This window comes from Neovison vison, chromosome 5 (genome assembly GCF_020171115.1).
Source record: "Neovison vison isolate M4711 chromosome 5, ASM_NN_V1, whole genome shotgun sequence".
Taxonomy (NCBI): domain Eukaryota; kingdom Metazoa; phylum Chordata; class Mammalia; order Carnivora; family Mustelidae; genus Neogale; species Neogale vison.
In genome coordinates, this window is record NC_058095.1 from 70,456,268 (window position 1) to 70,690,912 (window position 234,645).

Sequence of the window (234,645 nt, forward strand, 5' to 3'; positions counted from 1 at the left end):
TCTCATTCCTTGGATTGTATAATCTCTATCAATCTATCTTCAAGTTCACTAGTTTTTTCTTCTGCTATTTCTTTCTATTTTGGGTAATCAGTAGGGAATTTTTCATCTCAGTTATTGTACTTTTCAACTCGAGAATCTCCATTTGGCTCTTTTTTAAAAAAATAACTTATATTTTTTATCAATAGCCTTTATTTAATGTTACATTGCCATTATACCATTTGCTTTTTAATTATGGTCTTCCTTAGTTCTTTAAACATATTTATAATGTCTACTTTGAAATATTAGTTAAATTTAACATCTAGTCCCTCTGAGTCAGTTTCTTTTTTTTTTTTTGACACTTGTAAAATTTAAATTCAATTAGCCAAGGTAGAGTACATAATTAGTTTTTGATATAATGTTCAATAATTCATTAGTTGAGTATATCAACCAGTGTTTATCATATCACAAGCCTCTTTAATGCCCATCACCCGGTCACACTGGTGAAATCCAAATAAAGCCTGCAGTTTAATTAATAGAAGTGTACCAATGTTAATTTCCTAGTTTTAATCATTGCATTGTGGTTATGTAAGTTGTTATCATTAGTGGAAGCTGGGAGAATGGTATATGGAAACACTATTTTTTTTTATTGTAGTGAAATATGCAGAACATAAAAGCATTGAATATTTTAACCATTTTTAAACATATAATTCAGTGGCATTTATTACATTTACTATATTATGCAATCATCACCAACTAGAGTTCCAGAACATATTTATCAACCTAAAAGAACTCTATTTTTTTAAAGATTTATTTATTTATTTATTTGAGAGAGTGAGGGGTTGCAGAGGGAGAAGAGAAGCAGTCTTTTTTTTTTTTAAGATTTTATTTATTTATTTGTTAGCGAGAGAAAGAGAGAGCACGAGCACGGGCAGACAGAGTAGCAGACAAAGGCAGAGGGAGAAGCAGGCTACCTGCTGAGCAAGGAGCCCGATGTGGGACTCGATTCCAGGATGCTGGGATCATGACCTGAGCCGAAGGCAGCCACTTAACCGACTGAACCACCCAGGCATCCTGAAGAGAAACAGTCTTAAACAGACTTCACACTGAGCACAGAGCCTGACTCCAGGCTCCGTGTCATGACCCTGAAATAATGACCTTGACATAAAGACCCTGCGATCATGACCCTGAGATTATGACCTGAGGCGAAACCAAGAGCCAGATGCACAACCAACTGTGCCATCCAGGTGCCCCAGAACTCTGTAATATTTTTACAACTGTTTGTAGTGCTAAAATTATGTCAAAATAAAATATTTTAAAATTCACCCTTTTATTAAAAAAACTTCCAGCGAACTAGAAATAAGGAAACTTTCGCAGCCTGATAAAGGGCATATATGAAAACCTATAGGTAATATAACTGTAAAACTAAATGCTTTCCCTCAAGATAGAAAGGCAGGTGTCATACTCTCATCATTTTTTAAAACTAATACCATTTAAAACAGTGTCCAATACCATGAAATACTTAGGGATAAATTTAACCAAATGTGTTTATTAAATGTACAATGAAAACCCTAAGACATTGTTGGAAAAGTAAAAAAAGACTTAAATAAATTGAGATATATACCATGCTCATGGACTGGAAGCTTCAATATTTTAAGACAGCAGTTCTCCTTAAATTGATGTGTAGATTCAATACAATCAAATAAAAACTCTAGTAGGCTTTTCTTATTTTTTGCAGAAACTACAAGCTGATTTTTAAAATTTATACAGAAATGCAAAACCTAAATCAACTTTGAAAAAATAACAAAGTTATATTACCTCATTTCAAGACTTAGAACAGAGGCACAGAAATCAAGTCAGTGTTTTATTGGGATAAGGATAGTCGTACAACTGGGAAGCAAGTCCAGAAATAGAACCACACAGATATAGTCAATTGATTTTCAATACAGGGGTCAGACAGAGTAAGCCAATGAAGAAAGGATGTTCTTTTCAAGAAATGGTGAACAACTGAATATACACATGGGCAGAAATAAGCTTTGACCCTTACCTCACACCATATAAAAACATTTACTTTAAATAGATTAGAGACCTACATGTAAAGCTAACACTGTAAGAGTATCTAGGAAAAATGCATAGGAGGAAACATGCACAGTCTGGAATGGCAAAGATGTCTTAGTATAAAAGCAGTGTGGACTACAAAAGAAAAAAGTGTAACTTGGACTTTATCAAAATTTAAAATCTGCTTTTTGAGAGATCCCTTTAAGAAAATGAAATGATGAATTTGGAATGGGAGAAAAATAAATATTTACAACACCTCTATTGTACAAAATCAAAGACTTGCATCTGGAAGATAGAAAGGTCTTCCACAAATCATCATCATCAACAACAACAAACCCAATCAGAAAATGGGCAAAAGATGTGGATAGACATTTCTCCAAAGAAGATATACCAATGGCCAATAAGCACATGAGAAGATGCTCAGCTCTGTTAGTCATTTGAGAAATGCAAAATCAAACCACAATGGGATAAGAAATTCACAAACTGGTTTCCAGTGCTCTGTATCATTTCAAATTCCCTTACATAATTTATGAGAGTTCCAATTGTTCCACATCCTCACCAACACTTGGTATGGTCACAAGGAACATTAAAAAAAACTTGGGATTTTTATAATATAGGAATGCTGGCCATTTTTGAATCTCCATCTTGTTGTTTGCTTAATGACCTCTTCAAACTTCCTAATGATTGATGTATAAAAACTCCATACTCATTCCAAAACCAGAGCATTTAGGGAGCCTGTTCCAGATTTCAGTGCGCTCATAACATGCTTCTCTCCTCCAGAGGCAAGGCACCAAGAGGCGTCAAGTCTCTTAAACATTAGTTGTCAATCATGTATATGCGAACACTCCCCTACACGTCCACCCTCCTCTAAAACCAGTAGGTTAAAAACTGGGCTTTTGCTGAGACTGGCTGCACAGCTGACTGGATAGCTGTCCCCCCAGATCCTGTCAGAAAGTTAACCAAAATAAAACTCTGTATTCTGTATGGAGTTGGGTGCTTTGCTTTTTCAATCTCGAGGTGGCTTCTCAGTTTGGGGACACTTTATATTCTTTTTTTTTTAAAAAAGATTTTATTTATTTATTTGACAGAGAGAGATCACAAGTAGGCAGAGAGGCAGGCAGAGAGAGAGAGGAGGAAGCCGGCTCCCTGCTGAGCAGAGAGCCTGATGCGGAACTCGATCCCAGGACCCTGAGATCATGACCTGAGCCGAAGGCAGCGGCTTAACCCACTGAGCCACCCAGGCGCCCGACACTTTATATTCTTCCTCCTATTGAACACATAATCAGTGAGTGGGGGAGGAGAAAGGAAGGGAAAGATGAGAAGGCTGTGTTCAGTACAAAATAGGTTAATATTTTACCCAGCAAAAAAAAAAACCAAAAACAAAACCGGAAAACAACCCTATAATCCTTGGGGCCATCTTCTACACTGGACACAAAATAAAAGCACATCTTAGTTTTGCAGAATTGTAAAAACCACTGGCTCCAATCCTTTGGCAAGTAGTGTTTCCTGTCCCCCAGAACAGTCCCCGACCCCGGTCTGTCCTCCGGCTGGTAGGATGAAACTCTGCAAGACACTGAAAGCTCACAGAGTCATTCTCCAAGTTTTGCATCATTTCTTTTAATAATAACAATCTCCTGATCGCCCTTGCTTGTCCCTCTGGCCTTTGTTCCATCTGTCCTTCGTGGCAGAGTGATTTCTTTTCAAAATGCCAAGCTGCTTAAAGCTCTGTGGTCCCCTTGCTCTGACCCGGAAGCCGGATATTCATTCCTTCCGGCCCACACCGGAAGTTGTAGCAGGAAGTTGTTTGGAGACTGACCCTGCCCCCAGCTTCCCGATGGTCCACTTACAGACAGCACGTGGGGTAAGCTGATTCAGTCAGAATGAACTCAAGAATTTTGAGAGGTTGTTGGGGCACCAGAAGTTCTCTCTCTCCCTTTTCATTATGTGGTACATGGGTGTGAGTTCTGGAACTATCAGTTGTCATTTTCTTACCAGAAAAGAACCCAGCCTGAGGATGGAGCGACCTTGGAGTGGGGTGGTATAGAGTTGAAAGAGTGGTGTCAAAATAGAGCGAAGCCCTGACCAAGCCATTCTTGATCACTGGAATTGTCCAGTTACCCGGGCCAAGAAATTCTCTTTATTATTATTTTATTGAGGATTTATTTATTTGTGAGGGAAGGGGCAGAGGGAGAGGGAGAGACAGAATCTCAAGCAGACTCCACACCAAGCATGGAGCCCCACTTGGGGCACTATCTCAGGACCCTGAGATCATAACCTAAGCAGAAACCAAGAGTGGGATGTTTAACTGACTGAGCCATCCAGGCACCCCTCTCTTGTTTAGACGTTTTTCTTTTCTTTTTTTTTTTTTTTAAAGAACACATTTATACTGCCGATTATTATCTGAAATTTTCTAAACACTATACATATATTAACTCATTTAAACTTAGAACAACCTTAGGATGTAGGCCCATTTTTTATTCACTATTTACAGATGAGGAAACTAAAATAGATCATAAGTAACTTAGCCAATGTCCATAGCTAGTAAATGTTACAGCCACGTCCTGAACCTAGTCAGTTTGGTCATGGTGTTCTTGCTCTTAACCAATACCATGATCTGAGTGTAATACTCCAGTCTCCAGAGGCAGACCCTGAATTAAGGATTTTATATGCTAGTTTATTTGGGAGATGATGTTAGGAAACATCAATAAAGGGGTTCCAGGCTGGCATAGTCAGTTAAATGTCCAACTGTTGGTTTCTGCTCAAGTCGTGATCTCAGGATAGTGAGATCCAGCCCCACACTGGGCTCCATGCTCAGCACGGAGTCTGCTTGACATTCTATCTCCCTCTCCCTCTGCTCCTCCCACTCGCATGTGCTCTCTCTCAAATAAATAAATGGATCTTAGGGAAGAATAAAAAAACATCAGTAAACAGTACAGGAGAGAAAGTAGCCAGCAAAGCCCATGGATCAAGTGAATTACTGCTGTAAGTGATTGGGTCTTAATCCGTTTGAAGAACTCTAGCATGGAACACATACGTTCTGATCACCTATTGTTGCAGAACAACCCCCCCCCAAACTTAATGCCCTAAGGCAGCAACTACAATGGATTATTTATTGTATCTCATGGTTCTGGTGGTGGTCTGGGCTCAGCTAGCAGGTTCTTGCTTGAGGTCTTTGGTGTGGTTACAGTCACAGGAGCCTGGGGCTTCTCCACTCTCCTGTCTGATGGTCCTTGCTAGCTGAGCCGGGAACTCTGTGGGGGCATTCGGGCAAAGCATGGACCCGGCTCCTGTCAGAAAATTACGTGGCCTCTGCACATGGCTGGGCCTTGCTCATAGCCTGGTGGCAGGGTTCCAAGAGTGAGCTTCCCACCCAGAAATCCAGGGACCTTTAATGACCTAGCCTCTAAATTCACACTGCATCACTTCCATTGCATTCTGTGTATTACAAGGGCATCACTAAGGTCAACCCAGACTCAAGGGTTGTGGAATCAGATTCTGCCTCTTGATAGGAGGGTGGTCAAAAGCCAGAACCTGTCCTGGAGTGCCTGTCCCTATGTGAAAGGGAAACAAACTCTTCTACGGTATGTTTTTCTCTTATGGGTGGTGGATTCCTTCCGTCTGGGGCAAGCTTCGGATCCTTCTCTTTACTCACCTGGTCGCCATCCTCACCGCCTAATGTATGTTACATTAGAATTTTTATCAATGCTGGAAGATTTTCTTTTCAAGGGCTTTCAGTCCAACAGCCCAAAACCATGAGCAGAAGAGAAAAGACTAGCTTCTTGCTTTGAGAGGCAGGGGTGGGAGAAATGTAGCAAGAGGAAAATCAAGCTAAGAGGCACATGTATGCTGTAATTCCCAAGACACTTAGATCTTTAACGTGGTGTTAACATCCACTGAGGCATGAGGCTCCACCAAGGCAGGAACTGGGACTGTTCGGTGGGACCCTTAGCACCTGACGCAGGGCCTGGCACCCTTAGTACATACTGTAGGAGGGAAGGAATGGGCGAATGCCCAAAACTACGTGTGTGTGCACAGAGAATTTTATAAATATTTTATTTGTAGGGGGTGCCTGGCTGGCTCAGTTGGTTGAGCATGTGACTTGATCTCAGGATGGTGAGTTCGAGCCCCACGTGAGGGGTAGAGTTTACTTAAAAATAAATAAATAATTAAAAATAAAAATATTTTATTTGTAAATAATTTCAAATTCACAGAGAATTTCTGAGAATCGGAATAATAGAACATTTGTGTGCCTTTTCCTTTACCCATAGGTCTCGTATTGCTAACATTTTGTCCCGTTAGTTTAATAAATAATAATATACCTATAACAAATGATATTACATATGCTAACATAATGACATATAACATATAATTATTATAAATATTATATATAATTATATATTATAGCTTTAATATATAGTAATATAACTATTATATATAATTATATATTAAAGCTATAATACATAATATAGCTATAAAATATGACACATGTACTAATATATATTCTTACATATAATCATATTATTATGTATGATTAGATAGCATTATAGTTACATATGATTTTATAATATAATCATATTAAATTATATATAATATATATTACTTATAATAGTATAATATATAGCAATAATATATGATAAATATATATATATACATATATATATATATAGTTGGCCCCTGACAATATGGGTTTGAACAGGATGGGTCCACTTACATAATTTAAAAAAATCTTTTTTAATAAATACATTACAATACTATAAATGTATTTTATCTTCCTTATGATTTTTTTAAAGATTTTATTTATTTGAGAGAGACAATTTCTCAGATTTTCTTTGTTGTCAATGACTTGGCTTAAAAAAAAGATTTATTTATTTGAGAGAGGGTGAGAACATGTGAGGGTGAGGGGAGGGGCAAAGAGCGAGGGAAGGCAGATTCCACACTGACTGTGGAACCCAACACAGGGCTCGATCTCATGACCCTGAGATCATGACCCAAGCTGAAACCAAGAGTCAGACACTTAACTGATTGAGCCACCCAGGCGCCCCAACAGTGACTTGAGTTTTGAGGAGTACTGGTCAGGTCTTTTGTAGAAACTCCCTCCACTTGGGTTTTTCTGATGTCTCATGGCAAGACCAGGTGAGACCATCTCATCATATCATACAAGGGGTCCGTAACCTCAGTATGACTTAATTGATGTTGACCTTGACTGCCTGGCTGAGGGACGTTTCTACACTGTGAAGTCACTCCCTTCTTCCCCTGACTCCCCAACTTGTCTGTCCTCCCTTCTTTCTCTTTCTAAATAGAAGGTTCCTTGTTTTGTGTTCATCTGTTCCTTCATTATTAGATTCTCTGCCAGAATGCCTGTGTAAGTGACATTGAGTCCTTCCTGGGGCATCATATCAGGAGACATACATACGATGCCTGTCTGTGTGTCCTCGGTGATGTTGATGTTGATGACTCAGTAGAGATGTTGTCTGATTGCCCCACTGAACAGCCATGCTTTTCTTTCATTTTATTCATAAGCAAATCATATTCAGATTTTCTAAACACTTCTTATGGTGAAATATACAAAACACAAAATATCCCTATTTTAACCATTCTTCAGTGTATATTCAGTGGCATTGAGAACATTCACAGTGTTGTGCAGCTATCTCCACTGTTTCCAATCTGACGCTATCTAGGGGCTCACCAAGTGTGGTTCACTGGGACAAAAGATTCTCCTCTCACCTGGAAATTCTGAGGGATTTAGGAATGCTGTGTCAGAAACTGGAGAAAAGACCAAGTATTTATTTTTATTATAAAGTTCACTCTACATTCTGCCCTCTGCCCACACTCTGGTAACCACCATTCTACTTTCTATCTCTATGAGTCTATTTCAAGTACTTTGTATACGTAGATTCAAGGAATATTTGTTCTATTGTGTCTGGCTTATTTCACTTACCATAATGTTTTCGAGGTTCATCCATGTTGTAGGCTCAAGTAGGCTCCACCCACAAAGTGGGGCTTAAACTCATGATCCTGAGATCAAGAGTCACATGCTCTACTGATTGAGCCATCCAGGTGCCCCTCAGTCCTTTTTAAGGCTGAATAATATTCTATTATTTGTAAATGCCGTATTTTCTTTATCCATTCATTTGCTGATGAACACTTTTGTTATATCTACCTTTTGGCTAGTATGAATAATGCTGCTAAGAATATTAATGTACAAATACCTCTTCAAGTCCTTGCTTTAAATTCTTTTGAATATATACCTGGAAATTGAATTAATTATTTTGGATACATGTCTAAAAGTGAAATTGCCTTATACATTGTGTGTCCAAAAATGTAAACTAATAATTTTGAAATATGCATTTGTCTCTTAATCGTGTAGAAAACAAAATGTCCTTACAGACCAAAGTTATAACAATACTAGCTTCTAGACTAATGAGTGTTTTTTAAAAATTATCAGTTTCTTAAATCATGTGGAAAATAAGAAGTGGACTTACACACATTTGTTACGATAATACTCACTTTTACAATTGTCTACATTTTTACCCTTACTGAAATTTCTGTTCCTTCATACAGTTTTGAATTGTCTAGTGTCCTTTCATTTTAACCTGAAGGAGATCCTTTAGGATATCTTGCAGGGTGGGTCTAGCAGTAACTAACTTCCTGAATATTATATATATCTGAGAATGTCTTAATTTCTCCCTCACTATTGAAGGATATTTTTGCTGGATATTAAAATCTTGCTTGATATGTTTTGTTTTGTTTTTAAAGATTTTATTTATTTATTTGAGGGGGAGAGTGAGAAAGCATGAGGGGGGAGGGGCAGAGGGAGAAGACTCCCTACTGAGCAGGAAGCCTGACAAAGGACTGGATCCTGGGACACCAGGATCATGACCTGAGCTGAAGGCAGTCACTTAACCAACAGAGCCAACCAGGTGCCTTCTCTTAACACTTTGAATACATCATCCCATTGTCTTTTGGCTTGCAAAATTTCTGATTGAATGTATTATATTATAAATAAATATGTATTATATAATACAATAGTCTTATTGAATATTTCTTGTAGATGATGATTTGGTTCTCTCTTGCTATTTTCAAAATTCTGTCTTTGTCTTTCAACAACTTGACTTTAACGTGTCTCAGTAATAGGTCTCTTTGAGCTTATCCTAGTTGGAGTTCTTTGAGATCTTTCGATGTTTGTATTGATGTTTTTCAAAGTGTGGGGATTTTCCTACCATTATTTATTCATCTATTCTCTCTGCCCCTTTATCTCCCTCTTCTTCTTGGACTCCCACAATGTGCATGATGGTCTATTTAATGATGTCCCATTGGTCTCTCAGGCTATATTCACTTTTCTTCAATCTTTTTTATTTTTGTTTCTCAAACATCATAATTTTTGTTTTCCTATCTTTGAATTTGCTGATTCTTTTTTTCTCTTTGCTTAAATCTGCTTTTGAATCTCTCTGGTGAGTTTTTCATTTTATTATATAAATTATATAAATCAGATTTTCCCCTTTCTCCAGATTTTATTGTTTTTGATTGTTGAGGGCTGGTATTATCTTTCTCTCTTGAGAGAGAGAGAAAGAGAGAGATTTTTTTTTTCAAAATATTTTACCAAAACTCTACTCCTTGTCATATGTCATCATTGAATGTGTTTTGTTGTCTTGGTAGACAGAGATTTCCAAAACTGTAACTGCCTGGAGCCAAAAAGAGGAAGAATGAAAAGCCCTTTCTCTTAGTCTTTGCAGATTGGATCTGACCTGGGGTGCTCCTACAATGAGGTGATAGGTCACCTAGAACTCTGCTTTAGCTCTCATCTCCTGCTTGTGCAGAGCCCAAGGATCAGCTAACCATGCAAGCCTAGAATCTTTTGAGATCTTTTCTATGTATGCATCTGGCCCTGGGCATTCCCTTTATAGTCCCAATAGCCTGGTATATACTACAGTCTCTCAGAACCCTTATTCCTCTAGTATCTTCTTTCCTTCCCAGCCCTTTGACTCCACCTGCTGCTGCTGTCCCTGTGCACTGTCCCTTGCCCAGATGGCTAAGGGTATTCAATGTCTTTAAATGCTTTTGAAAATCACTATCTGGGAAGCTGACTCAGCCTGAGGGGGCACCAGTACATTAGGTAACTGCCAAATTGATCAAAACATGTAAGCACAGTATTTAGAAAAAAATCCTTTGATCTAGCAAGTTATTCCAAGAATATGGATGGCCATCCCCACAGCCAGAGAAATGGGTGATGGTTGGTGGGAAGAAAAAAACCCCAAATACAATCTTTTCTTTTTTAAAAATTTTACCCATCCCCCAACCCACATTCCCTCTGGTAATCATCAGTTTTTCTCTATAGTTAAGAGTCTGTTTCTTGGTTTGTCTCTGTTTTTTTTTTCCTTTTGCTCATTTGTTTTGCTTCTTAAATTCTGCATGAGTGGGATCATATGGTATTTATCTCTGACTGACTTATTTCATATAGCATAATTCTGTCTAGTTCATCCGTGTTGCTGCAAATGGCAAGATTTCATTCTTTTTTATGGCTAGATAATATTCCATTGTGTGTGTGTATATATAATATATACACACACCACATCTTCTTTACCCATTCATCTGTTGATGGACACAATCCTTTCTTACTAAAACTTAATAATTTTTTTCCTTCATTAAACACTTTCTGGTTGCTATAAGCTCTTGATTGGATCCCAGAGCTCTAGAAAGTCAGTTTTTGCTTAATAGTTGCTTCAGTGGAGGGACTGACTGTTTGACTTGTTATACTTCCATTTCCTTTTGCTATTTTGCTCTCTTCCTCTGCTTTTTCATGATTTTCTTTTCTTTTCTTTCTTTTTTTTTTTCTTTTTTAGAGAGGGAGTGCATGAGTCTGATTGGAGGGGCAAAGGGAGAGGGAAGAGAGAGAATCTTAAGCAGGCTTCATGCTCAGTACAGAGTCCCAAATCAGGGCTCAGTCTCATGACCCTAAGATCATGTCCTGAGCGGAAATTGAGAGTGGGCACTTAACTGACTGAGCCACCCAGGTGCCCCTCAAGATTTTCACTTATTAGTCAGTTACTTCTTACCATGGATAGTGCTATTAAAACATCTGCAGCGAAATCACAGTTTTTCCCTTTGTGAGTGGATTTCCTTGGACTTTATTCCCAGATGGGGAAATTTGGGCCAAAGAAAATAACAATGGTACAGCTCTGGTTTAAATATTACCAATCACTCTAGAAAGGCTGGCTTGACTTAACCATCATACATGCACACACACACAGACCCCCTCCTCCAATCTTTGTTTTTCTCTTCAATCTGTGAGAAATTTGTGTTATTTTTATTTTTTTAAATATCTATCTTTACTGAGTATCTAATACATGCCAACTGCTTTGTCTGGTATTTTTCTTTTTTTTTTTTTTTCATTTGAGAGCGAGAACAAGCCTGAGAGGGGAGAAGGTCAGAGGGAGAAGCAGACTCCCCGTGGAACTGGGAGCCTGATGCGGAACTCGATCCCAGGACCCCAGGATCATGACCTGAGCTGAAGGCAGTGACTTAACCAACTGAACCACCCAGGCGCCCTTGTCTGGTATTTCTTAATGCATCTTCTTCCTTTTTTCTTTTTAAGATATAAGCATTTTTCTTTTTTAAGATTTTATTTATTATGGAGGGAGAGAAAGAGAGTGCAAGGGAGGGAGAGGAGCAGAGGGAGAGGGAGAGAGAATCTCAAGCAGACTCTAAGCTGAGTGCAGCCCAATGCGGGGCTCTATCCTACGACCCCGAGATCATGCCCTGGGCTGAAACCAGGAGATGGACACTTAACCAACTGGGCCACCCAGGCACCCCACTTAATGCATCTTCTCAAAGTGAGCGTTTGCATTTACTAATGAGGAAACTTGGAAAGTTCAAGTGCTTGAGGTTACACAACGAGGGCTCACTGGCCAGAACATTCCTACAGCTTCTCTGAGCCCTGTGGGTCCCACCTGAATCACATCTGGAATGAAGAAACTATACAGATCCAAATTAAAACCCAGAGGGAAGAGGCTTGGGCTATGATCGTGGTGATGGCGATGTAGTATTTCAAAATCCCCAAATTCCTACATAAAAACTGTTGAGGGGCGCCTGGGTGGCTCAGTGGGTTAAAGCCTCTGCCTTCAGTTCAGGTCATGATCCCGGGGTCCTGGGATTGAGCTCCGCATCAGGCTCTCTGCTCTGCTAGACAGGGACCCTGCTTCCCTTCCTCTCTCTCTGCCTGCTTCTCTGCCTACTTGTGATCTCTGTCTGTCAAATAAATAAAATCTTAAAAAAAAAAACAACATAGTGAGAATTTAAAACAAAAACAAAAACAAAAACAAAAAAACAGTTGAACCAGGACAGCACAGCAAAATCTCACTGACTAGATCCACAACAAAATCTGCTGACAAGGACTCACACTGTAACAGAGATGCAACCACTCAGGGCGCAGTGTGTCTAGGAGCCCCTCCTGGGGAATCTGTCAGAACCTTTTTGGAGGATTAAAAATGACCCAAAATCTTTTAAAAATCCCTTTCACTGAGGGTTATGTTATCTTCCCTTGAATTAGAGCTGGCTCTGTGGCTGGTTTGATGACTAAAATACCAAGAAACGATAATGTGCCAATTTCTGGGCTCAGGCCTTAAGAACCCTGTGCCTTCTGCTTCCTGTCCCACCCGTCCCAGGGAGAGCTAGCTGCCAGCATCAAAAATCAAACTTCTCAGGGGCACCTGGGTAGCACAGTAGTTTAAAGCCGCTGTCTTCCACTCAGGTCATGATCTCAGGGTCCCGGGATCAAACCCCACATCGGGCTTCTCCCCTCTCTCTGCCTACTTGTGATCTCTCTCTTTCTGGCACATAAATAAATCAAAATATTAAAAAAAAAGTCAGAGTTCTTGAAGGAAGCCCAAGTGAGCCACGAGGAAAGGCCACCTGGAGAGACGTCAAATCCTGAGTAGTCCCTGGCGGTTTGAGCCATCCTGGTCCAGATGCCACACAGGTGAGCCACACAGTTGCCTTTTGGAAAATTCCAGCCCCAGCCGTGAACACCCGTATGAAACTACTCTGGATGGGTTTTTTTTTGTTTGGTTGGTTGGTTGGTTTTTTGGTCACTTGGGCTCCGTATGTTCCTACTGTTACACACAGAAGAGTGTTGTTTTTTTTTTTTAACTGAGATATAGACCCACATATAATAAAGCTCACTATTTCAATGTGTACAGTTCATTGGTTTTTGGCATACTCACAAAGATGTGCCACCCTCACACCATCCAATTTCAGAATCTTTTCTTCACTCCCAAAAGGACCTGTAGTCACACCCATCTCTCTCTTCCTCATTCTCTGTCTATATCCCCTGCCTCTGGCAAACACTGATCTACTTGCTGTCTCTGGGATTCTCCTATTCTGGGTATCTCACATAAATAAAATCATAGATTATGTTGCCCTTTGCACCTGCGTTCTTTCACTTAATGTAATACTTTTCAAGGTTATTGTTCCTTTCAATACATAGTTACTGAAGCTTTGCTGCTGTAGAGCTCCACTCTTCCCCTCCATTATGCTGTGATTGTGTCAAAGTAAATAAACATTGTGTGCCCATCCACATAGATTTATAAGTCTTGCTTTATGTAGTTGTCTTTTAAGTTTATTTAGTTTATTTATCTTTTTACGAAGCTTGACACCCAATGTGGGGCTCGAACTCATGACCCTGAGATCAAGAGTCGTGGGCTCTTCCAACTGAGCCAGCTGGGTACCCCAGTGTAATTGTTATTTATTTATTTATTTTTTAAAGATTTTATTATTTATTTGACAGACAGATCACAAGTAGGAAGAGGCAGAGAGAGGGAGGAGGAAGCAGGCTTCCTGCTGAGCAGAGAGCCCGATGAGGGGCTCAATCCCAGGACCCTGGGATCATGACCCGAGCCAAAGGCAGAGGCTGTAACCCACTGAGCCAACCAGGCACCCCTGTCTTTTAAATCAGATATGAAAAGAGGAGTTATAAACCCAAACCCAAACTGTGATCTTACTGGCTTCTGTATTTACTTATGCCGTTACCAGGATTCAAAACAATGTAGAGAGAAGGGTGGAGAATGATGGGGGCGTGGTGGGGGAGGGCCATGGCAAACTGAAGAGCTACTCACAGGGATGACTTGGAAGTAGCCCACTAGATGCTAAGCTTGGAATGGTTGCCCATGGTTGCAGAAACACCTTTCCACCCTGGATTGAAAAGGAAGGTTGTTGCCCTGGCGACTGCAGGCAAGCAGGGAGAAGTCATTCCAAGGAAGAAGCTGACACACTCGAAGGCAAAGCATATAGAATAGCAGAGCCTTATCGAACCACTCCTGAAACTCATTTCACTGGAGCCCATAAGTCCCCTATCTTGCTAGGATTTCTCTTGCTTGAGCCTGACCATACCCTGCCTGCACCTTTTTCTTTCCGCTTCCTCTTCTCGTACCTCTAAGCCTTTGCATTTGGCCTCTCTCCACTTTGAATGCCCCTCCCTCATGTCCACTGGGTGCGCACGTAGTTATCCTTCAATACCCTTCTCCATGAAGCTTTCCCTGAGTTCCCACGTGGCGCTGGCTCATCCTCATCACAACCAGAGGTCCCAGAGCTGTTGTGTATACACTGGGCTGTCATGATTAATTTTCAGTCTGAATGCATCACTGGACCGAGGAGTCCTGTGTCAAAGGGCTGGGTCCAGTTTTTCTCTTGATCTTCAACCTCCAACACAGAGCTCAGTCTGTAGTCCAGCAACTGATGCGTCCATGTTGCTAAACATATCAGGAGCTCATCCACCTTCATTACCACGTAAGATCCTGTGATATCATGCCGCAATTTGTCCATTCTCCTCTATCAACTGATCATAGTCATTTCCATCTTTTTTTGCTATAACAGATGATGGTGCCCAGAACACACTTTTATGTGCCTCCTTTTCTTTTTACTACGATTTTGTCTCAGTGCTGAGTGCTAGGGATGTGAGTGATAGCAGCGTGGTAGGCTGGACAACGGCCCCTGAAGGTACCAAGTCTTAATCCCTGAAACCTGTAAATATTACCTTATTTGGAAAAAGGGTCTTCATACATGTGATGACGCTAAGGAAGTTCTTTTCTTTCGGATGTTATTTATTTATCTGAGAGAGAGCGGGAGCATGAGTGGGGGATGCATAGGAAGAGGGAGAAGCAGACTCCCCGCTGAGCATGGAGCTTGACGTGGGGCTGGATCCCACGACCCTGAGATCATGACCTGAACTAAAGGCAGACGTTTACTGACTGAGCCACCGAGGTGGCCCTGAAGCTGAGCATCTTGAGATGAGGAGCTTTTCCTGGATTATCTGGGTGAACCTTAAATGCACTTGTAAATATCCTTGCAAACAGGAAGCAGAGGGAGAGTTGATGCATACATAGGGAAGACCGGTGTAGATGGAGGCAGAGACTGGAATGATCCAGTGGCAATCTGAGGAGCGCAGGCAGCCGCTACCAGAGGCTGGAAGAGGCAAGGAGCAAACTCTCCTTTAAAGCTTGTGTTAGGAGACACCTGGGTGGCTCAGTGGGTTGAGCCTCTGCCTCTGGCTCGGGTCTTCATCTCAGGGTCCTGGGATCGAGTCCCGCATCAGGCTCTTTGCTCAGCAGCTTCCTTTCCACTCTCTCTGCCGGCTTCTCTGCCTACTTGTGATCTCTGTCAAATAAATAATAAATAAAATCTTAAAAAAAAAAAAAAAAAAAAAAGCTTGTGATGGGACTGAGGCCCTGGTGACTCCTTGATTCCAACCCAGCCATACTGGTCTCAAGCTTCCAGGCTCCAGAACTGTGAGATGATAGATGCATGTTGCTTTAAGCCACCCAGTGCGTGCAAATTTCAGCAGCCACAGGCAACAAATACAAATGGCTTGAACACAGAGAAGTTGACACCTCTGGGGTCCCTAGTGGCTCAGTCATTAAAGCATGAGATTCTTGATCTTGGGGTTGTGAGTTCAAACCTCACGTGGGGTGGAGAGATCACTTAAAAATAAAATCTTTTTTAAAAAAGGAAAGAAATTGGTATCTCTTACACTTAAAAGTCCAAGTACCAATAGCCCAGCACTGTTATGGAGTCTCCACAAGACAATGATGATTCAGGCTGATTTAGCTTTCTACTTTCCCATCCCTAGGGTATGTCCCTGTCCTCTTGCTCCAAGAAGGCATTCCCGCACACCAGCCCATTTTTAAAATAATGGGGATAAAAGAAGGATGGACGCCCTTGAGCTGTCTTTCGAGAAAACTTCCCAGAAACCATCATGGAACACTTATGTCTCATCCTACTGGCCAGAACTTAGTCACTTGGCCACCCTTGTCACAGGGAAGCCGGGAAGTGGGAAATGTAGTATCTCTTCCAGGTGACGAATTGACAAGCTGAAAATTAGGAGATTTAAGAAGGGGAAACCAGATACCGGGGTCAGCAGCTGGCTAACTCTCTGTGCTACTTCCTTGCACTTGTCTTCATTTTATAAGTTTAAAAAAAAATGTTAAAAAAACAAAAACAACCCAAACTCACTGTGCTAGGGCACCTGGGTGGCTCAGTCAACTAAGCATCTGCCTTCAGCTCAGGTCATCATCCCAGAGTCCTGGGATCACGTCCCACATCAGGATCCCCGCTAGTGGGGAGTCTGCTTCTCCCTTTGCCCCTCCCCATGCTCTTCTGCTCTCTCTGGAATAAAAAAATAAAATCTTTTAAAAATATGAAAACACACCATGCCTATATTTGTATTTTTTAAATATTTGAAATGAACAAGGAAACAAACAAACAAAAAGTTTTAAAGGTTTTAAAAATATCATCATGCATTAGTTGTTAATACATACTGAAATGATTAAATTAAAAAACAACCATTTTTTAGCATATAAAAATCACCATGCTGTATTTGTATATTTTAAAAAACGTTTAAAATAAAAAAGAGAGGGAAGCTGGGATGTAGTAACTTACTGTATCCAGGGCATGGCCCTCTGTGTGTGTGTGGGGGGGGCTGCTCTGGAAGCCTCCATGGGGGCCTGACTGTAGGAGAAGACACACTGAACAGCAGGAAGCCATTGTGAGCAGGGGCTATGGTCTAACAGACATCCTGTAACAGCCTGCTGACAACCCATGAAAGTGGCTGTCACACCAGAGCCAGCAGGAGTCTCCAGAGGACGGAAAATGGCAATCACTTTCTAGCAAGCTACTGCTGAGTGCCGTATTAGATTAAAGAACATTCCCTCCTACACACACACACGCACAAAATTCATGTCTGCCTGGAACCTCAGAATATGACCATATCTGGAAACGGTGTGTCTTGGCAGGTATTGTTAGTGAAGATTAAGTCATACTAGGGTAGTGTTAGCCCTAACACTATCCGTGTCTTAAAAGAGGAGGAGAAGAGGTACAGAGACACAAACACGAGTATGCTCCATGATGACGAGGCAGAGACGGGGGACATGTAATGCAAGCTGGGAATCAGGGTGGATTGCCAGCAATCATCAGAAGCCAGAAGAGGCAAGGGAGGATCCTGCTGTGGAGGCTTCACAGGAGGAGGGACTCAGCCCACACCTTGACCTCTGATTCTGAACTTCCAGAATCGTGGAACAATAAATTTCTGCTGCTGTAGCATTTTGTCATGGCAGCCCACAAAGCAAATACAAGCACCTACTATGTGCTAGACACTGTGTCAAGCCCTGGAGACAGAGTAAAAAGTGAGCCAAGACCCTTGTACTTAATGGCTCTCTGTCCAGTGGGGGAGGCATTCAAGTGCCGGCATCCAGAAAGTTCTGGTATAAAGGGCAGAGTATCCTCATCAGGCCCATGGTTGGAAAGTTCTCCAAGCAGAGCCTGGAAAGCTAAGCTCTTCTTTGGAAGAATATTTTTCCTCCCAGGTGGTGCCCAAGCTGATTCTCCTTCCCTTCATTCCACCCACGTACTCTTAAAGGTTTGGGAGTCTCAACCCTTTCTGAGTCACCACACATGCCATGCTGCTCTGTGCCTCCCCTGAATCACAGCAGCTGGATTCGTTTCTCTCTCTCTCTCTTGACCTCTAGGACCAGGTCTTCCCGATTTTTTAAAAAAAGATTTTTATTTATCTGAGAGAAAGACAGAGAGAGTGGGAGGTAGAGGGAGAGAATTTGAAGCAGGCTCTACACTGAGTGCAGAACCCAATGTGGGGCTTGATCTCACCAGCCTGAGATCATGACAGCCAAAACCAAGAGTCAGACGCCCAACCAACTGAGCCACCCGAGCACCCTTCCTGATTTTTAAAATCACAGGTATTGCTTAGCAAAGTGCCTGGCACCAAGGAAGTCCCTAGGCTATTGAAAACAATGAGGTTAAAACCCAAGTGAAAATGGGCATGAGAGGCATTTCCGGAGTGATGGAACTTTTCTATAATTGGTTAATAGTGGTGGTTGCACAGCTCCCTAAATTTACCAAAAATCGTTGAATTGGACACATAAAAACAGGTGTATTTTACAGTATGTAAACTATACCTAATAAAGCTGTTAAAAAAAAAAAAGCCTAGGGACGCCTGGCTGGCTCATTTGGAGGCACCTGTGGCTCTCGATCTTGGGGTTGTGAGTTTGAGCTGAAAGATCCTGGAGTCGCACCCAAGAATCAAACAGCACACCTCCACTGGATGCAAATTGCAAGAGGTTTATTGGTTACACAGGCGCCTGCGGACGCATCAGCCTTTGTGGGCTGAGCGTGCCGGGCTATGTTGGGGAGCAGATTATATAGGGCAAGGTTGGGGTGGTGGGAAGCGAGTTTACAGAAGCAGATGCTTGGTTACAGGAATCTGATTGGTTAACCTAAATCAAGCATTGTTAGGCACTGTAACGGTTTGTTCTGGCGGGAAGCAGTGGCGGGAAGCGATCCTACAGAAGCAGATATGCATGGTTACAGGAGTCTAATTGATTAATTTGATTCAGGCATGATTGGGCGTTGGGGTCAGGGCGTTCTGGCGGTTCCTTGGGACAGCACTCTGGAAAGTCCCGGTACATTTCGTTTCTCATTTGTCTCTCCTTTGACAGACCGGGTGACCACAGACAATGTGTTGCCATCAGGCTATGGGGACAATAGGTTGCTAAAACAAACCTTACCAAGGAGGAAGGGGGTCCTAGAGGAAGGGGGTCTTTCAATAGGTTGCTAAAACAAACCTTACCAAGGAGGAAGGGGGTCTTTCAGAGCCTCACCTTTGGTGCAAAGATTACTAAAATAACTAATGTAGAGATTACAAGAAAAAAAAAAAGCCTAACCTATTTGCATGGATGAAACAGAAGAGACAGAAAACACCCAGTGCGATCAGAACCCTGTTGCACCACCACCACCAGGAAGTATAAATCGGCTCAACTTCCTTGGAAGCCACTTGGCAGGAGCTGCTAGTGCTAAACAAATATTTATAAGCTACAGCCCAACAATCTCATTTGCAGGCATACACCCAACAAAAATAGAACGTCCACCAAAAGATAAGGAAAGAGTCATACAGCGCTACTCATAATGGCCGCCAACCGGAAATCACCCAAATGCCCATGCACAACAGAACTACAGAGCCATAATGAACAGTGTTCCTTCAAAAATACAACCACAGGGGCGCCCAGGGGCCTCAGTCCGTGGCTCATGCGACTCTTAATCTGGGGCTTGTGACTGCGAGCGTCAGCCTGGGGGTAATGTTTACTTAATTGAAAAAAAAAACCAAAACAAAAAAACAAACTATCCACGACCCCAATCCATGGGGTCACAAACGAATGTTTAGCGAAAAGGCCAGCCCCAAAGGAGCACATACTGTATGATCCATGAATATAAATGACAAAATCTGGGGCTCTGAATCAGGACCGTGGTGACCTTCATAGGGGGAGGGGAGAGCGCGTGGAAGGCGTTGACCGTATTTTGTCTCCTGAGACGAATTAATGTTGGTCACACAGGTTTGTTCCGTTTGTGAGAATTCATTGAACGGAACCCTTAAGATGCCCTTTTCTGTATATATTTTATACTTCACTAAAAAGTAAACACAAAAACCGGAGACTGGTTTCTCGCCTCTCTATCTCCACCTCGTGGTCACTTTGTGAATTACTACACCCGGTCCGTGCGGGCTCCTCACAGGGGCTGGGCTGAGCGGGAGGAAAGCAAGTTAATTAAGACTTCCCGGAGGGGGCGGGGAATCCAGCCACCAGAGAAGCCCTTACAGTGTCCAAAAAAAATCACTGTGGGGACCCACAGGTTGAAAAGGCACTCCGAGCCGACTAAGATCCAAACGTCCTCCAACGTAGGTTGCTACCACGTCAACGCTCAAATCACCTCACTCTCTGCTCTAGTCCTGGACGGCTTCCAGAGTTCAGTCACGCCCAGTTCCCGCCCCCTTCCTTGTCTCTCCGCCTATCGGAGACGTCATCCTTCATCCAGGTGCGGAGCATGTCTCGCAGGGTAGGCCAATCAGGGCTTATATTCCCTGGCTTAGGTGGTTGGTTCGGGGATGGGATTGTGGCTTAGCCTATCCAATCAGAGTGAGCCTTGGACTTTTTTTTTTTTTTTTTTTGGAGCCTGGGTCTCTTGCAGAGAACCGGGGGCCCAGGCTGTAGCTTGCGAAGCGGTTAACCCCCGGATAAGGACTTGTCTCCTAGAGGACGCAACACTGACGATCAAAAGCCAGTGATGGGGAGAGAGAGATGAGGACCTGACCTCATTCTTTGGACTTTGGCACAAAACTAGGCTGAAGTGACATCTAGGACTATTTGGCTACATGGGAAAGTTTTCTTTTCTTTCCTTTTTTTCTTTTTCTTTCTTTTTTCTTTTTTTTTTTCCTGGTTTAAGGCAATTTGTGTGTGTGTGTGTGTGTGTGTGTGTGTGTGTGCCCTGCAACCGAAGGCAGCCAACAGAGTCTGAAGGCATGTGCTTCCATTAGAATTAGCACTTGTAATGGAGGGAGAGAGGGATCCTCGGCTCCAATCAGCAGTCCAGGCGCTCTGGGGGGACCTGGTGAAACTGGAGACATCAGTCCTGTGACGGGAGAGCGGGAAGGTTTAAACAGGCCGAGTTGACTAGTAAACCACACAGGAAATAAAAGCAAGGGGTGAATTCCTCCGTTTTAGATGTTATTTTTACGATTTCCTATACAGAAAATGTTCAACCACAGCAGCACTGGATGAATAGTTCAGTAAACTATTCAGAATAGTTCAGTAAACTGTACTCATTTCTTAGATTCAACAGTTTTTCGCATTTGGTCCTATTTACTTCAACTTAGTTTTTTTCTTTTTTTTAAATCAAAGCACGTCAAAAGAAGTTGCAGAGTTCGTAGGGAGCGAAAGCCATCAGGGCTGAACTTGGGCTCCCTCCTCCAGCCTCAAGAATGGATTTTCAATCTGCATCTAGATGGGGGTTCCTTCGAGACCTATCCTGTGCTGTTAATCGGACCCAAGAATGCCCCTCGATTGCTGTACTTGGCTTGTAGGGTTTTTCCTGGTATAACTTATAATTTATGGACTGTGGCTTTCCTAAAGAATGGGGAGTAGCTTCTTACCTTTACAAGGCAACTCACCTAGCAGGGGACCTCAGAAGCAGTGGCTTCCCTTTGCTGCAGCTAGACCATGCCTCACATGTGGAAATTAAAGAAGAAAAGCCATGTGGGAGCTCTCTATGAGGCTGCTGCTGTGTTTCCTGCTCCATATCCTTTCTAAGAAAATGAGGTGCTGGGTGAGCCATTGTGGGTTGTGAGTTCAATTGTCAGTCCTAACCTGAGACCCACTGTGGTCTTGGGCTAACTTTTCACCTCTAAACACTTAAGTACACACCTCTTCAAAAATAAGAATATTCTACATAACCCAAGGATACTACCACGTGCAAGAAAATTTCAGTATGTGTGCTGTTGAACCAAGCACAAGAACATTTAAAATTCTCGAATACCGGGGTACCTGTGTGCCTCAGTCATTAAGTGTCTGCCTTGGGCTTAGGTCATGATCCCAGGGTCCTGCGATAAGCCCCATATCTGCTCTCTGCTCAGTGGGGAGCCTGCTTCTCCCTCTCCCTCTGCTGTTTCCCCCATTTTGGCGCTTGCTCTCTGTCAAACAAATAAATAAATAAAATCTAAAAAAAAAAATCTAGAATGCTATTTCACATCCAGTCCCTTTACAAATTTTCTCAACTGCGCACCCCCCCCCCCGCAGTATTCTTTAGAGCTGCTGTTTAGACATTATGATCCAGTGGAGGGTTGTTGGCAAAGGCTCTCTCCTTGACCGAACTTGACCAAGCTCCTCTGAGCCTAACTTGGCCCTGTCCTTGGGCACGTCCTCAAGGAGTTTTAGCAAGAATCCTGCTAAATCATTTTGGCCAGAATGTCCCACCCTGGATATCTGAAGAAATTCTTCAACCCCCGCCATCCCTCAAGTGATGTCTGATCACCCTGGCCTGCCTTTAGCAAAAATCTTATTTAGCCAAAATTCTCCCTTAGCCCTGATATTTCCTCTTTATAATTTTCCATCCATCAACCCACCCACCCTGCTCCTCGGCTTTTAATTCTGAATTTTCCCTGAGGTATTCAGAGTTGAACCCAGTCCTGTACTGAGGTCTCTTTTTCCCCTGGTTAAAAAGAAAACCACAGGGACGCCTGGGTGGCGCAGTTGGTTGGACGACTGCCTCCGGCTCAGGGCGTGATCCTGGAGTCCCGGGATCGAGTCCCACATCAGGCTCCCAGCTCCATGGGGAGTCTGCTTCGCTCTTTGACCTTCTCCTCGCTCATTCTCTCTCTCACTGTCTCTCTCTCTCAAATAAATAAAAAAAAAAAAAAGAAAACCACAGGCCCCAAATGACACCACTTGGGTCAGGTCAAGTCACCAAACTGGGGCTTATTACTCCAGAAAAGTAAGGATGTGTCTTAACTTGTGAATCAGGAATTTTCTGATAAGCCTCAGTGAATTCAGTTGTCTCATGGACTCTCTCCATCCCCCAAAGGAAGATGGGTGCAGGGGTGGGGTGGGGGTGGGTAATCCACCTAACAAGACCCCCTGACCACCCGCCACCCCATCTTGCCTGGAACAGTCTTTTCTTTTGCTAATAATTCTCTTATACTACCCTCCTTCCTATAAAAACTTTCCATTCTGTGGGAAGTCCTCCTTGGAGCTCTCCTCTCCTTGCTAGATGGGATGCTGACCCATTTATGAATCCTTCAACAAACCCAGTTAGATCTTCAAGTGTACTCCCGAATTTTATTTTCAACAACCTCTTGCAATGGTTCCTGAGTAAAACTTGTTTTTATTCTTCAACTACGGTCAGGCTCTGGTTTTCTCCGGCATTCTGAGATTGGGAGATTTTTTTTTTTAAGATTTTATTTATTTATTTGAGAGAGAGAGATCACAAGTAGGTAGAGAGAAGGGGGGAAGCAGGCTCCCCACTGAGCAGAGAGCCCGATGCGGGGGTCGATCCCAGGACCCTGAGATCATGACCTGAGCTGAAGGCAGAGGCTTAACCCACTGAGCCACCCAGGCGCCCCAAGACTGGGAGATTTTTATGGGCCAAGCCTCAAAGCAGCGTAAGTTATGTCTGCTCACGTTTCGTGTCCAGAGCACAGTTACATGTCCCCACAGCAAGAAAACTGGGAAATGTAATTTACCTGTGTGTCCACAAGGACACTTATTATGAAAAAACAGGCATTATTTTTCCTGTAGGAAGGACGTGTCACAGGGGTGAAAGTTGATGGCTATTGCTGGTCACTTCCCTGGCTACCACTCCTAATACGATCCAATTTTTATACCGACAATCTCAATTTTTATACCGCAAAGGGAAATTGATGCAGGCTTTCAGTACAGCTGGGAGAGGGGGAAGTGAATTCAGATCAGATCTCTTAGGTTGGAAGTCGGAAGCCATCAAAGGTTCCTTCACAAATAAGTGACGTGGTAAAAAATGATTTTTCTAAAAGGATCTAATCAAGATAAATCATGCATAATATGTCTTTTGAATCTGAGGCTGGGTACATTCATCTCCCACCGACAAGCTTCCCCCCACAGAGGTTTTGTGACTCCCCCAACCCCAAGCCCAGCTGAGTCAGAGTCAGGTGACCTTCTACATGGGGTTCGGGCTTCAGGAGCAGGGATGTGAATCAGAGATGAGCCCACCTGCATCTCCTCTAGGAACAAGGAGGAAGAGACTGAAGGGAGAAGGGCTTTCTGATGCTCTGTTACTGTTTGGCTCTGTGACCTCAGACAAGTGATGTTCCCTCCCTCTCTCCAGTACTTCGTTGCACAAGACCAAATGGACAAGACCACCTGCAGGTAGGGTCTGCTTTCCAGATGGTTGCCCCAGGTTTCCTTCTCAAAGAAAAGTGGTGGAGGAGGGCATTCTTCTTCTCAAACACCACACAGTGCTTGTTGGAGAACTCTCCCAGATCCGGGCACCAGGCTTGGCCCCTTGACTTCCTCTGGCCAATGGGCGTGTTAAAGAGAGAATTACTCTTTCTGACACCTGTTAAAGAATGGTAAGTCAGGCTTTATTTGAGAGGATCAATCAGGGTTAAGTGCTGGGACCACTGTGGTGGAGTTTTGCAGTGGCAATGGGGAGAGAAATTGGGCTGAACTTGGAACACAACACAGAAAAGTGGAAATTTATAACCAAAAGGTAGAGTGGGGGCCAGTGGGTAAAAAATTCCTAAAAGGAAATGTCAAGAGGGATTCTGGCCAAAGGAGATTTTGGGGGAAGGCAGGCCAGGGTGGTGTGACACCCTCGGTGGGGACGGCAGGGTGAGGATCTCCACTAGGTATGGAGGGTGGGTGATTTTGGCAAAACTGACTTAGCGGTGTTCTTGCTTCAATGGGACAATGCAAAGAGGAGCACAGCAGTTCCAAGGTCGAGGCTGAGTTGAAAAAGAAGGCATAGGAGCCCAAGGAGAGTTCAGCCAAGGAGCGACTTTGTCTGATAGGGGCAAAAGTGACACGTGTCATTTCCCAGCAGAAGCTGTTCTCATTGATGTGTAATTAGCAACAGGTGTCTTTTTTCTCTCCGCTGGGAGGTGGACAGGGCCCCACAAAGGGGTTGTTACTTCAGGCTGGGGCTTAGATGTGGATAAAATGAACTAGAGCTACCAGCGGACCACAATGGACACACAGTGTTAGAAGGAATTCTTTGCCGGCGCCCGGGTGGGTGGCTCAGTCGGTTAAGCGTCTGCCTTTGGCTCATGTCATGATCTCAGAGTCCAGGGATTGAGACTGGTGTTGGGTTCCCTGCTCAGCCGGGAGCGTGCTTCTCTCTCTCCTTCTGTCCTTTCACCCACCCTTTCTGCTGCCTTCTTTCCCAAATAAATAAATAAAATCTTAAAAAAAAAAAAAGAACAAATTCTTTGCTGTTATCACTCACAGCCTTCTGGGGCCCATGTGTCACTGCAGCAAAGCCCAGCCCATCCTGACCCACAGACACATCCTTATTGCCATTCACAGTGCTGCCTCCCCAGACAGGACAGGCCTTCTCTTAGCAGCTCTAACCAGCTTCCTGAGGCCAGCTTGAAAGCTGTTTCCTGGTAGCCTCTAGCCTGGCCCCAGTTCTGGCCTCAGCGAGGAACAGGGCCCAGACCCTCCCCACCAGGGGACAGCCCTGTAGTGATTTATAGGCAGAGAAGCCTCTCCAGGGTCCATGTCCAGATGTTTCAGGAAGATCTTCCACTTTATTTTGCAAGCTTTTTTTTTGGCACCAAGCCCAGAACTTAGGACTATTTCAAGGGCCTTCATTTATATTTGAGACCTAATTTTTTTTATTATTACATCCAAAAAATGTTTTAAAACCCTGCAAAGTCAATATGAATAAGTATTTAATTAAAGGTCCACACAATGTAACATTAGACTTCCTCAGCACTGAATCTAATGCTCATACATTTTTCAGGACAGCGGAAAACATGTGGCTTAGATTTTCTCACTTTGTAAGAATTTCCCATAAAGTAAGATGAGCACTCATTGCTTAGAAATCACAGTCAGAAGTTGGGTAAATCCCTTGTGGTCAAATGATTTCAGAAAAAAACAATATAAAATCTGTTCAAGTTTTATTTTATGGCAAAGAGTTTCATATTTTCTGTGATATGTAGGAGTATTTATATATATATATATTTTTAAAAAGATTTATTTATTTATTTGACAGATGGAGATCACAAGTAGGCAGAGAGGCAGGCAGAGAGAGAGAGGAGGAAGCAGGTTCCCCGCTGAGCAGAGAGCCTGATGTGGGGTTCCATGACCTGAGCCAAACGCAGAGGCTTAACCCACTGAGCCACCCAGGCGCCCCTATTTTTATATTTTTGATAGAAGATAGGGAGTGAAGGTACAAAGACAAAGCCTTGGAAGAAGGACTTTTTTCTTTTATTTTAATTGTTTTCTCTCTTTTTTTTTTCAAAGATTTTTTTTATTTGACAGACAGAGATCACAAGTAGACAGAAGGCAGGCAGAGAGAGGGGAGAGGCAGGCGTCCCACTGAGCAAGGAGCCCAATGCAGGCTCCATCCCAGGACGCTGAGATCATGACCTGAGCCGAAGGCAGAGGCTTAACCCACTGAGCCACCTAGGCACCCCTGCCTTGCCAGCCCCGTGTCTAACTTTTTGAGAACTGCCTAGCTGTTTTTCAGAGTGGCTGCACCATTTCACATTCCCACGAGCAACGGGTGAGGGGAACAGCTCCAGAAAGTGGGATGTCAGCAAAGGCTCAGAGTCCCGCATCTCGGCTCAGCGCTATCAGCAAGAGGAGGCTGCGGCAACCTCACTGCAACTTCCATGATGGCCAGGCACAGTAAATACATGGTTCCACTCCATCCTCACCCCCCTGAGCCCATTTATAGGTGAGTAAACTGAGGGATAGAGAAAAGTAACTTCTAAGGTCCTATGGCTCAAATTGATAATGATAAGCCTTTTGGCTAAGATCAAGTGTAGTATCTGTTCTTATCAGTTCATTTTATGTATAATGATAATGAATGTCATATATGGTGATAAAATATCATTTATGTATTTATAAAATGTATATTCCGTATTTATTTATGAAGGTTTCGCTTATACAGTATCGTTTCCTGGGTGCTAAAGCAGGCACTTGCCAAACACTTAGCATGCCGGGGCTCACCTACCCCTTAGTCATCTCACAAGGCAGGTGCTTTGTCATTCTCTGCTGTAGTCCAGCTCTCTAACTGGGCCTGGCACACGGTGGGTACTCAGTCAATATTTGTTGAGTGAGTGAATGGAGCTGATGTTCAGCTGGCAAGGCAGCCAGGGAGCTGCAATAGGTACAAGTCATTTTAAAAGCCCAGGAAACATTGACCTTCCACTGGTCCAATTAAAAAAAAAAAAAAGGATCGTGGTTGGTGTGGGCAGGGATGAGTAGAAAAAAATGGACACTCTTTATTTTTTTTAAAGATTTTTATTTATTTATTTGACAGAGAGAGAGAGAGAGAGAAAGAGAGATCACAAGTAGGCAGAGAGGCAGCCAGAGAGAGAGGGGGAAAGCAGGCTCCCTGCTGAGCAGAGAGCCCGATGCGGGGCTTGATCCCAGGACCCTGAGATCATGACCTGAGCTGAAGGCAGAGGCTTAACCCACTGAGCCACCCAAACGCCCCGACAGTCTTCATGTTTTTGGCAAGAATATAAATTAATACAAAATTTCTTGGGGACAAAATTTGAAAAGTGCATATCCTTTGATCAACAAATTTACCTGGAGAAATTTAATGTGAAAAATATACTTGGGCAAAAGTGCAAAGACAGGTTGTATAGATGAGTAAAAAGTGCTTAGAATTATAGATGACTTAAAAGCATCATGGTCCATCCATATTACCATAGTGCATAGTAAGTGCAGCTAACAGAAACTGGTTGACAACTGTATGCCAGGTAATAAGTCACTTGGTCATCATGACAACCCTTGAGGTAGATGCTATGATCATTGCCCTCCTATAGCTGAGGAAGCAGGTGAAGAAAAATCAAGGTCACACAGCCAGTGACTAGGGGAGAAGGAGTTTAGACAGAGGTCGTCTCATTCCCAAGTTTGTGATATTTAGTCCAGGTACACATGATGATGACCTTGACTTAAGTTCATTCACATGAACTGTCTGCAATCAATTGTTACGTGGAAAAGGGAGATTAAGAAATATCAGGAGGGGTGTCTGGGTGGCTTAGCCAGTTAAGTGTCTACCTTTGGTTTTGGGATCAAGTCCCACATCTGCCTTCCTGAGCAGCAGGGAATCTGCTTCTCCTTCTACTTCTGCTGCTCCCTCTGCTTGTAGTCTCTCTTTCTCTGCCAAATAAATAAACAAAATCTTTAAAAAATATACCAGGTACAGGGCGCCTGAGTGGCATGGTCAGATAAGCATCAGAATGTGGATTTCGGCTCAGGTCATGATCTCATGGGTGGTGGGATCAAGTCCCATGTTGGACTCCACGGTCAGCGGGGAGTCTACTTAAAGATTCTCTCCCTCTGCTCCTCCCCCCCAAATAAATAAATAAATCTTTTAAAAAATATATCAGGAATGAGCACCTCTCCATGGTGAGATAATGGCAAATATCTTTTTTACTTTCTTCTCTTTGTGTGTTTGATTTTTTTACATGTAAATATTAATAATCATCAAAGATTATGAAGCTTTTTATATTTTGGTGGGGGGAGAATAGAAAAAAAAGAAAATCTGGAGGATGAGGGAAAGGGCTCCAGGATGGAAGCTTCCAAGGTCCCCTTGATGACTGACAAGGTTGCTAGTCTCTGTTGCCTCCCACTGCCAGACCAGCTGCCATCCTCCTCTGCTTGGAGAAGATACAAAGCTGTTGAATCTTGATGGCCAGAGATGCGAGGGTGGAGAGGCAGAGGCAAACCAGCTTCCCCTACTGGCCTCTTACTCCTGGACTCCACGAAAGGTTATTCCCTACCTGGAATCCCCATACAGCTGCTAATCTTAGCACTCATTTTCCAGATGAGGAAACTGAAGCTTCTGGAGGTGTCCTCACCACTCTGTCCAAGGTCATTTCTGCAACAGGAAGACAGGATGCAGACCCTGGTCCTAGTGACTGGCAGTCAAGTCCCTGAGTTTTCATTTCAATATTTATTTGAAGGAGAAGTCTGTGTTTTCTGCTCTACTGCACTGCTGACAAACTTCTATAAAACTATAGCAAAGATTATCTTCCTTAAAAAAAAAAAAAAAGGTTGGAGGGGAATGTCTTAGGCTTGGGTGTCTTGATTTGTATCTTATGTGCAGACGTTTGGCCCTTGAATGTGGTCAAAGAAACAATGGAGGCAGGCTGATCACATCCATCATATATAAAGACTTGTAAACCTCCAAGTGTGCAAGGGATTCTCAAGCTTAGCAATAGACTAGCCCAAAACTGCATTTGAGTGGAGCTGGTTCTGCTCCTTTCTTGCTCATTACCCATTGCTGTGTAATAAGACATCTCCAATCTCAGTGACTTAATCCAAAAATGTATTATTATCTCTCAGTGCTCTGTGGTTGACTGGGCTCAGCTGGGTGATACTCACTGAGGGTCTCTCATACATTTGCTGTTGGGGGGTGACTGTGACTGTGGTTACTGCTGGGTCACTGGGGATGGATGTCCACCATAGCTTCCCCCCCATGGCCTAAACCCCAAGGATAATGAGAATGGGAGATGAGGCATTGGCCCCAGGGATTTCAAAAAAGAGTCTTTGGAGAATGGAAGGCAGATGGACAAGTGATATTTGATATAACAGAGCAAAGGGAACCAGAAGCTAAGTGCCTGCAATGAGGAGAAACTGATGAGAAACTAACCATTTAATTGGAATCTTGGAAGCAATCCTGAGCAAGCCATACTGGCTCAGGAGAGCCATACTCGGGATCTGTAAAATTTCCAGAACATTCTCTCTGTGTGGTGCAAATATTATATAATTCTGTGGTATTGCCCACCTCCTTCCCACCAAGGGGGTAAATCTGAGGTCACTCATTTTACAGACATTTCTTGAGTATTATACTTATGTCATAAACTGTTTTGGGTACAGGGAAATAGGGGTCATCAAAAGAGACAAAGGACCAGCCCAAAAAGGACTTACAGTCTATGGGACCTGGGGTGAAGATATTTGTGAAATAATCATCAAAGTAAATACATAATTAGCAGTAGTTAGCAATCATGATAAGCTTAATGAAGAAAAAGTACATGAAGTAGATTTGCGGGGGGAGCGTTGGAGAAGGCTTGAAGATGACAATTGAGCTAAGATGCAGTTTCAGTACCAGTCATGGGGGAGAAGACTGCAGGAGGAAGGGCATAACAGCACATGCGAAGGCCCTGTAGTTCAGACATAGAGAACCAGGCTGGTGAGAAAGAACAATAGGTAAGCTGGTGGAGAACCCGCAGGCCCCTGGGAATGATAGAAACCCAATCCACAATGACTTAAGAGGGTGGAGGGGAGAAATTTATTGGCTCTCGTAATTGAAAAATTCAGGGAACAACTGACTTCAGATTCAGCCTAAACTCGATGGGGCGCGACTATATCCTTCCCCCTTTCTTGCTCTATCAGCATTTCCTCGGGCAGTTCCCCTCCAGGTATGCTGACAGGTAGCAAGAGAGGAAGCCTCCAGCCAGCAGTCCCCAGGAGGCTCGGCTGCCTATCCTTTGAACGAATCAGCGAGCAGAGATGAGCTGTCCTGATTGGTCAGATCCGTTTCATAGAGCAACAGATGGCGTGAAGGCCCACTGGTGGGGAGGAGGGCGCTGGAGGCAGGCAGGTGGGGTTGGACGAGGGTCACAGTGCAGAAGTGAAGAAAACCTAGCAAACGTCCGCTTGGAAAGGATTCAGAATTGTCCCGCGAATGTATCAGTGGGTTCATGGGCCTCTCTCTTTGCGGAAGTATTTATCTCTGTACAGTTGTCAGGCAAAGGAGACGTCTTAAAGGACTCCATTTCATGAAGTATCACCCAATTTATAACTCATAAATTGAGATGCTCGCATTCCCCAATTGTAAAATAAGAGGTTGGCCACTTCCATCTAGCTGCCCAAACTTCGATGAATGATTTCATGCGTTATGCTTGTGAAAAACCCAAAGCGATGCTGGAGAGGCAGTGCGGTATACCGGTTGGTTTAGTGCAATCTAGTGCCAGGCCTCCTGGATTGCAATTCTTGTCCACTTAATCATTTGTCGAGTCATTCAGCGTCTGTGTTTCAAGTTCCCGCAGCTGTTAAAATGCCCACTTCATTCTCTTTGTGAGAATCACATAAATTACCGTCAATATATGGTAAGCGCTTGAGAGGACTTGGTCTAACACATGGTAAATGCTACATACGTGGTCGCTATTATTAGGTTATATATATAAAATAAAGGGTGAACACTTAAATTATAAGGAATTCGGTCAATGGATACCAAAAACACCAATTCCTTTATAATAAAAGAAGAAAGGAAATAATTACAGTAACAACGGAGCATTTACCATTTGCTAGGAGCTGAGCTAAAAAGCTCTGCAGGCGCTAACTCGTTTAATCCTCACAGTGAGGATTAAATCACAATTTCACAATCCATGAGATGGATGCTACTATCATTTCTATTTCTCAGATGAGGAAGTCGAGGCTCGGAGGGGCAAAGTGACTTTGCCCAAGGTTACAGGGCAGGAAAGCCTGGAACCCAGACTTCTCTAATTCCACACCCTCGCATTCACAGCCACCTGAGCGAGCGCGTCCAAGGGGCCCAATAAGGCTCAGTCCCGCCCATCTCCCCGCCTCTCGTGCCGGCCTGGCCCCACCCCTCCAGCTCGGCTCTTCTGACGCGCTCCTCCCCTCTGGTTGGCCACGCCCACGGCCCCAAGCCAGGTGCCGCTGCAATCCCGGCTCCCGGCCCCGCCCTCTGCCCCGCCCACAGGCCTCGCAGTCGCCTTGGACGCCGTTCCTGCGCATGGAGTCGCCATTTTGGTCCTAGAGAAGCCGCTTGGAGAGCCGGCGCTTTCTTCCTTCGGCAGCCGAGGCTGCGGCGGGGCCGGGGCTGGGGTCGGGGCCAGGTAGGCGGGCGGGAGCCAGCGACGAGTGGCGGCGCGGACCGGCGGGCTCCGGCAGTGCGGGGCGCAGGTGCAAGGGGCGGGGAGCCCCGCGGCGCCGGCTGGCGGACGGGTCGCGCGGTCCTGGGGCGGCGGCTGGGGGATACAGCGGGGCGACCCCGGCCTCGCGCCCGCTGCCGCCCCTTCCTCCTTCCCTCCTCTCCCGTCCGGGGTCCGCGGGGCTCGGGCCCGGCGCGGGGCCCCCGGGGTTACCCCGCTCCAGGCGCCGTTGGGAGTCGAGCCCTAATTGTGGGACCTGCGGCCGGGCTGCTCGGAAACAAGCCTCCAACCCAACCATCTCCGGCCCCTAATCTGAGACGGCCCCTGATGTTAAGTTGATTGGCCTTGCTTGTCGCAAACATTTCTGTCCCTATAGCCAGTTTTTCTCCACTCCCCCCCCCCCCGAACTCACCCAGGAGAGAGGATCTTGATGTAATTTTTAGATATTATTTTACTGTAAAATATTTCCCCCTTGTATAATACATTGATGATAAGGATTTTTTTCACTCTTTATCTTGTTACTGGCGCAGTTTGGGTTGCTTAGCTTTTATAAAGAATAAGGAAATGAGGAATGGGGATTTGGGGCATGAGGAAGTGTGATTTTTAATGTTTGAGAGATTTAAATGCACAAATAAAAATAATTCAGCCACATTATTGAGCTCCACTAAATCATACCCTTCTTCCTGTCCGTATTCCTATCCTGACCCGGTCTATACCATTATCACCCAGTTTTGATCAGAGGAGATAAAATTCTCCTACTCGCTTACCATAAGGACTTCTGCACAGTCCTGGAGACTTTTTTATTATGTTGAGTATATATTCAGAATTTTACTTAATTACCCCATTACGGATCCTTTCTACGTGTGCATTTTTGCTCTTAAAAAAGTCTTGCAGTGACCATCATGGAGCATATATGGCCCTTTCTTCCCTTTGGTATAAATTCCCAAAAGGGGAAATACTGAATCAAAGTTCTGTGTTGTGGTCTTTCTTTAACACTCATGTAACTTGTTTCCCAAACAAGACATGTTTACTGTAGACATTTTTCAAAATCTGGATGTTTGTCTGATCCCGCTCACTGTAAAGCCGACTTCGGCCTGGGGAGTCCAGTCATTTTCTGTGCTGTTGAGAAATGAGCTGTGCACACAACTGTCTGTGCTCCAAGTCAGACTGAAACTGAGCTCATGTCTGCTGCTTAGAGGCCATGTAGATGTCAGCACATTTCTTCATCTCAAAGCCTCATTTCCCCATGTGTAAAATGGGTCTTCGTCTGGTGCCTGCTTTATTGAGTTGTCTTGGGAATTCAGAGCACTCAGAAAGTGATGTTGGCTGTAAGAAAACGTGCTGATGGAGAGACGGGCCAAGTGCCTGGGAGCACAGAGGCTTAGAGGATTAATTCAGCTTAGGTTTTGCCCTACTGATTCTCTTCAGCACTGGTATAAAAAGAAATTTTTTTATTTTTTTTAGTGAAGGACATCGCTAATAAACATAATCATTCTTTGCACTTTACAATGCCTTCTAGTTCCATTTGTTAATCCTTGCAACTCTACCAGATCAGGCTTTACTCAACAAATGTTTGTTATTTGACAAGTGTCATGGAGCCTCTTTGATGTGCCTGGTCCTTGGCTCTGGCATACAGGAGAGAACATAAGGGTGAGAAAAAAATCTCAGAGAAAAAAAAATCTCTGCTGTCTGGACCTTATTTTTAAGCTGATTTTACCGAGCATCTGTCTCTGTTGTCAGAAAGGGAGAGGCACAAGCCTGGCGAGGCCAAGGGACCTCCCCAAGGACTAGTAGCTACTGACTGTGGAAGACAGACCCAAGACCACACTCCTCCTCCAGCATATTTAGATAGGAGGTGTTTGTACAGTGGGGGCACTTTGGAGGGAAGGCTGGAGGGAAAGTGTCACACTCTAATGCGAGCCTTTCTCATCCGAGATCCGGAGAAGTGGTTTTGAAATGACAGCTGGCAACATGCAAAGCAAGTGGTCTTTCCCTGTGAATTCATTCATGAGACCTAACAGGTTGTCAAGTCTCATTCAAAGACGAGCAGGATTTGCTTTTTGAAAGGTGTCGGAATTCTCTTTAAAGTGTGTGTTTTCATACATGTTATAAATCTCACACATCCTAGAGTAAATTTAGGATAAATGTAGAAGCAACTATAGTTTATGAAGCTTTGTGCTGATCAGCCACCTGCCAGCCCCATCCTGGTGATGATGTTTCTGAGGATAATCTAAAACTCACTTTTCTGGAAGCTTGGTAAAGAGCACAGCTTGCATTTCCAGTAGGGAAAAGCAGAACCAAAACTAACAACAGCCCTTAGGTTTGAACATCTTGTGGAATGAATGGTCACAGAACATGACTGTTATCAATATCCATATCCAAACGGACTCCCCTACCAGTGCCATTTCTGATGGAAGTCTCAGGTTGGGGTTCGGTTCTAGAAACCCGGTATCTGAAGATGGGGACTTCAGAGGCCACAGTCAGTGGTGAAGGGCATTTAAACTGTGACCAGTAAGGACAGGCTCCAGGAAGTAACCTGGAGTAGAGAATACGCAGAGCTAAGAGAGCCTTCTAGAGACAGGTTGAACACTGACCTGCGACAAAGGAATTTGAGGTTTCTTGTAAATTACCAAGGGAAGGACAAGGACCAGTGGGTGGTGATCGCAGGGAGAGGAAGTTAGCATGTTCTAAGGAAGAATTTGGAATGGATGGGACCTGAGGATGTGGGCATAGTCTCTGGAGCTCTTCAAGTGGCTGGAGTGGTTTCTTGGTGGGAGTCCTGTAGATGGCCGATTAGAGCTCTTTCTTCCCTCAGATGCTTTCATTCTGAGTGTTCCAAGCCCTCTCAGGAATGCTGTGGACTTTAAGAAGCTTCTTATTTAATGTTTGGGGGGTGAAAAAAGATGGCCACCGCATGTGTATTAATGTACTCATTCAGGAGAAAACCAAAATATTAACAGTTGATTCCTACGTAGCTTCCATTTACCAAACAGATCCTCAATGTGGGACAGTTTGTTAAGTGCCGTACCAAGTTAATTTTACAGTGACCCTGTAAGGGCCGTATTCGTGTATTGTAGGGAGGAGGGAACTGAGGTGAAGAGAGATTAATTTATGCACGGCCTCCCAGGGAGCCAAATAGGAGCCAAGATGCAAACAAGAGCTTGACTCCAAAGCCTGTATTTATAACTACAGGAAAACAAGTTTTCTCTGCCAGACCTGTACCTTTTGTTCCTAAACACAGACGTATAGTGGTTGAGAGACAGTGTTGGAAGATACTTAAGATCTCTTCCAACTTGGAATATTGAGGATGTTCTTTCTTTCCTGTAGACCAGCCACTCTGTCCTACACTACGCCATAAAGCAGGGGTCAGCTGACTTTCTGTAAAGGACCAGTTAAGCAGTGTTTTCAGCTTGATGGCCAGCAGTCAACTCCATCATTGACTCCATGGACAGTTGGTAGGCAGTGAGTGTGGCCATGTTCCAATACAGTTTTACATACAGAAATAGCATTTGGAGGGACTTGGTTTGGCGCATGGGCTGTAGTCAGCTGATTCCTGCTCCTGAGCCACACCTTCCATGGAAGTTACCACTAGCTCTCCTTGGTCTCCATAGGGCTTTGGCCATCTGTGCCTGTGTTTCTGTTTGTAATTCACAGGAAATAGGTAAATTTCACTGCCCTGCTCCCCATTTCCCACTGCAGCATGCCCGGTAAGAAGCACTCTGTGGGGAAATGTGCTTTCCTGGCCTGCTGGTGTGCCCATACCTGTAAATTGCACCAGCCCCAGGCCCCAGTGGTCTTCTTCTCAGTTACTGCAGAGAGACACCCACGTGCACTAGGAGGCCTGTTTAGGATGGTGACCCACTAAACAGGTACTGGCATCTCCAGTACCACGGAGTATTAGCAGCAGTTAAAAAGGACCCAATGGGCATATATTTTGTAACCCTGGGCTGTCAAAATACATCGTTTGAAATGTATTTTTGTCCAATTTTTTATGGGGTGGTGGGCCATTTGTGAATGCGTGAAGGTCTGATGGTGTCCATATCAAAGTAGTAAGAATTGTCCATTCCGGGAGGGTTGGGTGGGAAGGGGCCTGGGATGGGGGGTGCTGGTGACTTTAGCCTAAACTTTGGTCCTGGTTTCATTTTTTTCCCAAGGGGAACGTGTTTGTGTTTTACTCGTGTAATTAAAATGGAAGAATAGCAAAAAAGAGCCGCTCGGCCTCATCCCTTTCTCAGTCTCCACCAACCTCCTCTAGGGCCATCTCATGGAAAGCTACAGACCGAGCAAGCACAGTGGGCTTGCTGGGAAGATGCCCTCATGCCCTGTGGCCTCTGAGATGTTGCTGGGACACCTAAGTCTGGTACCTTCCTTGTGTGATAAGGACACAGCCCAGAGAGTGGAAGACGGAAGGGCACGTGAATGGCCCGTGGGATGACTGTCCCAGCTCTGATGACTTTGAGGCCGGGGGCTTATCTGTCCATGCCCTGTCAGCTGGGTGGTCTGTTCACTTCCCCTCAGGGTTATTTTTGGCTGGCCTTATGTTCCAGTTCAGGAAAGTGCAGGTGGCAGGGTCTGCCTTAGACATGCCTCAGGGCATCAGAGAGGCCCCTGGCAGCCCAGAGGGAGGGCTTTGGGGTAAACAGTTATTATAGGAGAAGCTGGGCATAGATGGGTTATTTATTCATTATTTAAGGGTCGCTCAGTCCATGTCCTTGCTAATGGCTCTGCCATTTTTCTGTGTGTTAATCCAGGAGGAATATTGTTGTCAGAGAATAACAGGAGGTTGTCCATAATTGACTTTAAGCAGCAAAACAGTAAAACTCTGAGCGCTTCAGCTCCGCCTTTCTTGTAAGTTTGTCATTTATTCCCAGTGGTCATGGAAACTAGCGAAATCATATAGTAACATATTTCCATAAATTCGGAGCCCTAAAGATCCAAACAAACTTCTTATTTGTTCATGCATAGATGTAACGTAAAAGACTCCATCAGTGAACACTAATCTTCAGCTTAAGTCATTTGCTATTTAAAGAAAAAAGTTCATTCAGGTGCATTTTAATATTTTCTGGCCATTATTCATATCCTCTTAATCCTCCTAGGCTCTGAGAATTGGAAAACCAAGAAGGTTTTGATGTTTTGTGTGACGCCACCTGAATTGGAAACCAAGATGAACATAACCAAAGGAGGTCTGGTGTTGTTTTCAGCAAATTCTAATTCCTCGTGTATGGAGCTCTCAAAGAAGATCGCCGAGTGAGTTATAATCGTACCATTAAGATCCACAGTTGTTCTATGCTGTTTTGACCTTGGTGATTGGAAGAGCACTGGTTGTTCAACTTAAGAGCAGATATTGTATAGTTCATCTGCAGATTATCTATATATTAAGGGCTAACCTTTTTGTAAACCATTGTGACTCCCTGTGTGTTCGTTAAAAACACATTTATTGTAAACCATTGTGACTCCCTGTGTGTTAGGTGCCACATGTCTAGAGAATTACTTGACTCTAAGGAACAGTGCAGCATATTCTGGATGAAAATAGTTTATCTAGATTACAGTTCAGTATGGTCTTAGTTATTTATTAAATAAAGATTCACCAGAAACCAATATTGCACTGTATGTTAGCTAACAAAATTTAAATTAAAAAAAATATATAGAAAACAATAAATGAAGATTGAACACCCTCCTGGGTACTGGGCCTTGATCTAGATATTGAGAATTAATGGTGAACAAACCAGTCAAGATCCTTCCTTCTCATATTTAGTTGGGGAGCCAGACAAGAAGGAAGTCAACAAAACAAAATTTCAGGTGGTGATTGATAGTGTGAAGAAAACAGTGTGAAAGAAATGATTTGGGCAGGTTCTGCTTTAGCTTGAGGGCTCCGGTGAAACTTTTAAACCAAGGGGATGATATGTGAATTGAGAAACCTTCTAGGCAGAGGGGACAGAAGGTGCAAAGGCCCTGAGGTGTGCAGCAGGAGGTGTTGGTATGGCCCAGGAGCACGGCTAGAGGGCAGAGGGTACAAGGAAATGGTTGATGAGGCAGGCTGAGCAGGACTCGGGAGGCATTCTTGGGGTCGGTGTGAGGGGAGGTAGGGGGTTAGGTGTGACATAGTGGCAATGACATAACAGTAGCATATCCACTTTCAATTTTATAATAAGAGTGCCTCTATTTTATTTTGGTTTATCTTTTTATGAATTTGTGAAGCATCCTCAAGTTGTAAAGATGTTGGATGGATAGATTCTGTCTCTGTTACGTTTTCAACTTTTCCCCCCCTTTCTCTTCTTCAGGCGACTGGGGGTGGAGATGGGCAAAGTGCAGGTTTACCAGGAGCCTAACAGAGGTGAGCTATCTGGGATGTGCGTTACGTTGATTCTTTCGTGGCATGTGACATGCTGGCTCAGGCCTGCATCCTCCACTCTTGAAACAATTGGACCCAGTGGCCAGTTAGTTCTGCAAGAAGTCAGGCGGACAAGGTGGTGAGAGTAGTGCTTTAGCTCCTACTGATACCAGCTGGATATACAGCTTGTGGGGCCTTGAACTCCAGCTCTCAGACCTCATCCAGTAAAAACCACAGAGATGCATGCAACTGGTCCACCGAACGGAAATTCAGCAGTTGTGTGAGTTTATGTCCCTTAGGCAGGATGAGAAAACCCCGTGTGGCCACAGTATTAATTGGTTGTTATTCCTTTTTTTTTTAAGATTTATTTATTTAGGAGAGATAGGAGAGAGCGCACAAGTAGGAAGGGAAGAGGGAGAGAGAATTTCAAGCAGGTCCTGTGGGGAGCTTGGAGCTTTGTAAACTGCAAATGATTTAATCTGCAGCTAAGGGGGACTGCATAATGTCCTTTGTGTAGTCTGGAAGGGAGAGTAAGGGAGGGCTGGTGGTGGAACGGCCAGGAGGAGGTTGATCCACCCTCTGGGTTCATGAATGAGGACAGAGAAAATATTTGATGTCCATTGGGAAAGGGCAGAACTGCCATTTGTGGATTCCTCACTGTTACCTAATATTAAAGAACTGCGTTCAGGGGTGATATTAGATACGGGTCCCCAGACTAGCAGAGTCAGGATTCAAACCCAGATCTCCCTCAATCTAAGGCTCATTTTCTTTCCTTGGTACCATATTCCTTTCTAAACATATATTCTATTTTTTTCCCCACATTTTTATTTTTTATTTTTTTATTTTTTTACACAAGCAGGCAGAGGGGCAGGCAGAGAGAGTGGGGGAAGCAGGCTCCCTGTTGAGCAGAGAGCCCTAGGCAGGGCTCGATCCCAGGACCCTGAGATCATGACCTGAGTCGAAGGCAGAGGCTTAACCCTCTGAGCCACCCAGGTGCCCCTTTTCCCCACATTTTTAATGAAAATGTTCAGACTTATAAAAAAGTTGAGAGAGTAGTGCAGTGAGTATAGGTATGTATGTTTGCTACTTGGGTTCAGCAGGTAACATTTTGCAAGATGGATATGTATGGGTGGAATGTTTTGAAAGTAAGTTGCAAGCATCATGTCACTTAAGCTCTGAATGCTTGACCATGCTGCTGGAGAATAAGCACTTTCTCCTGCATGAATACGCTTTTGTTGTCACACTTAAAGGAGTTAACGATTATTCTCTAATTATCTAATATCTAGTCTATATTCAAATTTCCCTAGTTGTCCTGGAGAGCCTTTTTTTTTTCCCAGCCAGGATTCTTGGCTCAAGCAATACTTTTTTATCCCTGTAGTTTCCCCTACTCTACAACAGCTCTTTTCTTCTCATGACTTTGACTTTGAAGAATGTCCCATTCTGCATTTGTCTAATTGTGGCTGATTACACGGTTTTTGAGAGTAGGGATGTTGGACCTTAATTCATCTTTAGTCTCAGAACATTATTATAACATTTATTACCTAGTAAAGTTTTTTTGGCAATGATTTTATTTTTTTATTTGTGAGAGAGAGAAGACATGAACATGCAAGCAGAGGGAGAGGGAGAAGCAGGCTCCCTGAGAAGGGAGTCTGACATGGGGCTTGATCCCAAGACCCTGGGAATATGACCTGAGCTGAAGGCAGATGCTTAACCAACTGAGCCACCCCCGCATCCCATCTAATAAGTTCTTAATTGTGATGGTTTTATGAATGAGTAATTTCCCTTAGAGATACTGTCCTCAGAGAAGTAAGAAGGATAGATTTACTTGTTCCAAGTCAGAAATGGAATTCTTTTTGAAGCACGTAATGTAACTTGACTTGTTTAAAAAGTGTGGTTGGGGGCACCTGGGTGGCTCAGTTGGTTAAGCCTCTGACTCTTGATTTCAATTCAGGTCATGATTTCAGGGTCCTGAGATCAAGCCTCATGTTGGCCTCTGTGCTGGGCATGGAGCCTGCTTGTCCTCTCTCTCCCTGTTCCTCTGTCCCTTTTCTCCCTCACTCCCCGCTTTAAAAAAAAGTAAAAAGGGGGGCGCCTGGGTGGCTCAGTGGGTTAAGCCGCTGCCTTCGGCTCAGGTCATGATCTCAGGGTCCTGGGATCGAGTCCCGCATCGGGCTCCCTCTCTCTCTCTGCCTGCCTCTCTGTCTACTGTGATCTCTCTCTGTCAAATAAATAAATAAAATCTTTTAAAAAAAAAAAGTAAAAAGTGTGATTAATGCCAGTGTTTTCATCATCCTTTACAGCACCTAAGACTTATGAGTTTCTTTAGGAGTTCCATTTTCTATATTTTATAATATTGGGGATGAAGCAGATTTTTTTTGTGTATTTTAAAAAAGATAAATTATATGTCTTTTCCACCCCTCCCCACTTTTTTTCCTTTTCCTGCCAGAAACAAGAGTACAGATTCAAGAATCTGTGAGGGGCAAGGATGTTTTCATCATCCAGACTGTCTCAAAGTAAGTTCTTATCCAACACACGTGATATCACTCTCTGGGTTTTTCTTTGTGGGATGCGTGTTTAGGATCATTTGAAAATTGGTATGCCTTATTCTGCTAATTTTTCTGACATAACTGTTGACTTCCACGTGTTCTTTCGTGTTCTTGAAGGATAGAAGTAACCAAGTCTTGGAGTAGAGGTTCTTAATGAAAATGGAACATATTACATTGCCTCTCCATAGCCAGAATTTGGTAAAACTTGCAGGAAAGCTCTTCTAGTTCCCCCAAAAAGGCAGAAGGAGAGGTGTTTACTTACTTGGGGTTCTTAAAGCTTCGACTGCAGGCAATTTAAAAAATGATCACCAGTGCTTATTTTGTTGTATAAATAAATGAGTAGAGAAGATAAAAGAATGCATTGAAGAAATATGTATTCCTGGCTGGTGTGACGTTTGACAAATGTGTGTCCTGGAAATTGTCACAACTTTATAAGCTGGGTGTGGAGGAATCAGTGCAGTGAGGTTGTCTGCATTTTTTTGATCAAAGACCGCTCTTTCCGCAGATGTCCCCTCATGTCCCGATACGTGAAAGTTCTTCACTCAGGGCAGTTTTCAGTAATGTCTGGAAATCACTTTGTATGGGGTATCGTTTTTTTAGCTTTGATTCACCTACATTTTGAACGTCTGTCCTGGTCTTTGGTTCATGGGGATGAAATCTCTGGCTCTTCTGGGAAAGAGGAGTTGAGGGGGACCTGTTGTGGCATCTCAAGCCCTCCTGGGAGCGTGTGTGATCAGAAGAAGGGACAGGGTGGCTGGCCTTTGCCAAGGTTCCCTTGTTTCATTTCCTCTGTGCCATTAAGCAGCCTTGGCGGACCGGGGCTAGGAGGCACTGCCATCTTCCTTCCCCCGCCAGCTGATGGGCGGGAGTGCCAGTGGGAAGCTCCCCTGTGCCCACACCCGCCCTTCACCCTCTGGCAGTGGGAGGGGAAAGTGCAGAGCGCAGAGCGCAGAACGACTTAGGTCTTCCATTGCTTCTGGCTTCTGGGTGTCTGCGGTACTTATACCTCTCCTTACAGACACTTGTGAGTCCATTTGGATAAATGTACAGAAGTCGCTTGTGTTACACAAGGGGATAGGTGGGCCTTGAAAGCCAAATTGAACTTGGGATTCGGGGCTTCAGCAGCGTGGCTCGTGTACTCTTTCCTGTTTCCAGGCCCTTCTATTCCTCTCCTTTTCTTTCTTTTTGGTTTATTTCAACACTTATCGTTCTGCCCCTGCCTCTTGTTGGTCTCTTATTCCCGTAGCTAAAACCGTCTGCATGTCTCGTTTTGCATTGTTCCGAACCATGACCTTGCGCTAGCTCGGGGATTCTTAGTCTTGCCAGGTTGCAGAGAGCCTGGCCATTAGGGTCTTTGTGAAATACTTAACACTGAGATTTGATGTCGTCAGAAACACCTTATCTCTTGTTTTAGGTCAGACTAATGGTGGATGCTGAAAGTATTAGAAAAGTTTTAAATGGAGAAAATGCTGTCCCTTAGCTTCCCTTTTCTGGTCATTCAGACAAGGTCATGATTTGAGGTTAGTGCTGGCAAGCCTTTCAGCAGCTTCCCTAAAAATGGTGCCCCAGCAAGCATGGCTTGGGACCCTCGTTGTAACTCTGTACCCACTTTGGGTCCTCTTCTTCTCCCCTCTCACACACAGTGCTATCCTGAAAGCCTTCAGACATCGGGGCAGATATTAACAGAGAATCCACTCACCCACGTGTTCAGTGTCTCCCTTCACTCATTCATTCTTTAAAAAATACTGATTGAATTTCTGCTGTGTGCCAGACACCGTTCCAGGTGTGCCAGACACACGAATGATTAAAACAAATAAAGACCCTTGTCCTCATGGAGTCTTTTATCTGAGACATGCAGCTAACCCAATAAGTAGATTGTCTAGTGGTAAGAATATGATGGGTGGCATAGGAAAAAAAAAAACCAACCCTCCAAGAAAACAAAACAAAACACCTCAACGGCACGGCAGGGGATTGGGAGTGATGGTGGGGAGTGGAGAGAGGGCAGGCGGGGCATGCCTCCGTGAGCAGGTGACATTTGTCCCAAACTGGAAGCCTGTAGGGACCTAAGCCAGGTGGCCAGTGGGGACAGGGGGAGGAGAGCTTTCCAGTCCCAGAGAGCACCTACGGTACAGGACCTTGGGTGGGAGGGAGGACTGACAAGGCGTTGAGTGTGGCCGGACTGAGGTGTTGGCAGAGGATGTACGAGGGGAGAGTGGAGAGGTGGGATGGCAGGCAGATGAGGAAGGGGCCTTGGGAACCACGGTGGGGCCATGGGCTACATGGGAAAGCATTTCTGGGTCTTGAGCATAGAATGCCTGATGTGACTTGCCCTTGAAGATGACCGGGACGCCTTGTGGAGAATGGGCCACAGAGGGACTGCTGGGGAGCAGGGAGGCCCCTGGTGGCAGGCCGTCCTGGTCACTTACTTGCTTGACGGGGAGCGTGGCCTGTCCCCAGCACAGCCGTGCAGCTGTGTGGCGGTGAGATGCTCTAACCTTCGGGAGGGGAAAACAGTAAGGAGTGTCTTGTTTTCATCCTGAGTAAGCTGGAGGAGTAGTGTCGCCATCAACCACGATGGAAAAGGTTTTGTGATAAAGCAGGCTTTGGGGGGCAAAGAGCAGTTCATTTGGGGGTGTTAAGTGTTGAGGTGTTTTTAAAGACACTAGAGTGGCTCTGTTGTCACATAGCAGTTGGATTTGCTGGACTGGGGTTGAGAAGAGAAGCCTGGCCGGAGGCTATGAGCAGGCGTCTCCAGCTTCTGGAAAACTGTGAAACTAGACGAGAAGCCCAGGGAAGAGGGGAGGCCCAAGGGGACACACACGAATGATTGTTGGGCAGGAAGGTGGGGAGGAGGGGAACCAGTGAACAAAGCCAGGTAGGGCAGAACAAGAGAGCAGTGAGGAAGTTCTAGAAGCCAAGTTGGTCAAGCAGAGTGAACAGCCATGAGAGCTGCTGCCCACAGATGAGAGGAAGAGGAGAATTGTCCCTGGATCTGGGCACATGGAGGTCATGGATGATCTGGATTGGCCTGAGTTTGGGTGAGAGCGAGACAGTGAGTGTAGACAATGGTCCTGAGATGTATACACAGGGGAGCAAAGAATAGGGCTGTGGGAAAAGTGGCCTCCAGTCATTTCTAAGGGAACAATAGTGTTTCTAGGCCGATGGGTACAAGCCAGGGGAGTGTTCTGAGCTGAGGGAGGATGCAAGCGGGGAGAATGGCTGGAGCCCCATTTTCCAGTAGGCTGGGGGGGGAACTGGGGGCTAGGGGGTGGTTAGGGCATCATCAGGAGGGCTAACTGCAGAGTAACTTTGGTGTGGAAAGTTTGTGATGGCAGAGGGCAGGCTGACTTTTAGGGTGCGGCTGCACATGGTGGTGGGAGCCCGTGGAACGTCTGTCTCCCTTCTGACTGGGTTCTTCTTTCAGGGAAAAAGGAAGTAGGGTCATCGGTGTGAGGGATTATAGGAACTTGTTGGTCCATTTTCTGTGTCTCGAGCCTTGGGTCCCTGTAGAGGCATGAGTAGCACATTGCTGCCACTTTGTGGGAACAGGGAGATACTAATCCCATGTCTTACGTTCCTCACTGGGGTTTTCTCTCTTGGAATGCAGGGACGTGAACACCACCATCATGGAGCTCCTGATCATGGTGTACGCCTGTAAGACCTCTTGTGCCAAAAGCATTATCGGCGTGATTCCCTACTTCCCCTACAGCAAACAGTGCAAGATGAGAAAAAGAGGCTCCATCGTTTCTAAATTGCTGGCTTCGATGATGTGCAAAGCTGGTGAGAACAGCAGATGCGTGACATTTACTGGGGGCCTGGGGGGGTTGATTTTTTTTTTTTTAAAGATTTTATTTATTTATTTGTCAGAGCGAGAGCGAGCGAGCATGGGTAGGCCGAGTGGCAGCAGAGGCAGAGGGAGAAGCAGGCTCCCCGCCGAGCAAGGAGCCTGATGTGGGACTCGATCCCAGGACGCTGGGATCGTGACCTGAGCCGAAGGCAGCTGCTTAACCAACTGAGCCACCCAGGCGTCCCTGGGTGGTTGATTTTTACTTTAGACATTGTAACCCCTTGTCTTAACTAAATTAGAACGCTCAACAGAAAAATGACCGTTTCTAAAGACAGTTAATTTAGAAGGAGAAAGCAGTGCAGAGAATTCTCTCCTGTTCCCAATCCCCTGAAACACAAAGTTGAGGAGAATGACTTATTTTTCCCTAAGTTCTTTGTTTAAAAGATTACATTGAAATGATGAGTTAAAATTGCATGGAAGTCATTTTTGAAGGGGAAAAGGGTGTTTTGGGAACCAAACTCTAACTTTTGGAACCACTGTAACACGGCAACGACTTTCAGTCTCTTCCCAGGACTGATTGGCTTATATTGCAAACTGTATGTGTGTTATGCATTTTCAGGTCACATCCTGAGTGTCCCCACCTTGTTTCTAAATAAGCTTTGAATTTGTTACCGTGTGTGTGTGTGTCTAGAGGCCACATAACCCAGAGCACTGGCACAGAGAGGAAGGGACAAGACAGCCCCCATAGCATTGCACTTGAACACTGCAGAATAAAAGTTCTACTGTAGCATTCCAAAGAGGGGAAAAAAAAAAAAAAGAAAGAAAGAGAGAGAAAAAAGAAAGAAAACCCATATACCCAAATTTGATGGAACCCAAGCCCCAGCCACCTCAACAGTATAAGCTGTTGAAAAAGTCAGTCTTCAGAGTTTTAAAAGCTGGCTGAAGGGAACAGGCTAGCTCACCAAACCTTCCAGAAAGATTCTGCTCTGCTCTTCAGGCCTTGATCCTGGCTGGGCCACCAGGTTGACTTCCCTGCTCTTTTGGTTTTTCTTTTCTGAAACTTAACTTTTCTGGTGAACATATCCTTTATGATCTGGTGATCATATCCTTTAAGGAGCTGGTGGGGGTGAAGGGTCTTCCTTTTCTCCAGAGACGGGCCTGTGCGGTTTGTTTTCATATCTTAAGATCAGTATTTGTCTTAATATGGCTTTGCTGTGCCCACTAAGGAAACCTCAAGGAGGTGTAATTTGCTCTAATAGATTATCAGAGACATTTTTTCATTACTATTATCTTTGCTATTTTAAGACTCTAAATTGGTGTGAAAAAAGAAAACCACCAGTCCTTCCCTTCTGAGTAGGAAAAAGCCCATTCACCTCCCATGTGTCTCTTCTACTCACACACAGAAGATGTTACTTCTGACACTTCGGTCACCAAGTATGGAGAGGTTTTGCCCTACACTTAGCAATTCTCCATGAGAATACCAGCTAGGTTTTTTATAGTTTAAATTCCAGAGAGAGCATCAGATTCCACAAATTAAGGGCTCAGTCCTGAAGATGGTGTTAGATCCCACAGATTAAGGGCTCAGTCCCACAAGACTGACCCCCCCCCTTCCCCCATGCCAACTGCAAGGCCAAGTTGTTGCCTGTGTGTCTGACTAATGTGCTGCAAATCAGAGGTCCCCAGGACCCACTCCTCACATTTGATTCATTTGCCAGAGCAGCTCACAGAACTCAGGAGAACCGTTCACTTACTGTTGGCCTCTTTATCGTAAAAGTATGTGATAAAGAGTACAGGCGGATATCCAGATGGAAGAGATAAGAGGGTAACAGGATGTGGGGAGGGCTGCGGAGCCCATGATCTCTCAACAGGCACCAGTCTCCCAGCATCCCCACCTGTTCCTCTCCCACCTGGCTGCTCCCCGAAGCCTCTGCTTTCTCAATTATTGACTCCGTTTCCTAGCCCCTCTGCCCCCACCTCTGGAGAATGGGAGGTGGGGGCTGAGAATTCCAAGCTTCTGATCACAGCTTGGTCTTCCTTTGCCTCTGGTCCAAGAGGCCACCAGGAGTCACTTCATCAGAACAAAAGATCCTAATGGAAACTTTTGAGCACTCTTATCCCTTAGGAATTTACATGGGTTCCAGGAGCCCTGTGTCAGGAACCAGGGGGCAGAGACCACTATACATATTTTCTGTTCTCTCACAGTCTCCTTGAACTCAGAAATCAGAGAAATAAAGAGACTGAGTCTTCTTGATGCCAGAGCAATTTTTTAGTAGCTGTTATATATTGTATCATATTTGTTTAGTTTATACACTGCGGCTGGTTATTGAGCTGTTCATGTGTTTGTGTCTGCTTTGTTTCCAAAGGTCTCACTCATCTCATTACTATGGATTTACACCAGAAGGAAATTCAGGGCTTCTTCAATATTCCTGTTGATAATTTAAGAGCTTCTCCCTTCTTACTGCAGTATATTCAAGAAGAGGTGAGCTAGCTGAGACTTCTGCATTTTAACATTCTGTTTAAGATTGCAAAGATACAGTTCCATTTCCTTGGGCTGTCTGCAAAGGAGTAAAACTTGGTGTATTCTGCTTAAAGTACTATTTCCTGGGGGCCTGGGTGGCTCATTTGGCCGTCTGCCTTCAGCTCAGGTCATGATCTCAGGGTCCTGGGATCAAGCTCTGTGTTGGGCTCCCTGCTCAGCAGGGAGTCTGCTTCTCCCTCTCTCTCTCCCTCTCTCAAAGAAACAAAATCTTAAAAAAATAATAATAAGGTACTATTTACTTCACTAAGTGTAATTCAGTGTATTTTAGAATTCTCAATCTGTAATTTATTTCTTTTGCTAAGCTCTTAAAATTGCTGCATTTTCCTTGGGGCTTCAGGTACCTAGAATTGGACTAGTTGTGGTCATGACATGTAACCCTCATCCTTGGTCTATGCATGGATCTGGCCCTTGTTTGCTTATCCATTGCTCTGTTTCTCTGTCTGTCTGTAGTGGTCAGCATCTGTGATCCCCCTGCCCAGCAAGAACACTAGATGCGTCATATCCACTGTCCACTTGTGTGGTCCTTTCCTGTCGTATCCCCCCTGCCACCTCCCACCCAAGGAAGCCACTGTCCTGAATCTTGTTTCGTCCTCCTCTTAATTTCCTTTGTATATCGTCTTATCTTACATGTATATCCATGTAGAGTTACCATTCAAAGACAAAAACACACACAATATATATTTTTCAACTTTATAAAAAAAGGGGGCACCTACGTGGCTCAGTAGGTTAAGCTGCTGCATTCGGCTCAGGTCATGATCATAACGTCCTGGGATCGAGTCTCGCATCGGGCTCTCTGCTCATCAGGGAGCCTGTTTCCTTCTCTCTTTCTCTGCCTGCCTCTCTGCCTACTTGAGATCTCTCTCTGTCAAATAAATAAATAAACACAAAATCTTAAAAAAAAAAAAAAGAAAAGAAAAAAAAACCACCTTTATAAACAACGACTCAAAATGTGTCATTTGGGGGGAGTTTTTCACCTGAGGTGCCATTAGTAAGCCGTGTTGTGTGTCCCAGTTCTGACTGCTGAGAGATACTCACCGTGCAGCTTTATCCCAGTTCATTTGTGAGGTTTTTGCCGTTGTGATTGTGTTTCTGCGGGCGCTCTTGTCTGTGTCTCCTGTGGGATGTCAGCAGACGTGTGTCGCCGTCGTAGCCCCAGTGGAGCGTAGCTGGGAGGCATGGCGTGGGAGTGATGGATTTTCCCCAAAGCAGTTACGCCGGCTTACCTTCCTGGCAGCCATGAAACAAGATGGGTCCATCCTGTGTCAACACTTTCATTACCAGAATTGACGATTTTTGCCGGCTGATTGGCTCTGGCGTGGTGTCTTGGTGTCACTGTGTTGGATGGATCTCAGATGACGTAAGAAGTTGAGCATCTCCGCATATTTCCTGTTCTGGGAAAAGGCCCCGAATGCACTTCTGTTTGTTCCTCACTGGTTTTGTGTGTGTGCTTCTTTTCTGAGCTGCAGGCATCCTGGTTTTTAGTCTGGATTCTAGCCATTTGTTAGTATTGGTCTCAGATCTCTCCGTTTGCAGCCTGTAGTTTGCCTTAGGGAGTCTCCATGAGCAGTCATAGTCAATTTTTTTTCCTGTGGGGGTGAAACCCATGTAACATACAGTTAAACAGTTTAAGACAAACAGTTCAGTGATATTTAATACGTGCAGTGTTGTACAGCTCCCCCCGTCTAGTTCCAACACTTTGTCGCCACTCCAGGAGAACACCCTGTACTTGTTAAGGCATCATTCCCCATTCCTGCCTCCCCCCCATTTCCCTGGCAGCCACTTGGTGCTTTCTGGCTCTGGATTTGCCTGTGCTGGACATTTCCCATACAGGGGATCATGCAATATTCAGCCTTTGTGTTCGGTTTCATTCACTTAGCTTAATGCCTTTGAAGCTTATCAACATGGTGACAGGAGTCAGGACCTCATTTTTTTTTTGATGACTGAATAATATTCCAGTATATGTATGTACCACTGCTTATCCACTCATGTACTGATGAACATTTGGGTCGTGTTGTGAACAGTGCACTTTGCACATTCATGTACAGGTTTCTAAGTGGACTTCTGCTCTTATTGTGGATGTATCTTTCATTTCTTACACATATACTATGATTAGAATGACTTGATTACATGGTAATTCTGCATTTAATATTTTAAGAAACTGCCAAACTGTTTTTCAGGGTGGCTGTAGCATTTACATTCCAACCAGGAGTGTATAAGATTTTCAACTTTTTCATATCTTTACTGACATTTATTTTTTTATTATAGCCATTCTGGTGGTTTTCAGTTGGTATCCCCTTGTGGTTTTGCTTTGTATTCCCCTAAAGACTAATGATGTTGAGCATCTTTTCATGTGTTTATCGACCATTTGTATGTCTTCTTTGTGTGTTTTAAAAAATTTTTTTTTTATTTAAGTAATCTCTGCACTCATCGTGGGGCTCGAACTCACGACCCTGAGATCAAGAGCCGCAGGTAGATGTTCAGATCCTTTGCCCATTTTTTCATGGGCTGTCTTTTTTATTGAGTTGTAGGAGCTCTTTATATATACTGGACACTAGTCTTACCAGATACGTGATTTACAAATATTTTCCACCGTTCTGTAGTTGGTCTTTTCACTTTCTTGACAGATACTGTCCTTTGATGCACTAAAGGTTTTAACTTCGAGGAAGTCCAGCTTACCTGTTTTTTTTTCCTTTTGTTACTCATGCTTTTGCTCTACACCATCAAATCCAAAGTCATAAGATTGACCTCTGTGTTTTCTTCTGAGAGTCTTACAGTTTTTGCTCATATTTAGGTTGAACTGTTGGGAGTTAATTTTTGTATATGGTGTGAGGCAGGGGTCTTCTTCATTCTTTAGCCTGTGATACCTAGTGGTTCTAGATATCTAGTGGTTCTTGTTGAAAAGACTATTTCGCCATTGAATGGCCTTGTTTAAAAAAAAAAATGGCCATAGATGTTTGTGTTTATTTCTGGTCCGTCAGTTCCATTCCATGGGTCTGCATATCTGTCCTCCAATAGTTAACCTTGGCCCTGAGTGGTGAAAAAGAATTGAAGTATTTTTGAAAGAGCTGTAGTCTGTTTGTTCTCTTTAAAGTTATACCCGAGAAACATACAAACTATAAAAAGTTCGGAAAACAATATAGAGTGGAATTTAACTGAGTAGGATTCCCAATAGAGAGAGGATCGGAGAACAACAGTAAGTGTGTTGATGGGGCAGGAAAACGGGATCCGGCCAGAAAGAAGCACCAGAGGATGAGACTTGGGTATGTGGGAGAGCATGGTCCAGAGAACTATCCACATGAAGGAACCTACAGTTTTGGAAAATGGAGCAGTTGGCATAGACTTTTATAGACTAATGATTGCATCTTGTGAGTTTCTAGAACGCGTCCGGTCACGGTACCAGGCGCCTTGTGTGTTGACATATGGGAGGCACCTGTTGGCTGGCTGAGTCTGGGCTATGGCTCCCCTGGCGCTGGTCCAGAGACTGGGCTCCAGCAGCCCCAGCCGTGGCCCCTTTCTGTAGGCTTCTGCCTCTGTGCAAGGCTGCCTTCCACTCGAAAAGTCCCACTTGAGGCTTTCCTGTTGGAAAAGATTGAACTCTCAGGGTTGAACTCCCCCTCATACCTAAATTGTGGTTCAGCAAGCAAGGAAAATGGTTCTTTGTTTTTCATGGCAAGTTGGCAGTGATAACGGCAGATGTTGTAGTTTTAAGATTCTTTGTCCTTTATTCATAAATATATATTAAAACAGGCTATCAGAACTGTACTGTTATATGGGAGCTCACTGTTCGAAATGACTTTCGTTCGCTTTGCCTTCTGCCACGTACTTGCTTTAGTAGGGCATACCGTCCTGAATGGAAGATGCTGCCAGTGGAAGTTGGTGTTATTCACATCGTCAGGAGAGAAGACACTACGGGTTATAGTATGACACAGTGCCTTCTTGTCACTTAGTGATCTTGTTCTGCAAGAGTGACGCTCACATCTTCCGATTTGACAGCTCACACTCTGTTTCTCTTGAGTCATCTGTGGCATTTCCATGCTTTCTGCCACAGCTGGAAGGAAAGTCTAGATAATTGGATGCTCACGGCCTGGTGGCTTTAATGCTCTCTCCTGGGAGGTTGGCAGTTTCTCCTGCCCTCAGTTGCACGGTGGTGTGCATATCTGGGCATTGATTAAGTACAGTGCAGTGTTTTTAAAAAATGTCTACGTATCACAGTGACAATCCTAGAAATCGCTGGTCTGCACCAGGATTTTTTTTTAAAAAAGATTTATTTATTTGAGAGGGAGAGAGAGCACATAAGTCAGGGGGCAGGGACAGGGTGGGAAAGGTGTAGAGGGGCTCAGTCCCAGGACCTGGAGATCACGAACTGAGCTGAAAGCAGATGTTGAACCCGCTGAACCACCCAGGTGCCCCTGCACCAGGAATTTTAAAGGAAATGATGAGGGGCGCCTGGGTGGCTCAGTCGGTTGGGCGGTTGCCTTCAGGTCAGGTCATGATCCCGGGGTCTTGGGATCGAGCCCCATGTTGGGCTCACTGCTCAGTGGAGATCCTTCTCCCTCTCCCGCTGTCTGCCGCTCTGCCTACTTGTGCTCTATCTTTCTGTCAAATAAATAAATAAAATCTTTAAAAAATAATAAAGGAAATGATGAAGAGGGGGCTACAATTATATTTCTATGGTGTATGTAGAGATCCCATGCCATTCATTTTTTTAACTAGGAGCTTCTAGAGTTATCTTGTTTCTTTCTTTCCTTTTTTTAAAAGAGTTTGTTTATTTGTCAGAGAAAGGGAGCATACAAGGAGGCAGAATGGCAGGCAGAGGTGGAGAGAGAAGCAGGCTCCCTGCTGAGCAAGGAGCCCAACGTGGGACTCGATCCCAGGACCCTGGTATCGTGATCCGAGCTGAAGGCAGCGGCTCAACCAACTGAGCCACCCAGGCGTCCCGAGTTATCTTGTTTCTGATTCTTGAGTTGCTTGGTTTTTTCCCCCTCTGCATTCTTCTAAGTGTCTTTGTATCAAGCCACTGGCCGCATGGAAATGAGAGATGGCGGGGACTGAGAAAGCAGGCACAAGAGTAGGGGTGTACAGCAAGGGAACATGGTGTGTAAAGCAGTTTGATACTTTGTGGTTCCATGGTGGCCCTGCAGGGGACGATCACTAGAGTTAGGAAGCTGGGCTTCCATGACATGTGGTGTGTTTTCCCCTCTGCGATGTTAAGAGTCGTCTTCAAACAAGCGAAAAATGAAACTTCCCATTGACAGTGGCAGTGTAGGGACACACATGTGTGTCTGTAATAATTCTGACAATAGTGGTAAAGCCCTGGCTTCCCTGAACCCCCAGCCTGGTCCTGGGCCCCTCTGCAGGGGTAACCCTTGTTTCCAGCTTGCTTTGTGTCCTGTGTCTTCTCAGACCTTTCTCTTTGTATTTGCCTCCTTATCTATATGGTTATAGATGTTGATGACGGTTTTTTGTGTTGTTGTTGTTGTTTTTTTTAAAGTAAGCTCTGTCCCCAGTCTGGGGCTCGAAGTTATGACCCTGAGATCAGGAGTCAAGTGCTCTACCCACTGAAACAGCCAGGTGCCCCTGATTTGTGGGTGTTGTTTTTTTTTTTTTGAAAAAACAGTTGCTGTAGTGTTTGCTTTTCTGCAGCTTCTTTTCTTTGCTGTGCTGGTATGTGGAGGTCTTCCCATGTGAAGATATGTAGGTTTCTTGGTTTGTTTCTAATTGCTGCATACTGGTCCTCCGTTTAGATCAGTGATGTCCAGTAGAACTTTCTGTGAACATGAAAATGCTCTAGCAGCTGTCCAGTATGGTAGCCACTTGTCACCTGTGGCTAGTATGAATGGAGAGCCAAATCATCTTCTTTAAGTTTAAATAGCTGTGTGTTTAAATGAGCTACAATTTTTTCAACCATTTTCCTCATTTTTTTTTTTAAAGATTTTATTTATTTATTTGACAGAGAGAGATCACAAGTAGACAGAGAGGTAGCCAGAGAGAGAGGGGGAAGCAGGCTCACTGCTGAGTAGAGAGCCCGAAGTAGGGCTCGATCCCAGGACCCTGAGATCATGACCTGAGCTGAAGGCAGAGGCTTAACCCACTGAGCCACCTAGGAGCCCCTCAACCATTTTCCTCTTGATTGGATATTAGGTTGTTTTAATCTTTCACTCTCTTTTAAAAATTTGTTTATTTGAGAGAGAGAGAACACAAGTGTGGGGAGAGCTAGAAGAAGAAGCAGGCTCCCCACTGAGCAGGGAGCCCGACACGGGGCTTGATTGCAGGACCCCAGGATCATGACCTTGGCCACCTGAGCCACATAGGCACCCCATAATTTTTCAATCTTTTAAGTGAAATACTGTATTTTAAACATTTATCATAAGGAGCACCTGCCTGGCTCATTGGGTAGAACATGTAACTCTTGATCTCGGGTTGTGAGTTCGAGCCCTATGTTAGGTGTAGAGATTACTTAAAAGAAATTATCTTAAGCAGAAATGCATTGAAAATTCTTGTACTTACCTCTCTGATTACTTATGCGAGTGTTTTTCCGAAAAAATATTAGGAGGTGGAATTGCTTGATTGAAAAGTATGTGTTTTTAATACTTTAAAAGATTTTGCAAAATGGCAATTTTCTGAAAATCTAGTATTTTTAAAAAAATTATTTATTTATTTGTTTATTTGACAGACAGAGATCACAAGTAGGCAGAGAAGCAGGCAGAGAGAGAGGGAAGCAGGCTCCCCGCTGAGCCGAGAGCCCGATGTGGGGCTCGATCCCAGGACCCTGGGATCATGACCTGAGCTGAAGGCAGAGACTTAACCCACAGAGCTACCCAGGCACTCCTGAAAATCTAGTATTTTAACAAATGTGCGAATTGTAGTTCTCGGAAGGGGCTGTAGGAGTGTATACTCCCGCTCACAGTATACAGGATACTGTCTGTTTCCCTGTGCTCTTCATTTTGCAAATTGAAAGACCGAAACAATACTATGGTATTTGAATTTTTTCCTTTCTCAATTTCTAGTGTGATCGAGCATCTCGTGTGTTTTTTTTGGGGGGGGCAGACAGGAATTTCCCCCTATCTAAAGTCATGTTTCATTTTTCTGCCGTGGTTTTGAAATTGAAGCATGATGTGTCTAGGGTAGGTCTTTCATTCATCTCAGGAGTTACTCACTGGGGCCCTTTCATTCTCTGGGAGTTCCCCCCCCCCATAATTTGAGTGTCTCATCCCTTCTGTTTTCTCATCTTTCCTTTGGGGGCTGTTAGATGTTGAACATTTTTTTTTTTTTTAAGATTTTATTTATTTATTTGACAGAGAGAGATCACAAGTAGGCAGAGAGGCAGGCAGAGAGAGAGAGAGGGAAGCCAGCTCCCCGCTGAGCAGAGAGCCCGATGTGGGGCTCAATTCCAGGACGCTGGGATCATGACCTGAGCTGCACGCAGAGGCTTAACCCACTGAGCCACCCAGGTGCCCCTCTTTCTTTCTTTTTCTTTCTTTCTTTCTTTCTTTCTTTCTTTCTTTCTTTCTTTCTTTATTTATTTATTTATTTTTAGAGAGAGAGCATGGTGGGAGGGGCAGAGGGAGAAGGAGAGAGAAACTCAAGCAGACTCTGTGCTCAGTGCAGAGACAATGCGGAACTCGATCTCACAACCTGAGCTGAAACCAAGAGTCGAACACTTACCCAGCAACACCACCCAGGCACCCCAGAGTCCTTTCTTTTAAAGCCTCTTTTTATTTGCTTTATTAACTGTTCCTTCATTGTTACTTCTCTTGACTGGGTTTGGTGCTGTTTGGTGATATTTGGTGAGACAAGTCTGTAAAACAGTTTAGAAAGACTTCCAGCAAAAATAGGAAAAGTGCCTAAATAGAAATATGTTTTGCTACTTTATTCCCTGATAGCTTTGGATGTATTAGGTTTTGCTACTTTATTCCCTGATAGCCCTGGATGTATTAGGTTCTCCCATAAAGACATCCAATCCATGTGGCTATGCCAGAGGCACCTGTATTAGATGTATATGTCCATTCGATGTATCCACTGCTTAGATGAATCAGTTTTTTGTTCATTCACTAAGTATTATTTAGTACTTCCCATGTGCAAGGCATTGTATGAGGTGCTGAATGCTATTAATGGTTACGTGGAAAATCATTGATCTAGCCTAATTGTGAGAAAAAAAGTGGCCAGGGTATTTTGAAGGAAATCCTATAATTTAGTGACGTGTTTAAATTTTAAGAACATAATTGGAAAATATGGCCAGGATGAAGTCAGAAACACTGGACTGGACAGCTTTAAAAAGAGTTCTGTCTTCTCAGCTCTTAGAAGTTGCTAATGGGTATATCTTCGCTTACGATCATTACTAGCACAGATCACTTCAAATGTTGAACAGAAAAAGACTCCAAAGTAGAGTGACATTTTAGTTGTTTTCTTAAGGGTTCTTCATACCTGTATAAAACCCCACCTTTGCGATTATCCTTTAACAAATTGGTTTCTGTAGTGTGCTGTGACTGAGACCCAGTACTCCTTTGTATGGACGGCACTGGTTTGGAATTGGACAGTTACCTTGGATTCGCGTTGGATGGGTACCATCCTGGCACTGGGAAATCCCATGCTATGGGTTCGAGAGCACCTCCTGTTGACTTGATAAAAATGTCTTAATACCCTCATCATCAGCATTTGCTGATACAGATACGAGCTAATTGACAACGAGCCCTACTCTTTTTGTCTTCAGTCTCTGTGGCTCATACCCTGATAATACTTTTTCCTAAGTAGGGGTTTCTTCATTTTCTGAAGGGGAATTTTACTTTGAACTTTTTCTCTTTTTGGAAAACTTTCTAGTGGCCAGATGACATTTTTGAGTCCTGGAATGTTCCTTTTTATTGACTGACAGATGTTGGTATGAATACCCTCATGGAGACATGGGAGTAATCCCTGACCTCTTGTCTGTCACAGATCCCGGATTACAGGAATGCGGTGATCGTGGCCAAATCTCCAGCCTCGGCCAAGAGGTAGGTGGGAGCTCAAGGCTACCCCTCGGGTCTGCATGGAGAATCACATCCCCGATTGGATCCCAGATGCTCTGGATTCTACCTTAGTGGTTCCCAGTGGTATCTCTTGTTTTTATTCTATGGGCTAATAGTTTAAAAGATCATCTGCTGACTCCATTTTAAAAATGATTAATTTTCCTCCTTTTTTTTTTTCTCAATCCCAATCTCTGCCCAAAGACACCCAGGTGTCGGGAAGCCTGACCTAGTGCTTCTCTCATTTCCAGATTGGCGGTCACTGGTGGACCTTCAGCTCCGGGGTGTTTAAAACCCATGGTGTTTACAGTACCAGCGAATATACTGTGTAGTTGTTTTTTGCCTTTTATTACAAGAACTCAGTAATTTATTAACAGAATTGTAGCCAGCCAAGAGGCCACTTATTGGTATGTGTTAAAAAGTGACATTTTACAGAACAAAAACACCCTAAGGCATACAAATAGGGCAGTGCTGAGAGTTACGGGTAACCTGGAGTGACCAATGAATCAGTAAGAATATTTAAAGTGGTTAGGGATTGATAGGATTTCATTTACTCAAGTTTTCTGGAGAAGCCACTTTGTTGGGAAGGGAGAGAGCAAAAGCAGATGTAGGAAGAAAGTCTTTTTCCTAAAAAAGCTGCTCCCCCCTTTTCTTCTTTTTTTTTTTTTTTTAAGACAGGGAGAGGTTGTCGTGGGGGAGAGAGAAAGAGACTTGTAAGCAGGGTTCACGCCCAGCACAAAGCCTGACCCGGGACTTGATCTCATGATCCCTCTCTCCCCAGCCCCTACCAACCACGAATCTGCTGTCTGTCTCCGTGGATTTGCCTGTCCTGGACGTTTCATATAAATGAAGCCATGTAATATGTGGCCTTTTGGGTGTGGTTTCTTTCACGTAGCCTCCTGCTTTCCAGGCTCATCCACACTGTAGCGTATATTAATCAGTCATTCCATTTTACAGCTGAAAAATCCCCACAGTTGGGATAGACCATACTGTTTATCTGTTCATGTATTGAAGGACATTTGGGTTGTCTCCATCTTTTGACTGTTACAAAGAATACTCCTGTGAACATTTATGTACAAGTTGCTGTGTCGATGTATGTTTTATTTCTTGTGGATGTGTACCAAGGGTCGGAAGTGCTCGGTATATGGTAATTCTATGCTTACATTTTGGAGGGACCGCTGAACTACAGGGGGTACCATTTCACATTCTCTTCAGGGATGTACAAGGGTTCCAGTCTCTCCATATCCTTACCAACACATATTTTCGCTTTTATTAATATTATTGTTGTTGTTATGGCCATCCTAGTGGGTGTACAGTGGTCCCTCACTGTGGTTTTGATTTGTGCTTCTCTAACGATGAAGGATGTTGAGCGTCTTTTTGTGTGCTCCTTAGCCGTTGGTTTATCTTTGGAGAAATGTCTGTTCAAGTCTTTTGCACATTTTTTAACTGCGTTGTTTGCCTTTTTGTGGTTGAGTTGTAGGAGTTCTTTATGTATTCTGGGTACTAGGCCCTTATTGGATAGAGGATTTGCAAATATTTTACCCCATTCTGTAGGTTATCTTTTTTTTTTCTTTTTTTTTATTTGACAGAGACCTCAAGTAGGCGGTGAGGCAGAGAGAGAGAGAGAGGAGGAAGCAGACTCCCCATTGAGCAGAGAGCCCAATGTGGGGCTTAATCCCGGAACCCTGGGATCATTACCTGTATGGTGGTGGTGGTTGTCGTTGTTGTTTAATTTTAGTTATTTGTTAGAGAGAGCGTGAGAGAGCACAAGCAGGGGGAGTGGCAGGCAGAGGGAGAAGCAGGCTCCCTGCTCAGCAGGACTCAATCCCAGGACCCTAGGATCATGACCTCACCCAAAGGCAGATGCTTAATCATCTGAGCCATCCAGGTTTCCCTCTTTTACCTGTCCTCTTTTACAATGTCCTTTGACACACAAAAGTTTTTAATTTTTATGAAGTCCAGGTTAGCTATGTTACTGCTTTTGCTTCTGACATCATATTTAAGAAGCCATTGCTAAATCCAAGGTTATTAAGTTTTGCCCCTGCGTTTTCTCCCAGTTGTTTAGTTTTAGCTGTTATGTTTAGATGGTTGATCCATGTTGAGTTCATTTTTATATATGGAGGGAGGTGTCGGGTCCCAGCTTCTTTGTTTCCCACGTGATTATCTGGCCATCCAACACCATTTTTTGAAAAGACTGTACTTAGCCCCTTTGAATGGCTTTGGTATTCTCGTCCCAAGTCAGTTGGCCATTGATGTTTGTGTTTATTTCCAGACTCAGATCTGTTCTGTTGTCTGAATGTCAATACCACAGTTTTGATTACTGTAGCTTTGTAGTGAGGAGCAGATCAAAACACCCACAAGTAGGTGGATGTGGGAGTACCACTCCCTGTGAATCCTCTGCTGACACCAAGTAGGGAGTGGCCTTGTCACCACGGGGCTGGTGAGAGTCCTGACTCCATGAGGCCTCCCCTGATACCACCTCAGAGGGGAGAGGGAAAGGCACCTTCTACTGCTGAGTGGGGTTGCAAGTCCAGGGTTCACTCTGCACTGACCATGGTGGGTGGGGGAATCATTACGGCTCGGTAGGGATGAAAGTCCCAGCTCTCTACTTGGCCTTCTCTTAAACTGCCCCATTGGAGGGTTCGGGGCTCATCATTATAGCCTGACAAGGGAGGAAGGGTAGACCCCCTGCTTGACCTTTGCTGTGTCAGGAGTGGTGTAGCTGATTTCTGTGGCAGTTGGTTGGAGAAGGGCAGTCAGTGTGTTAGAGTTTTCTGACTTGGGAGGCTGCCCCATCTCAGCGGAAACAGAAGTAGCTTCAGTAACAGAAGTAGCCACAGGCATTTTGATACATTTTTCCCACTAAATACCCAAAGAATATGATGAATTTTCTTTGGTCTCGCCCCTATGGATAAGCTTCTCATAACTTCCATAATACTTACTTTACATCTAATTCTGTTTGTTGATGAGATTGTATGACTATGGTAGCCTTTGGCTCCGTTTATTTGGCTTTTATTAGCACGGTTGACTCTTGAGCAACACGGGTTTTAGGGCGCCACCCACCCCGTGCTTCAAAAATCCACACATCACTTTTCACTGCCCCAGAGCTTAATCAGTAATACTGAGAGCATAAACAGTTGATTAATGTCTATTTTGTTGATTGTATTGTATACTGTATTCTTACTGCAAGTAAGGCAGAGAAAAAAAATGTTATTAAGAAAATCATAAGAGAGGGGCGCCTGGGTGGCTCAGTGGCTCAGTGGGTTAAGCCGCTGCCTTCGGCTCAGGTCATGATCTCAGGGTCCTGGGATCGAGTCCTGCATCGGGCTCTCTGCTCAGCAGGGAGCCTGCTTCCCTTCCTCTCTCTCTGCCTGCCTCTCTGCCTAGTTGTGATCTCTGTCTGTCAAATAAATAAATAAAATCTTAAAAAAAAAATCATAAGAGAAAATACACTTATAGTATTGTACCGTATTTATATATGTAAAAAAACCCACCTATAAGTGGACCCACGCAGTTCAAACCTATGTTATTCAAGGGTCAACTGTACTACAGTGTTTGCCATTTTTTAAAAAGATTTTATTTGTTTATTTGGTGGCGGGGAGAGTAAGAGGGAGAAGCAGACTCCCCACTGAACAAGGGGCCTGACATAGGGGTCAGTCCTGGGACCACGAGATCATGACCTAAGCCGAAAGCAGAGGCTTCGACTGAGCCACCCAGTCGCCCCCAGTATTTGGCATCTAGCCATTTGTGTCAGGTTTGATGAGGCCTGAGAAGATCCCCCAGGGAGGTTATGTGTAGTGTCCAGTGTTTTCGCTACTATTGTGGACAGAGTGTGTGTGTCCCCCCAAAATTCATCTTGAAATCCTAACCCCCAGTATGATGGGATTAGGAGGTGAGGCCTTTGGGAGATGATTAGGTCATGAAGGTGGAGCCCTCATGTCTGGGATTAGTGGTCTTGTGGGGAGAGTGAGACGCTTGTCGTGGCTCTCTGCTGCATGAGGGTACCGTGAGAGACGGGGGTCCGTCTGCAAACCAGGAAGCAGGCCCTTGCCAGGCACTGGCTCTTCCATGCCCTCATCTGGGGCTGCTAGCCTCCAGAACTGTGAGGAATACATTTCTATGTCGAAGCACCCTTAGTCTGTGTTATTATGTTAACAGCAGCTGGTATGAAGACCTCGACCTACCTCATCTGCTCTTCTCTGGCATTTATGATCTCTCACAGATGAGAGGGGTTGAAGAAAGTGATCCACGATGATTCAGCTGCATGTTGTTTCCTGGAAGACAGTGGCAGCGCTCGTCACTTCTTAGGGTATTTTCCACACCCGTGATTAGGGATTTGGGTGTTGGCCAAGTAGGATTGAGACTGACTTGCCCGTCCGTCCACTCAGGCATGTGTCAGTGCTGGTTAGACTTTGAGAAAGAATAACTTTCTGGGAGTTAGATCTGGGAGCGCTGACACTCAAGTCAAAACTTACTTAATGCTAAAGCGACCGTGACTGAGCAGCGTTGGGGTAAAGAGAGAAAAACAGAATAATGGAACAGAATCAAGTCCAGAAACAGACCTGTGCATATCTAGAATGCTGGCTTCCAACAAAGCTGCAAAAGCAGTATAGTGGAGAAAGGGGTAGTCCTTTTCACAAATGGTGTTGGAATGATTGGATGGACAAAATAATGATTTTGAGTCATATTTCCCTTTTCACGAATGGTATTCGAATGATTCATGTACAAAATGATGATTTTGAGTCATATTTCACATCATATGTAAAAATCAACTAAAAATCCTGTAACTAAATGTGGAACCTAAAACTGTAAAACTTATAAAGGAAAACGTGGGAGAAAAATCTTTGTGACTTTGGTTGGACAAAAAGAAAAAATTTATTAAACATCATCAAAAGTAAAACTACTCTTTGGAAGACATAACAGGAGAATGACAGAAGAAGGCACAGATTGGGAGAAAGTATGTGTAAAGTATATACCTGATATCAAGAATTTATATTCAGGGTACCTGGCTGGCTAAGTGGGAAGAGCATGAGACTCTTGATCTCACTCACGGTCATGAGTTCAAGCCCCATGTTGGGTGGAGACATCACTTAAAAATTTAAATAAATAAACGTAAAAAAACAAAACAAAACAACTTACATGCAGAAGATATAAAGAATTCCCAAAAGTTAGTAAGAGAACTAACAATCTAACTAAAAAAATTGGCAAAAGATAAGCAGACCTTTTATCAAAGTATACATTTGAAGGGCAAATAAGCACATGAAAGTTGTTCAGCAACGTTTGCTATGAGGGAAACCCCAACGGCAAGCACAGCGAGGTACCACTAGGCACCATCAGAATGGAAAGCATTTGAAATCGGCCACTCCATGTATCGGTGAGAACATGGAGGCCCTGGGACCCTTGTGCACTGTGCAAGGGGTTGTGAAATGGTATAACCACTTTGCAGAATAGTCTGGTGTTTTTTGGAGAGTTAAATATATGCCTTATGCTATGATCCAGCCATGCTACTCCTAGGTCTTTAACCAAGAGAGAGGAAAGCGTGAATCCATGCAGAAATCTGTACATGAATGTTCAAAGTGGTTTTGCCGTAGTTCAGAACTGGGAATAACTCAGAAATGTATCGCATAAGTGAACAAGGTCTGGTAGACCCCAACCACGGACTGTTACAGTGTGAAGGGATAGCCTGTTGCTGTGCCATATAATGTGGTTGAATCTCCAAAATATTATCCTTAGTGAGCGAAGTTAGACAAGAAATGACGACAGACTCCGATTCCACTTACGAGGTTCTAGAAGGGGTCAGACTCTGTGCCAGAAGGCAGATTATTGGTGGTGTGGTGCTGGAAGGAGTTACTAAGGGGCACAAGGACGTGTCTGCCATGGGTAGATCTTTTCATTGTCTTCTTCATCATGCTGATGGCTTGCACGGATGTGTGCGCACATCAGAGCTGATGAGACTGTACAGTTTAAATGCATACAGTTCATCGGGTCTCAGTAAAACTTAAAAATTGACGCTTCCGACTTTGAGGAGTATTTAATGCCCTTTGCCTCTTGTGGCTGGTTCTCACTATTCAGTGGGTGGTGAGGTGGATTAGCAGTTAGAATGGGGGAAGATTCGGCTTAGCTCAGTCAGCCAGCAGGTGCATCTAGCCCACTGAGCGCCCACGGGGCCGGCCACTACCCAGCCACTGCCGTGCCTGCAGCCAGAGGGACATGCTCATCACTGGGGGTACCCACGCTTTGTCCCCGATCCCAGGACTTGAAGATCATTTTCTCTTTTCACGAATCCTCTTGGAAACTGCACTGGATGCCTGTTCTCGTATGTTCCGCCCGTGAACGTCAGAAAACGGAGGCTGCGTGCTCTCTGAACCGTGTCTCCTGCTCTCCTGCAGGGCGCAGTCTTTCGCGGAGCGCCTGCGACTGGGCATCGCGGTGATTCACGGAGAAGCGCAGGACGCCGAGTCTGACCTGGTGGATGGACGACACTCCCCGCCCATGGTCAGGAGCGTGGCTGCCATCCACCCCAGCCTGGAGATCCCCAGTAAGTGTGCTGGCCCCTCTTTGTTACTTTCCTCTTTGCTTTCAAGGCTGCCTGAACGTATTGTCTTGCCACTGTGAATGGCCCCTTCTCTCGTTTTTTTAAGTTGGCAAAAACTGATTAATACCCCATCATTACAAGTGCATTTCTGAAGCCTTGTGGATCGTGGAGCCTTCTAGAAGCAATTTTTGTGATGATAACAAGAACGAGGAAGAGGCTTAGTTCTGCCATTTCAGGGAATTTCATCCATTCACTCAGCAATAGATCCTTGAGGAGAGATTAACACAAGCAAAAAATTGTGCATATTACCCCCAATAGTGTTACTTTGAATGCAGAATATGGGAAATGTCTAAATGGCTTTGCAGAGGGTAGGCCCTCGTAAGTTATCTTGTATCAGCACAAGTAAATATGCAACCCACTGAAATAGTTAAGCCTGGCTGGATACAAGAGAAAAATATGGAATATATGGGAATTGGCAGAATACAAGAGTGTATCCCTGTGCTTGTGTGAGGCCCCAGAGGGAGTACGAAAGGTGGCAAGATGGTGACACAGTGGGGCAGTTATGTGTGAATTTGTTTCTGTTTTAAGACACTTCCTTCGTGCTTTACTAACATCTTTTCAATTAAAAAAAGTTCTGCCTTTGCATCTGTTGGGGAAGAAAAACTTGTCCTCTGTCCTCTTTAGATTCAGACTTAGGGGCCTGCAAATCTCACAAGAGATAGATGAGCGCAGGAAAAGACAGGGTTTAGGATTGGGGGCAACTTACCAGGGGAAGCTGGCAAACAGGTGACTTTTAGAGAGATGGAGGGCCCTTAGCACAGAAGGGAGTTGGATGGTTTTGTGACCATGTCTGTCTGGGTGTGGTGCTGACTTCTAGTCTGGGTGGTAAGTTAGTCTTCCCTGGTTGTTCCTGGGAGGGGATTTTTTTTTTATTTTTTTTTTTAAATTTCTTATAAACATATAATATCTTTTTCCCCCAGGGGTACAGGTCTGTGAATCGCCAGGTTTACACACTTCACAGCACTCACCATAGCACATACCCTCCCCAATGTCCATAACCCCACCCTGCTTCTTCCAACCCCCCTCCCCCCAGCAACCCTCAGTTTGTTTTGTGAGATTAAGAGTCACTTATGGTTTGTCTCCCTCCCAATCCCATCTTGTTTCATTTATTCTTCTCCTACCCCCTTAACCCCCCATGTTGCATCTCCACTTCCTCAAATCAGGGAGATCATATGATAGTTGTCTTTCTCCGATTGACTGGGAGGGGATTTATGACATTTGAATTCTTTCGAGTTCTTTTGGGGAGCTCTGCTTTTCAACCGGAAGGGGTTTCAGGAGCTCCTGTGCCTTCAGCTGAGAATCATTTTCATGCCACCGTGGCATATTCTGCAGCCCTTTAGGTTCTTGCTTTGCCCAGGAGGTGGCTCATTTGCAAATAGAGAACACTTGAGAGAAGGAAAACTGTAATGGGGCTTGCTGGAGGAAGCTGAGGTTGGGACCGCGCCTGGGGATCTCGGTGGGCTGAGGTGGAGAGAGCCAGCGTCCAGAGGTCGGTTAGATCAGGGAGCCAGGACTGCCTACAGAGGCAAGAGGGCAGCCTCTGGGGGCAAGGGCTGGGGCGTGTGTCTAGCCCCGGTGTGACCAGGAAGGACATTGTCCTGACTGTTGGAAGGTCCTTGGGGAAAAAGATGGGGGTAAGATGGCAGGAATCTGCTGCAGGGGGTGGGAGGGTTTTCAATGCCAGGTCTTTAACTTGCATTACAAAAGGCTGCGGAGTTCTCTGGAGCTGGCGCTGTGGGTATCTTCAGTGTCTTCTGAAGTCCAAGCCGGCGCTGGGTGTTAGATTGCAGGGAAGAGAGGCAAGAGATAGGGAGGGCGGATCTGGAGGCTGATAGAGTTACACAGATGCACCATGGGAGGGCTTTGACCTCGGGCTGGGCTGGTCTATGCTGTCCTGTCCAACCCAGTGGCCCCCTGTCCACTGGAATGGGGTGAATGGGAACCCGGTGTGCAGGGAATGTGAAGGACACGCACTCTGGGTGTGAAAACCATAGTGTGAAAGATCTTTATTAATCAGTTTTTTATTGAGTCCCTGTTGAAATGATTAATTGACATATTGGATTAAATAAAATGTATTATTAAAATTAGTTTCACCTATTTCTTTGTGCTTTTGTAATGTGGCTGCTAGAAAATTTAACATGACATCCATGGCTTCCATTTGTGACTTAGCATATATCACTGCCCTGGGAGTCTAGCAGTGGGCTCACTGGACAGGAAGGCCTGTGCTCTCTCATTTCATCTTGGGAGCTGGCGCTCTCCTACTGTGCTGGGAGTTTAAAGAGGCGAGAGGGGGCACCTGGGTGGCTCAGTTGTTAGGCGTCTGCCTTCAGCTCAGGTCATGATCCGGGGGTCCTGGGATGGATCAGTGGGGAGTCTGCTTCTCCCTTGGACCCTCACCCCACTTGTGCTTTCTGTCTCAAATGAGTAAGTAAATATCTTTAAAAAAAAAAACAAAAAACAAAAAACGAGGAGAGAGAGCTGGGGCTGGAGCCAGGGTTTGGGATTTGCTAATCAGGCCCCACATTAGCGCGTGCACCTCACTGCAAGGCTGCTGGGCACTCAGGCCTATGGCTGGCCTTGCCTTCAGAGCCCACGTCTGCTCAGTGAGGGGCAGTGTCAGGCAGCCCTACAGGGCTCTACAGGGATGAGCCCATTCCCTGAGCTCTGGGCAGGGGGGAAGCACATTCCCATTCAGCTTTGCAGTAACGTCAGCTATGTTCAGGAACGTTTAAGCAAGATGAAGCAGCTCCTTTTAACTTCTGGGCTTTAGTTTTAAGTATGGTCTTAGCCGGTTATTTCTGGGCTGGAGAGATGGAGCTACGGGTCTCCCATGTAAAAACAAGGGGCCAGGGCTTTCTGACATTTCTTTTATGTTTCAGCTTGTTTCATCATGATTGTAACATTTCTATGTTTACATTTTGACTCAAGCAGTGAGAGGATTTGGGGGAGAATATACCAGGATTTGTTGAACTTCTTTTGCACATTCGCTGGCCTGGCCGTCTAGACTTCTTTAAATTGGTAGCAAGTAGATGTATGCAAATAGACATATGGAGGCAGTAGAAAGCATTATTCCTCTGCCGCTTCACACGTATATTTTGAGATTGTGATGACATCAAAAGATTTTAATATTCAGCATTATATTTAAAAAATTAGTTGTATTTTCTGGTTTCTTACAGAAAGAAAATGCCAACTAAAAAAGAAAACAGTACTTCTCCAGAATAGGAACACATTATATAAATGATTCAAAACATTAGAGTGTGTAAAGGAAGAAAACGCTCATCAACACTAAATCCAGACACACAGCATTTTTACCTTCTGCTGGGGCTCTTCCCATGGTTTCCTTCCTTGGGTTACAGAGCTGCAGTGCCGACAGGCACAGATTCCATAACACACCCTCTCCCAGGTGATTGAAAACTTGCATGAACAGCAGTTTTAAGGGCTGTCGAAAATCCCATCTGCGGATGTGGCTGAAACCCAAGCCCAGTCAGGGTCTAGCAGGTGTGTTTTCACACGCAGGTGTGTGCCTTTTTTTTTTTTTTTCCCTAAGATTTTATTTATTTTAGAGAGAGTGAACGGTGGGGATGAGCAGAGGGAGAGGGAGAGACTCCAGCAGGCCCCACGCTGATTGCGGAGCCCCATGCGGGGCTTGATCTTACAACCCTGAAGTTATGACCCCAGCCAAAGCAAGAGTCAGATGCTTAGCCTGCTGAGCCACCCAGGTGCCCCGATGTTTGTACCTGTCCTTTCCCAGTGTAATGTTTCAGTGGATGGGTAAACTCTTGCTCTGTACCTGAGCTTATGTGTGAGATTTATGAACTCAAAGGTAAGACTGTTCATACGGCTCTTTGTCAGGCCGATTCCCTAAAGGCTACACTGTTGTACTCTTTTTCCAGTCCTGGGGTCAGGTGCCTGGGAAAGGAAGTGTGGAAAGTGTAAAAAATTCAGTTTTGGGATTTATCTTGCTTTGTTTGGTTTTACATTTCTGTTGTCCTTCCCCCTGTTCCCCCCCACCCCCCTCCACCTAGGATCACATGACATTTAATTGTCCTATGTCTTTAGCCTCCTTCAGTCCACAGCATTGGTTCTCAACTGGGGTTGGGGGGGTTGCCATGGATTTTGTCCCATTGAGCACACTTGGTTAGAGATGTCTGCTGACATTTTTGGTGGTCATAATTGAGGGGACCAAGGATGCCATAAATATCCCGTAACACACAGGACAGCTCCCACCACAAAGAATGATCTGACCCTAAATGTGACTGGTGCCCAGGCTGAGAAGCTCTGATCTGGAGTGCTCCTTCTTTTTTCCTTTGGTGACACTGACTTTTCTTCCAGAACTGTAAGTGAGGGATGTCTGGGTGGTCAGTTGGTTAAGCATCTGCCTTTGGCTCAGGTCATGATCTCTGGGTCCTGGGATTTGATTCCTGCATCATTGGGCTCCTTGCTCTGTGGGAAGTCTGCTTTTCCCTCTGCCCGCTGCTCCCCCTGCTTGTGCTCTCTTTCCCTGCCTAACAAATAAATAAAATCCTTAAAAATAAGTAAAAAATAAAAATTGAAGTGAAATTTACATAATAAAATCACATAATAGTTGTTTTAAAGTATACAGTTCACTGGCATTTAGTACATTTGCAGTTCTGTGCAACAAGTATACAGTTCACTGGCATTTAGTACATTTGCAGTTCTGTGCAACCCCCGTATCTTTTAAGTTTCAAACATTTCATGACCCCAGGGAACACCCTTACACACTGAATGATCACACCCCACGCCTCTTGCCCCCACTAATCTGCTTTCTGTTCTAATGACTTTGCCTGTTCCGGACATTGCATATAAATGGAATCATCCACACTGCCTTTGTTGTTCATTCATGTCTTTGTGTGTATCGGGACTTAATTTCTTTTGATGGCTGAGTAATATTCCATTGTGTATGGATATGCCGCAGTGTGTTGTGCTTTCATCTGCTGATAGACACTGGAGTTGTTTCAACCTTTGGCTATGAGGCTGTTACATTTTTGTTCATGTGCAAATTTCTTCCCAACCTGATTTCATTTCTCCAGAGTCTATACCTAGGATTACAGTTGCTGGATCATATGGTAATTTTATGTTAACTTTTTTTTTTTTAATTTTTTTATTTTTTATAAATATATATTTTTATCCCCAGGGATACAGGTCTGTGAATCACCAGGTTTACACACTTCACAGCACTCACCAAAGCACATACCCTCCCCAATGTCCATAACCCCACCCACTTCTCCCAACCCCCCTCCCCCCAGCAACTCTCAGTTTGTTTTGTGAGATTAAGAGTCATTTATGGTTTGTCTCCCTCCCAATCCCATCTTGTCTCATTTATTCTTCTCCTACCCACTTAAGCCCCCATGTTGCATCACCACTTCCTCATATCAGGGAGATCATATGATAGTTGTCTTTCTCCGCTTGACTTATTTCGCTGAGCATGATACGCTCTAGTTCCATCCATGTTGTCGCAAATGGCAAGATTTCGTTTCTTTTGATGGCTGCATAGTATTCCATTGTGTATATATACCACCTCTTCTTGATCCATTCATCTGTTGATGGGCATCTAGGTTCTTTCCATAGTTTGGCTATTGTGGACATTGCTGCTATAAACATTCGGGTGCACGTGCCCCTTTGGATCACTACGTTTGTATCTTTAGGGTAAATACCCAGTAGTGCAATTGCTGGGTCATAGGGCAGTTCTATTTTCAACATTTTGAGGAACCTCCATGCTGTTTTCCAGAGTGGTTGCACCAGCTTGCATTCCCACCAACAGTGTAGGAGGGTTCCCCTTTCTCCACATCCTCGCCAGCATCTGTCATATCCTGACCTGTTGATTTTAGCCATTCTGACTGGTGTGAGGTGAAATCTCATTGTGGTTTTGATTTGTATTTCCCTGATGCCGAGTGATATGGAGCACTTTTTCATGTGTCTGTTGGCCATCTGGATGTCTTCTTTGCAGAAATGTCTGTTCATGTCCTCTGCCCATTTCTTGATTGGATTATTTGTTCTTTGGGTGTTGAGTTTGCTAAGTTCTTTATAGATTTTGGACACTAGTCCTTTATCTGATATGTCGTTTGCAAATATCTTCTCCCATTCTGTCAGTTGTCTTTTGGTTTTGTTAACTGTTTCCTTTGCTGTGCAAAAGCTTTTGATTTTGATGAAATCCCAAAAGTTCATTTTTGCCCTTGCTTCCCTTGCCTTTGGCGATGTTCCTAGGAAGATGTTGCTGCGGCTGAGGTCGAAGAGGTTGCTGCCTGTGTTCTCCTCAAGGATTTTGATGGATTCCTTTCTCACATTGAGGTCCTTCATCCATTTTGAGTCTATTTTTGTGTGTGGTGTAAGGAAATGGTCCAATTTCATTTTTCTGCATGTGGCTGTCCAATTTTCCCAGCACCATTTATTGAAGAGGCTGTCTTTTTTCCATTGGACATTCTTTCCTGCTTTGTCGAAGATTAGTTGACCATAGAGTTGGGGGTCTATTTCTGGGCTCTCTATTCTGTTCCATTGATCTATGTGTCTGTTTTTGTGCCAATACCATGCTGTCTTGATGATGACAGCTTTGTAATAGAGCTTGAAGTCCGGAATTGTGATGCCACCAACTTTGGCTTTCTTTTTCAATATTCCTGTGGCTATTCGAGGTCTTTTCTGGTTCCATATAAATTTTAGGATTATTTGTTCCATTTCTTTGAAAAAGATGGATGGTACTTTGATAGGAATTGCATTAAATGTGTAGATTGCTTTAGGTAGCATAGACATTTTCACAATATTTATTCTTCCAATCCAGGAGCATGGAACATTTTTCCATTTCTTTGTGTCTTCCTCAATTTCTTTCATGAGTACTTTATAGTTTTCTGAGTATAGATTCTTAGCCTCTTTGGTTAGGTTTATTCCTAGGTATCTTATGGTCTGGGGTGCAATTGTAAATGGGATTGACTCCTTAATTTCTCTTTCTTCTGTCTTGTTGTTGGTGTAGAGAAATGCAACTGATTTCTGTGCATTGATTTTATATCCTGACACTTTACTGAATTCCTGTACAAGGTCTAGCAGTTTTGGAGTGGAGTCTTTTGGGTTTTCCACATATAGTATCATATCATCTGCGAAGAATGATAGTTTGACTTCTTCTTTGCCGATTTGGATGCCTTTAATTTCCTTTTGTTGTCTGATTGCTGAGGCTAGGACTTCTAGTACTATGTTGAATAGCAGTGGTGATAATGGACATCCTTGCCGTGTTCCTGACCTTAGCGGAAAAGCTTTCAGTTTTTCTCCATTGAGAATGATATTTGCAGTGGGTTTTTCATAGATGGCTTTGATGATATTGAGGTATGTGCCCTCTATCTCTACACTTTGAAGGGTTTTGATCAGGAAGGGATGCTGTACTTTGTCAAATGCTTTTTCAGCATCTATTGAGAGTATCATATGGTTCTTGTTCTTTCTTTTATTGATGTGTTGTATCACATTGACTGATTTGCGGATGTTGAACCAACCTTGCAGCCCTGGGATAAATCCCACTTGGTCGTGGTGAATAATCCTTTTAATGTACTGTTGAATCCTATTGGCTAGTATTTTGGTGAGAATTTTTGCATCTGTGTTCATCAAGGATATTGGTCTATAGCTCTCTTTTTGGATGGGGTCCTTGTCTGGTTTTGGGATCAAGGTGATGTCGGCCTCATAAAATGAGTTTGGAAGTTTTCCTTCCATTTCTATTTTTTGGAACAGTTTCAGGAGAATAGGAATTAGTTCTTCTTTAAATGTTTGGTAGAATTCCCCCGGGAAGCCGTCTGGCCCTGGGCTTTTGTTTGTTTGGAGATTTTTAATGACTGTTTCAATCTCCTTACTGGTTATGGGTCTGTTCAGGCTTTCTATTTCTTCCTGGTTCAGTTGTGGTAGTTTATATGTTTCTAGGAATGCATCCATTTCTTCCAAATTGTCAAATTTGTTGGCGTAGAGTTGTTCATAGTATGTTCTTATAATTGTTTGTATTTCTTTGGTGTTAGTTGTGATCTCTCCTCTTTCATTCATGATTTTATTTATTTGGGTCCTTTCTCTTTTCTTTTTGATAAGTCTGGCCAGGGGTTTATCAATTTTATTAATTCTTTCGAAGAACCAGCTCCTAGTTTCGTTGATTTGTTCTATTGTTTTTTTGGTTTCTGTTTCATTGATTTCTGCTCTGATCTTTATGATTTCTCTTCTCCTGCTGGGCTTAGGGTTTCTTTCTTGTTCTTTTTCCAGCTCCTTTAGGTGTAGGGTTAGGTTGTGTACCTGAGACCTTTCTTGTTTCTTGAGAAAAGCTTGTACCGCTATATATTTTCCTCTCAGGACTGCCTTTGTTGCATCCCACAGATTTTGCACTGTTGTGTTTTCATTATCATTTGTCTCCATGATTTTTTTCAATTCTTCTTTAATTTCCCGGTTGACCCCTTCATTCTTTAGAAGGATGCTGTTTAGTCTCCATGTATTTGGGTTCTTTCCAAACTTCCTCTTTTGGTTGAGTTCTAGCTTCAGAGCATTGTGGTCTGAAAATATGCAGGGAATGATCCCAATCTTTTGATACCGGTTGAGTCCTGATTTAGGACCGAGGATGTGATCTATTCTGGAGAATGTTCCATGTGCACTAGAGAAGAATGTATATTCTGCTGCTTTGGGATGAAATGTTCTGAATATATCTGTGATGTCCATCTCGTCCAGTGTGTTGTTTAAGGCCCTTATTTCCTTGCTGATCTTTTGCTTGGATGATCTGTCCATTTCAGTGAGGGGAGTGTTAAAGTCCCCTACTATTATTGTATAATTGTTGATGTGTTTCTTTGATTTTGTTATTAATTGGTTTATATAGTTGGCTGCTCCCACGTTGGGGGCATAGATATTTAAAATTGTTAGATCTTCTTGTTGGATAGACCCTTTGAGTATGATAAAGTGTCCTTCCTCATCTCTTATTATAGTCTTTGGCTTAAAATCTAATTGATCTGATATAAGGATTGCCACTCCTGCTTTCTTCATATGTCCATTAGCATGGTAAATTCTTTTCCATCCCCTCACTTTAAATCTGGAGGTGTCTTCGGGCTTAAAATGAGTTTCTTGGAGGCAACATATAGATGGGTTTTGTTTTTTTATCCATTCTGATACCCTGTGTCTTTTGATTGGGGCATTTAGCCCATTAACGTTCAGGGTAACTATTGAGAGATATGAATTTAGTGCCATTGTATTGCCTGTAAGGTGACTGTTACTGTATATTGTTTCTGTTCCTTTCTGATCTACCACTTGTAGGCTCTCTCTTTCCTTAGAGGACCTCTTTCAACATTTCCTGTAGAGCTGGTTTGGTGTTTGCAAATTCTTTCAGTTTTTGTTTGTCCTGGAAGCTTTTAATCTCTCCTTCTATTTTCAATGATAGCCTAGCTGGATATAGTATTCTTGGCTGCATGTTTTTCTCATTTAATGCTCTGAAAATATCATGCCAGCTCTTTCTGGCCTGCCAGGTCTCTGTGGATAAGTCAGCTGCCAATCTAATATTTTTACCATTGTATGTTACAGACTTCTTTTCCCGGGCTGCTTTCAGGATTTTCTCTTTGTCACTAAGACTTGTAAATTTTACTATTAGGTGATGTGGTGTGGGCCTATTCTTATTGATTTTGAGGGGCGTTCTCTGAACCTCCTGAATTTTGATGCTCGTTCCCTTTGCCATATTGGGGAAATTCTCCCCAATAATTCTCTCCAGTATACCTTCTGCTCCCCTCTCTCTTTTTTCTTCTTCTGGAATCCCAATTATTCTAATGTTGTTTCGTCTTATGGTGTCACTTATCTCTCGAATTCTGCCCTCGTGGTCCAGTAGCTGTTTGTCCCTCTTTTGCTCAGCTTCTTTATTCTCTGTCATTTGGTCTTCTAGATTGCTAATTCTTTCTTCTGCCTCATTTATCCTAGCAGTGAGAGCCTCCATTTTTTATTGCACCTCATTAATAGCTTTTTTGATTTCAACTTGGTTAGATTTTAGTTCTTTTATTTCTCCAGAAAGGGCTTTTATATCTCCCGAGAGGGTTTCTCTAATATCTTCCATGCCTTTTTCGAGCCCGGCTAGAACCTTGAGAATTGTCATTCTGAATTCTAGATCTGACATATTGCCAATGTCTGTATTGATTAGGTCCCTAGCTTTCGGTACTGTCTCTTGTTCTTTTTTTTGTGGTGAATTTTTCCGCCTTGTCATTTTGTCCAGATAAGAGTATATGAAGGAGCAAGTAAAATACTAAAAGGGTGGCAACAACCCCAGGAAAATATGCTTTAACCAAATCAGAAGAGATCCCAAATCGTGAGGGGAGAGAAAGGGAATAAAAAGAGGTTCAAAATAAAGAAAGGAAAAAAAAAAGGAATTAAAAAAAAGAAAACAAAGAAAGAAAAGTATGAAAAAGAAAAAATATATATATTAGATAAACTAGTTTAAAAAAGTTAAAAATGAAAAGGGTAAAAGTTAAAAAAAATTTTTTTTAATTTAAAAAAATTAAAAAAAATTTTAAAAATTTAGCAAAAGTAGAGAAAAAAATGAAAAAGAAAAAAATTACTTTAATTGCAAGACTAAAAAATCACAGGGAGAAAGCCATGAGTTCCGTGCTTTGCTTTCTCCTCCTCTGGAATTCTGCTGCTCTCCTTGGTATTGAAACCGCACTCCTTGGTAGGTGAACTTGGTCTTGGCTGGATTTCTTGTTGATCTTCTGGGGGAGGGGCCTGGTGTAGTGATTCTCAAGTGTCTTTGCCCCAGGCGGAATTGCACTGCCCTTACCAGGGGCCGGGCTGAGTAATCGCTGGGGTTTGATTTCAGGAGCTTTTGTTCCCTGAGCGCTTTCCGTAGAGTTCCGGAGGACGGGAATACAAATGGCGGCCTCCTGGTCTCCGGCCCGGAGGAGCCGAGAGCCCGGGGCCCCACTCCTCAGTGCGCCCTCAGAGAACAGCGCCCAGTAATTCCCGTCTGCCTGACCTCCGGCCGAGCTCCGAGCTCACCGAGCCTGCGGCCGGTTCAATGTAACCCCAAGCTGCAAGCTCACTGTCGGCTCTGTCTCTGCAGCCAGCTTTCTCGCTCCAATACCCGCAAGCTCTGCAACACTCAGACACCCCCGATCCTTCTGTGACCCTGCGGGACCTGAGGCCACACTGAACCCGCGTGGGCTTCGTCCCGGTTTAGCCTCTGGAGCGATGTCCGTCAGCGGAACCGACTTTTAAAAGTCCTGATTTTGTGCTCCGCTGCTCCGCCGCTTGCCGGGAGCCGGCCCCTCCCCCCGGGGTCTATTTTCCCGTCGCTTTGGATTCACTTCTCCGCCAGTCCTACCTTTCAGAAAGTGGTTGTTTTTCGGTTTCTAGAATTGCTGTTCTTCTTCTTTTCGATCTGCCGATGGATTTGCAGGTGTTTGCAATCTTTAGATAAGCTCTCTAGCTGATCTCCTGCTAGCTGAGATAGTCTCAGCCTGCTACTTCTCCGCCATCTTGACTCCTCCTCTTACGTTAACTTTTTGAGGAGCTACCCATCTGTTTTCCATCACAGCTGTACCATTTGACATTCCTCCCAGCAAAGGTTAAAGGTTCTGACTTCTCCACATCCTTACCAACACTGTTTTCTGATTTTTTAAAAAAAGATTTTATTTATCTATTTGACAGACAGAGATCACAAGTAGGCAGAGAGGCAGGCAGAGAGAAAGGGGGAAGCAGGCTCCCCGCCGAGCAGAGAGCCCGATGTGGGGCTCGATCCCAGGACCTGAGATCTTGACCTGAGCCGAAGGCAGAGGCTTTAACCCACTGAGCCACCCAGGCGCCCCAATATTTTCTGATTTTGTTGATGATCATCTGCCTGGTGGGTTGAAGGGTACTTTGTTAGTTTTGACCTGCATTTCTGTAATGGCTCATGATGTTTCATCTTTTCATGTGCTTGTCCATTTGTGTATCTTCTTGGGAGAAATTTCTGTTCAGATTTTTTTGCTTATTTTTGAATTGAGTTGTTTGTCCTTTTATAATTGAGTTGTAGGAGTTCTTCACATATTCTGGACGCTCGACTCTTAGTTGCAAATATGTATGTTTTCTTTCATTGTGTACTTTGTCTTCACTTTCCTGATGGTGTCCTTTGGTGCATGGAAACTTAATTTTGATGAAATCCATTTTTATCTGTTTTTCAGTCTATTGCTTGTCTTTTGGTGTCTTAGCTAAGAATCCTTTGCCAAATCTAAGGTCATAAGAATTTACTCCCATGTTTTCTACTTAGAGTTTTATAGCTTTAGCTTTTATTTTTAGGTCTTTGATCCATTTCGAGTTAATTTTTCAATATGGTGTGAGGTAAGAGTACAACTTCATTCTTTTATATGTGGATATCCAGTTTTCCCAGCACCACTTGTTAAAAACTGTTTCCTTTCCCCATCAAATGGCCTTGACACTCTTGTCAAAATTCAATTCTAAGTGTCCCTCAGTGGTTGAATGGTTAAAGAAAATGTGTATATATACAGTGGAGTATTATTCAGCTGTCAGTAGGAAATCCTGCCATTTATGGCAACATGGATGGACTCTGAGGATGTTGTGCTAAGTGAAATAAGTCAGAGAAGGACAGATACTGTATGGTGTCACTGACATGTAGAAGCTAAAGGAAAGGTCGAACTCATAGAAACAGACAATGGAATGGTAGTTGAGAGGTCCTGGGGGTGATGGATGAAATGGAGTTATAAAATGAACAGCTTCTGGGGACTCTAATGTGCATCATAGTGACTGTAGTTAATAATACTATATTATTTACTTGAAAGTTACTAAGAGTAGATTTTTTTCTTTTTAAAATTTTACTCATTTGGGGTGCCTGGGTGGCTCAGTGGATTAAAGCCTCCGCCTTCAGCTCAGGTCATGATCCCAGGGTCCTAGATTCGAGCCCCACATCGGGCTCTCTGCTCAGCGGCGACCCTGCTTCTCCCCTCTCACTCTGCCTGCCTCTCTGCCTACTTGTGATCTCTCTCTGTCAAATAAAAAAAAAATTTTTTTTTTTTTTTACTCATTTATTTGAGAGAGTAAGAGCACAAACTGGGGAGAGGCAGGCAGAGGGAGAAGCAGACTCCCTGCTGAGCAGGGAGCCTGTTGCGGGGCTTGATCCCAGGACCCCGAATCATGACCTGAACCAAAGGTAGATGCTTAACTGATGGAGCCACCCAGGTCCCTCTAAGAGAGTAGATTTTAAACATCCTAACCACACACACATAAAATGGTAATTATGTGAAGTGATGCGTATGTTAACTCATCTTATTGTGGTAATCATTTTGCAATATGTATGTGTATCAAATCATTATGTTGTACACAGTGTTATATGTCAATGACATATCAAGAACGCTGGGGGAAGAATCAATTGTAGATGTTTGGGTTTATTTGTGGACTCTTGGTTCTGTTTCATTGATCTGCTTATCTCTGTGCTTATGCAGGTACCATATTTGATTAATTGCCTTGTAATAAATTCTGAAATAGGGAAGTGTGAGTCCTGCATCTTTATTCTTTCTTTTTAAAAGATTTTTCTGGCTATTTGGGGTCCCTTTTATTTCGATATTTTAGGATTTTGGGGTCAGGTCATTTCTGCCAGAAAAGCAATTGGGATTCTGGTAAGGATTGCATTGAATCTGTAGATCACTTTGGGGAGCATTGCCATCTTACCAGTATTAATGCTTTGATCCATGAACATGGGATGTCTTTCCATTTATTTATGTTTTCTTTAATTTCTTCCAGCAATGTTTTATAGTTTCAGTGTACAGGTCTTTCACCTTTTTGGTTAAATTTATTTTTAGGGATTTTATTCTTTTCACTGCTTTTACAAGTAGAGTTGTTTTCCCAATTTCTCCTTCATTGCTCATGTGTAGAAACAACTGATTTTTGTGTGTTACCTTGCAGCTCTGGTGAATTGGTATGTTAGCTTTGGTAGTTCTTTGTGGATTCTTTGGTGTTTTTTTATAGGTAGGATCATGTCATTTGCTAGTAGGGATAGCTTTACTTCTTTCTGTTCGATCTGGATCCCTTTTATTTTTTTTCTTGCCTAATTACTGTGGCCAGTGCATCCAGTATCGTGTTGAGTAGCAGTGGTGAGAGCAGGCATCCCTGGCTTGTTCCAGATGATAGGGGGAAATTTTCAGTCTTTCATTAAGTAGGATGTCAGCTGTGAGTTTTTCATAGTTGCCCTTCAGGTTGAGGAAGTTCCCATCCATTTCTAGTTTCTGGCCCTTTTTATCATGAGACATTAACTTTTTAAAGGCTTTAATATAGAGATTTTTGTGTGTGTGTTTTATTCTGACCAGTGCTGATTCCTAAGGAAAAGCCCCCAATCACAGTTGTTGGCGATGTTGGAGGAAGGATTGCCATCATTGTGGTATGTAGATCTCTCTTCTTATTAGTCATTGTTGTATTTGCCATTATTATTCTTTTGAATTACTTGTTAATGGTGTGCGGATAGCCGTGTGGCCAGGTAAGTCTCCTTTAATTTGATACCTTGTGCTAAATGTTTACTTTGGTCCCCAAACTGAAAATTGTTATCACTAGTTTATTAAGAAATTATAACTAACTCCTTAGTTTCACTAAATGTTTGCAGCTGTTTGTCATACCACAGGAAATTGTTTTGCGATAAAGGTAGGATGCCAAATTGGTAACTGTTTAAAACACACATTCTCTTGCCCTTCCCAAAATCAGTGCTCAAAAGGAGTACATTTAGTGCCGATATCATTAAAACAACAATAATATGAACACGTGTGTGTACCCCATTGCTCCGCTTGGAAGCAGAACGTGGTCCTGTCCCCATGAGGCCACCTTGGCTCTTCCCTGGTCTTTCTTCCCTCTCCTCCCCGCAGAGGTTGTCAGCAACTCGAAAGTCACCATGCATGCCCTTACTTGCTGTTACATTCTGCCATGAGCGTACATACCCCTAAACGCTAGGTGGTTCTGTTTTTCATGTTCTTGCTGTTTGTATAATGAAGTCTTTGTGTACTTTATGACTTCCCTTCAGTGCTGGTTTGGGATTTCTCCATGTAGTAACATGTGGTTGCACATTGTGTTCTGTTTCTGGTACAACCATGACACGACCTACCTGATCTGCTCTCCAGGCAGTGAACGTACAGTTTCTCTCTTTTCAGATAATACTGGCTCTGAACAGTCTTATGCCTGTTTTCTGGACCATACGTGTACAACTTTCTTGGGTTCCTGGGAGTGGGGCAGTTGGGTCAGAAGGCACACAAATTTCCAACTTCCCTGACTGGTGCCAGCCTGTTTCCAGAGTGGTTGCTCCAGTTCACCAAGACTCCATGGTGGAGGCCCCTCGCTCTCTCCAGTGCTTGAGGTTTTGCTTGTGAATTTCTGAATCCACAAAATCTTTTCTGACTTCAAAGTCTCTGACATCATCTTCTAGAATAATAGCTGCCCATGAATTTATTCCCTATTTAACAAAATCTGTCATAATGAGATGCTGTGAATTCAGTAATGCCTTTGCCCCCTTTCTACTGCATTAAAAAAAAAACAAAAAAACCAAAACCCTTTTTATTTTGAAGTAATTTTGATTCATAGGAAGTAGGCCCTCCCCTCCCCCAAATCGTACAGGGAAGTCTTGGGTTCCTTGATCCAGCTTCCTTCTCCTTGCTTAACTGTGGTGCAGTAACAGAGTCTGGAAATGGAGGTTGCCACCACCCACTCAGCTGCTCCCAATAGCCCTGGTATGACATCACTGCCAGGTTCCTTCATGCTACTCCTTCATCTCCGGGTTCCTCCTTGCCCCCCTGATGCCTAACTTGTGGCGGTGGCTGACCTGTTCTCTGTCTTTATAATGGTGACTTCGAGAAAGTCATACAAGTGGAGAATACAGTCAGTCAGCCTTTAAGATTGATTTTTTTTTTTTTTCACTTAGCATGCTTCCTAGGGGATCCAGCCAAGTGGTTAAGTGGTTACGTATAGTAACACATCTTTTTAGGCTGCGCTGTTTTCCAGGCACGTCGGTGCCACGGTTGAACCACTGCAGGACATCTGAATTGTTTCTGGTTTTCTGCTACTAGAAATAAAACTGCTGTGCACATTTGTGTATAGGTTTTTGTGTGAACAGAGTTTTACTTTTTCTGGGCTAAATGGCCAAAGGTGCGAGTGGTGGCTTGCGCAGTGATTGCGAACACAGTTTTATAAGAACCCATCAAACTGTTTCCAAGTGGTTGTACCATTTTGCCAGTAACACTTTTAAAGTAATACCTATGTTTTTCTTCTTTGATCCTGGTAATACCGGTATACACATGAAAGGAATAATATATATGCATATAAAATAAATGCGTGAATACTTATTCAAGTCTAGCCTATGCTTGATACCCTAGTGGGCTTAAAGTAACTTTGGTAGCCTGGGTGTGATAGGAAAGACTGTGTTTTCCACTTCCTGTGTCTCTCTCCTGCATATCCCCTTTACAGCTCACACAAACGTGTGGGGTTTTTCTCTGTGATACCAGTTTCTTACCAGTAACTTGTCCTACAAGTTAACTGAGGTCTTTTTTTTTTTTAAGCTTTTATTTGAGAGAGCAAGCATGGGGGTGTGTGCAGAGAAAGAGTGCGTGGGAGCCCGATGTGGGGCTCCATCCCAGGACCCCAAAATCATGACCTGAGCCGAAGGCAGATGCTTAACCAACTGAGCCACCTAGGTGCCCCAATTTAACTCAGTACTGACACTGTCAACCCAGAGCTAGTGTCAGAGCCCTGCGGTTAAGGGTCAGTCCCACAAGACTTCTCCCACCCTACTTCCGATACCATTTGCACGTACGGCCCTGGGTTATGCGCAGCTTCTGTATGATTTGGCTACAAAGCAGAGGTTCCCATGACCCCTTCAGGCTGCATTAATTTGCTAGAGCGGCTCACAGAATTCAGCAGCTCACAGAACACTTGTATGGACTAGTTTATTAAAGGATGTTATAAGGGATACCAATGAGGAGATACATAGGGCGAGGTCTGGGGTTGTCCAGAGGACAGAATATTCTGTCCCCTTGGAGTTGGGGTATGTCACCATCCCAGTACGTGGATGTGTTCACCAGTCCAGAAACTCTCCAAACTCTGTACTTTTGGGGTTTTTATGGAGGTTTCATCAGGTAGGCATGATACATCATTAACTCCAATTCCAGCCTCCTCCCCTCTCTGGAGAATGGGGGTTGGAGGATGGAAATCCCAAACTTCTCCTCATGGAGTGGTCTTTCTGTGACAAGCCCCCATTCAGGATCCCACCGGGAGTTACCTCATCAGAATAAAAGATGCCCCTAGCGCTCTTATCACTTAGGAATTTACAAGGGTTTTAGGAACTCTCTGCCAGGAGCCTGGGGTGGAGACCTATATGTATATTTTCTATCCTGTCACACTGGGAGCCCCTGGCACCTAGGTGGGAAACCACTGGACTCTGTATTTTGTTAAAACACCATTAACCGGAGATGCCTGAGTGGCTCAGTGGGTTGGGCCGCTGCCTTCGGCTCAGGTCATGATCCCAGGGTTCTGGGATCGAGTCCCACATCGGGCTCCTTGCTTGGCGGGGAGCCTGCTTCTCCCTCTGCCTCTGTCTGCCTGTGCTCACTCGCTCTCTCTCCCTCTGTCTCTGACAAATAAATAAATAAAATCTTTTAAAAAAAAAAACAAACAAAAAAACACCATTAACTGTCTTTTCCATTTTAAAGCCATAGGTAGGCAAGTATATTTCCCATGTGCCCAGAGGAGATGATGTGGAAAATAAGGAGAACCAAGAGGAAAAGAGGAAAGGACTAGCTAGAGCCTAGCACTCTCTGGCAGTTTTGTTATGCATTTAAAAAAAAACAAAAACCCGGGGCACCTGGGTGGCTCAGTGGGTTAAGCCTCTGCCTTCGGCTCAGGTCATGATCTCAGGGTTCTGGGTTCTCTGCTCAGCAGGGAGCCTGCTTCCTCCTGTCTTTCTGCCTGCCTCTCTACCTACTTGAGATCTCTCTCTGTCAAATAAATAAATAAAATCTTAAAAAAACAAAACAAAAAAACCCTTCACGGGATGCCTGGGTGGCTCAGTCGGTTAAGTGTCTACTTTCGGCTCAGGTCATGACCCAGGATTCCTGGGATCCAGTCTTGCATGGGACTCCATGCCCCATGGGGAGTCTGCTTCTCCCTCTCCCTCTGCCATTCTCTTCTCTGTCAAATAAAATCTTTAAAAAACAAAACAAAAGACCTTCAGTGAACATTTCTGGAGCCTTTGCCCACTGAGGAAACAGTTCCAGACCCACAAGGGATAATGTGGAGATGGCAGCTCCAGGGAGCCCTCAATGTGGCCAAGAGGCCTGCGGGGAATGTTAGATGGGGCCGCAGGTCTGCTGGAGTGGAATGACACCCTTTGTTTTTCTGGATTTTGGGAACCCACCTTTGCCCCTGTGTTTATGCACCTTCTGCTCCCTCCATGACTTGACAGGATGACATCATCGATGATGTGGACAGCTTCCTCGCCGCGGCAGAGACCCTGAAGGAAAGGGGCGCATATAAGATCTTTGTGATGGCGACTCATGGCTTGTTGTCATCAGATGCTCCCCGGCTGATTGAAGAGTCTGCCATCGACGAGGTAACGGCCACGGCTCTGGGCACAGCTGCCCCGGCACCTGTGTGCCTCCCAGTCCCAGTTAGAGGGAGGGCGTTATTTTGTGGTTAAGAATGGATTCACAATGTGGGTTATGTTTGCGTTTCAAGGCCCGGAAGCCTGTCTTTTGCCCATGGTAATAGTTTTACTAACTCTCTAAATGGGGCGCGTGACACACGGTACCATGCACACTACCCCCTCCCTGACCCTCAGACTCCATCACAGGCCTGCAGGTTCTCCGTCTGCACCCCTTTTAGAAAGACAGGAAGCCCTGCCTCAGAAAGGTTAAGGGACTTCTTAAGGTTACACCGCTAGTAGGCTGAGCCTTTATGATGGCAAAGCCCGGCTCTCTTGCTGGGACAGACAGATGCCTGTGGTATGAAACTGGGAGGAAGGCACACAGCGTAGTTTTCCCAAGCTGCTTGTGGCTCCCTTGAGGCTGAAACAAGACCATCCCGGTTTCTCCCCCTGCTTTGTCTGCCCCCCACCCCAGGTCAGCCGGCTTATCTGCTTGTCCACTTCGACCGCATAAATCACATTTTTAATCTCTTTTAAGAAATGGAGGTGTTCTGTCCTGTAAATTCCTGAGTATTGAATTGTACATGGCTCAGACTCCTTTTACTTTTCCAAGTCCCACACTCTTCTCTTCAGTGGTCGATCTTGAGCCTGGCCCCGTGTTAATGGGCTCAAGGTGCCTTCTCACAGACAGAGGCCAGGGTGGTGTGGCCAGGATCACCCAGCCTCCTTACTCAGCGGGACAGATAATCCTAGGGGCCAAGAACACGTGAAAGGCATTCAGGGCCACAAACCGGATACAGAACTCCCATACTGAGTACACGGAGAGGTCTTCAGGCCTGAGGTAGCAGATCTCCTGGGCTGTCCACATGGTTCCCACGGGCGCTGTGTGCGGGCAGATTCGAGCGAGCAAGCCACAGGAATGTCGGGTGCCTGTGGGAGCAGAGTGGACTTTGGAGAGGAGACATAAAAGCTGCAGAAACGGACACAAGTGCACCTGAGTCTGGCCACCGGAGTCTTGAGGGGGAGGCTGCCTTTGTGGGTAGGCGCCCTTGTGTCTTGAGAGGGGCCTTATACCGATACCCAGGAGAGGAGTCAGGCCAGTGACTAATGGCTACACCAGGCTTCTGGGGCACCTGGGTGGCTCCATTGGTTAAAGCGCCTGCCTTCTGCTCAGGTCATGATCTGGGGCCCAGGATCGAACCCCGAGTCGGGCTCCCTGCTCGGCGGGGAATCTGCATCTCCCTTTCCTCCCTGTTCTCTGTCTGTCTCTCTCAAATAAATAAAATCTTTAAAAAGTAAAAGTAAAAAATAAATCAGTGGGGTTTCTGTGTTTACTCTGGTTAGGAAGCTCAGGTTTTTCCTATAAGCTTACAGGGTAAGCCGGGCAGGGGCAACAGCAGAGCCCCCAGTCAGGAGGTGGAAGCGGGGAGAGGCGGGGAGGCTGCCGTCCTCCTATTCTGGAGTACGAGCCCGTAGTGCTCGGGGCTGATGAACCAGGATTGGAAGTGGGATTTGTGGTTTGTTTTAGCAAATAACTTAAATGAAATGTGCAGAATAGACATCCATAAAGCAGTAGGCTAGTGGTTGCCAGGTCTTTGGGAAGGGGTGAGATGAGGAGTGACAGCAAAGGGGTGCAGGGTCTCTTTTTGGGGGATGTGCAAAACCCAGCTCCGAGTGTCCCGAACACCGGTGAAGCATACACTTTAAATGGCTGACTGGGTGATTCACGAATTATATCTCAGTAAAACTGGCACTATTTTATTTTATTTATTTATTTGTTTGTTTGTTTGTTTGTTTGACGGAGAGAGAGCGCACTCAAGCAGAGGGAGGGGCAGAGGGAGAGGGAGAAGCAGGCTCCGCGCTGAGGAGAGAGCCCGATATGGGACCCTGGGATCATGACCTGAGCCGAAGGCAGACACTTAACTGACTGAGCCACCCAGACTTCCCTCAAGTTGGTACTTCTAAAGCGTGGTTAGAATAGGCGTGGAAGATCCATTCCCCAGTGAGGGGGGTTGACGTGTGAAAAACCGGCCCTTACAGGGGAGCACGGGGCATGGAGCTCAGGCACAGCAGCCCTGCCCTGGGGTCGCCCCTTCTGCCGATTCTCTGAGGGGTGCCAAAAGGCCTGTGTTTGATACTGGCGGGTAGTGGTTCTGCTCTGTTGTTGTTGAATTTGAGAACTGTTCTCTTTTACGGGCCCTGATAATTTACGTGACCCTTCACGTTTCCGTTGTTGCCTCAGTTGCCAGGAATATCAGATACAAAAACAAGAGTCACAGGATCGGATGAGGCTAGGCTTTCATGTCCCTCGTGCTGGTTTGGAACAATCCTGACTGTCATTCTCTGTGTCACCAGTCTCGTGTGTGCGCGTCCTTATCATAAGCAGTCGTGAGGCTTATTTTAGAAGCAGGGAGTATAGATTATAAATAAAATTAAACAATCATTCCCATCCCCTGTTTTTTTAAAGACGGCTGAGTATTTTTATTTTATTTTTTTTCCATTTGTAGCTGCTGGAAAGTGCTTGTCTTTCTTTGATTTTTATCAAGTTTTAATTTTAAGAGAAACAGTTTTATTGAGATATAATTCACATACACTACAGTTCACCCTTTGAAAGTATAAGATTCACTGGTTTTTAGTGTACTCGCAGAATTGTGCAGCCCCCATTCTCATCCCCCCAGAAAAAAGCCCCGATTCTCATTAGCAGTCCATTCCCTCCCCATTTCTTCCCAGTCCACTCAGCCTTACACACCCACTAATCTGCTTTCTGTCTCTATAGATTTTTTTTTTAAGAGTTATTTATTTATTTATTTGACAGACAGAGATTACAAGTAGGCAGAGAGGCAAGCAGTTCTGTCCTGTTGAGCAGAACCACAGAGATTTGAGAATATATGGAATTTTCAGATCTGGCCAGGAAGCTGCCTGGTTCTCTGATGCTCTTGGATCTTTGTCCTCTTGATTTGCAGGTGGTGGTCACCAATACAATTCCACATGAAATCCAGAAGCTCCAGTGCCCCAAAATTAAAACCGTGGACATCAGCATGATCCTCTCAGAAGCCATCCGTCGGATTCACAATGGGGAGTCCATGTCCTACCTTTTCAGAAACATAGGTTTAGATGACTGAACAGCTTTCCTTTCTTAAAACTCCAGAGGGCCAAACTGGAAACAGACAGTACTGTGAGAGGTCATGCCTGATGCAGTGTACTACCCAGAGGCCGTCTGTGCTTTGTTCCTTCCTTTTTGTTGATTCCTACAAAGATAGACCAACTTTTTATGTCGGTTTAGGTGTTTGTGAGTTTTTTGGGCAGTTTTTATAAAAGAAAAACTATATTCTCCTCCTAAATGAATTAACAACCTGGTTGTTTATAGCTGAACTATTTCAACAATAACCTGGAGTAAGATTTTTAAGCCCACAGACAGCTTTTCCCAAAGTTGCTGGAGCCCAAGTGCTTAAAAAAGTTCATGAAATCAAGTGATCTGTATACTGTGTCATAGCTGCCACTGAGAAGCCAAAAAGATGATCCCATCGAATCCCAGCAAGTGACATTTTTAGAAATGCTTTTATAGACACGCATAGGCAAACGACTATTACCTGACCGTTATTTATTTTCTGCAACAAAAGAAGTAATACGAAACTTACATTGTGTGTGGTTTTTTTTAAAACTTTGTGTCCAGGCCGTTGTTTTATAACTAAAATAAAATGAACGCTGAATACACGGTACACGTGCTGTGAGTGTTCAAGTGTCGGGTCCGCTTGTGGCGTTTTGTCTTCTGTGGCTTGTCACAGTGGCACGGTAGCCTCCCAGGGGTGTAATGTCTCCCGTTCTGTTTGTCCAGGACCTGCACGTGTCTGACGCGTGATCACTTGGCTGTGGCAGGAGAGGAGTTGGAGGCGCAGGCTGCGAGCCCCAGGGGGCAGGTCAGCGGGTTGGTGTGCGCTGCCGCCTGCGTCTTGGCATGGCTTTGTTTGGCTCCCTGTTCAGTAGCACAGCCATGTGCTGAGCACAGTGCTGCCTCTGCATGCCTTAGAAGACGAGATGCTGGGGATGGTCGCGGAGGGCAAGTGATAACACCCTTGTTCATGTCCAGCAGCAAGAACTGCCTGTGCTGCGGTTCAGAGTGCAGAACTCAGAACCTGACTGTGACACTTGTACCAGGCTTGGGAACGCTGGGGTCCGGGGAGTTAGGCCAGCATGTTCTCCCACCGAGGTCCTGCAATGGCACTCCCATCAAATTCACGGAGGCAAAGATTTTTCTTTTTGTTTTCAAATAAACATCACCCCCAGTGTGGGTCTTGAACTCATGACCCCAAGATCAAGAGCCAGGCAGGAGCCCCAGGACTATTTTTTTTTTTCTTCCAAACACACTTGAGCCTGTGGTTTCTGCCTGTGTTAGAATCTGGAATAAAATAGCAAGTGACTTAGCACAAAATTAAGATCGGTCACTTACTTTTTGCCATATCTGGGTTTCTTGACGACTTGCTCTGGAGCAGGTCTGGGGCCCTGTGGGTGCAGGAGTGCTGAGGGCTCTGCTTCCAGCAGCTGCCCCCAGTACCAGACGGTCCCCTGCTCACCTCTCTGTGCTCATCACACCCAGCAGTGTCCAGACCCCTCCTGCTGTGCGATCTCAGCCAGACAGCCTTTGGTGGTTGGGCTCCTGCAGGTGCATGAAAGAAACATATTTTGTTAATTCCCTAAAGTAATGCTCAGATCTGATCAAGATAGAAGTCTGCACTGTTAACGTCGGACATTAACTCTTGCTTAGAACTGTGTGACCTTAAAATAAGCTCTCTCCTTTCTACATTGCAAGCATGGTTTTCTTTGCTTTATGAGACTCTTGAAATTAACCATGTTTTCCTTTTACTTCCAAATGAATAAGCTGGCAGACGTCTACCAGGATGGTGGAATGGGGAACTCCAAAAGTCTCTTCCTTCATAAAAGGAGAGAATCAATGGGCAAAAACAGAATCAACTGTATTGGGACTCTAGAAAGTTATCCAAAGTTTACAGCAACCAAGTAAATGGTCAGTTAAGGGGAGGGAAAAAGGCAAAACAATAATAATAAAAATGTCTGAATCTTGACAAGATTGCTTTGTGGCACTTTAACTTGCCCTGGTCCCACTCGTTTCGTGTTTCCTGGCAGCCTGGAAGATAAAAACCTGCATTCCTGGCACATGTTCCTTGTACCAGTGGGAGTGTAATACTGTTCTCAGAATTAGTTACTTGTTTGGACCTGTCTATTGGCTGCTTGAAGGACTGACTCAAAGGACTTGTCTTAATTTTACCCGATTCCGAACTCCAAAGAGTAGAGGGACAATGGTTGAAAAAATGTAAAGGCAAATGTATTAGCCACTCTTCTTGGGGCAAACAATGAAACCACTAAAAGCTTGGGAGAGGGGTGCCTGGGTGGCTCAGTGGGTTAAATCCTCTGCCTTCGGTGCAGGTCATGATCTCAGGGTCCTGGGATCGAGCCCCGCATCGGGCTCTCTGCTCAGCAGGGAGCCTGCTTCCCTTCCTCTCTCTCTGCTTGCCTCTCTGCCTACTTGTGATCTCTGTCTGTCAAATGAATAAATAAAATCTTAAAAAAAAAAAAAAAGGCTTGGGAGAAAGGCTAGGGAATGAGATACGTCAGGGGAAAAGGGTTTTGAAAAGCTCGCACACATTCCTGGGGATATGAAGGGTGTGGGATTGCACCGAGTTGAGGACATGCTCACAAAAGACTCCAGAAAGCCATAAACTCTCACCTCTGGCAACTCTGCAGCAGGCTCTGTGCAAGCAAGAAGCAAGGGCTGAAGCAGAGCTGTGGTCTGCCCAGGTGAATGCTGAAGGCATGTCATGAAATATGCAGTCCATCTGCAGTCTGGATTATTTTCCCTCCCTCCTTCCCTCCCTTTCATCCTTCCTCATTCCCCCCCCCCCTTTTCTTTTTTATTTTCAGGCTTAAGGAAGCCTGGGATGACCCCATTCAGTTGACTGAACAGAGATCGTCAGTTACCATACACAGCAAAGAATACAGGCTTTACAAAAATTAGTTCAGAAAAGCTACCAGATAGCTACAAGCAGCAATAAACCCTGGGGAAGGAAAAGAGTCTGATTTCCAGACTTCCCACATTATAATATTAAAAATGCCCAGATTTTAACAACAAAAATTCTGAGGCATGTAAACAAACAGGGCTGGGCCCACACATAGGAAAAGAACTTGATAGAAACCATCTTTGAGGAAGGGCAGATATTAGATTTATTGATGACTTTAAATCAATGATTTTTAAATATGCCCAAAGAACCTTTAAAGGAAACCAGGAGAAAGATGGCTCACCAAATAGAGAATATCAATAAAAAATAATAAAAATGAACCAAACAGGATTTGGGGAAGACAATAGAGTGGGAAGCACCAGGAATCTGTCTCCTAGACAATTTCTGGGATAAGATTTGATGGTTTTGGAACTCCGATGTCTATCAAAGGTTTGCAACCTCCATGGGGAGTCTTGAACAGTAAATTGTTAATTTTAGCCAAATTGAGCTCTTAGTACAGCTGCAGATACCTGCACCCCCCCAACACACACACAGACTCCCAGACTCAGGGCAGGCAGCTGTACCCATATTCCTGAGCCACCCACCCAGCTTGTGGGTGCTAGGGTGGGCAAAAAGGACACTGTCCTCCAAATGGTGGAGATCTGTGCTCTGACAGCTGATGGCTGTTTCCGATCACAGAGATACAAAGAGCCTGGCAGCCACTGGGATTGAACTTCCTTCCCTTGTTGCAAGCCCTACCCCTCCAACTGATGAGAATTCTGGGAGATTTAAAGGCTGGTCTCCTTACTTCCTACCCACACCCCCAATTTTCTCATTTTCCCCCTTTTGGGAGCCAGACTTTAAAGACTAGGACATTCAGAAGCAACTGCATATACAGGGAAAATTAGAAACTTACCCAGATGTGCAGGCCCAGAACTTATCCCTCAGGTTGAGCCTTGGCACAGAGACAGTCTACAACAACTACTACTACTACTACTACTGCTGCTGCTACTACTGCCACTATTACTATACTACTACCACTACTACAACAACTATAATAAATACTGGAAAAGGGAGAGCAACTGAGTTCCAGAATTACCACAATTCAAAGGGGAAAAATAAATAGAAATGGTTTCAGAAAAAGACCTGATGGTAGATCTACTAGACAGATTTTTTTTTTAAGATTTTATTTATTTGACAGACAGAGACCACGAGTAGGCAGAGAGGCAGGCAGAGAGAGAGGGAAGCAGGCTTCCTGCTGAGCAGAGAGCCTGATGCGGGGCTCGATCCCAGGACCCTGGGATCATGACCTGAGCCGAAGGCAGAGGCTTTAACCCACTGAGCCACCCAGGTACCCCCTAGACAGACTTTAAAGTGACTGTCTTAAAGATGCTCAAAAAAACTAAACAAACCAGAAAACCCAAAACAAAAGAAAAAAACAGATGTGGGGAACAAGAAAATAATGTACGAGCAAAGCAGAGAGATCAATAAACAAAACCTAAAAAGAAACCCCCCCAAATTCCAAAAGTACAACTAAAATGACAAATTCACTAGAGGGATTCAAAGGCCCATTTGAGCAGGCAGAGGATTGCGTGAACTTAAAGATAAAATGGAACTGAATCCAAGGAACAGAAGGAAGATTGAAGAAAAAGAAACAGAGCCTAAGGGACTTCTGTGACTGCATTAAGTGGGTCAACATACACATTGTGGGAGACCTCCTCCTGAAGGAGAAGAGAGGAAAAGGGGTAGAGAGAATATTTGAATAAACAGTGGCTGAAAACGTCAACATTTTATGAAAGACATGAATGTGAATTCCAAGTGAGATGAACTCAGGGACACCAAAATACATTATAATCCAACTTTAAGAAATCAGACAGAGAATCTTGAAAGCAGCAAGAGAGAAGAAATGAGTCACATACAAGGGATTCTCAGTAAGTTATCAGATTTTTAAAAAAATATTTAGGGGCACCTGGGTGGCTCAGTGGGTTAAAGCCTCTGCATTCGGCTCGGGTCATGGTCTCAGGGTCTTGGGATCGAGCCCTGCATCGGGCTCTCTGCTCATTGGGGAGGCTGCTTCCTCCTCTCTCCCTGCCTGCCTCTCTGATTACTTGTGGTCTCTGTCTGTCAAATAAATACAATCTTTAAAAAAATAAATACTTAACTAACTAATTTATTTATTTGAGAGAAAGAGAGGGAGAGCACAAGCAGGCAGAGCAGCAGGCAAAGAGAGGAGAAAAGGCTCCCTGACAAGCAGGGAGCCTGACATGGGGCTCAATCCTAGGACCCTGGGATCGTGACCTGAACCAAAGGCAGATGTTCAACCAACTGAACCACCTGGCTGCCCCAAGATTATCAGATTTCTTTTTTTTTTTTTTAAGATTTTATTTATTTGACAGACAGAGATCACAAGCAGACAGAGAGGCAGGCAGAGAGAGAGGGAAGCAGGCCGCCCGCCGAGCAGAGAGCCTGACGCGGGACTCGATCCCAGGACCCCGAGACCATGACCCGAGCCGAATGCAGAGGCTTTAACCCACTGAGCCACCCAGGCGCCCAAGATTATCAGATTTCTTATGGAAACTTTGGAATTCAGAAAGCAATGGGCTGAAGAATTCAAAGTGCTAAAACAAAAAAATGTCAACAAGAATCTTACATCTGACAAAACTGTCCCTCAAAAGTGAGGGAGAAACAGAAACAATCCTGGGTAAACAAACACGGACAGAGTTTATTACCACTAGACCTGCTCTGCAAGAAATAATCAGAGGCTCCTCCACGGTGAAACGAAGGAACACTGGATAGCAACCCAGAGCTGCATGAAAAACTAAAGATCTCAATAAAGGCAAATACATAAGTAATATAAAAGTTACTATTATTGTAGCAATGGCTTCTAACTCCTTTCTACATAATATAAGAGAAATATATTTAAGAATTATTAGTCTAAAAGCTAGTATTATTATAACATCAGTGTGTAACCTTGCTTTATGTTTTCAACATAAGAGGCTAATCCATTTAAAAGTTTGTTTTGTGGAACAAAATAAAGATTTAGTTTTCTAATAACAACTGAAAAGGGGCATAAACAAAGTTGTCAAGCAGAATTTTTGTATATTATTGAAGTTAACCTGGTATAAATTGAAATTAGTGTGTCATAACCTTAGGATATTAAATATAATCCCAATGGTAACCATGAAGAAAATAGTCATAGAATATATATCAAATGAAATTGGAAATGAATTTCAGTGTTTTACTACAAAAAATGAGGCAACAGAAAAGGTATAAGGCATACAGAAAATCAATAGCAAAATGACAGAAGTCCTTCCTTAACATTAACTACTTTAAATGTAAATGAATTAAATAATCAAGTAAAAGGGATTGGCAGACAAAAAGAGGAATTGACAGAATGGATAAAAAGAACACAATACAACTGTATGCTGTCTGCAAAAGACTCACTTTAGATCCAAAGACACAAACAGATTGAAAGTGAAAGGACAGAAAAAGATATTCCATGCAAATAGCAACCAAAAAGAAAACGTGTAGCGTAAGTAATATAGGACAAAATGGTATAAGACAAAAATTACTATAAAAGACAATGAAGGACGGTATATATTAGTTCCAGGTTCGGTACAGCAAGAAGACATAATAATGATAAATATTTACATGCCTAATAACATACTATCAAAATAAATGAAGCAAAAATGTACACGATTAAAAGAAATAGTTTTACACTAATAATTAGATACTTCCATTCTCCACTTGTGGATATTAAACCAACACACTCTTTTTTTTTCCAATTTATTTATTTTCAGAAAAACAGTATTCATTATTTTTTCACCACACCCAGTGCTCCATGCAAGCCGTGCCCTCTATAGTACCCACCACCTGGTACCCCAACCTCCCACCCCCCCCCCGCCACTTCAAACTCCTCAGATTGTTTTTCAGAGTCCATAGTCTCTCATGGTTCACCTCTCCTTCCAATTTACCCAAAAGCACATACCCTCCCCAATGTCCATAACCCTACCCCCCTTCTCCCAACCCCCCTCCCCCCAGCAACCCACAGTTTGTTTCGTGAGATTAAGAGTCACTTATGTAAACCAACACACTCTTAAACAGCCAGTTAATCAAAGAAGAAATCACAAGGGGAGTTAGAAAATACTTAAAGCTGAATAGAAATGAAAACATAACATACCAAATGTTAGGGATACAGTAAAATCAGTGTTAATGGAGAAATTTATAGCTATCAACTCTTACATGGAAAGGAAGGGAGGGAGGGAAGGAGGGAGGAAGGGGGAAAGATCTCAAATCAACAATCTCACTTTACAACTTCACGTACCAGAAAAAGGACAAACTAAACCCAAAGCTAGCAGAAGGATAGAAATAATAAAGATTAGAGGAGAGATCGGCAAAACAGAAAATAGAAAATTATAGGGAAAAGTCAGTAAAACAAAAGCTGGTTCTTTGAAAAGATCAAAATTGACAAACCTTTAATAGACTAAGAGAAAAGAGAGAAGCCTCAAATTATTAAAAACAAAAAAGAAAGTGGGGACATTATTACTGATTTGAAGTAAATTGGAAGGATTATGAGTGTACTATGAGGAATTGTACACAAATTGGATGATTTAGATGAAATTGACAAATTCCTAGAAACACAAAACCTACTAAGACTAAATCACAAAGAAATACAAAATCAGAATAGACCTATAACTAATAGAATTATATCAGTTATTTAAAAAAAACAAACAAAAAACAAACAAAAAAAACCAACTCCCAACAGAGAAGAGTCCAGGATCTGATGGTTTCACTGGCGAATTCTCCGCAACATTCAAAGAAGTAAGGCACCTGGCTGGCTCAGTCAGCGGAGCATGCAACTCTCGATCTTGGAGTTTTAAGTTCGAGCCCCATGTTGGGTGCAGAGATTACTCAAAAAATAATAAAAAACGGTAACACTAGTATTTTTCCAACTTTCCCCAAAAAACGTAAGAGGAAAGAATAATTTCTAACTCATTCTATGAGGTGGACTTACCCTGATAACAAAGCCAAAGACACTATAAGAAAACTATAAATCGGGATGCCTGGGCGGCTCAGTGGGTTAAAGCCTCTGCCTTTGGCTCAGGTCATTATCTCAGGGTCCTGGGATCAAGCCCTGCATCAGGCTCTCTGCTCAGCGGGGAGCCTGCTTCCCTCTCTCTCTCTGCCTGCCTCTCTGCTTACTTGTGATCTCTGTCTGTCAAATAAAATCTTAAAAAAAAAACTATAAATCAATATATCTTATGAACATTGTTACTAAAACATCAAAAAAATACTAGAAAACTATTTTCAGGAATATATTAAAAAGATTATAGGCTTTAACCAAGTGAGATTTATTTCTGGAATGCAAGATGATTAGACATATGAAAACTGGTCAGTGTAATACACCATATTAACAGAATGAAGAAGAATAACTACATGATTGTCTCATCGCAGAAAATGTGTTTCAAGAAATTATAACTTTTTATGATAAAAACACTCAGAAAATTAGGAATACTAGAAGGAAACTACCATAACATAATTGAAAGCCATGGATGAAAAATCCATAGTGACCATCATACTCAACGGTGAAAGAGAGAAAGCTTTTTTTCTGAGATTAATGCCAAGGCATTAATGACTTCTTGACTTCTGTTCAATGTAGTGCTGGAAGGTCTAACCAGAGCAAGAAAATGAATGAATGAATGAATGAATGAATGACATTGAAACTGGAAAGGAAGAAATAAAATTATCTGTTTATAGCTGATGTGATCTTAGAAAAACCCTGAAGATATCACACACACACACACACACACACAATGTTAGAACTAAGAAATGAATTTAGGAAAACAGCAGGATACAAAGTCAACATGGAATCATCAGTTGCATTTCTAAGCACTAACAATGGACAACCTGAAGGGAAATGGAAAAAATGATCCCATTTACAATAGCATCAAAAAGAATAAAATACTTAGGAATTAACCAAGGAGATGAAAGACTTTATCACTGATCCAAGTCCACTTTCAAATAAAAGTGCACTGTCACAAATAGTGTGATTACCTTTTAAAAAAATAATCACACTTCTTTCCTGTCCTTATATCATTGCTATTATTCATTTCATTTATACACAAGCATACACATACCAAATACGTTGTTGCTATTACTATTTGAACACATTGTTATCAGATCAATTAAAAACTAAGTTTTTGTTTTACTTTCTTTTATTTCTTTTTTGATCCTCTGGCTGTTCATCTGTATCCTTTACAACAATCTGTATCATATACTGATACTGATCAGTACTGATCAGTTTCCCTGAGCTCTGGGAGCCATCTGGCAAATTATGAATCTACTGACCTGTAGATGGTCAGTCCAAAGTACAAGGAGGCCTAAGATTGCACCTGCTGTGTAAAGGGGGGCAGTTTGGTCAGACTAAGTGTTTAAACTATGGGATCTGTGCTAACTCAGGTCGTTAGTGACAGAATTGAGTCAGATGGGAGGACACCCAGTTGGCCTCTAGAGAGATGGAGAGTTCATTGGTGTGTGTGGGAGAAACCCCACACATTTGGCATCAGCAGTGGTGTTGGGAAACACGACATGGGGGGTTCCCTCTTGGGATAGATGCAGCTTGTGGGGTGTGATTTGGCTGGCTTCCTGGCTGGGCAGGTCCTGTCATTCCTGTCCTGGGTGAGCTGGGCCATCAGAGTTTGATCTGAGTGTGGTCCTGTTGGATAGCAGAGGGTGGGAATATGGAAAGTGATGGGGCTTAAGTGTGGAATTTCTCACACCCTTCACTGCCACCCTCTCCCTGTCCCACCTGCCCACTCTTCCTGACTTCTTTTCCCCAGAATTTGTATCAGAAGTCGGGGTGGGGGCATTTATCCCTAATGGTTTGTTTTCTTCTGAGATGTGAGGGGACCACTTTATCCCTAGGAGACTGGATTAATAAACTCTGATCGTCTCCAGCTGGGTCCTTCCGACTTGTATTAAATGATTTTTTTTAAGATTTTATTTGTTTATTTGACAGACAGAGATCACAAGTAGACAGAGAGGCAGGCAGAGAGAGAGAGAGAGAGAGGGAAGCAGGCTCCCCGCCGAGCAGAGAGCCCGACACGGGACTCGATCCCAGGACCCTGAGATCATGACCTGAGCTGAAGGCAGTGGCTTAACCCACTGAGCCACCCAGGCACCGTATTAAATGATTTTTTAAAAATTTTATTATTTATTAGAAAGAAGGAGAGAGACCACACGTAGGCAGAGCAGCAGGCAGAGGGATAGGGAGAAGCAGGCTCCCTGCTGAGCAGGGAGCCCCATGCGGGGCTTGATCCCAGGATCCTGGGATCTTGACCTGAGCCGAAGGCAGCCGCTCAACCAACTGAGCCACCCAGGCATCCCTCAAATGATCTTTTGTTTCACGACATGCTTCTAGCAATGGCTTGGAAAGTGAGCACCTTCAGCGAGGCTAGTTGTCCAGAGATGAGTGTAGTTGGGGAGGAGGAGGTCTGAGCCTGCCTGAATTGACTAGAAACTGACTTAATTGTTCTTTTCTGTCTCGTTTTGCATGTAATCTTTAAACAGCCTACCTTGGGTTACCGAGTAACAGGCACAGTTGGGTTTTGCGGGTCAGTGTGTTCCCAGTGGTGCTGCTCACTCATTAACACCTTCTGGAAAAGCGGTGTGACCCGGTTAAACTCCAAACACTGTGCAAAGCCACGGGCCACATGGGAGACATCCACCAGGCTGTGCGGAATGGTTTCCTTAGTGAGGACGCATCTAAGACTCTCTGGCTTCCATTTGAACCAGGGCCATCATTGTCACCAACGGGGAGCATCCGGGGTCAAATCTGGATCTGATTCCCAGCTCTGCCCCTTCCATGGCCAGATGACAGACAGCTCAGCCTCCTGGCCTCCATTCCTCGGCCATGATATGCTACCACCCACCCCGAGGGAGCCCCAAATGGGACAGCGGGCAGAAAGCCTAAGCATCGTCCTCGGCTCCTGGCAGGCAACTGCTAGACTTGTCCCTCTGAGGACGTCCTGAGGAGACCACGGGGACCTGAACCACGGGGACCTGGTCAAATGAGGGGGTTGGGATAGTTTCAGCTGGGCTAGAAAAAGGAAGCAGAGGGGCACCTGGGTGGCTCAGTGGATTAAAGCCTCTGCCTTCGGCTCCGGTCATGATCCCGGGATCGTGGGATCGAGCCCCGCACTGGGCTCTCTGCTGGGCAGGGAGCCTGCTTCCTCCTCTCTCTCTGCCTGCCTCTCTGCCTTCTTGTGATATCTGTCTGTCAAATAAATAAATAAAATCTTAAAAAAAAAAGAAAAGAAAAGAAAAGAAAAAGGAAGCAGAACATTTGGCAACATGTTTTTATGGTCCAACACTGGGATGTTCTGGGGCCAGACTGTTGTGGTGGGAAATAAGCCACATGATTCAAGAGTCACCATTCCAAGTCCCCCTCGGTCCTCTCATGGCCCAGTGGTCATAGGATATGGTTCCCCGCCACCATGGTGTCCCCAGAGGGGAGGCATCTGTCCCCAACCCTTCGTGCTTTTTATATAAGTGAAATACGGGGCGAGGCACACATCAGGTAACAGCGCTTTCTGGGACTAATCTGGTTGCCTGTGGATGCACTGATCTCCCTTTATTTATGATTATTTATTTATTTATTTATTTAAAGCAGGCTCTGCCCCCAACTTGGGGATCAAGATCGTGACCCTGAGATCAGGAGTTGCATGCTTCAGCGACTGAACCCAGCCAGGCACCCCCTAAACTCCCTTTACTTTTCCCAAACCTCCTCTGAGATTGGGGAGGCTGCCCTCCTCCAAGCCCCTTCCAGCTCTGCCCCTACACTCATGGTCGGGGTTGGCTTCCCACTGGCGGGGGTGCCGGGGACACCCGCGCTGCACTTGGAAAGCCATTTCCCGGCATGCGGTCATCTTGTGGGCTGGAGACGCCACCATCGCGCTCGGTTTAATGATCAATTAATTGCCTGCCAGGAAGCCCTTTCTGACCTGGCTCGGCCCTCAGTTCCTCCTGCTCAGAGCCGGTGCTTGCCACAGGATGGTGGCAGACAACTCCACCGGCGACCCCCACGCTCCCGGGCCGCAGCTGAGCGTGACCGACATCATCGTCATCACCTTGTATTTCGCCCTGAACGTGGCTGTGGGCATATGGGTGAGAAGCCTGGGGTGGGTGGCTGGCCAGGATGGCACTGGGGTGTGGGAGCCGGGCTGAGTTGAGGCACACCTGGAGTCTGCTGGGGTCCTCCTCCCAGCCCTGGGGTGGATTTGTCCGAGATCTTGACCAAGCCACTTTGCCTGTGGGCAGCGGCGGCTCAGGCTACAAGGGGTGGAAGAGGAAGTCCTCTCTAACGTGCAGGCCTAGGGAGAAGCTCCCTGGGCTTTCGTGCGGCCGACAAGCTGGGGGCCCAGTGCAGCATGTCCTCTTCCTGGCCTCCATCCCGCCTCCGTGTCAGACAGGCTTGAGGGGCTAACGTCTGTCCAGCTGTTTCCCGCACCTGCTGGGTCAGGCTCCGGAGAAGGAGAGGGGCATACAGAGGCTGAGGATCTTTATTTTGAAAATCTTGTCCGCCCTCCTCGCCTAGTTCCTAAGCCAGTTTCTTTCACTTTCAATGAGAAAGAGACATGATTTAGGCCCTCACAGACTGCAGCGGTAGTGAAACCCTTCCTAGGCGGGTCCTCTGCTTATCACCCGGCCCCCACAGCCGCAGGGCAAAGGCCAGCCCCATTTATGGATGAACCCCACTGCTCTGGGATCTGGGACTTACCCAGTGACCCCCATGTCCCTGCACATAGGGGAGGCATTCCTCCCATCTACTCACAATGCAGACCTTGGAGGCCTTCCTGGTGAGGGAGGTGAGTACCAAAGCCAGCTTTGGCTTTGCAGAGGTCAGACTCCTCCTCCTTGTCCCCAGAGGTCCCCAGAGGTCCCCAGGCCAGCATCCCTGAGCCGTGATACACGATGGCCTCCATCTACTGGGGGAGAATGAGAATCCCTTCTTATCTTCCCTGGCCTGGTTTAAGTCCCAGGGCCAGAGGCAGAAGACTGGTCACATTCCCAACTCTGGTCTCCTAGGAAGTCGCTCAGCATTCTGGGCCTTGGGGGTCTCCATCTAAAAGACAGACACACCACCTACTTCATCCCAAGCCCCGAGGACCTGAGTCAGAGGCGTTCTCCTACCTGAGGTGCCCACAGGGGCACAGACCTTGCTTCCGCTCTTGGTTGGATAGTAGGAAGGGTGTGAGTGGTCCTGGTGTTGCAGGGGCGCTGGGGGTGCTGATGCTGGGGGGGGGCGGTGCTAGGGGTGCTGGGGCGGGCAGCAGCAGTAATTGCAATTGATTCTTCAGTGATGGAATTGTAGACCACAAGCCGCTCAGGGCTGGTCCCCCCTCTGCGTCCTTGGAGTTAGTTCCTTGCCCGCTCTGGGCACGCCTCCTCAAACACACCATGCAGCCAACTGCTCCTGGCGGTTCCAAGGAGCACAGGAGGTCTGTGGATGTAGAACTCTGCTGTCAGCCATCCTGTTTCTGGGAGAGTTGCTGGCTGGGAGTTCAGAGGAGGGGGCGCCCGCAATGGAGGCTTTCGGTATGAGCCAGGGGCTGGAGGTCAGCAGGATCTGAAGAGGGAAGAGAAGTGGGGTGGGGAATTCAGCTGGAAGCTGCATCTAAGGGACCGTTTGGGGCCCCTGATGCCCTTTGCCATCTGGTGACTGGGGCCCATCTGCCTCGCTGCCTGGAACTCACCTCTCCCAGCTTCGCCTTCGCTTGCAGGCTAGTGCCGTGGGCTATGGAGCTGTGGGAGTTCTGGCCTGGCCCTCAAGCAGGCCATGCGGGCCCAGCCTGGTGCTGCTGGCCGGACGGCCGTGAGTGTCGGCAACAAAGAACAGAGCTAGACGAGGAGTGAGTGTGCTGGAGCTGGATCGCACAGTGATCAGATGCAGGCGCTCATCACCCAAATGCAGACAGGACAAGCTGGGTTGGACACGTGCACCTGCAGAGGTGCTCTGACAGTGGGGTTAGGAGAGCCCGGGGAGGGCCTTTAAAGAAATGTTCCTGGACAAAGGACCTTGTGCTGAGCCTTTGCACCTATTAGGGTATCTGTTAACCAGCCACAGAAAACCTAGATCAGAAGAGCTTGAACAATGAAGGAAATGTAAGGATATCCGTCCTGGAAAGTCCGATGATAGATAAGGCTTCAGGCACAGTTGGATCCAGGGGCTCACAGTATCAACAAGGCTATGGTGCATTTCATGTTGACTTTCTCAGCTTCCACCCGTGTGTGGCATTGTCCTGAGCCCAGTGTCCCACATGGAGGAGAGATGCCCAGCCTCTGCTTAGCCTGGGTTCAAATCACTTACTAGCCACTTTTAGCTGTGGAAGCCTTGGTTTCCTCATTGGTAATATGGGGATGATCATAGTTCCTACTTCATGGGACTAAATACTTCATACAGATTAAGCACTGGGAACAAACTCTACGGCTGTGGGGCCCTCAGTGAATATTAACTAGGTACACATGGCTGCCAGTGTCCCCAGAGCTCCAGCTTCCTCCTCCACCTCCTGGGAGGCCAGGAGCAATCCCAGCTTAAGTCCACAGCTGCCCTGAATCAGGTGTGACAGCTAAAGAATGTGACAGGGTCTGTGGCTTAGGTGAGTCAGGACTCCTGGAGTGGGAGACTGGGTTGGGACCACTCAAGCCAATTGCTTAGAAAAATGAGACCCCTTAAGGAAAGAGAAAGGCAAGAAGGAGGCAACTGACAATGCCCACCATATCCTTGAAAGATGAGAAAACATGTTAGGAAAAATCACAGGGCAAGAACAGAGCTGCTCTGGAAGTTGCACAGTGCACAGCCTACACTGCTGGATGTGGCCATCCTGGCCAAAGCCATGAGAGCCTTTAGATAGTACTGCATTCAATGGGGCCAGGTCACAGCTCACGGAAAGTAATGGGAGCTCAGGCAGGAGAGGCAAGCAGGACCCATATCAAAAGCTTTGGGTGACAGATCCAGACAATTCAGACAAATCATCTTAAATATGACGGTGTGTATGTTTGTGTGTGTATGAGGTTAAAGTCAGGTAGAAAGAGGCCTGTGTATTGACTGAGATCATGTGATCCAGTCTTCCATTAGGATAGTATGTTGTGAAAAAGAAATGCAAAATAACAGATCTAAATACAGCTGCTGGGTCCTTCTTTTCACACTTCTCCTTTTCTCGAGTTCACATCTTTTCATTTTCTCCTGTCCAGGCAGCACTAAGTGAGGCCTTGAAAAATCCATAAAACCACTCATCAAACACTTACTAGGTACCAGGCACCATCGTCAGAGTGTTACTCCTATTAACTCATTAAACCCCAAGGAAGCCTGTGAGGGAAGAACTTTTATTAGGGCCCACATTGTGGGTGAGAAAACCGAGGCCCATCAGTGAAGTAACTTGCCCAAGGTCACACGGCCAGGAAGCAGAGGAGCCAGGATTCGTTCCCAAGCATTCTGATATCAGGCTTTTTTTTAAAAAAAGATTATATTTATTTATCTGACAGAGAGACACAGCGAGGGAGGGAACACAAGCAGGGGGAGGGGGAGAGGGAGAAGCAGGCTTCCTGCCTAGCAGGGAGCCTGATGCAGAGCTTGATCCCAGGACCCTGGAATCATGAGCTGAGCCGAAGGCAGACGCTTAACGACTGAGCCACCCAGCTGCCCTGATTTCAGATATTTACAATTATATTACAGAGCACAAAATTCCATGCTCCAAACAAAAGGTATGCAAGAATCCTTGACTGATAATTCTTGGAAATGTATCAGAGATGAAAATACTAGAGTAAGAGGGGCGCGTGGGTGGCTCAGTTGGTTAAGAGTCTGGCTTTTGATTTTGGCTCGGGTCGTGATCTCAGGGTCGTGGACTCAAACCCTGAGTCGGGCTGCATGCTCAGCAGGGAGTCTGCTTGGGATTCTCTCTCTCCCTCTGCCTCTGCCCCTCTCCCCACACCATTCTCTCAAATAAAAAAATAAAATCTTGGGGCACCTGGGTGGCTCAGTGGGTTAAAGCCTCTGCCTTTGGCTCAGGTCATGATCCCAGGGTCCTGGGATTGAGCCCCACATTGCTTCCTCCTCTCTCTGTGCCTGCCTCTCTGCCTACTTATGATTTCTGTCAAATAAATAAATATCTTTTTTTTTAATCATTAAAATATTAGTCAAGAATTCCTAAGTAGGGTTCCTGGGTGGCTCAGTGGGTTAAGCCTCTGCCCTGGGCTCAGGGTCCTGGGATCCAGACCAGTTTCAGGTTCTCTGCTCAGCAGGGAGCCTGCTTCCCTTCTTCTCTCTCTGCCTGCCTCTCTGCCTACTGGTGATCCTTCTCTGTCAAATAAATAAATAAAATCTTTAAAATATTAGAAGAAATCAAGGGCCAAAGGATTCTCAGAATCCTGGGCTCAAAGTCCTCACCAAGACGCAAAAATCTCTGCTTGGGACGCCCGGCTGGCTCAGTCAGTAGAACATGCAACTCTCGATCTCAGGGTTCAAGCCCCACGTTGAATATGGAGGCAACGTAAACCATGTTAAAATATATAATTCGCTGGCATTTTGTACAATCACAGTGCTGTGTAACCATTACCTTTATGTGGTTCCAGACTTTTTCATCACCCCAAAAGAAACCCCATACCTATTAGTTATCATTCCCCAGCCCTGGAAACCTCTGCTGTGCCCTTTGCCTTTAAGGATTCACCTGTTCTGGACATTTCCTACCTGTGGAATCCTACCGTGTGTGGCCTTTTGTGTCTGAATCCTTTTACTTAGCAGAAAGTTCCCGAGGGCCGTCCATGTCATAGCAGGTGTCAGAAGCTCATTCCACCCTGTGGCTGGGGAATATTTCATTGTGCGGCTAGACCCCATTTTGTGGGGGCATCTGGGCTCTATCCACCTTTGGGCTGTCGGCTACTCTGAACATCCAGGGACCAGTTTTGTGTGAACCCAGTTTCCAGTTCTCTCAGATGTCGGAGTGCAATGCTGGGTCATCGCGCTAAGGAGGTGAATGTTGAACGTGAACGTGGAAGTCTTTGGGAGGGCCCACAGGCTGTTTTCTGCCACGAGGGCCCCATTTTACATTCTCTCCAGTGTGTGCCAGGCTCCACTGTCCGCCTCTGTTCTTACAGTCCTCATGCCGGGCCAGCAGGAACACGGTGAGAGGCTACTTCCTGGCGGGCCGGGACATGACCTGGTGGCCGGTGAGTGCACTCCGACGCCCCCAGCCCCTCCTTTCAGGGTGTGGGGGATGAGGGATGCCCCAGGCAGGCACTGAGAGGACAGGTTGAGGCTGGCAGGGAGACCCCAAGCTGGGAGTGCCGGGATGCGGTGCTGGGAATTGTGCAAAGTGTGGGGGCTTTGGAGGCTGGTAGGGAGGGCCCAGAGCTGATTCCTTTTCCTCTCTGTCCTCCAGATTGGAGCCTCTCTCTTCGCCAGCAGCGAGGGCTCAGGCCTCTTTATCGGACTGGCGGGCTCGGGGGCGGCCGGAGGCCTGGCTGTGGCGGGCTTCGAGTGGAATGTGAGCTGCCGATGGGCAGGGGTGGGGGGGTGGGGAGACGGATTGGTACCCTAAAATGCGGTGGATAGGCCTCCACTGGAGTTTGCCCTTGGCCCAGAGGGCAGCTCCCAGGAACTCCGGGCGGCCAATGTCTAGACGGGTGGAGTTCCAGGGAATGGTTGGTCTTCAGAATGCCAACTGGATAGGAGGGGAGCTGTTAGTTTTGGCCTGGGGCCATCAGTGTACAGGCACACAGAGAGGGAACGAGGCCATATCAGGTTCTCCTGGCAAGCCAGGCCTCCAGACCGCTGGTCCTGGCTACGTCTCTAGAGCAGGACTCAGGGGAGAGTTGCACCTGCTGTCCTCACCCTGCCTCTGTCCCCCTCAGGCCACGTATGTGCTGCTGGCTCTGGCGTGGGTATTTGTGCCCATCTACATCTCCTCGGAGGTGAGTCCACTCGCCGCTCTCAGGGCTGGGCTGTTAGTCCAAATGACGTGCCTACCAACTCATGCAGACAGGTCCCTGAGGACCTCAGCCTGGGGGGCTTTGTCTGCCGGTTTCTACTCCCCAGCTTGCTGTATCTGGGCAAGGAATCTCCGTCTACTTGAGTGCACGGGCGAGACACCGCTGGGCCACACAGCTGGGCGACACCATCCCCGACTGCCCACTCCCGCAGCCCCAACTGGGCGGTCCCTACCTCCGTGGCTACCACTTGCTGACTCTCTCTCCATCCGTCACGGCCGCCTTCCCCACCCAGCTGTGCCAATAGTTGATTCAGATGCATCGCCACAGCCCCTCCAAGCTTGTCTCCTGTCCCTAGTCCCAGTCCCAGGTGCTGGGGCGGTAATGAGTGGGCCTGGCCTTGTCCTTGAGCAGCTCTGGGTGGGATCTCGGAGGAGTGCCTAGCCCCTGCCCCCCGTGTCTCCGCCAGATTGTCACCATGCCGGAATACATTCAGAAGCGCTACGGAGGCCAGCGGATTCGCATGTACCTGTCTGTCCTGTCCCTGATGCTCTCCGTCTTCACCAAGATATCGGTGAGCTGCACCCCCCACTTCTGGCGTCCAGCCAGCACAGCCTGGAATCATCCCTGCTCCGGGGGCCCCTCAAACAGACCTGACATCCTCTCATCTGTCTCTTGTTCAATAGCTGAGGAAACTGAGGCCCAGAGAGGGACAAGGACTTGCCCACAGAGTAAGCCTGGAATAGCTGGACTACCAGAATGTTGGTTGGGGGAGCTGGTAGTGTTGGGGGCAAAGCAGGCCTCCTGATTCCTGCTTTGCTCCAGGCAGAGATATGAGGGTGGTCACCGGTGGGGGCAGGGGTCAGCAAGGAGATGAGCCAGGACTGACCACTAGGGGGCGCTGAGAGCCCCTGCGGTCTCTGGTTCAGAAGCTGCAGGGAACCCTGCGGCTGGTCAGCTCCTCAGGTTGTGGAGCTGCCCTTGTGGGCACTCCTGGCCGCTTTCCCTTGGGGGCCTGGACTTGGTCCCCCCGGTAGGGTAAGAGCAAAACACACCCCTCGAATATCTGTCCAGTCTACTTACTAGGGCTCCCCTTCTCTGAGCCCCTGATTTCACAGAAAGGGAAACTGAGGCCCAGGGCGGGGAACTAACTTGTCCCAAGTTTCCTGGTGACTTCATGGTAATGCCATGTCTTCTGGCTCTCACTCCTGAGTCCAGGGGCACTCTGCCCTTGACCCCCGAAGCCATACAGCCTCCTTCAGCCCGTTTCTGGAAGGACTGGGGAAGTGGGGACCAGGGCCCGAGTCCTACATCGGTATGCTTCTGGCTGGAGGCAACCAGACAAGACCACGAGCCTCCGTTTGCTTGTTCGTAAAGAGGGCTGGCTGTGCCTGCCTCTCATGGCGTCTGTGAGGGGGGTGGGGCTGGCAGGTGGGGTAGAGGAAAGTGGTCAGGGAGGCCCCCCAGCTCCTGCTCTGTCCCAGCCGCTTCCCTGGAAGCCAGAGCCACAGAAATCAGGCAGACCTGGCCTGGGCCCTCCAGGGTACGGCAGGGAGGCAGGTGAATACACAGGGAATCACACACACACCCAAGCAGGGGCTGTTAGGTTGGGCTCTAATGGGGAAAGGGACACTGACGGGGGAGGGGAACAGAGGCCAAGGAGAGAGATGGGTGGGTGGTGGAGGATGTGTCGGGGAGACAGTCCGGGTCCAGAGGCCTGCATTCTAAGTGTCTCTAAGTCAGACGCTTCTGGGACCAGAGAGGAGACAGTGTGAAGAACTGGGGAGCGGTGGGGACTGGGCAAACCAGAGACGGTCATGCTCCCGGATTCACACAGAGCAGACCTGGTGCCGCAATTGGCTCTTGGGCTGCTAGGTTCCCAGTCCCGACCTCAAGGGCTGCAGTGGGAGATTGCCAGGGGCTGAAGGACCCAAGGACCCTGGGGGCTCGAAGCCGGGGACCGACAAGGTCAGCTTTGCACCGCTGGCTCTGACGCCTACGAGTGGGTGGACTGGAGGGGGGAGGAGCGAGAAGGGGGAGTGCCTAGTGGGGCCCTGTGGGGCCAACCTGTGGACACGGGTGGTCTCTTACCGTACCCTCCCCCCCCAACCAGCTTTGTGCTATTACTGATCGGCAGTGAGGTGCATGTCGCTCAGGGCAAGCTTCAAGGGGGTGGCCTGGGTAGGACTCCACAAGGGCTGAGTGTTAGGAGGGGACGTCCTAACAGAGATCTCACCCTGTAAGCCGAGTTTACAGATGAGACAATTGAGACCTAGAGAGTGACCTTGACTTGCTCAAGGTCATGGTGAATCAGAGAGCAGGGTTAGAACCCAGGCCTCTGCCTCCCAACCCGGGGCCCCAACCTCTGCTCTACAGTGCTGAAGCTGGCCGGGACTGGACGCGTGATGGGGATCAACTGACCCGATAAAATGGAAAGCAGTCCACCAATGTCAAGGCCAGGGCCCTAGCGCCAAGGCCAGGTAGCCAGATGAAGCCGAGAGGGAAGCAGGAGGAATGCTAACTGCCTTGGCTTGGTTTGGGCAGGACGGGCCACCCTGGCTGATGACTTTGGGCTGAAACTGTTTGATGTGCACATGCCCAGGTGGTTCCAGAGGCCCTTATTGCGCCGGGCCAAGCCCTGGGAATACCCTAGTTGTCTGCACGTTCAGCACCCGCTCCGGCTGCAGTCTGTCTGGACAGAGACCACAGACCACCCCTGACTCAGACCACCACCCCATCCCTCAGACCACTACCCTGACTCTCAGTTGGGGTCAGGGGCCACAGAACCCATCACTGTGTGGCTCTGGACTAGTCATCCAACCTCTGGCCAATAGAGAAACATGGCACAATACCCTAGGCCAGCTGGAGTGAAGGCCGGCAGTGGCCTCCAAGATCCCCCAAGATGGGGCCCCTGCTGCCTCACGCACCTGTCCTGTCCCTCTCCTGTCACACTACATCATTCCAACCACCCTGGCCTCCTTGCACATCCATGAACACACCAGGCGTGATCCTGCCCCAGGGCCTTTGCACTTGCTGTGTTCTCTGCCTGGAACCTTCTTCCCCTGGATATCTACATGGCTCGCATCTCCATCTCTGTCAACTCTTTTCATTTCACCTTCTCAGTGATGCCTGCCCCTACCTGCTTTCCCTCTTTTTCATAGTCGGACTGTCTTCTGGTATGCTGAATAATTTACTTAGAATGTCTATTGTCTGTCTCCCCCGTTTCTTCTCTCTGCTCATTCCTGATTCTCCGGTGCTTCTAGGTGCCTGGCATACCTCATGGGACTGAAGGAAGGGATATGCAGGGGCCAGCTAATTCTTTCCGTGAAGACCCAGAGAGTCTTTTGGGCTTTGCAGGACATACACGTCCCTCACCTTTGCTGCTGGAAACACAGTACCGAGCCCTGTGACTGGATTTGGTCTGGGGACTATGCTGTGCCCACCGCCCGTGCACATATGTAAATGTAGCTATTTGAGCCCCTACTGTGAGCCCTGGGTGATGGACACATTCCTTACAAGGGGCTTAATGTCCTCCACAGATCAGTACACAGGCCAATATACTCGTAACAGCGAAGTGTAGTTAAAGACACAAAGGCGGGGCCAAATTCTAGAACAAGGAGAGCAGGAGCAGAGGTCAGGTTCCCTTTGGAGAGAGGGTCTGCCTTGAAAATGCCAGGTCTGCAGCGGCAGAAGGAAGGGGTGAGGCTGGAGGGCAGGGAGCTGCTGAGCCTGGGGAGGGGTGAGTGAGGAGGGGCCTGGACAGGGCTGCCTGACGGGTGGCACAGGGCCTCTGGGGCTGGCTAGATGGATTTTTGGTACTATGTGCTGTGGAAATGCAGAGAACTTGATTTGTCTCTGGGCAAACTGAGTGCGGGAGGGGACCGTGAGGGGCTTCCGGAGGGAGGGGGCAAAGGGTGGGGACAGTGCACGTGGGAGTAATTTGGAGAGAACACTGGCTGGGTGCAGGGAATGTGGCAAAGGTGAGAACTTTCTGGAGCCCTGAAGGGACAATGATAGCCTCTAGGGTGATGGGCAAGGTGTGGGGGCAGGGCAAGCTCCCTTGGAGGTCCTGCCCGCCCTTCCCCTAACTTCCCTGAGGGCTCATCTCTGAGGAGGGATGGAGGAAGCTGGGCCTGCAGCCGTGCCCTGTCTCCTGCTTCCCCATTTTCCAGATAAGGGCCACCGAGGCTCCGGAGGCTCCATGACCTGCTCAAAGCCACGTGGCCAGGACCCAGACGAACAGGGAGGGACACAGACCCAGCCCATGCAGCTCTGGGTTTAGGGCTCTTAGCTTGTACCCGGGTGTGGCTCTCTTGGGCCCACAGAAGACGGAGCTCGGACTGCAGGAGAGGTCAGACTGGGTGCCATGGAAAGTTCCTCGATGCGACTCCCCGGGAGCCTACAGACAATCTGATAGGCACTGCAGCAGCAAATCTTGACTTCTCGCTCTGTGGGGTCCCGGAGGGAGGACAGCAGCCAAGTCACGGGTCCACACCTCTGCCTGTTGCTGCTCCGGACACTGGTCCAAGTAGGCCTTGGGGCCTACTGCCATGGAAGCAAGTCCCTGGGGAGAGGTTAGGGGAGCAGTACCCGGGAAGACAGTTCTGGAACATGGGGCACACAAATGGGGCTGCCCAGGGCACAAGGACCTGGCCAGCCAAGGCCGGGGGCAGCAAAGTGTGTGGTATGATGGCCAGGCCGGGGTGACCAGAGTCACCTGGGCTGAGAGAGAAGGATGCTTGGGGCCTGAAGGCCAGAGCTCGGGGCTCTGCTCTGAGGACAGCCTGGGTCCAGAGAGGGGTCCTGAGTGCTGGCTGGAGGACTGAGCAGACACGAGGAGGAGCTGCTGCTTTCTAGAGATTTCCTGTCCCTCTTCTCCTGAGAACTCCAATCTTGGACACCTGTCAGGGCAGGGCCTCAGGAAGTCCCTCCCTTCCCCAGGCCTCAGTTTCTCCTCTGGTCTGATGGGGTAGAGGGCTTGAGGAGTCCTTCCTGCTCTGACCTTCACAACCCTGGGCTTCTCTGCCTGGGCTGGAAGTAGACACACTCTGCCCAACACGCACGCATGCACACACTCACACTTTCACACCAACACCAGCAGCCAGAGTGGGGTTCACTGTTCTCCTGAAAGCACCGTGTCAGAGTCCGCACTGGCTGATCTCTCCAAGAAAGAGTAGAAGTGCGGGGAACCCAGGCTTTGGAGTAAGACCCAATTTCTGCAGGCTCTGTGTCCTTAGGGCTCAGGGTCTGGGGGAATAAGAGGGTTCACAAGCCGACTGGGCAGTGCTGGTCAGACCTATGGTGGGCCAGGCACTGCGGTAGTTCAAAGGGCCTGTGCCCCCTGGGACTCGTACTGAGTGGTCCCCCACACACATGGGCTCTGCTGACCCACTGCCTTGCCCAGCCTTAGTCAGGAGCCCGTTGGCCCCAAAGACCGTATTTCAGGTTATGTGCTCTCTACTGATTAGGCCCAGAATGGCAGGTCGGGAAATTCAGCATGGTGGAGCCCCTTGTCAGGCCCCCAGGTCCCACAGGACGGAGTCCTGTCCCACAGGACAGGCGGGGCTCGGGGGTGGAATGAGGGTTGTAAGGCTTACCCCAGGAAGAGGACTCTGGCCCCCCATGCCGCCTGGAGTCCGGGATGATAGCAGCTGGGTCCAGTCCAGCCCATGGGGACCAGCCTTGGCCTGACACATGGCCTGGCCTTGGATCCAACCCCACCGGAGGGCAGTAAGCAAGACTGCCAGCCTGTTCCCCAGCCTGGCCCCCAGAACACATCTGGTCTTTTTCCAGGGCCCCCTGGCTAATGGGGAGCAGAGATTAGGGGCCACACACAGATGGATACTGGACTGGAGACCCATTTCCTGAGGCCCATTCGTCTTCTTGCGCCTCCCTCAGGAAGCCCTCCTGGATTCCTCCTCCACATCCCATGGCAGGGGGGCCAGACTCAATGACAACACTGCTCCTCGGTGGACAGGGGCCACTTAGGACTTTATTAACATTAGCAACATTCCCTGCACACCGCTGGTCCACACCCAGGACCTCGCCCCACCTCACGAGGGTGCAGGAGTGGGGATGGGGTGTCTCTCCCACCTTGTTCATGGGGCACCGGGGCCACATGTCACACAAGCAGTGCCCAGGCTCCCGCGGTCCCCTCGAGCGTCCACACAGTTCCTTTCCTGTTCCCCAGATTGACCTGTATGCAGGGGCGCTCTTTGTGCACATCTGTCTGGGCTGGAATTTCTACCTCTCCACCATCCTCATGCTTGCCATCACGGCCCTGTACACCATCGCAGGTACGGCGCCCCGGCCGGGAGTGGGCGCGTGGGGAGGGCCTGGAGACAGGGGACTCAACCACCAGCCAGACCACCAGCCAGCTGGGGCACGAGCACGAGACAGGGCCCCCCTCCCCACTAAGAGCTGGCTCTGCGGGCCCACCTGTGAAGGGCGGGGGACACATATCAAGGAGCAGCCCTCCCTCCTCCCTTGAGCTCCCCTATTTCTACCCGCAGGAGGTCTGGCTGCTGTGATCTACACAGATGCCCTGCAAACACTCATCATGGTGGTGGGGGCTATCATCCTGACTGTCAAAGGTGAGAGGCTGCGGGCTGGGGGCTGAGTAGGGAGGGCTGTGGCAGCAGATGGTGCTCCGGGGCTGCCGTGCTGGGACCCAGGTGCCAGCGCTGGTGGGGGGAGGGGGCTCATGAGCTCAAGCCCCGCCCGGGGGAAGTCAGCACCCTTCCCCCAACCTCCGCCCCTGCGGCGGCCTCCCCTGGGTGACCCTGGCTGCCCGCCCCCTTCCCACCTCCACTGCCTAGCTCAGAGTGTCACCCACCCCAGGCTGGCTTGGGGCTTGATGGTGAGCAGGGGGCCGAGGACAGCCATGCACACCATCAGGAAACCGCAAAGCTCCCTGGGCCAAATGTTCATAATCACGTGCGTAATCCCGAGAAGCGCAGCTACCGCCGCTGGCCGGGGCAGGGGAGGAGGGAAGAGGGTGCAGACAGGTCAGGGATCCTGTCTGAGAACGTGGACGAAGCTTGCAGGTCTGCCCTGTTAGGTAGTGACCTCCCTGTACCTCTGCAATCCAAGCCAGAAGGATTACCCACAGGGGCAAACAGAGGTCTTTCAAGCGTCGTCCACACTTGGACTGGAGGATCCCGTGGCCCGGCAATTTCCGACCTTAGGATAGCGTTTGTGTCTGCTCTGAGGACCCGCCTGTGCCTGGGCTCCAGGCAGCAGTGAGCCGGGGGCCAAGGTCCAGGCAGCAGGCTTCCAGCTTGGGAAAGGCAGGGGGAGAGGGGCATAGAGCAGGTGGATGAGACAGTCTTGTGTTCAGATTTCTGTGTGTCTGCCTCCTTCCAGGCCAGGGACCCACGTCCCTGGAACCCCTGCGGGAGAGGGAGCCTGGCGGCCAGGCCCAGGCTGGAAATGGGGGGAGTGACTGCGGACACAGCAGAAGCCACAGATGGGCTGGGGTGTGGCCACATGGGGCCCTTGACCCTGAGGTAGACGGGAACAGTGGGGGAGTGAAAGTGGTCTGGTCTCCAGGAAATGACTTGTGGCCCAAGACCCAGCTGGCTGGCCACAGGGCTCTGGTCAGTCCCCTGCCCCTCTGGGACTCGTTCTGTTCTCAGTGCTACATGACTGCCGGGCCTCCTCAGCTCTGCAAAATCACATCCTTCAGAAGCCCCAGGTCAGGACTTTAACACTTCAGACTCCTTGGGAAGGTCCTCAAATGCCAAGAAAAAATACTTTCGCTCCCTTGAGTCCACAGTCTGAAGCTTGGCAGAGAACCCCTAGCCCGAGGCCAACGGGCATCCAGGGGCCAAGAGGACACTGGGGTGTCCACGTGCAAAATGCTTATTTAATAATCTTACATTAAATACAAATAAAACAGTCATTAGAATTCCCCTGTTTTTTGTTTTTGTTTTTTAAACCCTCTACCCTCCATAACTTTCCAGACACCGGGAAAGGTGAATGGGAAAAAGTCAAGTTTGATGCCTTGGGAAGTGGGGGCCCGGAGTCAGGGCCACCAGCCACCAACCCGTCCTGTCCTGCCCTGATCCCTCTAGCTTTTGACCAGATCGGCGGGTATGAGCAGCTGGAGGCAGCCTACGCCCAGGCCATCCCATCCCGGACCATCGCCAACACCACCTGCCACCTGCCACGGGCAGACGCCATGCACATGTTCCGAGACCCCTACACGGGGGACCTCCCATGGACGGGAATGACCTTTGGTCTGACCATCATGGCCACCTGGTACTGGTGCACAGATCAGGTGAGTGTCAATCCAGTCCACCCTCCTGACTTCTGGGCCGGTCTCTGGAGGGTTCAGGTGGCCCAGCGGCCCGGCCCTGGCAAAGCCCCATGGACACCTGCTTGGTGAGTCTGGGCTGGGGCAGAGGCCTTGGACCGCACAGCTCCAGGCCCAGGGACCAGGTGCTAGGGGTCCTTGCGGTCCCGCGGGGCCTGAGCCCTCCGTTTGGAATCAGAGGAGCCCCACTGGCCACTGCCCGACCTGGCTTTCAGGTGCTTGGACTGGGACAGTTTGGAGTACGAGATTCCAAAAGGGCTTGGCTGCTCCTCAGGGACCCGGCCATCAGCCTGGGAGCTGGCATTTCGGGCCGGCCTTGGGGTCCCGGGATCGGCCAGGGTGCGGGGCATGGGGGTCCCCTTGATCTGCCAGGAGTATGGGCTTGTTGTGGCCGGGCCCGCTTTCCTGGTAGAGCTCTGGGCGCCATCAGCAGCAGGGCGGTACCGCAGGGATCCCGAGGTCCTCATCGGCCGCAGGAAGCCATCTTTCTCTCTGGTCCCTGAGGCAGGGACCCTATAGTGGGGGATGGGCTGGCCCTAGGAGAGAAAGAGCAGAGACAGTGAGGAGACCCCTAGGGCTGGGGGCACACCTGGGTTGGCCTCCTGGCCTTGCCACTCACCCACTGTGGCCTGAGACAAATCTGTTTCACTACTTTGTGCTTCAGTTTCCCCGTATCCTATGGGAATATTCCCACCTTTTGCGGTTACAATAAGGCAAGTTCCTGCTGTGCCCGCCCCAGCTTCCTCCATCCAAAAAGGGGGCTAGATGGGTTTGTTGGAAGGAGCACCTCGATCCCGGCCAGGAAAGTTCTGTTGAGCACGGGGGGCTGGGTCTTCTTGAGTCTGACTCTTGCTCTCTCTGGGCTGTGAACACACCAGGGGTCCAGGGCAGTTCCAGGCAGCCCCTGGTGGCGAAATTCTTGTGGAGCAAGAGACAACCATCTCGCCTCTAGACCTGGAGTCCCAAGGGCCCTGCCATGGGACTGAGGCCAGCCGGCTACTATGGATGAGTGAGGGGAGGCTTCCCTGCAAGGGAGGCCTGGCCAACCCCATCCCAAGGCCGCAACCCCGAGGCCCAGATGGCAGACCTGGTTCTGGACCCACAGTAGAGCGACCTCCCCTGTGGCCATGGCTCCCGTGGCCATGGCTCCCGTGGCCATGGCTCCCACCCAGCATGGGGAGCATTCAAGTGGGCTCAGCCCTGGCTCTCCCTCTCCGAGGGAGAGGTTGATAAAGGACCGTCTCTGGGCTGTGTCAGCGGGAAGTAATCCAGGACAGGAAGCTTCAGGAACCTTGGGAGGCTGGGCCTCAGTTTTCCCAGCTGTAACATATTCCCGTCTCACATGTGGGCCACCGGCGCACACAATGACCTGACAGCAGGTGTCTGCCCAGCATCTCAGGAGAGCGGAGGGCCCGCCTGTGCTCCTTTCCCCAGGACACCTGTCATCTCCCCACTCAGCACGGGCCTGGCAGGACACTGCCATTTCTGGGCAGGACATCAGTCAGATTTTGCCTTCCCCTGCCTGGCCTCAAGGTCAGCGCTGGATGAGTCTTACTGCCTGGATAACAAGGTCACACCAGGGGGCTGAGGCAGTACGCTACTGACCCCAAGGCGGTCCCGAGTACCACTGACACTGGAGCCTCGCGGCCTGGCCTTACTTCCCTGTCATCCTCCCACTCGGGCTGGGTCTTCTTGGGGGACGGCCAGGCCTTGGCCCAGAACCCTCACAATGTAGGTACCTTTGCCCCGGACCCCGTGTGCCTGGTCCTACTCTGCCATGACCCTCAGCAGCAAGCAAGGGCTTTGCAGGACGCCAACCCACCACCGGGCCAGGATAGCTCTCCGAGACGCCCAGTCTGGTCGGCACCAGGAGGTGGCTCTGTGTGCTGGGACACCAGGGCTTTTCACTGGCTTTAGACTTTTTGCTACCTCCTTGTTCGTCCACAGTGTGTAGATGACGCTCTCAAACTCAGGAACAAGCAAACCCAGGCCCAGGAGGCAGAAGGCCCCATGGGCAGCGAGCTCAGCCACGCTCCTCCCTGACCTTGGTAGCACTGTCTGAGCACCCTTTGTCAACAACCAGGCCGGCTTAAGACCTTCCCAGAGAGCGGTGCCAGGGTCCCAATGCTCCTGGGCCAGCCCTGTGCTGCAGCTGACCTTGAAGTTGCCCCCCAAGGAAGTCTGAACTCAAGGAACCCGTGAGCAGCCAGGCACAGGCTCGTCCATCACTCAGTCCTGGCAGCAGCCCTGTGGGTGAGCGGTGGTGTCCCATCCTACAAACAAAGTCCCAGGGGCTCGGGGACTTCAGTGGCCGAGCGGGGGGGGGGTAGTGAGAGCTGGCTTTGGGCCGAGCCTGTGCTGAGAAGTACTGGGGAGGCAGTAGCCCACTGACCCCCCCAGGAAAGGTCCTCCTGGTCTTGCTGCTCAATGCTCGGTCTGCTGGAGCAGTGAGCTTCAGCTTTTCCAACTGCAGAGTGGGGTTATGGCAGCTGCCCTCCCTGCCTCCATCAGAGGGGAAGAGTCTACAGAGAGCTGCATCTAACCCCCTCCTTGTCCAGACAGGGAAACTGAGGCCAAAGTGAGACAAGAACTTGACCCAAGTCAAAACACACACACTTACAAGCTGCAGACTGTCCAACCCTGTGAACGTACTAAAAACCACTGAATTGCACCATGTATGTGGTGAGCTATATGTGAATTCTAGCTCTGTAAAGCGGTTTAAAGTTACACTTAAAAAAAAAATACAAAAGAAAATCATGTCAGAGCTAGGAGGGATCTCAGCTGCCAGGGGGTTCCGATGACCTGTCTCTCCTCCCGTTCTGCAGATCTGGAAACTGAGGCCCAGTTAGGCTATGTCTAGGGCTCCATGAGGAGCCGCACTGAGGCGGCGTCTAGCATCCCTCCACTGCCTGACCTCAGGCTTTGGAGAAGCAGGATTGAAGTCAGCCTGACACACTCAGGGTCACCACTCCAGTGCCCCATAATGACTGTCCTACCAAGAACCGTGTCTTAGAGGGAAATGCGGGCAGCTCTGCATTCAGCCAGCATGTTTGGAAAATAAGTTCAAAACCACAGACCCTTATTTCTGAACTGCGGGTGGTGACTTCAGCTGCAAAACACACACACTTACAAGCTGCAGACTGTCCAACCCTGTGAATGTACTAAAAACCACTGAATTGTACCATGTATGTGGTGAGCTATATGTGAATTCTAGCTCCAAAGCTCCAGCTCCTGGGCCAGTGGTGTCAAACTGTCATTGTCGGCATCGGCTCCCGGCACGTGCAGGACTGCGGCCGCTCTCATGAGGGCGTGGGAGATGGGGTTGTGGGGAGGCGTCCCCCAGATACCATCCCACCCAGGGTGTCCTCCAGCCCTGACAGCTGCCAGTGTGGCTGGCCAAGTGGGATTCAACCCTTCCCCACTTGATAGATGAGTGAGGAGACCAAGCAGGAGTCCCGGGTACAGGACGGGCTTGCTTCCGGTGGGAATGCCATCGGGGGTCAGGCTCAGCTGTCTCAGGAAGCTCTATGGCTAGAGGGACAGCATCCTATTTCCTGCCGCTCCCTCAGACACAGCAAGAGGAAAGCCCCCCCGCCAGGCTCCCCCGAGGGGAGCTGGACTCACCCCCTCCTCGTGCCCCCAGGTCATCGTGCAGCGGTCGCTGTCCGCCCGGGACCTGAACCATGCCAAGGCCGGCTCCATCCTGGCCAGCTACCTCAAGATGCTGCCCATGGGCCTGATGGTCATGCCAGGCATGATCAGCCGCGCACTGTTCCCAGGTAGGACAGGCACGGGGGGCTGGGCCGGGGATGCACGGGGCCCATGCTTCTGGGTCCTGGACCTGCAGCGGTCACCAGGAGGGGAGGCAATGGACGAACATGAGCTGTTTCCTGGCCTAGGGGAGAGCAGAGGGGAGCAGTTCCTGGGGCCATCACCAAAGGGACGGACATGGAGATGGCTTGACATGAGCTTTAGACAGGAACCGCTTACTGCTGTGTGACCTTGGGGGTATAAAGGACGTCTCTGTGCTGTCACCAAGTAAGGGAGTGGACCACCCACATGGCTGGGAAGAGTCAACTCCCTATAATTCGTGTCTGAAATCTCCGGGTACTTTAAGCACCTTCTGGCTCCCAGTAGCTGGCTTTGGTTGTCTTGATGGGGCACGGGGGCTCTGGGTCCCCAGTGTCGGAAAAACCAGCCACATGTGTAGTCCTGGGTTGTTGCTACCTACCCCCACCCACCCCGTTCATCAGTTTCCCCACTGTAGCAGGCAAAGCCATCTGATCTGGGGACCTGGTACCCCGGCAGACAACCACTCCGGCTGCTCAGACCTGGTGGAGGGATCCCTCCTGGGCAGGAACCCTGACTCACCTGTGTCTCCTTCTCTGTGGAACGCGGGGCCTGTGTCCGCCTCGGAGTACCCGCCTCTTCTCTCTCCTGACCTGGGGCCCACGGCGAGCCACCCAGGGGTCCACCAAAGGTCCCGTGGGTCACATGGGGGGCACTCAGCTGCCGGCGGGGGGACTGGGCCGGCCCATTGGCTACCTGCTCTGAGTGGCGCCTCTGGAGAGGGGCCGAGCGCCCCCTCACTTCAAAATACTCGTCTGACACAGAAGAGGAGGCCACGGAGGGCCGCCGGGGGCCAGGGCCGTGGCCAGAGCTGCCCGAGAGGCTGTCCTGGTCACTGAGGGTCACGTAGTCGTCGTCATCTTCCTCATCCTCCCCATCTAGTCCATTGGGGATCACTGCTCCCTGGCTGTCAGGGTCGTCCTGGGTCACAGACAGCTGCCGCTGCAGTGGGGCGTGGCCAGGACCTGGGGTCCTGGGTGGTGTGCCATCTGTCCCATTCTGGGGAGTCTCCTCTCCTGGGGTCCCCAGGGCCCAGTCCACACTGCCGCTGTCCTGGGCAATCACCTCTGCCACAGGGACCGTCCGGGGCTTGGGCACGGGGGGCTGTGGCTCAGGGTCCCCCTGGGGAAGACCGTTCTCCGCTGGGCCCCCGTCCTGGGGGGCACTGGGCCCGGGGGTGGGGCTGCAATCCTGGCTTTGCCTCCACAGCTGGGTGCCGGCTTGGGAGGTGTCTCGGATCTTGATGCGGTTCATCTGGCTGGGCTGGGGGTTCCAGATGTTGGGGTCGATGATGTTGATGTAGCCCAGGATGTCGCTGCCGGGCTCGGGGTCCGGCTCCACCCACGTGGGCAGGTACTCGAACATGTTGGCCCGCTCCAGGTTGAGCAGGCCGGGGTGAACGGGCGGGGGCGCCTCTAGGACGTCTCCAGGCCGTTCTGCCAGGGTGGCGCCCCGCAGCCCTGGGGGCTTCTTGACCTCCTGCTTCTCTGAGGAGGTCTTGGCGATCTCATCGGCGCTCTTGGCCTTGACCAGTGCGTACTTGGGGTTGACGAGCTTCTTGGCTACAGTGCCCGAGGGCACCAGTGGCACCACGGAGGGCAGCACGATGGGCTCAGGCTCGGGCTCCTTCTCCATGGTGATGCCCTTGAGGCTGACACCGTGGGACATGAGGTACAGCTCCTGGAACTGCCGGTCAAACATCTCCACCACCTGTCCCGACAGCACGGAGATCACGTTCCGGTCCGTCCTTGCGGCCGACCACGTGAAACTGCAGTACAGGGAGACAAGGCGGCCGAGTCAAGCACTGGGGGACCAGCCTCCTCCCTCCAGCCGTGGGTCCCCCGTCTAGGGAGTCCTCCCCAGCCCACGCAGTGGGTGTCTAAGCAAGCCCTCGTGCACCCAGAGGCCGACGCTCCTCCGACTGGCCACAGGGGCCTGGATGGAACCGAGAAGTGAGCACAGGCCTCAGGCTCAGACCTAAGTCTGGGACAGGTCATGTGTACCAGGCTGCTCCCACCTGTGTAAGATAGCACAGTGGGGCACTCCTTGGGGTATTAGAGCGCCCACGTGAGACTGCTCATGGGATGCACAGTAGAGCCCTGGCGTGGTCCAGCACACGGGGGCAGGTGCTATCCTCGGGGGCTTGGCTGCATGGACGACGTGGCTGGGGACCCACCCCCCGCTGTCCCCTGCACGGCAGGGTTTGCAGAGCTGCACCACGGCCATCCTTGTCCTGGCCCATCCTAAGGTGGCTCTCCAAGGGACCTCCCTGTGTGCTTGGTCCACACCCACCCCCAGGCGGGTAACAGCTCTGGCTGGCACAACAGTCTTGAGGACAGGAGTCCTCCCCTGCCTGCTTCCGGAGACAGGTGGGCGGCATGCGGGCGTGCCCCAGCCCCGCTCACACCTCAGCAGTTTGGGGACCCATGAACCGGAATAACCAGGGTGTCATAAGGCAGGATTAAGGGCAGAAACCAGCTGGGAACAGGAGCCACCTCTGTCCCCAGGCCCCAGAAAGCTGGCGAGTCACCTGTAGGAGCCACAGATGGCCCGGTCTCCATCCACGAACATGAACTTCTGGGCCAGGGCACCCTTGAACTTGGTGGCTGACCGTGTGAAGAACTCTGTTCCCCCGCTGCTCCGCACCCTGAGATTCTGTGTTGGGGGACAGGAGGCAGAATTACATGACCACGGCACTGACCACGCTGGTGGGGGGCAGACTTTGTGCAGGGGGGTGGGTGTATGTGAGGACCACAAGGTCGGGGGTCCAAAGCAGGAAGTGATGGGAAGACAGAAAGGAGGGTGGGGCTAGTGAAAAGGGGCCTGGCACAGGATGGTCTGGGCGTGGCCTGAAGGGTGTCCACAGCACAGACGTGGGCAGGATGAGACCTGTGGCGCCAGGCCAGCATGGGACAAGCTGCTGCAGGGGTGGGAGGCTGTTGCAGGGTCTTGAGCAGGAGGGGCATGCAGACGCAGTTTAGAAAAGTAACATGGGGGCTGTGCAGCTGGGGAGGAGGGAGGATTGCCTTCAGAGATAGGCGTATTGCTGTCAGGCAAACCTGTGGCCTTTCCCAGGAGAGTCACTGGCCAGGTCTCTCTCCCTGTCTTCCCCACTCGGCTGTCTCAGTGTCCCTGCTGAGTCCCGCTCACTGAGCACTGAGGACGGGGCTCGAAGCAGATTCTCCTACCTCCTCATGGGCCAGCTCACAGCCTGCCTTCCAGCAGCCGATCAGTAAATGGCTGAACCCACAGGGCAAGCTGGAAAGCCCCTGGGAACTAAGACCCAGAGGGAGGACACGTCACGAGCAGACACTACTGCCTGTGTCTGAGCCAGGTCGCTCCTGCCTTTCTCTGGACTCTGGCCAAGGAAGAGCCCTTCCTCCCTCCCTGATGTGCCGTCTATGGGGCGCTGTGGGGCTCCGACTGCCGGCTGGAGGGGACCCCAAAGTAAAGCTTCAGGATAGGAAAGACCCTTGGGCTCACTGGTGCGAGTGTGGCCCCGGCAGGGTGTTGGAAACCCAGGCTCCTGGAGTGGGGGAGCCTGCAGAGGTGCCCCTGGACAGGTCAGGCTGGGAGTTTCAGGTTTAACGTAAGCCCCACGGAATCTGACCCCTGCCCAGGGCAACAACTCCTTGGCAGCATTCTGACACGTCTGTCTGCCGGTCCTGAGATGGGAGTCACTCCCTCCAGAGGGATCTGTGCCGACTTCACTCACTCCCCGACCACTGCCCAGGCCCCCAGCTGCAGACCAAGGGGAAGGTGACAAGCTCCCACACGGGAGGTGGGGGTGGAGGCAGAGGAGTCAGAACCCCAGCTCTGGGTTGGGGGTGGTGGTGCTGGGGCGGGCTCCTGGGAGGCTGACATCCGGAAGTTGGGGATGAGTGGATCAGGTGGGAAGAGGGTGCAGCATTCCAAACGTGGGAACACAAAGACTGGGCAACGGGAGCAGCATCTAACCTGCAAGGACTTTGCGGGAGGAGGGTGGGCGATGGAGCCTGCACAGCAGGCTCAGCCACATGCCGATGAAAGACCCTAACCCCCGCTCCCGGGCCAGCTCTGCCCTGGGGGCAGTGGGGAGCCACTAAAGATTCAGAGCAGGGAGTGACAGGGTTGGAAGTGCCCCTCCAAACAGTCCCGGCATCCAGTGGGAGGGTGCACGAAGTGAACGGGGCCAGGGGCAGGGGAGAGGGGGGAGGAGAGGGCTTCTGTTGGGCAGGGGGTACACGGCCTGTCAAGGCAGGGGTGACGGGGAGAAAGGAATGGGTCTAAGAGAGCTGGAATCTGTCCTTCCGTTGGACCCCCAGCCCAAGGGTGCTCCTGCATCTGCTCCTTCTGTGACGGGAACCAGACCCTTCTCTGCTGGGCATTCCCAGGACAGCCCCAGGGCAGTCCCCAGACGGCAACCATATGGCATAGATGCCCACCTTTGTTGTTGGGCCCAGCCCTGTAGGCATATAAGCCTCTCCTCCCAGGGCCGGCTCCCCTGCCCCCCAGTCTGCGTGTCTATACATAGCCAGCTCAGCAGGAAGCTGGCCACAACCCAGGACAATTAGAGCTCGTGACTTTGTACCCAACACAGAGCATGCTTGGGGGCCAGAAGCTGGAACAAAGATCCTGGAGGCGGTGTGAGGCCTTGCCCTGCCACTTGTGCCCGACCACAGCCCAGCTCTGTGGCTTCTGTGGGCTCCAGGCCCAGAGCTCTGCCTGCTGGGGCCACAGGCGGCTCTTTGGCCTGGAAGAACAGATACCAGCCTCAGTCCCCCTTTCAGCAGTGTCTTCCCCCATCCATCCCAAAGCCTGTCCCCATGAAGGGCTCAGAAGGTCACCACCTACATCTCAGAGTGACTTAACTCCAAGTGAGAGGCAGCCTTGGCTCCGCCGGATGTGCTGTGTGACTCTAAGCAGGGTCCTGGCCCTCTCTGGGCCTCACTTTCCCACACTGCACAGATGGCCTCAGGCTCTAAGGCCCATCCGACCCTGCGGCCAACAGCAGCGGGTGGGGGATTGCGGCAGCCCCCTGGCAGCACCCCCTTCCCATCATGGCAGCTCCCCTGTTTGTTCCTGGGGCGGGGGGGGGCCGCCCCATGGGGCCTGGCCTGGATGAGGTAACGTCTCAGGGCTTGGGTGCACAAGGTAGAGGATTCCACAAAGCCGCATTGTCTCTGAGCCCCGGGGCACCCCCACCAGAGCACGTCGCAGGCAGGGTGGAGGACATCCAGACGGGCTCTGGTGGGGTGCCTGGGCAAGGCCTTGGACACTCGGGATTCTCAGCTTCCTCGGACATGGAAGGGGGCAGCGATCAGTCCCTGAGACAGCCTCAGGGGAGGACTAGGCAGCGCTCCATCTGCTCCAAGAGCAGCTGTGGCCCCAAGCATGTGTGTGGCAGACCTGTAGGTGCCCTGCCTGCACCCCCCACTGGGCCTCCTATGCTCACAAAGATGCAGCCTGACCCCATACCAAGCTGCCCGGGGCCCCATGAGGGCCGGTGGCAGGCCAAGAGGACAAGCCCAGTCCCCCGCCGGAGCAGGTGGGTCACTCAGGCTCTGGCCAAGCATGGCTCCAGTCCCAGCTGGGCCTCCCTAGGCCTCGGTTTGCTTACCTGTGAAGGGGGCTTCCCAGCCTTCTGCTTTGGGGCTACTATGAAAGCCTGAGGAAATGCAGGGGTGGTGGGTGTGGGCCAGCAAGGTGCCTGGCACTCGACGGACACTTCCCATCCGTGAGAGTGTGACAGCACGTTTAGTGCAGCAGGGTCGTGACCCCTTCTGCTCGTGGGGGCAAGAGGGGACCAACATGGAGGACCAGAACATACCTAGAATGTCGTGGGTCAGCCCGGGGAGGCCAGGACTGGCAGCCAGTTTGTGATGGTGGGAAGGGAGCTCAGCGAGGGGTGTGACCGGCCCATGGTCTCCGGTTGGTGGGGTCCAGCCTCCAGTTGTCCCATGATGGCCTCTGCGGGGGCCTGCTGGCATTGCCCAAGGAGGAGCCCAGAGATGCACCCTGACCAGGCCTGGCTGGTGACAGTGAGATTAGCCTGCTGTGCCAACTGCAGGGGACAGAAAGCCCATGTCCTCATGTACTGGGCAGCCAGCCAGCCTCTACTCTCCTCTAAAGGGTCTGTTTCACTCTGTCACGGGGGTCCGATAGCCATGCTCACCGTGGCCTCCCGGGGCCATCACGAAGCTGGGATGAAGGGATGGGGCAGCGCTGAGCCAGCCCAGCTCCAGGACCTTGACTCAGAGGGGATCCTGGCTCCTCCCACAGGCCGGGTCGATAGGGCCTGGCGCTGCTGACATTCTGGGCCAGGTGATGTCCAGATGCAGGGGCTGTGCACTGCACACGGCACATTTAATGGCGGCCCTGGCTTCTACCCATCCAATGCCAATAGTCCCCTCCCAGTCACAACCACTACAAAAGCCCCCAACATTGACAAATAGGCCAAGCCAGGCAAACCCTACGTGGTTGGGAAGTACTGCCTCACCCCCCGAGCCCATTAAAGAGACAGGCCAGGATCAGAGACAGCAGGACAGCAGTGGGGGGAAACCCCAGGTGCCAGAATGAGGCCGAGGCTGGCCTGGCTGGCGTGGAACTTGAGCCACAGACTGAATCCCTGCGTCCTCATCAGGGTGGCTGCTGGTTTTTCCAGTCTGGCGGCACAAAGCCGACTACCTTTTCCGATCAGCCAGGCATCTCGCTGCTCTGGTCCTGTCTCAGCTGCGAGGCTTGAGGCCCAGCCCAGCCTACCTAGCTCCCCCTGCCTCTGGGGCATCCATTAGCCCTCAGTCTCACCCCAAATGTGACTGGGTCACCTATTGAGGTGCTGTGCCCTGTGGGAACCAGAGGGCTGGGTCCTCTTTTTCGGCCCTGTTTTCTGTTTGTAATATGAGATGCTCATTTCCACACTCCCTGCCTAAAGGAGTTAGGGGCCAGCCGAGCCAGCAGGCTGGAGGGCTTGGGAACGACTGGGACCCTCACACCTGGGAAGGTGCTAGTGCTTGGCCTTTCAACTCCTTGCACGAGTGGGCTTAGCCCAAACAATGCCGCAGCTGTTTGCAGAATATCCTGGGGGTGCTCAGAGCTCAGGAGGCACGAGGGTGGGGTGGGGGTGGCCCCCAGCCTGAACACAGCTGGAAGGGGGAGGGAAGCCCCTTGGCTCTTAGACCAGAGCTGAGATCTCACGAGAAGAGCTCCAGGACAGGGCAGGGAGAGCTCATGACTGAGTGCCCTGCCCCCACATGGCTTCCTTTGCTCTTCAGAGAAGCCCTGCCAAATAAATGGGGGAGAGTCCCATTTTTCAGACAAGGAAATTGAGACTGAAAAAGATTCCATATCTTTGTCCAGGGTCATGGCTCAGGTGGCAGAGCCAGGGCTCAGTCCTGGCTCCTGGCCCTGCCCAGACCGGTGCCCAACACTCCCATGGTCACAAGGATGACTCCAACAGGCACAACCGATCCCGGACCCATAGGAGCTGAGGGCAGGTCACTGCAGAGCTGGGCAGGGGTGGCCAGTGGCTGAGGGCGGGCCTAGGGATTACTGGCAAAGGAAGTGCTTCTGAGACAAGTCCAGACCCAGCTGGCCCGCGGGCAGGGAGGTAGGCTGAGCAGGCAGGCCCTCGACAAGGTGACACCTGGCCAGAGGCGGGTGCACAGGAGCCCCTGGCCACCTGCCCAGGCTGTGGAGGGGGCGGGCTCAACAGCAAAAATGAGGGGGTCAGGGTCATCCGTTCTTTCCCATGAAGGGCCCGCCCCCTCTGTGGTGACATCTGGCTCCTGGGTATGCACGTCACTGCAGACTGTCCCTGTAGACGGTCTGGACCGTGCTCTGTTCCCCAGAGCAGGGACCCCTGGTTTGAACTGCCCTGCCCATGCTTTAGGCTCTGGCCTCATTTCAAGCTAAAGTGTTGGGGGAGGCCGCACACCGCACCCTCCCCTGCCCCGGGCCTGGGATTTATAACTTCTTGTTATTGCCAGCAGCTGCGTAACTCCCCTTAGCACATGGAGTGCTTTTATAACCATTGTCTCCTCTAATTTCATCCTCAAACAAGCCTATGAGGCATCATCATGGCCACGAGGCACTGGAGGCTCAGACGGGGGAGCCACGTGCCCGAGTCTCACAGTGGGTCTGCAAGGCAAGCCCCCGTGGGTAGTTCTGGGGCTGCCCCAATGGCAGGTGTGGCCTCAGCCAGGGGGGGTCAGGCACCGAGTCTCTCTCCCTCCTGGTCTGTGCCAACTTCTCATTACTGGTGGTCAGATTCAGCCGCTGACTTGGCAGAATGCCTCTGGGCAAGTCACAACCTCCCTGCAGCCTCAGTTTCCGCATTTGCCCCACGGGGAGCCTAGTCTGGGTGGCCCTCGAGGCCCAGCTTGGGCATTTCAGGCCCCTATGAAGCTGTGGGGCTGCAACAGATTCTGAGCTCCCCCCACCCCCGATCACATGGGGGAGCAGAGGCAGGGTGGTGGGCGGGCAGTGAGGGCAGGAGCCAACCTCCCAGGAGCGAGCTGAACAGCCCTGGGGCCGCATTCTCAGCCCAGTCCTGCCTGCCTCTCACTTCCCGGGAACTCCGAGTGCTGTGAGCAGACTTACACTTGAGACTTCCCTACGGAGAAGACACACAGGACAGGAGCGAGGCCAGTCCCGGGTTCAGATCCTGCTTGGCATGGATCAGCCCATTCCCTGTGTCTTCATCCCACCCCAGGCACATGTGCGGGGGCGGAGGCACGCGAGTGTGTAAACTGTCCACTGGGCTCGTGGCAAGGGTGCAGGGAATGGGCCCAGAGGTTCTCTGATCTGCTGCCCACAGGGCAGAGGCTTCTGCAAGTCGCCTTTCAAAAGACGCCTTTTCTACAGGCTGGACCTCTCCAGCGTGAGCTGTCTGCCCCAGGAGTTGATTCTCGGTGCTAATTACACGGTGAGCAGCACGCTGGGTGAGCGTGGCGCTTGGGGTCAACCCACCAGGGAGACCACATAAAAATGTCCCAACAGCCACAGACTCGCCGCCCAGGGAGCTCATACCCACTTGAAAGGGCTCGGCTGGGATGGGTGGGCATACCTGACGAACACCGACAAATTACAGGCACAGGAACCCAGCCTCTTGTTAACTAGTCTGGCGTCCCCCCTTCTCTGGGGATTGTGTTCAGATCACAGGCCGGAAGCCCAAGGAAACGTGACCCGTCAAAAACTGGGACTCGGCCAGGGAGCTCTAGTGCTGGCCCCCAATCCCCTTATGCTTAACTTACTGGCCGCGAGTGACACTAGCACAAGTGCCTCAACTTCCTCATCTGTAAAATGGGAACAACTGCCCTATCCCACTGGGTCGTCATGCGGAGTCAATAAATCAACCGTGCCAGGTGCCTAGGATGGGACCGACCCATGTGAAATTCTGTGAAAGCATTCGCTGCTGTCATGTACACTCATCTGTACTCTTCTCGGGACCGTGCATATAGTAGGTGCCAAGCGATAGCTCAGTGGAGGGAAGGCTCCTCCTGCCCCCAAACATGGGATCGAATGCAGGGTGTCGGAGTGGAAGAGCCCAGCCACAGTGGCCCATCTGGCCCTCTTCAGGACCATTGTGATCCCGGAGCCCAGAGACAGGAGGTGATGAACCCAAGGACACACAGCAAAGCAGTACTAAGAACCTGGGTTCATGCTGATCCCTCCACCTCTTCTCCATGCTGTCCTTCCCTAGGAAGCCCTTTCTATGCTGCTCTTCCTCCTCCAATTTATGTGAACTCTGCAGCCATCAAGGAAGCCTTCCCTGACCTCAGCCCAAGGAAACTTCTGCTGGAGTCAGATCCTAAAACCGGGGGATGGACACCATACAGACACAGATTCTGGTTTAAGCCCAAGAATCAAAGTCAGAGCCCTCCAGATCAGATGTGAGCTGTGGAAGCCTGGGTGGTGAGCACCCTGTCACTGGAGGCATGCAAGCAAAGACAGGTAATCAACGTGGCCGGGGCCACATGTGATACAGCACCTTGTACCAGCTCCGGCCCTTACCTACTGCTTATCTTATCTCTGACTGTCGGAGGAGATAGAGAGCATCCTGTCCCCCTGAGCAGCCAGACATAGGTCAGGTGACCACGTGGCAGGAGGCTCCAGGATGCCTGCAATCTCTGCCCAGCATGGGGCTCCATCCCTAGGAGGCAGGTGCTGCAAGTGTTTGCTGACCCACTAAGTGACCGCTTGGTCATTCTGAACCGGCCAGCTCACCTTGAGGTGCCCCGGGTGCATGCGGGCCCGCTCACACATGTGCAGGAAGTACTTGACGTTACTCTCGTCCACAATGATATACACGGCCACCTTCCTCTTGAAGCCGGCGTCCAGCAGGTCCTTGAAGATGTCCACATCGGTGAACATGTCCATGACCACAGCTATCACCTGCGAGTGGGAAGAGACCAGGGCTGTTGGGCAGCGCGGCAGCAGGGACAGGTGCCTTGGCAGGACACACAGCCCTCCCACCCCTACCCCCCTCTCTGGGCACCCCTGCTAGCCCTGCCCCTCACCCACCCCCCCAGCCTCAGCACTGGGACTGCCAGCGATGGGCTGGGGGCCTCTCTGGCCCCAAAGTTATAGGGTTCAATGCTTAGGGTACGAGATTCTCAATCTGTAGCCCAGACTGGACTTCCTGGAGCCGCGGGACTGGAGAAGCATGTCTTGTATGTCCGGAATACAAAACGACAGAAAACAAAGCCCTGTATCCTGGTCAGTGAGGCCCGTGAGGGAGGAGAGAATGCCTGGGAGCCAGGCAGCATCTGCATCCTGAGGTTGGGGACGTGCTGGGGCCAGCCCCCAGGGCAGCTGGCCCTCCTCCTCAGGATCAGAGATCAGGGCTCAGCGCGGGAGCACCCCGTTCTGGTCCCTTCCTGGCCTGCATTCCTGATCCAGAGCAGCCCACGCCATCACCTGCCACCTCCCACCCTGGGATGCTGAGGTAGACCAGATGTGTCAACAGCCAGGAAGGCAGCAGCTGGCACAGGCGTTCTTGAGGTCACCTGCCCGTCCCCGGGGCTGGTGTGGGCTTGGGCAGGCTTTCCACTACCGCCTCTCCTGTCTGTCTGAACAGAGCCCAAAACCAGCACATGTGCTCTATTATGTGCCAACATCTGTCCCCGCAACAGCCGACCTCCAGCCTCCAGGCCCTGGCCCAGGGTGGGGCCCCAGAGGTCAGAGTGCATCTGGCCCAGGCCCTAGCCCCACGTGGGCAGTGACAGGCAAAGGGGAAGAACAGGGTGGTTGGGATGAGCTCATCTGGCTTGAGGGGTAGTCAGCAGATGCTTGGGACAGCTGGGGCTTGGTGACCATCTCTGGTCCTCCTTCTCATCCCTCCTTCCCCGTGCTACTGGGCAGCCAAGGGGAGCACAGGGGACTGGGGCCTGAGGCCGACAACCAACACAGATATTCGACCCCTCCAGCCCTTCGAGACCAGCACCACTGCCCTGTCCAGGGCCCGAGAACCTTCAAGAAAAGACTTAAGAGGCCAGGGACTCGGCCTTATAATGAGCTGGGAGTGGTCGGTCTAGAACCTACCTAGGCCTACTAGGGAGCCAAGTTCACCCCCACCGTGAGGGTGGCCTGACAGGCTCCCCTACACTGATCTGTAGGTGCAGGGTGAGGGACAGGCAGCCTGGGGCCTGCCAGGGATGAGTCCACACGCTCGGGTGAGCTCACCCAGCTAGCCCTTGCAGGCCCGTGTGGGCTCCTCCCTGCCCTGCCCTGTCACGGACACGATCTGTGTAACCCAGAGAAGACACCTAGCTTCTCCAGGCCCAGCTTTCTCTGTGATCCAATAGGGGCAGGGAGCTGCAGGAGAAGCTGGGCTCTGTCATGACTGAGGCCCAGGATTCACTCCGTTCTCTGGGGAACATCTGCTCGCTGGCTTTGGGTCTCTGAAGGGCTGTTTCCGGTGGGGCAGAGGGCACGGGTACAGTCTAGGCAGGGGCTAGGACAAGCAGGGGGAAACCAACAGAGACAGACGTTGGGGTCAGTACAGGAGGCGCCTTCTAACCCAAAGTGAGGCAAGGGTCTTGACAGGGAGTGAGCTCCCCATCCCAGGACATATTTACGGAAAGGCCAGAGACTGCTTGGCAAGGAGATGGTTGAGGGATAGATGAGACACAAGGGCAGCTGGGTGGGCTCAGGACAGCTTTGGACTTCACCAGTTGAGCATGAGAGACCTTGAGGTGGACGGGATGGTAGCAGGGACTTCCTCGCCTGGGACTCCACAGCCCCAGAGTCAGCCCTGGGAACCCCCTGGATAAGGCACTCCTGGAGGCAAAAAGCATCTTGTGCCACCCTGGGAAGGGCGCAGCTGTCACATGCCTCCTTGAAGGCAGACAACACATCAACCCTTGCTCCCTTGTCACTGCCATCCCCGACCAGATTGATCAGGCCTGCTTCCAGACCCCACCTGCTATGGCAGATGGGGACTTGCCCTGGGCCTGGGCTGGGGGACATGCCCCAGCAGGACCCACTCTTCATGTATCCTTCCCCACATCACCCTCCAGCAGGTAGGGTACTGGATGCAGTGGGCCTGAATCTGTTGGGGCCTGCCCCCCCATGGTGGGTCCCTCCCATGGGGTCCCAGGGCTGAGTGCCAGCTCTCCTGAGACACTGGTTTCCGTGCCAAGATGCAGTCAAAAGAGGGCCTGTAACAGGTGCCAGCTGATGCCAGGAGCGGGGAGAGGTGCTTGGCATTCCTGAAGCACTGGGATGATGCTGGGGGAAGGGGCCTGTTGCTCCCCGAGGAGGCCCCCCGGTCCCACATACTGTTCCCCATTCTGGACCTGGGAGAGCTGGAGCCAGACACTCAAGGCTAGAACCCGGGTCTCGTGCTGCGGGATGGTGTAACGTTCAGTCCTCAAACAGGCGGTGTGGCAGTGGTCACTGTTCCCATTTTACAGATGAGGAAACTGAGGCACAGAGTGGTTCACTCCCTTGCCTAATTATCTGTTTAGGTGGCCCAGCTGGCACACAAAGCTGTGACTTCATCCAGGGGAGAGCCCCCATTCGGAGCCAGCATGTGGCCTGGTCTAAGGCAAGCCTCAGGGAGCTGCTGTCCACTAAGAATGTGACCCAGTGGTCTGGGTCACAGGAACGAGGGAAGCCCAGGACAAGCCATGGCCCCTCTCCGGCCCTCGGTTTCAATATCTGCAAAATGCGGGTGTCAGCCTCGCTCACTGCTATGGTCCTCCAATCCACGCATCATAGCTGGAGCCCAAAGCTGCTGGCCCGGCATCGAGGGGCACAGCAGCTGTCCCCCACTGCAGCTCAGCTCACACAGACGCCAGAAGGGTCCCAGGCAAGGCCAGGGCCAAAGCCACGAAGACACTGGAGGGGAGGCTGGAACCTGGAGACCACCCTTGTGCTGCCGTATGTTAAGTGACTGCACTGGGATAAGGCAGGTGGCCTGGGTCCCTGCTTTGAACCCTGTGCCTCAGGACCACAGGAACTGGTGTGTCCACGTAAGCAGCGGGACCAAGTGCCCAGATGCCAGGGGGTCCCCTGGCAGGCACGCGCGCATCCCGCATCCCAGTCCTGGTGTCGCTGGGGAGCCTACAGGGCAGCAACAGCCCCACAACACAGAATACCCAGAAGACACAGACCAGCTCCCAAGGCAAGGAAGGTCTCCAGGGGTCCCTGTATCTCACGGATCGGAAAGTTCTTTTTTGAAGAAAGGCACAGAACCAGAAGGGACCAGATACCCATGACAACCATCCCCGTTTTCAGCCCCAAAGGGCAGCACACTGGGGTCTGGATGATACCCAGGGGAAGCAGGAGGATGGCCGTGCCCCAGAGGGGGCCCAGCCACGCAGTGGTTGAGGCTGGAGCAGAGGGGAACGTGGCAGGGATCGGTATAGGCACGGGGCTTGAGCACGCTTTAGACCCAAATAACCCGTATATGCAAGCTCCCAAGATGTGTTCCTCCAAGGGTTCCCCACAGCCCCTTTTACCACACCCTCCCCAATCCAATCTCGGGCACGGCCTCCCATGCTCCCACCACGGGCACTTCCATTGTCCAGGTGGTTACTGGGGGGACGTGAACAAGGGGGGCAGCGTCTGAGCCACAAAGGAGCAGCAGCCCCCCACCCATGGCTGCAGTCCCTAACACACACAGCCTGAAGCCTCGTGACACCTCCTGCTGGGGCCGGCGGTATGAATGGGGGTGCTGATGTCCCCCAGTCCCCCCTGGGGCCGCCACAGGAGTCTGAGCCCCTGGGCAAGGACAGTGCGGGCCCAGAGTTGGAGCTCAGAGCTCCAAGCCAGGGTCCAGCTCTACATGAGTCATGTCTCTTTCTGGGTCTGCGTCGTCATCTGTAAAACGGGGAAGGGGGATGTGAGGCCTGAGGTTAGACCTGCTGAGGGATCCCCGACTCCCTGGTCCCGGCCCTGCCCAGGTGCCCTGATGGCTTGTCTGAGCCAGCTGGAGCATCTTGCTGAGCTGACTGCCACTCCGCCTCCCTCTGCCCCACTGGCATGGGACCTCCACCTGCCGCTGCAGGCAGACACCCGGCCCGCAGCTCCCGGCACCCCCGCCCCGGTGCTGTTCCATGGACTTCCTGTGACCACAGAATCCACTCTTGGGGCAGAACTGTGCTCACGGGCATGGGGGTCGGGCAGGTGTGTGGAAGTGCTGGGAGAGGAAGGGCAGGGGCGAGATGCCCCAGGGGTTCCACACACAGCTAGAAGACCACTGCCCAGGGGCCCAGCCTCGGCGCCATCTCCTCTTCCCCAGGGGGCCCTGACCCCACTAGCTGGCCCTTGAAACACCAGGCCTAGAGCCACACTCCCAGCAGCTCCTGGCATTGGGGCACGCACCATGTCTGTGTTTTTGGCAAGGCCACAGCAACCGACTTAGTGGCACACCATCTCCTAAGGGTCTGGACTCTGAGAGCCGGGTCAGGGTCCAGCAGGTTCCCGCCTGGAGCTCCATCTGCCCTGCCCCACCCTGGCCATGCAGTTGTGTGGAAGAGGCTCAGAGAGGGGCAGTCCTGGTCTCTCCCTTCCAAGTGCTCCAGAACAGAAAAGGGGACACAGACATGCCCCACCCACCCTGGAGCCCAGAAGCAGCCACACAAACAGAGCACGAGCACACAAGGCCCTGGCCCTCCATGGCTCTCATGTCACCATCTGCAAAGTGTCAGAGCTCTAGAGCTGTCACGCTAAGGCCCTGATGGACTCCTAGATGATGGCGACACAGGCATCAGACAGGGGAAGACAGGGGACCTCGGGCAAGAGCCTCCGTCTCCCCAGGGGGCAGTAACGAGGCCCACCTGCACAGCTGTTGGCGGGCAGAGTGCATTAAGGCAGGCACAGAGGCCACTCGGGGCCCCAGAGCCCGTGTTCAGCACCTCCTCCTCGCACAGACTGGAGTCCTGGCCCACCTGACCTATGGCACCCTCCGGGGTGCACTGGCCAGGAATCATCGCTCACCATCTCCACTCTTCTGTGCCGGGTAGAAGGCTGGCACCACCTGGTCACTCACAGAGACGACACAGAGAACGCTGTGGGCTGTTCTAAGGTTTCAAAAGATGGTCATCAGCATCCTGGATTCGACTTCCACTTCCGGCCACCACAGAATAACAGAACCTACACTAATCCGGCTTTAACCAGCAAACAAAACAAAACAAAAAACCCACAAAAACCAGGCCAAATCTATGAAACCCTAAACAACGGGACTGCAGCAAGCACAGTGCTCCTGGAGAGGAGGGGAACAATAAGATCAGCCCTGAGATTGCCTCAGCTACCGCCTGAGCTGCAGCATCGGGGAGGGGCCCTGATGGAGTCTAGCAGTCTCCCTGAATCAAGGAAGCAGAGTGTGCTCAGAGCATGGTCGCCAGAATGTTCTGGATGGAATACTGGAGGAGAGAGAGGGCTGTAGAGAGTGAACACCAAACCCCCATACAGGGTGTTCCCTTATGCTTCAGCTGGTGACTGAGCATCACATGCACAAAGGAGACCACCCAAGCTGGGACCAGACTGCCAGAAAGAGGCAGCTGAAATGGTCACCGGTGTTCACGCAGGACGCAGGAGTCATTTACATTCCCCACAGCTAGAGTGCAAAGAGTCCTCAGGGCCTGTGCAAAGAGTCCTCAGGAGGGTTTTAACTGAGTAGTGGGCAAATAAGCCCTAGACCAGAGCCCAACAAACTTCTTCTGTAAAGGCCACATGGGAAATACTTCAGGCTTTGCAAGTCAGCATGTGGTTCATGGTCCAGCTCTTACCCTGGACTAAATCAGCTCTGGTCCCACTAATAAAGCCTAAAAACACCAAAGTGAACCTCAAGATGTGAAACTAGTAACAATTTAGGTGAAAAATACACTGGATGGGATGAATACCAAATTAGACACCATAGAAGAAAAGATGAGTGAACTTGAAGACACATCAGTAGAAACGATCCCAAATGATCCATGGAAAGGTAATGACAAACCAGGATCGGCTAAGAGCATCAGTGCATGGGGGCGGGGCCCACTGAGAGGGTCTAGGATACAAAAAATTGGGAGTCTTAAAAGGTATGAAGGTGTGGAGAAGACAGAAAAATGTTTGAAAAAGTAATGCCTGTAATTTTTCCACATTTGAAGAGAATTATCCATCCATAGTCGGGGAAGCTCAGTGAGTTGCAAGCAGAAGAGACAGGAAGAAAACCTCATTGAAGCACATCAAAATCCCATCATTTAACGCCCAAGTGAGAAAGAGAAAATCTGAAAAGCAGCCAGAGGGAGAAAGATCATTACATAACGAGGGTGGAGATAAGCAGACTTCTTCGCAGAATAATCACAAACCAGAGAATAGGGGAGCAACAAATATCTTTAAGGCACTAAAGGCAAAAACAATTACCCTAGAATTCTCTACCCAGGGAAAATAGCTTCCCAAACTGAAAACGAAATGACTTTTTCAGACCTAATGGTTTAAGGAGGATTAAGGAGACTGAAAGGCCTAGAAGGTTCTCCAAGCACTGGGAAGGACTCCTGGGAGCCCCTGGCCCCAGCGTGGTGGCGAGGGGCGGGGTGGGGGGGCCATTCCTCCTCACTTCTGGCACTCTCCAAACCAGTCTGCCCATCCTCTGGGTCCCAAAGGCCTGTCCCCGAGGGAACAGCCTGGTGGTCCTGCCTCCCAAGGACAGAGTCTGTGTAAGTCATTAACACCTGCTGACCCAAGCCAAGGGCAGGATAACCAGGCCAGCTTTCTGGCACTCTCTCAGGTGTCCCTTTTCCAAGGACGAAGCAGAGGCAACAGTGACCACTCCCACTGTCCAGAGAGGAAGTCCCTGTCCCAGAGCCACATGGTCATGGTCAGCTGGTGGCAGAGGCCTCCTGCTTAGAGCTCTTCCCCTGGCGGGGGATCCTGTGTATGTTCTAGCTGACTCCACCCACCGCCCCGCAAAGCCCACCCTGGCTCCTGAAACAAACTCCTGACCATCAGCTCTGCCCAAAGGTAAATGCCCCAGGGCCTCCTGGCTCTGCCACTCCTTCCTGGGGTGGCCCAGGGCATGGCCTCAGCTTCTCTTCTCAGTCGCATGGGGGGTTGCGATGGATAACCCGAGTCTCGCCCCTCTGACAGGCATCAACCTGGCGCCTTCCCCACCCTCTGCACTATTAAAACAGAAGCCTCATTAAGGCCAATTAAAAGAGGCTCAGGCCTCCTGAGCGCCAAACGGCTACGGCAGGATGGGGTCAAGAGGCACATACTGGTCACGCCCAGAGCCCTCTGTCCGGGGAACCAGCCCAGTCCAGCAGCGTGGGCCCTGCCCTGCGTCTCCAGCCTTCCCCAGATACACATCGGCCTCCTGACCAAGGCTCAGGAATGCTGCAGGGGAATGCTGAGAACTTCCAGGCCTGCAGGCATAACGTCTGGCCAACCAGACCCCCGCATGGGCATCCGTGAATGGCACCAGCTGAGGATTTTCAAATCGGAAAATCTCAGACTCATTAATTGGAAAGCCTGTAAAACCTCAGGTTTCCCAGGGTCCGGGAGTGACAGACGCTGCGGTATCACTGAGCTTCCCAACCCCCCAGGACTGGCCTAGAAAGGACTTGCCCAAGGTCTCACTGCAAGCCAGAGAAAACCCGAGGCCCCTGGGCCACCTGTTGCCCACTGGTCTCTACTGTGTGCCGGCAAGCCCCTGCTTGAACTCCTCCAGGATGGGGAGCTCACTACTTTGCAACCCAGACTATTCCCAGAGTGACTGTCAGGAGAGAGGGGAAGACGAAGGAAGAGAGGAGAGAACTCGCACTGATGTAACACTCTCTCCACCACTCTGACGTGGCTGTTGGCATCACCGTAGCAACGAGGAGGCAGGAACAGAGGGCCAGAGGGGCGAAGTGACCATCCTGGGACAGCACGGCTAACTAAGTGGAACAGAGACTTGGCCATGGGTCTGTGTGGTCTGCAAGTCCCTCCTCCCACTGCCCTGCACTGCATTTAACCTGGGAGGACACCTGGGGAGCCCTCAGAAGCCAAGAAGGAGGCAGGCCAGAGCCTGGCAGGACAGAGGGCAGAGTCCTGGAGCAGAGGTGAGGCCCTGACCTGCACTCAGCGTCCTCGGATCGTTCAGGAGCTCGTGAGCGCTCACCACTGTTACTGTTCCAAGACAAGTGTCCAATCCCCGTTTTGTAGATGAAGAAACTGAGGCCCAAGGCCACGCAGCAAAGGGGGTGGCAGCGCCGCACAGGAGAACCAGGGGACTGTGAGAGGACCGGCCCCTCTCTGCTGGCCTGGGGGGAGGTCCCTTGGCCTCAGGATGTTTGGCGAAACCGGGAGACCAGGAGTGCCATGCAGGCCCGCCAGACCAGACCCTCAGGTGAAGGCCAGCAGGCTCTGTCCCCACTCTCAGTGCCCTAACCTCAGTATCCTCATCTGGGACATGAATATGACAACAGGGTCGCGGGAGGGAGGGCCGTGTCGGCAGCGGGGAGGCTGCCTGTCCCAGCACCAGCTGTAAGAGGCGGGCAGCATGTGCCCGGCCCCGAGCTGCGGGCCCTCCTTCCTGGCAGAGCTGCTCCTGGCTCTTCTCAAAGTCTCAATTAGGATGCAAACGCCGTTGGGTAGGAAGCCTTGGAGAGGATGGAGCTAACACCTGGGATTATGTTATCAGATGGTTCCCCACCTGGCAGGCGAGGGCCCTGGGCCTGGGCTGGGAACTGCGGGAGCAGGCACGAGCCCCTCCCCGGCTCTTCGGCATGAGCCTGGCCCTGCTGCTGCTCACCTGGGTTCCAGCAAGCGCCGCATACGCCCTGGAAACAGCTCAATGGGCCTTCTCAGGGCCTCTAGGGGACAGCCTCGGTGCCAGCGAGCTCAGGGGGAAATGAGAGCCCTCCCTCCTGCTCCTGGGGGACCTGCAGGGGTCTCAGCTTTGGGTGGCCTATTCTCCCCAGTCCTGATGTGCTCATACTTCTACCAGCACTCCCCCCGGGAGAGCCAGGTGGCTGGGAGCCTGATGGGGACCGGGAGCCTGATGGGGACCGGGAGCCTGATGGGGACCAGGAGCCTCATGAAAGGGCTTTTACTGTCCTGAGTCAAGCTGGGGGCAGCAGCAAGGCGCCAATGCTCCCACTGGGGGCAGGGCCCAGAGAGGACAGCCAAGAAGCCACTCCCGTCGGGGGACATGGGGCTTGAAGCCCGCAGACCGAGGTTCTGGGCCCGGCTCCTCTAAGGCGCCTGCCCTCTCTGGGCTCCACCAAGCCTCGGGTCCCTCATCCGCCCCAAGGAGGCAACACCTCCTCAGCGCAGGTAAAGTGCCCGCTCAGCACCTGGCATACAGCTGGCATTTAACGAGCGCCTCATTAAGCTGCTTTTATTCTCTGGGAGCTGAGCCGTGAGCCAGGACTTCAGCGTGTGAAGGCAGGAGCTGACCGAAAACACTGTGGGGTTACCTGCTTCCAGTCTCCTCCTGCCTGAGGCAAGACACTGGACCTCTCTGGCTCTCTCTGTTCCCAAGGCCGGGCCTGGCAGGCCTGAGAAGTGGGTTCTAGTCAGCCGTGCTCACTCACTCGCCCTCATGCTCCCTCGGTGTCCTCACCTGTCCACGACTCACCCCCAGCTCTGGGACCCTCCCCGGACTGTCTGGGGTTGGCACAGGGGTCCAGCTAGGAGCCTTTCCCCGAGGTCGTGGATGGGGGCTGGGGTGGCACTCCCTCCCCAGCCCCCTCTGGGACCCAGCCCAGCCTCACCCCTCTCTCTCTCTCGGAGGCGGCAGGGGAGCGAGGCTGGGGCTTATCCCTCCTAGGCATGACATTACAGGCCCAGCCTCTGGTATGCAGCTGCAACCCTGAAGGAGGTTTTTCCCCAGGTAGATCATGGGTCCTGGGGCGGGGGGAGCGCGGTTAACATCTCAGAGGCCTGTGGGGCTGGAAGACAGGTCCCAGAGCACAAGCTCCCTGCTCAGCACCATACAGCCAGTACGGTTAAGATCCAGAACCCACTGGTCTCCTCCCCCAGAAGAGTTCAGAATCGCAGGGCAAAAGGGTGTCAGAGCTGAAGGGACCCTTAACAATCGTCAGTGCCTGTACCCATTTTACAGACGAGATGATTGGGGCTCTGAAAAGAGCTGGGGCTTGTTCTAGGTCTCCTAGCGGTGGAGGAAGAGCTGGGACCCTGGGCTCCCGGTGCTGGGGCCCACTAGTTTCGTTCTCATGTTTTGGCAAAGGGGTGAATTCAGCAGCCTTGATGGGAACACAGCCGCTCCCTGGCGGCCACGCTGGGGCGGGCTGAGTGTGTGCTGCGTCACTTCCCGGCCCCAGGGTCTGCCTGCCGTGCTGACAGGCCAGGGGGAGGAGGAGGTGGCGGGTTGGGCTGCCCTGAGTCAGCACCAGCAGCCCCAGCCCAGGTGCCCAGTTGGCAGGGGGTCAGTGTTTGCGCCAGGCAACCGAACAGCAGGCTCCCCATCCCAGGCCTGGGGAGTGGGGAGTGTTCTCCCCGCACTACTGCTGGTGGGGTGCAGAAGAGGATGCAGGGCGAAGGTAAAGATGTGATTCACGGGGAGAGATAAAGCAGGGAGAGCTCCCAGTGCCAGCGGGCGGGCAGGCCAGGAAAGCACCTTGTCAGCATGGGCCGTCAGCATCCGTCAGCAGCACGGCCTGGTGCCGGAGCCTGGGAAGCAGCAGGCGCAGGGCAGATGGGAGGCTTGATGGCAGCGTGTCTGGGATGCCCCTCCCTGCCCTGCCTGTCACTGTGTTCTGTCCAGGCCAGGATGGGCAGGGGACCCATCTTGGAGTCTAAGGATGACAACAGGCCTGGTCCCCACCCCTCCACCCAAGAACTTGCTAGGTGACATCAGCAGAGATGAACCAGTCGTGCCTCAGTTTCTACATCTGGAAAATGGGCAGATCCCACTATCTGAAATTACCAAGTGCCTCGCGCGCAAAAACCAGTAGCTGTTGTCATTACTGCCCACCCACGCGCACACACTATGCTGGCCTCAGGTCCCTGGATGGATGTGACAAGCAAGTACAAAGGATGGAAGCAGAGGCATGGCTCACCATGGCGCCGTGGGGTTCGAACAAGTCCCTGTTCTCTCTGTGCTCTCAGATGGAAGACCCTAGACCCTCCTGCTGGGTCTGAGAGGCTCCCTACCATCCAAGGGGGCAGGCTCAGAAGTAAGCCGCTTTTCTCAGAGGGGTCAGGGAGCTGCACTGACTGAGGTACCACACAGACCAGGGTTTCAACCCGAGATGGACCTCTCCCCAGCCATGTCACCTTGGACAGGCAACACCAACAACCTGGTGGGGCTTTCGTGGGGAGCAAATGAAGTTACAAGAGGCCCAGGGGACTGCATGGCATGGCTGGGTCTCAGACCAGGCTGCAGACATGTGGGGAGGATGCCTCGTGCCCAGCCTGGCCCCGGGTGCCCCTATCTGGTCCCATCGCTGGGCCAGGCCATCAGTCTTCCTGTCTGGGGCAGATTAGACGCGCTGGCCTTTCCCATGCCAAGCAGGGATCTGGTGTCGGTCTCCTTCCTACTCCTGGTGGGGAGGAGAGGGAACCCTAGCACAGCAGGTCAAAGCCCCGCCCCGGGGTCTCAGTTTCCCCATTTTTAAAAAAGGGGTCAAGGGACCCCAACAGACCCTCCCAAAGGACTGGGTTGCACAACTTCATCAGACATGACATCAGTCGCACCTGCCTACCCCCTGGCAGGTGTGGGGTAGGATAGCTGCCCAAGAGCCATGAAGGCCCCTTCCTCCTCTCACTTTCCCTCCTCTTCCTGAAACTCTTCCTCACTCTGGTCACCCGATTCCATCCCCTCAACAGCCAAAGACGCAGCCCCAGGCTCCCCTCCACTTTATACATCAGAAACCTGAACCCCAAAGCTGCCTGGGAACAGGATGCAGGCCAGGCTCCGAGACACAGGCTCTCCGACTCTGCCAGGGTCAGAGTGCCTGTCTGCGGGGGACAGGCACTCCACCTTTCTAGAAACCTAACCCATGGCCACCTTGTCAGCTCCTGACCCACTTCTGGTTTCTCTGCCTATGAGTCTCCCCAGGCTCTGTCAGCCAGGATGCTCGCCAAGACCAGCGTTCTGCGCTCGTACGATCCGCTGCCCAGCTTGGGGCCTGGCGAAGGGTTAGAGTCTGCTAGAAACACCTGCACCAGCACAGATATTGCTAACCACTCACCACCCTCTACTGAGCTCAGGCCTGGCCTCAGGTCAGCTGAGAATAACTACCCAAACCAGGGATACCGCCCCTCGCGGCAAGGGAAGAAGCAACGCTGGAGGTCCCTTCACCATCCCAGCCTGGGAAGATTCTGTCCTCACAAATCTCACAAAGAGGCTCAGAGAGGGCAAGCAAGTCACTCTCCATTGCCCAGCACAGCTGGGAAATAGACTCATTTGCACTGGGACCTCCACGCCAGCCTCAAAGGGACCCAAGCTCGTGTTTGGTCTCCGTGCCTCCTGCACCACTCCTGACTCTGTCCACCACCCAAGAAAAGCCACACCAGTGTCTCATGGTGTGCGTGGGAGCGTCCTGCTTCCCAGGTGTGAATCAGAGCCATCTCGAGGGACAGTAAGTAAGAGAAAACCCCGAGATTCCTCCCCACCCCACCCCATCACAACACTTTCTTCTGGGGAAGCTGCTTGCCGGCTTTGGGGCAAATCATAACACGCCCCTCCCCCACAGCAATGCACAAAGGTCCCTTGAGATGGGGCACCCATGGTCACCTGCCAGAGGATCCAAGTACCCTAATCCTGCACAAAGATACTGAGGAGCCCCAGGAGGCCAGGGGAAGAGGCAGCCTGGGAGCAGCAAAGAGACCACAAGGGATGGCAAAGAGACCACAATGGTCTCCGCATTGGTGCTGTGAGTTCACGCGCACCGAAATGGCAGAGATGCTGGGGGCTGGCTCAGGTGCACAGGACCAGCTTCCCATCAGGGGACCCCCACCCAGTAGCTGGCTCACCTTCTGGGCCTGACTGATCATCTTCCGCACCACCTCTTTGATGTGGGCCTGCCCATCGATGGGGGGCTGCATGTAGACGCTAGCCCGGGTCACACCACGGTAGGCAATGGTGTCGGGCCAACCCAGGTCAAGCTGCGGGATGGATCGGTCAGACTTCTGGGGCCAGTACTCCAGGGAGGGCAGTGGCTCGGCCTCGGTGGGGTCCCCACCTGCCCTGCTGGCCTCCTCACTGTCACCAACGCCATCGTCCTCAGGTCCCCGGGGCCTGCTGGCAACCCTTGGGTCCTCAGAGCCTGGGTCATACACCTCAATGGTCTCCAGGATGCGCTTGAGCTCCAGCTCCGAGAGGAAGTCCCGAATGTTCTCCCGCTTCAGCACCTCGTAGAAAGCCTCCCTGCCACGGGCCACCAGGGCCTCCAGAGCCAACCGCTGCTCCTCGCTGTAGAAGAACTCGGGCTTGGACTCACTGGAGCGCCAGTTGACGTGGCTGTCGTCCAGACACTGTACCTGGGAGAAGGCCATGTTGCCACTGCCCCGACGACGCTTATGCCGGGTGGGCGGGTGACAGAGAACTCCACAAGATCAGGCTCGTGAATTCCGGCGCGCTCTGGGGCTCCACCAGTGCCTCAGCGACTCTGCCCATATGGAGCCTGCGGGAGAGCCCAAGTGAACGCAGAGGTCAGGTCAGGGTGCAGGCGGGACCGGGGAGGGGCGACACGGCGACAGGGCGGGGGTGGGGCGGCAGTGGGCGAGACGGCGGGGCGGGACCCACGCCTGGGTGCGGTGCGCCTCTATCAGTAGGGGCCGCGGGACCCACATCCCGGAGGAACTGTGGAGCTGCCTAAAGTCCTAGGCAACTTCTGGGAGGAACCAGAGTAGGCAGGGAACTTCCCAGAAGTTTCCAAGAGTGGGAGGCAGGGCACAACCCGGGTGGCCTCTGGCCCAGCTCGGCGGCGCCCTGCATTCTGATGGCTTCCGGGAAGGGCACGGGGTCTTAAAATCTACGGACCCGCAACCCGAGAGGCCTGCCCGGAGGAGGCTCGAGGAAGCGCCGCTGCCCGGCCCAGGATCCGGGGCGGCGGGCCAGGACTCGCTTACCGGGCGGGCGCGGGCCAGAGCCGGCAAGGAGAGGCGCGCAGGCGGAGCGCAGCGCACCGGCGGCGGCGGACTGGTGACTAATGCAGCCCCGCCCACCCCGCCGCCGCCACCTGCGGTCACGTGCGCCCTAGGGGCGGGGCCGGAAGCTGATTCAGACACCACCACCACCACCACCCCCCCGCAACCCCCAAGGGATACCTGCTTGGGGTGGCTGTGGGCTGCTCCTCCTCCTCGGCTCCCCGCGCCGGGTGGCGGAATTCTGGAAAGCCCAGGGACCAAAGTCCAACAACGACTGGAACATTGGAGCCCAGAGAGGGACAGTATTCTTACTGAGAACACACAGCAACTCAATAGTCTTTGCGCTCCTCCCCCTGACTCCCAGGGTTGGTAACCTTGGTCCAACCCTATCAGTGTCCAGTTTCCCAGGTGGGATGGGAAGTCTGTGCAGATACCCATCTGTCCAGTTGTGGAAGCAGAGTTAAGGTACTGGACTGGGAGACCCCATGGCAAGGATAGGGCACCGTCTTACCCAAACTCAGGAAGGAGCCTTTATGGAACCTGGTGTGCATAGAGCAGGTAGATACCCAGTTCTTAGTCCCTATCCCTGCTCCTTACTGGGACAGGTTGCCCCCAGGGACTGGTCCCAGATGATGAGCAGGGCCCACCTGAACCCTGGGATGGGGAGAGCCAGAGAGGGCTGCTGAGGGCTGGAATCAGACCCAACTCTTGCGCATATACCCTGTGTTCCCCACCCCACTCAGCCACAGAGGAGAGGCAGCAGTCCCCAGGGAGCAAACACTGCCTTGGGAGCCCTGAAGGCTGATTTATATAGCCTCACTGCCACCCGAGACCCAGAACAAGAGTCTCTGGGCTTCAGCTTCTCCTTTGGCACTTATGACTAACCCTGGAGCTCATGAAGGGAGTCCTGGCTCTCTGGGCTGAAAAGGAAGCCCTCCAACCTTGCAGTTACCTGTCCATATTTACAGATGCACAGGAAGTTGTTAGAAAGAAAAGAACAACAGCACACCAACAGAGAGGTCACAGGCAGCCTTCTCCCAGTGGCATCATCTTGTAGAACTCCAGTACAGTAACACAATAGCCAGAAAATTGACATTGGTGCAATCTAGAACCTATTCGGATTTCACCAGTTTACAAGTGTTCCTGGGTGTGTGTGTGCACGCGCAATCTTGTGTGTAGATTTGTGTAGTCGCCACCACTGCCATTAGGATGCAGAACTGTTCCACCATCACCAAAACCTCCCTCTCTACCACCATACCCACATGTCCATCCCTGACCCCTGTCAACCCCGAAATCTGTTCTCCATCTCTGCAATGTTGTTATTTCAGGAACGCTATATAAATGGAAAGTGTAGCATAGAACCTTTAGAGATTAGCTTTTTCTCCCACTCAGCATAATTCTCTGACAAGTCATCCAGATTGATGTGCATGTCCGTAGCTTAATGATCTGTATCATTTCTGTTGCTGGCTAGTATTCATGGCATGGGTGGACCAGAGTTTGTTCAACCATTTCTCCTGCTGAAGGACATGAGTTGTTTCCAGTTTGGGGGCTATTATGAACGTAGCTGCTACGAACCTTCATATGCATGTTTATATATTCATTCATATATATGTTGTATCATGTATTTTTACATTCCTACCAATTATATACGAGTGATCCAGTTTCTTCACATCCTTGCCAACATTTTATGTTGTCACAATTTTTTTATCTTAGCCACACTGATACGTGTGTAATAATCTCTTCCTATGGTGTTAATTTCTATTTTCCTAATGACTAATGACATAGAACATATTTTCATGCACTTATTTGCCAGCTGTTGGTCCTCTTCAGTGAAATGCCTGTTCATGTGTTTTGCCCATTTTCTAAGTGGATTGTTTGGTGTTTCCCCTTGAGTTTGAGAGCTTTTCTCCTTTTTTCTTTTTTTAAAGAGAGAATGAGAGTGAGTAACAGTGTGAGCAGCAGTGGGGAGGGGCAGAGGGAGAGAGACAGAATCTCAAAGCAGGCTTCATGCCCAGCACAGAGACTGACATGGGGCTTTATCCCGCAACCCCAACCAAGATCCAGACCTGAGCCAAAACCCAGAGTTGAACACTTAACCAACTGAGCCACCCAGGCCGGGGCTCCCTGCTCTTATATATTCTAAATACAAGGTCTTTGTCAGATCTATGGCCTGCACAGTATTTTCTGCTGGTCTGTAACTTTTTAAAAAAATATAAAATACAGGGGCGCCTTGGTGGCTCAATTGGTTAAGCAACTGCCTTCAACTCAGGTCATGATCCCAGGGTCCTGGAATCAAGCCCTGCATCAGGCTCCCTGCTTGGCATGAAGCCTGCTTCTCCCTCTCCCACTCCCCTGCTTATGTTCCCTCTCTCGCTGTGTCTCTCTCTGTCAAATAAATAAATAAAATCTTTATATATATGTGTATATATATATAATACAATATTATTAATTATAATCACTATGCTGTACATTAGATCACCAGAATTAATTCATCTTATAATTGGAAGTTTGTACCCTTTGACTAAGATCACTCCTTTTCCTCCATCCCACAGCCCCATCATTTTACTCTCTTTTTCTGACTTCAACTTTCTTGGATTCCATTTGTAAGTGAGATCATTTAGTATTTGTCTTTCTCTTACTGACTTACTTCATCTAGTATAATGCCCATAATGGTCCACCAATGTTGTCACAAATGGTAGGATTTTCTCCTTTCTCAGGGCTGAATAGTATTTGTGTGTGTGTGTGTGTGTGTCTATGTGTGTATGTCGTATCTTTATCCATTCATCTGTTGATGGACCCTTGAGGTTATTTCCATGTCTAGCTATTGTGACGAATGCTTCAATGAACATGGAGTACAGACATTTCTTCAAAGTAGTGATTTCATTTCCTTAAGATATATACTCAGATGTGGCATTGCTGGATCAAATGGTAGTTCTATTTTTAGTTCTTTGAGAAAACTATGTACTGGTTTTCATAGTAGCTGCACTGATCTAGGTTCCTACCAGTAGCACACCTACATGCACAAAAGGAATTCCCTTTTCTCTAGATCCTGGCCAATACACGTGATATCTCTCTCTCTCTCTCTTTATGATAGCCATTCTAACATGTGTGGGGCGATATTTAATTGTGGTTTTGGTTTGCATAGCCCTGATGACTAATGATTTTGAGCACTTTTTCATGTACCCATTGGCCATTTGTATGTTGCCTTTGGAAAAAATGTCTATTCAGATCTTCTGCCCACTTTTTAATTGGATTTTGTTTTGAGGTTCTTTTTTGGGGGGGTTGCTATTGAGTTGTATGAGTTCTTTATATATTTTGACTATTAATCTCTTATCAGTTTTTTGGCTTGCAAATATTTCTTCCTAATCTGTAGGTTGCTTTCTCATTTTGTTGATGATTTCCTTTGTGGTGCAGAAGCTTTTTAATCTGTTGTAGCGCCCCCCCCCTTTTTTTTCTTTTGGTGTCAAATTAAAAAAAAAAATCATTGCCAAGATCAATGTCAAAGAGCTTACCACCCCTCCCATATTTTCTTCTAGGAATTTTACATTCAAATCCCTAGTCCATTTTGAGTTGGTTTTTAAGAATGGTTTGAGATGGTAGCCCAGTTTCCTTCTTTTGCATGTAGCTGTCCTGTTTCCCAACACCATTTATAGAAGAGACCGTCCTTTCCCCATTGTATATTCTTAAATCCTTTGTCCTAAATTAATTGACTATATATAGTTTTGGGTTTATTTCTGTGGTCTCTATTGTGTTCTATTGATCTATGTGTCTGTTTTTGTGCCAATAATGTATGGTTTTGATTACTATAGCTTTGTAATATAGTTTAAAATCAGGGGGTGTGATGTCTCCAGTTTTTCTCTTCTTTCTTAAGAGTGCTTTGGCTATTTGGGTTGTTTTGTGGTTCTATACAAATTTTTAGGAAATTTTTTCTATTTGTGTGAAAAATGCTATTGGAATTTTGATAGGGACTGCATTGAATCTACAGATGACTTTCAGTGGTATGGACATTTAACAACATGAATTTTTGTAATCCATGAACATGGTATATCTTTCTTTTTATTTGTGTCATCTTCAACTTCTTTAATCAGTGCTTTATAATTTTCATTGTACTGGTCTTTCACCTCCTTGGTTAAATTTATTCCTAGGTATTTTATTATTTTTGATGCCATCATGAGTGGTATTGTTTTCTTATTTATTCTTCCTGATGGTTCATTCTTAGTCTATAGAAACACAACTGATCTTTGTATAGTGATCGTGTATCCTGCAAATTTACTGATTTTATCCTGTAGCTTTTCTTTTCATCCTTTTCACAGGTGTCTCACACTGAACTTCTAATTTTGTTGAGGTTTACTTAATCCATTTTTTCCTCTTATGCATAGTGCTTTTGCTGTCAAGTCTTTGAACTCTTTGCCTAGCCCTAGGTCCTGAAGATTTTCTCTATTTCCCACCCAAATGTTTGATAGTTTTTACATCTTACATTTAAATCTGTGATCTATTGTGAATTAATTTTGTGTCAGGTGGAACATTTAGGTTGAGGTTGAGTTTTGGTCTCTGGATGTCCCCCAGAAGGATTTTATGGGGGAAGAAACAGCCTCAGAGAACTTAAATAATCACCCAAGATCACACAGTATGGTGTTGGGATAGTGGGACTTAAACCCAGGTCTGTGTGTTTTTCTCCTACTCCTTACTGCAACATCTACATCTGGACTTTCTCCCTGGGATGGGCCAGGGCTGGTTAGGGAGTGGGGAGCAACTTGATTAGCCCTCATGATCTTATGTCCAGTGGCCTCCTTGGGAAAGGGTCATTCAGTCTATCAAGAGACACTGGCAGAGGCTGTCACAGGTCACAGAGTTAATGGTGCCCCGAGGATATTGCCTAAAGCCTGCACAAACATCCACAGGTTGAGAGTCTGAATGCCTATGAATTCCCTGAGTTTATGAAGGAGGGAAGGGTATTCCCGAGAGAGGGATCAGCAAAAACGGAGGCCCAGAGGTGTGGCTAAAACTGGCTTAGTGGGTAGGGGGCCATGAACGACACATTTAGAGGCTTGTGGTCCTTCTTGCAGGGGATGGAGAGCCAAAGAAGTGTGTGAGCAGGAAGGAGGTGGGCAGATGGATGGTTTTAGAAGGTCCCTCTGCTGTGTGCAAGGAGGGTGGGTTAGAGGGGGCAAGGCGATGCAGTAAGGAAGTGATGCAATTCACCTGGTTCCCAAGCCCAGTGGCGGGACTTGGTATTGGCCACAGGGAGGGAGGACATGGGGGACGAGGAGAGGGCCAGCACCCAGGCTTCTGGTGTGGTGGCCCTGGCTAGACAGAGGTGCTGATGCAAAAGTCGAGCCCAGCTGGGGAGCCCACAGGCCCCTTGATTCTTGCCCAGCTCAGAAGCAACCCCCCCTCCCTTCACTGTCCTGAGGCTGCTCACTGCTGAAGGTAGCACATTCAGGGGACTTTAATGGCGACACCTCTGCTGCTGTCATAAAAGAGAGGTTGCTCTTTCTTGCTGTTCAGCACAAACTCAGGCAAACAAGCCAGTGGTGCCCAGAGGCAGAGGCCCATGCCCAGAGCCTGGAATGGGCTGAAAAAACTGGGCCAGAATCTCCTGACTCGGGCTTTCTGAGCCATTATGTGGCTGTGACTCCTCACCCGTCTCTCCCAGGAGGGCTGGGTCTGGGCATCAGAGCCGGCCAGTGCAGGCCCAGAACCTGTCAGGAGGGGCCCATCACCCGCCCTCTGTATGCTGGACCCTAGTGCCCACCCCACCCCCAACCCCAAAGTCCCACCATGGGGCCTGGGACTTGACCTGGGTCCCACTGTGTGTCCCAGCCAAGTTATGCCCTTTTGGTCCCAAGGGTTCCAGTCCACTGCTGGGCTGCCGCTGGATCAAGCAGTGCCTGGACCTTTTCATGACTGTTTTGGGGCATCCTTTCTCCTCCTCCTCCTCCTGCTCTCCTCCAGTGCCTGCCTCCTTCTCTACCACCATTCACTCCATTACTCACTCATTCATTCACAAATGTTCCCAGCCCTGAACTGAGTGATACCTGGGACCTGGAGATGATTCAAACCCAGTGTCCGCCCTGGGGAAGCTCCCAGTCTGGTGGGGGGAGGTGAAATCCGCAGACAAACTATCATGATTCAATCCTCCGCCATAGGACCTTTTGAGAGGAAGCTGCTTTGCCTGCTTGGTGGGCGGGGAGGTGCAGAGGGAGTCAGAGAAAGCCTCAGAGGACCAGCCCTTTGCAATGGGCCGGGAGCAGGAGGTAAACAGGGGTAGGACAGACTCCTGGGAGGAGGGGACCTCGTCTGCAAAGGCCTGGAGGCGGCCAAGTGCTGGGTGTGTATGAGAAAACAGCAGCCGGTTGGGTGGCTGACGCACACACACTGGGTGGGAGGGCCTGGGACCAGTTGACAAGGACCCGAAAGGCCATGGAAAGCGGCTCTGGGCATGGGGGGAGGGGGGCTTCTGAGAAGGAAGTAGTGTGAGCAGAGGTGTAATTTTGCAAGGATGGGGAGGATGGAAGGGGGCAGGGAGGGGCTGGTGCCCAGGAGCGGGGTAGGAGCCAAGTGAAGCAGGCAGGGGTGTGGCAGGAGAAACCAAGGGGCTGGGGGGCTAGGGGCTGGGTAAGGGGAGGGGAGGAGAAAGGACAGTGAGCCATTACCAGGTGGAGGCGGTGGAAGAGGACAAGTCTGATTAGATACACTGATTGGGAGGTGCCCTGGGGATGACTGGCAGTGGATGCTGCAAGTACCTGGATGCAAGAGAGGGTCTGGGCTAGGGATCAGGATGCCAGGTCCTTGAGGATGGCGGGGTGAGGGGGGGGTGATTCCCCAGCCCTGCTAGCCTGGAGGAAGGGGATCTGAGACTGCCGTGGGTTGGACATCCATGGAAGGACTTTTCAGTAGGGTCATTTGGAGGGGGCTGTGGTGAACTTGGGAGTGCCTGGTCTGCAGCGGGAAATGCTGCTGCCCCCTGCCTGAGGGAAATATAAGCCCCCACACTGGACTCCCTTCCCCCTAGAGCGCTGGTCCAGCTGTGTCTCCTTCTGAACTTCCCCCACCATCCCCCTCATCTCTTTAGCTCCGAGTCTGTGGGCCCCCTGCTGAAAATCCCGAGGGACAGGGGCCACAGGGTAATGAGGAGTATTTGGTGGGAGGAACACATGAATGCGGGCTGCCCACTGTTCCCGCACTGTGCTCAGGAGGCCGGCTGCTGTGGGCAAGCTCTGGGAGTGGGGTCCACGCTTCCTGCCCCCCAACAGGGCTCTGCATGAGGGGGCTTGCTAGGGAGGCCTGGATGTAGGGCTCAGTCCAGGCACTCACCCACAGATGAGCGGTGTGCGCCCCTCCTGCCTCTGGGGAGATGGCCATGGTGATAGTCCCCTTCTTACCAGCTAGCCACTCACGCCCACCAAGAAGAGGAAGAAACAAATCAGCAGGCCCCAGTGGTCCCGAGCAAAGAGATGAGGAAAAATGTGGAGGGGCAGGGGGTTCAGGGGATGGACCCAGGAGTCACTTCTGAGCGGGTCCCCCCTGGAAGGCCTGGGCACAGGGGCTGGTGGGGAAGGCCTCAGGTGACAGGGAGGCCCGTGTGGCTGGAGGAAGGTGCAGGGGGTGGGGGGCAAGGAAGGGGACAAGTCCGGAGGAGCCCAGCCTCTGTCTCTATGACGGGAGGGTCTTGCGGACGGCAGAACTATTAGAGAGTTCTGACCAGGGTATGATCAGGCTCCCCTGTGTTTTTCACGTCCTGCAGGAGCTGCTGGAGATAACTTTGGGGGGGTGGTGTTAGGGGGACAGGCCCCAGCCTAAATCTCTGAGCCCAGGGGTTGGAGAAAGTGCCCCTCTAGACTGCCTTTGCCCCTCCGGGGAGAAGGGCTGGGGGCAGGAGGGGGGTGAGGGAGACCAGCACCCCAGATGGCTTCTAACAGCAGACTGTTACATGGGCAATGCCACACCGCAGGTGAGCTCCCTGACCTGGCCTGGGACAGGGAGAAGACATTATGACGGAGGACACCGAAAGGAACAGAGTCAAGGGTTTAGGGGCCAGAACAGCTCTGAGGCCAACCCCTCCTCATGACCCAAACTGGGAAACGGACCCAGGACCACGTAGCTCCTGGTCAGAGATGGTGACAGCGCAGGGCCCCGCCGGGCTGGGGTCTTGCCAGACCCAGGTGCTCACGGCTGTGGGAAGGGTGGGGTGGGCGAGCTGGGATATACTGGGCATCCCTCTGATGCAGATGACGTGGGCTGCGTGGTGCCGTCCGAGTGCCTGCGGGCCTGCGGGGCCGAGATTGGCTGCTCCAACATCGCCTACCCCAAGCTGGTCATGGAGCTGATGCCCATAGGTGAGACTCTGGGAGGGGTCAGGGCGGGGTGTGGGGTGGAAGGGGGTGGGCAGCAAGGCTAAGGGGCGGGATGGGGGGAGGGGCGCTGTGGAGGCCATTCTGGATCCAGTGTGACATCCAAGTGGGATGTCACTCATCAGGCAGGAAAGGAATGTAATAATGTGGGAAAATACTCACATGGACCCCCGCCATGGGCTGCACAAGATTCTAAAGACGTTTCATGGGAATACCTTCCATCGCCTCGAGAACCCTAAGGGCTGCTACCATCATCCCCATGTTGGAGACAGGGGACTGAGACCCAGAGAAGTTGCTGGGGCTTGCCCAAGTTCACGTGGCCAGTGAGCCCCAGAGCTGTGTTCTCAGCCCAGATAATCTGCCTCCAGGGCTTGTCCTCTTCCCCCGTGCTGTCCCATCCCCTGAGTGAGGTCAACCTGCTTCCCACTGCTGGCTGTGATGTAGTCAGCTCCATTTTATAGATAGGGAAACTGAGGCACGGAGCGGGGAAAGCGACTCCTCCATGACGACAGAGTGGCTAAGACACGAACCCCAGTCTGTCTGGCCCCAAACCCACTGCTGACTGCTAGGATCAGGAGCTCAGGCTCCCTTAAGCCCCACACCTCCTGCCTCCACCTATAGGTAGAACTAGGGGGCGGGTTTTGGACTTTCCCACATTCCTTGTCCAGCAGAGCCAAAAGAGGAGATAGCCTTCTGAGACCTGGTTTCCCCTTCAGATTCCCAGACCCTGAGTCTCCCTCACTCCCTGTGGCTTCCCCTCCAGGAGCTTTGTGGCCCTGCCCTGCTTTCCCTCCCTCCTGGGACGTGGAGGCCCAGGGGATGTGAGTTCACAGAGCTGGGATCAAATCACAGCTCGCTGGCTGAGATATTTGGGGCGTGTCACTTCTGCTTGAAGCTTCATTGTCCTCATTTGTAAATTCAAGATAATGACGCCTACCCACCCCTCAGCGTGTTGTTGCTGGGATTAAACATAATAATGCCAGGACACCGCCTGGCACAAGGCTTGGCCTCGCGGTGGGTTCCCACCTCTGGGCCTCACCTTCCTTTTCTGTTCTGGGGGTGGGGTTAGTTCGCTAAGCCCCCGAGTGCTGACACCCAGCCATTGCTGGGCCATAACCTCTCTCTAGGCCTTGAGCTCCCTGTCTGAAATGTGGGTTGAGAATAAGCCGCAAATTAATCCACCTCCCTGAGCAAGAGAAACAAGATGGAGAAACGTTTTTGGGGAAAACCGTGATCTAACTCACTTTTCTTTGGCCCCAACCCAGTCAGCACTATAAGTGAACAGAGAGGGCCACGGGAGGCCTGGAAGTCACACAGCAGGTCAGACACAGAACCAAGGCTAGGCAAAAATAGTACCAGGGCGGCTGAGCCCTCAGCGGAGGGGACCCTCAGTCAGGTTTAAACTAGGGCAAGGGGTGGAGGACAGACAGAGAAGCTGCAGGGATGGAAGCGAGGTGCTTAGACACTTGAAGAAAAAGTACAAGAGGCCTTGGATATACAATCAGACTGAGGCCCAGAGAAGGGAGCTGACCAGCCTGATGCCACACAGCACTGAGCTCGAAATTGAGCCTCCTTCTGTCTCTCAGGGCTCCTGACTCTCAGCCCCTCTCAAGCCCACGACTTCCAGAAGGCTTTTGCAAAGCAGACCCTCGTCCACCCCCGATGGGGACCCCTCCCTCATTTTCAGCCAATCCCTGTGTAGATTTTCTCTCTCTCCTGGGGAACCAACCGCATCTCTTTTTCCAACAAGAAAGGGGACCCCCTCTGCCTGCTGGGGCCTGCCACACACAGGCCACCAGGCCCTGCCCGGGTTATGACCTCTCAGCAGAGGGTCCCACCCCAGGCCTTCCTGTCCCCACCCCACTGCAGAGTTTTGCCTCTGGCAACTGTGAGTCCCTGGGCACCTCTCCTCCCGCTAGGAGCTTCCACTTCCTTGTCTGTCAACGGGTTAATAATGCTTCTGTCAAGTAAAGGCCTGGGTGTGAAAGTGCTTTGTCACCTGCAAAGCTCCGCAGAGACAGGAAGCTCCGAGTGCACCCAGAACAGCAGAAGTCATCCCCGTTGTGACAATGGGGCCCCGCAAGCTGCAGGCTCCAGCCGCAAATCCAGAAGTACCCCACCCCCCGCCTCCCCCCACCTCCCCACCCCTGCCCCGCAATTGCTCTTGGCCTCCTGCCTCTCCTCTCGTGTCTGGGCCTTTCTCCCATGAACACCTCCAGCCTCCTTCCTCCCGGGGCTCTGCTCTCGAGGACCTGTGAATGGCCGCTCCTGACAGTGGAGCCTCAGACAGGAGGATGCAGGCAGGAGGGGCTCCTGGGCAGGGTCACAGCAGCCCCTTCCCTGCCCTCCAGGTCTGCGGGGGCTGATGATCGCAGTGATGATGGCCGCGCTCATGTCGTCGCTGACGTCCATCTTCAACAGTAGCAGCACGCTCTTCACCATGGACATCTGGAGGCGGCTGAGACCCCGGGCTGGCGAGCGGGAGCTGTTGCTGGTGGGCCGGTATGGTGGCTGGGGGAGTCTTGGGGGGAGTGCCAGGCCCCAGGGACAGGCTGGGACATGGGCTCCCCAGCCACGTGAGGGATGGCCCAAGAGGCCTTCCCAGAGGGGGTCTTTGAGGGGTGTGTTGGGGTTTGCAGGTTGGAGAAAAGTCCATCCCCCCTCCCACGTGGCTCTGGTCACCCCTTCACGGTCATGGCCCTCATCTTTGATGTATCTCTTTCTCTAAGCTTCATCTGAGGGCATCTCTGCTGGGGAGAGGCCCCCTTCCCCAGCCATCCCAGAGATCTCTCTGTCTTCCCCCAATCTGAGCCCTTAGCCCTCCTGACAGAGGGGGCCCAGAGCTGGTTCTCAGGGGGGCCCCACTCAGGCCATAGCTGTCCCTGGCCCCCCTGAGCTTCTGCCGTTTCCTCCTAGCCTTGCATGTTCCCTCCTTTTCACCTCAGTGACTCACCCCACGATCTTTCTAGACTGCCCAAGTGACCCCTCCTCCACATAGCCCTCCCTGATAAACCCCGACCAAGGAATGGGCCCCTCTCCCCTCTAAGCCTCCCACAGGGGATCATCATCAGAATCCTCCCACAGCACACGTGTCTCCCTGATGCCCCCCTCCCCACCCCCTGCACCCACAAGGACAGTCTGGGGCTGTGTTGGCAGAGTACCCAGTAGTCCTTTGGGGTGAACTCCGCAGTGGGTGATGGGAGGTTGGCATCTCAGTGTGCGCATGTACGTGTCTGCTCGGGTCCTCTCCTAGGTCCCAGCCACCCGTCTCCCTCCAGGCCCTTGCAGCCCCAGACTCCGCAGGTCAAGGGGTCCAGCCTCCCGTTCCTAGCTCGACCAACAGGGCAGCCTCGGGCTCCTGGCCCTAGGCACCCACCCTCAGGGCGGGGTCTCTCCCGGAGCTCCAGGCACTTGTCCCAGGGATGCAAAACAGCCGAGCCTCTTCCAGAAGGGCCCTGTCGGGACACGCCACTCAGCAGGCAAGTGTGAGCTCATCTGCGGCTCACTGCCTCCTCCAAAAACAAGGAGCCTCTCCCTCTTGCCTGGCGGGAGGCTTCTGTGTCAGCGGGTCCTGGCCCCTTGACCTCCTCTCTCTGCAGTGTGGTTCCCCTGCCCCTCCTCCGTAGCTGTGTGGCCCTGGAAGCCTGTCCTTGTCCGACAGACTCCTCCACAGCCCTTCTGGGCTCACATCCTGGGACCTGACACCTGAAAGCCCCCTACCTCCCCGCCTCCTCGGAAGCAGGCTTCTCTCCTGCTCCCATCTGAGACCGAAGTCCTAAACTGGTTTCCCCTCTACCCCCAGCCACAGGGCCCTTGACCCTCCTTCCCACCTCTCTGACCAAGTCAAGCCCCACCCAACCCAGGCCCTGCCAGCCTGCCTGTGGGCACGCGGTTGTGTGATGTGGGGCGGCTTTCTCACCCTCTCTGGGTCCCGGTTCTCTCAGCTGCCAGTTTGGTGAAGTCGGAAAGGATCGAAGGCTAGGTGCCGGCCCAGGGTTCAGCTCTAATGTGTCTGCCTCTCAAAAAACCGGGACACCCGCCCCTACCCAACACCTCCAGCCTCCTAAAACAACACTATTTAAGCTGTGTTTCCTGGATTGTGTGGGGTCCTGTGTCTCTGGAGTCTTGATCCAAGGGGATATGGGACTTAAAGAGAAAGGGGCCGCAGAGCATGTCCAGAGGCCTGGGGAGGAGGCCAGCAGGGGGCAGGGACAGGCAGGGGCATGCCAATGACCCTGACAGTCTCATTAAGTTGGGGTGAGGCGAGAGGAGCTGTCGCAGGCCTGGGGGAGGTGACAGTTCCACATCTGGGGCCCTGATCTTTGCCAGGCCCCTCTGCCTGGCCCTTCTGCTCCTTTATGTCCCTCTGCTGCTACCCTCTTCTGTCTACCTTCTGTCTATTATTTGGTCCACAAATAGTGCCTGATGCCTGCCTGGTGTCCTGCATTGAGCTGAACAATATAGGGGGCCCAGGAGATCTCAAAGCCCCCACCTGGAGTCCTTGAGTGGCTCACCTACAACCACAGCTGCAGCCCAGGGATGGTGGTCTGATGGCAGTGTGCATGCATGGGAAGGGATGGGTTGGAAGGCTTCCTGGAGGAGGAGAGCCTTGAGCTGAGTCTTGGAGGAAGAGGGGGTCAGCCAAAGGGAGGAGTTGGAGAAGGGTGTCCTAGGCAGAAGGAACAGCCTCTGGGCTTGGGGTCCCTCTGGAAGGGGGAAGCCCTAGAGGGCAGTGGGAAGGCAAGGGCCCCAATCTGGGCCACTCTGGAGAGACCAGGCCCAGCACAGAGATGCTGAGTCCACTGTTGGACACAGGAGCCCGCGTGGGGAGGGCGGGGTGGGCGGGGTGTTAATGGAGCCCGCCTAGGCCTTTGAAGAGGGCAGTGCCCGCCTGCCTGCCAGGCTAAGGGTTAATTAAGCCTTAATCAAGGAGACACCTCCTCCCCCCCCACACCCTCGCCCTCAGGCTTGGAAGGGAAGAAAGGGAGGCGGGAGGGTAAGCAGACAGGAAGGACCCACCCCAGCAGCACGCTTGGCCTCTCTCGCCAATTGCCATCCTATCCAGGGTCCAGGGGGCCTTGCCCACCCCCCATCTTGGGGTGAGCGGTGTCCAGGTGAGCCAGGACACAGGGGTGAGAGGTACTCAGCTGAGGAGGAACAGATGGGACACCTCACCCCAGCTCTGTCTCCTTAGCTGGAGGAGGTCTGGGGCACCTGAGTGGCTCAGTCATTAGGCATCTGTGTTTGGCTCAGGTCATGGTCCCAGAGTCCTGGGATCGAGCCCCTCATCGGGCTCCCTACTTGGCGGGAAGCCTGATTCTCCCTCTCCCTCTGCTTGTTCTCTGTCTCAAATAGATAAAATCTTAAAAAAAAAAAAAAAAAAAAAAGACTGGAGGAGGTCCTCCTCTGCCTAGAAGCCCTCCTGGGTTAATGCTTCCTCTGGGTCCCCCTCAGCCCTGTCCTTACCACAGGGTAACAGGCTCATCTGCTTTCTTTGCTCCACTCTCAGTGCTGGGAAGGGACAAGGGCCCACTCGTCATTGAGTCTGGGTTTCTGGCCCAGTGCTCTGCACTTGGGGCGGGGAGACTCCAAATGGGTGGCTGCTGACTGTGGGCAGCGTGTCCCTGTGGCAGAGGGCTCACACCTAGAGGGGAGGCCGGCAAGAGCCAGAAGGAGTCCCCACAGGGTAGGGAGGCAAAGGAGCTCCTCTGGTCAGAGGTCTCAGGCTTCAGGGAAGAGGAGTCCACATCCTAACCAAACCCAGACCCAGATGCCTGGCCCCAGCCCTTGCCCTCTTAGGACAGAGATCACCCTGCGATGGGCACAAGTCAGCAGGCCCGGGCTACGGGCATGATGATGTGTGTGCCCCCCACAGACCCTGCTCCTGCCAGATCCCAACAGTGTTAGAGAAACTGCCAGGGGGAGAGTCTCGCTGGTATATGGGGGCTGCAGGTCATTCTTGAAACTGCCAACTGTTTACTGAGCATCTACTGTGTGTGAGGGGCTGGTGCATCCAGCCCACAAGGGGAGACAGATGGTAAGCAAGTGGGACGAGAGCTTGAGAACAAAGGGAAGAGCCTGGTGGGGACCTGGGGGGCCCTCCCCAGGGACAAGAAGGAGCAGAGAGGCTGAGTCGGGGGCCATGCCTGCGGGTGGCAGGAAGACACAGAGGGTTTGGATCAGGGTGGGGCTGGCCACCTCCCCAGAGGAGCCAGGCGGCGGGGGTGCGTGTGGTGGTGGCAGAGGCAGCTGGAAAGGAAGTCTTAGTGATCCCAGGAGATGGGGGAGAATTGAGGAAGGGGCTTGAGCGTCGAGAGCACACGCTGCTTGCCCACAGGTTGGTCATCGTGGTGCTCATCGGCGTGAGTGTGGCCTGGATCCCCGTCCTGCAGGACTCCAACAGTGGACAGCTGTTCATCTACATGCAGTCGGTGACCAGCTCCCTGGCCCCCCCGGTGACCGCTCTCTTTGTTCTGGGCATCTTCTGGCCACGTGCCAACGAGCAGGTGGGTGGGGAATGGGGAGAGCTAGGGCTGCAGATGGGACGTCGGGGGCAGGCTCCGTTCTCTTCGCGCAGACAAGCTGTGCCTTCTTCTTGTCTCCCCCAACACCACCCCCCCAGCTTGTCTGTGTGCTGGGGGAACCCTGGCCTCCCCCGTCACCATGCACCTGCCCTGCCTCCTCTTTCCCAGGGGGCCTTCTGGGGCCTCATGGTGGGGCTGGCAGTGGGCACCACAAGGCTGGTCCTGGAATTCCTGCACCCTGCGCCCCCCTGCGGAGACCCGGACACGCGGCCGGCCATCCTTGGCAGCATCCACTACCTGCACTTTGCCGTCGCACTCTTTTTGATCAGTGGAGTCGTGGTGGTGGCCGGGAGCCTGCTGACGCCACCCCCCCACAGGGCTCAGGTGAGCCTAACCCCAGCCCCTGACCGTGACCCCTGACCTTTAACAAACTTTGACTCCTGTTCGGTTTCTGACCCCTGACCCTCTGTGACTCTGGAATTTTCTAGCTCTTGACCCCTGTCCCTTTTAGAACTCAGCTACTCACTTTCCATCCCTGACCCCTACCCCTGTCTGGGCCCAGCCCTGTCCTGCCACACCCCCATTCTGATCATTCTCTCCAGATTGAGAACCTTACCTGGTGGACCCTGGCTCGGGATGTACTCAAGGGAGCCAAAACAGGTGTGTGTGTGGCCCTAGGCTCTGACCCTGACCCCCACCCCAAAGAGTCCGGGAGGTGGGGGGCACTAGGTGTGGCCCTGGGGCCTCCACCTGTCTCTTGCCTCTACCCCCCTCCTCCAGGCGATGGCCGAGTACCCCAGAAGCACGCCTTCTGGGCCCGCGTATGTGGCTTCAATGCCATCCTGCTCATCTGTGTAAATATCTTCTTCTACGCCTACTTTGCCTGATGCTCCCCTGTGGACAGGAAGCCCAAGCCCTTTGAGTCCTCAGGTCCCCCTCGCTTTTGCTAACAAGGACACCGAGGCCCGGAGAGGTGTGGTCTCCCCTCACGACTCCATGGCCGGTCAGCATCCAGGGACTGGCTGAGCCAGCAAAGCAGGAGCCCCGGAAAAGTTGGGGCGCAACGAACAAAAAATGTGATATTTCAAGAATCGCGCAAAGTAGTCCTAACGGCAATGAAAATTAGATCTGTGATGAATAGCCTGATACTCATTTTACTGTTTTTATTTTGAAAACATGGGCCCGGATCAGGAGCAGCTCAGGACTTGAAGGGTTGCTGGCCAGCCCGGGGCAGAGGATGAGCCTATGGGCCCCTCCCTGGGCTCTTGCCCCCATCCTCCCTGCTCCCTGCTGCCATGAGACCTACTTCTCCCTCCCTCCCCTCTCACTGCCCCTTCCACCACCTGGCATCCAAAGCGCTTTCTGAGTCCCCCTTACTCTTCCTGCTCCCAAAGGTGCCGAGGGACCAGGCAGGTGGCCCTCGCTCCTGTTGCTGGTTGCACGTTCTGTGTGGACATCCTGCCTTTCTATCCTGCCTTTCCTCAAGCCAGGGAACCACTCCAGATGTTGTGAGAACTCCCAGTCCAGCCACAGCGCTGACTTCCCACCTGTGGTTTCCCACCTGTGGCCTGTGGTTTCCCTAAGTTCCGGGGCCCCAGTCTGTGCAGAACTCTGACCCAGGCGAAAAAGAGCCAGGGCAGGCGGGTCCTCCGAGGGTCCGCGCCCCAGGCCTGGCCCGCAGAGCTTGTCCGTCTTGTCGGGGCTGCAGGAGAGGAGCGGCTCCCTCCGTGTCCATCACTGCACACCTCCTGTGGGCCTGCAGCGCCTCTCCCAAGTGTCCATGGTGGGGCAGGGGTGTGGGACACCTAAGTGGAGCCCCAAGTTTCATGGGGCTGCCGAGAAGTCAGTCTCCACCTGTTGTCATTCCATCAGTCCAGATTAACAGGTGTGCAGCCCCTGTCCTATCCCTCCCCACTAAGCCAGCTTCCCAGTAGCCAGCACCCCTCAAGGGCCATTTTGTGGGGGCAGGCAGGCCCAGCAGATGGTCAGCCCAAGATGAACCCATCCAGCATATGCATGGTTCCTTGGGCAGAGCCCCCAAATTCCTGCAACATGGGCGTCCTCAGGTCTCCCTGAGTTTGGGGCCATTGATGGTGGGAGGTTGGGGGGCTTCTGTGCCCCTGCCCCAGGGCACCCTGTAGCTGGTGGCCAATGGGAAGATGCCAGCGGGAAGCCCTGGGAGCTCACCTTGCCTGGTGGGCACCAAATATCACAGTGGCTCTTTGGCCCCAGGGCCCGTCCCAGTTTGTACGAAGCAGCAGGCACCCAGGCCCAGCAGGCCCACGTTCTGGTCCAAGACCCTCGGCTGAGCCCTGTGGGACCCAGGGATGGGGCGTCCACGTCTTCTCTCCAGAGCTCAGTGTCTGGTGGTTGGATGGACTGCAGGCTCTGCCCCCGTCCCCGGGCTGCACCCCGGTCACAGCTGCACCGGCTGGACGTAGCTCCGAGGGAAGAACCCAATTCGTCCGCACAACCGGCCCCGCCACCAGTGGGGGTCAAGGTGCTCCAGGACCTCGATGATGTCCCCACGGTGGAAGCTAAGCTGTGAGGAGTCCTGGGCCGAGAAGTCAAACTGGGCCTGGGCAAAGCAGGCCTGGGAGGCCTGTGTGGGGAGGAGGTGGTTAGTGGGGAATTTTCAGGAGGCCCCAACAAGAGAAGTGATTGGCTTCAGGTGGGGGAGGGCAGAATTGAACTTGAATTTGCTTCTGGCTCTGGATCCAGATAGATGGCCCCCCAACACCATGAGCCCCCAGCTGCCTGTCCCTGAATGTCTGCAGCGCAGAGACTGTGTCTGCACGGAGCCCAGAGACTATGTCTGCACGGAGCCCCAGGACTGTCTGGTCCCAGGAGTTGTTGCCCTTCACCGGGCTTTGGGAGACCATGTTGCCCACAGCTGCTCCCAGCTCTCAGGCCTGGGTTCCTGCCCTATCTACACCCCAAGGTGACCTGGGATAAGACTCTGCCCTTTTAGGACTCAGTATCCCCAAATTGCAAATAGCAGTGGGACAAAGCTCTCTGTAGGCACGTCGGCCTGGCGCCGTGAGGATTACACCCAGTGTCCCTGCCCTGCCTGTCCCACCAGGATCTCTGTCCTGAGCCTGTGGAATCTTATCCAGGATGGGTGATAGGATCAGCAGACGGGCTCTAATGAGCGGTTCTCTGCCCAGGAAGGAGGAGGCGGTAGCACGGGTCCTAGGGGACTGAGCCAGTTCTGGAGTGATCCCACAGGGTGGGTGACCCCAGAGCCTAGGCTGGAGGAAAGCAGTGGGCGTGGGGAGCCCTCAGGCAGAGCTGCCTCCCCGCCACCCCCCCCCACCCCTGGCCAGCCCTATCTGACTCTGTCACATTCTCCAGAGGCAGATCTGGCCCAGGCAGTGGAGGGGAGAGGATGGAGATCTGGGACAGAGGCCTAGCAGGGGAACAGTTTGCTAAGACTGTGAGCTCACAGCTAACCCAGCCCCCACGGGCAGGCTGAGGAGGCCAAACATGCTGGGGGCACAGAAAAGGCATTAATGGGGGGGTCTCCCAAGGCATGCTTTGACTCTCCTGGCACATGAGATCCTCGTTATCTTGGACAGTGGGGAAACTGAGGCCCAGTGGAGGACTGAACTGACCCTGAGGTCACACGTGCTGGGGGGTCTAGGAACAGGCAGGACTAGAGCCTTTCTGGGGCAGCCCTGCATCCCCTCCCCAGGATTTGCACTCTGGACCCTCTGCAGAGCCCAAGCTCCTGTGGGCAGTCCTAGGGTCCTGACCTCTAGCCCCAGGCCTTGCCCACAACCCCCTCCCGAAGAAAACAGCACTTGTCGAGGCTAATAACCCCGTTGGCTGCTGTCATCATTCTAATCACACCCTGAGCCCGGCCAGCACATCGCCCACGAACTCTCCTCACACTGCCCCCACCCCACCCAAGGCCGGCTCCTGGGGGGCAGAAACTGGGACGGAGTCAACCCCACAGGTGGTCCTGGGTGAGCCTCAGTTTCTTCACTCGTACAATGGCGACGATGAGGCCCCCAGCAGACTCAGGAGGGTCGGCAAGGTATCAGGACCCTCGTGCATTCAGAAGGCCTTCTGTGACCACGCACGGCGCCGGGAGCTGAACACAAGCCAGACACGGGGTGCCCCCTGCAATGTCCACTCTGCTCTTTCCCTTTCTTTCCCTCTGCGTTTTTACCCTTGCTTGTCCTCCCGCGGCACCCCCAGGATAGGACTTCATAGCCTGGGCTGGCCCCCTCCTCTCAGAACGCGGGGCTGCGGGGGGTGGAAGGAAGGGAGGCCACGCCCACGCCCCGTCCCAGCAGGTGTCTCCGCCCCCGCGGGAACCGCCCGCCTACCTTGAGCGGGGTCTCCTCGTCCCGCAGGAAGACCTGGCGCTGCTTGGCGATGGTGGTGGTGCGGTAGAAATCCACCAGCTCGTTCAGGGAGTTGAACTTCTCTTCCCACAGGAAGTACTTCCCAGAGGCCTCGCGTAGCACCTTGAAATGCTGCACCTGGTCGCCGTAGCTGGGGGAGAGGAGCTGCCTGAGCCGGGTCCCGGGGGGGGGGGGGGGGGGCTGTCCCTGCCCGCACAGCGTGGGCACACACACACACACACACACACACACTCACGCCCCGGGCCTCCCTCCTCACCCTCACCTGGAAGCTGGCCGTTCTGGCTCCCGGTGACACCTGCGGTTGGGAGAAGGGGCAGGGCCCGGGCCGCTGACCTGGCCCCAGTGGGAAACCCGGTGACTCGCCTCGGCGGTGCGGTGTGGAATTACGGGTGTGGGCGCTGGAACAGGCCCCTTGGCCGCTGTGCGACCTTGGGCAAATCACTGAACTTCTCTAAACTTCAGCTTATTCATAATGGTAGTGACTCCCTTCCAGATAAGTGTTCAGAAAATGCTGCTTATGGTTGATTAAATGGGTTCCTCTGAGAAGGAGGTGGCCAGACAGTTCCTCCTCTCCCCTAGCAGTGACATTCTCCCCCATCCCCCTCTCCTGGGCCTCACAGTCCCCCCTGAGGAATGAGTCCTAAGGCCATCCTGACTCAGACAAAGCCTGCCCGTGTATTGGGCGCTTCATGTCTCTTCCTACCCCATACCTCAAGAACCATCTATGGCTCCCCATTGCTCTCTGGATAAAATCTTAACACCTCGGACTCAAGATCTGGCTCGGCTACTGTGCCCAGCCTCGTTTCCTTCATACATTTCATACACTCTCTTCCCACATGCCTCATGTCCCAGGCCAGGACAGGCCATGACAGATTGGGACCGGGGGTGGTGCTGGCATGGGTTCTGACAAAGGGCAACACAAACCACTATGATTTCCCTCACTGCTGCGGAAGTGGCGGGGGCCCACCACATAGCCCAGGAGGTGCAAATCGGGGCCTTTGTACAGTAGGGAAACTGACATTCAGAGTGCAAACCATGACCTTCCCAGGGTCACATGGCAGCAAAGCCAGAGCTGGGGCCTCATGTCAAGTGTCATTCTAGCACACTCCCCTGTTCTCACCATATAACAATAGGAATAATAATTATTCCAATTGTGGTAGACCTTGTCATCCCAAGTCCAGGACTACTCCCTGGGCTGTGGTCCCCAGGAGCCCTTCCCTCTCTTGGCCTCTGTGCCTGGTCAAATCACAACCATCCTTCCTGTCTCTGGTCAGCTCACCTGGGCCTCAGTGTCCTCACCTGCCCAAGGAGGGGGTGAGGGGGAGACTGCGGGCAGCTGCAGGGAGAACACAGTAGACCCTCAGCTCCCCAGCAGGAAGAAGCTTTAGGAAGGTTTAGGGAGCCCAGGCAGCCTGGGGCCAGTGAGCGTGGCCATGCATGTGTGCTGGGGACACAGGCGGGCCACTGGGCATGCGCTGGCCCCTTGGCCACCTGAGCCACAGTCTGTGCTCTCATTTTGTGAAAGACTAAGTGAGAGCCAAACAGTGGTGTGAAGACTTGATAGTAAAAAAGGCAAAAGCACCTCCTGGGTTCTAAATTTAAATCTTGTTTTATAAGCCAGGGTTTGCCCGCAGCCCGGGTTCGTATGTTAAGGGGTCCAAACCACATAGAACCCCTCTCTCTGCACTCAAACATATCTCTTTTCGAGGCCTTTGCATACATGATTCTCTCTAAATTCTCCTCCAGTTAAACTACTACTCATACTTCAAAGCCCAGGTAAAATGGCCCAACTCAGAGGCAGAGGTCTTCTTGGGTTTCTCAGACCCTCATACAGCCTTCTCCTTCCAACCCACTTCTCTTAATGGCTTGCACGGAAAAGATAGGGAGGCAGGACTAGGCCCTGATGGTCTAGCCCAGTTGGGAAAGGCTGGACTTGGGGAACGCAGAGTCATGGCCCGAGGCTTTAAGTGCTCATCAGGGTGGTTAGTTCCTGAAAACCCTCTCCTGTTTGCTCTGAGCTGTGATCCAGCCCTCCAGGGGTCCTGAAATAGACCTGACCCTCTAAGACATGTCCAGATCTCAGGGCAGTGTAGTTCCAAAGGGAGCCAGTTCCCCCGCCCCAGGAGGCTCTGGGACCAAGTGGAGAAAAGATTCCAAATTGAGACAAAGCCACTCATGTGCTGTCAGCAGGCATTGTTCCCAGGTGACTAAGCGGCTGCCGCTGTGAACCAGGGGACATGCAGGTCTCTGTTCCTGGGACGGAACTAGGGCAGGCAGGCGGAGGGTGCTTCCTGCCCTGTCTGGCCTGCCACAGCCTCCCAGAGGCCACCCACTTTCCTTGAGGCAGCTATGAGCCTGATGGCTCCCGGGTGCCCTGTCCCAGCAAGATCGGGGCGGCCCCAGCCCCTAGACTTTGGTAGGGGTGCACAGGGAGGAGTGTCTGTCAACCAAAGGCTGTGCGAGTGAGAAGCCGGGAAACCAGGGATCCCAAGGACTCCGCGTCTCGGCCACCCAGTGCAGAGGCAGAAGGCTCTGACTCCAGGTGGTCCCCAGGGAGGAGCCTGGAGCATGGGCAGCCCCTCCCCTTCAGGTAAAGGGGCAGAGAAATGCCTGGTAGGTTTGTGAAGGAGATCTCAACCCCCAAGTGACCACCTGGAAAGTGAGCCAGAATGAAGTATTCCCTGCTCGCACAGGAGGATCAGCGAGTAGAGAACCGGAGATGAGGCAGGGAAGGAGCAAGGGATCCAGGACTTCTAGAACCTTCCAATCTGAGAATTGGAGAATTCTCAAATTGGAGAAGCTTGCATTGTCCAGGCCCCTTGCCTGTGTATGGTACATATCAGTGCTCTAAACGGCAGGTCTTGTCCCTTCTCCCATCTGGTCCCAGCATCCTGTCCTACAGTGAGGAGAGCGGGGCCCAGAGAGGAGAGAGGCCTGCCCACAGCCAGGATCGGCCATGCTGGTGATGCTGCTCTGAGTGGAAACTGGGCGAGGCCCCTTCTGATCAGTGACCGCACCTGTCTGAGGCCAAGCAGGGCCATCTCCATGGACGACCCTAAGGACTCAGCATCTGAGGCAGCCACCCACCTCCAGCCAGCTGATCTGTGGCCTCATGGGGCCCCTGCTTGTGATTTTCCCAGGAGCACTGTCCCTTCACTCTGCCTGGTGTTGGCCTTAGCCATCCTTCAAGGCAGGTGGTCTGAGAGCCCCTTAGATCCTCTGCAGGCTCTCCAGACCTCAAACCCTCACTCCCAGGCCCTGGGCAGCTACAGGGCACAGAGGGAGACCCATATCTGTGTCCAGATGACCCTTGACACCCTGCTGGATGAGTCCTCCTGAGCTGGAGAAGGAAAGGGCAGCCAGGATAGGGGTCGAAGCCTGGGCGAGGCCAGGAGAGGGAAGCTAGTCCCTGACAGTGGGCCAGTGCCTGGGAGGTTCATGTGTGTGTCCTGGCCTGTGTGCCCCATGTGTCTGAGTGTGTGTGTGTGTGTGTGTGTGTGTGTTGGGGGGTCCTCTCTCTGCTCTGCCACAATGACAACACCTGTGGGTCCCTTTCTTCACAGCCATGGGTGTGTTTTTGTCTCTGTGTGTGACCCCCGCAGCCACCTCCCCAGGGGCAGAGGGGATGGGCCTGGCCTCTGGGCTGTCCCTCAAGGACCAAGTGAGGCCCAATGCTAGCAGCAGCCTGTCCTGCCCAGCAGGTTTTTCTGGCCTGGTGGCAACGGCCACTGCAGCTAAGGGACAGTGACAACATAGGGAGGATAAAGAAGGCTGGGGTAAGGTCAGGAGGCCCAGGACTGCCCCAGCTAGGGCCTATGGTAGGCCCTCCTGGGCGGAGGCCTGTGTGCTAACTATCCACGGGATGATCTCCACGAGGCATGACCCTTCTAACCTCTGCCTTCCCAAGGCTGGAGTGGGGGGAAGGGATACTTAGGAGTGCAGTGGGTGTGAAATAGGATCACAGTGACCTTGGCAGGGATCCATGGATTGTCAGGACTCAGGAAAGGAGGATAGAAGGTAGAAGGGGTCTGCCCAGGCACAGAAGGTCAATGGGTACTTGCTCTGTTCTTCCTTGCTGTGTGACCTTGGGTAAATTACTGCACCTCTCTGAGCTATAGCTTCCTGCCACCCAGGCTTCTGGGGATGACTTCCTCTCCCTCTCAGCTTCTGCCTGCCTAATGGAGCGCCCTCCACCTTCTGCCACTTCCTCTGTCCTGCTTCATTTCCCCAAGAGCCTTTATCATCTCCCAAGATTTCCTATAATTTGCGAATTGTTTCTTGTCTGTCACCCCAGTGGAAACGAGTGCCTAAAGGACAGAGAGATTGGTCCTATTTTGTTCACAGCTGCATCTGCAGCGCCTTGGACAAGGTCTGGTGCGCCGTAGATACTCCGTGGCCAGAGCGAACACATGTGCATCGACTTCAGGGCACCTGCGGCCTGAAAGGCACTGGGGAACCAGCCGCCATTCACAGCAGAAGAGCCTGGATGGGAGCATGGGGCAAAAGTCACACAGCCCAGGCACTGCGCCCCAGCCTTGGTCCCCGGTCTGCTGGCTGTGCGCTCAGATGTGCCCCTGCAGCTGGAGGGGAAAGAGTCCTCTGTAACCATGTAAAGGGCAGCCAGTGTGGCCACTATCCTCCATGAGGCAGGCCGGCCCATAAATCCCACCTCTGACAGCCTTATGGGGCTTGGCATGAGCATGCGGGAGATGCCACGTGTCATGGGGTCAGAGTCCCCAAAAGCCAAGTCAGCGAGGGCAGAAATCTTCTCACACATGAATCTGCACAGCTGTCACTTTACTGGATGCCCACTGGGTCCCCGGACTTTGTGATACTTGGGGTTACTGCCTCCACATTGTGGATGAAAACCTTACTGCCAAAAGAAAGCCAGGATCTGCCTTGCAGCAAGTTCTGAGTAAAGTCAGGATGAGAGCCGGGTCCCCTGCCACTCTGGATTTGTGGGACAGGGGGCTGGGAGGCACCGTGTGGCCCTTACAGGGAAATATAATGATAACTACTATCACTTGGCATTTTCGGAGCACTTACCATGTTCTAGGTGGCATACTAAGCACTTGACATGGATGTCCATTTTATAGATGAGGAAACAGGCTCAGAAGGTAATTTGCCGAGGGTTAGGCAGGTAGGAGGTATCAGAGCTGAGATTCTTGCTCAAAAGCCCACACTCATAGCCATATACGCCCTCTGAGTCTGTTTCCTACTCTAATCCCTGCCCAGTGATCTTCCAAGGGCCACTGAAACACCCCCGTGAGAGACAATGGACCAAGAAGGGGAGCGGGACCTAGGTACAGCCCTGGCTCGACTGGGACGAAACCCACGGTGGAGGCCGCCACCTGGTGGCGCTGTGCACAAACTACAGCTAGCAGAGGCCCGGAAGCTCTTGCCGGTTCTGACCTTGGCTGGGGGCTTGGCCAGGCAGGATACCTTGGGGGAGGCACCAAGGGGCACGAACCAGCATTTCTCTGGACAGAGGCCCAGACCTACACGCCCAGACCTCTTCCCAGGACATTGGTGCTGGCTCCCCTGCTCACCAACGCTCACTGAATCCTATGAAGGCCTGTCTCCCCTCCTGGTCAAACTTGTGCTATCCAAACCCACCCCCCACTGTCCCAACTGCGGGCCTTTGCCCATGTTGGTCCCTGTGTCTGCATTCCGTCTCCAGTCTTTGTGCACCAAACTCCTACTCAGGCTTCAGGGCCCAGCTCAGATGTCGCCTCCTTCGCCAGGTGTCGGTGTCCCCTGTCACTGAATTCCCCTTATTTATTCATTCATCGTGGAGACCCCTGGACCAGGCCGTGTCTACTCTTCCACCACACTTGGTTTGACTCCTTTCCCTGTTCTGCTCTGTGGCGCTTGCGCTCTCTCTCTCTTACACACACACACACACACACACACACACACGGTTGAGATGTTTGGGTCGGAAGCTGTGCTTGTGCACGGGTGGGGCTGCATTTACCGAGAAGCGCGCGCGCGCGCGCGCGCGCGCGCACACACACACACACACACACACACACACGTTTGGGTCGGAAGCTGTGCTTGTGCACGGGCGGGGCTGCATTTACCGAGAAGCGCCAGAAGAGGGCAGTGCACAGGGTCTTAATGCTGGAAGTTCAGGCAGCGGATCTGTTAGCAGAGGAGGGAGGGGGATGGGGGGGCTGTTGGGGGCTGGTTGGAAGGCCCACCACCTCCCCTCAGCTAGGGCTGCAGAAGCTATCCCAGTGACTCCCCTGTGCCCCTGCTTTGCTGGGTGATCTTGGACTTTGGATTCCTGGAAGCACCCAGAGCTGGCCCAGCCCAACTGGTGGGCTCCATTCCCAGACAACCAGGCCCTTGGACAGCCAGCACATGGAAAATTGCCATTTCCTGCTTTTGCAGGAACCCAAGAGGGAAGTGGGGGCTGGGCTGTGGAGGTGGGAAGGTGACGGGGAGAAGGGAATGGGGAAGGGAGTTACTCCAGGTGTCCACAACCATGGGCAGGGGTGGGGTCAGGACTAAGAACTCACAGCACCTCCCACACACGTGCACACTGACGTTGCTCCCATTTTTAGGATGGGAAAATACAGGCTAAAGTAGGGCCAGAGCCATTCCCATCCCCTAGGGTAACCAGCCTATTCGCCGAGGTGGGTGTTGGGGGAGGGAAGAGAAAAGAGCCCACAGCTGTCTGCAGAGTTTGGAGGGCATCAGGTAAGTGCTGTGAACTCTCATAAGTTGGATCATTTTTACAACCTCCCCCCCACCCACCCACCAGCAGCTTTCCTGACCACAGCAGTCTTCTCCACTTGGGTGCCCCAGGCCCAGACGGGGAACTCACCACCACACGGCGCTCCGGTATGCAAATCGCACTCCACCATCAGAAATAGAAAGGGACCAGCATACATCATACCAGTCACAGAGCTCACCCTAGGGTCCAGAAGAGCCTAGAAGGCTCTTCACCCACCTCCTCACCCCCATTAACCATCAAAGGGGTCCTGTGTTCATTTATCCTTTGGACAATCAAGCCATTGGCTGCGGACCAACTCCATCCTAGAAAAGGGATTCTTAGCGGCCACACCATCAAGCTCCAGAGTCGAGCACCTGTGCCTCCTTCCAGCTGCAAGCCTGCCACCCCAAGACCGCTGTCCGTAACAGTGAGTGCCTCTTCTGTGCAGGCTCTATGCCCAGTGCCCACGGAGACCCTAACTGTTGGTATGGACATTCGGCCCTGACATCACAGATCCACGGCACTCCCTGATCTGGCTACTTTTCATGCCTTCAGCCCCCACCAGAGTCTGAGATACCATCACCTCCTGCCTGGCTCCTCACTGGCCAACCATCCCTCCTCTTCACAGCAGCCAGAGGGATCTGCTGAGAAATTGAAGCCAGTCACATCTACCCCTGCTCCAGACCCTCTGTGGATCCCTATTGCTCGGAGGGAAAACTCCACCTCCTTGTCAGGATCCGCTACCTCTCTCCACCCAGCTTCTCTGCTTCAGTCACGGCACCTCCTGTGGATGCCAACACACCCCCAGTGCATCCTGCCCCAGAGCCTTTGCATTTGCTGTTCTGTCTGCCTAGAAGTCTCTCCTTCCAAATCCTCATTCCCGGAGACCTGGGTAGCCTCTGCTTCCAGGTTCAGATCTTTGTTCAAAGGCCATCTCAGAGCAACCGTCTCTGACCACCTTGACTCCTGCTGGATGCCTTGTACACTGTCTGTCTCCCCCACTAGGGCAGAAATTCATAAGGGCAATTGTCACTCCATTTCCCCAGCCTCTAGAATAGGCTGGCCCATGATATGAAGCTTAGTAAATAATCCGTGAATTTCTGCCTCTATACCCTACTATTTCAGGCACTGAGAACAGGAAAGACAGAGACCAGACCCCTTCCCTTCTGACTCCCATTCCTGTTTTCCAATTTCCAGCCTGGGTTCCTCCATTTCCCTCCATTTCCCTAAAGGCCTTTAGGTTTGGGTTCCACACTGCCCAGAGGCTGCCACATCATGCCCGAGGGGCTGCCTGTCACAAAGCCACACCCTTCCAGCACGGCCACCCCGCTTCAACACCAGGCACTATTCTCTTCACTCTACATCTATTGACTCAAAAATATATACATTGACTCAAATATTCCTTGTCATGACTCATTTCACATCAGAGGAAACAGGCCCAGAGAGGTTAAGTGACTGGCCCAAGGTCACACAGCCAGGAAGTGGCAGAACAAGAATACAGACCCAAGCAGCCTGGATGCCTAGTCCATCATCTTATTTACGGCACCACGTAGCGGGACCCTGTCCCTGACTGCAGCACATCCTGGACCCCTGCCCTGAGGGCCTGGTGCTCTCCTGCCCTCAGTTGCTCCTGTCACCTCAAACCCCGGCATCCTTCTTCCTCCCCTCAGGATGAGTACTCGATGGCTCCTCACTGCTCATAGAATACCAGCCAGACCCTTCACGCTGGCACCTGAGACCTAGCAGTGGACCCAAGCCTGCTTCCCCCCCACCCCCGCATGTCATTCCCGACCTGCTTCCAAGCTCCAGCTGCCCCTCCTCCAAGGATGCCACTCCCTCCACCACCATCTGGGAGCCCATGTCCTGTGCTTCCATGCTCAGCTCCAATGCCACCTCCCTGCCCACCCTCCTCTGCACTCCCCCAGGGGTCAGAACTCACTTCACAGAGACTGAGAACTCCCCCGGGGAGCTCTCACTCTCCCGGATCAGAAAGGCTCCCAAGTGGTTCCGCTTCATCAGAATCTCTTCGGCCAGCTGCCGGGAAATCCTGCCCGAGTACCACCTGCAGAGAGAGGGGGCAGGTGAGGGCAGTGGGAAGGCCAGGTTGCCCGCTTCTCCATGTGCCAGGCAACCGACAGGGCTGATCTTCACAGCAGTGCCGAGACATGAGAGGTATGACTGCACCCATTTCACAGATGAGGAAGCCGAGGCAGAGATGCAAAGCGACGAGGCCCAAGGCTGCATGCTGCAGCAGGCAGGACCTGGGACCCAATCCCAGCATTTTGGTCCCAAGCCCAAGCCTTTCTCACCATGCCAGGCAAACATTCCCTTAGGAAAAGAGAGAAATCAAACCTTAGTGAACCTCCACCCAGCCAACCCTACTGAGCTCTTCTGTTTTAGATGATAGATTCTTAAAAGTGGAAAAACAAACAAACAAACAAACATAAAAATGGATGACAAAACAATAGCAGCTTTGGTCTGATGAGGAAGGATCTCACCCTGCACCCATTTTACGGCTGCACAAACGGAGGCCACCTGGATTTTTTTCCTCCCAGGTACAAGTCCCTTTTCTGGGATGACCACACAGAACTGGGAATGCAGAAGCACCTGGCAAATGCTTAGAGTCTTGTAAGACCCCACACTGTCCCCCCCCCCACCCTAGTGACAGTCCTGCCCATCTTGCTGTGTAGCCCAGGCAACCCCCCAGCCTCTGTGGATCTTGCCGCCCCTCACAGAGTCCAGGTGGTCTCTGACTGGACCCTTTATTGTGCAGATGGGGAAACTGAGGCCCAGAGCAGTCAGTGTCACATGGGGGCACCATGACCAAGCAGGGGCGGGGTCTAGAGACTCTGTTCCTTGTAAGGCTTCCTTTCCCTCTTTCAGCAAATGTTTCCTGCGTCTGAGCTTGGCACCGGGGGCGGATGTGAGGTGGGACTTTTTTCCTGTTGTCTCAGGATGTTGCTGAGCCCTTGAAGCCCAGGACAGGGGCAACAGGTGCAGGGAGCAACCCACGGTGTCTTGCCCTGTCTCCGCTCCCCACCATGTCGCCTGCCAAATGAGGATGCTGGGATTCTGTTCTGGGGCTTTTTTCTGGCAACTAACAAAGGCTTCCCCCATTTCCCTGAGCCCCCAGGACACTGTCAAGTGATGACGGAGTGGGGAGGGGCGGAGGGGCGCAGGTGGGTAAACATTCAGCTCCCCTGTCTCTGATGGAACATTCTGGGGAGACTGTGCTTTCTACCCCCCTTCCCCGGTGTCTGTCGCAGCCAGCAGCAGCCATCCTGTTAACACACCCCTAATGGCCGGCTCCTTCCCGGGTCACTTCCTATTCCAAAATGAAGTCCTTGTCCTCGCACTGTGTCTCAAGCCCTGGTTCTGGGGAGCTGACACCCAGACGTGTGGACCCTGGAGCCGTTTCATGATGGATTTCCTGGGAGGGGAGGCGGTAAAAGACAGTTGCTGAGTGTGGGGACTCAAGGCCACCATCTGGAAAGCTCAGCCCAGGTCCCTGGAGTTCGGGAGGCTGGGATGGAGGCTTCTAGGACAGAGGCTGAGCTGGGGGCTGGGGGAAGGGAGCTCCTCCACCCGGGAGCCCCCAGCAGGACACAGGAACAGGGGCCCAGTGGGGCCCCAAGTGGGAGTTTCCTGAGGCCCTGGGTGTCTCCAAAGAACCCACAAAACCCCACAGGAGGCATCAGTGTGTGGGCGCCCGTCACCCTCAAAGGCTTCTGCAACCACACCCTCTGAGGCGGCCAGCCCTGCCCCCATCGGAACAAGGCAGGGCTGGTCCTCAGGTGGCTTGAAGGACAGACAGCAGGAGCAACACGTCCAGAAGCCCCCTGAACCCCAGCTCTCTTTGCCATGCCAGTGCCAACTCTTCTTAGGGCCACCTCGTATCTCCCCCCATTTCCCTGATGTGGAAACTGAGGCCCGGAGAAGGGCAGGGATTCCCCGAAAGGTTGCCCAGCCGGTCCCTAGCCTCAGGCCCTCCCCCGGGGCTACCCCCTCCCCATGTCTGGGGGGCACAACCTGGGGGGGCAGTGAGGACCCACAGCACAGGGCTGCAAATCCCGTGCAGTCTCTTGCCGTCTGTGTGTGCCTGCAAGAACCGTTCAACCTCTCTGTGCCTGTATCCTTGTCCATGAGATGGTGATGGTGGCACCCAGCTTGCAGGGCCCCTGGGAGACTGGGGACCCTCATGAACTAGCTCACACCTCTTCTCCCGCAGCACTCCCTCAGGCCCTCCCTGGCAAACTTCTACTCTAACACCCAGGCCCAGCGAACCATGCCCTTCTTCTGGGAAGCCCTCCTTACCGCCCATTGGTGCACGGTTGGTTGGGTGTCTCTGGGGCACCTGGTCCCCCGGCCAGGCAGGGGAGAGAGTGAGTCCTTAGGGAAGGAGCGGGGCTGATGTAGGCCGAGTAAGGCCTTCTGGGACCCCAGCTCTCCCCTGCCCCACCCCACACCCTGGGGCCTGACGGGCTGAGTCAGATGCTAAGCTGGCATTCTCCCCAGCTATTTTGGGGCCTTGGGCAGGTGCTGAGGTTAGCGGACAAGGCACCAGGCCTAGCCTCTGATGGGTTGGTCGGGGGCCTGAGCTCTGTCCCTGCTCCGTTCCAGACACCAGTGACCAGAACTGATCCCAGGGACCCCCAGGAGATCGGACACCGGGACCCTCCATGGCTTCCTATGGGTGGAGTCTCATCTCAACCCCCAGCAGCGCCCAAGTCCTGGCCTTGTGCTGACATCTGCTCAAGACTTCCCAGCAGCTTTGGGACTTCTGGGCTTCCGGCCTTGGCCGGGACACTTCCTGCCCCTGGAAATATCAGGTCTTCCTGACCCCACCCCACCCCCAGTCTGCAGGGGGTCACTCCGCCTGTGGTTGCTCCCTAGGGCGCCTGGCATCTCTCCATGTCCCTCCGCTGGCGCCCTCCCTTTATAGACAGAAAGGCTGTAAAAGGCCAAAGGGGCAGACCCCTGACCCTGTCACTCAGTGTAGTGGGCCGCTGCAGGGCCTGGATCTGGGAGCTGCAGCCCAGCACACCGGCTAGGGGCGGCGGCTTCTGTGTAAGAGGCCTGGGATGCCTGGAGCCCAGATGGGGGTGTAGCGAGGACCTAGGTGGGATGGGGCTTCCCCAGCACAGGAAGCTGGAGGTGGGGGCGGCTTTGGAAATAACTCGAAGACAGATGAAGAGGAAAAACCCCCCAGCCCCCCCTCCCCCCGCCGCATACATCTCGTGGTCTCTGGCCTGTCAGGTCGAGCCATGTGGCCGGGTCATGGTCCTCCACATCCAACTGACACCCTCCCCAGCTCAGCCATCTCTGCACTCCCCACCATCCCAGGCCTGCCATTTGAGGCCCTCCTGGTGGTCTCACTGCCATGGGTTTGCCCTCATCGTCCTCCCTGTCCCCTCTCCCAGGAATGCCTTTCTTCTTTTCTACCTAGCTAACTCCTACGCACCCTTCAAAACCTCATTCGGTGCTACCTCTTCTGAGAACCCTTCCCCAGTGACCTCAGGGTTGACTATGTTCCTGTCTTGTACTTTCTTTATGTCCCATCTCTCCCCCGGGTTGGGGCTGTTCCAACTCCAGCCACTTCTCCTGTGTCTCCAGCATCACCCAGGCGACCCCCGCCCCCGGGGCCGTGGCTAGTGTTTGATGAATGATCGAGTGAGAGACTAACTCCATCAGCATCTCAAGAAGATCTAGTCGGTTTTTCCATAGGTCCTTGGCCACTGGAGCCTGTTTTGGGACTGGGCTATGCCCCAGCCATTCCCAGAGCAGCGGGCTGGGATGCCACCTGCTGTGAGCCTGATAGGGCTTCCCTATGCCCCACACATGACTCCCACTCTGCCTCAGTCCGAGGGCATTGGCCTACTCGACTAGTGTTCAGCTCCCCTCCAAACCTCAAAGGCAGGACCTACAGGATCTGCTTCCCACACCTGCCCGCCCCCCTGTCACCCCTCCCTTGTCCCCCTCACTCATCCTCACACAGGCTGAGCTAGCCTCTTAGAGAGAGCTCTAGTATCCTCTGCAGTTTGAAGCCTCGGCCCTCCTTGTGTTACAGATAGGGAAACTGAGGCCTAGAGTGACCACACGGCAGCCAGTGGCCCAGCCAGCACAGAGCTGGGGGCCCCATCCCTCTAGTACCCTTCTGGATGTTCCCCGGTGTCACAGGTCTTCAGGGTTGTGGCTTGGACCAGCCCTGACTCTGCCACCATCTGGGACTCCCATCTCTGTCCCCTGCCCCTGCTCAGGGTAGAGACAGGGGACCTCAGGCAGATGAGTGGAAGCAGGGTGAGGAATCCCCGTGCCTAAGGGGTGCACCAGGACTGAGCTTTTCAGGCAGCTCAGCTCAGCCTGGGCCAGGCCAGGTGGGGACACTGGCTGCAGGGGTTGGGGTAGGGGAGCCCCTAGGATAGATATATAGCCACTCACGGGTGAGGCTTGACACGGATGTAGTTCTTGGGAATAAAGCCCTCAGCGCCTCGGAGCTCAGCCTTGTACCAGTTCTGGTCGTCTTCCATGTTCAGAATCTGTGGGCAGTAGAGACAAGGTCATTCGGGTAGCTGCCATGGGCTGAGGCCCTGTTGTTCAGGGACCCAGGTAGGGGTCCCAGGACCCATTTCACAGAGGAGGGCTGGGAACCTGGCCAGGCCCACAAGGGCTGAGTCTAATATCACAGGCATGTCCCCAGGAGGGTCACAGACTCCCCAGGCTGGACAGTTGGGGACCCAGAATGTGGGTCAGTGGGTTGAACTTTGGGGGGGCTGGAGCTGGACTCTAAGGATCTGTCCCCCCAGAGCCCTGGCAGACCATGCAGTCTTGGGAAGCAGGCACCCCGGCATGCCACAGTTCCTGAGCTGTCCCCTGAGCATGGGGACTTCACAGCATCTGAATGCCACGCACTGAGCCGTGGGCTGGAGGTCTGAGGTCCCCTGGGAGGTCGGGGAGTCCCAGCCCCAGCTCAGCTCCTCCTGATGGTTCACCAGGGGTCACTTGCCTTTAAACCCCTATAATCTGAGTTCACGGGCGTCATTTCGGGAAAGTGGGGATTCAGGCACCAGTGAGCAGACGAGGGAGGCCTCTGGGCTATGATGAGGCTGCGGCCCAGCCTGTTCAAGTCACATGGGCCCCTTGTCCATGGCGTGAGGTCTCTGCAGCACCACAGGTGGACCGAGAGGAACTGAAACAGCTGAGTGGGGGTGAGTGTCACCATGGCTGAGCAACCAAGCTGCCACAGGAAGGAATGGACCGGGCCTGGGGAGTGGGTACAGCATGAACCCTGGGGCGCCTTCCTCCTTCCCCTGGGCCAGCCTCCCACATGGGACAGCTCGTCACCAAAGGCTGCAGATAAGGTTCGTGATGCCCAGAGGAGGCAGAGCCTGTACAGCAAGCCAGCAGCCTGGGGTCTGGGTTTCTTGACTCAGCTGCTCTAGGGGAGACCGTGGCCCATGGAATTTTAACCCCACTCCACTCCCCACTTGTGTCCAGACCCAAGGCCAGGGGAGCATCTCTCCTGTCGGTCTTGGAGCAGGTGCCAACATTGGCGCAGTCCTAGTGGGTATTTGTTGAGGGAAAGAAAAAAAATCAGATATACAACAGCATCCCAAGGAGAGGGCATTTGGAGGAGCAAAGGCCCAGGGGCAGGCCGAAGCAAAGCCATCAAATTAGTTCGATTTTGCTGGGAAGAGCTGAGAGTTGCTGCCTTGGGCCCAGGCCTTGCAGACAAGCACCCCCTTATCTGTCTGCCAGACCCCGTTGAGCTCCTTCCTTCCTGACTCTGCAGCCTGGGCAAGGTCAACAGCCCTGAGGGGGTGGACGGAAACAGGTGGCTTACTCAGGACAACTTTTGCTGAAAACAAAACAAAACAAAACAATTCTCCGACTTAATAGGACGCTTAAAACCTGTCAGCTGCCTTCCATGGACACGAGTTCAAGGACGATGCCTGGGAGCCTGGAGCTCTGTTGCCTTCTGACTCTCTCCACAGTCCTGCCCTCTGTTTCTTCATCTATGAAATGGGCACATTCATGGCCTATGCTGAATGCAGCAGTGTCGAACTACAAAGTCCCCTGTGGCCGTGTGAATGTCCTATCTCAAATAGAATCTTTTTTGTTTTATTTTGTTTTGTTTTCCTGCCATCCCGATCTGAGGACCCAGAAATATTCTCACTGGTCACATGAACGGAATTCTTTTTTTTTTTTTTTAAGATGATATATATATATTTTTTTAAGATGACAGAGAGACAGAGAGAAAGAGAGAACAAGCGGAGGGAGTAGCAGGAAGAGGGAGAGGGAAAAGCAGACCTCCTGCGGAGCAAAGCCCGAGGGGGGGCTCGATCCCAGAACTCTGGGATCATGACCAGAGCCAAAGAGAGACGCTTAACCAACTGAGCCACCCAGGCGCCGCAGGAGCTGACTTCTTAATGATCACATGGTTCAAAGGTTATAAAACCCCCTGAGACATGAGAATCTGCACAAAGGAAAGGGACCAGCTCCTCCCTGGGCGAAATCCACACCTTGGGCTGCCCCCAAGCCTTTTTTCCCACCGTGCCCTCCACCTGGGAGGCCGTCCTACCCCTGGCCAAGGCATTCACTTCTCAGCTATGCCCTGAGCACCTACCGTGTGTCAGACACCATACGAAGTACTAGGGAGACAGCAGGGAACAAGGAGCTTCCACAGTGGTGGGCAGAGGAAGACAATAAAGAAGGAAGGAAACCAGTTCACAGGTAATTCAATGTAGTGGTTAAGTGCTCTGAAATTGATTGAGGGCTGGGCATTGTCAACAGTGGGTAGATGGGGTGGTCGAGAAAGTCCTCTCTGAGGAGCTGATGTGTGAACTGAGGCCCAAGTTATAAGATGGAACAGGATGTAAGAAGATATGGGGAACAGTATCCAAGGCCAAGACAACAATCAGTGCAAAGGTCCTGAGGTGGGAGCTGTTCTCAGAACAGAGAGGAGGCCAGTGTGCCTGGAGTAGAGGCGGGAGGGCAGCACTGTAAGGTGAGGTGAGGAAGGCGGGCAGGGTCAGAAGATGTAGGTCTTGTAGGCCCCAGGAAGCAGGTGAGAGAGATCTTACTTCAAAAGCCAAGAGAGGCCATGGAGGGGCATCAGGAGAGGCTCAGGCTCTGAGTCATGGCTGTCGTGGGGGGATGGGGACTGCTGGGAGTGGGGGCGGTGGGGAGCTTCTGCACTGGTCTAGCTGGGAGCTGGGGAGACCCCGAGGGGGCAGGCAAGGCGGGTGGGGGTGTGGAGAAGTGGTGTCAGGGTCGGGAGAGGTGTCAGCAGAGTCGCTGATGGGACTCAACGATGGGCTGTGCACAAGACGGGTAGGGAGCAGCCAGGACAAGTCCAGGGCTTGGCATCTGCAATGGTGGCCATCAACCACTGGGAAGGGCTCCCGGGGAGCATGTTAGGGGGCTCAGGGTCAACTGCCCTGGGTCAGAGGTGCCATTGACCTTCCCTCTGGAGATGCCAAGGAGGCTGTGGGCTCCCTGGGTCTGGGTCTTGGAGGCCAGGTCATTCACCCAGGGATGGGGGTGAAGCCACTAGCCACGTCCCTCCTCCAGCTGGGAGCAATGGGGTACTATGTCCCCAGAGGTGCCTGGTCTGACAAGGAGGACGCTTTGTTCCAGAGCCATATGTCCATTGGGGGCCATTTGTCCAGAGTGGGTGCACCTGCCACCTAGACTTCCTCCAACATCAGAGCTCGGATTTATTGATCCTCGGGGGCTCCCTTGGGCAGGAATCCACCTGAGGGCCCTGCTGTAACAGGGTCTGGCCTAGAGGGGGCGGTCGAGAAACACTCGCCGGAAGAGTTAATGGGATGGCTCTAGGAGGAACCGCGCACCTGGCTCCAGCCAAGCCCAGCCCAGCCAGATAAAGGGGGCCAGCAGAACCACACGCTGAAGCCTGGCCAGGGAGAAGAGGGGACACAACGTAACAACCCAGTCACGTTTTTACTGTTATACAGAGAGAGGGTTTCACAGGAGTGGGGCGGCTGAAGCATCTCGGGGACAAACTTTAAGGCGGCGTCAAGAAACTCAGGCATCAAGATAAAGAATATTTTAAGACAAGATGTAAAAAAAATCAGATTAGGAGCACCTGAGTGGCTCAGTGGGTTAAGCCTCTGCCTTCAGCTCTGGTCATGATCTCAGGGTCCAGGGATCAAGGCCCACATCTGGCTCTCTGCTCAGCAGGGAGCCTGCTTCCCCTTCTCTCTGCCTGTCTCTCTGCTGTCAAATAAATAAATAAAATCTTTTAAAAAAATCAAATCAATGTTCATGAGTTAACAATAATGTATCAAGATCAATCCATTAACAAAACAACGGTAGGTAGGGTGGTCATTGGGTAAGCTGTTACCCACTGAGACGAATGGGTCCAAATCCCTTTGTGCTGTATCTCTTTAATTTTTCTTCAAATCTAAAACTGTTCTGAAAATTAAAGTCTGTTTAAAAGTTAATGCAAGGGGCGCCTGCGTGGCTCAGTGGATTAAGCCGCTGCCTTTGGCTCAGGTCATGATCCCAGGGTCCTGGGATCGAGCCCTGCAACAGGCTCGCTGCTCAGCAAGGAGCCTGCTTCTCCCTCTCCTCCCCGCTCGTGTCCTCTCTCTGTCCAATAAGTAAAATCTTAAAAGAAAAGAAAGTAGTAATATAATAGCTCATGGCTCATGTCCCCAAACCAAACAGTGCTAGCTTTTCAGGTCATTTTTTTCTAGAAAGATCTTTTTATTGGGGGGGGGGTGCAAATCCAGTGCACGATGGGCAGTTTTCCTTCCACAAAATTCATCCCTCCACAAAATGAATACCTATTGATTATCTGTGTAGAGTTGACCCTCCATGTGGATATGTTTGCATTCTGCTTTTTGCCATTGCATCATGAGATTTTTTTATGCCATTAAGCGCCCTCCCCAAATAGCATTTTCAGGGCTGTACGATATTTGATACCATCCCTAGGTGGGCAGTCTAGGTTGATTTCACACTGCAAACTAGCACCAAATTCCCCACCCCTCGCCTGCTTCATTCTTCCTCATGCACTGTCTCTGTCAGACAAATTCTGTATGTTATTAATCTGGTTTGTGGCCCTCGTCTGCCACCAGAATCTCAGCTTCCTGAGCAGTAACTGTGCCCGTTTTCTCCTTGCCAAGTCGCCACTACCTAGCAGAAGACCGCGGACACACTGAGTCCTCCCTGAGTTCCCGTGAGAGAACACACATACATCTCTGACCATATCTCAGTTTCCCAGAGGCAGAATTTCTGGGCTATAGGGTATGGAGAGTCTTACGGCTTTTTATATGTTCCCCAAGTTACCTGCAGAATGACTGTGTCACTTTACCTGTCCACCACTCCCCTGTAAAAGTGCACATTTTCCCACACCCTCAATAACCTGGGAGATTCTTTTTAAAATAAAATTTTGCTGATCTGGCAAACGGAAAATAATTACTTGCTTTGGTTGCATGGTTTTGTTATTGGTGAAATTGGGCACTTACTTGCTTACATTGCCTCTTTGGCAATTTCCCCATTCATAGCTTTGCCCATTTTTCTAGTACACTATTTGTGATTTTCTTATTGATTTATAAGAGCTCTTTACATATTAAGGACATTCATATTTTGTCATGACTTTTTTTCTTAGTTTAGCCATCTTCATTTCTTACCTAGTAGACTGCAAGAGTCCCTCTCTGCTTCCATTCCTGTCAATCTGTTATCTCTTGGAAATGTAAATCTGATCATGTTTTTTCCTCCAGTAAAAACTTTCAGTGAGTACACCTCAAATTTGGAATGAAATACAAATCTTTCACAGGCCCTGATGCCTGCCTGACTCCCAACATCATCCTTACCCTCTTGTTCTCACGCACTGCTCTTCAGCCACAGACCTTTCAACTCTTCAAACACACTAATATGGTCCTACCACAGGGCCTTTGCACCAGCTGTTTTCCACCCCACACCTGGTGCTCTTTTCCCCCGGCTCTTTGCATGGCTGATTCCTGCTCAGCCTTCAGGGCTCGGCTAAGGTGTTATCTCTCTCTCTCTCTTTTTAAAGTAAGCTCTATGCCCAGTGTAGGACTCGAATTCATGACCCCAAGATCAAGAGTCTTATGCTCCATTGACTGAGCCAGCCAGGGGCTCCTAGGTCTTAACTCTTTCAAAAGACTGTCCTAACCACCCCATCTGCCCCCCTCCCACTCACCATCACTCTCATCCCATCTCCCTGTGTTGATTTCTTCAGTCCATTCATCACCGCCCTACATCACTCACTCTCTGGAATGTCAGCTCCCAGAGGGCAGAGACTTTACGTGGTTCCTTGTTATAGCCCCAGCACTTAGAACAATGCCTGGCACAGGGTACGTGCTCAACAGCTTGACAAATGTTTGTGGAAGGAAGGAAGAAAAAGGCAGATCTTGGGGCGCCTGGGTGGCTCAGTGGTTAAGCCTCTGCCTTTGGCTTGGGTCATGATCTCAGGGTCCTGGGATTGAGCCCCGCATCGGGCTCTCTGCTCAGTGGGGAGCCTGCTTCCTCCTCCTCTCTCTGCCTGCCTCTCTGCTTACTTGTGATCTCTGTCAAGTGAATAAATAAAATCTTAAAAAAAAAAAAAGGCAGGTCTTCCCACCGCCTGGCATTCCTCCAACATTCTTTGAGCCTGAAGGGTCCCCTCCCCAACCCTCCCTGGTCTCTGCAGACACGAGATGCAAATCCCACTGCAAGGGATGCTCCCATTTCAGCTAACACATTAATGATTCCGCCATTCCTTCTCTCCTGCAACATTCTCCACGTTTGTTTGTTTTATTTAAGATTTTATTTATTTATTTGTCAGAGAAAGAGATTGAGGGGAAGGGGCAGGCAGAGAGGGGGAAGCAGTCTTCCTGCTGAGCAAGGAGCCCAATGCAGGGCTTGATCTCAGAACCCTAGGATCATTACCTGAACCAAAGGCAGACGTTCAACCGACGGAGACACCCAGGCATCCCCATTCCCCATGTTTTATTAGGAGCCTACTGTGGGCCAGGCCCTGCTTTATGTCCTGGTGTTCCGGTGTGCTCCTGGCCTCGTGAGCTCACTCTTTCCTTAGCAAGCACCTCTGTTAGAAGCAAACGCACTGGGAGTTGCCTAACGCTTTACCAAAAGCTAGTGGGAAACATGACTCATCTTGGGGTGGGGGTCATGGGTGCAGGAATCTCGGAGGGAAGTGGAAATGTCATATTCTTTACACAGTTGCCTTGGGGGACCCCTACTGATTCCCCCAACCCCCCCCCCGACCGGTCACTCTGAGCCCCAGCTGGAGCTAGCCCCCTATCCCGTTCCTATTTCTTCATTGTCCCACTTCCCACCGAGCCCCAAATCTGAGTCTGAAAACTGCTCTCAAAGTAGTCAGTGAGGTCTCTGAACTAGACCCAGCTCTCACAGGATGTCTCCTGTCCTGACCAGGTAGTGCTGATGTTAAGCCTACCCATGTTCCCCGCAGGCCACATATCCCCAGGGCCCCCAACCAGCCACTCACGTGGACATAGGTGCTGGCATCCTGGCAGAGAGAGGAAGGGGATTCCATAAGTGGACATGGTTCCCCCTGTGGAGCGTCACGTTCCCAAACCCCCACCCAGGCTGTTCAATCTCACGGGGACAGAACAAAGGTTCCAGAATCAACTGGTGGTATGACTTTCTTTGCCTTTCCTTCACACTGCTGGGAAGCTCCTTCTCTACCTTTTTACCTTCCCCCCCAACCCCCAGAGTGCGTACACTTCATCCTGAAAGCTTTTCTATCCCTCTCCCTCCCTCCCTCCCTCTTTGCAACTGTCTTTTCAAACTTTTCCCGGGAAAACCGGGAGGCCTGGGGTTGAACAGACTCCTGCCAGGCACCATACTAATGTCTCCTTGAATCCTCACAACACACCCTCGCCCGTGAAGGACGGGTCATAGTTATCTCCCCATTTCCGAGATGGGGCCACTGAGGCTCAGCCGGAGGAGGTAGCTTGTCCAGAATCACACAGCCAGTACCTGGAGAAGCTGGACTCTGTCTGGGGTGTCTGGGGTAGGGGGGTGTCCTGGGCGTCTGATTCTTAACACCCTCCCAGCTCAGCCCAGCCCAGCCCAACCCCCCTACCTTGAGCGTGTCCCCTTTGTTGAAGGCAAGCTCATCACTCTCCGTGGCCTGGAAACTGTACAGGGCCACGGACTCCATCCCGCTGTCCCTAGGCCCCAGCAGCTGGGCTCCAAGCGGGTCGGCTCTTCCTGCTTCCTCTGCAGTCGAGGACCCGAGGACCCGTCTTCCTTTGTTTTGAGAGCGTGCTGGGCTTTTGAAGCTGCCCCTGAGGGAGGGGAAACAGGAAGCTGACATGTCACGGAGCACGGCGAGCCTGTGAGCGGCTGGGCCTCTACCTTGGACCCCCAAAGGCCAGGTATGACTCTTGGGGATTCCCCGGGGAGCCCTGGGAGTGGGTCCCCTCTTCCACCCATGTCACAGATGAGATACGGAGGTTTTCAGAGAACAAGAGCTTTCCTGGCAGCTCAGGCAATATGTCTCATGGGCCCAGCCACCCCCACCGATTTGTCCTCCACGTTTTCTGAACTCCGATGCCTCTCAGGACTCTCCAGGGCCTGCCTCCCCAACCCCAGCTCCTTGCCTGACATTCAAGGCTCTCCCAAGCCACTACCCCCACCCACCAGACTCCTCTCCAGATCCATCATTTGTTATCCCCTTGCCCTGTGAACAAACACTGGGCTCCACCCTGCTCTTTCTTGCCCCTTCCCTCTGCACATATGTGACCTTCCCCTTTCTCTTCCCAGGAGACTCCTATGCATCCCTCAAAGTCCAATTCAAAAGGTGCCTCTTCCGGTTTAAACACTGGATGTCCTCTGTGCGATTGAGATCCTAAGGTCAAAAAGAACTGCCAATAAATCTTGACCTCTCATTAGTAGGTTTGTCACGGGATGTGGTATCAGGGTAACAATTCTGCAACAACTGTGTATTACGGGAAAGAGCATCCGTGGATAAATGCGGTGGCATTGCTCCAAACCCTGGTTCTTTCTGGGAAAGAAAGGAGACACAAACCGGGAAAGGCAAAGCAAGGAAGAGCCCCGTGGCGTTGGATGGGAACTAGATGGCTCAATGTGAAAGCATGCTGTTTTCGTTTTTTTGTTTTTTTTTTTTTTTTCTGTAAAAGAGTTTTTCCTCCTTTGTTTATATCAATGTGGTTACATTTGGCCTTCCTGTTTTCGTCAATGGGTTCGAATCCATTACTACGATGATTGATGTGGGATGCTCAAACCGTCCCGGATTTGGCCCATGGGACCCTTTTCAAGTTGCCTCCTTGTCCTTCTGCCAAGTGCCCATCATTCTCTGGGCACTTCCTTCGACCAGTATGTTCCAGGCCTGTTGAAGCCTTTTCCTGCGTCAGCCTGGAATCAGCTGTCTTGGAGAGCATCCTAACACCAGGATCGAGCTGGTGTTAGCTGAGAGTGTTAATGCTTCTAGACACACTAGAGGGAAACACAGAGCTAGGGGGGAGAAACACACATGCACACATGCACACACACACACATACACATACACACTCATGTATAAATATACTCCTGTATGAACTCATTACATACGTCGATATGAAAGAGCTCATTCTAGATGAGTCTCAAGAAATATATTTCCTTGTGGACAGAGTATGTCCATATTTCTACGTTCAGGTCTCTGTGTGTCTGTCTAGTTCCAGATAATAGATTAAAAACCATGAACTCAAGCAGATATGGATCAGTGAGCGCGGGGGAGCGTCGAAGCCTGTCTTTTGCCCTCCCCACAGCTTTGTGGACGGCTGGAAATTTTCTATGTAGAAAGTGGATAGGCTCTATGTGAACTATGTGAGCAAACTATATTTAGCTCAAAATAAAAGGTTTATGTAAAAACAAACAAACAAAAAACAAACAAGGGGCACCTGGGTGGCTCAGTCGTTAAGAGTCCTCCTTTGGCTCAGATCGTGTTCCCCGGGGTCCTGGGATTGAGCCCCGCATGGGGCTCCCTGATCGGCCGGGAAGCCTGCTTCTCCCTCTCCCACTCCCCCTGCTTGTGTTCCCTCTCTCGCTGTGTCTCTCGCTGTCAAATAAATAAATAAAATCTTTAAAAACGAAACAAAACAAAACAAACAAAAGTCATGGGGCAAAAAGAGGAACAGGGCAGAAGCCGTGACCCACCCCGGAGCCCCTAGGGCTTGGCCAAATCCCCACAGCCTCTTGCCAGTCTCCCCTCCAGGCCCCTCCCCCTCTTCCGCTCAGACCCCAGCGTGACAGGATGTTACAAGGCTCTTTCCGGCTCAGTTTCAGCTGAGGTTTCAAAGCCTCAGAATGGGGCAGCCAGGGGTTGGGGGGCATCCCCTCCCCAAGCTTGAGATGCCTAGAAGCAGGCGTGGGCAGCATTCTTCTTAGGAAGCCAAGCATGCGTCCCCTGGGGTTTGGGGGGCCAGCCGGCTGGCTTATTTGGTATTTTTAATTCTGTGCCAAGTCACACACACACAAAGGTGAGTGGCTCTCCAAAGGGCCACGGAGAGTATGTGGCGGGGCTGAGGGCGGGGAGTCAAGCCTGGGCAGACCTGAGCCAGGCCGAGCCATGACCCCAGTGCTGCCCGTGACCTTGGCCTGGAGCCTGAGCAGCACACAGTGAGCAAAGAGAGCCAGGCTAGGGGTGAGGCACAGATTCAGGAGTTCAAATGGACCCAGTTCCCAGAGACCACACAGGACCCTCAAATGGGACTTGACTGAGAGGACCCTTGGGGACATCGGGCACCCCAGCTGACGGTAGCTAGTGGGGCCTAGAACGAGGGGGGCATCAGATCCAGCACCTGGGACAGCATCAAGCCTCTCGTGGGAATTATAGCTGGGGTCCCCAGGAGGGAATCCCCCAAAAGCCACCCACAGGAGGAGAAAAATCAGCACTGGTCACTAGCCACGCCCGGCCACAGCAGAACCAGCCACATGTGACTCTCTGTCCTAAGAGAGGCCCTAATTCCCTGTGGCTGGCTGATTCATGGAACCAGGACATCCAGGACCTTATCCCTGGATGCTGTGAAGGTTCCCTCGTCTGGCAAAGGGACCTCGCAGATGTGGCTAAGGTAAGAACCTTGAGATGGGGAGAGGAATCAACTGGTGAACACACCTTCAGTGTGACCTCGAGTGTCTTCTGAGAGGGAGAGGAATGGAGATCTGACACAGAAGCAGCAGACAAGCCCGATGCTTGAACTCCTGCCTTCGAAGAGGGTGTCCAAGATGGATGGGGTTGATGCCATGTAAGGCCCGAGACTGCTATACATCATCTAAGGGTGCCTGGAGGAGATTAACTTTGGGAAATATGATTACAGTGTAGGCTAAGGAAACCTTCATTGCTGTCCACTCTCTAGGGGTGGCTAGGTAAGGGGATCCAAGTCCTCCATTGGAGGCATCTATGCATAGCCAACAATTGGAGGAATAGGTTGTGTTGGCTGTTTGGAGGAGGCATTGAGACTCCTTGAGGACTGGGAAATAGGGAGCAGAAAGCAACAGGCAATGATATAAGAACAGAACAGGGGCCATGTCTAACAGTTGGAAAGTCTTTTTGCTCTTTGGACTTAGAGCTAATTATGTTAGCATGGAAATCTATGTTTAGGATCAGATATGAACCAAAAGAATGTTACGATAACAATGATTTTTTAAAAAATTTATTTATTTGACACAGAGAGAGAGACAGTGAGAGAGGGAACACAAGTAGGGGGAGTGGGAGAGGGAGAAGCAGACTCATTGATAAACAGGGAGCCCAATGCAGAGCTCAATCCCAGGACCCTGGGATCATGACCTGAGCCAAAGGCAGAAGCTTAATCCACTGAGCCCCCCAGGTGCCCCAACAAAGATTAATCCAACCAGGGGTATTGACTGTGTTGTGAGAGCAGAACTTCAAGGGGGGACAGCTCCAGGTAACTTACGATTTCTGACCAAATAATTTTGGAGAGGTCACACCAAAGGAAAATATCAAGAATGAGTCTTGAATTTAGGAAGGGGAAATCGTGAGAGTTTTGGGAGGAAAGTATTCAGGGAGCTTTTCTAAGATAAATTCATAGATATGATTGAATGTGAGAGAATGGGGATTGGTAATGGACCAGATTCATGGGTCTCTGGGCCTCTGAGTATGTTTCACCTTGGTCTCGTTTGAACAAAGCTTTCCAATGGGCTTGCAGCCATACTCTGCAGAGGGTTCCTCACCTAAGGCCAGCTTGGTCTTGACTCTGGAAAGACAGATACAGAGGGAGAAGGCATGAAGTCTTATCACTGTTGGGGTGGTCAAGAGAACTTGATAGGGCCCTGTCCAGACAGGTTCAAGAGTTTTTTGTTGTTGTTGCTTTCCTGTGGAAGAGCCTTAAGGTATACCCAATCCCCGGATGTAAGTTTTGGGTATATGTTCCCTGAGAAAGAGGGGTCGGGTTTCGGACTGTATTGGTTTTGATGGTCGTAAATGGCAGAGAGTTTGCCCAAGGGATGTAACATACTGTGCAAGGTAGTGGCTTTCAGAGTCTAATAAAAGATTTGTCTAGAGGAAGGGTTTCCCAGAAAGAACCTTGAAGGGACTAAGATGGGTTGTAGATTTTGGGGTATTACAGTGCCTTTCATCTTGGCCAAAGGAACCAAGTTTTGTTTATCTCTGAGACAGATCAGATATCAGAAAGGAAACATGGACCCCAATGGTCCCTGTATCCCCATTCACAGCCTCACCAAAGGCAGGACATTTCGTGAAGAAGCAGAAGTCAGGTCCTTGGGCTCATAGTGAGTGCCAGACCAGGTATGGGAAGGCGGAGAGGGGACCTTGTAGGGTGGAACAGTGGTGGCAATGGCAAGGGACCCTAGGGTGTTAGTAGGAACCAGGAGACCCTCTGGGTCTTCAAGGGGGGGGGGACAACAACAGGATGGAATAAAAGAGGGTCATCTAGAATGTCCACGAGTCAGATGGGCCATAAAGCTGAGCAAGACAAATTCTAGTTCTTGCAGAGGTCAGAGTTTTGGGACAATGCCATGACGGCTTGTACCTATGAGACCTCTGGCCATTTGGAGGAGTTCCAGCAACAGAGGTCAATCTGGAAAACAGTGTAAGACAGAGTTCCATGAAGGGGTCATACCTCTTGATCTGGGAGTTTGGTCCCGAGGCCACAAATATTATATGAAAAGATGAGACATTTTTTTCCTCAGGCTTTGGGGGTCAAATGTGTTCCAGTTTTTAAGAATACAGCCCAAGGGAGAGTCCAAAGGAATAGAAGGGGTCTGTTCCATAGTGGGAAGGACCAGCTGCCGGCTCCCAAAGGGGCATCCCTCCAAGGAGAATGGAGCCCCAACTCGTGGTCACGATCTCAGTCAGGGTGTCCCACTGATATGAAAAAGGACCAGACCTTATGAGGGGTGACTGACTCTACCTGAACATCCCACCAAGGAGAGGGTCCTGGCAAATGGTAGCAGCAAACCAGGATTGTCTCCATGGGCCCTTCTAGCTTAGATTTCCAGTGCTCTAGGCCCCGGCCTAAAGTGGCCTCTGTACCCTCCCAGTTCAGACCAACAACACAGCCTCCCTTCCCCTAGGCCAACAACAAGAATCCTCTCTCCCTAGCTCCCAGTAAGAGGGCTTTCTTTCTGGAGGAGCAGAAGGTCAGCATTTCTCCCACTTAAAGCAGGAGTATTATTCAGAGAGAAGCTTGCTCTTGTCATCCTTCCTGGTTCCAGAACCCCAGCCCAGAGATTTGCCTGGGGGATAGAAACTGGCCATAAAAACAGTTCCTCCTCTCTTCCCGAGGGAACTGACCTCATCTACACCAGAGAGTGAAGAAATCCAAGCCTAAAGGTGCTCCCAAGGATAGTGGAGGTTCTGGGGGAAGACAATTGGGAGGAGACTCAAGGCACACGCTGAGCTGCTGGTTTGCAACAGAGAAGAAGGGACCAATACAGGTAGGAGGAACCCTTCTGGGGTCAGAACGAATCATAAGTTATGGACCTTACACTATTGCTTCAAAGGAACCAGGACTGACTGGATTTTTCTGTAGAGCAATGCATGCCCCAGGGTACTGAAAACAACAGAAAAATCAGTTGGAAATTAGTGGAGTTTAATGGCAGGGTGTGGTCAGGGAAAGAAAGAATGAGAGACTTGCCAAAACCACTGTCATCCCAGGGTGACTATGAACATTCGAAAGCAATGACTCCATGAAGAAAACATCAGAAGCTGAATACTGTGGGAGGTAGAGCCTCCCCCCACCCAATTATCCAGCTGTCACTAAGCAAATAAGAATATAACAATAACAAGCCCCAGAATAGGGAAACCCATACTCAGAGTTGCTACAATATATTATTTAAAAAAAAATTTTTTTTTAAATATAGAGGGATGCCTGGGTGGCTCAGTGGGTTAGGCCTTTGCCTTTGGCTCTGGTTGTGATCTCAGGGTCCTGGGATCGAGTCCCGCATCAGGCTCTCTGCTCAGTGGGGAGACTGCTTCCCTCTCTCTCTCTCTCTCTGTCTGCCTCTCTGACTGCTTGTAATCTCTGTCTGTCAAATAAATAAATAAATAAAATCTTTATATATATATATATATACACACACATACACATACACACTATATATATATATACACACACACACACACCATATATATATACATATATATATACCACACACCATATATATATATATATATACACACACACACTCCATATATATATATATATATATATACACACACATATTATGTATGGAAAAACAAAACAAAACAAGGAAGCATGACCATACAGAGGGAAAAAAATCAGACGACATAAACTGCCTGTGAGGGAGACCAGCTGTCAGATTGACCAGAAAAACACTTTAATGTCATCATTTTAAACATGTTTACAGAACTAAAGGAAACCGTGATTAAAGAAATAAAGGAAGGCATGATGACATGTCTCCTCACATAGAGAATATCAATGAAAAGACAGAAATTATGAAAAGAACCAAGGGGAAATTATAGAGTTGGAAAGTACAGTAATTAAAATGAAAAATTCACTAGAAGGTCTTGACAGTAGATTTGAACTGGCAGAAGAAAAAAAAGGGAACTTGAATATGGATTGATAGAGATTATATAGACTGAAGAATAGAGAGAAAAAAAGAATGAACAAAAATTAAAAGAGCCTCAGAGAAAAAAATTTGGGACAGCATTGAACACATCACATTCACATAACAGGATTATCAAAAGGAGACAAAAGAAGGAAATGTGCAGAAAAAAATATTCAAAAGTATAATGGCAGAAATCTTCCCAAATTTATGGAAAATTAGTAGCCTGTGCATCCAGGAAGTTCAACAAACTCCAAGTTAATACAGAGAGAACTGCAAACAGACATTACATAGCAAATATGTTAAGAGTCAAAGACAAGGAGAAAAGTCTTGAAAGTGGCAAGAAACATCCCAAGTTCTTACTTACAAGAGAACCTGAAAAAGACTAACAGCTGACATCTTAGTAAAAACCACAGAGTAGAGAAGAAGAACTGTTAACCAAGAATCCTATACCCAGCAAAGCTGTCTTTCAAAAATGAAGGTGAAATATAGATTTTCCTAGATAAACAAAAAATGAGAAAATTTGGGTGCCTGGGTGGCTTAGTCAGTTAAGCATCTGCATTTGGCTCAGGTCATGATCCCAGGGTCCTAGGATCTAGCCCCACATCAGGCTCCCTGCTCAGCTGCCCAGCACAGCTCCCTGCACTGCTCCCCTCGCTTGTGTGATCTCTCTCTGTGTCAAATAAATAAATAAAATCTTCAATTAAAAAAAAAAAAAAACTAAGGAGGCCTGGGTGGCTCAGTTGGTTAAACATCAACCTTCAGCTCAGGTCATGATCCTTACTCTAAAAACTATAAAACATTGCTGAAAAAAATTAAAGTAGATCAAAATAACTAGAAAAACATCCTCAGGAATCATGGATTAGAAGATTTAACACTGTTAAGATGACAATAATGCCAGCTGACTTCGCATAGAAATTGTCACGCTTATCCTAAAATTCACATGAAGAATAAAGCGAAAATCCTATGGAATTGCAAGTGGCCTGGAACAGTCAAAACAATCTAGAAAAAGAAGAACAGTTTAGAAGAAATATAAGGGAAGATGGTGGTGTAGGAGAACCTTAAGCACACATCATCCAATGGATGTAACTAGATGACGCTTGTGTCAGTGTTGCTGATCAGTGTCACAGAAAATGACCCAAAGACTGGCATAGCAAACTCCACAGCTAAAGGTAGAGAAGAGGCCACATCAAAGAGAGTAGGAAGGATGGAGACATGATGGGGAGCTAAATGGAACTGCGGGATCATCTGCAGGTAGAGAGGAAAGAAATAGGCTGTCACACTGGGGAACCCACACAGGGTAGATAAATCCCCATAACATTTGACTTTGAAAACCAGAGGGGCCAAATTTCTTGAGTTCTTTACAACAAGCAGGACATAAAACCAGAATTTTATTTTTATCTATTTATTATTTAATTTTTGAGACAGAGCATGCATGAAGGGGAAGGGCTGATAGAGAGGGAGAATCTTAAACAGGTTCCATGCCCAGTGCGGAGCCCAACACCAGGCTTGATCTCAGTACCCTGGGATCATGACCTGAGCCAAAATCAAGAGTTGGACGCTTAACCAACTGAGCCACTCAGGTGCCCCTACCTTATTTATTTAAAACCCTGGAATTTTAATATGCAGTGAACTGGGGCACCTAAGGGGCTCAGTCTATTAAGCATCTACCTACAGCTCAAGCGGAAGGATCATGCCCCACTCTGGGATCTCTTCTCAGAGGGAATCTTCTTCTCCCTCTTACCCCCTCCAACCCTTGTGCTTTCGCACTCTGTCTCTCAAAAAAATAGATAAATAAAATCTTTAAAACTGAACAACAACAAAAATTCAGTGGGCCCAGCTCTGGGAGAGCCCAGAATATGGAGGGTATGAGAAACTGAGTCCCAGCCCTTACAGAGACAGCACAACACAGAGGTCATGCAGATACAGCATGGGCACAACACCTGGGATGTACAGAAGGGAGAGTTGCTAATCTCAGAGCTGTCTGGAGTGACAGAGATCCCTGGGAGACTCTTCCAGGAATAAAGGAGCTGGCAGGAGCCATTTCCCTCCCCCACACGCCCGTGTAAACACATAGACAGATGTGGGAACCAGTGTACTGCCAACATTCCTACCTGAGTTGCTAACATCGTGCCCTACCCACCCCCCCGGCCCCGTCCCCTTCAGTGATTCTGCCCTCTCCAGCTGGGCTTACTCCAGCCCCAGTGTTGCAGGTTGCAGGTCCCCTCCAACACAGGACTGGCACAAACCTTGCTGGCACCGTATATCCTGACCCAGGCATTTTGTGGGTCCACCCCCTCTGGCCTGGCTGCCTTTGGTTCCAACAGTGGTAGTGGGTCCCCTCTTTTGGAAAACCAGCACGCAAAACTTGCAAATGCCACGTCTTTGACCCAAGTGCTTTGCAGATCTGCCCCCTCCAATACACTCTTGGCCAGAGCCCATCCAAAGTGGTTTCACAAGCTTTGCAGTGTGCAAGCAAATCTGAAAAGGACCCAGCACTGCCACAGAGTGACTCTTGCCCAGGAAAGGGCAAGATAAACACACACACCAGTCACACTGTGGCCCCAGTGGGAGGCTGAGGGCAGATATCTGGTTTATTTGCAGATGTCACCCACCAAGGAAAGCTGCTCAGGGGAAAGCACAGGGAAAGCAGCCTGTAAGTTGAGGGCTACCACACCCCTGTAAAATGCTTGGTCTGACTCAACTCAACCCCAGATTAGAACATAACACCGCAGGGACCAAATGCTGCCCACAACAGGCATAGAGCCATTGCCGACAACTAGAAAGGAGGAAAAAGAGGTTCAGCCACAACAGCAGTGTGTGCACAATACACATAGGAGACAACCCTGAAATGCTAGGTTGTGGTGAACAGGGGACACTGAACAGCAGTGTCATAAAGCCACTACTTCCAAGGGCAGGAGATACAGCTGACTTTCCTAGCACAGAGAAACAGACAGAAAGTTAGACAAAATGAGGGGACAGAGGAGTATGTCCCAAATGAAAGGCAAGTTAAACAAACAAACAAACTTCAGCAAAAGACCTAAGTGAAATGGAGATAAGTAATATGCCTGATAGGGAATTTAAAGTAATGACCGAAAAGATACTCACTAGACTTGAGAAAAGAGTGGAGGACATAAGTGAGACCCTTAACAAAGAGATAAAAAAGAACCAACCAGAGATGAAAAACACAACAAATGAAATTTAAAATATACTAGATGGAATAAACAGAAGACTAGAGGAAGCAGAAGAACAGATCAGTGACCTTGAGAACAGAGTAATGGAAAGTCATCAAGCTGAACAGGTGAGAGAAAAAAAATATGCAAAATGAGAATGGACTTGGAGAACTCAGTGACACCATAATAACATTTGCAATACAGGGGATCTCAGAAGGAGAAGAGAGAGAAAAGTGGGCAGAAAATTTATTTGAAGAAATAATAGCTGAAAATTTCCTGAATCTGGGGAAGGAAACAGATATCCAGATCAAGGAGGCAAAGAGATCCCCCAACAAAATCAACCCAAGGAAGTCCACACTAAGAAACACAGTAATTAAATGGAAAAGAATAGTGATAGAAAAATTTTAAAGCAGCAAGAGAAAAAAAAAGAACAGTTACATACAAGGGGAACCCCAGAAGGCTATCAGTGGATTTCTCAGCAGAAACTTTGATATATTCAAAGTGCTGCAAGGAAAAATTCTGTGGTCAAGAGTACTCTATCCAACAGAGACTCATTCAGAATAGAAGGAGAGATATAAAGAGTTTCTGAGATGAACAAAAAATGAATTCATGACCATTAAACCAGCCCTACAAGAAACGTTAAAGGGAACTCTTTGAATGGGAAGGAAAGACCATAAGTAAGAGTAAGAAAACCTAGAAGCACAAAAGCAGTAAAAATAAGTATATGTGGAAAAAATCAGTCAAGGAACTCGCAAAATAAAAGGATGTATAAAGTATAACACCATATACCAAAAACGTGGTGTGGAGGCAACTTAATATAGACTGTTAAATGCAGAAGATGTTTTATATAAACCTAATGAGAACCACAATCAATAATCAATAATAGATACACCAAAAAAGCAGAGAAGGGAATCCAAGTACCTCTCTAAAGAAAGCCAACTTATTGTGAGAGAAGAGAGCAAGGGAAGAAAGGAATAGGGAACTACAAATACAACCACAAAACAAGTAACAAAATGGCAATAAATACATACCTATTGACAATTAGATTGAATGTCAATGGACTAAATGCTCCAATCAAAAGACACAAGGTGAGAGAATGGATAAAAAAACAAGATCCATCTATATGCTGCCTACAAGAGACTCATTTCAGACTTAAAGATAACATGCAGATTGAAAGTGAAGAGACGGAGAAATATTTATTATGCAAATGAATATGAAAAGAAAGCCACGGTACCAGTATTTATATTGAACAACATAGACTTTAAAACAAAAGATTCTTGGGCTCAGGTCATGATCTCCAGGCCTGGGATTGATCCCCATGTCTGGCTCCTAGCTCAGCAGGGAGTCTGCTTCTCCTTCTCCCTCTGCCTTTCCCCCTGCTTGTGTTCGGTCTCTCTGTCTCTCTTTCTCTCTTAAATGAATGACTGAAATCTTTTTAAAAAATTCTCTCTCTCTCTGACCCCCTGACTCATGCTCTCTCTCTTTTTCACTCTTAAGGAAAAAAATAAGTGGGCAGAAAATATGAACAGACATTTCTCCAAAGAAGACATCCAGATGGCCAACAGACACATGAAAAGATGCTCAACATCCCTGATCATCAGGGAAATGTAAATCAAAATCACAATGAGATCCCACCTCACACTTGTCAGAGGAGCTAAAATAAAAAACACAAGAAAAAAAAAGTGTTGCTGAGCATGTGGTGAAAAAGGAAATCTGTGCACTATTGGTGGGAATGCAAACTGTGCAGCCCCATGGAAGACGGTATGGAGGTTTCTCAAAAAATTAAAAAATAGAACTACCCTAGGATCCATTAATCACACTACTGGGTGTTTACCCAAAATATATGAGAACACTAATTTGAAAGGATACATTCACCTTTATGTTTATAGCAGCATTATTAATAATAGCCAAATTATGGAAGCAGCCCAAGTGTAAATGGGACTTACTGCTGCCCTTCTCAGGGCTGAAGAAAAACCTCTCGCTACCTCACAGTGCAGGGAGAGGCGTTGTGGCAGGAAGCCCCAGGGCAGATCAGATGGAAAGTTTTTAAAGAGAGGCCCAAGTCACCTACAAGAAAGATGAAATGAAATCATGTAGCCACACACCCCGGGAGCCTATGTACACTTAGGGCCCAATCCACAAATTAAAACAATAGAAACAAACACAACCTATTTGGTCTGAAAGAAAACATTACATGATGAAAAGTAGACTCTACACGAGTGCCTTGACTAAGAAAGAACTTTACAAGAATATGGACAAGGGAGGTGCCTGGGTGGTTCAGTTAAGTGTTTGCCTTTGGCTCAGGTCATGAGCCTGGGGTCCTGGGATCAAGCCCTAACTCTGGCTCCGTGCTTAGTGGAGAGTCTGCAGCTCCTTCTTCCTCTGCTCCTCTCCCCCATTCTCTCTCTCTCTCTCTCTCAAGTAAATAAATAAATAAATAAAATCTTTAAAAAAAAAGAAAAGACAAGGTGATCACATGACAGAAGGGACAGAAAGAGAGATGGAAGACAAGGAAATCAGTCCCGAGGACTCCATCACAGACATAACAAATGAATTACAAACAGAAAATGAAATAAACTTGGAATAAAAACGAGATCAGGGACGTGGAAGAAGTGTTGCGAAAGTCACAGTAGATTCAGTGGCAACAGATAAAGAGATTAATGCAATAAGCATGAAGTGATAAGTACGGGGGAACATAGGGATGATCCAAAATAAGGATAATCAGCATCGCTGAAAAAGAGACACCAAATGGGTGTAAAAACCTACTTGGACATGCATAGCAGGAAAAAATTCCTAAAATAAAGAAGAAAAAAACCTATATTATTGTGCAGGAAAAAATTCCTAAAATAAAGAAAAAAAACCCTGTATTATTGATAGTAAGGGCATACCGCATACAAAAAAAATTAGTACAGAAAATTTGTACATAACAATAGGAATATATCTCCATAATAATGCAAGAATTTAAAAAAATTCTTTGCCTCTCCAAACTTAAAATTGAAGTCATGCAAACGGGAAAAAAAATAGTCTGCTTTCAGCCTTCTCCTAAGCAACACTTCATGCCAGAAAATCCTGCAGCAAAGCCACGAGGTTTGGAGGGCAAGGGTGCCCCAAGAATATCATTGTCAGGAGCTCAGCTGAGCTGGGAGAGAGAGAGCTGAGCTGTCAGGTGTCAGAGTGGCTGATTAAAGCACCAAGCCAAAAATGAAAGTGTTAAGGTTTAATCACTTACTGTGATATAAGCCAGAATCTAAAACCAGAGAAGTTCTCACTGTTCCTGTTCCATTTTCCCCCCTGGAACGGTGCCCCTGTGGAGGGTCACCTCCAAGCTGTGCAACTGTCCAGGGAGTCCCGGTAGAAGGTCTTGGATGTTTTACAGACCTGAGGATGAGGGGTGGGTGTGAGGCAGAGGGCTCAGGGTGGAGAAGTACTGGGTACCAAGTTGGGGCAGGGAAAGTGCCTTGGAGGCATCCCCTCATCCATAAAGAGGCCTCACAGAGGTGCCTAGAGAAGACCACTGCCTCAGGTCTTAGTTAAAGAGACCTAGGAATGAAGATAGCAACGCCGGAAATGGAAAGTCACAAAGAGCCTGGCTAGTCAGGGAGCCGGAGTCCTTGATTGCTACTCCCTGGGAGACCTCAGTGGCCCAAGTCTGGTGTGAAGAGGTAGATTCTCCTGTGAGATGTGACAGGGAAAGCCTTTGCAATCCCCTGTGGTCAGGCCTGGAAAGTCACCCAAAGGTTTTTAACCAGGAGCTGGACTCCTCAATCATAACCAGCCAGAATGTCAAGCCAGCACACAAGTGGCAGGCAGAGGGGCCCAAACGTGAAGGATCAGTGGGTCAGTTGTCAACTTTTGGCTCACGGCTGCAAAGCCACCTGTAAGATAGGCTCTATGACAAGTGACGGGATTTCTTCAGACTCCTCCTAAAAAGGGAGACACCATGCTCACCTGTTTCTGGCATAGGAGAGGCAGAGGGTCAGCCCTGCGGGCATGAGGACATTTGATGGAGCCTGGCCCAGCCTCAGATCCAGAATGTGATCCCTACTTGAACCTGTTTCAGTCCCAGTCTAGGGATAACCTTTCCGTGGCCCTCTCGAAAATGTAAACCAAAGACCTCTTGCTGTCTACACATGGCTGCCTGTGGCCTGGAGGGTCATGCACCAAGCAGTTACTCCCCCTTGCAAGACCCAGGAGGACACACGCTGTAAAAAAGAGTCATGCCCTCCACTTGCAATTTTCTGAGCCCTTGGTCCCCCACCATTTTTGGAGACCGCCCTCTTTTTAGCCCTGTAGCACCAGTCTGGCTAACCCAGAGAATTTCTCTATCATCCGCTGGTTGAACCACACCTTCCTCGCAGAGATCTGCACGCCTTCCAAGGTTGTCCATCCTTGGGTACTCTCCTTCAGCACTAGGGTACTGGACAGAGTTCCCTTATAGTTACTCTTTTATCATAGTGACCCCCCAGCGCAAGCTTTCCCTGCTTAGTCTATGGTGTCCAATCTCCTGATTAGACCCTACCTGCTACCTGCAGTAAATACTGCACCCTTTAGACCTTCTTTTAAAAATTACTCAATAATAAGGGGCGCCTGGGTGGCTCAGTGGATTAAAGTCTCTGCCTTCGGCTCAGGTCATGATCTCAGAATCCTGGGATGGAGCCCCACATCAGGCTCTCTGCTCAGTGGGGAGCCTGCTTCCCCCCACCTCTCTCTGCCTGCCTCTCTGCCTACTTGTGATCTCTCTCTGTCAAATAAATAAATACAATCTTTAAAAAAATTACTCAATAATAAAATCTAGCCAACCCATGGATGAATCAAAAGAAAGAACTCCGATACAGAAAAGCCATGTTAAAAGGAGTGGAGGTGTGCATTGAATCCACTTTAACACAGAGATAAAGTTCAACTGGGAGACGTGTGATTACAGAACAGACTGTTTACAAAGTTAAAAGCAACTAAAGTTGTGAAGGCTCAGCAAAATAAAAAACAAAAAAAGAAAACAACAAAAGACAGTCACTTTATCTTTCCTTGCTGAGAGCCATTCAGATCATCTAAATTTTAAACATACAGTTAAAAAAGTAAAAGACACTAACTTGTTAATGACTTTCATGAACTCTATCTTAACCATAGACGATTCTTTTTAAGGAATTCACATTTCTTTCTTTCTTTCTTTTAAGATTTTGTTTATTTATTTATTTGTGATTTATTATTATGATTTGTGATTTATTTATTTATTATTGATTGTTTATTTTATTTATTTATTTGACAGAGAGACAAGAGAAGGAATACAAGCAGGGGGAGTGGGAGAGGGAGAAGCAAACATCCCCCTGAGCAGGGAGCCCGATTCGGGGCTCGATCTCAGGACCCCAAGATCATGACAAGAGCTGAAGCCAGAGGCTTAACAACTGAGCCACCCAGGTGCCTCTTGGAACCCACATTTCTTGTGGCTATATATATATAGAGATATATAGATATATATATCAAGTCCAGGATTTATTCAGTTTCACTTTTTTCTTCATCTTGCAAATTCCAACAAAATTAATTTTAAGGCTTTTATTTTAAGAACAAATAGACTGAGTTCTGGTTTGTGGTTGGGCATGTAAGGAGCTCAGGAGTCGTCACTGTCACATCTGATCTCAGAGTAAGAAGAAAGATAAACTCCCAGAACTCTCCCTAGACCTATTGGAGGATTGAGATCACAGATTGGAGATAAAAACGGGCAGATACAGAGAACATAGCTCACCAAAGCAGAAGCCCAGGAACAAAAACCTCGGTGGACCCACCACCAAGTTCAGGAAGCCAGAACTATAGCTGATGAATCGCTGGAAGTCCACTGGGCAAGTTCAAGAGTCATAATCTCCAGGGGGACCTTGTCCTCAAGTTTTATCACCAGGATCTTTTTTTTTTTAATTCATTTGTTGGGGCCCTTGGATGGCTCAGTCATTTAAATATTTATTCATTTGTTTATTTGAGAGCAAGAGCAAGAGAGAGCAGGAGCAGACAGGGGACAGAAGGAAAGGGAGAAGCAGACTCTTCTGTTGATCAGGGAGCCCGATGTGGGGCTTGATCCCAGGACCCTGAGATCATGACCTGAACTGAAGGCAGATGCTTAGCCAACTGAGCCACCCAGGCACTGCTCCAGGATCTTGAACAGGTTCTCACAGTGAATATTAGAGAAAAATCTGCTCATGTTTCTGGCAGGAGGAGGGCAAAAGTAGCCATTTTGAATATGTCAGAATGTTCTGCTCTTCCTAACAAGGGCTTATAACTACTTATTTTAACAAGGCCTATCATTTATAAATAGGGCTCCTGTATAATAACAGAGGAATACAACACATCTCAAACTTTATTTAAGAAGTCTATACTTTGGGGTGCCTGGGTGGCTCAGTGGGTTAAAGCCTCTGCCTTCAGCTCGGGTCAGGATCCCAGGGTCCTGGGATCAAGCCCTACGTTGGGCTCCTTGCTCAGGGGGAGAGTCTGCTTCTTTTCGTCTTACCCTCTCTCTATCTCTCTCAGTCACTCTCTCAAATAAATAAATAAGGTCTTAAAAAGTTATTACTTCAATAAAAATTATTAAATAAAGGTCAATTAATTAATTAGTTAGTCTCTAGGGAACCCCAAATACCACACAGAAGATAAAAGCAAGGACACTAGTGGTTATTTTAGCCTCTGACACCTACAACTACAACAAATAGTAATTACAACCTATCCTCTAGCCAGATAAATGTAAAATCTTTCACTGAAAGCCTAGTCACCTCAGTTCCTTTTACCCAGCATATTATGTCTCACTTTCAACAAAAAATTTGCAAAGTATACTAAAGACAAAAACGTTTTTTGAACAGACCTAACAGGCATAAGAACCACACTCAGATATAACAGGAATGTTGGAATTATCAGACCAGAAATTTGTTTTGTTTTTTAAGATTTTATTTATTTATTTGACACACATAGAGAGATCACAAGTAGGCAGACAGGCAGGCGGGGGTTGGGGGGGAGCAGGCTCCCCACTGAGCAGAGAGGCCGATGCAGGGCTTGATCCCAGGACCCTGAGATCATTACCTAAGCGGAAGGCAGAGGCTTTAACAGACTGAGCCACCCAGGTGCCCCTGACCAGAAATTTAAAACAACTATGATTAATATGCTAAGGGCTGGGATGAAAAAAGTATTTAGACAACATGCAAGAACAGGTGGGTAAGGCAAGCAGAGATGGATATTCTAAGAAAGAATCAAAAACATGAATAGAAAGGAAGAATGGGCTCATCAATAGACTGGACATGGTTGAGGGAAAAGATCAGTGTAGAAACTTCCAAAACTGAAATGCAAAGAGAAAAATGAAAAAAGACAGAACAGAGTATCCAAGGACTGTAAGAAAATTCCAAAAGGTGTAACATACACATAGCTGGAACTCCAGAAGGAGAAAAAGGAGAGAAAGAGAAGAAAATATTCGAAGCAATAATGAATTTCCAAATTCCAAAATTTCCAAAAATGAATGTCAAATATGAAACTACAGATCCAGAGAGCTCAGAAACATAAAGCAGGATACAAAAAAATCTATATCTAACTGCATCATATTTAAATAGCCTAAAAATCAAAGACAATGAAAATAATCCTAAAAGAAGTCAGAGGGATGGGAATAAACCCATCTTTCCTATAGAGGAGCAAGAAAAATTACATCAGACTTATTTTCGGAAACCATGCAAGCAAGAAGAAAGTGGAGTGAGATATTTCAAGTGTTGATGAAATCCCACCAACCTAGAATTCTCTATCTAGCATCTTTCGAGAGTGAAGGAGACATAAAGACTTTCCTTGGAGAAACAAAATACAGAGGGAACTTGTCACCAGTAAACCATCCCTGCAAGAAATGTTAAAACAAAATTTTTTGTACTTGCTAGACATGTCTCCAAAAGCAAGAGAAACAAAAGCAAAAATGAACCACTGGGACTCATCAAGATAAAAAGCTTTTGCACAGCAAAGGAAACAGTCGACAAAACCAAAAGACAATCAACAGAATGGGAGAAGATATTTGCAAATGTCTTATCAGATAAAGGGCTGGTATCCAAAATCTATAAAGAATGTATCAAACTCAACACCTAAAGGACAAATAATCTAATCAAGAAATGAGGGGAAGACATGAACAGACATTTCTCCAAAGAAGACATCCAAGTGGCCAACAGACACATGAAAAAGTTCTCAGCATCACTCGGCATCAGGGAAATACAAATCAAACCCATAATGAGATACCACCTCACACCAGTCAGAATGGCTACAATTAACAAGTCAGGAAGCAAAAAATGTTGGTCAGGATGTGGAGAAAGGGGAACCCTCTTAGACTGTTGGTGGGAATGCAAGTTGGTACAGCTGTTCTGGAAAACAATATGGAGGTTCCTCAAAAGGTTGAAAATAGAGCTACCCTATGACCTAGCAATTACACTATTGGGTATTTATCCAAAGGATACAAACAGAGGCTCCTGGGTGGCTCAGTCAGTTAAGCATTTGCCTTCAGCTCAGGTCATGATCTCCAGTTCCTGGGATCAAGCTCTATGTTGAGCTTTTGTTCAGTGGGGAGTCTGCCTCCCTTTCCCTCTGCTCCCACCTTATTGCTCATTCTCTCTTTTAAATAAAGAAATAAAATAATTTTAAAAAAATGATGCAAACATAGTGATTCAAAGGGGCACATGCAGTCCAGTGTTTATAGTCTCAATGTCCACAATAGTTAAAATATGGAAAGAGCCCAGATGCCCATCAACAGATGAATGGAAAAAGAAGATGTGGTTTATACATACAATGGAATATTACTCGCCATAAAAAAGAACAAAATCTTGCCATTTGCAATGATATGAATGGAACTAGAGGATCTTGTGCTAAATGAAATAATAAATCAGTCAGAGGAATAAAAATACCACATGATTTCACTCATATTTGGAATTTAAGAAACCAAACAGATGAACATAGGGGAAGGGAAAGAGAGGAAGATGAACCATAAGAACTCAACTACAGGAAACAAACTGAGGGTTCCTGGAGGGGAAATGGGGGGATGGGGTAAGTGGGTGATGGGCATTAAGGAGGACATGTGAAATAATGAGCCCTGGGTGTTGTATGCAACTGATGAATCACTAAATTCTACCTCTGGAACTAATAATACACTATATGTTAATTTAAAAAATAAAAATTAAAAAACAAAATTCTTCAGAAAAAAGAAAAATTATATAGGGCAGAGACTCAAAGGAATCAATGAAAATAAAATAAAATACTTTTTTTTATTATTCTTAATTAACAATTATAGCCATACTATATCTGGTAATTATAGTTTGTGAATAAGTGAAATGAATGGCAGCAGTGTTATAAGAAAGGGGAGGGAGGGGATGCCTGGGTGGCTCAGTGGGTTAAGCCTCTGCCTTCAGCTCAGGTCATGATCCCAGGGTTCTGGGATCGAGCCCCACATCAGGCTCTCTGCTCAGCAAGGAGCCTGCTTCCCCCTCTCTGCCTGCTGCTCTGCCTACTTGTGATCTCTGTCAAATAAATAAAATCTTAAAAGAAAAGAGTGAATAAAAAGCAAGACCCAGCTATGTGTAGTTTACAAGAAACTCACTTTTTTCACTTCATTTGTTTAATTGCCAAATTATTTTACTTTGATTTTCTTTTCAAAGTCTTTGCCTCTTAAGAGACTCACTTTAAATGTAAAAATACAGAGAGATTAAAAGTAAAGGGATAGAGAAAGATATACCACGTGCTATCAAAAGAAAGCTAGAGTAAATATATATGTTTATATACTAAAGCAATCTCTACAATGTGGGGCTCAAATTCACAACCCTGAGATCAGGAGTCGCACGCTCTATCATCTGAGCCTCCCAAGCACCCCTGGAGTAGCGGTATTAATGTCAGACAGATCAGAATCCAGAGCATGGAAAATTACTGGGTATAAAGAGGGACATTACATAATGATAAAGGGATCAATTATTCAAGAAGACCTAACGTTCCTTAATGTGTATGCGTCTAACAATAGAGCATTAAAATACATGGGGCAAAAACTGATAGAACTTCAAGGAGAAATAGGTAAGTCCATTATCATATGGGAGACTTTGAGAGCCCACTGTAAGCAATTCATGGATCCAACAGACAGAAAACCAGTAAGGACATGGTTGAACTGAATAACACCATCAATCAACTGATCTAATTAACGTCTATAAAATATTTCATGCAGCAAAGCAGAATACACACTCCTCTCAAGCTCTCATGGAGCACTCACCAAGACAGACAACATTCTAGGATATATCTTGACAAATTTTAAAAAATAGAAATCACACTAAGTTTGCTCTCAGACCACAGTGGAATAAAACTAGAAATCAGTAACAGGAATAATGGCTGGTAGATTCCCCCCAAATTCTTGGAAATTGAACAATACACTTCTAAATAGCACATGAGTCAAAGAAGTCTCAAGAGAAATTTTTTAATACTTTGGACTAAAAGGGGATGCCTGTGTGGCTCAGTTGGTTAAGCAGCTGCCTTTAGCTCAGGTCATGATCCCAGCGTCCTGGGATGGAGTCCTGCATCGGGCTCCTTGCTCATCAGGGAACCTGCTTCTCCCTCTGCCTCTGCTGCTACTCTGCCTGCCTGTGCTCTCTCTCTCTGACAAATAAATAAATAAATAAATAAAATCTTAAAAAAATACTTTGGATTAAAGGAAAACGAGAATACAATTCATCAAAACTTGTGGGAAGCAGTGAAAGTTGTATTTAGAGGGAAATACATAGCATTGAAAGCATAGATTAGAAAAAAAGAAAGTTCTAAAATCAATAATCTAAGCAAAATAAGAAATCTTAGCAAATGAGAGAAAGAAGAGCAATTTAAATAAGGAAGCCGAAGAAAGGAAATAATAAAAATTAGAGTGGAAATCAATAAAACTTAAAACGGAATCAATAGAGACAACTGATGAAACTAAGAGCTGATTCTTTGAAAGATGGATAAAATTGATAAACCTTTTTCAGGTTAATTAAGGAAAAAAGAGAGAAGACACAAATTGTTAATATTAGAAACAAAAGAGGGACCATCACTACTGATCGTATGGATGTTAAAAGGATAATAAAGGAATACTATGAACAACTCTATGTCCACAAATTTGATAGCCTAGATGAAATGGAACAATTCCATGAGAGACACAACCTTCCAAAACTCACACAAGAAGACATGGACAATCTGAATAGGTCTGTATCTATTAAAGAAATTGCACTAATGGGGCACCTGGGTGGCTCAGCGGGTTAAAGCCCGCCTTCAGCTCAGGTCATAATCCCAGGGTCCTGGGATCGAGCCCCACATCGGGCTGTCTGCTCAGCAGGCAGCCTGCTTCCTCCTTTCTGGCTGCTTCTCTGCCTACTTGTGAACTCTGTGTGTCAAATAAATAAATAAAATCTTCGAAAAAAAGAAATTTCACTAATAATTAATAACCTTCCAAAAAAGAAAGCAGCAGCCCAGGTGGGTCTACTGGTGAATTCTGCCAACATTTAAGGAAGAAATTATACCAATTCTCTAGACTGTAGAAGAGAGAAGTTGAGGTAATACTTCCCAATTAATTCTATGGGGTCAGCATTACCCTCATCCCCAAACCAGACAAAGGCATTACAAAAAAAGAAAACTTCAGACTGATATCGCTCATGAACTTAGTTATACATCATGACCAAGTGGGATTTATCCCACTTGGTCAGTATGCAAGGCTGGTTCAACATTTGAAAATTAATTAGTGTAACTCATCATTATATCAATAGACTGAAACAGAAAAAACATATAATCATATCAACAGTTGTAGAAAAAGCATATGACAAAATCCAACACTTTTTTTAAATAATAAAAAAAATCTTAGCACACTAGGAATAGAGGAGAACTTCCTCAAGTTGATAAAGAACATTTACAAAAAACATATAGTTAACATCATTCTTTTTTTTTTTTTTTTTTTTTTTTTTTTTTTTTTTTTTAGTTAACATCATTCTTAAGGGTCAAAAACGAGATGCTTTCCTTCTAAGATCAGGTACAATGCAAGTACAATCTCTTTGACTACTCTTGTTCAGCATTGTATTGGAAATTCTAGATAATGCAGTAAGACAAGAAAAGGAAATATAAGATATAGATTGTGAAAGAAGAAATAAAACTGTCATTGTTCATAGATGGCATGATTTTCTATATAGAAAATCCTAAAGAATGGGTCACCTACATGGCTCAGTTGGTTGAGTGACTGACTCTTGATTTTGGCGCAGGTCATGACCTTAGGGTCATGGGATCAAGCCCCACATTGGGCTCTGTGCTTAGCCTGAAGTCTGCTCGAGATTCTCTCCTTCTCCCTCTGCCTCTCCCCCTGCTCACATGCTCTCTCTCTCTTTCTCTCACTATCTCAAATAAATAAATAATATTTTTAAAGAGCAAAAAAACAAGAAATTCCCAAAGAATCAACAAGGAAAACTCCTGGAACTAGAAAACAATTAAAGCAAAGATGCAAGATACAAGGTTAATATATAAAAATCAATAAGTTTTTTTTGTTTTTTTTTTAAGATTTTGTTTATTTGACACAGAGAGAGATCACAAGAAGGCAGACAGACAGGCAGAGAGAGAGAGGGAAGCAGGCTCCCCGCTGAGCAGAGAGCCCAACACAGGGCTCAATGCCAGGACCCTGAGATCATGACCCAACCCGAAGGCAGAGGCTTAACGCACTGAGCCACCCAGGTGCCCCAACAGTTGTTTTTTTTTTAATATACCAACAATAATCAATTGAAATTTGAAATTAGAAACACTATACCTTCTACAGTGGCACCAAAAAAGATACATACTCAGGTATCAATCTAACAAAATATGTATAAAATTTATATGAGGAAGTCTATACGACTTTATTGCAAGAAATTATAGAAGATCTAAGTAAATGAAAAGATATTCCCTGATCATGAATATAAGACTCAGTAACTTCAAAATGTCAGTTCTTGGGATGCCTGGGTGGCTCAGTTGGTTAAGTGGCTGCCTTCGGCTCAGCCGATCCCGGCGTCCTGGAATCGAGTCCCACACCGGGCTCCTTGCTCTGCAGGGAGCCTGCTTCTCCCTCTGCCTCTGCCTGCCATTCTGTTTGCCTGTGCTCACACTCTCTCTCTCTGACAAATAAATAAAATCTTAGAAAAAAAATGTCAGTTCTTCCCAACTTTAGCTATAGATTCAATGCAATCCCAATCAAAATCCCAGCAAGTACCAAAGAAACTGACACTCAAGTTTATACGGAGAGGAAAAAGACCCAGAATAATCAACACCACACTGAAGGAGAAAAACAAAGTTGGGAAACTGAAATTACTTGACTCCAAGAGTTACTATAAATCTACAGGAATCAAGACAATGAGAGGCACCTGGCTGGCTCAGTCAGTGGAGCATGTGACTCCTAATCTTGGAGTTGTGAGTTTTAGCCCCATATTGGCTATAGAGATTACTTAAAAATAAAATCTTCTAAACCCACTGCAAATATCATTCTCAATGGAGAAAAACTGAAAGCTTTTCCGCTAAGGTCAGGAACACGGCAGGGATGTCCATTATCACAACTGCTATTCAACATAGTACTAGAAGTCCTAGCCTCAGCAATCAGACAACAAAAGGAAATTAAAGGCATCCAAATCAGCAAAGAAGAAGTCAAACTATTACTCTTCGCAGATGATATGATACTATATGTGGAAAACCCAAAAGACTCCACTCCAAAACTGCTAGAACTTGTACAGGAATTCAGTAAAGTGTCAGGATATAAAATCAATGCACAGAAATCAGTTGCATTTCTCTACACCAACAAGACAGAAGAAAGAGAAATTAAGGAGTCAATCCCATTTACAATTGCACCCCAAACCATAAGATACCTAGGAATAAACCTAACCAAAGAGGCTAAGAATCTATACTCAGAAAACTATAAAGTACTCATGAAAGAAATTGAGGAAGACACAAAGAAATGGAAAAATGTTCCATGCTCCTGGATTGGAAGAATAAATATTGTGAAAATGTCTATGCTACCTAAAGCAATCTACACATTTAATGCAATTCCTATCAAAGTGCCATCCATCTTTTTCAAAGAAATGGAACAAATAATCCTAAAATTTATATGGAACCAGAAAAGACCTCGAATAGCCAAAGGGATACTGAAAAAGAAAGCCAAAGTTGGTAGCATCACAATTCTGGACTTCAAGCTCTATTACAAAGCTGTCATCATCAAGACGGCATGGTATTGGCACAAAAACAGACACATAGATCAATGGAACAGAATAGAGAGCCCAGAAATAGACCCTCAACTCTCTGGTCAACTAATCTTCGACAAAGCAGGAAAGAATGTCCAATGGAAAAAAGACAGCCTCTTCAATAAATGGTGCTGGGAAAATTGGACAGCCACATGCAGAAAAATGAAATTGGACCATTTCCTTACACCACACACGAAAATAGACTCAAAATGGATGAAGGACCATGTGAGAAAGGAATCCATCAAAATCCTTGAGGAGAACACAGGCAGCAACCTCTTCGACCTCAGCCGCAGCAACATCTTCCTAGGAACATCGCCAAAGGCAAGGGAAGCAAGGGCAAAAATAAACTATTGGGATTTCATCAAGATCAAAAGCTTTTGCACAGCAAAGGAAACAGTTAACAAAATCAAAAGACAACTGACAGAATGGGAGAAGATATTTGCAAACGACATATCTGATAAAGGACTAGTGTCCAAAATCTATAAAGAACTTAGCAAACTCAACACCCAAAGAACAAATAATCCAATCAAGAAATGGGCAGAGGACATGAACAGACATTTCTGCAAAGAAGACATCCAGATGGCCAACAGACACATGAAAAAGTGCTCCATATCACTCGGCATCAGGGAAATACAAATCAAAACCACAATAAGATATCACCTCACACCAGTCAGAATGGCTAAAATCAACAGGTCAGGATATGACAGATGCTGGCGAGGATGCGGAGAAAGGGGAGCCCTCCTACACTGTTGGTGGGAATGCAAGCTGGTGCAACCACTCTGGAAAACAGCATGGAAGTTCCTCAAAATGTTGAAAATAGAAGTTCCCTATGACCCAGCAATTGCACTACTGGGTATTTACCCTAAAGATACAAACATAGTGATCCAAAGGGGCACGTGCACCCGAATGTTTATAGCAGCAATGTCCACAATAGCCAGACTATGGAAAGAACCTAGATGTCCATCAACAGATGAATGGATCAAGAAGATGTGGTATATATACACAATGGAATACTATGCAGCCATCAAAAGAAATGAAATCTTGCCATTTGCGACGACATGGATGGAACTAGAGCGTATCATGCTCAGCGAATTAAGTCAAGTGGAGAAAGACAACTATCATATGATCTCCCTAATATGAGGAAGTGGTGATGCAACATGGGGGCTTAAGTGGGTAGGAGAAGAATAAATGAGACAAGATGGGATTGGAAGGGAGACAAACCATAAGTGACTCTTAATCTCACAAAACAAACTGAGGGTTGCTTGGGGGAGGGGGGTTGGGAGAAGGGGGGTGGGGTTATGGACATTGGGGAGGGTATGTGCTTTGGTGAGTGCTGTGAAGTGTGTAAACCTGGCGATTCACAGACCTGTACCCCTGGGGATAAAAATATATGTTTATAAAAAATAAAAAATTTCATTAAAAAAAATAAAATAATAAAATAAAATAAAATCTTCTAAAAAAGAAAATAAAAAGACAGTGTGTTATTAGTGAAGGACAGACAAACAAATCAATGGAAGGGAATAGAGAGCACAGAAACAGACCCACACAAACACAGCCTACTGATCTCTGACAAAGGAGCAAAAGTAATTCAATGGAGAAAGGATACTTTCAACAAGTATAGGATACTTTTCAACAAGTCGTGCTCAGACAACTAGATATCAACATGCAAAATAAATAAATAAATAAAAGAATCCAGATGCAGACTTCAAACCTTTCTGGAAAATAACCCAAAGTGGATCATAGATATAAAGTAAACACAAAATTATAAAACTTTAGAGGATAGCAGAGAAGAAATGACCAGATGGCCATGTGGCTCCAGATCTAGGAAATTCTGGGAGGTTCTAAACTATGGCATCAGTGAAAAAATCAATGGTTGACAAGGTTTCAGAGGGAAAGAGGGATGAATAGGTAGAACTCAGGGGTTTTAGGGCAGTGAGACTATTCTGTATGATACTTTAATGGTATGTAATATCATTATATTTTTTTCAAAAATCCACAGAATACATAACATGAAGAGTGAACCCATTGTAAGCTATAGACTTTAATAATTATATATTGGGGTGCCTGCCTGGCTTGGTCTGTGGAGCATGGGTCTCATGTGATCTCGGGGTTGTGAACTGGAGCCCCACGTTGGGTGTAGAGATTACTTAAAAATAAAATCTTTAGGGGTGCCTGGTTGGCTCAGTGGGTTAAAGCCTCTGCCTTCAGCTCAGGTGATGATCCCAAGGTCCTGGAATCGAGCCCCACATAGGGATCTCTGCTCAGTGGGGAGCCTGCTTCCTCCTCTCTCTCTGCCTGCCTCTCTGTCTACTTGCCTATTTGTCTGTCAAATAAACAAATAATCTTAAAAAAAAATAATCTTTACATATCAAGGGGCACCAGGGTCGCTCAGTCGGTTAAGCATCTGCTCAGGTCATGATTCAGGGTCCTGGGATCGAGTGCCACATCGGGCTCCCTGCTCAGTGGAGAGTCTGCTACTCCCTCTCCCTGTGCTCTTCCTCCTTGCCCCCTTCTTATTATTTTTTCTTTCTCTCTCAAATAAATAATCTTTTAAAAAATTACATATGAATATTTGTCATCAATTATAATAAATGTATCACAATATAATGCAAGATGTGGATAATGGGAAAATGGGGTGTGCAGGTGTGTGTGAATTCTCTGTACTTTTTTTGGAAAGATTTTATTTATTTTTAAATTCTCTGTACTTTTTTTTTTAAGACTTTATTTATTTATTTGAGGAGCTCCATGCGGGGCTCCATCCCAGGATTCCTGGATCATGACCTGAGCCAAAGGCAGGCGCTTAACCGACTGAGCCACCCAGGCACTCCAGGAATTCTCTGTGCTTTCTGCTCAAATTTTTTTTGAAAACTAAAGCTGGCATCTCAACATCTATCAATTAATTTTATTTTTTTAAAGATTTTATTTATTTATTTGTCAGAGAGAGAGCAAGCGAGAGTGAGCACAGGTAGACAGAGTGGCAGGCGGAGTCAGAGGGAGAGCAGGCTCCCTGCGGAGCAAGGAGCCCGATGTGGGACTCGATCCCAGGACGCTGGGATCATGACCTGAGCCGAAGGCAGCTGCTTAACCAACTGAGCCACCCAGGCATCCCTATCAATTAATTTTAAACTCAGACACCCACACACACAAGCAAGCAAGTCACAGGCTGTACATAGGAAAAAATAAATAGCATGGACTATGATCTCATAATCATATCTGCCCATCTAGGCTTTCATCCTGTAGAGACATGATGAGGCTGTGTAGGGAGGATTCTATAATGATATTCACAAAATAGAAAACCCCACTTATGGGGGCACCTGGGTGGCTCCCTGGCTTAAGCGTGGGTCTCCTGGTTTCAGCTCAGGTGCTGATCTCAGGGTCCTGAGATGAGCTCTACACTGAGCACGGAGCCTCCTTAAGAGTCTCTCTCATTCCTTTTCCCTCTGTCCCTGCCCCCACCACCACCTAGCCCCGCCTTGCACCTGGGTGCTCACTCTCTTTAAAAGAAAAAAAGAAATCCCACTTATGGTGATGATTTATTGCTTACTTTCTTTGTAGTTTCGAAATTGTTTGGATTGTTCTCTGTTGCGAATAGAGGCAACCAACTGTCTCTTTTAATAAACCAACTGTCACCACTTAGGGGGAGCCTGGCTGGCTCAGTCTCCAGAGCATATGACTCTTGATCTCAGGGTCCTTGGTAGGACCCCATCTTGGATGTGGACCCTTCTTCAATAAATAAATAAATAAATAAATAAATAACTCCCTTTAAAAAAAAATCACTATTTAAAGTAAAATAAAGGGGCGCCTGGGTGGCTCAGTGGGTTAAAGTCTCTGCCTTCCACTCAGGTTATGATCCCAGGGTCCTGGGATCGAGCCCCGCATCTGGCTCTCTGCTCAGCAGGGAGCCTGTTTCCTACTCTCTCTCTGCCTACTTGTGATCTCCGTCTATCAAATAAATAAATAAAAATATTTTTTAAAAAAGTAAAAAAAAATTAATCAAGTAATGTGACATTTCTTGCACCTGTGAGTTCGTGGGCAGGTGTTCATATATCTATATTGGTATGTATGTGTTTGTAGTGGAAAAAATGACTGCAGGGGCGCCTGGGTGGTTCAGTGGGTTAAGCCTCTGCCTTCGGCCTAGATCATGATCTCAGGGTCCTGGGATCCAACCCTGCATGGGGCTCTCTGCTCATCAGGGAACCTGTTTCCCCGCCCCCACATCCGCCTGCCTCTCTGCCAACTTGTGATCTCTGTCTGTTAAATAAATAAATGAATCTTAAAAAAAAAAAAAAAAAGATTGCAAAGCTTTATACCAGGATGATAGGGTAATAGGTAGCTTTTTTTTAAAGTGATTTTTTTTCTTTCTTTTTTATTTTCCCCGCAATTTCTTTAAAAAAAGATTTTATTTATTTATTTGACAGGCAGAGATCACAAGTAGGCAGAGAGGCAGGCAGGGAAGCAGGCCCCTCGCTGAGCAGAGAGCCCGCTGTGGGGCTCAATCCCAGGACCCTGAGATCATGACTCGAGCTGAAGGCAAAGGCTTAACCCACTGAGCCACGCAGGCACCCCTGTTTTCCCCGCAATTTTTAATCGCACCATTTCTCTGCTCACAAGCTTCCCATATCACGCACAGCTAAACAACGGTTCTTCTAGCTTATTAAATGGCCCGCAGGTGTTGCGGGAAGTCCATAGTCCCCATCTGGGATAAGTTAAGGAAAGACAGGTTCGTATACTCGGTACTTTATTTAACCCTAACAGTGACCCATTTTACTGGGGGAGAGATGAAGAGACAGCCCCGGAATTGGAAGGACACGGATTTGAATTCAAGGTTCTTCCCAGGGTCTCCTGATTCACCGGCATCCAGAGGCCCGCGCCCTCAGGCAGCGCCTCAGTCCGTGGCTGCCCCTGCCCCCTTGCGGCAGCTCTCGGAACGACAGGTCCCCTTTCTGTCTAGAAATGAGGGGTCAAAGGTCTGGGCTGAGCTAGGGAAAAGGGACTCCTCAGTGCCCAGGCCACACAGACACATACCCCAAGAGAAGGACGGTCCCTCCCATTCTCTGCTTCCCACAGATGCAGAGACAGAGGCAGAGGGAAGAAGGGATGACCTTGGGCGGGGCGGGGCGATTGCAAGCAGAGCCAAACCTGTAACCCGGTCTCTGAAACACTGTCTCACTGCTGAGCCCCGGACCCCAAGCTCCCCTGCCACGTGACTGAGCCAGTCCAGGCCTGCAGCTGTGCCCTCCCTTCCTTCTCCTGACACTCTGCAGGCTTTCACCTCGCCTCCCTGAACTATTACTATGGTAAAACTTGCAATTCTTCTCCAAGGACATCTTTGAAAAGGTCAATAAATGTATTTTTTAAAGATTTTATTGACTGATTTGAGAGTGAGACAGCACGAGTAGGGGGAGGGGCAGAGGGAGAAGCAGACTCCTGGGGAGTCCAAACACAGGGCTCCATCCCACGACCCTGAGCCCATGACCCCCAGCCAAAGATAGAGGCTTAACCCACTGAGGTGCCCCCATCAGTAAATGTATTTAAAGGGAGATCTTGCATGTTGCTATTTTTAAGTGGAAATTAGTGTCACTTTATACATAATAACAATGAAAGTAAGATAAAAACAAAACAATGTTATTGAATGCAACTGGATACTGTTTCTTGCAAAAGCTGTGTGAAGCCTATTCTTTGTTCAACAGGGAGATTAGCCAAGTATCAGAGAAGGGATTTTCAAACACATTTTACATTCCAACTGGGGAGACAAATAAAAAGATAAAATAAAGATTTCACAAAATAATCCTTATTTTTCTGATATTTTCTATTCTCTTTTATTTAGTGTCTTTTGTTTTATTTTTTAAGTGCTCAAAGGCAGGTAGATAAAGAAATATAAAAAATATGGATGGGTGGGTGGGTGGGAGGTTGGGGTACTAGGTGGTGGTAGAGGGCACAGATTGCATGGAGCACTGGGTGTGGTGAAAAAATAATGAATACTGTTATGCTGAAAATAAATAAAAAATAAAGAAAGAAAGAAGAAAAAAGAAAAAATATGGGTGGGGATTGAAGCTGTTTGATGGTACATGGGGGCTCATGCCTTCTGTTTTGGGGGCGTGATCAAAATTCCAAATTAGGGTATCTGTGGCTCAGTGGGTTAAGTGTCTGCTTTTGGCTCAGGTCCTGATCCCAGGGTCTTGGGATTGAGTCTCACACTGACCTCCCTGCTCGGTGGGGAGCCTGCTTCTCCCCCTGCCCCTCCCCCCTGCTTATGTACTAGTGCACTCTGTCTCTCAAAGAAGTAAATAAAATCTTTTTAAAAATTGCAAGTTGAAACGATTAAAAATTTAAGAACTACTGGTTTGTATTCAGTACAGTGATTTTACAACTCACTAGGATCACGACCCATAAGTGGAAATCCTCTGAGAAGATTTAAAATCACCCTAACACCACGTAGAAATTTCACCTGGACATAATCAACAGATTGAAAGAGAACTAATCAACAGATTGAAAGAGAACTAAGAAGGAAATGCTGTGGGGGCAGCTGGGTGGCTCAGTTGGTTAAGCATCAGACTTGGGCTCAGATCATAATTTCTGGATCGTGGGATCAAGCCCTGTATCAGGCTCTCTGCTTAGTGCAGAGTCTGTTTGAGATTCTTTCCCTCCCCTCTCTAAAATAAATATAAAAATTTTTAAAAGATTTTATTTATTTATTTATTTTTTTAGATTTTATTTATTTATTTGAGAGAGAGAGACAGTGAGAGAGAGCACGAGCGAGGAGAAGGTCAGAGAGCGAAGCAGACTCCCCATGGAGCTGGGAGCCTGATGCGGGACTCGATCCCGGGACTCCAGGATCACGCCCTGAGCCGAAGGCAGTCGTCCAACCAACTGAGCCACCCAGGCAGAGAGAGAGATCACAAGTAGGCAGAGAGAGAGAGAGAGAGGAGTAATCAGGCTTCCCACCGAGCAGAGAGCCTGATGTGTGGCTCGATCCTAGGACCATGGGATCATGACCTGAGTCAAAGGAAGCCACTTAATGACTGAGCCACCCCAGTGCCCCAAACAAATAAAATCTTAAAAAGAAGAGGAAGAAGAAGGAGGAGGAGGTGGGGGAAAAGCTTTTCCATTATACTTGATTCTCACATCAAGAAGTGAAGACTAGGAGTGCCTGAGTGGCTCAGTGGGTTAAAGATCTGCCTTCAGCTCAGGTATGATCTCAGGGTCCTGGGATGGAGTCCCGCATTGGGCTCTCTGCTCAGGAGGGAGACTGCTCCCCCCCCCCGCCTCCCTCTCTGCCTACTTGTGATCTCTCTCTGTCAAATAAATAAAATCTTAAAAAAAAGAAGTGAAGACTATTTCCCCTTCCTTTAATCTGGGTTAGCCCAGACCAATGAGATGCACTAGAAGTAATGTTGTTCTGGGTCTTTTTTATTTTTATTTTTATTTTTACTTTTAAGTAATCTCTACTCCCAACATGAGGTTCAAACTCACAACCCTGAGACCAAGAGTTGTGTGCTCCACCAACTAAGCCAGTCGGGTGCCCCAATGGCACCTCTGAGTCAAGACCTCAATAGAACTAGAAGCTTCTGATTCCTTCCTCTTGGGATGCCCCCTTCTTGGCATGAGCCACCACATTGTGGGGAAAGCCAAGAAGAAATGTCCATGTGGAGGGAAACTGCCTCTGTAAGCTAGCAGCCCCAGCCAGGACCAACTGCCAGCTCCATATTTCCCATATATGCTTCCCATGTGAACACATTGCCAGATAAGTCACAGGACACCCAGGTAAGTTTGATTTTCAGAGAAACAATCGGTCATCTTTTAGTATATATATGGCTCAAATATTGCAAGGGATATACTTATGCTAAAAATTAGGCGCATCTGCTTGGCTCACTAGGTTGAACATCTGCTTTCAGTTCAGGTCATGATCCTGGAATCCTGGGATTGAGCCGTGAGCTAGGCTCCCTGCTCAGTGGGGGGGCTTCTTCTCCCTCTCCTCTGCCCCTCCCCACTGCTCGTCTTCTCTCTCTCTCTCTTTCTCTCTCTCTCTCTCTGCTCTCTCTCAAATAAACAAATAAAATCTTTAAAAAAGATTATTCATTATTGGGATGCCTAGCTGGCTTGATCAGTCGAACGTGTGACTCTCTTGATCTTGGGGTTTTAAGTTCAAGCTCCATGGTGAGTAGAAAGACTACTTCAAAATAAAATCTGTTTAAAAAGTTATTCATTATTGGGGCGCCTGGGTGGCTCAGTGGATTAGGCCGCTGCCTTCCGCTCGGGTCATGATCTCAGGGTCCTGGGATCGAGCCCCGCATCAGGCTCTCTGCTCTGTGGGAAGCCTGCTTCCTCCTCTCTCTCTGCCTGCCTCTCGCCAACTTCTGATCTCTGTCTGTCAAATAAATAAATAAAATAAATCTTTTTTAAAAAAGTTATTCATTATTAACCTGTGGATCAAATGGAAGTGGGAGTCCTGTATTTTATCTGCTACAGGCACAACCCTATACCTCAAGGATCTGAGGGCTCTCTCTAGAGGCAAGAGAATGCCCTCCCTACCCCCTGCCACCACCACCGCCCCCCTCCCCGTGAAAGGCAAAGGGACAAACTTCAACCAATGAGGACAGATGGTACCCCCGCCAGCCCCTGATGGGACCACCCATTTCTTGAGGACCCCAGGGGCACAGAGAAGCACTGTGTGCAATAGAGACCCGCTTCTTCTATGCTCTCCTCTTGTCCCCACTGCCCTCCCCCTGTGCCTGCTGGTGCTCCCGAGGGTCACTGCCCAAAGAAACTCCTTGGAACCCAGATTCTTGTCTCAGGGTCAGTTTTAGGAGAACTGGAACTGAGACAGTACGAACTCAATAGAGGTTAACAATAATAATAATAATAATTAATAATAATAGAATTACTCAGACTTCTTTTCTCTCACAATGGAGGAATGTAACAGTCCCAGCTAACATTTCTTGAACAATTACTGGATACCTGCTCCAGGTGTGTTTTCTCACCAATACCCCTCTGAGGTGTCATTAAGTTGGTCTTACACCTGGGGGAAACTGAGGCACAGAGTTGTCAAGTGATTTACTCAACTTCTCACTGCTGGGATGCAACAGAAGCAGGTTTCCAGCCCAGGAGGCCCACTGCTACCCACCCGACACCACAATGCCTCTCCAAGCCCTAGGATGAAACCCAAGCCCCTTGGCCTGGTCCTCCAGGCCTTTCCTGACCTGGTCCGTGCCTGACCTCATCCCTGCGGCTTGCACGCTCCTCTCCAGCTAACTTGAACCACCTGGAGCAACTCGTGCCTTTTAACCTCTGTTTCTTCCATGCAGCTTCCTCTTTGCAGCTTCCCCTTCCGAGTCTCCCTTCTGTATACACCACCGCCTCCAGAAAGCTCTATCTACACCCACCCCAGGCTTGGCAGACTCCTCTGGGCTCCATGAGCTCCCAGTTGTCCCCATATGATCACATGGGCTGCTTCCGTCTGAGGGTGGGGGTCCCCATCGCTGAGTCCCCGCACTGCCCAGCCCAGGGCTGGGATGAGGATGGGCAAACACCAGGGATACAGCAAACATTTGGACATGTGGGCAGAGGAGCAGACAGCTGAGGGAGAGGCACCATCCCGCCCCAGCCAGGGACTGGAGCAGGGTGAGAGAGAGAGGGTGGGAGGTAACAGGGAGGCAGGACGAGGCATATTCACTGAGAAGCCAGCAAAGCTTAAGCTGCAGTCCTTTTCCTCTACCAGGTCATCTACGGCACTGGAAGGTGTCTTGCGATGGGATCCTGCTTTTTTTTTTTAAAGTTTTCTTTATTTAAGTAATCTCTACACCCCCACTGGGGCTTGAACTCACGACTCCGAGTTCAAGACTCGCACGTTCCTCGGACTGAGGCAGCCAGGTGCCCTGGTCACAGGCTTTTTGTAAAATCTGCCAAAGTGGGTTAAATGCCTCTTCTCAAACTCCGTGTGTTAAAAACGCCAATTTAAACATTTTCTGAGAGACCTAGGTCAGTTACTGTGATGCAATGTGTGTCACTCTACTTCCTAACGTTCAGCTGATTTTCTGTATTTAATTCATTTTATCCTCTTGAGCAATGTTCCTGTTGAAATATAATATGCACACGGAAAGGGACTCGTGTCGTAAGCATCCAGCTCAATGAATTTTCACCAGATCGAAAACCAAAGGGGTGACCAGCTCCTGACACCCCACAGGGGTGACCACTTAGCCCACCTTCTCACCACACAGACTAATTTGTCTGGTCTTGAACTTCACATGAGTGGACATCACTAGTTCCTGTGGTGGCATCATTGTCTATGGTATGAAAAAGCCACCGTTCACCTCCTGTCCTCCGCTGGTGGGCATTTAGGCTGTTTCCAGTGTGGAGCAGTGCAGAATAGTGTCAAGAACATTCTAGAACATGTTTCTCGGTACACACACTTGCTCATTTCTGTTGGTGCTGACACAGTGGAACAGCTGGCTCTGAGGGTGGCCATGGGTTCTCCCTCACGGGGCGGAAGGGTGCTGCTTTCCCAAAGTGCCCCCACCAGACAAGGAAGCAGTATTGATCACAGCTGCTGAAGACCACTTCCTTCCATTCTGACTCTCCCTTCATCCCGTAGTCTCTCATTTTGTGCTTGTAGGGTTATATTATTTTTCTTTTCTTTTTTTTTTTTTAAAGATTTTATTTATTTATTTATTTATTTATTTATTTTTGAGAGAAAGAGAGAGCATGGAGTGGGGGCAGAGGGAGAGAGAGAAGCAGGCTCCCCACTGAGCAGGGAGCCCAATGTGGGGCTCCATCCCAGGACCCTGGGATCACCATCTGAGCTGAAGGCAGGCGCCTCACGGACTGAGCCCCTGAGGCACGCCTATATCCTTTCTCTTATAGACAGCTTCCTACCTTATGGAAACTTCAGGCCCCACAAAATCTTGCTCTCTCCCAAGTGATGGCTTTGTAGAAGATGGGAAGGTTCTGAGTGAGCTGGGAGCCCAGAGAGGGTCCTGAGCACAGGAGGGTCTGAGGTTTGGGGCACAGGTTGAGGGAAGGAGGCAGGTATGGGGGCACTGAAGATGGTATTTTAGGAATCATCAGGGCTTAGTTGGTGTCTCCAGATTGAGGACACCCTGGGAGTTAGTGTAGACAGAAAAAAAGACCCAGGATGTGCCCAGTGGTGCCCCAACACTAACAAAGAAAGAAGGAGGAACGAGCCAAGGACCACCCCTCCCCCACCCCCAGGGAACTGGGAGGAGAGACCACTGTAAGGAGGGTCAGCGTGTCCCACACCCACGCCATCCCACCACCGACGCCCACTGGCTGGCCACTGATGTCTTCCCCTCCCTGTGAAGCCACCCCCGCCCCATCCCACCCAAAGTATCACCTGCACCACGCTGGGTCCCCCTCCCAGCTTACTTCTATAGAGCACTATAACTGCAACTGCGCTCTGTATTTGTTTATTGTCTGTCCCCTCCATGTCTGCTTCCTGAGGCAGTAACTTTCTCCTTGCTGTCACTGCTATGTTCCCTGTATCCAGCCCGGGATCTGAACTATCACAGGAGACAGGAACTGGTTGGGGAGTACACTTGGCAGAAGGCAGAAATAGGTGGAGACAGAAGGCGATTTGCCAGAGGTTACATGGAGAGGGCAGGGCAGGGATTTGGGTAAGGCCTGGGCTCCCAAGGTCGAGATCCCTCTGGCCCTCTTGCCCTGCTTCTGGACTTATTTGGTCCCTCTGGACTCCAGGGTCCAAACTCCAGCCCAGGGGCGGGCTGGGTTCCAGGAGGGCGGAGACCGCGGCGCGATCTGGGAGCCGCCGCTAGAGGGCGCTGCCGACGCGCATCGGCGCCCCGGGAGGAGCCCGGTGGTCCGAACCCGCGGAGGAAAAGGGAGCAGAGGGGTACGGGTGCGGACGCCATGGGGACAAGGAGGCCAGAGTGACGTTATGGGCGCTCCTAGGAAGAGCTTTGCCGGCTTGTGGAGGGAAGCAGGATGAAGACAGTCTTCCCACGAGATGAGTTTTTAACCCTATCCTGAAAAATATGTGGGAGGCGGAGTCTGAGAAGGACAGGGGGTTCCTGGTGGGGAGGGGACAGTAAAGACCCCGGCAGATCTCTAGGAACGGTTAAGTACAACTTGGTCAGGGGCCATGATCTGGTCAGGAAGGCATGAGCGGCCTCGATGGGTCTTCCGGCAGATATACTAGAAAAATAGAGTAAGGGTTGGGCAGGCTACCCCAGCCCTGTTCACACCCAGGCCCCCTGGCACTTCCTGGGAGCATCAGCATTTAGACTTTTCTGGGTGCTCATGGTCTCTGTTATGAGTGTGGGGACATTGGTGCCTCCCACAGAGCCTGGCAGGGGGGCAGACATCCTGGATGGCTTCACTGAGTGGCCAGGATCCAGGGGCTGCATCTACCCAGGCCTCAGTCTCCTCGCCTGTAGAATTGGACTCCAGTGGAGATCTGAGGTAGGCTCCAGGCCCTGGGTCCAAGGTCAGCAGGAGGGACTGGCTCCTAGGGGCCCACTCCCAGCAAACTGTCCCTCTTGCTTCCTAATGCTAGAGTTTCTGGGGAAAATGTCAAGAATAATAAATAATAATAATGGCTTTGTTTGGTGTTTCTATATTCTGAACTTTTCTTTCTTATTTTTTAAGTTCATTTGTTTATTCATTATTGAAGGATTTGCTTTATTCCTTTTTAAAATTTTTTATTTAATTTTTAGATTTTATTTATTTGACAGAAAGAGATCACAAGTAGGCAGAGAGGCAGGCAGAGAGAGAGAGAGAGAGAGAAGGAAGCAGGCTCCCTGCCGAGCACAGAGTCCAATGCAGGGTTTGATTCCAGGGTTTGATTCCTGAGATCATGACCTGAGCTGAAGGCAGAGGCTTAACCCACTGAGCCCTCCAGGAGCCCCCCAGGAACTTTTCTAAGTGATGTATGCATTTCTTCAATCAGTTAATGCCCCACAATACCCTGAGGAAGGAACGATTACCAATTTCTTTTAACAAATGAAACAGACTCAGAGAGGGACATGACTTATCCAAAGCCACACAGCTGGGAATGAGCCATCTGGGTCCCTAAGGTCATTTGAGTGTCTCAGCCCCAAAGCAGGGATAAAGAGACGCCAAACTTCAGCCCTGCTCTGAGCATAGACACATATGCAGCTCTGGAGGTCTTCTCCCAGAGTGGGGCCCCCTTCATTCTGGGGACCGCTGAGCCCCAGAGCTCAGCTGGACACGTGTGGTCAGCCCTGGGTTGGGGGATGGTGGCTGTGTGGGCTAACATCCCAACTGACCACTCTCTGCTGTGTGATTCCAGGCAAGTCTCTTAGCGGCTCTGTGACTCAGTTTCCCCTTCTGTAAAATAAAGATAATAAGAGCGTCTCCTTTAGAAGATTGTTGTGAGGGGGTGCCTGGGTGGCTCAGTCAGTGATGCCAGTGACTCCTGATCTTGAGGTCATGGGTTCAAGCCTAGAGTTTACTTAAAACAAAGGAGGGGGGTAATGGGAGGATAGAAAATATAGGGAGTGGGTGCCTGGGGGTCTCAGTAGGTTAAGCATCTGCCTTCATCTCAGGGATCGTGAATAAAATAATAATAAAATAATTAAAAGGGATCTTCTGTGTGTTAACTCCCTAAATGAGGGCAGGAAGAGGGAAATACATATGTTAACATGGGGGCTCGAACTCTAACACTATCAAGGGCAAGGCAAGAAACATGAATGAGGGTGCCTGGGTGGCTCAGTGGGTTAAGACTCTGCCTTTGGCTCAGGTCATGATCTCAGGGTCCTAGGATCGAGTCCCGCATCAGGCTCTCTGCTCGGCAGGGAGCCTGCTTCCTCCTCTTTCTCTCTCTGCCTGCCTCTCTGCCTACTTGTGATCTCTCTCTGCCAAATAAAGAAATAAAATCTTAAAAAAAAAATGAATGAGTGAAACCATCAACTTTAGGAAGGGATAAGGGACTGTAACAAACAGAGTCCTATTCTACCTAAAAGGGCAGCCCTAATCAGAATCAACAGATTGTTGCCTTATGCAAGTGGGGGCCTTGAGCGGTCTGAGCTCCACTTTCCAAGGAGAAATGGGAATGTGGTGGCTGGTGGGAAAGGGGGGAGGTCAAGGCAACTGAGCCTGGCCTGGGAGTGATGGAGCTAGGGAGAGGTTGGGGAGGAGTGGCAGACACAGCAGCTGACCCACCTATCTGCCATTTCTAATCCCCCTCTCTGCTGTTGCATTCCACTTCACAGAATGGAAAAGACACATGACTCACTTTCCCACTGTCCTTTGCAGCCAAGAGTGGTCATGTAACACAGCTCTGGCCAGTTAGTCTTGCTGGGGGTGGGTGTGAGTTCTTCAGGATAAAAAGGGACAAATGCTTTCAATTAACCCTAAACTTAATCATCCCTCTTCCTTCTCATCTTAAATGTGAATGCTGATGAAATGTCAGGAGCCTTGGCAGCTATCTTGTAAAGAAGAGGGAAAAGCCAAGGGAATTGCAGAGACACCAGCCCTGACACCATCCACCTGGTAAAACAATGCCAGCCAGAGCTTATCTCCAAGCTCACACTCTTAACTTTACCAAGGATAGTTATTTGATAGAATTCAGAAGAGGAGGGAAAATGAGAGGCTGGACAGAAGTCAGTGGAAAGCAAAGGTCAAGGCAGAGACGTTTTGTTTGAAAGTAGATGTCTGAGCATGTTTTCATTATAACTAATACTTATTGAGTGCTCAGGAAGTGTGGGGCATAGGGATTCACACAGATAAACTTATTTCTCATCACAATCTTCTGAGCCAGGAGTGGCTTTATCTCCCATCATCCTCAGAGAATGTTGGCCAGGAGAGACAAAGCAAATTATCCAAAGGTCCCAGAGCTACTAGGCAGGGGAGGTAGGATTGAACTCAAGTACACGGAGTCCAGCCAAAAATGGAATCTTGGACACAATGGATCCAGTGAGCAAGGATCTGCCCCTCTTAGAGCCTTAGTCTCCCAATGTGTGAAATGGAGCTGATTGTCTCACCTTGTGTTGAGGCATCAGGAACCTGCCTTTCTGTGGGTGGCCCTGGTGAGGATTGAGGCAAGAGTGGATGGCATTAGGGTACGGGATGGGTGCTGAGCTGGGCCAGCAGGATGGACTGGCATCAGGCAGCCCAGCAGGCCAGGGGTGGCAGGCGGCTGTCTGGTGCTGGGGGGTCAGTGAGGTCAGCGCCTCCCCTTCCAGCTCTGTCTCTGCCTCCCTCTGCACCACCAGGAACCCTGCCAGGAGCAGCAGCCACCCACTGGGGTAGGAGTGTGTAGGGACCGACAGCTGGGGGCAGGGGACCTGGAGGGAGCAAGCTGGTCCTGCTCCAGGGTCAGCTGAAATGCTGGAGGCTCTGTGACCCCGTTGGCCTTATCTGGGCCTCAGTTTCCTCCTCTGTAAAATGGGACTGGAACTGCACCTTCACTACCTGTTGAAGATTCACAGATCGTTGCAAGGCCGCAGGGCGGTGCAGGGAAGCGGGCGCAGGGAGCCCCAGAGCGGCTGGTGGGGAGGAGTGTGCGGGCTGTGCAGCGAAGGGGTCCCTCCCAGACTGATGTCACTCCGGGTCGGCCCCAGTTCCTGCCCCGAGCATTTCCGGGCACCCTCAGGAAATACCAGACCCCCGCCCCCACGCGGTCCCTGTGGGACCTCGCGTCACCGCCCCCCCCCGCCCTCCCCCCGCTGAGCCGCAGGCCTGGTCCTCGCCCGCCCCTCCTCCACCTCTTTCGCGCCAGCATTTGCTCACATCTCCGTCCCAGGGGAATGCCAGCTTTCTTGGGCCCGGCGGGCCTCTAGAGTGGAGATTCGCCCGCAGCTGCCATCCGAGCCTTCTAGATAGTCTGCATCTCCTTCGTCCTCCTCTAACTCTTTACTCCCGCGCTGGGAGAAGGCAGGTGGAGGGCAGGGCCGGGGCGGGGCTGGGGCACCGGGACTGGGCTGCTACACCCTCGAGGCAAGGCTGCTGTGATGAAGGGCGGGCAGGGGAGAGTTGGGGACATTCTGGAAACCCAGAAGAGGAATCAGCGAAGTAATCGGGGAAAGCTACCTGGAGAAGGTGACCTTTAAGTCTGGACTGGAAGAGCAAAGCGTTAACCAAGGATAAGTATTTCAGACAATAATTCATTTATTCAGTAAGGATTTATTGAGCACCTAGTTTGTAAGGGTGCTGGGGGCGAGTCCCTGGGGTTTGGGCAGGAGGCATGAGTTTTGTGCTCTTGTGGGTTTTGCACTGGGGGAGTCCAAGAAGGAAGGAAACTGGGCACAGGGCTACTGAGGAAGAGGACAGGGAGGGTTGGGGCTGGGGTTTGGGGGGGAAGCTCGTACTAGTCTGAGGTAGGTGGTCAGAAGGGCTTCCCTTCCCTGAGGAAAAGGCATCAGAATGGCTGGAAGCATGAGCAAGGCTTAGCTAGGCAAAGAGGGAGGGTGGGGAGGCTCCAGATTAGGCGGGGGTGGACAGGAAGTGTAGGTTGGAGGTTGGGAAGACGCAGGAGCCAACACTGCCAGGTGGTGCCCGGACTAGTAGCTCCATTGGATCAACAAGGCCAGTGGATCCAGGGAGTGAAGTGACTTGCCCAGGATCACACGTGGTAGAGCCAGGATTTTGAGTCTGGAGTACAGGGGCAGGAGCTGCTAACCATAGGGGGCCCCATGGCCCCTTGAAGCTGACCCACCACTGCACACCCCTCTGGGAGCCAGGGCCAGCCTCCCCTACCTGCCACGCAGGGCCTCCAGGGGCAGGTGCTGACAGAGGGGACAGCCAGCTGTTGATAGAAGACACTGCCCTGAGGGGTGCCTGGGTGGCTCAGTGGGTTAAAGCCTCTACCTTTGGCTAAGGTCATGATCTCAGGGTCCTGGGATTGAGTCCTGCATCAGACTCTCTGCTCTGCAGGGAGCCTGCTTCCCTTCCCCTCTCTCTGCCTGCCTCTCTGCCTACTTGTGATCCCTGTCTGTCAAATAAATAAATAAATCTTAAGAAGAAGACGATGACATTGCCCTGGGTCAGGCAGGGGCGGAAATCGCCGTGGGATGGTGGAGGCTGTGGTGGCCATGATGTGGTTTCTCCAGGGCCCCTGTGGTCACACTCAGGACCCTGTGCCTGCCTCCTGTGGTTTCTTCGCACACAGAGAGTCCTCCCCAGGGCTGGTTCTGTTTCCCAGAGCTTGGGCTGGGAGTCTGGATGGGACCCTCTTCAGTCCCTGCAGACCTCCCTCCCTTTCTCTCCTGGGATTGGTCTTCATGTTTTGTAGAAAAGGAAACTCGGCTTCAGAGAGGGACAGTTGCTGGGCTGGAGTCACACAGCAGAAGACCTGAGCCAGGAGCCCTCAGCCGTTGGCTCCCTGCCTCCCTCCCCCGCCCCTGGCAGTCTAGACGTCCAGCCTCCTAAAGGTGAGTCCTGGGATCCCATCCAAACAAAAGACTTGAACTTGAATCCTTGTTCTGTGCATTTCTGGGGATTCCAAATGAAGACATTCCATCAGTCTTCAAACATTTGAGCTCCTACCCCAAGCCCGGATCCCTTGCGCAAAGGATGGGCCCTGAGAGTGTTATCTCTGACCTCCATTCATAGATGGAGCGGGTAAGGACACAGAGTTGGGTTCTCATACCCTCTACCACCGGCTCTCTGTGCCCATTTCAACCTCCTATGCCTCAGTTCCCTTGTTGGTGAGATGGGATCATGATGGTGCCTTCCTCATTGGGTTGGTATGAAGGTTAAATGAGATAATATAGGAAAGAGCTTAGGAGAGGGGCTGCTATGGTGTCTGTCTGGACTTTGCTGCTATTATTAGGCACCTACTGCATGCTGTGACCCTGCACAGACCTGTCCCATCCTCACAGTCACTGATGAGGGCAGTATCTCCACAGCTCTTGTTCACAGATGGGTGATGGAGATCCCACGGGTGCTTAAGTTTGCCCAGAGTCTCGAAGCTGGTGAGACGTGGTGTCAAGACAGAAACTCTGGCCAGGCTGACTCAGACATCCCCCAGGGCCCTCTGCCAACAGGGCGGGTGTGACTCAAGTTTGCAGGAAGAGGGGGAGGAGGGTGGGGTAAGTGGGTGCCGAGGGGAATCCAAGGCCTCTGTTTTCTCAGAAGTAGAAGGGCGTTTGGTGAGGTCTGGTGGAGCCAAGGAGAAGTCAGTAAGGGACCAGGGAGTCTCCTTGACACAGCCAGCTTGACAAGGCTGCCGGTAAACGCGAGCTCCGTGCAGGGGCAGCTTTATTTCCACCTGGGCCTCTGAGGCCCCGACCTGGGCTCAGTCCCCAGCACCACGGAGGACGTCCAGGCCCGGGAGTCCCCAGTCCTCTCTGGCTCTGCCCTAACCTGCTGGATGACTTCAGGCCCAGGCAAGACCTCTTAGGCTCCTCCAGTACCAGGAGAGGGAGCGGCTGAGAAAAGAGAGCCCCTGCTGGCCATCCTGCCCCTTTCAGAGGGGCGAGGGACGATAAACAAAGACATCAGTGTGTAACATAAGTCAAGCGGTGATGGATGGGGCGAAAGTCCGCACAAAGCAGGGAGGGGTGGGGGAGAGCCATGTGGGGGTGGGGGGAGAAGGGCACCATCCTGGGGGTCCGGGAAGACTGACCAAGAACTGAACTGGAGGGAACGCAGGACAGGGCATGTGGGTAGACATCTGGGGGGAGAGCATTCCAGGCAGAGGGAACAGTGAGGGACAGCGTCGGGGACACCCGTCTGCAGGGGGATGGCTGGGGTGGGGTGGGGCAGGATGGGCAGGGCCTTCTAGCCGCGGGAGGGGCTGGGGATTGGATTCTAAGGGTCCTCCCAAGTCCTTGGAGGGTTCGAAGGGGGTGGCGCGATCTCCTTTGGTATTCCCAGCCACCTTCCCCTGCCGGCAAGGAACAGCGCCCCCAACTGGAGGGAGGAATCCGAGCAAGTCTGAGGCCTTTTCCCCAGGCTCCTGAGTCCACTGTGTGGGGGGAGAGGGTGAGCTACAAGCCCCTCCCCAGGGGATCACAGTCCATTAACCCGGGGCTTCTATCACTCAACAAACATTTTTAGACACTACCCCTGTGGCCCGAGCCTTGCCGGGGCCAGTATCAGCCCTCCCTCAAGAAGCTGCCAGACCACGGAGTGACAGAAACTGAACAGTGTCACCATCTGGGGCCAGGTACTAGGAGGGTCTGCAGCCTGAGAAGGCCCTGAGCAGGGCCCGTGGCCATCACGGAAAGCCTCTAAGGCAGGATGCCTACCGAATCCTAAAAGCCTATCAGCATTCAGCCAGGTTGACTGTTAGAAGGGGCCGGAGGGGTGGAGAGGGAACTCCAGGCAGGGGGAACAGCACACAGGGAAGCTCAGAGACAAGAATGCGCAGGTCATCTTAAGGGAGCCCAGATGATTAGTGGGCCTGTGATGTGGGATGGTGGAGGAGCCGTGATCACAGATGAGCCCAGACAGGGTAATGCCTTCCGCACTCTGGAGCTCAGTTTCCTAATCTGTTTAGTGAGTGATCAGAAGGAAGAAGGAGACCAAAGATGGGAAGGGACCTCATACTGGTTGGGCAGGTCCCAACTGGCCCACTTGTCCCTCCTGCCTTTGTCTCAGTGTGTGGGAGGCTCTGATCCAGCAGCCTGGACCAAGAGAATGGAGATACAGTTTTGTTCTTATCCTTCTGCTTGGGGCCTCTCAGCTAAGAACAGTTACAAAAATTAATAGCAATATGGTTTTATGTCCTTAAGTTGCATTCCTTTGGATTAAAGAAAGAAGTCGAGAAAAGAGAAGAAGGGAGGGAGGGAGGAAATAAGGACAAGGAGGCAGGAAAAAAAATAGATTGGGAGATTTGGTGGTCCCTGAGACCATCCTATTTCAGCGCCAACATCACACAGTCAGGGCTCAAAAAAGGAAGGTTACCCCAGTGAGCGGAGGTGAGGCGGGAGAAGGCAGCAGGGAGATCCAGTCTAGAGATGCGGTCCACAGTGTCAGGATAGCCTGGTAGATCCTGATATTCCACTTGGCCCGGGGCCCCTTCCAGCACCGAGGCCTACTCTTGGCATTCTTCCTACAACACTGACTTATGAGTTCCTGATTGCCTACTCTGTGCTGGGCCTTAGACTACATGCTTTCCATCTGTCACCTGAGCACAGAGAAGCAGGCATTATTGGCCCCATTTTATAGGTAAGGAAGCTCAAGGCTCAGAGAGGAGAAGTGACTTGTCCGAGATCGCCTAGCTGGCAAGTCACCGAGTGTGGATCCAAATCCAGGTGTCTCTGTCCCCAGGACCTATATTTTCAACCACTGACATGGCCCCCATAAAGGACCAGATTCGGTGCAACTCTTCGCAAAGAGAAGAGCATTCCCATGGAAAAGCTGGAGAACTTAAGCACTTCTCCCACATATTGCAAAAGGTTATTCCTCTCCACTTCTAAAAAGTTCTGAATTCTCTTAGGGCTTCAATATGTTCATCTGTGAAATGGGTCAGTAACCTGGCCTGATGTGAGAGTCCTGCTGGCTGATTCCCTGGGAATCAGCCAGGTTTGGGGCTTCTGGGACCAGCTCTGCACAGCTCTGTGCAGAGCACAGAGCCTGACGCAAGGCTCAATCCCACAACCCTGAGATCACAACCGGAGGCGAAATCAAGAGTCAAGGCCCACAACCAATGAGAAAGCCCCAGCACATTTATACACACGTATCCTTTGTAATCTTAGGTAGAAGGGCAGGTGTTATCACTACACTGTCCGCTTTGTAGTGAAGAATACCGCAGCTCAAAAAGGCGGAGTGAGGGGGAGCCTGGGCGGCTCAGTGGGTTAAAGCCTCTGCCTTTGGCTCAGGTGAGGATCTCAGGGTCCTGGGATCAAGCCCCGAATGGGGCTCTCTGCTTGGCGGGGAGCCTGCTTCCTCTTCTCTCTCTGCCTGCCTCTCTGCCTACTTGTGATCTCTCTCTCTCTGTGTCAAATAAATAAATAAAATCTTTTTAAAAAAAAGATATTAAAAAAAAAAAGGTGGAGTGAGGTGTCTGAGTTCATGCAGCTGCCAAGTCTTTTGCCCCCAGGTCATAGGCATTCCAGATTTCTGTGGCTTCACCCACAGCACCGTCATAGCACTATTTTCTGCCAGCTTCGCCACCGGCTCAGGTCCCTCTGTCCTCTCCCGAATTCTCCAAGCTGCAGGCTCTCCACTCAAGGTACTCTGTTTTTCTTCTGGGGAACAAGGAAGGGGATCAGGACTCTGAAACTGGAGTGGAAAGCAAGGAGCAGAGCAGAGCGGTCTGCGCACCTGACCCCTTATCTGCATGTGGGCTCTGGCAGATGTCTCATGATGCATGTGGTGCTCTGGTGAAAAACCTGTAGGACAGGAAAACTAAGATCCACAAGAAGGTGAAATGGACGAACAAGTGCAGGAGGTAGGACTTGGACCCTGGCTTTCTGACTGCCAATGTCATGCCCTTGGCACTGGAGGGGGCTGCACCCAGAGGGTCGAAGGTCATCTGAGTCTTGATTTGAACTTTTCGCCTGGAATGATTAGCTGATGCTGGCAGAAGGCTGTGATGGCAGACCAGGAGAGAGCAAGGGCAGGACATGAGTCTCAGGGCCATGATGTCGTCTATTTCTTCCTCTCCGGATGGAAGACAGCAGTTTTTTGGGGGATACAATCAGCTAGTGGTTTGCTATTACACGTAAAATATGGTTGAGAGGGCACTAGATGAATACAACTCAGCTTTAAGGATGACTTTAACAAATTATTTATTCAGATCCAAATTGATATCAAGAACTCACGGAGAGGCACTCTGATTGAGTAAGTGTTGCCAAAGCTCTAAGAGGTTGGCTACGTTCCCTTCTTAATGACTTGAATGGAGGCCCAGGGTGGGGATGGCATTTCATTGATCTAGGATCAACAAGATATCCCATAGGGAGTCTTTGGTCATGAGAAAAAAAAAATGGATTCTGGTTAACTAAAGAAAAAAGTGGAAGGAAATTTCTTGGAAGGAGATGGAGTGGCTCAGAAAGTCAAAGGCGAAGCTTGGAAAGACCACTACCCAAGGCAGCTCCAGGATCTTAGAAGGAAGAACTGATGGGCATGACACTACTGTGGGGTGGTCCATGAAGGAAGGACAGATGCTGGGCCGTTACTCCAATGGAGGACCCCTTCAGGAGGCAAGGATGTTAGGTAATCTTATCCAAATTCCCAAAGATGGCACCTGTGGCTGGCAGGTGGGACCAGACTGAACGAGAGGCATTTTGCAAAGGTTAACTTCAAATTCTTCCTTGGCTCTGAGAACCCAATATAGGTTGGGGCTATCTGGCATCCCAGTAACCTAGAGACAGGATTAGGATTGCCCTTTCAGAGCCCCTGTAAAGAGCCTGCAAATAAATTTACACAGGAGTGCAAAGACATAGATGATCAAGGACGCACATTAGCATTGTTTCTAGAAACAGAATGCAGGGGATAATATCCCATTTCCTTAGGGACTGATTAAACACAGTAAGCCATTATGAGTGAGGGAGTTCTTTTTATGTTTATATGGTAGAATCACCAGAAGATATGCCAGTAAGTGAAGGGGGCACAACACTGTGTATAGAGGAAGTTGCCCTATGTGCAGAGATTGTGGGGGGCAGTTTGCAGATATATAAGAACCTGTAACTAGCGAGAGAATCCATATGACACGGTCACAGTAGTGGCCTCAAAGGAGGGGGGCTGCAGGTCTGGGTAGACAGCAAGAGGAAGATTTGTTTTTCACTGTATATCCTGGCAAACGGTTTGAAAATTTTCTGTGCATGTCTGCAAAAAGACCAACAACAACTTTTATGGCTTTTATGGCTGACACAGAGGAGTGTGCGATCTTGGTCTCGGAGTCCTGAGTTTGAGCCCCACGTTGGGTGTAAAGATTACTTAAATAAATAAAAAATTTTTTCTTTTCTTTTTTTTTTTTTTAAAGGTTTTATTTATTTGACAGAGAGAGAAGGAATACCAGCAGGGGGAGTGGGAGAGGAAGAAGCAGGTTCTTCGATGGGCAGGGAGCCAGATGCAGGGCTTGATCCCAGAACCCTGGGATCACGACCTGAGCTGAAGGCAGACACTTAAATGACTGAGCCACCCAGGCGCCCCCAATTTTTTAAAAAATAATAAATAAATAGACCCTTTTACTTGGACTGGTTTTATTTATTTATTTAGTTAGTTAGTTAAAGACTTCAATCTATTCACTTGACAGAGAGATCACAAAAGCAGGGGGAGCAGCAGAGGGAGAGGGAGAAGCAAGCTCTCAGCTGAGCAGGGAGCCCAAAACAGGGCTTGATCCTAGGACCTCAGGATCATGACCTGAGCTGAAAGCAGACACCCAACCAACTGAGCCACGCAGCCTTCCCTCTTGGACTGGTTTTAGATTTACAGAAAAGTTGCAGATACAGCAGAGACCATTCCCCTATATCTGTCACTCAGCTTTCCCCTAGTTACCATATATCACCCTTATCCATTCGTCAGAATTCAGAAATTAACATTTGGGGGGCACCTGGGTGGCTCAATGAGTTAAGCCTCTGCCTTTGGCTCAGGTCATGATCTCAGGGTCCTGGGATCAAGCCCCACATCAGGCTCTCTGCTTAGTGGGGAGCCCGCTTCCCCACCTTCTCTCTGCCTGCCTCTCTGCCTACTTGTGATCTCTCTCTGTCAAGTAAATAAATAAAATCTTTAAAAAAAAAAAGAAATTAACATTTGGTACAATACCATTAACAAGTCACAGAAATTATTTGGATTTCACCACTTTTCCACCCATCTCCTTTTTTTGTACTAGAATCGAATCTGGGATACCACATCACACTGAGCTGTCTTGTCTTCACAATCTCCCTTTCACTGGTGAGAGTGTAATGGTCTTTCTAGTGTTTCATGATCTTAACAATACTTTTGAAGAGTGCTGCTTAGATATTTATAGGATTTGTGCACATACACTTTTAGGATTTTTTTCATTAAAAAATGTATTTATTGAGAGAGAGAATGTGGGGAGGGGCAGAAGTGGAGGGAGAAACAGAGTCTTAGGCAGACTCCTTACTGAACATGGAGCCCGACATGGGGCTCGATCTCTTGACACTGAGATCAGACCTAAGCTGAAATCAAGAGTCAGATGCTCAACCAGCTGAGCCATCCAGGTGCCCCTCGGATGATGATGATGATGATGATGATGATGATTTTAAGATTTATTTATTTGAGAGAGAGCTGAGGGGAGGGGCAGAGGAAGAGAGAAATGTAAGCAAAGTCATGCTGAGCACAGAGCCAATGCAAGGCTCGACCTCATATCCTAAGATCATGATCTGAGTCCAAACCAAGAGTAGGATGCCTAACCGACTGCACCACCCAGACTCTTGTCCCCAAGATTACTTTTTAAAGATATTTATTAAATTCAAAAAAAAGGAAGAAGAGAGAAACAAAAAGAAAGAAAGAAATATGGAAAGAAAGAAAGGAAGAGAGAAAGAATGAATAAATGAGAGAAAGAAGAGAAAAGGGATAGAAAGACTTTGGGGTTTCTCTCCAAAGAAAATTTTGCTTGAGGCAACAGCGAATGTCCTAAGAAAGGCACAATGATGCCAGTCTGACCCAACAGCTCTGGTCACCTGGTTCCCAGGCTAGTCTGAACTGCTGTGTTAAGAACTGTTTCTGTCATACTGTTCATGATCATAGGTGCAAAAATCGTTAACAAAACAGTAGTAAATAATATTCACCAATACATTAAAAGGATCACACATCATGACCTAGTGAGATACATCATTTCAGGGATGCAAGGATGGTTTAAGCACCTCAAATCAATCACTGTGATATACCACATTAACAAAACACAGGATAAAAATGATGTGATTATCTCAGTAGATGCAGAAAAAGCATTTGATAAAATTCAATGGGCATTTATGTTAAAAACTTTCAACAAGGTGAGTACAGAGAAAACACATTTCAGCATAATAGAGGCCACAGATGACAAACCCACCGCTAACAACATATTGTTGTTGTTGGGGTGCCTGGGTGGCTCAGTCAGTTGAACATCTGCTTTCGACTCAGGTCATGATCCCAGGGTCCTGGGATCGAATCCTGAATTGAGCTTCTTGCTCAGCAGAGCCTGCCTCTCCCTCTGCCTGCTGCTTCCTCTGCTTGTGTTCTCTCTCTGACAAATGAATAAAATCTTAAAAAAAAAAAAAAGCTAAAACCTTTTCGCTAAGATAAGGAGCAGGGCAAGGATGCCCACTCTCACCATATTTACCATAGTATTAGAAGTCCTAGCAACAGGGCGCCTGGGCGGCTCAGTGGGTTAAGCCACTGCCTTCGGCTCAGGTCATGATCTCAGGGTCCTGGGATCGAGTCCCGCATCGGACTCTCTACTGAGCAGGGAGCCTGCTTCCCTCTCTCTCTCTGCCTGCCTCTCCATCTACTTGTAATTTCTCTCTGTCAAATAAATAAATAAAATCTTTAAAAAAAAAAAAAAAGAAGAAGTCCTAGCAACAGCAGTTAGGTAAGAGAAAAAAGTAAAAGGGATCCAAATTTGTAGGGAACTAAAACTGTCACTATTCGCAGATAACATGATATCGTATATAGAAAATCCTGAATATTCCTCCCAAAAAACTATTAGAACTGATAAATGAATTCAGTAAAGTTGCCAGATACAAAACTAATACACAGAAATCTATTGTTTTTCTATACATTAGTAATGAACTATCAGAAGAGAAATTAAGAAAAACTTCCATTTATAGTTGCATCAAAAAAAGAATAAAATACCTGAGAATAAATTTAACCAAGGAGGTGAAAGACCTGTATTTTGTTTGTTTTTAGGATTTTATTTATTTATTTGAGAGAGAGAGTGTGTGTGAGAGAAACACCACAAGTGAGAGGAGCAGAAGAGGGAGAGGGAGAAGCAGATTCCCTCCTGAGCAGGGAGTCTGATATGGGACTCGATCCCAGGACCCTGGGATCATGACCTGAACCAAAGACAGATGCTCAACTGACTGAGCCACTGAGGGACCCCAGAAAGACCTGTATTTTGAAAACTATAAGACACTGATGAAAGAATTTGAAGATGAAACAAGCAAATGGAAAGATACACTATATTCATGGATTGGAAGAACTAGTATTGTTAAAATGTCCATACTACACAAAGCAGTCTACAGATTCAGTGCAATCCCCATCAAAATACGAGTGGGATTTTTTCCCATAGAACTATAACAAAAATAGTCACAGGAATAGTACTGTACAGCACAAGGAATAGTCAATAATGTTGTAATTACTTTGTTGATGACAGATAGTAACTGGACCTATCCTGGTGATCATTTTGTAGCATATAAAAACATTGATTCATGATTTTGTACACTTGAAATGAATATCATATTGCATATCAATTATATTTCCATTAAAAAAATAATTTTCTCTGTGGGATGACAAAGAGGGCTCCTGGCAGACTTCCCCAGTCCTTATTGTCCACAATCTCAGAAGCTGAGAGGGCCACTTTGTTGTTAATTTTAGGTAAAAATCCTGGAGAAAGTGCTCATTGGCTGGCTTGGGTCACATGCTCATCCCTGAACCAATCACTGTGGCCAGGGAGATGCAGCACTCTCATTGGCCAGCCAGGGATAAGCCTGCCCCTGGACTGATCCTGGGGGGGGGTGCTCTCCACAAGCTGCACCAGATAAAGGCACTTTTTTTTTTTTTTAAAGACTTTATTTATTTATTTGTCAGAGGGAGAGGGAGAGAGAGCGAGCACAGGCAGACAGAATGGCAGGCAGAGGCAGAGGGAGAAGCAGGCTCCCTGCCGAGCAAGGAGCCCGATGTGGGACTCGATCCCAGGACGCTGGGATCATGACCTGAGCCGAAGGCAGCTGCTTAACCAACTGAGCCACCCAGGCGTCCCTAAAAGCACTTTTATTACTTTCTCTTGTAGGGGCAAGAGTCCCACGCTACCAGAAGCCAAGTAGCTAAGCTCTAACATTCCTAGCATGAGCATCTAAGGACTACTAGCTTCTACATGGAATCACAGGTGGCTACTGTTATGGGAGACCTGTGTGCCTGCCATCATCGAGATCAAGCTCACCACACTGCATCCATTGAAAATCCCAGCCTCCACTCACCCCTGTGCCTCCAGCTCTCTGATTGACTTATTTCACTCAGTATAATACCTTCTACTTCCATCCACATTGTTGCAAATGGCAAGATTTCATTTTTTTAAATATTTATTTATTTATTTATTTATTTATTTGATAGACAGAGATCGCAAGTAGGCAGAGAGGCTGGCAGAGAGAGAGGAAGGGAAGCAGGCTCCTGCTAAGCAGAGAGCCCAATGCAGGGCTCAATCCTCGGACCCTGGGATCATGACCTCACCTGAAGGCAGAGGCTTTAACCCACTGAGCCACCCAGGTGCCCCAAGATTTCATTTCTATTTTTTAAAAGATTTTATTTATTTATTTGATAGACAGAGATCACAAGTAGGCAGAGAGGCAGGCAGAGAGAGAGGAAGGGAAGCAGGCTCCCTGCTGAGCAGAGAGCTCCCATGCGGGGCTCAATCCCAGGATCCTAGGATCATGACCTGAGCTGAAGGCACAGGCCCCAACCCACTGAGCCACCCAGGTGCCCCAATTTCATTTCTTTTCATGGTTGCATAGTATTCCATTACATATATATATATGTATATAGATAGATAGATATGTAGGTAGGTAGATAGATAGATAGATAGATATGTTATAGATAGATAGATAGATAGATATAGATCTCTCACATGTTCTTTATCTATTTATCTGTTGATGGCCATCTAGGCTCTTTCTATAGTCTGGCTATTGTGGACATTGCTGCTATAAACATTCGAGTACACATGCCCCGTCAGATCACTACATTTATATCTTTAGGGTAAATACCCAGTAGTGCGATTGCTGGGTCATAGGGTAACTTATTTTCAACTTTTTGAGGAACTTCCATACTGTTTTCCAGAGTGGCTGCACCAGCTTTCCCACAACAGTGTGGGAGGGTTCCCCTTTCTCCGCATCCTTGCCAACATCTGTCATTTCCCAACTTGTTAATTTTAGCCATTCTGACTGGTGTGAGGTGGTATCTCACTGTGGTTTTGATTTGCATTTCCCTGATGCTGAGTGATGTTGACCTATGCCTCTATCTTCTCTGTGTCACACCCCCGCATACACAAAAATAAAAATAAAAAATAAAAAAACGAGTGCCTTTTTTGTACTCTTCACCACTATAGAGGAAAAAGCTTGAAGATTAATAGCCAGCAAGGAACAGAAACATTGTGTCATAAGGTCAGAAACTATATTTAAATGGATGCTATGTTTTTATTGTTGCATATGATGCCCTAGGGAGGAAAACTGATGAAGGCCATTGAAACTTGTTTATGAGGTGTGATGAGAGCTTTGGAAAAAAGACATTGTGTAATCCCAAGCAGAATGATCAGTTTATTGATTGATTTAGTAAGTAGTACAAGTATAAAAGCACAGAATTGTCAAAAATTTAAATGTGAACTGGAAATGAGGTTGATGACCATTATTGTTGGGAATCTGGGTATGGAGTAATGAAAACCCAAGTCAACCAGCTGAAAGAGGAAAGGGAGTTTATTAGAGTGATCAGTTCCCCTCCCATGAGTGCCCCCCCCAGCTCTGGGGGTGAATTCCTCACCTCACATTCCCCACAGTTAGCTTGCTCATCAGCAGGCAATCCAAGTTCTCCTGATCACAGCAAGCCTTGAGTATTGGTTTGCTGGTTGTGAGAAACAGATTGTTTGCTTCTGGGTGGTAGGGCTATAGATGTGAGACATTGACCTGCTACCACCAATTTAGAGTCAGTCAAGACACCAGCCAAGGAAAATAACAACATGCCTTGGGGGCATATGGCATATGTGAAAGAAATGGAGCCAGAACCTTGATCATACTGTACCAGAAGCCCTTACTCTGGAGATTTTAGTTAAACGAGCTAATTGATTCCAATTATTATTTGATTTGATTGATTGATCCAATTATTAATTGATTCCAATTATTATTATGGTTTTCTATCACAATGGCTCCAACTGATGTATTGGCTTGTGTGCTAAAAAGTCCAGGGTGAAAGCTTCAGGAATGGCTGGTTCAAGGTGCTCAAATAATGTCAGTAGAAATCTATCTTTTCACTCATCTCTGTGCTACTTTCATTCTCAGCCTGAGTCTCCTAGTGTGGAGCTGCTTCAGCTTTACATCCCAGTAGTTCAACAACCTATGGGAAGAGAAGTGTCCTTTCAGTGGCTTCTACAAAAATCCTGGGCTTGAGTCTTATTGGCCTGTTTTGAGTCATGTGCTGGTTTCTGAGCCAATCACTATGGCCAAGGAGGGATGCTCTGATTGGCTCAGCCTTTGTTATACACCTACCCCTGGAGCTGGACTGTAGGGACAATCTCTCCCCTCAGCCTATTCAAATTCCTCTCAAGAGGTTAGCTTTGGAATCAGGAGAACCTGGGTTTTCCAGTACTGTTGCCTTTTAGCATTATGATCAAGGACAAATTGAATCTCATCTATAAAATGGGGATAAAGATGGTCTCAAACTCAATCAAAGCTGTTATTAAGAGGAAGTGAGATGATCTATGCAAAGCATTTGCACAGTGCTCACTGCTTTGTTGTTATTACTATTACTGTTTCCTAACTCTAGTACCTCTACTTCCAGGAAGGCTGCCCTGATTACTCCCTCCCAGGAGCTAAAGGAAATTTTCTCCCTGTGAGCTCTCACAGCTCTTCGTCTTATGATTTTCTATGCGGTGTTTCAGTTTGTGCTCCTGTTCATGATTCCTCTTTGCCCTTTTAGACTTCCAGCCCCTAGAGGAGCAGAAGCTTCACCTCCACATCTTAATAAGAACTAATGCTAACACCCATCTAGGGCTGGTTAAAAAAAAAAAAAAACAAAATTCTACCGAGTAAGTTTTAAAGGTCTACTGGACTTTTTAAAATGATTCATGAATTAAGCAGCACCTGACCTGGAAGCAGAGGGAAGCTCCAGGGCAGGTGTCCAAAATGGAAGGTTAAGTGGGAAGCATCATTCCCACTTCACAGATCAGGAAACTGAGGCCTCAGGGGACCAGTGAGACAGCCAAGGTCAAGCAGCATATCAGTGGTAAGAAGTCAGCTGTTTCTGGATTCCCAGCACAGGGCTCTTTCTGCTGGCCAAAGGATTTTGAATCTAGAGTTCAAACCTTCGGTGAAGATCCCTGGGACCTCTTTCTGCACCTCTACAGAGTGACTGTTACAGGATTTCTTTTCCCTTTAGTCCCCTTCGTTCTTGGTCATACACTTTGAAGAATGAAGAGGTAGACCAGATGAAGAGTGCTGGGCAACAAAGCAAGGTTTACTGATGGATAGCTATCGAGCAATAGCACAAATGTCCCGAAGAGGGAGGGGACCTGATTGGGTTGCCACCAAAGTTTCTAAGTCTAGGGGTGTGGGTTTTTTTTTTTTTTTAAGATTTTATTCATTTATTTGACAGACAGAGATCACAAGTAGGCAGAGAGGCAGGCAGAGAGAGAGAGAGAGAGAGGAGGAAGCAGGCTCCCTGCCAAGCAGGGAGCCCGATGCGGGACTCGATCCCAGGACCCTGAGATCATGACCTGAGCTGAAGGCAGCAGCTTAACCCACTGAGCCAGCCACCCAGGCGCCCTGGGGGGTTGTTTTATAATGATTAACCCTCCCTGCTCCTGTCATCCAGTCGGTTTTTTGTCATCTACCTATCAGAGGGGAAAGGGTGGAGGGTTCCTTCTAGGTTGGTGTAAAATCCTTCTAAGGGTGGTTTCCTCTTAGGATGGGTTGGAGGGCAAAGGACCCTTGTCCCCTCCTGCCTTTCTTCCCACTACCCTGCATTAATTCTTTTCACTCAGCATGTTCTCCTTCCTAAGACATCCCTTGGCCTGCACGGCCATCTCGATGCTTTTGGAACACCGCTCTGACCAGCCCCAGTCACTGCCTCATTATGCATCTGGAACCAACCTCCAAATCCTAGTGAAAGAGGATTTTACCCCCATTTTGACCTCAAAGGTTCTAATTAAGTTCTTCTTTCCAGCTTCTCTTAAAAGACCCTGCAAAGCATCCCCTGGGGGAATGGAAGCTATCCCCTTCAAGCAATAAGGACTGCCCTGAGCCAGCAAGACCTCACCCACAGGTGATCCACTCCAAGACAGTGATGGACGGATCTTTACTGCACACCTGCGGGGACCCACTGACCTTTGTCCTACATTTTCTTTGCATAAACCTGGAAGTATTTTCAGCACTTTGGAGACAGTTT

At 49.1% G+C, this 234,645-nt stretch overlaps 4 protein-coding genes and 1 pseudogene across 7 annotated transcripts; 3 read left to right on the plus strand and 2 right to left on the minus strand.

Moving 5' to 3' along the window:
• Positions 1-26,849: 26,849 nt before the first annotated feature.
• LOC122907947 lies at positions 26,850-27,077 on the plus strand (annotated as a pseudogene).
• Positions 27,078-31,813: 4,736 nt separating this feature from the next.
• PRPSAP2 (phosphoribosyl pyrophosphate synthetase associated protein 2) lies at positions 31,814-85,078 on the plus strand. Of its 2 annotated transcripts, XM_044249339.1 has the most exons (12): positions 31,814-31,936; positions 36,724-36,820; positions 37,069-37,219; positions 38,254-38,306; positions 40,750-40,816; positions 44,457-44,629; positions 47,000-47,115; positions 56,107-56,162; positions 62,564-62,712; positions 77,058-77,128; positions 81,185-81,331; positions 84,328-85,078. In XM_044249339.1, the coding sequence occupies exons 3-12, from the start codon at positions 37,101-37,103 to the stop codon at positions 84,484-84,486; spliced, it is 1,110 nt and encodes a 369-aa protein (XP_044105274.1). In that variant the 5' UTR covers positions 31,814-31,936; positions 36,724-36,820; positions 37,069-37,100; the 3' UTR covers positions 84,487-85,078. The 2 variants fall into 2 exon arrangements, with proteins under 2 accessions (XP_044105274.1, XP_044105275.1); XM_044249340.1 differs by lacking the exon at positions 36,724-36,820.
• Positions 85,079-95,658: 10,580 nt separating this feature from the next.
• SLC5A10 (solute carrier family 5 member 10) lies at positions 95,659-155,048 on the plus strand. Of its 2 annotated transcripts, XM_044249337.1 has the most exons (15): positions 95,659-96,537; positions 101,524-101,595; positions 101,808-101,912; positions 102,280-102,339; positions 102,824-102,928; positions 108,545-108,650; positions 108,867-108,947; positions 110,430-110,635; positions 114,315-114,450; positions 147,256-147,363; positions 149,730-149,880; positions 153,716-153,884; positions 154,071-154,286; positions 154,505-154,562; positions 154,683-155,048. In XM_044249337.1, exons 1-15 carry the CDS (start codon positions 96,424-96,426, stop codon positions 154,787-154,789), a joined length of 1,794 nt encoding a protein of 597 aa, XP_044105272.1. In that variant the 5' UTR covers positions 95,659-96,423; the 3' UTR covers positions 154,790-155,048. The 2 variants fall into 2 exon arrangements, with proteins under 2 accessions (XP_044105272.1, XP_044105273.1); XM_044249338.1 differs by lacking the exon at positions 101,524-101,595.
• FAM83G (family with sequence similarity 83 member G) lies at positions 108,321-139,054 on the minus strand. Of its 2 annotated transcripts, XM_044249336.1 has the most exons (6): positions 139,007-139,054; positions 137,909-138,558; positions 124,727-124,894; positions 117,051-117,175; positions 115,043-116,288; positions 108,321-111,207 (listed from the first exon to the last, which is right to left on the minus strand). In XM_044249336.1, the coding sequence occupies exons 2-6, from the start codon at positions 138,428-138,430 to the stop codon at positions 110,800-110,802; spliced, it is 2,469 nt and encodes an 822-aa protein (XP_044105271.1). In that variant the 5' UTR covers positions 138,431-138,558; positions 139,007-139,054; the 3' UTR covers positions 108,321-110,799. The 2 variants fall into 2 exon arrangements, with proteins under 2 accessions (XP_044105271.1, XP_044105270.1); XM_044249335.1 differs by lacking the exon at positions 139,007-139,054 and having other exon boundaries at positions 137,909-138,978.
• A 1,202-nt stretch (positions 155,049-156,250) lies between the features above and the next one.
• Positions 156,251-180,920, minus strand: LOC122906875 (GRB2 related adaptor protein). Its single transcript, XM_044249342.1, has 6 exons — positions 180,905-180,920; positions 179,086-179,290; positions 171,432-171,529; positions 166,933-167,055; positions 158,237-158,405; positions 156,251-156,504 (listed from the first exon to the last, which is right to left on the minus strand). The coding sequence occupies exons 2-6, from the start codon at positions 179,161-179,163 to the stop codon at positions 156,319-156,321; spliced, it is 654 nt and encodes a 217-aa protein (XP_044105277.1). The 5' UTR covers positions 179,164-179,290; positions 180,905-180,920; the 3' UTR covers positions 156,251-156,318.
• Positions 180,921-234,645: the final 53,725 nt, after the last annotated feature.

Coding starts and splice junctions, on each gene's coding strand:
- FAM83G (XM_044249336.1), bottom strand. CDS start 138,430: ATGGCCTTCTCCCAGGTACAGTGTCTGGACGACAGCCACGTCAACTGG. Junction 124,895..137,908: donor TGATCAGTCAGGCCCAGAAG/GTGAGCCAGCTA, acceptor TCCCACTCGCAG/GTGATAGCTGTGGTCATGGA. Junction 116,289..117,050: donor GCCATCTGTGGCTCCTACAG/GTGACTCGCCAG, acceptor CCTGTACTGCAG/TTTCACGTGGTCGGCCGCAA.
- PRPSAP2 (XM_044249339.1), top strand. CDS start 37,101: ATGTTTTGTGTGACGCCACCTGAATTGGAAACCAAGATGAACATAACC. Junction 38,307..40,749: donor TTACCAGGAGCCTAACAGAG/GTGAGCTATCTG, acceptor TTTTCCTGCCAG/AAACAAGAGTACAGATTCAA. Junction 47,116..56,106: donor TGCAGTATATTCAAGAAGAG/GTGAGCTAGCTG, acceptor TGTCTGTCACAG/ATCCCGGATTACAGGAATGC.
- SLC5A10 (XM_044249337.1), top strand. CDS start 96,424: ATGGTGGCAGACAACTCCACCGGCGACCCCCACGCTCCCGGGCCGCAG. Junction 101,596..101,807: donor GGGACATGACCTGGTGGCCG/GTGAGTGCACTC, acceptor TCTGTCCTCCAG/ATTGGAGCCTCTCTCTTCGC. Junction 108,651..108,866: donor GGCCCTGTACACCATCGCAG/GTACGGCGCCCC, acceptor TTCTACCCGCAG/GAGGTCTGGCTGCTGTGATC.
- LOC122906875 (XM_044249342.1), bottom strand. CDS start 179,163: ATGGAGTCCGTGGCCCTGTACAGTTTCCAGGCCACGGAGAGTGATGAG. Junction 167,056..171,431: donor ATCCGTGTCAAGCCTCACCC/GTGAGTGGCTAT, acceptor CTCTCTCTGCAG/GTGGTACTCGGGCAGGATTT. Junction 156,505..158,236: donor ACGAGGAGACCCCGCTCAAG/GTAGGCGGGCGG, acceptor CTCCCCACACAG/GCCTCCCAGGCCTGCTTTGC.